Source organism: Carassius auratus, chromosome 5 (genome assembly GCF_003368295.1).
Source record: "Carassius auratus strain Wakin chromosome 5, ASM336829v1, whole genome shotgun sequence".
Taxonomy (NCBI): domain Eukaryota; kingdom Metazoa; phylum Chordata; class Actinopteri; order Cypriniformes; family Cyprinidae; genus Carassius; species Carassius auratus.
Window position 1 is genome coordinate 5,382,879 of NC_039247.1, and position 288,358 is coordinate 5,671,236.

Sequence of the window (288,358 nt, forward strand, 5' to 3'; positions counted from 1 at the left end):
AAAATCGATGACCTCAGTGATTGAATGCCACACTGCTATTTTTTTGAACACACCCCTTTCAACTAATTCAACTAATTGCCCAATTGCACAGCCTTAAGAGCGTGCATATCATGAATGCTGGGTCTCATTTGTTTTCTGAGAATCTACTGAACCTACTGGTAACTTGTTTGCCACGTAGCAATAAAAAAATATACGAAAAACCTTGATTATTCTGGTTAGTCACATTGTACTGCTATTATTTTGAACAATACTGTACAAGTATCTTCTGTTGCTTACGAAGGGCAGAACTAAATGGAAAAAATATATATATTTCAACAAAATAAGACAACTTTGGCCATCTTCATCGTGTTCAAAAGTTTTCACCTCCCAGCTCTTAATGCATCTTGTTTCCTTCTGGAGCATCAGTGAACGTTTGAATCTTTTTAAATAGTTGTGTTTGAGTCCCTCAAATGTCCTCAGTCTGAAAAAATGCTTTTCAAAATCATAAAGTCCCTGCTGGAAAGGGTTCAAATATGTAAAGATGCTGGAAAACTGAAGAATCTGCAGGACCATAAAGATTTTTCTGAAGAACGCTGCTCAGTTTAACTGTTCAGAACAAACAAGGGACTCATGCACAACCATCACAAAACAGAAAGACAGTCGTGGATCATCAGGTAACAGAACACAGTACTAAGAACCAAGGGTTCCCAAACTTTTGAGGGGGTTATTTTAATAATTTCAGCAATTGTTTTTGTCTTGTGGACTAAATGTTAATATCTTTTATGTACAATATCTTACTCAGGACAGTACTAAATAAAATATAACATGCATTTAGTATGATCTCTCTTATTTTTTGAAAATTACTCGCATTTTCACAGATTCTGCAAGGGGTGCCCAAACTTTCTAGCCCCACTGTATATATATATAATTATTTTATTGTTAGAACATAAGCATATCACAGAGGATTAATGTTAAATATGTATTATCACAAAAATATTTTAAATGACTCATTTTGTACAAACCCACACAAACAGTTTGAGGGAAAAATAAGAATAAGGAACTTGTGGAGGACAGAGCAGCACATTATTTGAACATGAATCTGTTATTGGCAAGTTAGAGCATTTGGTAAAAAGTGCCAGATTTCCTCCTGCTCTCTGACACTGAAGAGACGAGCCTGACTGACTGAACCCCTGATCCCGCAGGAGACAGATGTAGGGTTACATAATGGCCGGAGGAAAGCACTCCTCTGAGATCCACAAGTTGTTTACCAGGCCATGATCACATCACCTGCCAGTATCACTTACACACAGAAACCTGACCTGCTCTCCAGCGTCCTGAAAGACACGGCACAAAGCAGTCTGTGCTTCAGTCTCATAACAGGGCATAACGTTCAAATGATTGGGGCCTGGAAGATTTCTTTAATGTTTTTGTCACTTATACTCACAAAGATGGTATTCTAAAAAAAAAAAAAAAAAAAAAAAAAAAGTAATAATATGAAATTGTTATTTTTATTACATTTTAAAATGTTATTTATTTTGTGATGATAAAGCTGAATATTCAGCATCATTACTCCAGTCTTCAGTGTCACCTGATCCATCAGAAATCATTCTAATATACTGATTTTCTGCTCACGAAACATTTCTAATGATCAGTTTTAGAAATTTTTTTGTGTAAACTACAATTAATGTATTACGTATTCTTCGATAATAAAAAAAAATAACAACAACATTTTTGCGATTTTTTTTATTTTTATAACATTATAAATGTCTTTACATGTTTCATCAAACTGTCATTGCTGAATAAAGAAAAAAAACAAAAAACGAATGACCTTAAACCTGAGATTCGTCCAACAGAAGGAAGTGAAAGAGGCAACATCGGAAACACTAAGCTTGTGTAATTGGCCTCTGGGGTCGTATGAAATACACTTGGGTCTTAGCAGCTAAATAAACGAATAAACCTACACACTCAGCAAGAACAGTCAAGAACAAAGCAAGCAAGCACAGGAAACTCCGCTCCAGAAAAAGACATTCAAAATCACATCAACAAGAAGAGAAATGCTCTATTGTGTAAACTACAAAAACATTCCATGCCCCATTCTGGAACTTGTGGATGAATCAGAATGGAACGTCCCACTGGAGAACTATATCTACAAGCACAATGCCACAATACCAGCACACAATGACAAAACACTAAATGAAGACGAGGAAAAGACTAGGGGTGCTCCGGCCGATCGTTATGTGCATCTCGTCAGTAAAGCCGGTTCTCTAATAAGCGGTAAATTCCATCAGGTGCCTGATTTCACATAGAGCCATTGTTAACTGAGAAGATGCGCAAATAAACAAGATGCGCATAACGATCGGCCAATCGTGATCGGCGCAGCCCTAGAAAAGACTGACTCACAGTATGTGAGTCTACAGCAACTGTGAAATATAAAGTCGCAATAAGATTTTTTTGTTTGTTTTTCTTTTTCGGCAAAACAAATAAGTCAGCAATGGGCTTCCATACCATACAAACAAAAATAAAAACATTCAAGCATGAACTAGCCAAACGTTTAGCAAATTGCATTTATTAATGCATAGATGAAGTCATTTAATATGCACAAAATAATTATTTACAGGGCTCAATATAAAGAAAGACTTGACTGCACATGAACTAAATTCATGCACATTATTAGCTAAAAATACAACAACTTTCAAAATAAAAACAATAAAGGGGAAAACCCAAAAGGTCTGCACAGAGTAAGATAAGTCCAATATCTCAATTTACCCACAATCATTCTTCGTGAAGAGGGACGGTGCCGTGCTTCTACCAGGAACTGAAGTCTCCAAAACCTGTTCTGCCTTTGGGTCTCTTGGCAGGAGCTTCACTTGTGGAGGGTTTTTCACCATCTGGGCGGGAATGTTTCCTGATGAAGATATTAAAGTTAATTAGGTTTGTGTAATTGATTCAGTAGTGATTATGTGAGTCTAGCCTCAGCAGTTTGTCTGGCAAGTTTCAGAGCACAATGTTTTGTGAATCGGTCACAATATAAATCCAGGATTTGCAAAAAAAAAATGAAAAAAGCTGTTATTGAATGAAACCGCAGCAAATTTGGAACTTGAATGTAAACGCTATTACTCATCATTTCACACGCAAAGAGTTTAGCCAATGACAATGGAAGTCCCTTACAAAGTAAGCTCTTAAAGGTACAGTAGCCTGTTTAAACCGAAGGTTCACAGAAAGAGTGAAAATAAAAACCTACACTTTCAGTAGTAATTAGTCTTTTATGGTATCTTTAAATCAGTTTTAACCTACAATATGAAAGAATCTCATGCGATATTTAAAAAAGTATAAATAATAAACTAAAGTAAAAAAAAATAAATAAAAGACAAGAATAAGACATACCTAAAATACACAAAGTATTGAAATGGTAAAAAACGAAATACATGGCAGATTGTTCTCATTTGCATATATTTGCATATTTAAAACATTCAAAAAACAACAAAAATAAAAATCATTTATCCTTTTATAATTTTTTTTAAATATCTTTTCTTACTCATTTTCTAAATTCCTCTAGTAGAATCTTAATTGTCAGTTATTTTGAGCTCATTTAATTATCTGAACCCCATGTTTGTTTGTGATAAGCAAAAACTCAAAATGAAATTTAAAAAGTATATTTTTTCATAATACTTGCAGGCAGCTTGTGCATGTGATAAATGGCGCTGTTCCCATCAGGTAATCATCTGTGTGTGTGTGTGTGTGTGTGAGAAGCAGTGGGGTTGTGAGGGATAATTAGAATGATCTCCTGCTGTTCTCAGTAAACCGTGCTGATATCTTGAGTCCAAACCCCTCACTAGTGACACCCACAAACACACTCATTTACCATCAGAGCAGCTTTATATAAGAATCATCCATCTGTACAATTACAAAAATATTAACCATGGTAAACACTGGCCAAAATACTGTAGTAATCTAGTATCTGTCCATCTATCTATCTATCTATCTATCTATCTATCTATCTATCTATCTATCTATCATTACAAAGACAGAATACAAAGTCAGAGTATAAATCGTGAAAATGCTGAAATCCTATAACCTTTTGATAAATAACAACAAATAACATTTCTTTTTAGAAATCAGACAAAACATCGCTTTACATGAAAAGTTTTTTTTTTTTGTGATAAAGATGAGAATTACCAGAGAAAAATTCAGACTTTGAAAGCCAACAGAGTATGTATGAATCATTTCTGTGCTTGCAGGAGAGTTTCTGGTAATGTAACTCATATGTATTACCTCAGTAATGATCAAATAACCTCCTCACTGTTGCAAGAGAAGTATTTGTGGATATTCAACTGAAAAAAATCAATACAATATCTCGCAATATAACAAAAATCTATCAAATCGTATCATTTTAAACCGTTTTCGTATTCAACTGCTCGCATCATCCCGGATGTGTGTGTGTGTGTGTGTGTGCGTGTGAACTCACGTGGCAGCGGTGTTGATGTATTTGCCCACTCCTGGTCTGAAGGTTTTAGGCTTGTCCTCTGTTTTTGCCCTGTTGACTGAAGCAGAAGTTTGCGCTCTCTCTTCCTCCTGTTTCTGTGCTTCCTTTTCTCGCTCGGCTGCAATCTAAACACACACACAGTGTCACATCAACAGCATGGCATGAAAACACAACAAATATGATACTGTATTGCATACATGCATACAAATTCTTACCTGTGCATCGGCTTCCTCATACGGGTCCACAAATACTGTAGCACTCAGCAGCTTTATCTCAGACTGATCATGGAAGGAGAAAAAGAGTAAGAGAAAACACTTCACCTATTAGCATGCTGTTACCTTTTCAAAAATCTAAATCTTTAAAAGGAAAAACAAAAAGCACCGAAGCAAAATGTCAAACATTCTTCTGCCCCAAGCTCTAACATTTTACATGAAGACGACAAAAATAGTGGAAATTCTGCCGTTTTAAATTGGACTATTTGCTCTTTTGGCACTGTGGGATTTGACAGCAGGTGGAAAAATCGAAACAAACAGGAGGTACCATGAGTCAACATAAAGCACGCACAGCCCTGGACCGCTGACACACACTTGTGTAAACGAATCGTACATTTCTGATGCTACACAAGGGAAATAAGTGGCTTCTGAACCTTGGGTTTGTCTGTCTTTGGATTGCTTTCAACATTCTCCATCGCTTGGAGGGTCTCCAAACCACCAACCACTCTAAAAGAGAGCAAGAGAGGGACAGAATCCTATTAAAATCCTGCTGCAAAGAGTAAATGAGGTATTATTTAGGGCCAAGTGGTGATAATATCTCTAATGAGACTGAATCAAACTCTCTCACTGTAGCCTACAATCTTCAGCTTTTCTTTTAAAGTAACAACAAAACCAAAAATTTATTTATCCTCATCTTGAGCCGTTATGCTACAAGAACAACAAAAAAGGTCCAAAGCATGGAAAATTATGCTATATTTTAAGTCTTTTGAAATCATACAACAGCTTTTAAAAGGTTTGTTATTGTTAACTGAAGCTATTTATCTATAAATCATTTTCATTTCAAGGAAAAACAAAAAAACATGAAAATCCATACTTGCATGAAAATAAGAAATGTTGCTCTGCCAATGTAACAAATAAACTTAAGTTGAAATCCTAAAATTAGTCAAACTAAAGCTGAAATAATAATAAAGTAAAGCTAAATAAAAATGACAAGCATATAAATGACAAAAACTGAAAATAAAATTCAAATTATTAAATACTATATATATATATATATATATATAAATATTAAATAAATTGGCTTTTAAGTCGCTGCTAATCTTGCAAATATTGAAACTGGGTTTCAGAAAAAAAAAACAATATATATATATATAATATGGCTTCAGAAGATTTGAAAAATTGTGCTTCTATAATCATTTTTAGCAATCGTTTTAGCAATTAACCAATTAATAAATCTACAACATGTAAATGATCGGTAATTGATGCCCCATTTATCTTTTTGGTTGTGTTGGATCTATATGCACACATACTGTGAACTTTCTCTCTTTGTTCAGCTGTTCCTATTAAACAGGTTAGCCCTAGGGCTGAGGGTCGAGGGGTGTGTGTGTGTGTGTGTGTGTGTGTGTGCATTCTCACAGCACATGCTCAGTAAGTACACACAGACTGAGAGATGCATGTGAGTGTGCACAGAAGTTTGGTTCAGGCTTATGCTGACAAGCCTCTGAATTCCACAGCTAGAGTCCAAGGATTTCGACTCCATGCCAAATGGGCAAGACTTTCCCTCAAAGTGCAAGTGTGTGTGTGTGTGTGTGTGTGTGTTTGTGTATGCGTGTGTGCTGGAATGTTCTGATTCAATAGCAGACATGCTTTTCCCTAGGAAGGGATTCACACAGAGAAAGCTGACCAAATGAGAAATTTACAATTTAACCTACACTGGAATCACTGTAATGAACACAATCTCTACACAAATACACAAACACGCATGCATTTTAAGATAAACATATACTACCATTCAAATGTTGTTGTTTTTTTTTTTATAAAGAAATTAACATTAAAATTATCAAAACAGTGCGTGTAAAAACATTTATATTAAAAAGATGTGCATTTCAAATAAATGCTATTCTTTGATTTTTTTTTAAATTCTTTAATTATAAACTTTCAGTTTTCACAAATATAGTAAGCAGCACGACTCTTTACAACATTGATGATGATAAATTATTATTTCTTGAGCACTAAAATTAGCATATTAAAGCTATTTCTGAAGGATCATGTGACACTGAAGACTGGAGTAATGATGCTGAAAATCCAGCTTTAATATCACAGGAATAAATTACGTTTTAAAATAAATATTTTCATAGAAAATTTTTTTATTTTCAATTATAATACTATATTTAAAAATATTACTGTTTTTATTTTATATTAGATAAATGCAACTTTGGTGAGCATAGAAAACTTTCTAAAGAATTAAAAAAAGGAAAAAAAAATTTTTTAACTGTAGTTTAGAGATTCATGATTGATATCGCTGTCAGTTATTTTTAGTATTACGTTATTTTTTTACAGGAAACAATTCACAATTTAATTATTTATTCAACTAATTGGGCAAACCTAAAACACTTATAAAAAAATTAAAAACCTTAGAAAAATTATTTATTTTTAAAAGAGTGATCATAAAACTTTATTTTTTTATTTATTATTATAAAAAATGTTTTTATTTAGTTCTGCCCTGATGAATGTGACATGACTGTGAATGTGCCATTACTGAAAACAAATAAATCCATGAATAAAATTACCTTCCAAACACAGTGTGCTTTCTGTCCAGGTATGTGCATGAGCGAAATGTTATAAAGCTGAAAGTAAACAAACAAAAAAAGTTTTTTGTAAGGGCAATTTCATACTTAACCTATATTTGCATTTCATGATCTAAACATCAGTGCTTACAAAGGCAACAAAAATAATGTTGAATTTTCAGGTCAATTAAGGCTTTGATTCCTCCCATTTGTTACTGCTGGCCACCGAGGGTTAAAGTAGTACAAGAAAGACAAGACCAACCAGAATCCAGTATGCAAATATCAGAATGACATCATAGGTGCTGGTTATTTTTAGAATAGAGAAAATTCTAGCAGTGTCAAGGGTCAATATTTAAAACAGAATCTTCTGTTAAAAAGGTTTATGAAAAACCCAAAGCAGACATCAGGTTAAAGTGATAGAAAGTTTGAACAGAGTCTGTGTTAAAAGACTCAGGCTGAATTAATTCATAGGTTTAAAACGATTTCTAAACAGAGCGTTTGATATTAATCCAGTCACTGTTATGATCAGATGAAACATTTACTCACAACTGGGATTTATTAGTGTTGGGTCCTGAGTTAGCCATGCTCAGAATACCACGACCCGTGTGAGACAGATTGGGCCTGAACTCGTCCTTGAATGGCTTCCCCCAGTAAGACTCTCCTCCTAATACACACAACAACAGAAATATGGATATTAAACACAATGGGGAGTATGAGATGTAACACATCATGACACGCTGATAACAACCCTGCTGTATGCAGCATCACATCTGCAGTCTGGTATAATTACAGAGGAAGAACAAAAGCAGTGATCCAGCACAACACAAAAACACAAGCTTTACACACCTGTTTAAAAGTGAAGTGTCATTTCTATGACACTAGTGGCACTAAACAAAAATGCAAAACATATACTGGTCCCCTTATATAGCTCAAATCCCTTATTCAATGTTGTAACTCATGATATTGTGAACACATTTCTAAATAAAGCCACACGGATAAATTTGAGGATAAATTCACGTCTGCAGCAAAATGTATAAATTGTGGTGGGACAATTTACATACTGAAGTTCAGTAGGTTTAGCGGTTTGTGAAATCTTAAACACTAAGAATAAGCAATATTCTACAAAAAATTTTTTAAATTACTTAACTGGACAGTAAAGACATTTACAACGTTTCAAAAGATTTCAGAAGGATCATGTGACTCAGTGAAGACTGTATGATGCAGAAGAGAAATTCAGCTTTGCATCACAGGATTAAATTACGCTTTAAAATACAATAAAAATTGAAAATATTTGTGATAATGTAGTAATATAAATAAATGCAGCCTTTGTGCACATGAGTCTTTTTTCAAAAACATAAAATAAATCTTACAGATATCTTTTGAGCATTAGTAAGTAATGAAGCAGTCTGGCTATTTAATTCTTCCCATAGATTTTACACTGAACTATTAAAGCAGTTCAGCGGAGCTTGACCTAGATTGTCTTTTTGAATCACTTCAAATCATTTATAAAATCACTAACCCAGTGCCCCAGGCACAGGCACCATGCGCCGTCTTCTCCCACCATAAACAAACACCTCGTGCCAAAGGCCTCCAAATCAGGTACACTAATTAACGCTTCATCACGCTCAATCAAAAGCTCTGCTGGATGCAGCTCTCTCAGCGAGCGATCATGTGTGTGTGTGTGTGTGTGTGTGCGTTTGCATGCAGAGACTGGCACGAGACTGCTCAAATGCAAGATTAGGACAAATTTTCCACAATTTGGTGTTCTGAGACACCCGCACCTACTGAATTCACACAATCACGTGAGTTTTTTATACTTCTCAAAGAGCAGTGGCACGTGATTCTAGCTGGAGCAGAGCAGGAAGCAGTTTAACGTCCAGCAGCTGGTGTCGCTGTGGAGCGATGGCTGTATGGTGCACAAATCTGCCTTTGAAAACTTGCACACCCTCATAAACTTTCCCCAGGTGACATCTTTGCATAATTTATAATCGTACTGACTTTTCTATCCCATGCCACTGACTTGGGAGGAAAGAAATGAGGATGAAAATCAACCGGACAAAATAAGGCTACCAAGATTAAAAACAACAAGGAATTCATTTAATAATTTTGAACACTTAAAATACCACATTCAAAAAATGTTCAAATCCAGAGTTAGAAGGTTAAATCCAAGCATCTGTGGTCTGCTGTGGATCAGTACAGAGTATTTAGACAACAGTCAATGGGCCAAGTTCATAATAGATGTTGCCTAATTGATTTCCATTAAAGGAATATTTCAGCCAAAAATGAAAATTTGCTGAAAATCTGCTCACCCTCAGGACATCTAAGATGGAGATGAGATTGTTTGTTCATCGGAATGGATTTGGAGAAATTTAGCATTTCATGCTAATGAGATCATCACAATAATCCACAAGTAGAAAACAAATCCATCAAAGTATTTTAACTTTAAACCATCGCTCCTGGCTAAAATAATCTTCTCAATCCACCAACACATTTGTTTAACAGTGCTTGATCTGTGCATTTATTTCCCCAGAATCTCCTGATTTAGCTGGAAGAAATGGTTTAAAGTTAAAATGTCCTAATGATGGATTGGTTTCTTTCAAACACAGCTTTTCACTTCACAAGATGTTAATTAATGGACTGGAGTTGTTTTAATGTCATTTTTTGTTTTTATTAGCTGTTTTGACTGTCATTCTGACGGCACCCATTCACTGCTGAGGATCTACTGGTGAGCAAGTGATGTAATTATACATTTCAAATTATTTGGAGACAAATGAATAGTAATAATTCTTATTTTATTAATATTATTATTATTAATATTTTACTTTTAATATTACAACTTAATTACTTAAAAAATAATACAATAAATAATAAATCAGGTCCTTCGACCCATACATAAAAAATAAATTTCATGCAAAGGAAATCTATTCAAGATTGAATTACGACATTGACGTTTTGAGTCTGCAGTGACTAACAGAAAATTATAGCAGATGGAAATATACAATTAAATGTGTTTAATCTGAATAACCGGCAATTGATGTAAAACCCAGTCATATGATTGCTGTAATTTTAAATAAGAAAATCACAGCCAATGAGCACCGCAAAACTAGGTATTTAAGGTTTGAAATATATATGCTTTAAAATTATCTACTTTTTAAAATATATATATATTCTTTTTCATATGGGAAAGATTTTTATGATCTTTTCCTTTTTGTATACAGATCTTTATATCCACACACTCATTCACGCACAGTAGTGTGAGTTGTGATGTCTTCAAACTGCTGTGTAAGAAGCCTTCATTTAATTTTGTAGAAGAAACCTAGAGAATCATAATCACTGCACATTCATCCACAGCTGAATAGCACACCATTATTACAGAACGCTGCCTCTCTTCAAAACAACATTGTGTGATTTGTCACACTCATGACTTCGCAGCCAGTGTTAATTTCGTTGACTAAATATTTTCGTCATTATTTTCGTCACGAATATATTTTTGCAGACGAAAACGAAACGAAAACTAAAATAGAAGGCACTGATGGAGACTAAAACTATGACTAAATTGATTGACATTATCGTCAACGAATAAAGGACGAGACGAAAATAGACTGTGACGAAAATCAAATCAGCAGACGGGAGAGATGCGAGGAATGAGCAAAAGAACCGGCAAAACAGAACAGACTGCATGAGAGAAGAGAACCAATCAGAGCCTGACTTATTGAGACGTGAAGCGAAGGTTTTCAGTTTTTATGAGCTCCCGGGAAGTCGGCATTCGAAGAGGTGATAGGGACTTTAAGCAACAGCCTCTGGTGGAACGGCAACGCCATTCTGGCGTTGTATTGCGCCTGCGCGAATTTAACTGCTACTTTGTGGCGTTCTAATTTAACGGTCTACTACGGGAGAACAGCTGATTTGCCAGAGTCGCTACAACGTGAGAGGTTAGGTAAATAAATGTTATGTTTTTAGACTTATTTACATCATACAATATTAAAAACTCCTCTTCTGACAAAAGATTGTCATTTAACGCCAAAAGCAATCCTTCTCCTTCTTTTTTAAATTATATATTTTTTTGGATCTCAATAAATGAATTAATGCTGCGTTGCGCTGTTCTGTTTTACCGTTGCTTAGTGACTTTTACGTTCTTGGCTACAGCGGTGTGACGGCAAACTTCCGGTCGCTGTAGCCGTTCCATTCGCAGCTGTTGCTTAAAGTCCCTACTGTCTAAAAGAGCGACAAAATGTCAACAGCTCACTTCACGTTTGACGACGAACAAAACAAAACAAAGTGTAAAGCACGCGGAGCGCTCATTCGTGGCAAGAACACAACCAATTTGAAAAGACATTTACAGACGAGCCACCCGGACATTTTCTCAAATGTAATTTCACAACGATGTTCTTTTGTTTATTGAGCTAAGCAAAATTGGAATAGTGCAGTGCGTAGATGTTGTAGCATTAAATATTACGAACTGAAAAGTACTGTAAAATAGCCCCTTCTTCAAATTAGATGCGAGCACAATACTAATACGTAATATCATGATAAATACATTTGATTAATACTAATGTTTAGTATATTTTATAATGTTCTACTTGTTGACAATATCACAAATATTTCTATATTAGTCATGTGAAACATGAATGTTCACATCCTATCATTATACATACAAATCTAGCAATATTGTAGTATTTAAAACATACAATATTGCTAGACAAATGAATACCTTATAAAATCTTGTTACTTTTTTTATCCACCTAGCTGCCAACTTATTAGATGTTTACTTTAAATGTATGCACTTATTGTTCAGCTCAGCTGTAAGCTTTAAGGTCCTGGACCTAACGTTATTTTTCTTTTATTGATGGTCAATTGGCAGCTAGTTATTGTTTACATTATCATGACAGTGTTTGTTGCTGCATAAAAGCTTTTGAATCGAAATAAAGACACAGTTATGTTGAAATAAAGTTGAATTTGTGTTTTATATATTTTGGTTAAGTTTGTTTCCTATACCAGCTGTAAAAAATTGTCTAGTAAATCTGTTATTGATTTTAGTCTTATTTTAGTCGACTAAAATACCAAGCAATTTTAGTCGACTAAAATACCAAGCAATTTTAGTCGACTAAAATACCAAGCAATTTTAGTCGACTAAAATACCAAGCAATTTTAGTCGACTAAAATAAGACTAAAATTAAAACAAATCAGATGACTAAAACTTGACTAAAACTAAAAAGAATTATAGTCAAAAGACTAAGACTAAAACTAAATTAAAATTTCGTGTCAAAATTAACACTGTTCGCAGCATCCACAAAACAATTTGATAATTTGGTTACTATTATCTATTTTTCAATTAAGCCGTTATTCATTGTGTCCAGATGACAATCAGTCAGTTAAACTCAAGAATCAAACCAGTCCAATTAACTGGATCCAGTGTTGTTCTATTATAGTTTATTATTTGGAATTAGATTTTATTTTTTTTATCTTATTTGTTTTTCATTTTAGTTCTTTCAGCACTTCAACTTACATTTTTATTTGTTATTATTGCATTTTATTTAATTTCAGTTAAAGTTAATTTTATTTCTTATATATATATATATATATATATATATATATATTCAAAAATTCTCCTTTTGTGTTCATAAGTCAGTCATAGAGACATGAAATGAAACAATGGTGAGCAAATAATGACAGAATAATAATTTTCATTTTTGTGTGAATTATTCCTCAAAAAAAAAAAAAAAAAAAAAAAAAATGGCCATGTGCCTTTAACTATTGTACTATTATAATCAAGAGAATATATTTGCATAATTGTTGCCATTCTGACAGATTATCACAAGCATATGCAGATGCATCACAGAGGATTGATGCTCTTCCCTAACATCTGTGAACGGTCATTTACACTCCGTCCCACTCATGCGACTAAAAGCACTTTCGATGCAATGTCTCTCCCTCTTATTTGCATCTATTTTAGGTCAAATTCAATAGCTAACCTTGTATGTGCATATATAACCTCAATGTGCATGATAATATAAGCAAGAGAATGACTGCAAGATTAATACCTTCAAGTTCAACATTTTAAAACGGCTCTCTGTTCATGAAAAATCTGTCGGTTTATTTCCTTCACTTCCTCTTGCTCTCAATCCTTCTTTTTACGCAAGGGTCTCAGGTGAGGCTGGTGCTTTTTTTATGGGACTGAAATTTAGATACATGGGGTAAAGTGCATTAACTCCAATCCTTTCTTACTCTTTCTGTTTCTCAGTTAGACCTCCACCTTTTAATGACCACAGGAAAACATCCCTTGCAAATGTGCATCAAAAAAGCCATTCAGTTTAATGTTCTGACGGAAGCTCAGCCCAAAGTTTGAGAAAGTAATAAAGTGAAACTGAATATAAAATAAAATTGGCAAGAGCAGATGTTTTGATGAAAGACTAAACTTCCAATAACTGCTTCCACTCGAAGAATCACAAAAATGTGCACGAGTCATCCAACTGGCTTATACTTGTAACTAAAACCACGCATTCAATGTATTTTGCACTTTGGTGAAGGTAGATGCCATTTTTAATTTGATGTGAATGAAAACAAGACTCTAACAAGGCTCTACTTGCGCTTTCCTGGTAAAAGACATGTTAAATAGCAAAATTGCTCACACTTTTCCAAACAAAGTCTGAAGACTGCCACATCACGACCATTGAAACATTTGGATTCATGGCGAATCACGAGAGAGGGACGCGAACCCAGAGATTTAAATTACGCGAACATGGCTTTGTGTTCTGCAGGTGGGTCACTTAAACTGTTAGAGAAAACATCGTAAGTCTAACCGTTTTTTCTTTCAGTAAACGTCAGCCTATGCAACAAAAGATTTAAGACAAATTAGACATTACTGTTATTACCTCTTCCATCTACACTTGACCCTCTAACTCTAGCACTCTCTATGCTGTTTTCTATTCAACCTACTTGTTTTCTATTTATTTACTATTAAAAAAACCTTGACCATCTAACACTAGCACTCTCTTTTCTACTTCTATTCTGCCTATTTGTTTTATTTTTAATTACTAGAAAAAAAGCTGGTAACACTTTACAATACGGTTCATTAGTCAACATTACTTAACTACTTTAGTTAACATGGACAATATTTCTACAGCATTTATTAATCTTAGGTAATGTTAATTTCAAAATGTATTAATGCATCATTAAAATCAAAAGTTGTGCTCGTTAACATTAGTTAAAGCACTGTGAATTAACATGAACTAACAATGAACTACTGTATTTTCATTAACATTAAAAAAGTTAATTTTTATGTTTATTTATTATTATAAATTTACAAATTATAGTAAAATATTAGCCATTTGTACTAATCATTTGTGAGCCTACTAATGCATTCCTTAGTTTTAATCTTACAAGGCAACAAGTTTATTAAACATGGCCACAAATGTATAAGTCAAAGGAACAAATTAAAAAGTTGTGAGAACATTTTAATATTTATTTTTCCATATTTCATGTGGAGGGCTCCATAGTGCAGTGCATTTTACGTGCACTGGTTTCACTTTCCCTTTCAATATAAATGTCTTGCTCATGATATAATTAGCTTTTCTATCCATTTACAAAGTGTCAATTACTTGTGAATATTTGGAGAAAATCTGGAGATATGAGACACAGAGGTGGGCTCGGTCCTGCTCGTGTCCCAAAGCCCTCTCAAAACATAGAACGGGATATATGATGACATTTATCTTTTCGGGCAAACACAAACTCGAATTCGATACCAAAGTTCTATTAGTTTCCATGTTCAGGGGCTTTACATTGTTTCGATTTTAATGCAAGTCTAAAGTCTAAAACATTAAAGGCATAATTTGTAAATTGTGAATTGTATATGTACACACTGTGCAAATAATCATCACAGTCCGAGCTGGAACAGTTATACACGAGTGATCAAAATGATAAATGATTCAGAACTAATGTAAAAATGATTACCTGTACCAGTCCCTGTAGGGTCTCCTCCTTGAATCTGAAAAGAACAAATAACAAATATTTTTATTTTATGGTAATTCAATAGCTTTAAATGGCTTGAAATCTATGGGAACTCCAATGTCATGGAAAATTCCAAGTCTGACAGAAAAATTTAAATGTCTAAACTACTTCAGTTACAAAATGAATAAAATGAAATTTGATGAAAAATATATTTACCATGAAATTTCTAATAGAGCGGTGGAATATTGTGCCATCATAATATCCTTTCTTACACAGTTTAATAAAGTTTTCTCCAGCCTTGGGGACCTAAGGAATAAAACACATCAGCAAATGTGATTTAGGAAAACTCTTTGTCAATATGATGACACTTGAATAGCAGCCCCTAAACTGAAGAAGGTGTGAAGAAATTGATTCATTTACAAATCAACATCAGGACAATCAACAAAAACACTCTTCTGAAGATCTTTTGACTCCTATATGAACCTACTGAATCTCTACGAAATAGGAAAATTGTAAATAGTTAAAATAATTTCGAAACAGAAAAAGGGCCTATTTTAACGATCTAAGAACATGGTCTAAAGCACACGGCGCTGGTTCACTTGTGTCCGAATCCACTTTTGCTAGTTTTTAACAATGATAAATCGGTCGGCCCATGAGGATGCATGGTCTAAACGGGTTGTTCTTATTCTCTTAATGAGTAATGGGTGTTTTTTTGGCGCAACATGCAACAAACCAATCAAATTCTCATCTCCTATCCCCTTTAAAAGCCAGTTGCACTTGCGCCATAGGGGGTTCGATATTTACATGGCATAATGTAACTTTTCATTTTAAATGTTTGTGTGCTGATGCGTGTTCCTGTTTGTGTAATAAGCAAAGTGTAAGCATGTTGTTCACCTGCCTATAGGCACATATTACTAACGCGCTCATTAAATAACAAAGAAACAATACTGCACAGGACTTGAGACCAGGTTTGAGTCTGTCTATTTAAGTTCCTTAAAAATAGCAACACACCAACAATGCACCAGAACACACTTCTATTTTGGAAAAGCAAGCCTGTGGACGCAAAAAAATGGATGCAAATGCATTTGCTAATTAAATAATGTGCCACAGAATTGGAAAATGAGAACTGCGTCGGGCAGAAACTAGCAAAAAAAAAAAAATGAAATTACAAAATAAATTAGAAATGTAAAAATATAAGGATGAGGATCATTAGGATTTTTTTCATGTAGTTTTTTCACATTGTCAACTCTACATAAATATGATTAAAAAACTCATTTCTATAGTTCAAGAAAAAAAAAAGGTACATTTACAATAATTATTAAATACATAAAAGTATATATACATCATGGATTAATTCATTGAACTTAACACACACACATCTGGATAAGAGGATTATTATATTATACAAAATGTGCTTAGTTATCTTAAAAATAATGGCATAATTTTAGAAAATTCTTAATGATCCTTTTTTGCTATGATATTAGAGGTGAAATATATGGTATTTCTTCATGAGATTCAACCAAAGTGAAACCAGTCTTCAATAAGTTTAAGCCTGTCTCCAATTAAAGGACTGCTAAACATTCACATTAATGAAACTGCAGCTTGCAGATTTGAATCACTCATGAATATTACAGGGGCTGTGTCAACTATAATTTTAGATAATAACTTAATTATTTTACTTCACATATGTACAAGCCCTTTTCACCAAGCCCTTGTGTGCTCCTAAAAAGACCGTCTGTGAGCTATAAAGATCAATAAACAATTAGGTTTGTTAGTGATACATTTGGCAGCTTTGAATGTATGAGTCTGTAAGGTTATTCAGGAGGTGAACAGCTTGCTTATGTAAGATGTTGTTTAAAAAAACCAAGGCACTGAAAGTTTAAGCAGTAGCTTCCTCTCATGCTCTGTACATGTTTATGTGTTTGTTTCTATGGCGATCAGACATCCCTCTCTTCAAATAAAACATCTGCGAGTCAATAAACTGATTTTGTGTTCAGAAAAGACAGAAGAAAATTCCACATTAAAGTTTTGTAAGTCACCCTGAGAGGAGGTCAAGCATGTCAAAACTTAAAATAAATAAAAAAAACATTCCCATTTCAATGCCACACACATATGCATGAAAAGCACACAGACACAAAAAACACTTACAAAAATAAAGCAGTCAAGTAAGATCTCAATCATCTGCTCCATCTAGACCGGACAGTGTTACATAACGGTCCACAATGACGTTTCAATCTAATTGCAATCATGTGGTGTAAACTGTAAATCCTGGACAAGGAGACACTGGTTTATAGACAAATAAAAAAATAAAAAAAGAATCATTTTGCTTATATAAATGAAGACTATTTTAGGAGGATTAAAGAATTCTGGAGAGTTTTGGATTGCATACCTTTTTTTGAAAATAATTATCAACCACATTTCTCGCAAAATTCTCATAATGCTAAATTCTCATAGTAATTCAAGATACATAAATAAAAAATATATTTTTATTTATTAAAAATTATGAATATTATTTTTACTACATTGAATAAATAAATACATCAATAAAAAATATTTAAATTGTAATGTGCATGTACTGTATAGGTTAAATACTGTATTGGGTTTCATTTTAAAGCCATTGTACTGTATTTCTGATTATATTACAGTAAAAAAAAAAAATGTCTTAATTGTTATGGAAAGCAAAATAGCCCAAAATAGAATTAAATTTTGTTCTGGAGTGAGATATGAACATGATCTTGGTATTTTTCTTGTCCTTTCATAAGACTTACCCTTACAGTAAAAAAGGCCTTTACTACTTTGTAAACACTGCACCACAAATAGAATCATCAAAAATGCAAAGCAAACCACAGAAGGGAGGGAGTGAGTGGAGGAGAGGAAGAAAAAAGGCAGAGGGTAATTTTCTTATCAATGTGACCTCTCCTCTTTATCCTGATTTGACAAGCACACTGCCACTGAAAAGACACAAAAATAGCATCTAGATACTAGCACTATGAAGAGCATGAAATACTGTTTCTGTGTCCATTAGGCAGCACTTACCTTGGTTCCCAAGTCACACTGACACACACACACACACACACACACTACTAGTGGATGCATTTAATAGCTGTCTCTGCACACTTTGAATAGCACAAAGTACTTCAGTTTTCACAATATGTTCCCTAAACTTTAGATTAAATTTAAATATAAAGTTCAAAGAATTGTCTGACCAAATTAAGTCTTTTATCCTGTAGCCTCGTAAAGGCCGTCTGCTGCTTTTGTGCACTGCATCAATTAAAGACTGAGCCAAAGTGTTCATAAAAGTGATAAAATAGTGTTAAAATGCAAAAAAAAAAATATATATATATATATTTAAGTGATTATTATATATGTGAAAAAGCTCTCAAATTCCCCTGTGCTGTGTTAAAGTAAAACACTAATTGATGGGTATAAAGTGATTGATGTGCATGCCTGACCCAGGAGTGAGAACCTGGCACACACGCTCACATAAATAAGAACAGGGACTCTGCATCTGCTCAGCTGAGGAGAGAGAACTATGGGTAAGTTTTACTGCCAGCGCAAGGCCAGAACGAACAGAATCGTTTCTGAGGAAGTGTTTTATGGCAAAGATGATTTTACAAGCTCAGTGGGATACAGAGGACACCAAGAAACGAGAAGAGAGAAAATGCATTAGAAAAGGACACAGAGAGACTGTATAACATTAACAGCAAAAACAAACAGGAAACTATAACAGAGCAGAGTAAGAAAAACAGAGAAATAAAGAAAATAAAGTGGGTAAATCAATGTAGGTCAGCAGTTGCAAGTGTGTCAGTGAGACGGAGCATTCTGAATGAATGAATTATATATTATGTACAGACAAGATGGCCTATAGACCACTAATCACACACACAGAGAGCAAAGTACACTACACACCGCTAACACACCCCTGCTTAATCCACAAATATCTGCGCAGGTATGCGTTTTAATGTCTGAATTGGAGTTGAATTGTATACATGTATTATGTGAATTTGCTGAATTGACCAACAAAAAGCTGCTTTTTTTTTTTAAAGTGAACTCCTGCAAAATCTTGATTGGAACTGATTTCATACATCCAAAAACATGACCTTGGATTAAAAATAATTGTAAAAGTGCCACATAAATGTGAAGTTAATTTTGAGGGAAGCTCTAGCAACAATTGTTTGCAGATGCCACTTGCTTTGATATTTTGTATCTAATGCAATGAAAGCGTGACTTAAAGGGATACTCCACCCTAAAATGAATATTTTGTCATTAATAACTTACCCCCATGTTGTTCCAAAACAGTAAAAGCTCCGTTAATTTAAGATATTTTGGATGAAAACCTGAAGGCTTGAGACTGTCTCATAGACTACCAAGTAAATAACAGTGTCAAGGTCCATAAAAGGTATGAAAAGTCGTCGTCACAATACTACATCTGCCATCAGATGTGCAATCTGGGATATATGAAGCGACGGGAACAGTTTTTGTAAGCTAAGAAAAAAAAAAAAAAAAATGATTCAATAATTCCTTTATCAACGGTCCTCCTCAGTGTCACTCCATATCACCATGCTGTGTATGCTCTTCTGTGTCATCCTCACCACAAGGATACTCTTTTTCATTTCAAATCAAAGCTAAATACATGTAGAAACACCCTTATTTACTTGACAGTCTATGGGACAGTCTCAAGCCTCCAGGTTTTCATTCAAAATATCTTAAATTGCATTCCGAATACGAACAAAGCGTTTTATGGGATTGGAACGACAACACTTTAAAAGTCAACCAACACATATACTTAAATACTGTATTTTCCGGACTATAAGTTGCACTTTTTTTTCATAATTTGGCTGGTCCTGCGACTTATAGTCAGGTGCGACTTATTTATCAAAATTAATTTGACATGAACCGAGAGAAATGAACTAACAGAAAACATTACCGTCTACAGCCGCCAGTGGGCGCTCTATACTGCTCAGTGCTCCTGTAGTCTACACTGAAGACATAGCGCACCCCTTGTGGCTGTAGACGGCAATGTTTTCTCTTGGTTCTTGGTTCTAAATAAATGCGACTTATAGTCCAGTGCGACTTATATATGTTTTTTTTCCTCATCATGACGTATTTTTGGACTGATGCGACTTATACTCAGGTGCGACTTATAGTCCGAAAAATACGGTATACTAAGGTTTGTGTTTGATCGTTTCACGTTGCGTTACCTTATCGCAGTGCAACTCCACATTCACGTCTCCTTTGTTTGTGTGCAGGCGGACATAGCCTTTCTTCTTAACATACTGGAAGCGGACAGCATCATCAGAAATAGCATCTGAAATAAGACAAATATTTTCATTCATTACATTTATGAAGGACTCTGCAGCGGATAGCACTGACAACATTTTTGTATCATTTACAGCTTTATACTAGTTTGAAAGAGAATGAACAGGTATGCCAGACCAATTTGACAGCTGCCAGATGGTTTCCCAAGGTATACAGAAACCAGATTCATTCTAAATGAGATACTAACACTTGCCAGGAGTTTCAGGTTTTGCAATGATGCAATGTTATGAAATGCATGCAACTTCTTCTCAGCATAAACAAAATAGGAAATAATGTTATTTGTTGTGTGCATCACCAGTCACGTTGACATTTACATTTGCACATTTAGCAGATACTTGAACTCAAAGCAACTTTATATATTAGATACAACTAGATGTATTCAGGATAGAGTAGACATTAAAGGAATGGTTTACCCAGAAATGCTAATTTGCTGAAAATCTAAACATGCTCAAGTCATCTAAGATGTGGATGAATTCGTTTTTGGATCATAACAGATCTGGAGAAATTTAGCATTACATCTCTTGCTCACTAATGGATGCCGTAGTGAATGGGTGCCGTCAGAATGAGAGTCCAAACAGCTGATAAGAACACCACATTAATAAACAAGTAATCCACACGACTCCAGTCTATCAATGAATATCTACTAAAGCGAAAAGCTGTGCATTTTTAATAAACAAATCCATCATTATTTAACTTCAAATGGTTGGTTCTGGGTAAAATATGAGTCCTCGGTCCATAATATTGCTTTCTCCATCTCATCTGAATCAGGAGAGAAATATGCACAGATTAAACGGTCCAAAACATCTCTAAAGAAATATGTCGGTGGATTCTGATGAGAGAGAACAACATGGGGATGGACTTTTTCACTGTAGGAAGCATTATTATGGATTATGGATGGTCACAAGCTTCAGATGGACTGGACTGGTGTGAATTACTAGTTGATTATTGCGATGTTTTATCAACTCTCATTCTGATGGCACCCATTCACTAAATTTTTCCAAATCTGTTCTGATGAAAAAACAAACTTACCTACATCTTAAGATGGCCTGAGGGTAGTAACAAACCCTGAGAGGACTAATAGGAAATGTGTGACCTGGCCATCATGATGCATATTTCACACAAATGTGACAAGAGCAAGCTAAAATGTTTAGCCGATTTATATAAAATTGGTACAAGTAAGAAAGGATAGCAAGTTTCATTTCTAGCTCCATTACCTGCTTCATGGGTGGTGGCTGGAGCCATAGCTGTAGATGTAAAGGAGGCAGACACTCTTCCAGTGGAATAGTGAGCCTGGAGAAAGAGAGACAGACATGCTTAACAGATAAGACTCTCCAGATAAGACAAAATAAGCTCGAACACCCACATCCAAAACAACTAAATGATATTCACATACATGACATCACTCTGACACCTCCTAATGTGCCCATCACACTTAACAAAAGTGTTTTATCATCCATTCTTTGTGAAGACAGATACGTTTATGAATATGGACAGATATGGATCTGTTTTATTGATTCATGTGGGGCAATTCAGGTGCGTTTGGATGGGTCTATGTGCAGATGCTTCTTCTCAACTGAGCTTAAGTGAACAAAATGGGCTTTTCTTTAACATTTTACATTTCAGTATTCATTGGAATTAATGTTAAAATAATAATTTACGTCTCTTTCCCTTTTTTTGCTCTTTTTTATTTGATCAAAATATAGTAAAACATTAATATTGTGTAATATCACAAATGAAAATAACACTTTTTATTATGAATATATTAAGTCACATTAAGGTAGTATTTATTTCTGTAGCATAATGCACAATGAATAATGATTTTATTTAATTTAAATCTATACAATTTTGTTGAAATTCTGGCCTTCAAAAATGGAAATCAGAATGGTAATACTAATAGTTAATCTTTGGGATATCATACTTTTCTTAGTATGGCATAGAAATAGCCAAGCTTAATGAGTAGGAGAGTGGGCCAGGATTCCAGTCTATTTCAGCGTCACAATGCCAATCCAGCATGACTTGGGCTGAAATAGACTGGCATTCAAGCCAAAAGTCAAGCCAATTACATTCAATGCCTGCAATGTGAATGGGCTGAGCAAGCAAAGCTAATATAACTAAAAGCACGGGGGCAGACAGTTCAACCTGGGCTAAGAGAAGAGTTGAGACACGGCCAAAGACGCACTTAAAACCATCACAGATCAAGTATGAAAAAAATAAAAACCCTCACTGTTTAGATACCAGGTATCTATCTGGTGCCGTCTCTCAGGAAGTGAGTAATTGGTATGTTAATTTTAGATCAGTAAAAAAATATAAAAAAAAGCAAAAAATTGACTTGACGTTCAGAAGAAATTGTCATTTTTGCTGTAAGTGTATGTGGTCGGTTGAGGATCCTGCGAGGCGTTTTCTTCCGCTCCAGTTGCTGTGTGATGGGGGTAGAGTCTGAGAGGCGAATCACCTCGTAATGCACACTTCATACACGCATACACAGACACAGCAAGATACTTCACTGTGACCCAAACAGCACTGCACACAAAACACCTCAAAGAAGACCACATTAGCACCCATTCTTACACTGCTGAAAGTTTGAGCTCTTTTAATGCTTTGAAAGAGGTCTCTTAGACTTACAAAGCTTAATTTAATTGTAAAAATACAGTAAAAATAATATTTTGAAATATTATTACAATTAAAATGTTCCCTTTTCTAATGCAATATATTTTAGAATTTAATTTATTCCTGTGATGCAAATCAGAATTTTCAGCTTCAGTCATCAGTGTGACATACAGAAATCATTCTAATATGCTGATTTGATGCTCAAAAAACTTTTCGTTTTATTGGTAAGGCTGAAAACATTTGTGCTGCTTAATATTTTGCAGAAACCATTTAATATATATTTTTTAGGATTCTTGGAAGAATAGAAAGTTCAAAAATAACAGCATTTTTTAAAAACAAATCTTCAGTAACAAATGTTTTACTGTCACTTTTGATCAATTTAACGTGTCCTTGCTGAATACAAATGTTAATCAAGTATTTTTCGATCCATTAACAGATGTAATCAAAGTGACAACAAACAGAAAAGAATCAATGAATCAATGAACACAGTTCAGAGAGAAGAATCTGCCCCAACTAAAGCTAGAAAGGCAGTATCTTCAAATACTCACAGCATTGAGCTTGTCTGTTTTTTTGGCTTCTGGCTCTTTCATAGTGGAGGCCAACAGCTCATCTCCTTTATAGTCCCTGTAGAGCTCTGCAAGGGTTTCACGCGTCTCCAGGTTTGTGGTTTTCAGATGGTATGATGGGCTCTGCTTGGCTTTCTCCTCATCTGTAGGCAATAAAAGAATGGAGCTTATAAAAGTGACAAATCTCCACAATACAATACAACAGCCACAAAAACCTGATTACCTTGCATGTGAAATATTATTTTTTTAATCAAATAAATGTATTCCTTAAAAAATAGAAATAAAAAAAATCGCGGTTTCCACAAACACAAAGCAAGCACATCCAAACTTTCTATTACAGTATATACATATTTTATAATCAATATTTTATAATTCGCTTTTATTAATTGTAATATGTTCATTTAATTTTAGACCATGTGACACTTCCGCAAAACCAAATCTGCACACTATATACTGCATACTTTAAGAGCAGTATGCTGTTCCCAAAATCCTGAGACCTTTGTTAAAACAAACTGCACTGAAAACACTTAACTCACCAGGGTCAAGGACTTTCAAATTGTTTTTCACATGGAAGAAGTCAGAGACATTGAATTTATCCAGATTGGTAGGATCCTGTGATATAAAAGGACAAAATGAGATGTTATATGACATCTTCGGATTTGTTGACAAACTATGTAGAAATGAAGTGATAGAAACAAATGAAATCTGTACTCGACTCAGGACTGGATAACTGTTATAAAACAGCTAATGTCATAATTTTTCCCTAAATAGAAAGACAAGTAAACGATCATAATAACTGAATTTGTTTTGGCACAGTTTTATCAGTTTAGTGGGAATGTTGCTGGCGGGACAGTTTGAGACCTTGGCTGCTGCAACACACTCACACACAAACAAAAGAGAGTTCAGGACCTTCTCATCTCCCTCTCTCCTCCACTCTTAGTGTGACCCACCATAGTATCCGTTCCAAATAGGTCAGACAGTGAAACTGTACCACAGCCCGCTTCAGTCCTGCTATTTCAGCTCAACTCTCACTCAACCAGCTCTCTTTTCAAATATTCCTCCATCAATCCTTTTAAAACTCCCCCTGGTGTCCCACCCCACATGGCTCCCAAAAATAATCTCGGTGTCTGTCTGAAAACCCTGCCGCCCATCACCTCCCTGACCTGCCCTTCCTCGAGCTCCAGGGTTAGACACATCCAAAGCTCCTACTCCCAGCCATACGGCCTAATCTCACCCCAAAATAACTCCAAGTCCATTTCTATTTCTCCACCCCCTCCCCCAACAGCCATCATCTCTCTCACGGAGCTAAAATAAACCACGCAAGGACAGCATGGCTTGCTTGCTTTCTATGGATACAGGACACTGGAGGTCAGATGAACACACACAGAAAACACAGAGTCTTTCACACATGCCCACGTTTCCCTGTCTGAGGAAAGACATACCATATAGTCCAGTTTGATGTTATAAGTTGCACGGAGTAAATTTAGCTGGATAAAACAAAAACTGTGTCCATCTTCATTTCAAATTGCAAAGCAACAAAATTTGTTATTATTTTAAAGCAGGATGATTCTTTTCTATACCCACTGTACAAGACCTATTTAACACAGATCCTAACATGTTAAGCACCATGCATAGTTTATAGAATTTTTTTTTACACTCAAATGGACTTACAAGTCAGTCTTTACACAACTTCAGACAGTCGCCATATGCTACTGTACTGTTTAACACCATCTATTCATAAACGTGCTGTGTTTTATTCATAAAATGTGAAGGTCCTCAACTAGTGCTTTATTGCAGTCTTCATTTTTGACTTAAACATTTTTACAGATATTTCTGTCTAGCTTTTGGTATCCTTGTTGGTTTAAAGGTTTTATGGGGACATTAGTCATGAAAAGGACATTTTAAAATACAAATCATATGCTAACATGTGGCTCATGTGGAAGCAGTGTTTTAACGTTCATCCCGATGAAATGACTGCAGGATCCGTATAGTTAACTAAAACAGATCCTAGGCTGACTGTCTGTCTCTCTCTCGACAGCTGTGATCACTGTGGATGTGAACAGACTGTACATTGCCGTTTCATAACATTGCAAATCACACAAAAAGCACAGGTTTTGACACAAAGACATATACAAACTTCAAACTAAAATCTGTATGAAATCACAGCCATGCTGATATAACAATCATATTCGACAGTGGTAAACACACTCTCTGTGCTCGTCACCTGTAGTGTGATGAGATCCTGGCGAGTAAAAGGTTCATCGGTCAACAGGTCTTTATAACTCTTTGTCTTGATGTTGAGCTGTTCCACTGCCTAAAAACACACATCCACAGAATATTGACCACTTATGTACACATTTATACAGTTTAAAGAAGGTTACTGCATCAATAAAAAAAATTACTGACGTAAGCATGATATTAAAGTGGCATGAACAACCGGATTGTCCATGCTCTTTAGTGTACACCTACATTTTCCACCATGCATGGAAACTGAACAGCAAAAATGGGTAATTCAGACATCACGGATGTGATGTCACAACTGCATTAATGGTTTAGATTTCATTATATGGATTGAAAAAACTTGCAACAGTGCACGAGTCATATGGACTAGTTTTATGGTACATACTAACTTTTTACTAACGAATTTAGAATCTAATTATACAAATAAATATACTTTTAGAAATATTTCTAAAATATATTTTTTTAAGTCATTTAAATAAATGATTATTTTCATGTTTGGGTAAAATATTCCTTTAGTAGAAAAACTGAATGTTTACTTCAAAACATATGAAATTGGTAAGAATGTGTGTCATACCTCATAAGAGAAAACATTTCCTGTGACTTTGTTGGTAACAACGTGGGAGTTGTTTGTGAACACTGTGTAGAGCACAGGACAATGGTACTTCCCTAAAGTACAGGAGAGAAAGACAGAATATGCACTGGAGAGGACATCAACCCATTATTTCTTGTCATTAGCACATCTTGCTGTTGAAGCAGGCCAGGTAAGAGGATCACGAGCGCACACACACACACAAGCATATTTACCTTCATTGTTTTTGCTGAAATTAAGCTTGATGAGGGATTTAGCCTCAAGCTTCTACAGAAAGAGAGAGAAAATGGAAGTTAAGGAGTTAGCGACTATATCTTTCAGACTTTGACACACCTACATTTCAGATATAATGTAATCACACCCTGTTCATGTCTGATTGTGTTTAAGCAGGAATTGGCTGATCGACAGTTCATACAGCACATGTTTGTGCAATGATAAGACAAGATGCTAGCTGAATAATACTCAGTTTACACCATCATGCGATGCTGGGGCTAGTATGGCTTTAACCACATTAATTCAATTCCTGTGTCTAATGACACTTAATGAGATGAGCAAAGAAAGTTTCATATGATTGCCTTAAATGACCCCACTGTGTGTCCAGTGACCCACTGATTCAGACTCTATAAGATACAGCTCTTCATTCCCTGGATTATTTCTCTTTAAGCCTCTCCCTCCATGATAAACCCAGCTGGCTATCTGACTGCTAGTATGGCTGTGATTTAACTAAGAAACTCTGTAGTCTGATGTGCTACGCTTCTCAAAGTGAATTTAAAGGTATACATATTATAATTGTATCTTGTAGTCTACAATGAAAATCATTATAATATATAATTTAAAATAATAACAATACATTTGCAAGATAAAAAAGTGATGCCTTGCTTTGCAAGCAATATCCAACAATATTAATATTCAAATTGATTGGTTTCCTAAAACACCAGCCTGAATATAGAAATTTGAGTTCACAAAGTCCAGCACTTTAAAAAAAAAAGGTTGACATTTTGCATTACTTGCATGTCATGTGACCATTAACAGATATCAGAGAACTGTGAATACATGAAAGTGACATTAAATTATAGGAATATTCATTTAAAATATCAAGGGGTACCCTGAATTTAAGTGAATATTTTCTAATGGGCTGACAAAAAGATTTGGGAAACCCTGTGATATACAAGTCAACTTGCCTTTCCTAACAATCACACACACACACACACACACACACACACACACACACACACACACACACACACACACAACACATCTGATGACCTGCCTCACTGCTACCCATTAAAACACAAACTTGTAAGGCAGAATATCTCCACTGGAGAACAAGTCCTGGCATGTCCAAGAGTTCTCTGTAAAAGTCACTTAAACACACACACACACACACACACACACACACACACACACACACACACAGTCTGTGTTTCTCATTAGCCCTAGTCAACTCCAGCACTTTCCTCCTCTTCATCTAGTGAGACAAATCAATTATGAATACTTTGGATAACACAGTCTCACTGTGTGTAGTATACTAACACACACACAAAATCTCAGTGGCATGTCCAGACATGCTCTCACTCAGATGCACAGCTATGAAGATGTAAAGATGCATTACAGATGACAGCCATGTGCCTTGATTGACACTCAATATGGATTTTAAAGCGAGTAATGCTCCGTGTAAACATTCACACAACTTTTTCTGATGCTAGTGCTGAATGATTATGCATGCAGCGTGCACACAGAGATCCTAAAACTCCTATTCCATAAATTAAGAGTGCAGTGACGTGCATCCAGTGAACCGATTACACAGCAATTCACACACACTCCTGGCACACTGAACGCTGTTAGCCACCATCAGCAGGCCTGTGAAATATCTTCATTACAGTCTCAATAATGATTTCTAGATGAGTACAGTAATAGAGTTTTTTCCCTCTGAGCACCGCATTAAGCTTGAATACTATCCAAAACATAAAATGAAACTCTCAAAGCAGAAAATACCAACTGTTTGGCAGCATGTAATGAAATTAAGATTATGAAAGGCTTATTGGCACTTTCATCTTATTAATTTCCCTCTCTTCTTTTTATTTGTTTTTAATGACAGTATTTTTATTGTTCATTTGATTTCTTACGCATCTGTTATGATTATTTTAGTTGTTTTGGTTACAATAGAGCATTTCCCCTCTAAGTGACACATTAAACTTGACTACAAAACATAAAACTAAACTCTCGAAGCAGAAAATACCTAGCGTTTGGCAAATATGTCATAAATTGGTGATTAGGAAAGGCTTTGGGTTATCATCATAACATTTAATTTACACTTTTTTTTTACCAAAGCATATTGAGCTTTGAATGTTTTTCAGAGCATTCCTATGTAGTTGCTAGGGGGTTCTGGGTTGTTGCTAGGTGGTTAATTGCTGGGGCCTGTTTACCAAATAATCCAGGTTTATTTCAATTATTATGACTTATTTTGAACCAAATCAACTGACAATAAGTCAAACTATCTGAAATAAATTTGGTTTATTTGTTAAACTTGTTTTATGAAACAGGCCACTGGTTTTATTTAAGCATTAGATATATGATATGGTAGCAATTAAAATGTGTTTATATTTTAACATTAATTTTAGTTTCCTCTTATTTTATAATTTTTATCATATAAAAACATGATTTTTAACATTAAAATTTTTGTCATTTGTTATGAGCTTTTGTCATATATATATATATATATATATATATATATATATATATATATACACACACACAATTTATTTTTAATTACACATACATCTGGAGTTGATAACTGAAAACTCAAAAGGAGTCTGACGCCCTCTAGTGGTTGAATCCACGCAGTTAAGGGTTTGGTGCCTCGCTCAAGGGTCTCACCTCAGTCGTGATTTTTAAAAGTAAAAGAGAACTTTCCTCTTTAATGATTTTAAAGTGTATAGGTCCATCATGTGAAATAAATATTATACATCAGAAAATCTGAAATACCTCTCCTGTTATGGGGTTGGTACCAAACTTCTTAATCCAAGGCACAATGCTCCTAAAGAGAAAACAAATGTTTTTTTTTTTCTGGCATCACCACACCATTTGAGATATGTACACTTCAATTCCAATGTTTGGGGATGAAGATTTTTAACCCTTCTGAAAGAAGAAGTCTCTTATACTTACCAAGCCTGTGTTTATTTGATTAAAAATACATACTATTTTAAACATTATAACAATTTAAAATAACTTTTCTATTTTAATCCTGCATGATTTTCAGCATCATTACTCCAGTCTTCAGTGTCTCATGATCCTTCAGAAATCAAGATGCTGATTTGCTGATCAAGAAATATTGCTTATTATTATTAATGTTGTTGTGCTGCTTTATATTTTTGTGGAAACAAAAGAAATCTTGATCTTTCAGGATTTTTTGTTTTTAATTTAAATATAATTTTGGTAACAATGTAAATGTGTTTACTGTAATTTTTGACCAATTGGATGCATTCTTTCTGAATCAAAGAATTAATTTTGCCCCCCTTACACTTGTGAAGGGAAGTGTATGCAATAAATAAATATAAGCTACTATAAAATAAAATTAAAGTATATACTTAATGAATGTAAGCAAATAACAGCTTTAAAAATGACTAAAATATATATATATACTTACATTAGGTCAAAAACCACCCCATCCACTGTGCACATGGGATACTCAAAGGGCTGAAGAGACAAACTATTCAAGAAATAAGAGAAGAACATTAAAAATCATGCATACAGTATGACACTAAACTAAAGCTCCCGCGTGTCATTTCTGAGCCACCAAGCAAACTGATTGTTTCCAAACAGTCTCCCCATCTTCCACTAAAATAAAAGAACAGCAGCCCAAACTCACATGATTTATGAGACACATCAGGCTGCTCCAATAAACAGAGCAATGTTTGAAAATAACAATTTTCAGAAAGTAAACCTAAAATTGTCAACCAATAGCTGTCTCTGCATATTAAACTGGAATATGACAAAAGGATTTTGACATTGAGAAGAAACTGACACAAAACACACAACTCTCAAAAACAAACAAACAACGAAAGCATTGTTTGAAACCCCAGATCAGCAGTTATGAAAGCAGAATATATTGCACTAGAGCTAAACTACTGACCAGAAGAGACACAAAGGCCTTTTTTTTATCCAACATGAAAGAAGTGAAATCTCACCTGCAGTGATCAAAGGGCAGACGTCTGAAATTGGCTCGTGGGATTTCTGTAAACATGAAGACAAAAGGCTAATTTCGTCAGTGTTTTGGAGGAAAAAGCACCAGCAATATCAAACACAAAGTGCACAAAATCAAACTATATGTGGTGCAATCAATCACAAAACATAGTGAATGACAGGAAAACCAAAAGCATTACATACACTACTGTGTAACAGTATGTTTTTTTTTAAAAATATGCTTTCGAAAGAAATATCCTGAAATATTATTAGAGTTTAAAATATTGGTCTTCTATTTTAAATATATTTTCAAATGTAATTTATTCCTGCTATAGCAAAGCTGAATTTTCAGCATCATTACTCCAGTCCTCAGTGTCACATGGTCCTTCAGAAATCATTTTAATATACTGATTTCAAGAAATATTTCTTATTATTACCAATGTTGAATATATATCTGAACCAAAACTTTGAATAGTAGTGTACTTAGATTTCACAATCTGCAATGTGCTTATTTTGCCTCACATGACATGCCAGTAATCTATCTATTAATATGTATCCCACAATGTTTTCTGTTGAATGTTCAACAGATGTTTATTAATATAAATAAGTTCAGTAAGTTACATCCAGACTATTTTCAGTACCTGATTTCTTCCCTCCATAGAACTGAGTGTATTCTGTACATGTGATGTACCTGAAACAGACAGATATATCGAATGTTATTATAATTACTGAAGAATCAGAATTAAATTCAAATAACGAATGGGTAGCGGTTTACTATTAAATAATACTACATTGCAACGACAGAACATCACGGCAAATTAAGATAACTTTAAACTTTACAGTTTTCGAACAAATAAGTTATAACCCTCAGATTACACATAACACGATATCACAGCAATACAAATATACTTATTCTGTTTTCAGCAAAATCATTAGCCATATAATGCTCAACAATTACTGTTGAGTGCAAACACGTTAAATTTTACGCGCGCTATGTTTCATTTCAACTCACATCTTATCTTTTTGATGCTGCCTTTTCCCCATTTTTGTGGAGCAAGAGGTTGTAACAAATAAAAATAATAAAAGTTTATATAAGCATAAACAACCAAAACAAAACCTCCGACTGTTTATAACACACACTTCTGGTCCGTGTTCAGTGCAGCAGTAAAATGTGTCCGACGTAAAACGGAGGAACGTTTTTATTGTCCCTCTTCGGTACGGAATATTTAGATGACTAAAGATCTGGCTGATTTTACTCTGCAGTAAAAGTACTTTTGAAGTGTCAGTAATTTATCAGAGTGTTTTTCTTTAGAAAACTTTAATTCAAAGGATAATATTGTTATTTTTACTGTACTACTTTCATATTAAATGTCATTTAACAACTTAATTACATTAGAAATCGATTACTTTTTTACTTTTACTCAATTAAAAGTCATTCAAAGATTTACTTGAGTAAAATAAAATACTACATTGTTCTTAAATATTAAAGATAAAACAACAACTTTAAATTATGAAATGTAGTGCAGTAAAAAGGATGATTATTTTCCCATTATGCTTGGGAATGTAGTGAAGGACAGTCTTCCAAAGAAAAACACTTTAATAAACTACAGATACTTTTGACATTTATTTGAGTAAAGTAAAAATACTTCACTACTGTCCACCTCTGAGCTGAGGTTAATTTGGAGAAAGCTTTAAAGCTGTAATATGTATACTTTATTTATGTTGATGAGCTCTATCTGTCTGTCTGTCTGTCTGTCTGTCTAGCCAGGGTTATCATTAACTAAAACAAAAAACCAAACAAACACACACAAGATTTTCGTTGCCAATTCAGCATTTTTGTTGAGTTTAATGAAGTAGGCTTCTAAAATGACTAATTGTAACTAAAAAGGAAATCTAGAAAAATTTAGAATAATAGTAATAATACATAAAAAAGACAAAAAGTCACGAAAACTTTAATGAAATTAAAATAAATGCAGAACATATAAAATAAAAACTACCTTCAAATATTTTATGAGTGCTACTAAAAGTAACTCATTATGTCACATCATAACCACAAATAAAATAATTTCTTACCCTTCAAACACAGGATGCATTTTCTTCCAGACCTACTAATGAGTGCATGATGTGTGGTATTGAAATGCATTTATGAAGTTGAAGTGAATCTTCCTCTGAGATGCAATGGCAATCCTTTTATCTTTGGGCGTGAATGGAGACAGGGCAGTGTGCTTTATCAAACAGCACAACTGCAACTACAAGAAGAGATGCTAACAGAGAGAGTGAAACATGAACAAGACACAGGTATGTTACATAAAGTTTTTATTTTGCATCTTTCATGGATTTCATGATTGGAGTTACTTATCATTCATGTGATGATAACGGTAAAGCTCAAGTTCCTCAATGAGTCTAAACGAGTTTAAGAAATTATTTCTATTGCCATTGGCACCAACAATAAGAGCTTCAAATAATGAGGTCATTCAACAGTAGCTGATTGATTTTTATGATTGATTCAAGCACCCACAAACTACGTACATGTAATACATAACGGTGACATACAGTACATTTCTGAACAAAAAACTAACGTTAAGGATGTGACTGTCACCACTTATTCAGGTAATATCATTTAAATATGAAAATGTTTTATTCAGTCATGTCTTTTAATGTTTTATCTCTTTCTGACACAGAAAAACAGGTTTAGGTTGGTTGTATACAAGTCTATGGAAACTTATTTTCGCCATAGAATAAATAAAATAAAACTCTTTTCAAAACTTCTTTCTAAGAATGTATTTCTTCCACTATTCGGACTCTTCTTCTCAAAAGTTTTTATATCATAGTTTTATATAATATCATAATATAATATATCGTAATATAATATTTTATAGTTCATAGCTCACAATTCAGAAATATTTCTTCAACAATTAGGACTTTTCTTCTCAGAATTGCAATTTTTTTTTCACAGTTCAGAATTTATATCTTGCAATTCAGAGACTTTATAGTTTATATCTCGCAATTCTGTAAAAAAAAAAAAAAAAAAATATATATATATATATATATATATTTATTTAATTTTTTTACAGAATTGTGAGATATAAACTTTCAATTCTGAGAAAAAAAATCTTAGTCTAAACTGCAAGATATACACTGAATTGTCATATATGAATTGCAAATCTGAATTGTGAAAGAGTCTCAACTGAGGAAGAAAAAAATCTGAGAAAAGTGTTTGATTTGTGAGACAAAAAAAGGTAGAGTTGTGAGATAAGTCACAATTGCATTTTAATATTTTATTATGAGGCGGAAAAAGCTTCCATAAAGTCAGCGCTGACCTTTCACCTTAGCAAAACATTTGTTCTGAGCTACCAGTGAAGGATCTCTCTGATGTGACCCCACAGTCTTGTTATCCACAGGTTGACACCCATATCAGTGAGATACTGCAGCTCTGGCGTGAGCATCTTCCTGCAGAGGTTCTGGTGTGCTTTGTCAACATTATTTTTCAGATTGTATCCCATAATCGACTTCTCACCGATGGGTTGCCACGGCTGCATGGAAGTCTCTAAGATGCTTCCTGCATCGACAGCATGGCCTCCTTCAATGCAAATGGAAGCCATTTCTGCATTTCTGCGCTGCAGCTCTGCGACATCTCTCGCCATGCGCTCATGGCCGTAAGCATCCACTTTATGCCAGAAGGTGGTGTTGAAATACTGGTAAAGCTTCCAATCGATGGCGTTCCACTCCAGCGCTTTGGCCCTGAGCTCTGGAGTCAGTTTAGATACAGTTGAACCTTTCCGGGCATTGAGTTTGAAGAAGAGCAAGTCCTCCATGTCCCAGCAGAGCGCATCTTTGAGCAAGATGAGCGACTCTTCGAAATACTCCACTAGCATTACCAAATGGAAGTGCTTGGAGATTGCTTCAATGGCCTCGTCCACCTTTGGGTCATCTGGATTTAAGTTACTATCCTGTCCAAAGTCAAAGAAAAGCAAGTTTTTGAGATAGAACGAATTGAATCCCTCTGGGTCGTAGTAAAGCTTTGGATCCGTCAGGAATTCTCTCATCTTATCATCTCCAGAAAGCCTCCAAGTGAGAGGCACAACGCGTCCAAAATAATGAAACGAGGACTCCGCGAGAGCAGCCGGGTCCCGGAGGATTGTGATGTACGAGGTGTCGGCTGGAAGCACTTTGGCCACCTCAGCAGCATTGAAACGCATGTGATTACAGATGATGTTGAAACACATTCCGGGCCTGTAGTCCTTCACTTGTGAGCGATGAAAAGGGGACGGGTAAAAGAAGTCATTGCGGCTGTTGGGGAAGGCAAATTTGAGGTGGTGCTTTTCACCAAAGCGAAAGAGAATGTTGAGGAAAGTGCTACTAGCTGTTTTATGGGTTTTCATGAACATGATGTCCACTTTTGGAGTGCAGATTCGCTGCCCAGAGGCATTATGGGAGCTGTTAGAGATTGTTGAGGAGTGGGAAGCTGAGGGGCGGTGAGCACATGAGTAAGGCACTGGGACCCTGTAAACAAAAATGATCAAACATATTGTAATTTGAATTAATTTGAGATGCATTTATGTCATCTTTAGAATAAGTCCACACAGAGGCTTCATCACCGAGACAGATCCGTTTACTGGCAAGCAATTCCAGCTGCAGTGTTGAACCCATTGCCCATTGAGTCCCTGTCTGCATTATATTGCTGATTACATGTGTATACAGTTTATTTCAGCAAAGTTCAACAATACATGTGGCATGTGACAGTTAAGCATTAGTTTACATAGATTTAAATTTGTAAAATTCTATATATTGTTTTATATTTCACAATAATACTAAATAAATGCATACTTGGTGACATAAGAGACTTAAGATGCATTGCTAGTATTTTGTACTGAATTGAACAAAAACTGTAGTTTTAAATAATGTTTCCTGTCAGGATAGAATGACAGAATAATTTAAGGAGAAATGATCTTAATAATTATTTTCTTTATTAATATGAAGTATTTTTGTTTTATTTTCATTTTGGGAAGAAATATTTCCTGACTATTTCTTCATGAAGTTCACTCCGAAATACTGCTCTAATCCGGTGAAACTTTGACTTGGTTATTGAAATGAAACTGCTTTCTGTTGTACATAAATTCTTGTTCAGAAGACATGAAGGGACTCACTCCTGCGGGCCAAACTGGACCTCTGAGGCTGACAGACAGTACAGAAGAATCATGCAGATGGTCAGGAGCGCGCCCAGGATCAGTCCCTTACAGATGGACCTCCACTGCCTCACTGGCTTTCCACCCATCATAGCTGCCTGGTTAGACCCTGGAAGAAAACCCTGAAGCAGAGAGAAAGACACTTCAGTAATGATTAAGTGCTTCTAACTTAATTATATCTCTAAAGGCCCTTTATGTAAATCTAGTAAAAGGTGCTGCGCTGTCTGCTGTGCTTACGCATGCACAGTCCTCTAGTGCTGCAAGCATTTGATTATCGAAGCTTTTCTAGTGTGTTAAAAGATATTTGTCGTCACCATTTCCTCAAGTGCCCAATTATTTAGGTAGTACACTGCTGCTCACAAAATTGATTTTCTCCCTTGAGTTCAGACATGCAATCTACATCTGCTCAACATGTGCTTATATATGGGGATTTGCATTGGCATTGCAGGTAATTTAGCTATTTGGGATTCTAGAATATTTTCATTTTAAGTCATGTGACAGGTCACTATTTATTTTAAGGTATTCTTTATTTCTCTGTTTCCTATTAACTATTCCTCTATTACCGATTTATTTCCACTGGAATAAAACATAAAAATAAAACTCTTCTCTAAAGAAATTTAAAGCAAACAGGAGAATCCTTCAGATTTTCTTCTGGACTAAAAGCCCTTAGGGACGTAAAACACTCTGAAGAGAAGTATACAAGAGTTTTTTGTTTGTTTTTCTCAGTGGACACAGAAGGTCCATGTCTCATATGAAAGTCGTAGGCTCAAAAAAAAGTTATAGTCACTGCAATATATTTGTAGCAAAATGGAGGTGAGACTGTACTATTGCAGGGGCTTCATGAGAGCCAGCAGTCCAACAAATTAATTATGCATTCAGAAGTAAAGTAACACTGTCCACATCTCTTCATGTCTCAGAGACTAGGATCAAATATCTGCAGTGCTGGGCCACCAAAAGATAGATTGAGAGAGCAAAGGAACAAAGGAACAAAGGCGTTTCTCTCAAATACAGCAGAGAATAGAAATCTAGAAAGGGTCGAAGAAGTCTGAAGGAACCCATTGTTCTTATTTGCAGCGATCTCTAACCCTGCATTTTTCAAAATCATCTTTTGTTGATAGCAAAAACACTGACAAAATCATCATTGTTATGCTGATGGTGAAGAATAACAAGGATTTTACAGAACAACAAAGAATTACTACAGCAGCTGCAGCTCTAATTTAAGACTAAACTTACAAATGCTTTTCTGCATCCATCAAACACAAGTGTTGTTTGTAGTCCATCAGTGCGTTGTACAAAAGTCTTTGGAGATGTTGAATGTTATATTTAATCATGGGTGCATTTAAACTGCGCAATTATAATCATTTCTGCATGCATTTTTGTGATTTAACAAAGAATGCCACAAGCGCTGCTGGCACATTCATAACAGACAAGAAGCCACTGTAATTACGTTTGGTGATGGGATTCAAATAGAATAAAGGTTTCTTTTACTTTACAGATTGAGCAGCTGGATTAAAGAGGAAAGTTTAGGAATGAAACAGATAGCCTAGCATTTCAATAGATTCAGCACTGTGAGGACTCATGGGAATATAAAAGTTTTCTTGGAACAAATGGCATTCAAAAGAATAAAAATACTATATGCAAATAAATAATATGCATTTTATTTTTCACTAAAGTTATCTACAAGATAAATATACATGAGAAGCAAAACTGTATAAAATATTAAGGCTTTTAATATTTTTTCAATTTGTGTAATTAAATATCTTTTTCTTACAACATTGATGACTTATTACTTTCTTGTTTTTTTAATAAATATAACCGAATTTAGTGAGCTTTATGCTTAAACCCAAAAACTTTTAAATCATCATAATAATGTTCTGGCAACAATTATCTTTTGTTTTTGTTTTAGATGTAACGATGTTTAGACTAGAAAATAAACTCAAAAATATTGATGAATACTTATTCAGATTTTTATATGAGTTAAAGGTACTACAGTCTTAGTCTTAAACAACGGCAATAAAAATATTAATGTAAATAATTCTCCCAGTACAATTTGTATTGAAGATTATATACAAAACATTGTTAAATATCTTACCAAATCATGTATCCCTGTCACAGCTTGATTGGCAGAAGAAAAGCAGAGACTCTGAGAAATCTATGAAAAATGACTTTGTTAACAAAGATGCCTGATCAAGGCAATTCCTTCACAGTTAACTCTCCAGTCGTGCAATCCAAGATTAGTAGCATCTGTAACCCTCTATTATCTTCTATGAAATATCCAGGTGATCTTTCACCCTGCACACACACGCACTCACACCTGATGATTTTGAAGCCCCCGCCTCTCCTGTCCTCCTCCTCCTTCGTCTGCACGATGTAGAGCTGAGCTGGCTAAACTGGATACAGAAGAGACTCGGTTTGAGCTCTCCGTGACGCAAGACCAGCCGCCTGGGGACCTGCACTTCTGTGTCTGTTTGCATTTGTGAATGAGAGTACAGGAGAAGGTCGAGGGCGGAAAGAAAGAGGAAGGTGACGTCAGGATGAGAAATACGGAGACAGAAAGACAGTAAAACAAAACAGGAGAGAAAGAACTTGAAAACGGAACAGGGTTAGCGAGACAAAAATGACCAAGAGGGAGGGAAAGGAACAAAAGAGAGGAGGGATCAGTTCAAGGGGGAAACAGAGAGCTATTGAGAGCAGATTACTGGTTTGGAGTGGTCTGAAAAGTTGCTAGAGAGCGTAGTTAAATGCATGAGAGGCCAATCCATAATTCAAGATATGTGGCTATATACACAAAGTCTCAAATTCCATAAATTATGACAGAAGTTTCATGTTTGGGTGAATTATCCCTTTATATGCTTTATTATACTGTTACATCTATCCTGATATTCACTGATCCATTCTCTTTATTTTGCTCACTTCTCAGTGTTACTTATTGTCCAGCACAAGATTATTCTGTTCATCCAGATCTCCTTTTGACGGGTGTCAAACACTCGGTTCATTGTCTGCAGCCACACACGGGCACACAGAATGTCATGCCAGTGCCAGGCAGTGTAAGAGTGACATGGTTGGAATGCAGATGGGTAACACTGCATGCTTGTGTGTGAACATGAATTAGTGATCAGAAGGCCATGAGTTACCTGGCCGAAAGCCCACAGGGGTTACACAATGGCGAGGAGAACAGCAACGTCATAACTTCCCACCACAAATATACAAGCAAAGCGGAGGGGTGTAGGTGTGTAGGACTTCACTGATAACAAACACCTCATACAATAAAAAAGAGTTTGAATGGGACTTTGGGTGTGACATAAAGGAAGAGAACATTTCATGTGTTATACACATGCGTACAGAATAGAAGAGAGCAGATCACTTTTGAACTCAGTTCAGACAAATCCAGATTTATACAAAGCCTACCCATTAATTATATATATATATTTTAACCAAAATCTGTCACAAAGGACTGAAATGGACACTGGAGAACCATTCAGAGCTAAATAATTCAGCTTGCCATCCTAAACCAGTAGAATCTGACTCCATTCTGTCCTTGAAAAATTCACAATGAGGAATCCAATGCAATCAGAAACGCTCATTTTCTCATTGCAACCTTCTGTAAAACTCAAGCTACATTTCCCAACCTATGACTATATCCATTTAAAAGTTAGTTTTTATATATTAGGGAACATTTACAGTATTTTGCCACATGAGGTAGCCTATATATAGCCTATTTATGAAGCAAGTGAAGTTAGTTTTTACAAAGAATATATATGAGTCATACTTATTCCCCACAAAGTTACATGGTTTAAATGTTAGTATAGAGGGACTGGCTTAGCGTTTAATGCCATTTTGTGTAGTGAGCAACTTTTTTCAGCAGCAGTGAGTCTAAAAACCTAATGCCGAAAGCCACTTTTACATTGTGATGTCCTACAGGAGAGTCCTTCGGGAAGGGAGTGTCGGGGTTTCAGTTTTTTCCATTTAAGAATTTGACCGTGTGAGTGATACTTGGAAACTTCATTACATGCTAGACTTCGTTCCCCTTGGGTACCGAGGCCTATTTACATGAGAAACCAAAAGATGAAGTCAAACAAAAGGTTTACTCGCATTAAGAGAGATTTATTAAAAGAAAAATAATAAATACAAATAATTTTACCAATCCAAAGTTTCTTTTTATCTTTCTGAGAATTTTTTTTTATTATTATCTAAATGCTTTCCAGTTTACTTGCTCATAAATACAGCAACAGTAATATTGTGAAATATTTTAATACATTTTAAATGCAATTTATTCCTGTGATGCAAAAGTGAATTTTCAGCATCATTACTCCAGTCTTCAGTGTCACATGATCCTTCATCCTTTGTCTATATACACAAAAGGCCTATTTCTCTCAAATATTGTTCACAAATCTGTCTAAATCTGTGTTCGTGAGCACTTCTCCTTTGCAGAGATAATCCATCCACCTCACAGGTGTGGCATATCAAGATGCTGATTTATCTTTAAGCATTTATCTTTTTACTTTTTTGATGCATCCTCACTAATTAAAAATATAAATTTCTATAAAAAGGAATCTTTTAAACAGCAGTGTACATGCCTTCTATTTTATCAAACAATGTACAATTTATGACTAGCGTGAGTAAATAGTCAATGTAGTAACTCATACTCTAGTAAGCATACTGAGAGCTATTTGCAATGTTGATATGGCAGCTTTTTGTCATCAGTTCTTTTCAACTCAATTAAAATAAACTTCCTTTGTCCAAATCAGTACATTAAAAATGTTCACAAATTTGAAACATGCACACAGAATAAATACATTCATTAAAAGAAAATAATTATCTTACAGTAAGTTTATTAGAAATGTGTTCTTGTTTTACACAAGAAAACATTGTATAATGCTACATGTTGTTAGTGTTTTTTAGGTCATTGTTTTGTGGGTGACAAAGTGTGTTTGTCGGCTTCGACCATTGCTAGTGTTCTGGAAGAATGAGTTGATTTGAGACCTGAATGAAGTGTTTTGGTAGTTGTAGTGCATTTTTGAATGTGAAATGAACTGCTTTGCCAAGCTGAAAGTTGGTTAGGAGAACTGTGTGAAGAGTTTTGCAAAAGTGACTTAAGTATTGAGAAACGTGTCCTAGCGTCTGTAAAAAACTGAATTGTTTTGAACATCAGTTTAACAGTTTTGAAAACAGTATGTAAGCATGTGCAAATTGGCCCATACGTAAAGAGTTTTGGCACTTCTTGTGTCTGACTGAGAAAAGAATTCATGAAATTTGAGAGATGTAGTCATTTAATGCATTTTGTGCCAAAGCAATGATAATTGATCCTCAGTTTAGCCCACATACAGTAGACTTCTGTTGTGCTCACTGTGTGAAGAGTTTTGCAAAAGTGACCTAAGTATTGAGAAATGTGTCCTAGCGTCTGTAAAAAACTGTAAATGATGCAATGAGATGAAATGAGATGAAATGAGAGAAGAAACACTTCTCAAAGTCTCTTGGCAGAGAGAAAAAGCACAAGAAGGACTTACATAGGACAAAGGACAATTACATATAAAAATCAGCACTTTTTCTTCTGCTGTTGCTTCTTGTCTGCTTTGCTGGCGTCATCGTGAGCTTTCCTCTTAGCTGCCAGCTTGTTAGCCTGTAAGAAGGTGTGCAGTAGATTCATGAAGAATAAAGTCAGTCCTGGTCACTGGAGCTTAAACCATTTGCCAAATGTAGGTCAAGCACATTTTAAAGGGCGTTGGAAGCCACTGTGCTAGCAGAGAATTAATTCTACGTTTACTCATTTAACCATTAACCAAAGCACACATTTACAAATCAACATGAAGGCTCGTATCTTACCAAGTAAATAAATAAATAAATACAATAACTAAGAATCAAAATGAAGCTTTATCCTGAATCATTATCCTGGTTAGATGAGTGTGTTTTCATACAATTTAATTTTTCATTTACAAAAGAAAGCAGATGTGATCGTAAAATGACATGCATTACATGTCTCTTCTTACCAAACATTATCTTGTCATAAAGGTATTTCTCTCTCTTCTCCATCATCACAATGGTCAGCCTCTTCTCCTCTGTTTTCTCCTCTTGTTTGGTTTGCATGCGGTTCTCTGGTTTCACTTTACCAGGGGTCACCTTGGAGAACCAGCACAAAATTTGACTTTTTCATATTTATTTGATACATTCCTCCACAAAGGTGCAGCAACAAAACTAAAGATTCCATCCTAAAAATCATCCATTTTTAGAATCAAATAATGTGATTTTGACTTTTTTTTTTTTTTTTTTACCTGTAAAGCCTGATAAACAAAATAAGTTAGAAAAATCTAACAACAAATCTAACAAGTTTGTATTTTGATGAGTGTCATATCTGATACATTATTAGACATTTATGGCTCATATATGGAGCTCACACTCAAGGAGAAAAACATTTTATTCCCAAAGGCCCAAACTGAGCAATAATACGCAATTCGGTGCAGTTGCTGATAATTTAGATTTATAAATTTAATATGAAATTCTGATAGCTTGTAAAGTAAATCAATGAGATCTTTATAAAAGACTACTTGCATAAAATGCATATTCATATCAGTTGTTACTATATCTATATACATATAGTATATAGTTATTGTATCTCCCAAAAATGCTTTAGTGAGATGATATTTAAATGCTTAGCTTTATGTTCAAAGCTCTGTGGTTTTTATTGAGGAGAAAATGCATAAAGTACAATACAATTATGATTGAGAGATGAACAAATAAATATTCCTCAAAACAGCCTGATTTATCATACTTGATATATTTTAACACGATTTTTCTGAAAAATTATGAATGGATAATTAAGTAAACCTATGTTGCTTCAGTTCATTAAGTGTAATATTACTAAAAGCACAAAAGTTATTCATATAATTACTTCATAAAATTCTGTAAGATTTCAGCACAAGAAGAAAGTACCACGAGCTGAAGATGGATATTTTTTTTTATAATTATACTTAAAGGACATTTACTTGCTAATAAAGGATAAACTATCGATCAGACAACAGAAGGTATGTGGTGCAACAGATTTCTTCAGTAGATTTGATTATGTTAATGACTTTGCATATCAAATATGATACAGTAGGCATTATAGGGTTAAATGTTTTCACTTACAAGTTTATGTTATGTAAAATGAAAACAATCATACCTTTCCCTGAGTTTTCTTCTCCTCCATTTAAGCCAAATTTGCTTCATCTTCAGACTCATCTTCTTACTCACTTTGATCATCTTCCTCTTCGTCATCTTCATCCTCCTCCTGCTCCTCTTTTTCCGTCTCTGTGAAGAGTTAATTTGTGAACAATCACTCAAAATTCACATATTATATGACATAATGAAATGGTAAAAAGCCTCAAGTGGCTTCTCTCCTCGCTGCGGGGCCAAGAGTTTGAGTTTCTCAGGTGGCACATGATCTCACTCACTCTCTTCCATGAATGGCGACAGATGACAAATGAGCCAGCAGTGTAACTCCCAGGTAATATTCCTCATCAGGTAACAGCATCTTCACACACAGTCATACACCCACTGGGGCTGGATGTAGTACCTGCAAGGATGAATATACATTAATTACAAGAATATGAATTAATTGCAGTAAATATTAAGTAGACACTGTCCACAATCAGTGAGAGTTGGTTTCGGACCTGTTGATACTGTTTGTCGACGGTAGGTCTGTCCACAATGTGATGTGTGATCATTTCATCTGTTTCCTCATATGTGCTGCCGATGCACAGGGATTTATCCCAGGACACCTGTCCACCGAATCACCTGCACAGCGTACAACACATTCTTATGTACTGACAAAAACACTAAAACTGTGCATACACTTACTATGAACGGCAGCGATTCAACAAGTTACATGTTTTGGGGTTTTTTAAATTTACAACGGTGTAAAATAAAAACTCAACTATAAGGTAAAACCATAAAAAATGGTTGAAATAAAATAATTATTATCTGAAATAAAGTAAAATAAAATATAGAAACATTTATTTTATATTGAAGTACTAAATTAAGAAACTAAATTAACTATAACGATTAAAAAAAAAAGATTAAAATGATAAAACCACATCAAATAACTAAACATTTAAATATTTAAAACTGTATGATACTAGAATAACACTGACTTGTATACAAACACACCACAAACTAATCTTCTAACTACCTTCATCAAACAGGTTCCAACATTATATATATATATAAAAAAAAAAAAAAAAAAAAATTAAATTAATTAAATAGTGGCTCAGACAAAAGAGGGGCTTAAAATACTGCCTACCTCAGATTAAATATTATGAGATGTTTCATTTTATATTTATTTTATACATGTTTGAGATTTAAAAAAAAATGTATGTATCTGTGTAATTTTTGTATTTTTCCAACAATACAAATTATAAAGCAAAAAGAAATCCGTTTATACAAATAAAAATAATGGAAAATAATATAATATATATAAAATTATTCTCAATAATTAAAAGAAAAAAAAAACTAAACTTTTTTTTTGTTACAATAACTTTGATTATAGGGTCAAATAGTTGCTTGACAAAATTTGAGAAAATTCCCATCATGCCGTAGAAAAATGTTCACTTCCGGCATGTCGCATTATTAGAGCTGCATTTTTTAAAACGAGGAAATATCTATGCAGTAACAAGATGTGAGAAATAGCTAAACATCATGTAATTTATTATTTAATTGTAAATAAATATAATAGAAATTCAGTAGTCCTAATTATTGACATTATTGCATGATTTTACTGTTCTATAGAGCTGAGATAGGGCAAATACATATTTCCTGATCTACTTTTCATGTTGATTACTAGATTATTAAAAACATCTAATCTAATATATAGTTCTACCACTAAAGAAAATTAGATTTCTGCCTGGGCTTCTTTTAAAAAAAGGAAGTGCAAACCATTTTGAACCCTATTTAAGGAAAGTGCCATGGATCAAATGATGAGTGGTATGTCACAGCCCTTCACCTGATGAGAAAAGCCAGTGATTCCCTGGGAACTTCTTTGTTTAGGAAAAACTTCTGTTCTTCGAAAAGAGCTTCTTCTGTTTGTTTTGCTCCATCTTCTCTCTCGCCTCCATTTTCTCCAAGTCAAATAAGTTCTATAAAAACGACATTAAATGATGAGGACAAAGGTTGCCTGCAGTCACACTGGTTTCATCCGAATTTTTTTTAACACCTTCAGCGTGTAAACATAGTAACAGTTTCCCTCAGTGAACTTGAAACATGAGGATGTGAGGTCCATCCAAAACAACAATTAATCAAACGCGGGTTAAATGCTTCACTGACTCATGCCTTGTAATGTGTGACTAAATACCAAGTGCCTTATGACACTTTCTTTTAGTGAACTTGGAAGTGTGGAAAATTATTGTGGAGTCACATAGCTGTAAAAGAGGAATCTGACAGCTTTGACTTTGCTACAAAACAGCTGTGCCAATTGTTTTTATATTCTGACCCGTGAAATGCATTTTATTAAACTTTAAGCCCCCACTGGTTTTATACATAAACACACGCACACACACACACGCACACACACACACACACACACACACACACACACACACACACACACACACATATATACCATATTCATATATTATCATTGCAGCGGTCATATTGACATACAATATAATGTAATACAATTAATAACCATTATCATTGTTATTATTATTGCTGTAGTCATATGGGCATGGTAATAGAGTTTATAACTTAATAAATTATTAAAGGATTATAACAATAATATAAGAATGTAAAATATAAAACAACAACATAATAATCTCCAAATAACCACAGTTATTATTATTCTAAATTATATTACCATGCCAATACTAGTTAATTATTTGTATGTATATATTTTTTAGGTATAATGGTTTTAACTACAAAATGTTTCCCAACATGTTATCCCTTGTATTTTGACAGAGGTCAGGTCTGTAAGTCACTCACTCCTTCAGCAGGGAAATGGTCCGGCGCTGCCTCCTAAAATTCAACTATTTACCGAGCAAGCTTGAATTTGACAAAAGACACATCATGGGCAGACTGATATGGTGTGATCCATGTGATGGTTTGTCCCAGGACCTCTGCCTGGTAGTAAATGCCCTTTTGGAAATGGAAAGAAAAACCGGTCCCACTTTATATTAGGTGGCCTTAACTACAATGTACTTACATAAAAAATAAGTACCATGTACTTATTGTGTTCATATTGTATTGTAAAACACTTTTGCTGCTATTGAGGTGGGATGGGGTAAGGTTAGGGAGAGGGTTGGAGGTATGGGTAAGTTTAAGGGTGGGTTAAGGTGTAAAGTATGGGTCAACAGTGTAATTATAAATGTAATTATAGAAATTAAATACAGATGTAATTACATGTAGTTTTTTTTTTAAATATAAGCACAATGTAAAAACATGTATGTACACAATAAGTACATTGTACTAAATTATTAATTCAAATCTAAGTACATAGTAGTTAAGGCCACTTAATATAAAGTGGGTCCGAAAAACCTGAACAAACAAAAATACAATCTTTAAGAGTCACAGACATTGTTGTAAATACATAGTTTTTAAAATGCAGACTTTTCATAGCATATGTTTACAGTACCTTTCTCAGGGACAGTGAGTCAATAATGTAGTTCATCCATTTGACGCTGAGTCTCCGGCAGTAGTGGACGAAGTACACAAATCAAGTACTTGAGTAAAAGTACAGATACATATGGTAAAATATTACTCCAGTAAAAGTAAAAGTACTCCTTTTTCAATTTTACTCAAGTGAAAGTACAAAAGTACTCGAGTTTTTATGTACTTAAGTAAAAAAGTACTGCAAGATAGATGTTTGCAATTTTATATAGGCTACTTAATTTAATTTTATATTAGCACATATTCTTTTTATAATCCTACTGCTCAAAATACCTTGGATTTTTTCAAAATAACCACTATATGGAGTCAAGATATATTTTTGTTGTTGATATGGACTACGCTGATGAGAGTAATGTTCACTGTGAAGCTTACACTGTGATGTACCCGAGAGAAAACAGAGATGACCATCTGATTTTCACCAGTAAGAAAAAAGTATTTTAAAGTTTGTTGTTTTACAGAATATCAAAGTTACAGTAAAGACCAAAAGTTTGGACACATCTTCTCATACAAAGAGTTTTCTTTATTTTCATGACTATGAAAATTGTAGAGTCTCACTCAAGGCATCAAGGGCTATTTGACCAAGAAGAGAGTGATGGGGTGCTGCTCCAGATGACCTGGCCTCCACAGTCACCGAACCTGAACCCAATCGAGATGGTTTAGGGGTGAGCTGGACCGCAGACTGAAGGCAAAAGAACCAACAAGTGCTACGCATCTCTCGGAGAACTCCTTCAAGACTGTTGGAAGACCATTTCAGGTGACTACCTCTTGAAGCTCATCAAGAGAATGCCAAGAGTGTGCAAAGCAGTAATCAAAGCAAAAAGTGGCTTTTTTGAAGAACCTGCAATATGACATATTTTCAGTTGTTTCACACTTTTTTGAAATGTATATAATTCCATATATAATTCCAAATTTGTTAAATCATAGTTTTGATGCCTTCAGTGTGAATCTACAATTTTCATAGTCATGAAAATAAAGAAAACTCTTTAAATGAGAAGGTGTGTCCAAACTTTTGGTCTGTACTGTATATATGACATGATAATAAGGCCTGAAGTTAGGAAGAACATTTTACGGAAAAAAATAATAAAAAAAATGTAAATAAAGATAATGATTTTTTCCTTCTCAAATCTTGTCTGTGGTTTAAAAACACCCCTGGCCAAACAGGGTGCATCTCTTCCCACTGATAATTACTGTAGTTACCATGTTCTGAACATCACATCCTTTCTTTTCTAACCAGATGTAAACTATATTATATATATATATATATATATATATATATATATATATATATATATATATATATATATATATATATATATATAGGTGGCTGAATAAAAATATTTGGACATTATTTATAAAAATTACATCAATTTAGCACCAACAAGCTTGTTAGCTAGACAGTTAGCATCAGCTAACAATATTTACTTATTTTCAGTACGATGAACATTCATGTCTGTCTACTCGTCTAGTTAATCCAAACAATATACATATGTATAACGTTACTGTCGATAAACAATATAAAAACAGACGTAACATAGGACATTTTAATAAAACTGTTAACATTACGGCAGCGGGGAATTTGAACGTGCACGAGTTATTGTATTTAATCTGTGTTATTTTATGGGTTTTTCGTTGTTGTTGTTTTTTTTACCTAGAATTGATGTGTCTGCATCGTCTGCACTCGAGCATTTGAGTGGGCTTAAATAGATCACTCTTTACAACGGATTAAGTTTCCAAACAACTGACAGTTTTGACCTAAATATGATTTTCAGTTACAATAATTAATCCAAAATTTCGACATTAATAACTTACTTTTAGCAACGTCAGACGCACGCGCGCTCACAAGATCTCCCGGTTCTTACTTCTGGAGACTCGCACTAAACGGTTCATTTGAATCAGTGAGTGGTCGACTCCAGAACAGCTGCAATCGGATCATTCTAAATCGTAAACGAATCGTTTGGTGTGATTCGCGATCCGATTTAAAAGTTTATTTTGAAAAGACTCAGTTCGTTCATGATGAATCAGACACCGCTTCTGAGTGTCGGAGCACGTGATATTATAGGGAGTAACGATATGTTTTATGAAATGTAGTGAAGTAAAAAGTACGATTTTATGCTTTGGAATGTAGTGAAGTAAAAGTAAAAGTTGCTCAAAATAAAACTACTCCAGTAAAGTACAGATACTTGAAAAATGTACTTAAGTACAGTAACGAAGTAAAGCTACTCCGTTACTGTCCACCACTGGTCTCCGGCACCGCTGTTTTCCTGTGCGAGCGAACGTAAAAAACAGGAAACACATAGAGAGGGCCATCTACATCTCGGAGAGCATCAATGAATGTGGGATACCTGGAAAAACAAACTTATCTTAGAAACAAGCAAGTTATTCAACAAAATATTTTGTTTCGAGCTAAAGAAGCTAGATTTGGTGCCAGAGGTGATTTGACATGTTATGGAAATCTCATTTTTAACGAACTGTTTTGGAGATCTCCTAACTCCTAAGCATCTAAATTACACAAGAAGTGGCCCACTTTACTTGAATTCACTCTATAGATACACAATACATCATCATCAAGTTTACTGCTATATATATATATATATATATATATATATATATATATATATATATATATATATATATATATATATATATAATAATTGAACTGCAAAAATAGAAAATGGGTCAGACTCTTAATTTCTCAGTTCACCACAAACAAAATGATAAAGACCCATGGAAAAAAAGGAAAAGGTTGCCATTACAGCGGAGAGGGAGGGAGGGAGAGAGAGAGAGAGAGAGAGAGAGAGAGAGAGAGAGAGAGAGAGAGAGAGAGAGAGAGAGAGAGAGAGAGAGACTGTGGTACTCAAGTGGGTGTCACCATCCAGCATCAGTTCAGTGGTGAAGATTAGGACGTTCATTTTGCAGGAACATACAAGGATTTATATATATATATATATATATATATATATATATATATATATATATATATAAAAATGGGATGTCTGGCATTCCTCAAAGACTTTTTCCTGGGTTTCTGGGACTATGAGACTCCAAAAGTAATGGTGGTGAAGGACAAGAAACTAGGAGTCATATACAGAGCCGTGCAACTCCTGATCCTCACATACTTCGTTTGGTAAGAATCTGCTCTCTTTGTTGTTATTTCTGTAAAACCAGCTTTTCATCAATCACAAAATTGATACTTTTAAATGGTGCTAATTATAATGTTTATCATATTTGTCTCTGAGATAGTCTAATGGCGAACACTGAAATTCAAAACTCAAGTAATTTCATGGTCTATAATTAATTAATTGTAATTTTACTATATATATATATATATATATATATATATATATATATATATATAAATTTGTAATTGTACTGGTTGTTTTGGACTTCAGCTGCATCTTGAAGAAGATAAAATACAGTTTATGCAGAAGAAATGCAATAAAAATGTCAATGATACCAATCAGCAATACAGAGATTTATGAGATTTATGAAATGTCAAATCTAATTGTAACACTTCATCTTTAGCCACATCTGATTTATAGAACTTTTTTCCCAACGTCAACAATTTTGCAGTAAATGTTTAGGTTTCATAGTATATATATTATATCTTTGATTGTGTTTGTTCCTATGTTCTTTTCATATACAGAATTTCTTTCGTTATACCTATGAAAGTGTGTTCTATTGCATGTGTGGAGATGGATGCATTTATGTCATGTTTTATGTGTGCAGGCACGTATTTATCAGACAGAAAGCGTATCAGGAGACAGAGACGCGTCCGGAGAGCTCAGTGCACACTGAGATGAGAGGTGTGGCCATGCTGGGAGACAGCGTTCAGGACACAACCGAATATGTCAGACCATCTGAGGTGAAGGCCTAGAAAAATAAAAAACTGGAAAGAAAACCATTCAATTACATCATCCTTATTTATAAGGCAGACAAGATACCCTTTATTACTTAAGATACTGTAAAGTGATTAAATCATATTTCCCTTGCTAGATCATAGTATATAAACTTACTCGAAACCATGTATTTCTTCATGTAAAGGGTTTTGACGTCATCAGCACAATTCTTAGGAGAGAAGTGACGCACGATCAGACGCAGGGCATGTGTGCTGAGGTGAGCACAAAAAAAATAGACAAATGCAGTTAAATACATAGTATGCATGCTTTGGTCCGAGTCAAACAGCATTTGTAGATATGTCTTTTTCTCTACTTGTTTTCTCAGCATTACAGTGTTGCCGATGCAAACTGCACAAAAGATTCTGACTGCACTCAAGGAGACGTTGATTTTGATGGTCATGGTAAGGTTTACTTTTATAATGAATACGCACATATATACTGTGTCAGATACCGGTTGCACTTTATTTTACAGTACGTGTACTCACATGTACTTATAGTGTACTTACAGTGTATTTATCTAAGAAAGTTCTGGTAATACAAGGTAACTACACGTGGTAGGGTTAGGTTTAGGGTTAGTACCTAGTTATTACATAGTTATTGTAATTACTATAATAAGTACATAGTATGTACATGAGGAACAGGACTGTAAAATAAAGTGCTACCCAGATACCACTAGTTTAATGTTAAACTACATCTACTTTAATACAGGTTTTTTCTTTTTATTATTATTATTATTAAGTGCAGCTTCAATTGCTGCAGTATTTCTTACTTCTTTATTTTACTTAAAACTAGTTCAAACTTAATTGATTAATTAACTAATTCTACACGAATTAAAAAAGATTTTCAATGCATGGTCCATGGTAAGATGTGAACTTGTTTTGGAACAGGTCAAAGAACAGGACGATGTATCCCCTACTACAACTACACATTCAAGACCTGCGAGGTCAGGACCTGGTGTCCCATTGAGGAATATGCTGCTGTCAGGTATTGTGCTTTTATTGACTGATCCGTCAAAAATCAATAGAGAAATGAACTAAAATGTCTTTCTTATCCCCATAGTGAACCAGCTATGGAAAAAGCTATTAATTTTACAGTGTTCATAGAGAATGCCATCCTTTTTCCGAAGTTTAAAGTTCTGAGGTACGTTGAAGAGTTTCAGCATGTTTAATAATTCAGAGTGCCAACATGCTTTTGAACCTTTTGTCTGATCAAAGCATTTAGTAAAACATAAATGTATCAGAAATGTCTATTTACTCTACCGTTCAAAAGTTTAGGATATATTGTTTCTCACAAAGTCTTACTAAGGTTGCATGGAATTGATCAAATGTACCCACAAAAATACAGTAATACTGTGAAATAGTATTGCAATTTAAAAGAACTGATTTCTATTTTATTATTGTGATGCAATGCTGATTTTTCAGCATCATCACTCCAGATCCTTCAGAAATCATTTGAATATGCCGATTTGCAGATTAAGAAACATTTCTTATTATCATTGTTGAAAAGTTGCGCTGCTTAATATTTCTGTGGAAGCTGTCAAATATTTTGTAACATTAACATTGGAAGTCGTGGCCTAATGGTTAGAGGGTTGGACTCCCAATTGAAGGGTTGTGAGTTCTAGTCTCGGGCCGGACGGAATTGTGGGTGGGGGTAGTGCATGAACAGTTCTCTCTCCACCTTCAATACCACGACTTAGGTGCCCTTGAGCAAGGCATCGAACCCCCAACTGCTCCCCGGGCGCCGCAGCATAAATGGCTGCCCACTGCTCCGGGTGTGTGTGTGTTCACTGCTCTGTGTGTGTGCATTTCGGATGGGTTAAATGCAGAGCACAAATTCTGAGTAAGGGTCACCATACTTGGCTGAATGTCACTTCACTTCACTTCACTTCATTATAAATGTGACCCTGGAGCACAAAACCAGTCGTCGCTGGGGTATATTTGTAGCAATAGCCAAAAAAATAAAAAAGAAATACTGTATGGGTAAAAAATTATAGATTTTTCTTTTATGCCAAAAGTAAAGATCATGCTCCATGAAAATATTTTGTACATTTTCAACTGTAAATATATAAAAACTTAATTTTTGATTAGAAATATGCGTTGCTAAGAACTTCATTCAAATATTGTCCTATCCTAACAAATGTCCCTTAAATTGACTATAAATGGACCCTTTCAGGGTCACAAATGTCTTTACTGTCACTTTTTTTTTTTTGGTAAATGCATCCTTGCTGAATTTATATTTTTTTTATGGTCCTAAAATAAATATGTATATTTTTGTATCTGATATGGAAATTCTAATGGTTTCAACTACAGGAGCAACATCAAACCAAAAAAGCGAAAGAAGTTGGAGCGGTGCCATTATCACCCAGACACCAACCCGTACTGTCCGGTGTTCAGGCTGGGCTTCATCGCAGAGCAAGCCCAAGAGAAATTCAGCGAACTTTGCAGAACGGCATGTATACGGCTTATGGTCAAATAACACATCAACGTTTATTTACTTCTGAATTTAAGCACTTTTTTATATATATTTTGAATGTCATTTTATTATGTTCAGGGTGGAATAATTGGCGTGTTCATTAACTGGAAGTGTGATTTTGACAAGGATTCTTCAAAGTGCATTCCGACATATTCGTTCAGAAGAATTGATATGAGAAAAAACCTGCCCAGCTCCGAATATTACTACAGGTGTGAGCTCTGGGGTTACAATCTACATGAATTCCACTAATCAAATGTCACTAAAATTCCGGTCAATTCATTATTAATGTTTATTTAGAAATATATTAACTTCCAAACATTTCAGGTTTGCGAAATATTATCATAAGGACGGTGTGGAGTACAGGACACTTATAAAAGCCTATGGGATTCGCCTGGATGTCATCGTTCAAGGATATGTGAGACCATACAGGAAGTACATTAGCCACATGCTGACCGCACATATGGCCTTATATTGAATCTCTTTATTTCCTTTCAGGCGGGAAGATTCAGTCTGATTCCAACCATTATCAACACAGTCACGGCCATGACGTCAATAGGAATTGTACGTTTTTGCTAAATGCCTAATAAAACATGATTTTTTGGGGGGTTTAAAGTGTGATATAATGACGTCTTTATGAGACTGATGGCAGACATAAACTTTCACATATAAAGCTTGTATTTTGTCCTACTGCTTAATCTTAGTATTAGTAAATGTCTCATTTTTTGTCATCTAGTGCTCAATCATCTGTGACTGGATCATGCTGACGTGTATCGATAGGAATGAAGTCTTCAGCGAAATGAAATTTGATGATGTAAGTCAAGAAGGATAAAGATTACACTGAAGAAATGCCAGAGTTGTAAATAAAACATTTTGGAATTTGTTTTGCTAGAAAATACTATCAGTTTTTCACATCTAATTCAATGTGTTACTTGCTTTGCAATTGTTGGTGCAATATGCTCGCAATTTCTAAAGTAAAAACTGAGTGAAGAATTAGTATAGAAACAATTTTCCCTCAGAAATTGCAAGCAAATGTCACAAATTATTACAAATATATGTCAAGCAACACATTTAATTAAATGAGAAATTTTCAAGTAGAAAAATGTAAGTCCTATTTTATGGAAACTTGTTTCTGCCACAGGATAAAAATATAAAATAATTGCAAATAAATAAATATCTGATTTGCCAGATTTAAAATTTGATTTGCTTGATCAGAATTCTGATGAAAAACCCCTCAAAATTATGCTCAAGAGCTGTAAACATGGAACTGCAAGGAAAAAAAGTCAGAATTGTGTGATAAGTTTTATCTTTTTAAAATCCTGTAACAGGAATAAGTTTCCTTGAAAAACATACTCAAAATCAATATTGTTTTTTTTTTCTAAAAAAAAAATCATTTTTTTACATGTGCATACAGTGAATGTTTCTAATATGATTCTTTAGGGTCATTCATTTAGAGATATTCAAAAGATTTCCCAGTTTTTAAACAACACTGCAGTCAATAAATGACAAAATTAAATATTCATTTTCTTGAATATATTAATCAAAATCTTTTTCTATTTCTTTAACCAGGTCTCCAAGAACCCCGATGAGCCAATCACAACAGACTTCACACTTACAAGCTATGGCTCCACCCACTCTGACCTCTCAGATGGCGTGCCATTATAAAACAACTAAAACGCTCCAGTGCCGGCGGCATGCCATGCCAAATATACACCACAGTAGAATCTTTTTACATAAATGATGGATATTTTCCTGTCGTAGGAAAAATAAGAGTAGAAAACTGCACAACATATCATATCTGAATCTGAAAAAAAAAATTTAAATAAACAAAGCCATGTTTTTTCCATTAAGCTTCACTTCAGTAAATATTAAACACTGATCAACTCCACAACAGGTTTGCATGTATTTCCCATCTTCGAACACTCATGAAATATGAAGTTTCTCTTCTGTAAAATGTGACATATTTCCATGAAAAAGAATCTTCAATAATTAAAACTCACTGCATCTTGTTTCACATAAATGTGTCACGTGATTTAATTCCCAGGACCTTAAGCAAGCATTTGGATCAGACTGTTCAAATATCTGGTTGTCTTTGAAATGCCTATGCAGACATGATAAATCTGGATTTCACATTGACTTGACAAGTGATTAAAAACAAAGTCCTAAAGGACAAAATTCCTTCTAAGTGATCATCTCTTTTCTGGGAACCGTCTTCCATCAAGTCATAAGGAAAGATGAGATGGTTCTCTAAAGAGCAGCACTCGCTCTGCTAACCCGATAACAACTCCTCCTACGATATTGGTTACAGTAATGAGATTTATGGGAAGAGGAATTGCGTCTGCCCAGCTCTACTCTAAATGTGCGATTAATAGAAATGCATTGATTTATGCAGCTCACACTTTTGAGGTTTTTGATCAAGGATACATGTAAAACCTCATCTCCCCAGATCAGATGCTAAAGAAAATGGACAAACAATGAACTTAGCTGTAGGACTTGCTATTTGTCTACAGAACATACTCTTATATCCCTTCTTTAAACTACTTTTGGTTTATTAAAGAGCTGTAGAAGATAAGTTATGAATTTTTTTCAAAAGAATTTATAAAAAAAAAACTTTTTATTGCTTTTTTAGAAGGCTGATGGGTTAGAAGTAAACGTTACAATAATCATATAGGGATAAAAAAAAAAAAAAAAAAAAAACTAAAAAGTCTTTAGTGTCACATGATCCTTCAGAAATCATTTTAATATGCTAAAATGCTGCGCAAGCATCTTTCCTATTATTATCAATGTTGAGAATCAATGTTTACAGCCATTTTTGGCCAACATAATGCGCTATTGCTCAATATTCAAAAATAATTTCCAATTTCTTTCAAAAATAAAAACATTATATTATATACAGTATTTAAAATTAATATTGAATTTTATGTTTATTTAATTATGTGTTATTTATTGCTACAATAAAAATAAATATTGAAAAAAGGTTTTATTTTGCATGCAGACAATTGTTTTTACAATAGCAAATGTCAAACAACACAAATAACATTAAATAATGATAAATGTATTATTAAATAGTTTGACCTTCTGAGATTGGGATATTATGTGTTACATAATACTGAGCTCCTGCAATGACCAATTCTGTGAAAAAAAAAAGAACAAAAAAACTTCTTCTAGTGTTTCAGACCTGTTCTGAAGAAAACAACTTTTGCTCTTATGAGAGAAAGAAACATTTGAATAAAAGAGTTCAACAATGCCAATTCACAAGGGTTGAATTCAAATTGCACATTGCACAGCATGTCATTTATCTCCATGATGTCTAGATCTTTGCCTCTGAGATAAGAAATCAAATTATAATGTGGTAATGTAAAGTGTGTAAGAGCCAGGCAGTGACATGGATGTCTCAAGTTAAACTGGGTAGCTGCTGGCAATTGCACCATCCTATATGTGGATACAAAACCCATAAAAGCAATATTCTTTACAGAATTAAATTCATAAATGTCAAAAAGAAGCAATGTCCAAATGGACCATTACCAAATAGACATAAGTTGCATGCCACTATGAACAATAGTGATACGCCTCATCTGCAAATATCATTGCAGATTCAGTTAGTAACCACAATGACCAAAATCATCATTCAATTACTTAGGAAGTAATGACAGAAGATCATTGCAAAGGGGAATTCTTCATAAAAAAAATATTTATTAACAAATAGAAGTGTTCCGGTACAAAATGTTTCCACTGTTATAATGTACACAAATTTTAGAAGAATTCTAAACAGAACAAAACATTTGTAGGTGGTCCATTAGCTATAAAACATGAATTACCATTCCACAGTTTGGGGCAGTAAGACTTTTAAACCATTTTTGAGTCTCTTATGTTCAATTTGTTAAAATTTAGTATTACATCTCTTGCTCACCAATGGATCCTCTGCAGCGAATGGGTGCCATCAGAATGAGAGCCTAAACAGCTGATAAAAACATCACAATAATCCACTCCAGTCCATCAATTAACATCTTGTGAAGTGAAAAGCTGCATGTTTATAAGAAAACAGACATTCTTACTTTAAACCAATGCTTCTGATCAAAATACTAGTCCATAACCTCTCGATTCTAAGTTAAAAACATCTTGGATTTTTTTGTCCTAATTAATGGACTGGTGTAGTGTGGATTACTTGCGGATTATTGTAATGTTTTTATCAACTGTTGAATTCACATTCTTACGGCACCCATTCACTGCAGAGGATCCATTGGTGAGCAAGGGATGTGATGCTAAATTTATCCAGATCTGTTCTGATAAAGAAACAAACTCATCTACATCAACTTCATTTTCAGCAAATTCTCATTTTTGGGTGAACTATTCAGAATCAGAATAAGAAAGAACTTTATTATTGTCGAGAATGCTTGAGCATACAAGGAATTTGTTTCAGTGACATAAACTTCCAGTACACAGAGACAACAACACTAACACACACACACACAAAATTGTAATTGTAATTCCTTTAATGAATCATTTCTAAATAAGAGTATTAAATTATTTCCAATTAAATAAGTCTAACTAACCCCAAACATTTGTATTAACATTAAAGTGTACCATAAGTACCTCTGTTGTGATCTCCAGCACAGCTACAGTACAGCAGCATGTTTGCTTCCTTCACTCCTTTGCATTTGGCACATTCCTATGATGGGATAAAGTGCCATTTACATAAGTGAACATAAAAGGATGTGCATCTCCATTACACAAGGACATTTACCACTCAAACATTTTTATTTTCTAAATCCTCTAAAACCCTCTGAAAGCATCAGAAACATATTAAATAATGCTGTTTGTGTCTGTCACCAGGTCTTGTAGTGTGTAACTCATGAGCTTCTTCTGGAGCCATTTATAAACACTCTGTGTCATACTGGGCCTGAGAGTTAGAGCAGAACCACTGAGGAAGAACCAAACCATCCTACAAAGGTAAAAAACAAAGAAGAGCGAGGTGAGAATGTGATTTGCTTTTTTGGCTAGCTTGATCCCATGACAAAGGTCTAAAGATGGGAAAACACCAAGTAGTATTAGCTTAACGACTTTCAAAAAACCTCTGGAATCCATTAAGCAAATGTAAAGATGAATGAGTAGCAAATCATCAACCACACATTCAAATAAAAGATAAACTGTAACAGGAGTCCTGTTGTTACCTGGGAAACTTTGCAGAGGTCAAGATCACAACAGAAGTCACAGAGATGGCAGATGACCTCGGGCAGGACGTAGGAGTTGCAGGGGTCACAGAACTGGGCGTCCTATGAGAATTCTCCAACATCCACCAACCACAAGAGATATCGCTTCAGTTCGTTCACCTGATTGACCATGTTGACGTCCTGAGAGAGCACCTGAAGGGACATTACAAACAGAAACAACATGAGACAGGTGTGAGGACTGTGTAAAAATGTACTTTTTACTCTTTAAAAGTGTGTGGTGAGCAAGATTTTGGGGGGGAAATAAGTTTCTAATGCTCACCAATTTATCTGATCAAAAACACATTAAAAAAAGTAACACTTTATACCTGGCACAATTTAATATAACTGTTTTCTATTTGAACGTAATGCAATTTATTCCAATGAAGGAAAGCTGAATTTCCAGCTGTTATTACACCAGTCGTCAGTGTCACATGATCCTGATTCGATGCTTGAGGAACATTTCATATTATTATGAATGCTGAAAACACCTGCAGCTTAATATTTCTGTGGAAACCGTGACACAGGATTTTGTTTCAAGATTATTTGATGAATTGAAAGTTCAAACAAACAGCATTTACTTGAAATAGAATCTTTTTTTTTTTTTTTTTTTAAGTGTACTGTCACTGTCATGCATTGTTACAACTTTAGGAGTTTAAAACAGTTTAGTGCAGTATAAAACCACAGAAGCTGGAGGAACATGTTGATACCCAACAGACGAAATTTAATAAACTTCAGAGCAGGGTTGTTGAGCGGCAAGTAGGAAGCAGGAAGAACAGGAAACATCTCTGATGGGAGCGTAACACTATGAGTGCTCGACACTTTATGAGTGATGGTGAAGAAGTTCTGTGTGAGTTCACTTGACACATACAGTACTCCTGAGAGAATGTAATCAAACCTACAACAGCACAAAGACAAGAAAAATATAGACATTTTTAGTTTCACATATAAATATGCCTTTTCTTGCAAACCTTTTTAACATTTTAATGCAGTCATAAACAAATTACCCATTTGAAAAAGCACTCAATGGTACTCAATTGGTTTTTCTTCAGCTTCATCTTCATCCTCACTTCCATCCTCCTCTTCTCCATTCTTCTTTTTTCTTCTTTGTCATGCTAGAGTGGGTGGGGGGAAATGTGTTTGAAAAACTCAATCTGAATAGTATATATGATAAACATTTTGATTTTTTTTATACACAAAGCTTGTACAGAACAACAAAAGGTTTCTAGGCCCTTTGCTTTACCTCTCATACAGAAGGTTTGAGGGCAGATTTCCCTTCATCCATCCACAGCAGAAACTCCCAGCAGCAGGAGAATGTGATGGAAAGAGAGTGGAAGATCTCCTTTGAATGGATACTAAAGCCGAGACACAACACATGAATACAAAAAGTTAAAAAAATTTATCCAAATAATTTAAAACCAAAGCCTGGACTTCAGACTTTCACATTGCAAGAGAAACTCAGTTAAAAGTCTTAATCGAGAATGAAAAAAAATGTAAAAATGTAAATGCCCTGTTAGTGATGTACTCCACGTATGTGATGGCGTCATCAATGCACCGTTTCTTGGTGCAGAGGATAAGTCGGTTGAAGTTTCCATAGATCACAGATGATCCCAGGCACTTAAACTCTGTCACAAGTCTGACATGTTTAGAATAAGAAGTGTGAACAATACATGTAGTCAAGTGGCTCAAACAATAGTGCATTAACTGATTATAATATATACTTTGAAAGTTGGTTTGAGAAAAATCATCTGCTATGTTAAATGCATAGAGGTAAAAGGTACACAATGCGATATTTAAAGGAATAGTTCATCCAAAAAAATGTATTTGCTCAATTTGAGTTTGTTTCTTCATCAAAACAGATATGGAGAAATTCTGGATTTTTAAGCTGAAATTTAAGACTAAGATCTTTTTTAAGGCCTGCACAAATAAAATAAATACCATATAAGCGGGGTAGAGCAATGTCTATAGTACCATATTAAACCGTAAAATTAACCAGTTCACATTTAAAGCTCTGTGTTTGCAGGGTAAAAACATGGGTCAATTTTTGCATTGTTCTGAACTCTGAACTAAACAACAGTTTTACTGAAAATGCTCATTCATTCTGCCAGCAGGTGGAGTGATTGGTAACAGCAGAACACAAAGCAGCGCAGCACCAGAATTTGAACTGCAGTGCTCATGTTTATTTCATGAAGTCAAAGCCTTTTTTAGTTTAATTGTCACATTCAGCCATTTAGCAATTCAAATTTGAAATCATAATTAAGACTTTCTTGTAAAATTAAGGACTTATTGAGGCTTTAAATTTGATACAACTAAATTTAAGACTTTTTAAGACCCTGCGGAAACCCTGACATTACATCTCTTGCTCACAAATGGATCCTCTGCAGTGAATGGTTGCTGTCAGAATCAGAGTTCAGACAGCTGATAAAAACATCACAATAATTCAGTCCAAATCCATCAAGACCAAAATACAAGTCATCCATAATATTGCTTTTAACAATATCCATAAGACTGCTTTTAACAGTGAAAAAGTCAATTTTCTTCCCATTGTCCACTCACATAAATTCCACCAAAACATTTCAGAACTGTCTTAGACTGTTTTCACATGTAAATGGTGCTTGATCTGTGCATATTTCTCTCCTGATTCAGACGTGATGACTTTTGTACTGAAGAAAGCAATATTATGGACTTGTATTTTAGTCAATTGTGATGTTTTTATCAGCTGTTTGAACACATTCTGACGGCACCCATTCACTGCAGAGGATCATCTTGGCCTGAGGGTAAGTACATTTTTAACCAATTTTAATTTTTGGGTCAACTTTTCCTTTACATACTGTATGCGTTTTTGCTTATGTGTCACATTCCTAAACAACCTTTATAAGGTTTTGGACTTCATACTGACACTTTTCAGCACTGATATACAGTAACTGGAGACTTAATCTCTTGCAAGTGTACATTTTAAACTTTTTTTTGCTCATTTGTACTACTCATCCTTAAAAAAAAAACTTAGTAATGCACCTTCAAATAAAATACAGTTACAATAAAAATTAAAAAGCTGCTTTAAGACAAAGTTCTGAAACTGTAGATAAATTAATAGAGCAACCTTCTGTAACCCCAAACAACAAAGCTGAAAGTTCTTTGAGCTGTACCCACTGCAGGAAGATCTTCTTCATTACCGGTAAAAATGCATTACCTGATTATCAGCATAGATGTTATGATACTGTGTGATCTCTCGAATCCAACCAAACAAATTAATTTTGAAATATATAAATAAAATAACAACATTAGGACAATTAACTGCAAAAAAGCAGAATGTTGACTGATTTGTAAAACCATAGCTGACAAGTAACGTGATCTTCAAGACTCAAATCATTAACTTAGTATAGTAGAACCTGCCTTCACACTTTCAGCGTGAGTTTATGAATTTTCAGCTACTTGCATACCACTAATGACTCACCAACAACAATAAAACGTCATATCTCCATTTTCATACAAATCGTTCATACTGTTCCGCCCTTTACTGTCTATGGTGCCGCCGCCAAACACATTTCCGCCAGCTCCAGTCACCTTCCTGCTTTGCTCCCGTCCCTAATATTTTCAACCAATGAAAATGCAACGTCACGCGTATGACATCATGTGTTTGAGTCCATCTAAGAATAAAAAAACTAAGTTCGGTAATAAAATTAAATTAATTGTAATAAATATTGTAATAAATAAAAATATGTGTAATTAATTCGGTGTGTTTTTATGTTGTTGATGACGTCTAGTGTGCTCTCCTCCAATCAAAGCCGCGAATCCGCGCATGTCAGTTAGTCTCGTCTCCTCCCTTGACGTTAGGATCCCAAAAGCTAGAAGACGTGCACTTTTTATTTATATATATTTCAGAATATCATTTCTTTCTATCGACTCGTTGCAGTGTAATATTTAATGTTCTTTTCATATTTCGGTTTCTATTATGCTTTTAGATTATTAGACCGTGCTAGATGATCAGATACAGTTATCACGTTAGCTAGGTTAACGTTAGTCAGACTGAAGGTAAGATTGTAAACAATCATAATCTTTCAGGCAACATGATTTAGATGAGCACTTGCAAACACATTAACGTTAGATTTTTTTTTTCGTTCTAAACGTGATCTTCGGCTGGAATAAACCTTGTTAGATGTGAACTGAATGTCATGGTTTCCTGGAGCCATGTCTTGTAAATCCAAAGTGGCTCCTAGTGTTGATTTTGACCACAGCTGCTCTGACAGTGTTGAGTATTTGACACTCAACTTTGGGCCTTTTGAGACCGTCCACCGCTGGAGGAGACTACCACCATGTGATGAGTTTGTGGGTGCAAGGTACACTTTTTATTATTAATGTTTAATTAGATATTTTGTTTTCAGCTTTAAAAACTGTCTATATTGGGTTTCTTGCAGGCGTAGCAAACACACTGTTGTGGCATACAGAGATGCCATCTACGTCTTTGGAGGAGACAATGGGTGACTATTTGTTTTTCTTTACTTACTTCCTTAAACTCCAATATTTGCAGAAGGATCTCATTTGGATTAATATTTCTTTCAGCAAGAACATGCTTAATGACCTGTTGCGGTTTGATGTGAAGGACTGCTCGTGGTGTCGGTGAGTGTTGCATGACAATCGCAAGGTGGATGTGCTTAAAGGGTTGCAAAAATGTGCAAAAATGAAAATTATGTCATTAATGACTCATCTTCATGTCGTTCCAAACCCGTAAGACCTCTGTTCATCTTCGGAGCACAGTTTAAGATATTTTAGATTTAGTCCGAGAGCTTTCTGTCCCTCCCTTGAAAATGTATGTACTGTATACTGTCCATGTCCAATTCTAACTGACCCTCTGATGTCACATGGACTACTTTGATGATGTTTTTATTATTTTTCTGGACATGGACAGTATACCATACATACATTTTCAATGGAAGGTCAGAAAGCTCTCAGACTAAATCTAAAATATCTTAAACTGTGCTCCGAAGATGAAATTGAGGTCTTATGGGTCTGGAGTCATTTTTGGGTAAACTTACCCTTTAAATATGATTTTATATCGCCTCTTATATCTATATATTTATGTTCTTAAACAGGGCGTTTACTACTGGGACCCCACCAGCACCAAGATACCACCACTCTGCTGTTGTGTACGGAAGCAGCATGTTTGTGTTTGGTAGGTTTTCAGTGTAACATTTAATGTTGTGTTTTCTTTCCCGCGTGTTCAATGTTTTCGTTACTTGTTTTTTAGGCGGCTACACTGGAGACATCTATTCAAACTCTAACTTGAAAAACAAAAATGATCTATTTGAGTACAAGTTTGCCACTGGGCAGTGGACAGAATGGAAGGTGGAGGGACGGTAAATCATATTGATCATTACTCATATTATCTGTAATACTCTTAATTGTGTTATAGTCTGTCTGACACACAATTGTATTTTTAATGCCTTTTTCTTTGTATTTTATGTTCCAGTCTGGTTGCCAGATCGGCTCATGGAGCCACGGTCTATAACGACAAGCTTTGGATTTTTGCTGGATATGATGGAAATGCCAGGCAAGTGTATTAGTGAATCTTTACACAGCTTTGAATAGCAAATATAAATATGTTGTAACCTTAACAAATCTATTCCAACATAACATTTTTTTTTATGTTGCTCAATATATGTATGAAGCCTTTTTTTTGTTTCCAACAGGCTAAATGACATGTGGACCATCAGTCTTCAGGACCGTGAGCAGGCATACTGGGAAGAGGTGACTATATTTGCATAACTTTAATTCAAAAACAGGATTGTTTAATTATGACACCGCCATTATTAAATCAATTTTAACTTGATTTAATTATTCTGAAGACATTATTTTATGGCTAATCCTGAATTAGTGCCAGTAACAGAAAATGCAAACATTACTCTTTGTTTTCTGCTAAATCTGTAGATGTCAACATCCAAATTGCAACATAAAATGACAAAAACTTTGTCATTAACTGCAGTATTTGAATATGTATATATTTGGGGAAAAACATTCTTAAAAGCTATCCATGATAGAAAGTTTTTATTGATATTTTTGAACTCTGTATCATCAAATTAGATAATATTTCGCCTATTTTTCAAATCACAATTATTTTATCTTCCAAGATGCAGGACTGTGTTATGTGATTTTAAACTTTTACTTAAGGGTTTTGTGTTCACATTAAAGCTTATAAAATACACAATTACCTGCCAGTAAACATGCACCATGATTTACTGCTTTCTTTGTTTCCTTTAGATTGAACAAAGTGGTGAAATCCCACCTTCCTGTTGTAACTTCCCAGTAGCTGTATGTCAGGATAAGATGTTTGTTTTCTCCGGCCAAAGTGGAGCAAAGATCACCAACAACCTCTTTCAGTTTGAATTCAAAGGCCACATGTGAGCACGGCAAAGAGGAACATGATTAATGTCATTTCATGTGTAATATGCACACAAGCTTTTATCATGTCAAGTTACATTTATTTATATAACGCTTTATACAATACAGATTGTTTCAAAGCAGCTTCACGGTAATAAACAAGATAAACAATGAGAGTTTATCAGTTTCAGCTATAAAGCAGCTCTATAATACAGTGGTGTCATTTTCAGCTCAACATTACATAAAGAGGAACTATAATTTATTTGTACTCAATAAGCAGTGTATTTTCTCTTCAGATGGACCCGTATCCCAACTGAGCACTTGCTGCGTGGCTCCCCTCCGCCCCCTCAGAGACGCTACGGACACACCATGGTGGCGTTTGACCGTCACCTGTATGTGTTTGGAGGAGCAGCAGACAACACTCTTCCCAATGAACTGCACTGCTATGATGTGGACTCCCAGACATGGGAGGTCATTCAGGCCAGCACGGACAGCGAGGTATTAGAGAATTCATAGGAATGTGACTTTGAATTACCACAATAACATCAAATTTATAAACAGGCATTGCAAATTAGTTTTTTGTGATGTTATTTTACATTTTCTATTCATTAAAGAATCCTAAATAAAGATGGATTGTGGTTTCATCAAAATGTTAAGCATCACAGCTGTTTTCAACATTGATATTGAAATATTACTTGAGCATCATCAAATCATCACATTAGAATGAGTTGAAGGGTCATGTGACTGGAGTAATGATGCTGAAAATTCAGCTTTGCATCACACAAATAAATTAAATTGTTAAATATTTTGAAATAGAAAATGGGTATTTTAAATTGCGAACTTTTTTTTTTTTTTTACTTTATTTTTGGTGTGAAAAATGCAGCCTTGGTGAGCATAAGGGACTTATGTCTTACCTACCCCAAACTTTTGAACTGTAGTGTAGTAAACATAAAAACGCATGATAATTAATTTATTTGCATCGATTTATATGAAGTAAATCTGAACAGATCATAGTACCTATAAATTCATAACAACATTATAAGCACCAAAGACTCAATTCTGGATGTTTTCACCATTCTTTTTGATGAGTTAATTGAGTTTCTCAGTTGTTAGTGGAAAAGGGTTTACCTATTGGTCTGTGGTGTGTAATCTATAATTCAGAACTGTGATGTGGATTTCTTACAGATGCCAAGTGGGAGGCTGTTCCATGCAGCGGCTGTCATCCATGATGCCATGTACATCTTCGGGGGGACTGTGGACAATAATGTGCGCAGTGGAGAAATGTACAGGTTTCAGGTGAGGGCCTGACCTCTAGAAATACATCTGTTTAGTCTAATTCAGTTGAACATACTATATTATTCTAACTGTTCTTTATTACCTTGTGTACTAGTTTTCTTGTTATCCAAAGTGCACACTTCATGAGGACTATGGCAAACTGTGGGAGAACCGTCAGTTCTGTGATGTAGAGTTTATCTTGGGGGAGGTCAGTTTGTCCTAGAAAAAAGAAAGTCTGATACACACTGTCAATCTGAATAATTGGCATTGTTTTAGTAATAAATCGCCTCTACTCAACTGTTTGTGTTTACAGAGGGAGGAGAAGGTCCTGGGTCATATTGCCATTGTAACAGCTCGCTGTAAGTGGCTCCGCAAGAAGATTCTACAGGCGAGAGATCGACAGAAACAGGTCTGTTTCATTTTCATCGTTTGAATGTAGATATACATTCTTTTAAATGTGTACATCCTTATTAAATATGATTATGAGTCAATTCTGTACGCATCTTTAAGGAGACATTTAAAATAATGTAAACAAATTATTGTTAAATATTAGATTTTTTTTTTTATTGCTGTTTAACTTGCACTATTTTTATTTGGGTTATTTGCATACTTTTTTTATCCTTGGTATTGTTCCATTGTCCCGGTATTGTGGTCGACCGAAATGTGTTTTTTGACAGCCGATGCTGATGCCGATATCTTGGAAATTAGGGGGGCCAATAGCCAATATAAAGCCGATAGGATTTTTTTAAATTACGATTATTAATATTTAAAAAATGTGAAATAATTTGACAATGGATTAAATGAAACATGCTTATACTTTAAATGACAGTATTTTTCACAAATAAATAAATATTTAATAAAAATATTATTAAAAAGACTTTATTAAAAAAACACTGTAACCAACAGGGAACCAGTAATCATATTTTTCAAATAAAGCAAGGGTAATCCTCATTTTACATACAGCACAGCACACAGTGAAAATGACATGAATATGACAGTGGGCAAATGCATAAAGCGCAGTATAATTTGAAATCAAAAGATAGTTTAAAGCATTCAATCAAAACAAGATCTCACAGCTGGATTCGACTAAATTTGCAAGGTTTGTGAAATTAAATGTTCATTAGTCATTCAATGATTTATTTAAATTATATGAATGCATATTTGCTTAATGCTGATGGCAAATGAGAAAGTATTATAATCTTTGCCTTTCTATTACTTATAGGCCTAATATAAAAGCAGTCATTATAATACCTTCTGTATACATTAATTTCTTTGTTGAACCGTTCTGATTGTTTGACAGACGTCCATCTATGTTAGACAGAACTGTTAATGACGATGACGACCAAGAGAGAGTGTGAGCACTGTATGCACTCAGGCGCTGCCGCTCTCAGCGGCGTCAAAATAAAAGTCCTGCATCGAACACATCAGCCAAGCAGAAAAATAGTATCAGCCGATATATCGGCCTTGGTGATATATCGGTCGACCACTAATTTTATGTACATTCTTTTAAGGAGGAATGAAAATTCATGTCCAAATCTGTTTACTTTTGGCCAGTCAGAATGTAAAATAATATTTAGCCTCTCTCTCTCTCTCTGACTCTCTTTTTTTTTGTAGAAGAGTAAACTGGAATGCAGTGAGGAGAGTGAGGATTCTAGCTCAGGCAGTCAGAAGGACAGCTCTGGAAGGTCAAGGGGTCCTCCTTTATTGGAAGTGTCAATCAGAGAAGCAGACGCACAACCATTTGAGGTTTTGATGCAGTTCCTGTACACAGACAAGATACAGTACCCACGTAGAGGTAAGTTACACTAAACACCTGTTTACCTGATATGCCTTGTGAAGGTCTGCTTAATAAGAGGTGAGTGTCATATTTTCTTCACGTCTCTCCTCAGGTCATGTCCAGGATGTGCTGTTGATCATGGATGTGTATAAACTTGCTCTGAGTTTCAAACTGTCCAGACTGGAGCAGCTCTGTGTTCAGTACATTGAGGCATCTGTCGATCTGCAGAACGTTTTGAGTGTGTGTGAAAATGCAAACAAGCTACAGCTGGACCAGCTCAAGGTAAATTTGAAGTAACACACTCCTGATCACAAAATGACCTTGCCAGAGAGTCAAATACTCTTTTGTATCTCCATATTTCTGCCCCCAGGAACATTGCCTGAACTTTGTGGTGAAGGAAAGTCACTTTAACCAGGTGATCATGACCAAAGAGTTTGAGCACCTGTCCACTCCGCTGATCGTGGAGATAGTGCGACGCAAACAACAGCCTCCTCCCCGAGTCTATTCAGATCTGCCGGTGGACATTGGTAAAAAGGAAAACATCTTCTCACATATTTTTGTACACACAAGCTTTCAGGACAGATGCAAAATGGAGCGTATGGCTTAAAAAATATTTTGTTTCAGGCACATCTCTGGTGCAGGACATGAAGGCTTGTCTAGAGGGGGCGGGCCATGAGTTCTGTGACATCATCCTTTTGCTAGATGGTCATCCGCGCCCTGCACATAAGGCCATACTTGCTGCTCGCTCCAGGTAATGAACCCAATAGTCCCCAGGGCCTATAACAGGACTTCAACAAAAACTCGCTTTGCATGTAAAATATTAAAGGGGCAGTTCACCCAAAAATGAGGTTCAAATAAACAGTTGACAGTAGGCACTGAACATAGTATATGTATTTTTTTCATATTATGGTTGTCAGTGGCTACCGTGTTTGGTTACCAACATTGTTTAAAATATCTTGTGTGTTCTGTCCCTTTAAAAAGATGAGTGTATGACTGTGTTCTTAATAGACCACATTTACATATAAACAATGCGCCTCTTTCATTAAAGTTGCATATGTCCATAAAACAGACCTTCCTGAAAACGAGCGCTGTGTTTTACTCATAGTATTCAAATCTCGGCTGAAAAAAAAATGACAATGCAAATGAACTTGTAAAATATTATTATAGTAGTCAAAATAAACTGTCATCCATTTGCCTGAAGGAACTCATTTTATGCAACATTTTTTCATGGTAGAGAGCAGGTGGACCTTCCATACCAACTGAAATATAAAAATTTTCATAAATTCAAAAGTATATAAAATTCAAAAGTCAGAACGGCTTTATTTACACCAAAATAAAATAAAAAAAATAAATTTTTTATAAATGTTATTTTATTTTTTTATTAATTGAATAACTTTTATGTCCGTTTTAGGATATTTTCAGTTTTAATTTGAGCAATTCAAGTACTTCAGATTAAACTAAATTAAAATAAGAAAGTTTGCCTTGGCAGCTAACTGAAATATTTACTGAAAGTGTAACTGAAAGTTGTTTTTATATATATATAAGTGCAATGTTTGGAGGTTCGATTCCCTGGGAACACATGATATGTAAAAAATGATAGCCTGAATTCACTGTAAGTCGCTTTGGATAAAAGTGTCTGCTAAATGCATATATGTAAAATTTTTATTTAATTTAAATGTAATTTTATATATATATATATATATTATATTATATATATATATATTTTTTTTTTTTTTACATTTATAACAAATGTGTTTTAATAGATTAGGTTAAGAAGAATAGCACTGCTTTGGTTATGCAGCAAGTGATCTGGGTATTCCATGAACAAAATGTGCAGTGTAGTGCATATTACTTATTTTATTTTTCTACATAAATAAAAGCTGGTCAGCCATTCCAAATCTGTCTTGATCTTTTTGACTGTGTCTTTTGATAATTTACCAGTTGATTGTCTTCTCGATTTCTTTGACAGTTATTTTGAGGCCATGTTCCGCTCCTTCATGCCAGAGGACGGGCAGGTGAACATTTCGATAGGTGAGATGGTTCCAAGTACACAGGCCTTTGAGTCCATGCTGCGTTATATTTATTATGGGGACGTCAACATGCCTCCAGAGGACTCGCTGTATCCTTATTACTGCCTCATGCTCTTCATTTTATAGCACTGTATGTAATCTTTATTTTTGGTAATGATTTTGACCCCCTTTTCTATTATTATTGTTATACATTTGAACATGTAAGTGTCATATTAACAAAAATTCGGACAAAACTCATTCCCCTTGCAAGAGACATGAATGATGCCTCAAATAGTGTTATTGTTAAGGAGATGTGTGCGCTTACTTGCAATTTTCTAGGTGGATGATAAAACAGGTGGAAGAAATCCATAGATAAAATTGGAGTGAAATTTTAAATGATTTGTTTGCCCTTAACTGGCGCACAGATACCTGTTTGCAGCACCTTATTACTACGGTTTCTCCAACAACAGACTGCAGGCCTACTGCAAGCAAAATCTGGAGATGAATGTTACTGTAGAGAATGTCTTACAGGTATATATCAAATATCATACACTACCAGTCAAAAGATTGGGGCCAGTCAGAAATTAAAGGAATAGTTCAGATAAAAATGCAAATTTGCTGAAAATGTACACATCCTCAGGCCATCCAAGATGTAGATGAGTTTGTGTCTTCATCGAAACAGATTTAGAGAAATGTAGCATTACATCACTTGCTCACAAATGGATCCTCTGCAGTGAATGGGTGCCGTCAGAATGAGAGTCCAAAACAGCTGATAAAAACATCACAATAATCCACACAAGTTAACATGGCAGCGTTATTTTTGATTCTGTCCATCAAATATTAAATGCTGGTGTTTTGCACTTTCTGTTCATCAAAGAATCCTGAAAAAACATTCAACATTCAAACCATTTGATGATCAAGAACTGCATACGCATGCTATCACCTTTTGTATCTTCAGATCTTGGAAGCAGCTGATAAGACTCAAGCCCTGGACATGAAGAAACACTGCCTGCATATAATAGTCCATCAGTTCACCAAGGTGGGTGTGCTATTGACCACAGCTCTGAGCGTGTGCTGGCTGCCTCGCCACGGCTAAAAACACATCACCAAGATATTCACTGCCATGTGGACTGCCTCTATAAACTGTTAAATGTGTCATTTTATTAATACAGAGAGATCTGTAACTGCATTTAGGCCTATTTAATCATGACCATTGTTAACAATCAATTAAACTCACACCAGAAGTCATAAATTGTCCCACTTTTGGCTACATCAAACAATTATAGAATATTTTAAATGCCAGTGAGTGCCTTTGTTAACAGAGTTCCCTAAAAATATTTGACATTCTGGTCTATTTGGCCCTGTTTGGCCCTTATCAGTTTCTTTTTGGCTGTTTATTTGCGGTCTCTTGCATGGCCTGTGTTGTTTACCATTTATTTCTTTGGTTCTCCTTCCTTCCCTGAAGGTGTCCAAGCTCCCCAACCTGCGATCGCTCAGCCAACCGCTGCTGTTGGACATCATTGACTCGCTGGCATCCCACATATCAGACAAACAGTGCACTGAGATGAGCTCTGATATATAGTTTCTCCTCCCCTTTCACGTCCCATCCCATCCCTTATGAACTTTTTCATTTTTGCTTCCACGCCATTTCCTTCCCTTGTCATCCAGCACCTCCTCCCAGCCCGTATAATCCTGCCTCACACCCCACCTCAGTCAGATTGGGTCTTGTTTGCTGCTTCACGTTCCCCTAGATTTGATTGGCCTAATTGTGTAGGAGAAACATGCTGGATATTGCAAAAATGGTAAAACTGCAAAAAGTTAGACTCACATTTACATTCGTTTTAATGTGCATATATTTCTGACAAATACCTTTATTTGGTAGTGCACATCAAATCTGTCAATGGCCAACATTGGTGTTTAATTAGACATATAGTTATTGTGTCCCACATAATGAAAGAAAATCACAAAAAAAAAGAAAAGAAAAGGAAATGAGATACTGCATAAAGAAAATTAATACATTTTAGGGTTACCTTTTTGTGCGTGTGTCTTTTTTATGACAATTATGAACATTTTCCCTCTAAATTACAATAATGAGTTCAGATATTTTACTTTTTCAATAGTGGCTTTCATTAGTTTCTTGATAATAGTCAATTAAAATATAAAATAAGTAAATAACAGCATTGCAACAAGTGCAATATATATATATATATATATATATATATATATATATATATATATATATATATATATATATATATATATATATATATATATATATATATTATAACCATTATGTGTATATACTCTACAATTTAAATACTAAAAAATAATGAAATATTCTTCTTTGCAGTGAAGTAATGATATTTGTTTTAATGATGAATATTCATTATTTAAGCAAAATGTCATTTTTTTTTTTTTTTTTTTTTTTTTTGTGATTTCTTTTTTGTGTGTGTGTGTAAATATGACCCAGACTTGATCTACTGCACTTTATGAATATAGTAGTACTTTATTTATCCCTGATCCTTGTAGTGCTTCTGCGCTGCTTTTATTATCCTGAATTATGCCAGTGCTTGTTATTATGCAGTTATGGCATATATTTATAAGCAGATCATCACAACAGTCAATGTTAAGACTCGTGTATGCTTTACTGTAATCATTGAGATAAAGCAGAGTGCTCTGTTGGTCCTGTGGGCAATATGCCTTAATAAATTGTGCAACATCAGCAGACTATGTTTTGTGGTTTATATTACGTATATGTATTATATAAACAATATGAGATGACTTGAGGGGCTGTACCATCGATGATGGCTAGAAACAAATCTGTAAGTATCTGTTTATTCATCCTTTGTGCAATGTGGTAAATAAGACTGCATTACCATCCTATTTAAAGGTGCTGAAAGTGGCTGTTTTCAAATAAAAAAAGGTCTCTGGGGTGGTACCTTTTCGAAAGATACTCTTTTGTACCTATTAGGTACTAAGATGTACACTTTAGGTAGTAATACGAACCTTTAAGGTACAGTACCAACATGGACTCTGTGATAACTTTTGTATTTTTCTTTTCTGAGAATGTACCATGTATAAACTTTCTCTACCTGACATACAGTACATCACTGAATTCCCATGCTTTTTAAACCGCTTGTGCTTTTTTATTCAGTCAGAAAAGTAGCATTTTGAAGATTTAAGGTGGTTGAAGCAAATGACCGTATATCATAAATGTACTACTTCACTAAAAAGTCAAAATCATTGTTCTCACGCAATTTGGAACAAAACATAAAAATTGCTGTTTGCTGGAATTTTCAACAGAACACCATAAAAGCTGAGCTTCAGACAGGGTTGATGAAAGGAAAATGAAAGGTTTTGGATAGCAGCACAAAGGGGATCATTCTCCTCAGAGTAGCACACGTGCCAGGAGCTGCAACTGCACCTGGGCATCTCTCAGGCCACACAGCCTCCGAGATCAGACTTTATTACTAGCTGGCATTGTTCGAGATTGAGCATGTCTCGGAAGATTAGTATAATTTTAGAGTTGACAGAAGAGGACCTTTCGCACTAGTTTTATTGGTTCATTTTCATCAAAAAGTTTAGGGTTAAATTAAAGGAATAGTTCACCTGAAAAGGACAACTCGCTGACAATTTAGGATATCAAAGATGTAGATGTGTTAGTTTTTTTCATCAGAGTTTACATCAGTTGCTCACCAATGGATCCTTTGCATTGAATAAAAACATCACAATAATCCACAAGTAATGCACACAACTCCATTAACAGCTTGTAAAAAAGGAAAAGACGAGTGTTTGAATAAACAAACATTTGAACTTTAAATTGTTGCATCTAACCAAAATTTGAGTTCATTATAAAGCTTCCTACAGTGAAAAGTCCCTGTTGTCCTCTGACATCAAAATCCATGAACATATCAGTATAGAAATGTTTTGCTTGTAAATGGTGCTTGATCCATGCATATTTCTCTCCTGATTCAGACAAGATGACAAGATAAAATAGCAATATTACTATATATAAAAAATGTATAGTTTACTTATTACAAGACATTAACTGGACTAGAGACATATGGATTCAATTTTCAGCAATTTTTTTGAAAAAGAAGAACCTGTGGTACACAGTGTTATCAAAGCAAACTACTGTATCATTAATTCAGCTACCACACGACACAGCATCCTGTAACTCCTTAGGATCACTTCTGAGTTATCATTAACAAGGAAAAATGCTCTTTTAGCACATTTCACCAGAGGTTTCTTTGATTCTTTCTTTTCTTTTCCTTCAATCTCAATAAAATCTTATTGCACTCTGTTCAGGCTTCTTGCACAGACTTAAAACTGGACATATCGGATTTCCTCTTTAAAAAGCAGTTATTGTCCTCGGTAAAGATATTCAGTTTGAAAAACAGTCCCGTCGTTGTGAAGGGCTGCTGCATCATCCGGCAAGAACAGGTGGAGTTTTATTAAAGCAAAGGAGGAGCCAGTCCAGATGAAACACACCAGTTGAAAATCTCAGACGGTCAGACAGACAAAGTGAGAGGACAGACGAGTGTTAACATGGTGCTGCTAACCACCAAGTTTGTCCAGAGAGCTTCACTCTTTGTGTCCTTCGGAGGTTTAGTCACTACTGTTATTACAACCTTCCTGCCACTGTGGAAGACGATGAACTCGGATCTGAATGAGATGGAGAACTGGTATGAAGGGCTCTGGCACATGTGTATCTACACAGAGGAAGTTGGCATTCACTGCAAAGCCTTCGAGTCTTTTTTAGCCCTTCCACTAGACACTTTAGCTTCACGGGTTCTCATGTGCATTTCCATTGCAACAGGATTTCTTGGCGTGGCGGCTGCTTTTTTCGGACTCGAGGGTGTTGAGATTGGCACCGGGCGGGAGAGGATGAAAAGGACTCTACTCATTCTCGGTGGACTGTTTATCGTTGTGTCAGGGATCACGACCCTCGCACCGGTTTCGCTAATGGCATACATAATGGTAGTGAAGTTCTGGGATGAGAATCTTCCAGATGTGATGCCCAGATGGGAGTATGGAGAGGCCATGTTTTCTGCCTGGTTTGCTGGACTTCTGTTAGTTGTTGGAGGGGCTTTTCTTTTTGTTGCTGTCTGCATGGGCGATCACGAAGCAAAGCTGCAAAGTAAAATTCTGCCTCGCAATCTAGAACAATGCTCGAGAACTCAGCATTCCCGAAAAATGGAAATCATATAGTTTAGATTTCATCTTAAGACTGGAAATATTCAAGAACGCAACTCAGCATTACAAAACAAACATGCCAGACGGGAAAATTTGGAAGCATTTGGACAGAACTTTTTTTACACTTTCGGTTGACTTTCAAAGCCCAATTTGGTAAAGAAATCAGTGGCTTATTGGTATATATATATATATATATATATATATATATATATATATATATATATATATATATATATATATATACAGTATTGTTCAAAATAATAGCAGTACAATGTGACTAACCAGAATAATCAAGGTTTTTCGTATATTTTTTTATTGCTACGTGGCAAACAAGTTACCAGTAGGTTCAGTAGATTCTCAGAAAACAAATGAGACCCAGCATTCATGATATGCACGCTCTTAAGGCTGTGCAATTGGGCAATTAGTTGAATTAGTTGAAAGGGGTGTGTTCAAAAAAATAGCAGTGTGGCATTCAATCACTGAGGTCATCAATTTTGTGAAGAAACAGGTGTGAATCAGGTGGCCCCTATTTAAGGATGAAGCCAACACTTGTTGAACATGCATTTGAAAGCTGAGGAAAATGGGTCGTTCAAGACATTGTTCAGAAGAACAGCGTACTTTGATTAAAAAGTTGATTAGAGAGGGGAAAACCTATAAAGAGGTGCAAAAAATGATCTCCAATGCCTTAAAATGGAGAGCAAAACCAGAGAGACGTGGAAGAAAACGGAAGACAACCATCAAAATGGATAGAAGAATAACCAGAATGGCAAAGGCTCAGCCAATGATCACCTCCAGGATGATCAAAGACAGTCTGGAGTTACCTGTAAGTACTGTGACAGTTAGAAGACGTCTGTGTGAAGCTAATCTATTTTCAAGAATCCCCCGCAAAGTCCCTCTGTTAAAAAAAAGGCATGTGCAGAAGAGGTTACAATTTGCCAAAGAACACATCAACTGGCCTAAAGAGAAATGGAGGAACATTTTGTGGACTGATGAGAGTAAAATTGTTCTTTTTGGGTCCAAGGGCCACAGGCAGTTTGTGAGACGACCCCCAAACTCTGAATTCAAGCCACAGTACACAGTGAAGACAGTGAAGCATGGAGGTGCAAGCATCATGATATGGGCATGTTTCTCCTACTATGGTGTTGGGCCTATTTATCGCATACCAGGGATCATGGATCAGTTTGCATATGTTAAAATACTTGAAGAGGTCATGTTGCCCTATGCTGAAGAGGACATGCCCTTGAAATGGTTGTTTCAACAAGACAATGACCCAAAACACACTAGTAAATGGGCAAAGTCTTGGTTCCAAACCAACAAAATTAATGTTATGGAGTGGCCATCCCAATCTCCAGACCTTAATCCAATTGAGAACTAGTGGGGTGATATCAAAAATGCTGTTTCTGAAGCAAAACCAAGAAATGTGAATGAATTGTGGAATGTTGTTAAAGAATCATGGAGTGGAATAACAGCTGAGAGGTGCCACAAGTTGGTTGACTCCATGCCACACAGATGTCAAGCAGTTTTAAAAAACTGTGGTCATACAACTAAATATTAGTTTAGTGATTCACAGGATTGCTAAATCCCAGAAAAAAAAATGTTTGTACAAAATAGTTTTGAGTTTGTACAGTCAAAGGTAGACACTGCTATTTTTTTGAACACACCCCTTTCAACTAATTGCCCAATTGCACAGCCTTAAGAGCGTGCATATCATGAATGCTGGGTCTTGTTTGTTTTCTGACAATCTACTGAACCTACTGGTAACTTGTTTGCCACGTAGCAATAAAAAATATACTAAAAACCTTGATTATTCTGGTTAGTCACATTGTACTGCTATTATTTTGAACAATACTGTATATATATATATATTTTTTTTTTATTATTTTTTTTTTTTTAAACAGAGATTTAAAACCATTTCAACCAGTAGTGTAAAAATATTTTATTTTATTTTATTTTGTTTTATTTGTGTGTGCATTATTTGACATTATTTTTTTTTTATTGCCAACATTATGTTTTGTCAACGGAAGCACTGCCAATTCTCTAAAGCAAGTTTTGTGTCAGAATAAAACTGCTACTACTATTTTTGGGATCTGTTTGGTGTGCATAATCAGAATTACCGTATGACATAAAACTCATAATAACTGAAAACATTTTAATTTAAAAAGGTTTGTTCTTAAATCATTCACCCAAAAATGATCTTATGATATATTCTTTTAAGTTCCACAGAAAGTTTCAGAGAGACCTTTGGATTCCCATGAGCATAATGAAGCCAGTTATTGACTGAATATGTTTATGTTGAATTATTGTTAAATCAAGCCAAGTGTTTTATAAATTAATGGATGAATGAGGATTAACTTAAGGTTGTGGTTTGATCAGATCTCATTCCGAATGCCTCCATTCCTCTGTTGTGTAGTGGTTTTTGGATAGAAAACATTGTGCAGCCTGTATAACATCCTTAATGGATATTTTGGCATCAGCTAGAACAACATTAAAAAGGAAATGAAAGAAGACAGATTGGGAGAGGCAGACCACAGTTGAAGCAGAAGCTGGAAAACAATGAATTCTCTTTTTTCTTGCCAGTGAAAGTTAGCTATATAGCGTAGAGTTCAGAAAAGAGTTTCCTGTGAAACACATGTCTTTGAGCATACATCCCCATACAGATGTGTTATTACATTTAGTTTAGTTGATATCATCCCTGGCAAACATCTAAAAAATCACATGCTGCAGTGCTAAAGCTGTTTTGATATCATAAATGTGTACACTAAAACCAGACAATGCCCTCTTTATATTTTGGTTGCTCCTTTTTTGAATAGCTTTGTGTGTTTCCTCAAAAAAAAAAAAAAAATGGCACGCAGCTATTGCATAGAAGTCAAAGAGATGTAGTCAGTCTTACTTGGTTTTAAACATTTTTTATTTATTTTTTTTATAAACATTATAATTTATTATTGACATTTTTATCTATATATGTTAAAAGGTTTGGGGTTAAGTATTTATATTTTATTTTTTGAAAGACATTAACACTTTAATTGAGCAATAATGCACTGTGATGTTACAAAATATTTCTGTATCTAATAAGAAATGTTTTTTGGGCAGTAAACTGGAATGATTTTTCAAGAATCGTGACACTGAAGACTGGAGTAATGCTGCTGAAGATTCAGCTTTAGGAAAAAATGTATTTATACAAATGGAAAATAGCTATTTTAAATTGAAGTAATTCATAAAAAACTACCTTTTTTTAAATAATTTTTTACAAATAAATGCAACCATGGTGATCATGACACTTCTTAGAAAATATAAAATAAATAAATAATATATATATATATATATATATATATATATATATATATATATATATATATATATATATATATATATATATATATCTCAAACTAATGATTTATTATCAATATCCAACCAGGTACTAACCTTATAAATAAGTAATTGTGTCCTTGAAAATCTAAAGCTATTGATTCTTTCCAGTCTCCACAGGAAAAAAAAACTGAAGGAAAAGCACCTCTGGAAGAAGACATTAACATTCATATCAGAAAAAATCAGGCTAATTCATAATTCATCAGCTCCCTGATCTTCTGTATAATATGCTGAGACCTATATGGCTCTTTGCACTGAGGCAGGTCATGTCTGGTAAAGGGAAAGGGAAAGGGTGCTTAATGAAAGAATCTAGTGTTTGTCCATTTATCCTTGAGGTAATGTTTCCTCAGCTCCTCACCTCAAATCTCGGGTGATGTTCCTCCATTGCCAGCAGAGGGCATCACAAGTAGATGATCTACCAGGATCTTTGCTTCCTGATGGTAAGTTTGATTTTACCCGCTGAAAGATGCTGCAGACATGTCAGATAAAACAGACTCCTGGTGCAAGACTGACTCCCTAGTGCATTGGTTGGGATTTAATTTAGTAAACTAAATTTAATTTCGTTTTTTTTTTTTACATATAGATATCTAAATTGTGTTGTTTGCAACCAAACGGCAAGCACAGTTTTATTCAGTGAATCATCATTTCAGGTTTAGTCAGCCTTTCCTGAAATGAAGTGCATCCTGTTCCCTGATCCGACAGCACATTTAATGAAAATGAAATCAGAGAGGTTCCTCTTTTGTGATGAGCAAAGCAAAAAGAGCCTCATGACCCTTTCGATAATAATTAGACTCTAAGTATCATCTTTTTGCCCCTTTTACAAAAGCAGTGAGACACACATGATGGAGAAAAGATACATATAGATGTTTACATTAGGGTTTGTCCTTAAGGTCAGTGCATAGTTGCTACAGATCATAGTTAGATGGTTTCTAGGGTGTTGATTTTAGCACATTGCTATGCAGTTGTTAGAGTGTTTTATTAATGCATGGCTATGCACTTGGGTTTTTAACAATGCAGTTTCTATCTATTCTTATTTTGTGTATATCTCTATACCGGAATTGCACACAAACTGCATTTGTCATTTGTGTGGAAATATTACCTAGTCTGTAAACAGCCACTAACAAAGCCCCGAGATGCTGAAGATTTATGCAAAGAGTAGAGCTCCCTAAACCTAGGTATGAGCAAAAATAACATGTAGCAGCAGAAAGATCATCCACAGGGGCAGCATTTACAGTAATGAAGCAAGAACCTGAGATTTGATCTGCTTAAACGTCAATTTAGACCCACAGTGTGATGCATTTGAGAGAGAACAAGCTCAGTAAAACTAAGGACAATAAAAGAGATCACAGGAACAGAGTCATTTAGATAGTGGTCAACTAAAGGATGCAGACTGATAGGTTGGGGGAGTGGCAAAAAGGATAGATGGAGGTGCAGGAGCGGGTGAAGAGTGAAAGGGAAAGTGGAGCGCTGGGAAAATTGATGCTGTGTTAGCATCCCTGAGCCACTCCATCAATACTGCATACAGCTGAGCTACTGGCATGAGTCCCGCTGCTGCAACCCCAACCTCCGCCAGAGAGAGAGAGAGAGCAGGAGTGAGTAAAAAAGAAAGAAGGGGGTAAAAAGAGAGGGTGTTTATGAAAGACAAGCACAAAAGCGGAGAGAGAGAGAGTAAGAGAGAACAGTTCTTACAGGCGGCTCTGCTTTCTGGTGTGTGTGTGTGTGTGTGTGTCAGAGGTTTGTGGTGGGACTGTGCCTTGATCTCGGGCTACTGCAGTAAAAGCGTGAGGAGGAGGCAGGAGAGGAGAGTGCTGCACTCTGGAATTCTCCATAGGAAAGAGGAATAACACCAGTCCAGCTCCACAGATAGCATCGGACTGGATCCCTAGTGAGATTTTAGCGGGTTCCACATCTCTGGCCTTATGCAGAAAACTCTGAGCACACCTGATTTAGACCAGACCAGGTGAGAAGAGATCATTCACTCTCAGTTTGACAATGTTATTTAATTCAGATTGTGATCTGTTTGCACGTGGATCAGTGTTTTATCAGATTGAATGAACCTCAGATCAGATTAAAGATTGCTCCATATGTGTTGAATTTTGTACTGAGAAGCTGTTTGGTCAGGTAGCTAGATTGGTGCAGATGTGAGGTCCTAATGTTGGAGTATTATAGTGGTGCACTGAGATCTCAGATGATGGATGAACTTATGTAAACTTTAGTTCTCGCCATCCATCTCAGCATCAGTTTTACTTTCTACACTAAAATAAAATTTTCCTCGGAAATTGCTCATGAATTTCACAAACAATTACTAAGAAACACAATGTATGAAACATTACAATTTGAAGTAGAAAAACTGAAATAGTATTTTCTAATTAAACATAATCAAATGATCTTTGTTTTATTTACATCTTTGATTATCTTATCATGAAAAACATAGAACTGTATTTTATTTTTTTCTTTTAACATTTATATTATTCTTTGTGAATGCAAACTTATATATAAAGATTATTGGAGTACGTTTCAGTCTTTCGACTTCAAAATATCACATTTAACTCAATTTGTTATTAGCAGTTTCTATGTAATTGTTTTTTACGTTTCCTAGCAATTCCTCAGTGAAAAGTAATTAAAGTAAATCTTTCACCAAATGGGAGGGATATGAAAGTATAGCTGAGATTTACAGTATAACAAAAGATACTGAAAGATGACTATACAGTAATTACTCTTCAGACGACATGTATTGTATTTATTTCCCATGGGTTTGCATAAAAAAAGAAGTTGCTTTCTATGAGGATCATTTGAACATTCCAACCATATACTCTTCAAACAACATTTGCTTTGACTGTTAAGGTAAATGTGCAAGTAACAGCTAGAATTTTGAGTATGTGCCTTAACCCACAATGCACTAAGGTTTAGCGTCTAAATTCCACAACCAGATCAGTGCTGCACTTCAGTGAACTTCTGATTGTGGAAAAGACTTACAGAAAGTCACACCATTGTCAGCTGAACTCAAGGAGAATGTAAAACAAATGTAAAATACCAGAAGGCCACTAGGGCCATGATGTTTGATTGTTTCTTCTTTTCAGAGATCTTATTGAGGAATCTGATTAGCTGTAAGACAATATTTGAGTTTCATTTGCACTGTAATAATCCTGTCAAACAAAAGTCAAACAAAAGCTTCTTTACATCTCACTACAACTCAAGACTGCTATTGCAGTTTTGAAGATTCAGATGTAATGTACATTGTTCTTTAAGCTGTGGATGGATGCGTGCAGGGCTTTTGGGTGCTGGGCTGGCTACTAAAAAGTTCTGTGATCTTAACAAGGGTTCGGTTAAATTGTGTTTAAGTATAAAATTTGTCTCTGATGTTTCTCATACGTTTCTGCAAGAATAATAATAACAGCAAGAATAAAGAGCTATCAACTGAACATGAAGATAATAATCTCAGATCATGTTTATCAATGAGAAATGTTAGTGTCCATAGTGAAGACTTTTAATCAAAAATGTAATGCATAGATGTCTGCCAAAATACATAAATGTAATGTTGTTTTATTTATTTTTGAGATGAGAACTTAAATGGCACTTATGGCATATTATATTACAAAAATGACTGGCTCTTTGATAAAATAGCCGTTGTTCTCCTTTTCTAGGTCACTTTGGATAAAAGCATCTGCCAAATGCATGCATGTCTGCTAGAGTGCATAGATTTAAGATTATATTATTTTATTTTAGAAATGAGCGCCTTGTAATAAATGCAATACATTTTTGAGTTATAGGTATGAGAACCGCTGAAATATTCAGAAGCTGCCTTTTACAGTCTACATCATTAATAATAATAATTAGGATGTATCATAAATCATTATAATCAGGAGATATCAATATGCTGTTTCCTGACACTTAAGCCTCTAAATGATTTATCTAAGTGCAAACATGTCATTGTTTGCTCGCACAGCACAACCATTCATCTAAATACATGCAGGAACTGCTTACGGTACATGGCATCCCTGACTGAGGGTACATGCAAATGTTCTGTTGTAAACACTCAAACAATGCTGTGATGCTTTGCCTGTATTCCCAGAGCATGTTGATCAAACAGCTGGACTGTAGTGCAACTGGTTTACTCTGTTGTGGAATAAAACTAGTGACAAATATCATAGAATGGAAACAGGAGAGAGCAGGGTGAAGACTGTCGAACATTAAGTTGTTATTCCGCTTTGTTGTGAGTGTTGACACTCTGGTTTATCTTCCTTTGATCAGGAGACACTTTATCTTGTGATCAGGGCAAATGGCCTAATGTTTAACCAGAAGACACTTTTTTTTTTTTACCAAATACGTATAAATACCTCAGCTAATTATATGTAAGCGTGAACTAGTGAAATGAAAAACATAAGAACATTGAAGTTGAATTGGAATGACAGGAAGTGGAATATATTGAACACTTCAAAGAAATTCAATACAGGTAATAGATTATGGGAAATGGCGTGTTTTTTCACCCTGATCCATTAAATGAAAGTTATTTCCCAAATACAAAGAGGTGTATTTAAAAAAAATGAACACAGAATCAGTGTAATCAGTCACATTTTTTCAATGTTTTTCAAAATGAATCTAATACCCACCATGGATCCATTTATTTGATAATATAGACTTTTTATAGACAGACAAGACTTTTTAAACTTTTTGCATCTTCCAGACAAGGTTTGACAAGTGGTCACTCAAAGTTTCTATTTAAAAATGACAATTATTGCAGTTATATGAATTTCTGCTTATTTAATTCTCAGTTCATTTCTGAATGGTACACTGTTGTGTTGTTTGTTTTCTTAAGTTACTGAATGAATGATTGACACTGTGTGATAAAACCAGTGCTGTCATATATCTACTGTCTAACTGCTGACACATGCTTCCATCTGTGGAGTTACGTTGTTGCTGAAATCATGCAGTGCTAATGTCATGATGACTGTGGAACACACATCATTGTATAGCGCTGCCTTGTATTGTCAGTCAGAGTCCAGGTGAGAAACCTATGTGTGTGTGTGTGTGTGTGTGTGTGTGTGTGTTGGTGGAGGGGATGTTGTGGGTGTGGGAAGGGGGACAAATTTTACAAGTCCAGAGAAGCATTTACTCAAATTTACTGGATGACATAACCGGACAGTTCCAGTTCTTGGCAGCTGAACAGAACGATGGATGAGAGACAGGCATGATCATAAAGTAGGTGACTGCCAAATATTGTTTTTGTCACAGGCCAGGGCAGTCAGTCGGTGCTCATCTTGTGGACAGTTGTGCTTCTGTAAGTTGTCTCTCTAAGGCTTTCAGGAGGAGAGAAAATGCATTTGCAGGTTGTTTGTTTGGAATGGGGTTGCTTGTATTAATGAAGTGGCTTTAGATGGTAGGCCACTGTTGCTGCTACATTGCAGTATTGTGAGCAGAGCTGTAACTTGCAACTGTCAGAATGATTTGGTGGAAGAGCAGGAGTAGAAAATGAAAGTCTATAGGATCAATAATGTTCCCGAGGGAGACAGTGTTTGTCCTGAACACTGCTGTAAGAAAATATTACTGCTCTAGTTCTTGAGATTTAATGGACTATTGACTGTGTCCCCTAAAAGTCCTTACAAATGTGACATTAGTTGACATACAGAATAACACCAGTAGCAGAATAACATTGGAATTCAATAACACTGAAATACCATTCAGAAATTTGGGGTCAGAAAGATTTTTTACTGTTTTTGAAAGAAGTCTCTTTTCCTCAACAAGGCTGCATTTATTTGATCAAAAATACAGTAAAGACAGTAATATTGTGTGATATTACAATATTGATAGCATTGTCTAACATATTTTAAAATGTTATTTATTCCTGTGCGAAGCAGAATTTTCAGCATCATTATTCCAGTCTTCAGTGTCACGTCACACTCTTTCATATGTGGAAATAATGCACTTTTTTACTCCCTACATAAACCAGCTGCTACTAGGTGCTAATATTTAAATAATTCCTGGTATGTCTGTATATATACATGTAGGGAAGGTAGTGAGGCTGACAGCTTGTTTACCACAAAGAGTTTTCGCTTTTGGCTTATGGACAGATGTAACAGTAAGCAAGAAGGAGACCAGTGTCGCATGTTGTAAAGGCTGAAAATCTGATTAACCTACTTTAGGGGGAAAAGTGAAATATTTAGGGCTTGCTGCCCAGAAAGAGCTGCAGTTGATTCAACAATGTGCTGAGACACTATTCATTATAATGTAAGCAAGGCATTGTGGCAATGCAGTGCTGTTAATAAAGAGTACTGTAACAGACAAACAATGTTGTAAATTAATGGATTAATCTGATGCAACATATCAAGGACATGTCCAACTTATATTTTTCTTGAGTATAACCTATTTTAAAATGTTTTGCACTGTAATTTTGACACTTAAGTGTGTTTCCCTCTCTATTTAACATTACTGCAATGCAATAAAATCTTCCACCCTTAACTGCTCCCCGGCTTCGTGTGTGTGCTCACAGTGTGTGTGTGTACTCTGCTCACTGCTGTGTGTGTACACTTGGATGGGTTAAATGCAGAGGTCAAATTCCGAGTATGGGACACCATATTTGATTACATCACACTTTTTTAAGATTCACCCTATAAGAGTATGAGTAAAGTAGCTTTTAGTGAGATGCAGGTTTATTGTAATTGATCAATATATTCTTTGATAAAGTAAAAGGACAGGGGTATGAGCAAGAGCTGACTAAGATGACTATTTATTTACCTTCATGTAAGCCATAAACCATAATGCATTGTTCACAGCTTAGACAGATTCACAGTTGCTATGGAGATTTTCATAAATTTTTCAAGAATAGCAGAAACTGCTTTTTTTTCTGCCAGCAGGAAGAGGGAGGCAGTCTATTTTTTGCTGTTTGTTTCAGGCGTGCTTTTGGAATTGTTAAAAGTATGTGTTTTTCATACTGCATCTCTAAACAACAAGGCAGATTTCTGAGAGAGACGAGAGGAGAATGTAGTACCAACAGAGTCAATTCTGTTTATTTTATTTCTTGCTCACCTTTTTATGTAATTTTCTTCTAAAGGTGCACCACAACCAGATGGTCATTAAATATATTTAATGTAGCAGCACTCAAAGCGTGTGGTTTAAAGCTTCTGCTTCTGCTCCTGTTTTGTTTGTGGAACATTTGCAAACTTTTGTTTTTTACTCGCCACTTCACAGACCTTTGGGTGTGATGTGAATATCAAGTGGCTCTTACGCTGAGGCCCTGATGCTGAAGCATTTAAGCTCAAGTTTTTTTTTTTAAGCCTGTTTCATCCCTAAAAATGTTGTGGGTAAACAGACAATACTTTGAAGGCTATGAAACAAGCAGTATTCGTGAAAGAACAATTCAGATGTCAGTGAGGGAAATGGTTAACTGAAACAAGATTTAAGTGGAAAACTGAGAACAATTAGAGTTGGTGTGTTAAGATGCATGCACATGCATATGTAGACACACACACTTTGTTGTTCCTGATCTTAGTCTGTCTCTCCTACACACACACACACACAAAGACATATTCGTTTTTGACTATCAAACACTATTATAACTAAATTTCTTTGTCTTAACTTATTCTTCTCTTTAAATATATCTTCAGTCACAGTAAACTTGGCTATGAGAAATTGTTTTAACAAAAACATTACACCTTAACCTTTATTATTACTTATCTGACAGGAACAGTTCTGTTCCTGCTTCACTCCTTGATTCTTGCATTTCTCCAAAGGGACTTCTGAATGCACTGTCCTGCTCACTATGGACACAGACACGATAGATCAATGTCAGACATGCAGTTTTCTTGATTTGCATCATAATAAATTAGCAAGGGTATTGAACCCAAGGGCTATTTGCAATAAAATTAAATTTGATTTGCAATAAAATGAAGTAAGTTGATATGAACCGTTTGATGTTGCATTTTGTTGGCTGGCTGGGTTCCCATCATCATCTACACTTGCATTTGATTAGTCTTGACATAAACATCTGAAGACTGTTTGTGCAACAGCTGAATAGCTGCATGTTTAAAGATTGGCAGGCGAATCAGTCATGGACAATGACTCAATGGGAATGTTTTCTGCCTCCATCCCAATTTTAGTCACTAATTTTATTTTTAATTACTTTGTTTTTTATTTCATTATTATTTTATTTTATGGAATTTAATGTTTATTTATACATCTCTCTCTCTCTCTCTCTCTCTCTCTCTCTCTCTCTCTCTATATATATATATATATATATATACTCTGCAACTGCAAAGTTTGTCCATTCTTAGCCAAACCTGGGTCACGTGACTTTCAGTCCATGCTATACAAAAATGCCCAAATGGATTTTTGCCATTTAAAACTTTTTGAGTAATACGCCAGTGAAAAATTACAGGTAAAGACAGCAAATGGAAGTATAGCTAACTGAGTATATTTTCATTGCTTTTGTGTACTTCAAATTTTGCTAGAATAAAAAGTTGTACCAAAACTTCTAAAACAAAAATTCTAAAATGGTTTGTGCAAATGACATGAATTTGTTTTCTGCCTCCATCCTTGTATTGAACTTTAAAGACACTCACAGTAGGAATTTATATTTAATTTTTTTACACCTGCAAAGTTTGTCCAGTCTTTACCAAACTTGACCTTGACCGGGGGAAACAAATGCCCATTTTGAATGTTGATTCAGAATGGTTTAGGCAGGTTAATGTTTGTCTGGTAAGGTTTATTTGCTCCCGAGCAAAACTAACCTGATAGAGCTGTTTGGCGAGTAAAGTCAACCAGCACCTCAGCCCCCAAACACTAGTCAATAATAGCAAAGCAGTGGTGAATAACTAATTATAGTTAAATATTATATGTTGTCTTTTCTCAGGCTGTGTGTTATGTATAGTCGCTGATCTCTGAGATGGCCTTGTGGGCCCAACAGGCCCAAACATCCCCCCTGCAGCACTGCTTCCATCTCTTCCAGGCCCTGTGGCCCACCCTGTGAGTCTGATCGGCCCAGCTCTGCTAACACCCCCTGGGCTTCCCTCTCATCGGGCCACCTGGCTTCACTCTGGGCCCACCATGGGAGGATGCCTCTCCAAACCCAAACCAGGTGATGAACTCACTTACAGTATATAGAAAACCCTAATCTGTATAGCGTGCCCTGTTGATTAAATCCTGTAATAATTGCGACTTGTACAGTATCTCCACCTTATACATAGATCAGTTAACCCTGACTGCTGTTGTGATGTGGCTTTCCTTTAGTGCAGGTGGAATTTTAATGCTCTTAATTGTTCTGTGTTCAAGAGGATTAGACAGTGCAATATGAGTTGGGTTTCCAATGTTTCACAATGTATCGCTGTTTCTCTCCTGTGGCGTCTGGGGGAGGGGGCTCTGAATCAACTTTCATCTGTCCAAAGACTCAGTTGTAAATGTGACCGTGGGTGTTGGATTTCAGAGGGTGCAGAGAAAGACAGAACGACCCGAGCTAGACCGTAACTCTGTGGCCTTTTGAAGTCAGTAGCTGTGCTTGGGAGCTTATGTAAGAAATTACCATGTCTGTCAATTCTGTAATGACCATACAACATGTCGGAACAACAGGATTAGTTCAGTGATGCAAGCAGCAAATCAGCACATTAGAATGATTTTTGAAGGATCACTGAAGACTGGAGAAATGGCTGCTGAAATTCAGCTTTACCATGAAAGGAAAAAAAATTACATTTGAAAATAGAAAACAGTTATTTTAAATTGTAATAACAATTCCAATATTACTGTTTTTACTGTATTTTTTTGACCAAATAAATAAGACAAAAATTTTTTTTCAAGTTCAAGAAACCTCTCTCTTTTTTCACACTTTAAGAAATTCAAACCATCAATACCGTTTTGTGGCACTTGTGTCATGACAGATCGCTGTAGCGCCTCAGTTCAAACAGCATGTGAACCGATCATTTCTTCCTCTTTACTAGTTACAGCATGAAATAAACATGAATGAACATCAGAAGGTATCTTGTTTAAACTGCAGAAAGAGATCAATACATACTGTTTTCAAGTTAATCTACTTAACTGTCTGGTTTGTTTGTCGGACAAAAATGGCAGATTTAGTGTTAATGATTGGTCAGATCGCCTGTCAATGAACATCTCGTAATAGTGGGTAATTCTGACTTTTTTCTCAAAAATTGCAAGAAACACCATCTTAATTGTGAGATATAAACTCGAAATTGCGAGAAAAAAACACTGGATTACTAGCCTGTGTGCCAGCCCGAACGATGTCAGGCTACTGGATTACTTAAATGAAGCTCAAATGACTGATAAATCACCATATCTTTATATTTAAACCTTATCATTTATATCCACCGATTATTTCTTTGTAGGCTAAAAAAGGGATTGAAAGTGTGGTTTCATTGATGAACCCTACAGATACGTATGCCCACTAAATAATCTTTCAGATGTTATTTTCCCAATTCGGCCACTGAAAACAAAGTATCTGCAGCCATCTCTGAAAAGGCGAGTTTTCTCTCTTTTTCTTTCCTCTGTCGGCTCAAGTCATCTTGCATGATTTTCCATTGATTTTAATTAAGCTTCACTCAGCAGGTGTGAATTCCTGTGTGATTAAGGCATAAGAAGCAGGCTCTCAGCACATTTTTCCAGCCAGAGAGAAAGCTAGAGTGAGATCGGTGTAATGGAAGCACATTGCACAGTCGCTTTCTATAAAGACATTAAAATGTGTACATTAAAATGGTGCTTTGTAATTCTATTCCTACACAGAAATAGCACTATATTTGTTATGTATTAGGTTCAATTTCACTTACATTTCTAAATCATTAGACATGACATTATAGTGTCTTATACTACAGGACCATTGAATGCTTGAATCTGATTGGCTGGCGAATGTTCTGAGGTGTGCCATTATTTTCAGGGAAACGCACGGCAAAGGTAGATCCAGGCAGCTCTCCTGACCGCATTACAGTTCCATATCACTTCACATAGTAAAGCTGTAATAAATGAAATTACTGGACTAACAAAAACAACAACATGACAGACGATTTTCCGAATGTAAATACACATGACATTTCTCACTAGCGAGGTAATAACAGCACTGTTTAGAGACGCTGCCTAATGCAGCCTAATTCACACAAGTGCTCTCTCTCTCTTTCTTTCTCTGTGTGTCTCTGTCTTTCTCGCTCTCTTTCTAATAACTTCATTAATAACTGCATTAGAATGCTATCAACGGCTCATGCCTCCATAACCAACTTTAAAATGATGTTTTGGAAACAGCAAAAGAGTCGTTGGATGAGATGCAGAAAAAATAATCCTACTCACAATAATGATTTAAGTACACAAACCGGACAAATCCCTTTAAATATATAATCTGATCGATGTATTGAGGTGTGGTAACCGTAGAATAAGTGGAATAATTGATGACGAGCCGTTGAATTATTCGAAAAATAATACACCACCTCGAGTGTACATTATTTTTCTATTAATTCAACTGCCCGTCGTCAATTATTCCTTACTTAATTCACCCAAAAATGAAATTTCTGTCATTAATTACTCATCCTTATGTTGTTCCAAACCCTTAAGACCTTAGCTCATCTTCCGAACACAAATTAAGATATTTTTTGCTGAAATCCGAGAGCTTTCTGACCCTGCATAGGCAGCGACATAATTACCACATTCAAGCAAGTTTGTGAACGCGTGTCAAACGATGTCCTTACTATCTTGCTGGGCCTTGAACGTGATAATTGCATTTAGGTCAGAAAGCGCTTGGATTTCATTAAAAATATCTTAATTTGTGTTCCAAAGATGAATGAAGGTCTTACGGGTTTGGAATGACACAAGGGTTAGTAATTAATGATGGAAATGTCATTTTGGGTGAACTATCCCTTTAAGGTCTGTTCACTTGAAGAACAATTAATAAAGTGTTATCAACATATTTAAAGATGACTGTGGATCAAATTTTAATTTAGCTGAACAAATCAATTAGAAGTTCCTGAAGTAGAGACAATCGTGTGATTGTGTGTTATTCTCTTGTGCTTATATCAAGCAAGTTTTTATTTCTTTTTTTGCAGTAGAGATCAAAGTTGAGCTCACTCTTTTGGACAAAGAGAAGGAGGTGGACCTGATGTCTCCTAATGGAAAGGCCAGTCCATTTTCAGAATGCAGACCCAATGGATCTATGGGACACTGTTCAGACGAGGACACCATGACACTGTGGCCACAGCGCAAACATAGAGATTACATAGAGGCGTCTGTCTGCCATATAAAAGACCTTGAGAATGGACAGTAAGTTACTGATTTCAATACAATACAGAATTTTCCACAAAAAATGTTTAACACTACTATTTTGTTTTCTTAACTGAATGTTTCTTGAGAAGCAAATCGGCATGTTATATGTAGAATGTTTAGACTCGCCATCACAGGAATAAATTACAAAATTTAATTAAAAACATACATTTTACATTTCATATGTTAAGAATATTAATACATTGGGGGGGGGGGGGCATGGGGGGGACAAGAAAATAAATCAAATAAATATTAAATATATATATATTTTTTTGTAGTAAATAGAAGTTTTGCGGTATAGATGTCTTTAGTACATCACACCAAACAATTCAAATGATTTTTACAAATTCATTTAATGGGGCCTTAAACACCCCATTAAATATTATTTATTTATATATATTATTATATATATATTATTATATATTATTTATTATAAATAATAAATAATATATATATATATATATATATATATATATATATATATATATATATATATATATATATTTATTTATATATATTATTATATATATATTATTATATATTATATTATTATATATTATTTATTATAAATAATAAATAATATATATAAAGGGGGGGGGGATGCTCATTTTCACTCAATATCCTGTTAATCTTGAGTACCTATAGAGTAGTACTGCATCCTTCATAGCTCCTAAAAGTCTTTAGTTTTATTATATTCATAAGAGACATATAGTCTGTACCGATTTTTCCCGGAAAAACACGACCGACTGGAGGCGTGACGTGTGGGCGGAGCTAAAGAATCACGAGCGCCAGTAGGCTTTTGCATTGAGAGTGTTTGGAAGCTTGAGGACAAAACCAACCAAAACAAACCATGGCTAACAGTCAGATTCAGCGTATATTTATGATCCAGAATCAGATCCAGAGGCTGAAATTTAACAAGAGCAGCATCAGCAACAACGGCTCTATGTGGTATGTACTGAAACTATATATATTTGCTTAGCAGTTTTGGAAAATGACTAAGTTCCACTTTGTTGTCTTTTATTTTTTTTAAGCTGTACATGTGGAAAGTGCAGTTTGATGACAACATGGCATGTTGTTTACTTGATGTGCTTATGCGCCGATAGCTAAGTTAACAACACAGAGATATTTGAAGCAGTTTTACTCACCGCCTGCGGTTCCAACACACGATCGTGACCCTTTTTCGTTGGGATTGCATCATCCTTAAGAAATAAACGATGTACAAATCCGGCGTCAAACTGGGCCTTGTTTGTAAAACAAGCATCTTCGAAATGCAGGGAACAAACACAAACACTTGCACAACTCCGTCGATGCTCTGTAAAAATAAACTCCATCCAGAGTTTCTCTTTTGGTAATCTGTGCAGGGTTGTCTTGCCCTGGCAACCAAAAACACACTTTTTTTGTGACATTTCGCGATGCTCTCGGTCTGATCAGTGAATGTCTGTTGTGCTCTCAGTGCTCTGCTATACGGGAGCGCGGGCTCTTCCGGCAGACGTGACCTAGGACCCATATAAGGAAATTCCGCTCCATCTAACGTCACACAGAGCCATACTCAAAAAAAACTTTCCGAAACTTGTGACAAACCGGAAGGAGTATTTTTGGAACAGAAATACTCCTTCAAACGTACAACTTAATTTTTGAAACTTTGTCCATGTTTAGCATGGGAATCCAACTCTTTAACAGTGTAAAAAACTCAGTATGCATGAAATAGCATTTCACCCCCCCTCCCCCTTTAAGAATACGCTAGCATATGGATTGGGATCAATGCTAAGAACCAAAAAATGCTAAAATATAAAAGTTTTTTTTTTTTTATGTCTGTTTTTTTCCATCTGTTGGTGGCACAAAAACAACACACTTCAGTTATTTTTGAACGCATCAGTTTTTTGTGTTTTGGATGTTAAATCTGTGCTGATCTAATGCGTTGTGTTTGGCAGAATGCGTGAGGTGGATTTAGGGGCAGGTCGTGCTCTGCTCATTAAGGAACATGGAGAATTCTTTGCCATGGGACACAAGTGCCCACATTATGGTGCTCCACTGGTCAAAGGTGAGGGATGTCCTGTGGAGAGCTCCTGGTCCTCTGCATTCCAAAGCCAGTAGCTCTCAGAGTACTTTATACTTCACTGCTATTATATAAACCTTATCAAATAGCAAAACAGGTTGTTCTTTCAGTAATAAGTTGTATTTAAAAACAATTCTCCTCCAGGTGTGCTGTCAAAAGGCCATGTGCGATGTCCATGGCATGGGGCATGCTTTAACATCACTACGGGTGATATTGAGGATTTTCCTGGCCTAGACAGTTTACCTACCTTCCAGGTAACAAATGTTCCTCTTTAACCTCTCCAGAAGTTCTTCTCTGAACATTCACTGCATCCTCTTGTTCTTACAGACTGTAAAAAAAATGTGCATAAAAATAAGTAGATTATTTCTAACATAATATATAATATTATTATCATATAATATTTTTTTTTATTTTTAATGAGAACAAATGAAGAGTTCAGATGCAAAAGCCTCTAAGTGCCATCTGAAATTTTCATCTAAAATTAGGATTTTTATCAGGCTCCTATATTTATATTCAGTTATTTCACTTTACGAGCCTGGAAAAGGACCTGCACATCACAATTAAAGTAAAATGACTCAACCTAAGCATAGGACCTTGATAAAAATCCTAATTTTAGACGAAAATTTCAGATGGCATTTAGAGGTTTTTGCATCTGAACTCTTCAAATATAGTCTTAACGCTATTCCTTCCTAAAAGTTTGGCTTGTAATGTTAATATATTTGCAGTTTGAGTTTATTTTAAATTTGATTGATTTAGAAAACAATATAAGTCTTTAATTAGTAAGGACTACAAAAAAATAAATATGCATTTATTTACATATTAAATAAATAATATATAATATTATTAACATATATTAATAATAATACTTTTTAATTTACTTATTTGAACTTATTGCATTGATTATTCATAATATATTAATACTATTATTATGAATAAATAAATATTTATTCGCATTTTTTTTATAAATATAATATAATTATATATAAAAATATAATTTTATTATCATATATTAAGAAAACATTTATTTATTTACTTACTAACTTGTTGATGAATCATGCTTTTTGTGTGAGAATGTTCGCAGGTGCAAAAATGAGTGAATGAGACCTATAATAAAAAAAGCATATTTCCGACAAGACATAGTGGGAATACATACTCCTTATACATCTGAGGGCACATAATTCATCAGAGGAGCGAAAATAAACCTCAGTATGTGTTATCACTAAGCAGTGTGGGTGCTTTCGTAATTCCTCTGTTATGTAATAATCTGTCAAGTCAATTCATTTTTCTCACTATTTCAGGTCAGAGTCGAAAAGGAGAAGGTAATAATAAGAGCAGACAAGCAGGTGAAGAGGCTCTCTTTCTCTGAAGTGTGTGTGTAAAGAGAGTTATATTTAACAACAGTTGTAAATGGTGATGTGGGGAATCATCTGTTTCCTGACAGGCCCTTCAGACTCAGCGGCGGTCAAAGGCCATGTCAAAATGTTCAGCTGTCATCAATTCCAGCACTGGATTCAGCCACATTCTCATTATTGGATCAGGTTGCTTCCATAATGCTATAAAATGAGATTAAATGCAATAACATAGGGGTATATTCACTAAGTGTTATTTATTTCCATGCACTGTCTGTGTTGCTATACAGGAATAAATCTCCAATTCATGATACTTAAAAAACATACACAGATATTTCACTTAAATTTTGACAAAAAAGTTGTCATGCAAATAGTGCTGACTTCTTTAAATAAGGTGAAATCTGTAACAAGTCTAATGTACACAGAAATGGTTTACTCTGTAAAGAATGACAATGATTTAATTTAAGCACTTATGGCACTGTGCCATTAGGTTAAACTGGATAGCTGGTAATATGTAGTTTTTGCACTGTAGTAACGTGTGCCAACTATTTGGTGAATTCGCCCTACAATGTTTGAGTAGTAAACTTTTATACAGCTTATATGTGTAGCTGAAACATAAGCTGGTGAATACTCAAGAATTAATTCATTAAAGGTCCCCTTCTACGTGATACCATGTTTCCCATTCGCCTACAAAAAAGGACCCGTTTGGACTACAGCCCTCTAGTTCCTGCAGTAATGACGTCACTAAAACAGTTTTTTGACTAACCTCCGCCCACATGAATTCACAAAAAGGGGGCGTGGTCTTGTTACACTCAGGAAGAGCTGCATTTGTGTTTGCCATGTCGTTGAAATGCTGTTATTTTCAGTGGTGGACAGTAACGGAGTAGCTTTACTTCGTCACTGTACTTAAGTACATTTTTCAAGTATCTGTACTTGGAGTAGTTTTATTTTGAGTAACTTTTACTTTTACTTCACTACATTCCAAAGCATAAGATCGTACTTTTAACTTCACTACATTTCATAAAACATATCGTTACTCCCTATAATATATCATGTGCTCCGACACACAGAAGCGGTGTCTGATTCATTAACGAACTGAGTCTTTTCAAAATAAACTTTAATCGGATCGCGAATCGCACCAAACGATTCGTTTACGAATTAGAATGATCCGATTGCAGCTGTTCTGGAGTCGACCAGTCACTGATTCAAATGAACCGTTTAGTGCGAGTCACCAGAAGTAAGAACCGGAGATCTTGTGAGCGCACGTGCATCTGATGTTGCTAAAAGTAAGTTATTAATGTTGAAATTTAGGATTAATTATTGTAACTGAAAATCATATTTAGGTCAAAATTGTCAGTTGTTTGGGAACTAAATCCGCTGTAAAGAGTGATCTGTTTAAGTCCACTTAAATGCTCCAGTGCAAATGATGCAGACACATCAGTCAGCGTCTCTGTGTTGTAGGTTAAAAAATAAAATAAAATAACCTTAAATTAACACAGATTAAATAAAATAACTAATGCATTTCCAAATTCCCCGCTACCGTAATATTAACAGTTTTATTAAAATGCTACCATGACGTCTGTTTTTATATTGTGTATCAACAGTAACGTAATACTTAGATATATTGTTTGGATTAACTAGACGAGTAACGTTAGACAGACATGAATGTTTATTCATAACCGTAATGAAAATAAGTAAATATTGTAGCTGATGCTAAATGTCTAGCTAACAAGCTTGCTGGTGCTTGAGGTAATTTTTATAAATAATGTCCAAATATTTTTATTCAACCACCTATATATATATGTATATAGATTACATAGGGACAAAAGAAAGGATGTGATGTTCAGAACATGGTAACTACAGTAATTATCAAAGAGGGGAAGAGATGCACCCTGTTTGGCCAGGGGTGTTTTTACACCACAGACAAGGTTTGAGAAGGAAAAAATCATTAACTTCAGGCCTTATTATCATGTCATATATACCTGTGATGTTCTGTAAAACCACAAACTTTAAAACACTTTAAAACACAAGTCCATATCAGCAACAAAAATATAACATGATTCCATATAGTGGTTATTTTGGAAAAAAATCCCAGGTATTTTGAGCAGTAGGATTATAAAAAAAAGTGCTAATATAAAATTCAATTAGCCTATATAAAATTGCAAACATCTATCTTTCAGTACTTTTTTACTTAAGTACATAACAAATTGAGTACTTTTGTACTTTCACTTGAGTAAAATTGCAAAAGGAGTACTTTTACTTTTACTGGAGTAATATTTTATTATACGTATCTGTACTTTTACTCAAGTTTATTTATTTAATTTTAACTTTTTATTCATCAAAGAATCCTGAAAAAAGTATCACAGATTCCAAAATAATATTTGGTAGCACAACTATTAATAGTTATAATAATACATCATCATATTTTCATGATTTCTAAAGATCATGTGACACTGAAGACTGGAGGAATGATGCTGATAATACAGCAAATAGATTATATTTTAAAGGATATTAAAATAAAACATTATTTTATATATTTTATTTTGATAATTTAGAATTATTACTGAAATACAACCTTTTTTTGTTTCAGACAGTTCATTGAACAATAATAAATGAAGTACCTGAAGCTAACAATGAAGTAAATGTATAATAATTAGCAAAGAGATTAATTTAGCGCTGTAAATGCGCGTGTGAGGGGCGGAGACGCGCCGTGGAGCGTCAGACGCGCGTGAGGACCAAACACAGCAGAACGGTAGGAAACTTCACTCCTCTTATTATTTCTCTTTTACTATAGCGATTTATTTTTAGATACGTGATCTGAGTATTTCATAGACTTGTAGAGTTATTAGAGTATAGAGTTATTAGAGAAATGGAGTTTTCTTTTACATTCTTTGGTCGAAGTTTTCAGATCGGCAATTCGGAGCCTGTTCGCGACTCCGTTGATTCAGATCGGCACTTCGGAGCCTGTTCGCGACTTGGTTGATTGAGATCGGCACTTCCTGTTCGCGACTCGGTTTATTCAGATCGGGACTTCGGAGCCTGTTTCGCGACTCGGTTGATTCAGGTCGGCACTTCGGAGCATGTTCGCGACTCCATTGATTCAGATCGGGACTTCGGAGCCTGTTCGCGACTCGGTTGATTCAGATCGGGACTTCGGAGCCTGTTCGCGACTCGGTTGATTCAGATCGGGACTTCGGAGCCTGTTCGCGACTCGGTTGATTCAGATCGGCACTTCGGAGCCGGCTCGCGACTCGGTTGATTCAGATCGGGACTTCGGAGCATGTTCGCGACTCGGTTGATTCAGATCGGGACTTCGGAGCCTGTTCGCGACTCAGTTGATTCAGATCGGGACTTCGGAGCCTGTTCGCGACTCGGTCGATTCAGATCGCCACTTCGGAGCATGTTCGCGACTCGGTTGATTCAGATCGGGACATCGGAGCATATTTGAGATTTTTTTAAATTCAGATCTGGACATCGAAGCAGGAAGTGTTTGTCAAACAGTTAATTGGTGATAAATGAATATTTGGACTTGAGGCTTTTTTAACCTGTCAATTCAGCATGTACATTTACCCACACACAAAGGTGGACACACTCTAGACTTAATTAGAGCTCTAAACTTTTCATCCATTGTTATTAAGGACGTTATTCATAACAGTACTGAAAATAAGTAAATATTGATTGTTAGCTGATGCTAACTGTCTAGCTAACAAACTTGCTTGTGCTAACTTGAGGTAATTTTTATAAATAATGTCCAAATATTTTTATTCAACCACCTATATATATATATATAGACTACATCTGGGGAGAAAAAAAGGATGTGATGTTCAGAACATGGTTACTACAGTAATTATCAAAGAGGGGAAGAGATTCACCCCGTTTGGCCAGGGATGGTCATCTCTGTTTTCTCTCAGGTATATCACAGTGTAAGCTTCACAGTGAACATTACTCTCGTCAGCATAGTCCATATCAACAACAAAAATATATCTTGACTCCATATAGTGGTTATTTTGGAAAAAATCCCAGGTATTTTGAGCAGTAGGATTATAAAAAAAAAAGAAATGTGCTAATATAAAATTTAATTAGCCTATATAAAATTGCAAACATCTATCTTTCAGTACTTTTTTACTTAAGTACTTTTACTTAAGTACTTTTGTACTTTCACTTGAGTAAAATTGAAAAAGGAGTACTTTTACTTTTACTGGAGTAATATTTTATTATACGTATCTGTAATTTTACTCAAGTACTTGATTTTTGTACTTCGTCCACCACTGGTTATTTTCAATCATCTTTGTTTGGGCTTCCCAGGGACGCTGTACTTGGAGATTAATGGTTACAATTTATGTTTAACTCGGTTCCCGAAAATGGTAATCCACATGTAAAACTATGTGCAGCACATTTTGCTGAGGACAACTTCCTCAATCTCAATCAGTTTAATGCCGGATTCGCAAAAAGATTATTCTTGAAAGATAGAGCAGTTCCCTCTTTGTCTGGAGAAGGCATTGTTTATGGACCACAACCGATAAGTGTATTTTATAATTTAAGTTGGTGCGTTTAACAGTTTCTGTAACTTATTACACAAAGGGCAATGCTGTTTAGCTTTGTTAACTAGATGTTAGGGCTGTGCAAAAAAACGAATGCAATTTTCATGCGCATCTCATTAGTAAAAACGCTCCTGTGATTATAAGTACATCTCCAGCACATGCTCCTGCCCACTTGCTTCTCAAAACTAGTCCAATCGCGTTACCAGGAGGGCAGCCTGCTCTAAGCTGGTGTCGAATCACAACACAGGAACCGCTGACCCAATCAGAACTCGTTACGTATTTCTGAAGGAGGGACTTTATAGAACAAGGAAGTCATCAGCCCGTTTTTTTGACAGTGAAAACAGCGGTATACAGATAGGTGAATTGTGTGAAAAATACTGTGTTTTTTTACACGTGAAACATGAACACATGTTATATTGCACACTGTAAACACAATCAAAGCTTCAAAAAAGCGTGAAAAATGGGACCTTTAATTCATTAATTGTTAACCCCAGGTTTAGAATGACCCAGGTTTAACTATTTCAAGTGTGAAAAGCCTTTTCTATCTAAATATGGGTAACTAAAATGGATAATGTACCATGAAATGTACATTTACATGCCATGACAGAAGGAAAGGCACACATTATTTCTAGTCCCAAATTGATTTTATTTTGTATTTCTTTTACGCGTGGCAGCCTAGATAAGCTACTGAATTTCTACATTTGGAACAGACTTGATAGGTCCATGCCATCTTTAAACATGAGACAATGCAATTACTGGTTAAGTAAAAATAAAAATAAAGTCTAAAAGATAAGATCCAAAGCATCAAATAAAATCATGCATTTATATTCAGATTCGAGTTCAAGATGAAGATGACACCTTACAATGCTCCTCTTGACCTTTGTCGATGTTCTCTCTAGGTCCTGCTGGTCTGGTCTGCGCTGAGACTCTGAGGCAGGAGGGTTTTACTGATCGTATAGTGATGTGCACCATGGACAAACATCTGCCTTATGACAGGCCTAAACTGAGTAAGGTTTGTACACAGAACAGTCCATAGAACAGGTTGAGAACAAAGTTTTACCATATAAAATTAACATACTTTTACAACAGAAGGTTTTATTTTTACCACACGTGTGCTTAAATCCAGCAAGTATGATAATGATTTAATGCACATCCCTCATTTCTTCAGTGTTTAGAGAGCACAGCTGAGCAGCTTCAGCTGCGCTCATCTGACTTCTTTCAGATGCACGACATAGAGATACTATTAGAGAAAGAGGTGAGAACACTTTACCTGAAATGTTTACTTAATTTACTGAGGAAAACACTAATAAATGTGTCTACTCTGTCTTTTAACCATTACACATTGTGGTGGTACCATTGTACAGAGATGGTTTCAGATGGTAATACAATAGTGTTATGAAACACCAAGTATTCAATTATATTTTTGGTACCGTTACTGAAATGACACTGTTTAAATAATTGATGTGTAAATCTGTGATATTCCATAAATTGCCTTATGTTTCTTCACAGGTTGTCTCTGTGGATGTGAAGACACGGACTGTGACATTTCGGGATGGTTTTAAAATGGAGTACCGAAAACTCTTCATTGCCACAGGGAGCAGGTAAATGCTCCAGTTAATAACATAAACTCAGTTCCCTGCTATAAGGGAATGAGTGTTCTGTTACACACTTATCGGGAAACTCCTGTTTACTCTGATACTGTAGTCTGATTTGTTCATGTTCGTGTAGCTTTACGAACCAAAAGCACTTCAACCTGCCAAAATTGGTGGAGCTGACTGCTATGTAAGTCAGCCATGAGCGCCATTTTGTCAGAATCTTTCGACTGATGGCAGTCATCTACTCGCTTGTAGCCTTATAGCACAGCAGCTTACACAGTACTCTTTCCCTTATCTCAGGGAACTGATGTTACGTTAGTAACTGGAGTGTTACCTTTCAAATGGTCTTTACTGTTGAGTTACATGCTTATGGGAAACGCATCCAATTGTGTGGTGCTTTAAAGAGAGTGCAGAATGAAGCCGCTCTGCGAGCCCATACTGAGGGCTCCTGTATGCGTGAGCTAATAATGAGACACAAGCCACTTAGGCTGAGGACTACAAAACAAAACCTTCTCCACTTATAGAGGGCATTAGGTAAATTTAGACAAAATCCATGACTGGAGGGCAGAGATTTCAAAGTTATTTTACTTGGTGAAGGTAGATGGCCAGCCAGTGGCCGCAAAGATATCGACGATAGAAATCCTGTTGGACCAAGCCCAGGAGGAGTCCATTTCCCTGATGGAGTGGGCCCTCATTCTTATAGGACACTGTAAGCCCACTGAGCCGTAGACTAGGGCTATAGCATCCACTATCCAGTGAATCTCTGCTTTGTAACCGTCAGTCCTTTAGAGCAGCCTCTGAAGCACACAAAGAGCTTCTTTGATTGCTGAAATGAGCCAGAGGGCTCAACATACTTTCTAATGGCGCTTTTCCACTACGTGGTATGACTTGGTTTGGCACGGCTTAGTATGGCACAGTGCAAATTGGCTCGGTTTGGATTTCCACTGCAGTTGAATGTAAATCTCAAGAACGGTCTGTGTTGAGGGGCTACCTGGATGTAAAAGTAGACATCTTTCAGTTCCAGCAATAAAAACCAGTCCCTGGGCCATATTTGTGTGAGGATCTGCTTTAAAAGTCAACAAATTGAATGGTCATCTCATAAACGAGTGGAGAACGAGAATGGGCTTGAGCCCGCCATCTTTCTTGAGAACTAGAAAGTAACGGCTGTAAAAGCCTAATTTGCTGTTCACTAGAGGAACCATTTCCATTGCTCCTTTTGCAAGCAGAGATTGAAAAAATCGTAACAAAGTTTGAATTAGACCTCTGAGGCGAGGTGACCTGAGAGCAAACTGGAGTGAGTAACCTTGTTTTATCGTTTTTAGAACCCAACTTGACACATCGGTTATGGTTTTTCAAGCCTGAAGCCGGATGGTAAGTGGTCTGAGATTTCTGAGTGGCAGGTGGCCACCAAAGGGATGGGGAACAGACATTTGTGCTAATGTATGTGGGTCAACTATCAAAGCAGTAGTTTGCTTTTGCGTGAACTGAAAGAGAAGGGCAGATCCAGCCTGAACAGTTTCCCTTGCTCAGAGCTAAGCGGAAGGAGTTCCGGATCATGACGGCTTCTGATAATAATAATAATTAGCCTTAATATTACAAATAAGACTTCTATTGATATCTTTCAGAAACATTAAATATTAAGTCCCAAACTTATGAAGAGTGTTTATAAGAATGAAAAATGCATTTATTTATTTTTTTATTTTAATGAATAAGTTCTAATTTTACAGACCCAAACCTCTCAGCTACAAAGGCAAAGATGTGGGAAATGTGTTTCACCTCAGTACACCAGAAGATGCCAACAGTATCGCGACTCTCGCCAGCAGTAAGAATGCCGTCATTGTTGGAACCTCGTTTATTGGTAAGAGCTTATGTAAATTTTACATATATAGTATACATTCTCTTTGTAGATAAATAATAATAGCTTCAAAAAGTGTTTAGACTCTTAATCCACAATTAAAGATGAATCCGTGGCATTGCATTAGACAACAAAATACCATGTGACTCGTATTTTAAAGATGCACAAGCACACTTTTCAAGTAGGTGTATTCATATATTTTTTGAGGCCTCAGTATGAATAATGATTATATGTGCTGTTAAAAACTCTATGTGCTGTTAAATAACGATGATATGTGCTGTGAAAAACATGCTTATGGCGCTGCACATGGCAGCTGAGGTGCTTCGCTCTCCAGTTGTTTTAGTGTTTTTGTTAGCCTTTCCTGTATTTGTTTTTCATACTCAATCAGTTTCACCAAGGGTTAACTGCTGAACATTCTGAAAAAAACACCACAAAGTGTCCTACTGGTTTATGATTATTCTGATGTTTTACTGAACGTTGTTATCGGTGGAGTAGTGGTGCTGATCAAATGCTTCAGCACGGGCAGGAGAGCTGGCACGCTCGCCAAGCTCAGGAAGTACGGATTTCGCACGCCGTTGCCAAGCATCTATCTGGCAAATCTTCACTCTGTGCTACTCAACAAAATGGACAAACATCTTCTTCTTTCCTGGGCAAATAAGGATTTCTCACACTCTGCTGCTTTGTGTTTCATGGTAATCTTCATGGCTGAATGACGCCATTTCGGACAGTGTGCTCCATCTGCCCAGCTTTCAGCTATTTAGAACAGATTGCGACGCAGAATCAGTGGGGAAATCACGTGACTAAGGGACATGCTTTTACATCAACGAAAGGTGTTGTACAGTTGTAATTGTGTTAAAGAAGATGTTCTGTCCTGATCTAGAAGCGCTCTTTATTAACTGCAAGTTTGCCGCTGGATTTTCACTCAATTATTCTCGTTAGTGTTTACATTCCTCCGCAAGTGCATGTGAGCCTAGCCTTGCAAAAATTAGCTGACAGCTACAACACTCAGACACTGTTTTAATAATTATCTGGAACTTTATTAAAGTAAATCTTTCCTGGGAACTGCCAAAATACAGACAGCATGTTACATGTTCCTCCAGAGACAGTAATATACTAGATCACTGTTACACAGCAATACAAGATGCATATCATTCTGTCACACAGGCAGCTTTTGGGATCTTATACCAACCTATAGGTAAAACATAACTCTGCTAAACTTGTAATAAAGACTGTAAAGAAATGGACCAATGAAATAGAGTGTGCTTTAAAAGCCTGTTTCGACCTCACTGATTGGACTGTTTTTTAAGCTGCTACCTACGATCTGGATGAACTTACAGAGATTGTAACATCCTATATTAGTGTCTGTGAAGATATATGCATTTCTATCATGACTTAGTTATTTATTTACATTCAAAAATGTTAAGCCATGGTTTACAGCAAACTCAAACATCTTTGTCAGGCCAAAGAGGATGCCTACAGAAATGTGGACAGAGTCTTGTTCAGTCAGGCCAGGGACACACTGAATAAGGAGATTAGAGTGGCTAAATGAACTAAAAGTTGGAAGATCAGTTCACTTCCAATGCCTCGGCTTCAGTGTGGTCTGAAAGCCACTCAAAAACTACAAGACACCATCCCCCTACACTGAGGCAAATAAATAACTTAAAATCAGTGAGGACGATGTTTACCAGGTCTTCAGGAAGAACAAAAGAAGAAAGACACCAGGCCCAGATGGTGTTACACCAGCCTGTCTGAAAACCTGTGCTGACCAGCTGGCCCCCCTCTTTTCATAGATCTTCAACAGATCTCTGGAGTTGTGTAAAGTCCCTTCCTTCTTCAAATGCTCCACCATCATCCCTGTTCCAAAGAAACCCAAGATAACAGGACTTAACAACTACAGACCTGTGGCTCTAACCTCTGTTGCCATGAAGTCATTTGAAAAACTGGTTCTGACTTATCTGAAGGACATCACTGGACCCCCTGCAGTTTGCTTACAGAGCAAACAGGTCCGTGAATGATGCAGTCAATATGGGACTGCACTTCATCTTGCAACATCTGGACAAAACAGGAACTTATGTGAGGATCCCGTTTGTGGACTTCAGGTCGGCTCTGTCTGTCAGTGGATCACCAACTTTCTGACAGATAGGCAACAGCTAGTGAGACTGGGGAAATTCATGTTAAACAGTTGCTCCACCAACACCGGAGCTCCTCAGGGATGTGTTCTCTCCCCACTGCTCTTCTCCCTGTACACCAACCTTTAAAGACCACTCTGTCAAGCTCCTGAAGTTTGCAGACAACATTACAGTCATCAGTCTCATCCAGAATGGCGATGAGTCTGCTTACAGACAAGAGGTAGAGCAGTGGAATCATTCAGATTCCTGGGAACCACTATCTCTCAGGACCTGAAGTGGGAAAATCACATTGAGTCCATTGTTAAAAAGGCCCAACAAAGGTTGTACTTTGCCAACTGAGGAAGTTTAACCTGCCACAGGAGCTGCTGAAACAGTTTTACTCAGCCGTCATTGAGTCTGTCCTGTGCAACTGGTTCAGCTACAAATCAGACATCCGAAGACTAAAGAGAATGGTTCCGAATACTGAAAGGATTATAGGTGCTCCCCTGTTAACCCTTCAAGAACTGTATACATCCAGAGTGAGGAAAATGGCTCAGAAAATCACTCTGGATCCTTCATATTCAAGTTATCCCCCTTTTGAACTTTTGCCATCTGGCCGGCAGAGCCACAAATACCAGGACATCCAGGCACAAGAACAGTTTCTCCCCCAGGCAATCTACCTCATGAACAGTTAAATGTTTATGCAATAAAGTGTGCAATAACCTAATATTTATTTGTTACCACCTACACCATAGTACATTCCTGCATCTCATTATACTCTATTCCATTTTAACATCTACAGCCCAACTATTATTACAATTTATTTATTTTTAGATTTATTTTTCAATATTTGTCTATTTATATTTACACATGTGCATTTTGTTGATTTTTTTGTCTGTGTTGTTGTGGTCGTCTCTGTGTACTGGAAGCTTAAGTCACTAATCCCTAAGGAACTAATTCCTTGTATATGCGCAAGCATACTTGGGCAATAAAGCTCTTTCTGATTCTGATTCTGATTCTGATTTTGATTCTGATTCTATGTTCAGGCATGGAAGTGGCAGCAGCTCTCACAGATAAGGCTCACTCAGTGTCTGTGATCGGCATAGAGGCCGTGCCATTCCGTAAAGCACTCGGAGAGAAAGTGGGAAAAGCCTTGATGAAGGTGACAGAAAATAACTGTATACAGAATTAAATAAAAAATTATATTAAGGTTTAAGCATTCAATAATCATTAAATGGTGTACATCAGAGGTAACCAGACTTTTTTGTATATGAAGTTTCAGAAATCTAATTTCATTGAGGGCCATGCTTGCAATATACCCAGCTATATTATAAAAATTACCATGTCGTGCTATCACTCTGTTGTCTTACTTTTCATTAACTTTGATAGGGTGAAAATGACTCGCTGACTGTATATTATCCCTTCTTGTAACCACAATAAACCTATATTCAAAGAATATTTCATAACATTTTCTAATTTTGTTTCTCTCCTCAGTTGTTCGAGTCTAACAGGGTGAAGTTCTACATGTTGAATGAAGTGTCGGAGATGCAAGGGCATAATGGACAGGTATCATGAAAGTGAGAGAAACAAAAGTTCAGTGAAGTGTAGGGCTCTCTCTCTCTCTCCCTCTCTCCCTCTCCCCCTCTTTTGCTCTCATTCCTGTGGATTAATTAATTACACATGGTTTTACAGTAGCACTGCTAAGCTTTGAATATTTCAAATAAATATTGCAATAATGGACTGGTCTTGAGGTAAAAGGCCAGTTCTCATAACACAGGTGAGCATACAGTCAGCAAAGTAAATGCATAATTGAGAATAAGCAGAGCTGTGATCTATTATGAAATAAAATGTTTGATAAACATTTCTTTAAAAAATAAAATAATGTACTGAGATAAGTCATTGGCACTATGACATAAATATTAAACTGAAATATTTGTTTTTGTTTTTGATAGTTAAAAGAAGTGGTTCTGAAAAGTGGCAAAGTCTTGAGAGCTGACGTCTGTGTTATTGGTATTGGTGAGTCTGTGTTATTGAAATTGCCTTCTCATATTTTTTGTTTTTTCTCTCACTTTCCCATTTCAGGTCCCATTATAGTCTTGGCTACAAAATTAATCAATACATATTTTATAAGGATTTGTATTAAGGTTTTGTCTCTGCATTTGTTGGATCTAATATACAGTAAAAAATTAATATTGTGAATATAATTTTAATATATAAAAAAACGTTTTCTATTTAAGCTGAATTTTCAGCATCATTGCTTTGGTCTTCGGTGTCACGTGATTCTTCAGAAATCATTATGATATGCTGATGTGCTGCTGAAGAAACATTTCTTCTTATTATCAATGTTAAAAACGCTGTGCTGCTTAATATTTCTGTGAAAACTCTTAAATTCTTTAAGGCTTCTTTGATAAATAAAAAGTAAAAAAGAACAGTATTTATTTGAAATATAAATATTTTGTAACATTCTAAAAGTCTTAACTGTCACTTTTGACCAATTCAATGCATCCTTGCTAAACAAAAAGTATTAATTCTTTCTTTTTTTTCTTTATCTTTCTGACCCCAATCTTTTGAACGGTAGTGCACATTTATACATTTACATGTATGCATTTAGTGGACGCTTTTATCCAAAGCAACATGCAATGCATTCAGGCTATACATTTTTCTTTTCAGATTGTGTTTCCTGGGAATTGAACCCGCAACCTTTTGCGGTGCTCCAGTATAAAGAGTTACATGATCCTTCAGAAATCATTCTATTTTCATTTTCTATTTTAAGTAAATGATTTTCTGTGTAAATGAACGTAAATTAATGTAAATTAACTTTTTTTCATATTACAAATGATTTCTGAAGGATCTTTGTGATGCTGAAAATTCAGCTTTGCATCACAAGAATACATTTTATTTTAATGTATATTCAAATATAAATATATTATTTCACATCATAATTATATTTCACAAGTTAATTTTTTTTCCATGTATTTATGATCAAATAAATGCAACCTTGATGAGCATAGGAAACTCCTGAAAAACATTACAAAAATCGTTCTGATCCCAAACTTTTGACCAGTAGCGCATATATATATATATATATATATATATATATATATATATATATATATATATATATATATATATATATATGTATGTATGTATGTATGTGTGTATGTGTGTGTTTGAAAGTGAAAAAGTGAAAGTAAAGTGACATGTGGCCAAGTATGGTGACCCATACTTGGAACTTGTGCTCTACATTTAACCCATTCAAGTGCACACACACAAGTGCACACACACACCATGAACACACAACCGGAGCAGTGGGCAGCCATATTGCAGCAGTGCCAGGGGAGCAGTTGGGGGTTTGGTGCCTTGCTCAAGGGTCTCAATTCAGTCTTGGTATTGAGGGTGTGTGTGTGTATCATTCACTGAACATAGTGAGGCATGTTGTCACATTACTGTATGTGCATTACAGTTAGTTGTCACAATGGAATCTTGCAATTGACCAGGCCTTTAATCAAGATTTAAAAACAATTATGAAATACAAAACAATTCATGAAACAAAGCAAAGCAAATATAAAAAAAAAAAAAAACGTGTGACAACATGCCCCGATGAAAAATGCAAACTTGCGCCGGGTTCCTGATCATAAACGTGTATGTGTTTAGGCTCCAGTCCAGCCACAGCATTCCTGAAGCAGAGCGGAGTGCACGTGGACTCCAAAGGATTCATCACAGTCAACAAGGTTCAGTCATTCTGCACTGCTGTTCCATGTGTACTGTACATCTGTTAACGCATCTTATAGCCCATTTACTGTATATCTTTTGACGTTCAGAATGTGTTTCTGCAACCTGTGCCAATCTGCCCATGCTTGTGTGCCAAATTGTTGTTTACTACAATGACCTTTAATATTTCATGACAATAAGCTACAAAGCACAAGCTACAGTACAACGCGCAGGTAAACTTATATGCATACTTTAACCTTTTCAGCTCATGCAGACAAACATTGATGGGGTTTTCGCTGGGGGTGATGTGGTAACGTACCCTCTAGCTTTACGTTGCAATAAGAAGGTGAACATACCCCACTGGCAAATGGCTCATGTACATGGTAAGGCCTGTAGCCCATTGGGATGTATTCATGTGCTGCTTATACCAATGATTCCATTTATTATGAATAATTAATTATGTTTCATTCATTTTCCACCACAGGGAGAGTGGCTGCCCTTAGCATGATGGGAAAGGCCTCAGACATTAAAACGGTGCCTTATTTCTGGACAGCCATGTTTGGGAAAAGCATACGATATGCAGGTAATGACATACTTCTTGCACTAAAAATATACATAAAAAAAAAGAACATTGAAAAACACACTTTGTTTAGATTAGAAGAGTGACGGACGTAGTTTCAGCATCAGTGCTCCTCTGATGCATTTCAAGTGCATTAAATGTTCTTGTCAAGGTTATGGAGATGGCTTCGATGATGTCGTCATCAAGGGGGATTTGGACGAGCTGAAATTTGTTGCATTCTACACAAAGTGAGTTGAATTAATTCTTACTGTCTCCAAATATGACCAAGCCATTAAGAGTTAACACATCAAAATCAATTCTGATTTAGATCAGTGATGTGATTGTTTTTATTGTATTGTTTTATTTTTTTATTTAATAATCATCAGCACCATCATCATTATTATTGTTATTGTTGTATAGTCAAATTAAATGGGTTCCATAAAAGTATTAATCAAACTGTGCAGCCCTGTTCATTCTGGTGCTCTTTAAAAAAGCATGTTGGTTGTTGATGTTTTATTGATGCACCTCATCAAGGTACTTAAAAAAATTATGACAACAACAAAAAATGATATTAAGATTTTTTAATTATAAAAAACTATTGAAAACTTGAATCTTTTACACAAGTGATTTACACAGAAATAATTATAGATTTGTTACAGTCTCTGATAAAAATGAGTGGCAGGAATTGAACTAAAGTTTCTGTGATTAGTATTGGATATTGCTAATTATGTTAATCAGTGCAAAGATTTCAAGTTTATTTTAAAGAATTAATTTGAAAAATTGACATTATCTACAATTTTAACTGCATTATTCTTATTGTCTGAAATTGACCGTAAAGGGTTAGTTCAACCAGAAATTCAGTCAGTTATTTATGGCTTAATTTTCATTTTTAGGTGAACTAACCCTTTAATGACTCGAGTCTCCTGGGCTGGGCTAAAGCAAATGTCAATATATAATTGGTTATATAGGGTTAGTGTTTTATTGCAACACACTCTGGGATAGTTCACCCAAAAATAAACATTTTGTCATTTACTCACACTCAAGTTGTTCCAAACCTGTATAGAATTCTTTCTTCTGTTAAACACAAGATATTTTGAATAATGTTAAGCTGCTGGTAGCCACTGACTTCCTTAGTATTTTTTCCATTCCTTTAAACCCCTCAGAACACCTTCGTTTAGAAATGCCCTGGCAGCCACCTGCATTGTGACTGTGTGTGTTGTGTGTTTAATCTACCGTGATTACAGGAGTGAGGAGGTGGTAGCCGTGGCCAGTGTGAACTACGACCCCATTGTGTCACGGGTTGCAGAAGTCTTTGGAGCTGGAAAGACGATTAGGAAACGTGATGTGGAGTAAGTACATTTTCACAGAAAACAACAGGCGTAGTAAGATTTTCCATGGTTTACACGTCAACGCACAAGTGACAGTTCAGACTTCTTTTCAACATTGACAATACTGAGAAATGTTTCTTGAGCAGCAAATTCAGATTTCTGAAGGATCGCGTGACACTGAAGACTGGAGTAATGGAAGACTTTGCCATCACAGGAATAAATTACATTTTAAGATATATTAAAATAGAAAACTGATAATTCAAATTGTTATAACATTTCATAATATTGCTGTTTTAACTGTATTTCTGTATGATCAAATAAATTTAACTTTATGATCAAATAAAGGCAGCCTAGATGAGCATAAGAGACTTATTTCAGTTTATACAGTGCATGGAAAAATCCCTTAATACATTAGGTTAATTTTGCCTCAATAAGTTGCAAACTGGCAAGTGTGTGTAAAAATGACCTACATTATTTTGCATTGTCCTAAATAACAAGACCTGTTCACACACATTTTGTCTTTTTTCCGCTTTAGTATTATTTACATACTATTGCAGTTTTAATTTATATTTTAAATGACTTTTTTAATATTTTGAAAATAAGTTTTTATTGTTATTTGTTAATTTTTTTAGTAATTTGTTGTGCTTTTTTTCTTACACTAGAATATTATTTCAATATTTAATACTACTATTTAGTTTTCATTTATTTTTCTTTCACTTTTAGTATTAGTTCAGTTTTAGTTTTTCAGTAAGTAATTTGAAAATTCATTTTCTAATTTCTGTTTAGTTTTCAACAAATATTTGTTTTTATTTCAATTACAGTTTAATTAAATGTAATATTTTAATTAACAAAAATATTTTTATAGTTTTATTTTACAATTATAACCCGACACACTTCATGCTTTTGAACCTTCTTAAAGAGGAAAAGACAGTAACTGATGATTCAAATTCTGCATTGTATTATTTTCCCCTACAGGACAGGAGACATGTCATGGCTGATCGACAAAAGCTCGCAGTGAAGATGTGATCGGTTAAGCACAGCAAGCTCTTTGAGTTTTCTTGCCAAACTTGGACGATACGTAGTTTTAGTGCTGCAGCAGCAGTTGGTTAAGTTGGACACTAGATGGGAGACGTAAACTGTCCTAACCCGAGTACCTGGGCCGTGCCGAGGACATCGTCCCTGTGAGGTGGAACCTCTCCAGGCCTGGATTCGTTCACAGCACTAACAAATGAGCCATACCTGGTTTTTAACCCTCTGTACTAGACAGGACAGCTCTCTGTTTCTCTTGTGGGTTGGTCGAATCTTTTGCATGAAGCATCTGCCTGTACACAATGTTCATTGGAGAGCAGTTAAGTGGAATTGTCATATTTTATTTTGTACATGGAACTTTGTATATAGCTGTTAACTGAAGATACATTCAAACAATACGGCTGCACTTTTTTCTACCGAACCTCTGCTACTGAATAGTCAGGCTGAAGGAATGAGAACAGAGCTGATGTCTGGCTCACATCGAAATACGCAGCTTCGCTTGTGGCAGTTTGTAGATGTATGGAGAACAGATGCATGAGAATTCATATGCATAGGGCATTAGTTTTCATTAAGACTCTCCCAAAGGATCTTAATTTGGGATCATTATTCAGGGAAGGTAACAAGGTCCATATGTCAATGTCTATGAATATAAATCCAATATAATATAGTATTATCATATATCAAAATTCACTAAATGGTGAATCTCAAACAAAATCAAAAAGAAAAAAGGGTGTGTCTGTATATTGCTTAAAAACATTATCCCTGTTTTTAGGACCATTACATTTTTCATACATATATTGCAATAATAAGAATTTGGATATATATATATATATATATATATATATATATATATATATATATGATACTATATTTGAACGAGACTGAAGTAACTGCTGCTAAATTCAGCTGTTGCCATCAGAAATACAATTTACTTAAAAATATATTTCAAGTTATTTTAAATTGGAATATATAAACACTTCTTTTTTTTTTGAGGGCATTATTTTTTCACGAGAATTAAGCACATTCTCCTGAATTCAACTTCAGTGTTTCACTTATTACTACAATTATCTATTACTTATTTCTTTATGCAAAATATATATCAATTTGGTTTTCTTTTGTGATTTCGGGGTTGGCGTGTTATTGACAGGCTTCACGAATCGCTGAAATCTTGTATTTAATTCTCCCGGCCATCAAGCATTTCAAGTGGAAATTTACAGTGAAAACTCCACGGCAATAAAGCGATGCTGTCCTTTTGAATGTTCTCCCCCCAAACTGAAGCATGACCCCATGCACCATGACTGGCCTGAATCACTCGCTGACCTTTAACTATTACTATATACCTCTTGCTCATGGGAACTGTGGTTGCCCTGCTAGTAAATTGCACAAGACAATAAATATTTAAACCTATTACTTTATCTATAGAAATGCTCGTATTATAAGAGGATTGTATTTTCTGACTAATCGTAAAATGTGTTATTGATGACAGACTGATAGATTTTTGATTGTATTTTTAGATTGTACTCAATAACGAATGCTTTTCTTGTAGCTCTGACCTCCTATAGCTTTTCTTTGGTACTAACTCAGGGAATGGAGGTTTCAGTTATATGGGACTGGTTCTGTGGAGTAATATTAATAATAAAAAAAAGATGAATACATTTGTTGCTATAACATTTTATTGTGCTTCTTGTTCTTTCAAATATACTTACACAAACACAGCAAGCTATTTATCATAGTATAAGACAGTGGAATACAATGACAGTTTAGTCAAAGGCAGATAAAAACCCGGCATAGTTATAAAAAAAATTAAACATTTAAAATCTGTATAATAATACATTATGAAAACATCATTATATATGAACTATTGCAGCCCTAAAAAGGCATTTTTGCAACACTGAGGTAAATGCATCTTTAAGTAAGTGCTAAATTTGTAAATTTCTTCAAATTTACATTTAAAAAAGTGGAAAAATAAATTAAAATGTAATTAAATTAAAAGAAATATATAATAAAATTATAAAAGAAGTTTATCAGTGCTTGGTTCCACCATGTATGAATGCCTGCCTTATAACTTGATGTGTAAAAAGTTGGCTCTCACCAAGTATGCATCTTCAAAAACGGCTATTTCAAAAAAAAAAAAAAAAAGTATTCATAAATCAATGCCCAAGGAAAATAATGCTAAATGTTTACATTTTAGGTAGCATCACTACAAATCAATCGTTTTAAAACCATATTTATACAACGTATACATGCAATAGTACATTCACATACATATGTAAGACAGGAAGACCTAAAGTTAGCTGAGTGCTTTTTCTGTGGCTGCTGGGAGAAATTCCTCTGTGTAACATTATAAAAAGTAGAAATGTCACTTAATCATATAAACACCGGGTAAAGAGTATATGAGGTTACCTTTGGTTTCTCCCACAGTGCTCCTGGAGATCAAAAGAAGGCCACAGAAAGCACGCTCCAATCTCATGAAGTCATTATATGGTGATAATGCAGCTTACTGGCTATAAACAGTTCTAGGTCTGATTATTAAAAATGAATTACATAGAAAAACTAGCTGGTGTCAGATAATATTGAGGTCATATTTGTAAATCACATTTCTTCATCACTATTCACAATTACCAAAAAGGCACAATTTGTTATTATCGCTCATGCAAATATGAACTTCACACATGGATGTACTTTCTATAAATTAACTCTTGATGTGACCGACGGCTGTCATTCCAGCTTCCTTCAGAAATCATATTCTGCAGCACACTGGCGAAGATACTCCTCATACAGTTTGCGCTAAGATAAAGATGACACATATTACCAGATTAGAAGACAAACGTGCTCTGGAATCCTTCAAAAGGCTTACATTTCAAATGCAGGTTCTGTTTTTGATACTCTCAAATTTCTGCTTGAAAACCAACATGGTGGTTAGCTGGTCTCACAGCCAAGCCCAGCTTGATAAACTGCTCTGGTTTGATGGTTTTACAGGGTTTTAGGCATTTATTACAACTTTTTTGTAGAGTAATAATTACCCACATACAATATTTAAACACTGAAGATAAGCAGTGAGCAATTGAACTCACAACTTTACAGAAATGAATTACTTTTACAGCATTTTTGCATTTTTAGATTTGAGACACTTTTAAAACAAACTACCGTTCAAAGATTTGAGGTCGGTAAGATTTTATAATGTATTTGAAAGAAGTTTCTTATGCACCAAAACTGCATTTATTTGATAAATGCAGTAATAACAGCAATTAAGTGAAATATTATTACAATTTAAAATGACTGTTTTTCTATTTTAATATATTTTAAAATGTAATTTATTCCTGTGACCCAAAATTTTCAGCATCATTACACTAGTCTTCAGTGTCACATGATCCTTCAGAAAACATTCTAATATACTGATTTGCTGCTCAAGAAACATGTATTATTATTATTATTATTATTATTCATGTTGAAACGGTTATTGCTGCTTAATATCCTAGAAGTAAAAAAAAAAACAGCATATATTTGAGATACGATTCTTTTGTCACAGAAATACCTTCACTGTTAGTTATAATCAATTTAATACATATTTTTCTGAATAAAAAAATAATATAAAAACTTGCGGACCCCAAACTTTTAAACAGTAATTTACATTTCAACGCAATGTAAATCTTTGTGAAAATTAATGGCTAAATAAAAAGCATAATTATGATATTAACAATCACGTTTACTTATGTATGTTGTGAATATTGAATATATCATGTAGCCCTACTGAGAGATCAACAAACAACTTTAGTCTGGACTAAGAAGGAAGCTTCATGAATGAAAAGCATCAACAGTAATTGTACAGTAATGTGTGTCGTACCTTCTTGGATTTGACAATATCCTGGATGTAATCGCTGTACTCTGCCAGTTTCTTCTTCTCTCTCTTAGTCAGCGTCTTACTGCCCTGACTGAAGGAGAACACAGCATTGAGAGGGCTGCTGTTAAACTGACCAAGTGACCGTAAAAAAAAAAAAAAATCAGCTCAAGAGTCGAATTACAGTAAGTGGAACAGTGCACTGAAAGATTGTATTTGATTAAAATGTTGACATACTGTATAGATATATCTTGACATATATCAATATTTATTAATAATATAGGGTTTTTAAGAATTTTCCCTCAATAAACTCCTAATTTGTTGTAGTAGTAGTAGTAGGTTTTTTTTTGCCATGCCAGCAGCCAAGTTGCCAGGAGCTGGAATAATACAAGAGTTACATAAACGCAAAATAAAAACCAAACAAACACTAAAATGCAGCAGTTACATTTATACAACATGATTTTAAAAATCTGGTAGTATTTTAAACAAGTCCCTGAGTGAGCGTACTTCATATATATATATAAAAAAAAAACTTTTCTGCATTCTATTTATTGTACAGAAGTTTATTGTAATTACTGTATGTTTAGGTATTGGAGAGTGTTAACGGATCTCCAATAAGCTAATGCAGAATCTAAAGTGTTAGCAAATTATTACAGACAAATATATATAAAAGGATATGCAGTGTGGCAGGCAGGTCATTATTTTTGCAATTCTGTTTGATGACACTATCTTGACCTTTCCAAATAGTATGTAAAACAGTAAGCATAATGCAAGAGACCGTATTTGTCATTAGACCTCATTACACATGCATAGTGAGTTCTGTGAGTGTTGTCTTGTGAACAAATTTGGTTATTTTGCAGTTTTGAACCAACAGTGTGTAACAACTTATATTTGCATTGCAAAAGTGTAGAAATTATGTAAAAAGTCAAGTTAATTGCATTGCACTCAGGGATATGCTATTCCATGCTGTATGCTCTATATTGATTTAAAATATAAAATAAAATTATAGTAGTGTCTGGAAATTCCATAGAGAAAAATTAGCATACTGTGTACAGTACACACTTCATTGTGCAACATAGCCAAAAGTTAAAGTGCCAACTAAATTAATGTAAATGATGTTATATTTATGGTGCCCCCTTGTGACAATAAAAGGAAACACTTAGAGACAATCTTGCTTGCTCACCGTGCAAAATACTTTGCTAGAAAGAGCATAAAGTAGCACAGAGCACCGAAGATGATCACAAACATTATCTGCCAATCTTCAGGAATCCAGTCCCACAGATAAACAACTATTCCCTGATAAACACACACAGATAAAGAGAAAAAATAAAACACTGATTCACCTGTGATGGGAATAAGTCTTCAGTAAACATGAAAATGAGAACATACTGTGGAAAGGTTGAGGGTTTTAGCCAATCCCTCTCCAACAAGAGTGTCCAGTTCCTCTGGAGCGAAAGTGCTGATGATGAAGCTGAGGATGAAGAGCGACGGAAGGAAGATTCCCAGAACTCCACACAGGATGGAATTAAAACGATTGCTTTTATTACTGCTCACATTCATCCTGAGGGAAGACAAATACATGCAGAACTGATAAATATGACATATATGAGCTCTAGAGTCATTATACATACTGTAGCAGATGATGTGATATAGAGCAGATGGATGGATGTGTACCGGTCCTGTTCTAGAGTATGGTTGATGGTAGAGATGATCAGGTTACAGTCTTTCTCCAGCTGGTCAAGTGTTTTCTGCACTGCCTGCTTTATGCTCTTCTCAATGGTCTCACAAACCTCATCAATCTGGTTGATGCATCTGCTGGGCTGCACACACAAAATCACAATTTTTATCATTTCGTATTAACTTGATCAACTATCTATAGTAGTAGTGTTATATGCTATAGCATAATAAAGCAATAAGCCATAAGATGCTGGACAATTTTACCAATTTAACAATTCAAAGCAAACAATTAAAAGTGATACAGTAATACAGCTACTTAGCATAACTGCAAGTTGTTTACAGTTGCTAAGCAACATTTTGCAAAAGGTGGACTAATGGAATGAAGTATTTTACTGTTATTACCAGCAAAACCGCAAATGTATTCATTTTGGCATTAAAACTAATTTTAAGGATGTGTCAAAAAACACAAATATGAGGTCCGCCTGCTCACCTGAAAATCCACAGATATGTAAAACAAGTTAAACAGCTCAGAGCAGAATATCAGTTATTTTATAATTCTGTCGATTCTCAGGTAAGCTGACTAATATTACTGACCAAATACACACTACCATCATATCAGCAAGATTTTTTTAATGTTTCTAAAAGAAGTCTCTCATGCTCAACAAGGCTGCATTTATTTGTACAGTACAAATAGTTTTATTGTGAAACATTTTTCCAGTTTAAAATCCTTTTTTTTTTTTTTGATTGATTATGCTTTTTAAATAGAAATAATTTTTGTGATGATCAGCAGATGAAAAATGCAGATTTGCTGCTCAAGTAACATTTTTTTTACTAATATCAATATTGAAAACAATTGTTCTTCTTATTTTTCGTGGAAACCAACACATTTTGATGTGTAGAAAGTTCAAAAGCATTTACTTGTAATATTATAACCATCTAAACTGTGACTTTTTTAATCAATTTAATGTTTTCCTGCTAAATAAAAGTATTAAATATTTTTTTTAATAAACAAACAATGAACAATACATTTATTACATTAGTTATGAATCTTCGGTAATGCTAAACAGTCGTTTGTTGTTAGCTCATGTTAATTCATAGTGCATTTACTAATGTTAACAAGCACAACTTTTGATTTTAATAATGCATTAGTAAATGTTTTAATTAACATTAACTAAGACTAATAAATGCTGTACATAGAAGTATTATTCATGCTTAGTACATGTTAACTAATGCAGTTAACTAATGAACCTTATTTTAAAGAGTTACCATAAAAATAACAGTATAAAACAAAACCTTACTGATTCCAATCTTTTGAACAGTAGTGGATCATAAGTAGCCTGAAATCATCTTTTATGTCTTTATTCGATCAGTCCATTTCTCCTTGTAGCTTTAAGTTGGGTTTGTAAGACAGACAGAACTAATTAATGTAAATGCTGCAGAGAGACATAAATCCATTTCCTCTGACACAGCAGTGCAGCATGGGCAGGCTTCCATTAATCATCTCACTTCTCGGAGGAAAACCATGGGCATTTGACCAGCAAAGCAATCTGTTACCATCATTTCTTACTTTCTGAGGGTTGGGGATGTATATCGTGGGCATTTCGAAGCCACATTTGTTGAGTCCAGGTCTTCTGCACAGCTCTTGAACAATCTGCATCATCACTCGCTGTGGGAATAAAATCAACACCAACACATTTGACCTCAAGATGCTAATGCGCTGCTAATGCTAACTTCTCCCAGAAGGTTTGTTTTGTAAAAGCACCTGTCTGGTTTCCTGTCAGAGAACCAACTATAATAGCAAAAAGATCAGGATTACATATTGAAGTGAGACTGGAAATCACCATATTACATTTTATAAGTCCCGTTATGCATTTTTATTCCAGACAGAAATGTATCAGATATATCAGAAGGAACACACACACACACACACACACACACACCCACTCACGCACCTGTCTGTCTGTTTCTCGTCCAGCCTCGTCAGCTTTGCTCAGGTAAAAGCGCAGTTTATCTCCACATTTTTCACTCAGCTTCTCAACAATGTTCAGTGTGCGCTTGCACAACGCTTGTCCCATCGGGTCAAAAAACACAAATACGAGGTCCGCCTGCTCACCTGAAAATCCACAGATATGTAAAACAAGTTAAACTTTATTACTGGTACTGAAATTTGTCCATTTTGTCCCATTCGTTTAGAAGGAAGTTGGGTTGAGGCATATTGAAGGGCTAATCTTAAAAAAAAAATAGAAAATAGCCTTTAATTTACATCACAAGCCTTGATCCGAGATTTGCTATGTGTTAAAAAATGATATTTATTTGGTCCAATGTCTCTGACAAGAAAGTGTGTACATTTGAAATGCTCCTGACCATTTTAAATAATCTTATTATTTTGTCAAATTTTATTAATACACAGTACAATTCGTAGTAGTATTTACATATTACTAAAGTATTTATTAATATTTTGAAATTAGCTCTAGATTTTTTTTTTACTTTATTTTTAGTACTTAAACTTATTTAACCTTGTTGAGTTAATCTAACATATGTCTATTTTATTTAAGATGCATTTCTTTAACAGAGGCAAATTTTGAATAGTTTTAGTTACCAGTCTCAACACTGGTACACAAAGCTAACATGCAGCACATTAACTAAACGGCTGAAGAGTGAAACAACCCAGAAAATCAAATTTAAAAATTGCATCAGAAAATAGATTTATACAAAATACAAATAAAATACATAAAATCTCAGAGAACCAGCCTAGACACTAGCCCCACAACACTACACATTTTGAATGTCTCCTTTCTCTCAAACATCTATTTTAGATCTAGGAGTCTCTATTAATTAGCCAATGACCTTGACGGAGTATGTTTGATGTGCACTTCTTGGGGCGTTTGAGGAACAGGGTTGAGAACCACAGCTATAGAAGTTATAAGTGTCCAGAATGATGAGGCACACAGCCTTACCAAAAGAGGTGATGGCACTGTTGACATCAAAAGGGTACACCATATCTCCATCCACCAACCCTGGAGTGTCCACAAACGTCACCAGGCTGAATTTCTTCTGTTTGGAGGTGGAGATCTCAGCGCTCAGGTAATCTGTGACACCTACAATATACAACTGCAGGAATTTATAAAACGGCGCTTGTTCATCATGCGGATTTTATCAGTAACAATCTGCAGTTTCAAAACAAAGATTCTAAGGGAAAAAAATCTATCTGATAAATAAAACATGTTCATGAATTCTGATTGACTCGTCCAGTTTTCTTGACCACGCCCCCTCTGGTGGACAGGTGTTATGGTTACCCACAACAGCTCTTCAACTGGCAGCTTTAAGGTGGAGCCACATAAAGCTAGCCAGTGAAGAACGACTGTGAAGCAACGCCAGCCGGCCAATATTCACACGCTAAGAGTTTGGAAAGATTTTCTAAAGACTGGTGTTTCACTGTAAAAAAGTCATCGCCACAATGCCTGCTTTATGGCTGCTTACAAGTTCTGAGTGATGATACACAGTAGGTTTTTTTGGGTGGTTTCTTAGTCAAATATTCATCCCCCAGGTGAAAATCACAAGTTTGATTGTTTAGAAAAGTATTGTCACACCTTGAATCTGGATAGTAACTACACGTCATGACTCATGAACTGTTTCTGCTACCTTCACATCTGCGGTTGACACTGGAGCTCTTTCAGATAGTGACTGCAGGAGTGCAAGATCTCACACAAACCCGTCTTGTTCTGTCTCATCAACATTCAACAAATGGGCACCAACACACCCTAAATCTGTGTGACCATCTCTCAACCACTCTCTTTCTCACTTCAAAAAAAAAAAACTCAGATTTTGAACATTACTTTTCATTGGTTGCTATTTCATAGTGAGAGATTGATTCTCCCATAAAATTCATTAAATAAAAAATAAAAAAACGGTAACACTTTAGAATAAGGTTCCATTAGTTAATGTTAGTTAACTACTTTCGTTAACATGAACTAATTTCAACATTTACTAATGCATTATTTAAATCAAAAGTTGTGCTTGTTAACATTAGTTAATGCACTGTGAATTACCATGAACAAACAATGAATAACTGTATTTTCATTAACTAACATTAACGAAGATGAATAAATACAGTAATAAATGTATTATTCATTGTTTGTTCATGTTAATTAATACATTAACTAACATTAACTAATGGAACCTTATTCTAAAGTGTTACCAAAAAAACTTCTATAAAATGAAAGTGGATGATAAAATGTATAATTTTTCTTTCCTTGTGAGTACATAAGAGTTTGAGGTCGGCAAATATTTTAAACGTTTTGAATGTTTCTTATTCACAACTGGATTCTTGATTCAAAATACTTTAAAATAACCGATACAATTTTTGTATTTATTTTTACTACTACAGTATAAAAGCAAAGCTGAATTTTCAGCACCCCATGATCCTTCAGAAATTATTTTAATATATTTATTTTGTGCTCAATAAATTGTTTTATTACTATTAATCAATACTGAAAACAGATCTTATTATATCTTTGTAGAAACTATGATCCATTTCCAGAATTATTTGATGCACTGAAGGTGCAAAAACAAAAATCTACAGTAACATTATATGTCTTTACTTTTGTTAAATTGAAGGCATCCTTGATGAAATGTATATAATAAATAAAATAAAATTCTTGCTGACCATCAACTTTCGAATGGTAGTGTACCCATGTAGTTGCTGGAATTCCACAGGTGCTCCGTACAGTAGTTAAAATTAAATGTATTGACAGGCTCAATAATCACTAAGAGATCTTTGAGACTTAAGGGTAACTGGAGAAACGTGTCTCACTTTGCTGACTTTGCTGCTGAAAGGTGGAAGGAGATACCGAGGGATCTAGTCCACTGGGAAAAAGTCAAAGGTCAAGAAAGTGCTGCGTCATCTCCAAACCGCACAGCAGCACCACTGCGGAGAGACCCGAGTCATGATGATAGTGACAAACTTATTGAGATAAGACAAACCAGCCAAAACCACACCCAAACAATGCACCAATCGCAAATCTCGTTATTCTTTCCTACACACACCCACATCCTTGACCAACACCGATGTTTTAAATGTTTGAAGCCAAGCAAAACCTTCAGTGCGACACCTCATAGAAGTTCCCAGGAACATAAAAACATATGCATCGCATTCATGCTCAGGAATTTGACTAAACAAAGTGAGATTCATAAAGACAAGAAAAATACCCACAAAATGAATGCTGGTTTATACTTAAAAAATAAGAGGATGCATGAATGTTTACAGTTTAATCAGTATGTTTTAAGAATGCATTTTATAATTATGTCAGGTTTGGACTCGTAATATGCAATGGCTGTACAAAACGCCATTTTCATTTCATATTTATGCCTATTGTTGACTATCAATTGAATGATCTCTGCAGCAGTAATGTGGGAAGACATTTCTCTCTGTCTATCCCACTGATGCTGCACTGTTGTCAATGTGAATGACTCATTCTGGTTCTCTGTACTGGGTGAACCCACTCTGCCCACTGAAGGAACACTGCACAATCAGTGTGCAGCAATGATGCCCTCCGACACACCCAAAGACCACACACCTAAACCAGCGAGGTCCCATCACTCAGACACAGCCAAGCTGTGACATCAGCTGGACTCTCGGGTTTAACAGTTACATAAATACACAGCGAAAAGCCTTAAGTCAGCAGATCCAGAGGGAGTTTATCGAGGTGCATGTGAATGAGATGTGTTGCTGTGTTTCGTGCTCTCAGACGGATACTGCGCTGGACATACAGTACATACGCTTGCATGACTCAGTGTGAGGTGTTAGTCATAGCTGTAGAGACTCCTGCCTCAACCTAAGACTAATTTCTAAGCAATAAATGAGGGAAAAAAGCACTAAAAACTAAAAATATTTAAAGGGTTTGGCTGTTTAACATCATACATAACGGTATTAAGAAAGTTTTTTTTTTTAATTGCCATGGCAAGTCACACTAATCATCAACGCCTAGAAGCTGTAATTTACTCTCACTCGAAATGCACGGCACAGAAGAGATTTTCAAATTTGAGATATTCAAAAAACTGGTGTGCAAAACTACAAAAATGAATTGTAATGAAAAAAATGCAAGCAAAATACTAAAAAGGTAATTCAAAGTAATGTACGACACAAAAAAATCCCTGATTTAAAGTTTCTGAAATATCTAAATCATAAGATAATATAGCACACTAACACATTTTAAAGGGACACAGAGGATGATAAATAGAAGAGATTAAGATATTCTACGTTGCATATAAATCATCTCTAACATGCTGATCAACCTGAAATATAAATATGTATTTATATGTGTGAAATTATACATAAATACACACACACACACACACACACACACATACATACATATATATATATATATATATATATATATATCAATCTTAATTGAAAACTTCCTACCTTTGAACTCCAGCAGAGGTCTGAAATGCGGGTAGAGGTGTAACGTTGCATTTCCCTGTGAGGAAGAGAAGCAAACATGTCGATGAAGGAAAGATGAGACACATTTAAAGAGGAGAATGTGGTGGGAAGTCAGAAGCCAGGCCCTGCTGTAGGGAGGCTCCCTGCTCTTCCTCTCGCTCTCGTTTTCTCTCTCTCTCTTTCTGCAGGCTGTTTGATGGTGTGACACTCTGGCCACGCTGCACCTCTCTTCCTGTTCTGCTGGTGGGCTCTTCCTGTAAAGAGCTGATAATCCTTTCATATCACTGCTTCACCGTAATTACATTACTCATTCTGAGGTCTGAAGGAAGGGGAAGAGCTTTATATGCTAAGGAAAAAAGACGCTGTGTCTTTAAGACAACCCCTCTGCTTCCAGAAGGAGCGACTGACTAAGCTGTGATATGCTCTAATCTTTCGCCACATACACACATGTACGATTTAACCTGAAAAACACATTTGTTTGTCTTTTGTAATCTCAGACAATTTGGCCTTTGATTAGAACTTAATGATAAGTGCTTTATATTTACATTTTTGGATTTTTTACATTTTCTGACATCTTATTCTCACCAAGGCTACTTTTATTTTAGTAATACAATTTATTCAGTAATAAAAAAAAAGTCATATTGTGAAATATTATTTAAAGCAGCCTGAAGCTGCATTTATTTAAATAAAAAAATTAAAACAGTAATATTGTGAAATATTATTATTAAAATATCACATCGATATCTATAAAAATGTGCTACATAATATTTTTGTAGAAACTATGAAGGATTTTTTTCAGAATTCTTTGAAGAATAGAAAGTTATAAAGAAAAGCATATACTTGAAATACTTTTTTTTTATAATAATGTGAAAGTCTTTTCGGTCACTTTTGATCAATTAAATGCATCCTTCCTGAGAAAAAATATTAATTAATTAAATTAAACTTTTGAAAACAAAGTTACTCTAGAGTTTACTCTATTATAAAAATTTCAATCTGAAGAATTTCTTCCTTAATCAGCAGAAAGGATTCCAGAGATTCCATTTGTATCTGCTCACAAGTAAAAATGTTTCTGGACTTGTGCCATTTGAGAGGAAAGTTGAGTGAGAACAGGAAATAATGTGGAAAAAAGTGCACAGAACAGGATTGGGTAATGCAATTATGTTACATTTGCTCTGATTTTAGAGGAAAACATGGAGAATTCTGTGAAATGGGTTTAAACGTAAATATGTATTAAATGATTTGGAGTCTACAACAACCTTATTGGTAGCTAAAAGCAAACAAACAGTTCATATACTTCATATACATATACTTCTTTAAAGTTATGTCTCTGTTTGAATACTCAAGCAGGTGTTCACAGCTGTCCTGACATCAGGAAAAGGCACAAATAAGGATTGTTTTTTTAAATTAATTGAAACAGGTTCAGCTAGTGTGTTTTCAATTGATAGATCTCTTTGCAGCAACAGCACCCAGAGAAGACCCCCACCGGTCAACATGTGACCCAGGAGGCATTATTATTAATCAGCCCATAATTAACAGCACTCACAACTGCACTTTCACTACTCATCTGTTTCAGTCACATGACTTTTCCGCTCATTCACCATGTTTATGACCATCAGTAATGCAGTAAATACAAATACACATGAATACACTATTCATCTCACATACCTTTGTATATAAGCATTATTTACAGGCTTTCGCTGATATACAGAGATAGATTGTGCATTAATGTTTATAAATATATACCTATGAATGTTAGATACAGTAAGGACTGTACTAACTTTATTCTAAATCCTTGTTGGATCAAATCCAATGATCAGTGTTTATTCTTGGCATCTCTGTTCATGTGTTTTTGTACTGTACTCTGTACACTAAAAAGGTTATCAATGTACTGTACCAACACGATCAAATATAAAAAACATTTGCCTTGCACCAAATACAGGGGATAAGAGTGTAAACTGCACCTTAAGCAGCTTTCTCACAATAATCTGCTTTCTGGTGTGCACAAAAACGTACTCACTGTTAGTGACTCTCGTTTTCTTCCACTAGTTATAAATGTGAAGCCTTGAGTCTCAATGGCAACACCTGTCTTCTGTATGTGTTCCTCCACATACCTGAAAGACAGATTTAATTTAAAATTTTTATAACACTTTTTATACCCATATTCATCCATACTATTTTTTTATACAGGTTTGCAACCCCGGGTTTCAAAATGACTTAAAATGATTTTCATTTTAATTTATTTTTTGATTTCTAGACCTGATAAAATGGACATGGAATGGACATTTTAATAATGAATGTACATTTTTTATTTTATTTTAGCTACATCAACCTCTATTTTATCAGACAGAAACTGTAAGTAAAACTTTTTTTTTGTTTTATCCTTATGCTTATTCATAATCCTTCAAATGTATAATCACAACACAAAGCCTTGGAGTCAAAAAGGATAAGAACCACAAAATAATGGGACATGATGTTGGTATATATATATATATATATATATATATATATATATATATATATATATATATATATATATATATAAACAATTAGGGAAAAGAAAATGTCATTCAAATGTAAATCTGTGTCTGTATAATCTTCATCTCCAGATCTCATTCTATGAAATCATTTAGGGATACAAAATGTATTTTGATATGAGAGGTGTGATTACCAGTTAATGAAGGAGCTTTTCCCAGCAGAATGGTTCCCCATAATCATAACAATAATCTTTTTCCGAGGAGGTAATAGCCTCACTCCCAAACTCTCTGCAATAGTCACCAATCCTGTTAAAAACATCCAGACAAATGGAGTTTTATTATCAGTACATGATGCCTTGTTGCTTTCCAACAACAACGAGTATTGATTTATACAGTAAATGTGAATACAAACATGCAGCTTGCACATGTATATACTGTAAATATTGCATGTTGTTGTCCAGTAAAAGACCTTTCAGTTTAGATGAACTTGAAAATATTGTATAATCGTGGATTTACATACAGGCTACTGTAAAATTACTGTATTTAATTCTGTACTGACCTAGACAACTGATCAATAAGACTGTGTTTCAAATCCCTGCGCTGCCTACATAGTCATGTGGCAATATCATATGATGTCCAAAACTGTCTAGGTAAGTTAGGCGGCTTGCTAAGTGTTTTTAGACACAGTCAATAACAAAACGTCTAAAGGAGCAACTCGTATAAATATAACTAAAGCATTATACAGTTCGGAGTTTCAATGTGATTTTTATCTTATAATGTTTAATAATGTTTTAGACCATAAAGACACAACCGCAACACGTGTTTACATAAATAAGTGTCCACGCTATTTACCGTTGTCGTTGTCGACATATAAAGTGTGGCATTCTTTCAGTATTCTCTCACTGGGAGAAGTAAATGTCGATTCCAGAGGATTTGCTACAGCTCGCGGCTTCTTACAGCCTGACATATTGAAGACATGTAGGACTGATCTTCACCGGCACCGACAGCGGGGGAACCAAAATAGTGTCGCACACCAGAAACGTCAGAAATGTAACGCTTTGGCGCGCTCTAGAGGAGGAGAACGTTTAAACATTCCATCAGAGAATGGAACGCCTTTATATGAACAGAATAGACACGTTCTAATACTAAATAATATTATGTAATAAAAACTATGAACAAAACATAACATGTATAGTATCCAGGCATGGATTTTGTCTATAGGACATAAAAAAATAGTGAATTTCTCTAAGACCATACACGACACAGTTTTAAGTCTGTACAGAGCACATTCAGGGGTTTTTAGAGATATCAAATGTTTGGAGGTTTGATCATAAACACACCTTCTCTTTGCTCTTTAATATGACTGATATTGACAGAATGGTCTATTTTAGCAATCTAATATGATACTGTTTTGTAATGCTCATTTAAATCTAGCTAATTTTAATTAACATCTCAGAAAAATGTTATGGGGAAATATGTTCGAGTATGACTCGAGGTATGACTCTATGTTCGAGGCAACACATTTTTGGACATTTTACAAACATATTCCATAAAGTAGGCCACAGTATCAAATCATTCTGTTATATATTTCATAACAAAACAGAGAGTATGAGAACATATGAGAATCATCTTTGTACAAAGTTTGGCTAAAAATAGCCTGAAACCTAAAAACTGATTGGTGAAAGAAAAAAATAAACATTGGTTTTGTTTTTTAATGCCTTTTCAGGTTTTTCTTTCTTTTCTTTTTTTTTTTTTTTTTTTGAATAATTAAGTCCTGGTGTCCTCTGCAAAGAACATAAAATAAAATATGAATAAAATATATTTTTTTCCAAATTGTTTTTTTTCTCCATTTGTTTCTTATGCTCCAGCCAATGTAATGATGATGATGATGATAATAATAATAATAATAATAATAATAATAATAATAATACATCCATTATCGTGGAGCTGACACATTTGACTTTGGTTTCTCAGATATGGAGAAAAAAATAATAATAGTAAAAAAATATTTTGTGAAAAGTATGTACAATATAATTATAAATCTAAAATAATGTCATTGTTATTGTAATTATTATTATTATTATTATTATTATTATTATTATTATTATTATTATTATTATTATTATTATTATTATCATTATTATTATTATTTAACTAATATTTATGTCAATGTTTATATAAAATTTGAAATATTATTACAAATATTAGCCACTATAAAGTAGTCATTCATGTTTACATGTTTGCTATATGTTTACATGAATTATTAGTGAAGTTACATTTTGCACGTGTACCATATCTTAATGCATTAAACTACTTGAATTACATAGCATTTATTTATTTAACCATAACTCCGCTAAATAAAGAAAGAAAGAAATTTACAGATGTGTGCATGTATGTACTGTATATATACATATATGCAACCGTCAGTAAAAAAGTATTTATTTACATTTTTAAGTAAAGTATGTAGTTCAATAGTAAGGCATGGATTTTGAATTGATTTTAGGGATAATGTGCCACAATTCAGAGTGCGTCGAGTTAAATATGGTATGTGTCTCTTTAAGAGAGCAGGTGACGGGTGTGGTCAAACTGCAATCTCAAAGTTCAAAGTTTCCGGGAAAGAAAGCAAACAGGTTGAAGATGGACATGGATCAAACGTGGCACAAAACATGCCGCATTCCAAGCCCAAAGCCATTTTAGAACGTTCGCGAATTTATCTTAAAAATATCTGGTTATTTATTTAATTAATAGAGAAGCGTTTGATGCGTTTGCCAGCAAACAAAAGGAAACTCCATCGAATTTGCAAAAGAAAATATTTTATCCCATAATTTGATGGGATATCCTGACAATCCTAAAATTATGATATCTGCAATAGTTCTGTATCTGCTTCTTCTGTTACATCAAACAGGTGAGTTGACAGGAAAATCTTTTCTGGTATCAATTTTATAAGAAATATCATGCTGGGATAGCCTATTTTATTAGTATATACTACAAAGTAATTTAATATAGTGTTTCCAGTACTCCAGGGAATTTCCAAAAATACCATGAAATAGTCCAAACCCCATTTTCCATAAGTGAAACAATTGTACTGAATGACATTTGCATGGTACTTAAAGCTCTAATACCAAGGTGTTGTTATTGCACTGGATAAAAAAAAAAAATAGTATTACTTTAGTACTTTGCTGCATATTTGTAGCACTGCTCTAAATGTTTTCTCTGTGCTTCTTCCTGTAGGGTCAGAGGAGCAGGTGCAGCGCTATATTATTAGAGAGAAGGGTGAGAATGCTGTACTACAGTGTCTTGACCAGCCAGTTAATGAATCTTCACTTCTTTATCGTTGGAAGAAAGATGGGATTGTTGTTGCAGCGACAGAGCATCTTTCCATTTTAAACAATGGCTCTCTTTTGATCAGTGGCCTTCAGTCTACAGATGTAGGCCAGTATGAATGTGAATCCCAAACAAAGAATGGCATCTTATGGCAAACTATCTCAAACATCCTGCTCAGAGTGTCTGGTATGGTGCTATGGATATCTAAATCGTACTAATGTGTTAAAGCTTTGATACAATATGCAATAGATTTCTCCAGTTTCTGTGAGATCGGGAGTCTGACTTCAAACAGGTTTTACCGGTTTAACTGCAAGGCATGGACCTAGAAAACCACCGTGTGACTGACTGACATGCGTTAGGTTAACTAACACGCATAACAACTAACTGAACACAAGAAGAAATCTTAGTTTAGTTCCACTGAAACTCTTATTAAAATGTTCAAAATTTGGGGTCATTTAGATTTTTGAAAGAAATACCATAAATGTTGTTATTCAGCAAGTGATAATAAAGGCATTTATAAGAAATGTTGTTAAAAAAAAAAAAGAAATCAGTTTCAAATAAATACTGGATACTGCTTCTGAAATTCTAAAGGAACATTTTTGATGAAGGTTTAAAGGACAGGTGCTTTGTGAGAGTCGAATGAATAATTATTCATGTTTGTGTGTTTGTATTATTTCAGAGGGTCCAACTAGCGTCTCACTGGCCATAAAACCAGCAACTCTCTTACCGAATGGAACATTATATGTTCAAAAAGATTTAGATGTGTATTTTAACTGCTCTAGTGAGTGTTTTCCCTCACAAAACTTGACATGGACTGTTGAAAATTTGGCGCTGGACATTAATGACAAGGCATCTGGGAACAAATCATTCCTTGACTTCTTCATAAGTAAAATCCAACCAAGCCATCAAGGGATGTACACCTGTACATCCCAGAATACACTCTCCAAGACAACTGTGAACAAGAGCCAGGAGCTGCTAGTTTACTGTAAGACAGATGTTTTAATAGTTCTTGAAAGAGTATTGGAAATGAAGCTTTTGTTATATATGGTTCTTTCAGTTTACTTCGAGAATCATTGTCTGTTTAGATTTAGCTTTGTTTGGTAGATCTGTGATGTATAGGTTGTTTAATTGTCTCTAATGCCTTTATCAGATGCTCCAGAGAGGCATCCGGAGTGCAGTTGGGTGATACTAAATGAGCCATACGATGTCTTGTTCAAATGTAAATGGCATGGAGGTTACCCTGTGCCCACTCTGAACTGGCAGGAGGTCCGTGAAGAAAATGTTATAGCCAAGGGTCCCACGATCAACTCCACGTCTCAGGAGACCGAGTGTTTGGAGGTCTATGTGAATAGCACTATGATGCACAATGTAAAGGAAGTGAAGTGTATCGGACATCACGTGACTGGTGTGGAGAAAAACTGCTCCTTTGAGCTCAGTAAGACTATTTTTCCTACAGTATTGCAGTATTGAGAATTATAACAAAAAAAATAAATAAAGAGAATAGTCCTGAAAACTTTATTATTACACTTAATTACACACTATAATTACACTTTTATTCTTCAAATAACGATTTCTGAAAGATCATGTGACACTGAAGACTGTAGCAATGATGCTGAAAATTCAGCTTTGTCATCACAGGAATAAATTGTATTTTAAAATATATTCAAATAGAATAAAGGTCATTTAAATTTTAATAATATTTTATAATATTTCTGTTTTGCTGTATTTTTTTTATCGAATAAAGGCAGCCTTGATGAGCATAAAATATTACTTTCAAAAACCCCATTGATTTTTCCACACTATCAGAACCAGTTTTTGCTTAAACTTGAAATGGTTCTAGTAGAACAAGCAAAATGTAAAATCAGTTTTTTTTTTTTTTTTTTTTTTTTTTTTGAGTGGGCCACGTTATCCATTGTCGTGAGTTTGGGCCAGGGTTACGTGTGTGTCCCCGAAAAAACTCTATGAAGCTTTTTTAAAATCAGCCATTATAAATACAATTCTGTTTGTTGTTACTAATGAGTTTTGGTCTTTAAACATAATATTACAGCTTGTGTTTCTGCTTGTCTTGACTATAATTAAACCATTATATTTTATGTGTCTTCCAGAGAGGCCGTATCCATTAGGAGATCCCTTGGTGACCGCTCTGGAGGGCAGTAATATCACCCTCAAATGTACTGAGACTGACTCTCTGCCACCAGCTAAGACTGTCTGGAAACAAAAGGACAACATAATCATCAACACCACCTCCAAATATATTGTGGAAGATAAAAAACCCCATTACAAACTCATTATAATCAATGTAACAAAGGAAGATGAAGGGGCCTACTACTGCTACAGTGAAAACCTTCTTGATGCAAGAGCACTGGAAGTGTTTCTAACTGTGAAGAGTAAGTTAGAAACTTGAACGTCTCTCCATATTTATCATTTTATATATATATATATATATATATATATATATATATATATATATATATATATATATATATATGTAACAAGAATTCTTATATACCAAGTTAAAACATTAAATTAAAATGAATAAAGGGTAAGGGAAATTAAACCTATTTTTAGACCATTCATATTTTTTGCAATGTTGCACTATTTTAATGATGAGGCACTAATTTTTCTGGATATTTATTTCTGAGTTTTTATAAATAGGTTTTTATAAAATAGCATTTATCATATTTATTTATGTGTGTATATTTTACACAGTAACTATATATTTTATTTTTTATATGTGTGTGTATATATATATATACACACACACACACACACACACACACACACACACAAACTCACATATGTAAAATTATTCTTTGCCTTACAAATATGAACATTGTCAAATTTGCATTTTAGGAAAACTGTCATGAAAGTAATGTTATGTTGCATCTTAATAGTCCTTGCAACAGGCTTTTTTTGTATAAGCTAAATATTTTTTTCTTTTGATTTTGGACATGTTCTTGGCAGGATTTGTGAGATTCACACACTAAAATCTTATGGTTTCAGTTGTTTGAGGATGTTTTAAAAATATATCAGAGGTCAGATCTGGAGATACTTCAAATTCTAGTAATGCTAAAGCTATGACATCTATGCATGAATGTGATCAGAAAAGAAGCTCTGTAATACCTTTCCCTTTGCAGAAGTATTACATAACATCCTCCACATGAACGTCTTCCCTCTGTACTAAAAGTAGTTTCAGACTGCCTATAACTGTTTAATGTTTGTTCTCAGCCTCTGCAGGTAATGGAGGGGTCGTAGTCGGTGTCTTTGTGTCCATTTTGATAATGATGATTGGAGTCACTGTTGGTGTGATGGTATATTCAAAGCGGGACAGAATTTGTATTGGTAAGTAGTTTTGCATACTGAGTTGCTAAATAAAACTCTTTTTCTAAAGATTCTTTGCATAAATGTTTATTTTTTTTTATTTTTCAGGTTTAGGATTTAGGTAAGTATGACCGCAAAACATTACAGCTCATTAATAATCATAGGTCAGCATTATTACAAAGTTTATTGTAAGGATGTGTAAAGCTGAGGCATTGTAACATTTTCTTTCTAGTCATTTAGACAATGACAGATGGGACGTACTGAGTTTGGTGGACTCAGATGAAGAGGAAATTGTCCATGAAACTGTTCCACAACTCCCTCCGCCGACAAACGGCCATGCAACCACACTCGTAGAGATTCACAGAATACCATCTGTTAACAGTAAGTTAACAGTTTCCCGAATATTGTTAAGAGGTCTGTGTTATAATTTCAAAAGTAGTTTCTTTTGAAAGAATTGGGAACTGGGGAATGTTACATAATGAAGAAATTAAGCAAGACTTGAGCAAATATAAGTAAGGCAAGTTTGAGAAATGACTATTTATTTATTCCTTTGAAAAACCTGTAAATATGAGAGATTTTCTGAAATGCATGTCTGTATATTTTACAGGTGATCATGAAGATAATGCAGACAGTACCGATCACCAAACACAAACAGAACCAGTACAACAGTCAGCAGACAGTTAGTTAACACTTTAAATGTACAGAAAATTAATTATTTGGGTCAGCTCTGCTAATATATGTGTTTGTTTGTTTTTTGTGTAATATTATCCTTTTATATAATTTCAAGTGTAAAGATCTTAAACTTATTTTAGAGAGGCCCCGTTTTTATTTTCAGTATTAGTTTTTAATATACTGGGCTGGCCTCACATCTTTCAATTCAAACTTTTACTACTCCATACTGTGTTATGAAATGTTATTGTTACTTGTTTGAATAATACTTTCTGTAAAAATGTATGGTTGAATCTCAACAAAATATGTCTGGGTCATATTTCTTGGCAAAACAATAATAATAACTTAAGGGAAGCCTATTTTGTGCTGTGGAAGAAGTTTTATTTCTACCTGAAATATGAATATTATTTGCTTCACTGTACTAGAGTGTGCTTTAGACTGTCTCTGAGTGTTTCAGTATGCTTGGGTTTTTGATGAGCTGAAAGATAACAGGAAATCTATTTGTGTATGTGTGCAAGATAAGTGTGTGAGACAGAAATGTTATTTTAGTTTCTTAGACGTCTTGGCCCCATAGAAAATGATTTGCATTAAATTCTTAGAAACTCATCTGGGGGACATAGTTAGGCACCTTAAATGGACATATATGTTCAATATGCATTAGGATTGGATGAGATCAAAGCATTTGGATTTGATGAAGGTATAAATGTTGAGTGGGGGTGTTGCCCTGAATGACTGTGTGATTGTACTGTAGGAAAATAGATATTCAAAATTTTTTCGTGTATCATACCTTTTAATTGAAATGGAAAATTGTCACGACAGTTGCATTGAAATTTCTTTGCATTGTTAATTCATTTTCATGACTTTAAATCTCATTACTGTAAAACATTCAGTCATTTTATTAACTTATGTTTTAAAATTCTCATGTCTCTATTGATTTCTTTTCAGATTTTAATACAGATATATATATATATATATATATATATATATATATATATATATATATATATATATATATATATATATATATATATATATATATTAAACAGCTTAAAATTGACATTAACATTGTGTATAAATAATATTGGGTGGCCAAGCTTAGGTTAGTAATGGCCAGATATAAAACAATACTTAGAGTAAACTGGCTTTAAATGACAATGAATAATGTATTCAAAGCTGTAAAATCACGATACCTGAGATGTGAAGGACATGGTATAAAACGCACCTTAACACTAAATATACAATAGACACACCCAAGTATGTACTGTACTGAGAACGAAACACACTCGACGACGGGGTCACGTGGTTTGCCCATCTGGCCACACCCCCTAGTCAAATGAATGCAGAGGAGAGGTGAAATGATGCTTATCGTGACATTATTTCAGTCGGTGGCAAGATGTGCTCCTCGTTTCGAGGTTGCGCTGTCAAAGGTAAGGTGATTCACATACCTTAAATGATATAAGGATATGCATTTGATGTAAGAGGACTTATACTTGTAGACTAAGAGTAGTTCCGGATATGCGTATGTCTTTGTAAAATGACAGGTCTGTTTAATTGTGACAGAACCGCATGATTTGATCGCGGAGCTGAATCCCGCTCATCCCCCGCGTCTGTACGGCTCCGCCGGCTGCGAGACATGGAGCGTCCGCTTCTCTCCGGACGGGTCTTCTTTTGCCTGGTCGATGGGGTACGGCATCGTCAAACTCCTGTCCTGGCCGCTGACATCCGAAGAGTAAGTCTATATTCATAACATAACATTATGGTTTAATAAATATAGGCTTATATGTAACACCATAAATATCTGCTATGGGAGAACCTTAAAACTGTCACCAAAAAAAAAAAGAAAAAAAAAGAAAAACCATATATATATATATATATGTCTTTATATATATATATGTCTATATATATATATATATATATATATATATATATATATATATATATATATATATATATATATATATATATATATCACAGCTGAAAACCAGTCCTTGTTGGCTGGCTTACCATTATAAATAAATAAATAAATAACTTACAATAAATAAATAACATTATTATACATTACTCCAGTCTTCAGTGTCACATGATCCTTCTGAAAACATTCTAATATGCTGATTTGCCTGTCAAAAAACATTATTATTATGTTGAAAACAGCTGAGTATATATTTTTTTTATTCAGGCAAAATCCTAAAACCTCAGTAAACTTATTTAAACAATTAACTAATTAAAATGAAAATGGAAAAATAAAAACTCATTCCACATTTAATTAAATAATACAATCTCAATGCTACTAAAATAACCCTGATGATTTAAAATACTATTTTATAAGTATCAAAGTATTTTATGAATTCACTGACAAATCTATTTTACTAAAATCCTTATAAAATGTACCACAGGACTGATTCCCTGTAACTATAGTCCTTTCAAAAAAGTACCATGGTATTACAATGTTTTTGAGCTTATATTCTTTACCATATGGTAAATGAATGTACTAATTCAGTACCATGGTTTACTGTATATCACAGTACCATCTTTTGATACCATTACTGTACTATCTCATACTTGGATGTAGAGCACAGCTGAAACTTCTTCTGTTCTTCTCTGTATTAACAGTAGTGCCGAAGCTGTATGCAGTGAAGAGAAGACACTTAACTGCAAGCAGACAGTGTGGGCACTGGCGTTTGGTCCCTGCTTGTCTACCCGAGTGGATGTTTCACATCAGAACAGACATGATCATGAGCTACTGCTGGCCATTGGTCTGAACAATGGCGTGATCCAAGTGTGGGTCGTCTCAACCGGTTAGTTTCAACTCTGGACTCAGTTTCACCATCAAGAACTTATATTGCTCTAAATATTAACAGCATGGTGTTAAACGCATGTAGTATTAGATTAAACATGTTAGTAAATCCCTGTTCTGTCTTCAGGAAATCTGCGGTTTACTCTCACCGGACATCAGGCTCCTGTCAGGGATTTAGTCTTCACTCCAAATGGAAATCTCACACTTGTATCGGCCTCCCGAGATAAAACTTTAAGGATATGGGACTTGTCAAAGAAAGGTCAGAGCATCTGATGTGGAAGCAACGTATCTTTGCAATGGGATGAAATGGGACCTCAAATTCTTATGTACTTATGAAGATTGTATTGCTGATATTTGCAGGCGCCAGTCCCCATGTGCTGCGGGGTCCAATCTACTGGGTCTTCAGATGTTCCATATCACCTGACAGCAGTGTGATCGCGTCTGTTTGCAACCTCGACTCGGTGAGTTTCTTATTTCACTCTTTATTCACTGCTCCAGGTGTGTGTTCACAGTGTGTGTGCACTTTGGGGGGGTTAATGCAGAGCACGAACTCTGAGTATGGGTCACCATACTTGGCTGTATGTCACGTCACTTTCACTTTTTAGTATTATTTATATACTCCTTAATGTTTTGAATTAGCTTGCATTTTTATATTTATATTTTCAGTTATTTTACTGATTTTGGTATGTGTTTTTGTGTCTTTTTTTGTTATTGTTTTGTTTTAATATTTTAATGTAGCTTTAATATTTTTTTGGCTTTAGTAATTTTAAAAACAATTTTTGTTGTATTTTAGTTAGTAGCCAAGGCAACATTTCTCATGTTGTTTCTTATATGTGTGTGTATATATAGTATATTTATACACACACACACACACACACATTTTATTTCAATTAACAACAATGCTACAGTTGCTCCAGAAGTATTTGGACAATTAAAACGGTATGTGTTTACATTAAATAACAAAATTTCAAATAAGATTTTATTCAATAAGTATCAAATTAGTATTATATATATATATATATATATATATATATATATATATATATATATATATATATATATAATACATAATATTAATAGCTAAACTGTTCAAAATGAAGAAGTAGTTAATGTGCTGAAGCTGTGGCTTCTCTGTTAGGATGTCTTCTAGTAGTAACATAAAGGGTTTAGTAATATAATCAGAGGAACAGGATATCATGTAATAAGACTGTGTTATATTGTCTGAATGTCTTCTTCCCAACAGAAGGTGTATTTGTGGAGCTTGCGGTCCTACACCTTCATGAGACACCTTACATACGAACACGAGCGCACCATGACATCATGTGACTTTTCCCAGGACGGCGCGCTGCTCGCGATCGCTTCGTATCACTCGACCACAGGCTGGTGGCTGGACCTGTGGGACCCCTATACAGCTGATCTCCGGACTAGAGTAGAGTATGTTGCCAACAAAGTTGTTCCTTTCTACTATCATAGGTGTTTTTTTTCTTTTCTTTTTTGAAATAAAGCCATTTAATTTTTGGGACAAAAAGTCCATCTTTTGTGCTCCACAGAAAGTAAAGAAAATATATTTTTGATGACAAAATGTAATTTTTGGGGCAGACTTTTACATTAAATGCTGAATCTTTGATGCGTTTATAAATGTGTACATAAATTGTTCAATTTCCTTACTCATTTGGTTAAAGGAATAATTAACTTGAGATGAAAACTTTCGGAAGATTTACTCATCAGCAGGCCATTTAGGATGTAGATGAGTTTTTTTATTCATCAAAACAGATTAGAGAAATTAGCTTTACATCACTTGCTCACCAATGGATCGACTGCAGTGAATGGGTGCCGTCAGAATTAAAGTCAAACATCACAATCTGCAAATAATACGCATGACTCCAGTCCAACAGTTAACAACTTGTGACAAGCTTTAAGAAACAAACCAAAGATAAAGGAAAAATGTAAATAGCATCATATGACCTCTTTAAACCACTGCTTCTGGACAAAATACTAGACAAAAAACAAGATGTTAGTTGATGGTCGTGTGGATTACTCAGGTAAATTATGTCACAAACTGCATGTTGGAAGTTGTTGTAAGAATACTAGCTTCTCTTTCCAGAGACTGTGAGCTGTGCTCTTATAGAAGTGACAATCTACTGACATCTCTTAGCTTCTCTCCGGTTGGTCTGCTGCTGGCTTTCAAAGACTTCAGGTGAGCAGTGAACCATCCATTTGAGATTAGAGATCCTCAGAGCTACATGATCGGACCGGACGTCACCCTTGTGACCTCACACCGTTCTCTGTTGTTACTGATGACACTGCACTGTGTTGCAGGGCGCTACGGATCTGGGACATGGAACAAGATAAAGTAGTCGCAGACACTGATCACAACCGAGCCAGTGGCGTGTGCTGTGCTTTCCATCCACATGGGGGCGTCATCGCTACAGGGTATTGCAAGTCACATAATTTTGTTGGAACATTATATATTATGTTCAGTTTGGACTTTTTTTCTGCTTGTGTACTGTAAAAGATATTAAGATCTTCTTTATATTTGATTGTAGTTGCAGAGATGGACATGTCAAATTCTGGAGAGTTCCTCATCTTGTCCCGAGCCTTAAGCATCTGTGCCGGATTGCCCTGAGATTCTCCATTTCAACCTATCAGGTGGAGGCTCTTCCCTTGCCGAAAAAAGTTCTGGAATACCTTACTTACAGGGATGTTCCAAAGCAAAAGATTGTATATTGTGAAGAACACTGCAGATGAAAATAAATAAGTAATGTTTTTGCATAATTTCTGAGATGCCTGATTTCCCCAGACGGTTGAGCTTCCAAAACAAAGACATTAAATTACGACACTATATTTGAAATTTATTTACATAACTACTTTAATGTAGAATTTGTTTTACAAAGTACTGAGACAAGCTTTATTTCAAGCACAAAAAGAAACATTTAAAAAAATATTACAGGGTTCTGCGCATAGTTTTTTTTTTTTGTCAGAACAATATGAAGTAAACAACTTCCTCTCATGACATCATGGATCTATGTTACATAACCCCTTCAAAGTGTGAACCGATGATCTATCCATCGCTGACTACGATGTCTCTAACAGCCTGGAAAGCTGCAACCATTGAGCTCAGCTGGATCTTCTCATTGGTTCCGGAGGCCAGACGATATCTTGTGGTTAAAAAGCAAAGAACAGAAGCTGAAGAAGCTCAGTCAAGTATATAATAATAAACAATCTACCATTTAAAGGTTTGGGGTTGGTACGATATTTTATGGTATTTAAAAGTCTCTTATTCTCACCAAGGCTGCAATCATTTGATTAAAAAAATACAGTAAAAACAGCAATATTATGAAATATACAATTGAAAATAATTGTTTTAATATGGTATTTTTAAAAATATATTTTAAAATGTAATTTATTGTGACACAAAGCTGAATTTTCAGCATCATTACTCCACTCTTCGGTGTCACATGATCTTTCAGAAATAATTCTAATACGCTGATTTGCTTCTCAAGAAACATTGCTTATTACCACCAATGTTGAAAACAGTTGTGCTGCTTAATATTCATGCATCCTTGCAAAATTAAAGTATTAATTTGATTGTAAATGTTGTATTATATTTATAGTTATTCTCATGACCAATGCATATTTAGATTAATAAGGTGAATCTGAGTTGAGTAAATATGAATGGTGCTGTCTGCTTCATTCATATTTCAGTAATCAAACAGTCATTAACAGAACAGTGTAAACACTTCTCTACTGATTTACTAAATAACTTGACTTAATGAATGTACTCACTCAATATCTGCAAGTTTTATAAGTAAGCCCATGCGGATGGAGGGTGGGAAGTCCACTGAAATAGAGACACGAAACATTAGAGCAAATTGAGCCCACCTAAATGAGCTCAAACAACACTTTGATTGTGTGACCAATAAATCAGATTTTTTTTTTGTTATTTTAAAACATGAAATAACCCCACAGAAAACCTGGCATGCTGTGTGAGCATTAATTTCGCATTATTGCAGTCTGGTTTCTGAAAATAGTGTAATATTCAGTGCTTGTTCTCATATGTGCGTGTGAAGCATGCTACACTCTGCTACTTCTGACAGGCATCCTTTAAAAACAAGAACAACCGGTTTCCATGACAACCACAAAAGGATCCCCATGGTAACAAGGGCAGGGATAACATGTAGCTCATCACTATATCAAAGTTGTGATAGGTTGTGTGTGGCGTTGCAGGCCTCAACTAGACCCTAGAATGCTTTGGTTATTTTGAAGAGGAGTTTATTATAGAGCCATGCATGCTGAATTAAAAGTGTAGTCTTACCGCGGTGAATGAGAAGATGGATTTCAGTTAAGATGTCATGAAGTGCCAGACCTTTGAGAGTTTTGAGCTGCAGAATTTCTGTTGAACCCAGATAAGGACTTCATAAACTAATATTAGCAACTTACAAATAAGCAGTTAAATGTTTTTTTAAATTATGAATATTAAAAATGCTTCTTTGATGATTATGCATTTTATACAAATAGCACATTAGAAATATATATTCTAATATAATAATCTAATATATATATATATATATATATATATATATATATATATATATATATATATATATAACTATTTTTTATTTATTTTCCTATTGTAATAATTATATATATATATATAAAAAAAAAGTTATGTTTGATTTTACATAGTCACAATATTACATGTATAAACCACAAATGTAAGATTACAATACATTGAGCATAATCTCTTTTTCCTGATATATATGTCAAGATGATGATATATCAAATTATTTACTATATTCATTCATTTATTGATTGTTGTTATTATTATTAATATATACAAACAGATTTTTTAAACATGTAAACCGGAGACTTTGATCCCATTTCGTATAAAAACAACAACAAACAAAGCTATTATGAGCTTTAAAGCTTGGATAACTAACCAAATATTAGAGCAGTAAGGAAGTAAGGATACGGTTATATGCAGTGGTGAAGTCTTTATTGAGAGCCCAGTCCAGTATGTTGGCGATGTCTGATCTAAGAGGATGTCCAGTACATGTGTACACGGTCTCCTCCGTCACCTTCCCATAGGCCATATGGGTGCTCTGTACACATATGAGAACACACATTACAGATTTCTCTCATTCATATTTTTTCTTACCAGCAACATCATAATAAGCAAACCACAAAACATCACTTTGATACACACACCTGTAAAATGTTTAATGATCGCCTCATGTCTCCTGTTGAGAGGGTCACAATGGCCTTCATGCCATCTGGTGTGATGTCAATGCTATCAGTGAAAAACAGATTTGGAAATATTTATGAATCTATGCTGGGGAAATGCAATGTTTGGTTTTATTTGATCAAAGTTGTGTCCTGTGCCAGAGCCCATATCAAATGTGTGTTTGTGTGAAGGGTTTTTTAATCAAATAGGCTGGGTCACTCCAGCCAGGGTCTTTTGTGTTCAGGGTCTTTTGAGTGGATCCATCTGATGACTCACTTTAGATATGATCCAAACATTCATTTCAAAATACTGTCATTTCAATGTTGCTCTATCTTCAACTGGCACAAAAGATGTCTTGTCTCTAACTACATCAAAAATACTTAAAAAAAAAAAAAAAAATGTATTCCTTTAATTTATTATATAAAAAATATATATATAAAAATGGAGTGGTATGGATTTCTTTCAGAATGCAATAAACTCAACATTAATTTAATTCAGAAATAACATCCACTTGAGCTGGATTGGCTGTGATGAGAGTCTCACCTCTCTTGCTGTATCACATGCTCTAGTCTGGGAATCATCTGGCTCTGAGACAGGGGGCCGAAACGAAACCGTGTGCATCGAGACTGCAGCGCAGGTATGATCTTTGAGAGGTAGTTACAGATCAGACAGAAACGGGTGTTCTCTGTGAACTTCTCAATGACTGACAGAAAGAGAGAGAAAAAAAAAAAAAAAAATCAGACGTGGCTTAATGAAGTCTGCATAAAAAAATCTCCAAAAGGACTGAAAAAAATAAACAAAATAAATGTGTAAAACATGATATATAATCTATGATATCCAGGACAAACATTCTTACACTATTTTATATTAATTATCCTAAATATTTTACAAATATTTTCCTAATCAATGCTCTCCTTCATGTGTCAAAATATAATAAAAAATAATGAAAATATTAAAATATATGAAATAGTAATAATTAAAAATAGATACTAGATAATCTACTAAATAGCTATTTAAACTCTTTAAATATTTTCTTTCAATCACAATGCTTATTCATGTGTCAAAATATAATAATTATTACTTTAATAATACAAATATTTGAAATGAAGAATATAAAAAATTTAAATAATAATAAGAAAAAAGAAAATAGACATTCTTAATATTTTTTTTTAATATATAAAATCAGACTCTCTAAATATTTTTCCTATCATAATCACACAGCTCTCATTCACGTCTCACTGTGGGCACTGAAATGGCAGAACCCTATTCTTCTACCATCGGGCCATTTGGGGGCTCAGCAGGTGATCTGATGGAGGGGCAGATGGTACACTACCTCTCCTTAAAGCATTCTGTGCGTCCTGGGTCATAGCATCCGCCTCGTCCAGGATCACCAACTTAAAGCCTTTCCTACAAGAGGCAAACAGAAAAAAGGAAAATTATTTTACAACAACAGTTAATATTTTAATGCAATAAAAGCCTAAAGACCAGATGTCATTCAAAAGTTGCTACATGGAAACGAAATTCTTAAACACCTTTAATATATTGCTGTATGTGAGAACAGATATGATACCATACAAATTGTTCATGAATGGGATATGAGGGTGAGTACTTCTCTTACTTGAAGATGGTTCGTGTGCTGGCAAAGCTGAGGATCGGCCCCCTCACCACATCTATGCCACGGTCATCTGACGCATTGAGCTGATGGAGTCAAATATACAAGAGTTTCCATCACAACAACAACAACAACAACAAAAAACTATTAGAAGGTTTTCTACAAGTACGTTAAAGCTTAATTTGTTACTAAAAAACAAAAAAACATCTGATAAAACTAACATCAGACCTATTTCAACTCTTTTTTTAGAGAAATAGTTCACCCAGAAATAAAAATGTACTGAAAATGTACTCCCACTCAGACCATCCAAGAGGTCGAACAGTTTGTTTCTTCACTGAAATTTGGAGGAAGCAATATTATAGACAGAGGATCCTATTTTAGCCAACTGTTTGGCTGTTTGGACTCTCTTTCTGATGTCTCTTTCTCATTTCTTCACATCAATTCTGACGAAGAAACAAACTCACCATCTTGCATGAACCAGAGGGTGAGTAAACTTTCTGCTAATTTTCTTTTTTGGGTGAACAATTCTTTTAAATTGATGACCACATATTTTCTGGCATGGGGAAGAATTCTCCAAACACAGGCTTCTGGAAAACATCTGTAGAGAAACTTCTACAGTACCTCCAGGACCATGGAGTTGAACTCTTTATCTTTGTACAGCTGTTTAGCACACGCTAGTATAGTAGAGGTCTTTCCTGTTCCCGGAGGTCCATAGAAGAGAAGATGAGGCAATCGGTCTTCACTGATGAACTTCTGGACTGTGGAAGAAGAAGGGAGTAGACTATAGAAATTTCAAAGATATACTAGTCATTTACAGAATATTACAAAGAATTGAGCTTTTAAGCTTTAAAAAGGATACAAACGGACCATAAAAGTAGTCCACTCAACTTTTGGAATATATATTTAAATCTTCTGAAGTCACACCAAACTGAAATTTAACATTGATGCAACTGAATTTTCATTTTGGGTAAACAATTCCTTTAAGGACACTTCTGTAAATCAGTATTAAAGTGCCGTTACAGTTACAGTTTCCATTATAAAGATAATGGAAAAGTACGATTTATAATCTGTCCATTTCATTGCTTACTTGTGCTCAGGATGTCTTGGTGTGAGATGAGGTCATCTAATTTCTGTGGCCTGTACTTTTCAACCCTGAAAATCAATAAATAATATTTTTAAAACACTGTTTTTGATCATCATACTGTTTAAGTCTAATGGAGCGACAGCAACTCTAATAAACGTTCTTACATCTTTTAAATGATCCATATTAACATAATGGTATCACTATAATGGCAATAACTATCATCCCAAGGTAATTGTATTATCAAAGAGTTGTGCTTTAATAAGGACTATTTTGCAGTGAATTGTCTGATTAACTCGAGTTGTCAACGCTTTTCTCCATCAAAATGAAACGTCAGCTGTTATAATAATAATACATGTCTGATATTCGTTATTATTTTACATACACACACACACACAGAGACATATATATCATACACACTACATGACGAGCTCAACTTCAGTCCATGGTGGTGTAATATTCATAAATTCACACGACAAATGTAGACAGTACATTCAAATGTAAACAAAGCAAACATGTGCAATGTTGCACGTCAGCTAAACAATGTAACATAAACACCTTTTAACTATCGCTTAAGAACACAAGATCATAATTACCATGGTAAATTTCTCGTCTGAGCTTGTGTTTTACTTGTTGATGCCATTCTCTAATATTTTGGTTAATCTAACCCGTGATGTGCTTTGGCGCGTTTTTCTGACTGCACAGAAATTTGCTTCCTCGAACTTCGTTTGCTCATTTAGCTGACAGATTCTCGACCAATCAGAACCGCGCTTTTAATGAAGGCGGGACTTAAAAAGGAACTGTCTTGCTATGATTTCATAATAAGAGTTTAATAGAAAGTCACTAGCGATTTGCTGTGTCTACGATATGCTTGGTGCAAGTATCTTGTTTAAAAATGACGTATTCATCAAAAAGCAAATGTATTCCATAAAACGATATTGGAACAATTACTGTAAGTATTTAAGTGTCCAGCACAAAAAGCTTTGACAGTGGTGATTTTTATTAAGTGCATGTTATTCGAGTCAACGTTTGTTTGTTGTTGTTCCAGCCATAGTATGTAATTCTACAAGTATACAATGACAATTAAATTATACAGGTCTGCAGTGGAAATTAAAGTTAAATATAAAACCATAGAGGTTAAAATAGTAATGATATAAATAAATAGTTTGTTTTTATTTACTGTATGTAATATATATACACATACAGTTTTTTTATTTTTGTAAATAAATAAAGAATGCTTTTCAGTTGCTTTAAATAATAAAACAATTTAATAATTAATCAATAATAATTAAGTAAAAATAAATAAAAATTCATTATAATGATAAATAATTAAACCATTTAACATTTAAAAAATAAATGTTTTTTTTTCCCCTGTAAAAAATAAAGAAAAACAACATAATAATAATACAATGCAAAAAAAAAAAAAAAAAAAAAAAAAAAAGCTTCATCCAGCCTCAGTTGTTTTGCTGGTCTTGACTTGTCTACTAGGTTGGTCTGTGGCTGTTAGACCAGTGCAACCTAAAACCATATTCAGTCATACTACTATTATTATTATTTTAAATGGATTCACCTGACCTGCATATATTGTTGTAAATTCTGACATTGATAGGTGAATTTGATGCATGTCAGTTTTATAGTAGGCTGCACTTAGAAATGCAATGGGGCAACTTCCATTTGACAGGCAGTTCAACTACTTTTTTTTTATTATTTATATAGAACTTGAGCATTTAAAACAGTGGTTTGATTAAAAAAAAAGGTTGTCCGAGTTCAAACAGTGAGCTCACTGCATTGATGCTTATCTCGCGAGAACTCTCTCCCCTGCTTGTGTCGGCGATGCGATGCTGATGCTGTTGCTGTGAATTTGATTGACGCGAACATGTCGGTGTGATGGGGGAGCGCCGGGATGCAGCTGATGATGGTCCAGAAGGGGAATACGTGCTGTCAAATCAGACGTTCTCTTTAAGATATAACACCTAGCGTTCTCCTTTATCATCTATGACAAAGATTTCTAAATTCGTGTTGTATTTCACACGCGCGCAATGGATCTAGCTGATGCTACCGCAGCGAGGATCTGATTTTTCCTTCCTTCCTTCAATATCTGTGTATTATGGTAGAGTCAAGCCGGGGCATCAAACATAAACTGTGCAACCCTGATGACAACTCCATCAGGATATCAGGATATCAGCAATGGAATCGCCTTACAAGTAGACTCTAGTTTTTCATGATCACAAACCATAATTTCATGAACGCACTATCAAAGTGTTTTCTAATCTGATTGAGCGAAAAAAGTAGCCTGCGCTTAAGAGACGGACCACTGCTCACAAATTATGGACGAGGAGAATATGACCAAAAGCGACGAGCATCATCTGAGTTTGCAAAAAGCCTTGCAGCAGTGCGAACTGGTGCAAAACATGATAGACATTAGTATCTCCAGCTTGGAAGGTCTGAGGACCAAATGTGCCACATCCAACGACTTGACACAAAAAGAAATCCGAACGCTGGAGGTAAGCAAGCATCCATTTGCCTCAGCCCAAATGTGAATGTTGCACCCCAGCATTTCTACACATGTCAAGAGAGTGGATGCGACCGCGCGTGCATTCACATTAAACAATCCTGCATCTTTGATCGTGAATTCAGTTAAAGTTGCATCTCTGGGATTGACTGTATTGGCGTAATAATCGAAGAAGCTCGCGCTGCAGTGAGAGGCGCGAGCTTGCGCATTCTGCAGGTGGTGAAGAAGGTGGCTCGTGCGCTCGCGCTGCTGACATGGACAGCGAAAGGGGCCTGTTGTTGACATTAATTTACATCCTCGTTTTTATATTTTCCTCGACATTAAAACGGTCGTTCGTACAATATAAACACGAGATTATTTTAAATTGTGTTATGTAACCATAGCTACTGTCCCAGATATTTTTTTCTATTTTAATATGATGGCAGTATTTTGTGTTAGCTATAGTAGCTACTGTAGTGGTTTTTTTTCTTTTCAAAGAAGCAATAGCTAGTTCAGGGTGGCATATAATGCTTATTAAAAATTAGGGCAATTACTTAAGGGAAACGGGAAGTGTTTAAATATTTTTTTAACGTCTTTAACTCTTTTTCTCCCACGCTTAGGAACCGATTCCGATTATTCTAAATGGAGTGATTCTATTCGAGCTACTTTTGTAGAATTTTCACAGCACATGTTGCTTTCTGCCTTGAACAGCTTGTTGCCAAGTGATGAGATTTCATATTTCAACAGAACAGATAGTAATATATATATATATATATATATATATATATATATATATATATATATATATATATATATATATATATACACACACAGTGTATAGCTATGTGATATAATACTGAGTCAGATTCATTCAGGAACTATTTATTCAGAAGTGTTTCTTTTGCTAAAAAGAGTCTAAAAGAACCGATTCATACTGGATGAGTAAATTGACCAGGAATCAAATTACTTTACACAAGCTGAATGTTTTTGATTTATGACAAAGTACCGACTCATAAGAGCCATTCATTCAGGAATCGGACTACGATTTACTTTCTAATATATTATAGGGTTTTCAGCAAAATGTAAACCATTAAACAGTTCCACAGCAAAGATAGACTAACATAGGAAAAATATCAGTATTGTTTTGGATTGTTTTAAAAGATAGGCCATCTGTAATTAACAGATTAAGATTACACATTTAAAACACCAGGTTGAGCTAGGTGTTTAAAACTAACATACAAAACACACTTGTGCAATTGGACTTGTTACTGTAAACCTTATGGTTACTGAGATATAACCCTTGTGGAAACTTCCCTGTGATATACAGTACTGTAGCTCTGGTCCTGTTTGAAGGGTGGGGAATTTTAGACTAAAACACATCCAACTACAATCATGTCAGTTTGTTGACTTGTGTTTCAGCATGTTTAGGCTTAAAAAATTGTTTTACATTACACTGGGTCTGTGCAGATGCAAGAAAATATAATTCTGCTTATGGGCTTGATGTGTTGGCTGTATGACACCTATTTCTTAACTCACCATCATTGTCTTGTCAATATCTTACCTTTCAGCTGGCTATAGTAAGTTATTTGTCTTTCATTGGTATTTATGATATAGTATTATGATTATATAAATTTGGGTTTTGAGTAAGGTTATACTTTTGATCATGATTATGTGCTGTTGCATTCATGTTGGCATAGTGTTTAGCTTTTTTTTTAATTTTTTTCTCAGTCTGCTTTTCAGAAGCTTTCTAGTAGTTTTGCACTCTGTTATTTTGATGTGGGGAAACCCGTTTTCCATTGGCTGTCGACTGCAGCTGTCACTAGTGTCAGTATGTCAAAATGAAGCACTTTGTTTGTTCATGTTGATGGAATAATAATTACAAACATTAGATATTATCAGGGGGTTCTTGCTTGTTTATCTGGTGATGGACATTAGCATCCTTAATTTACCAGGCACCAGCGATGCTCAAAGTGTAATGGCAGCAATACAGTGATCCCTCAATAACTATATGAGCTTTTACCAAAAATAATAAAAACTCATTCAAGGACATTTTATGTGGTCTAGACAAAGCATGTCCTTCGAATACATCAGATACTGATGAAATCTGTAGTATTTTCTAATAAAGGATTATAATTAATTATGATGTTGTGTTAATAATATTAATTGGTAATGGATTAAAACAAGCATATCCAGTGCTTATAAATCGCCATTGGCTTAAATTACATTATAAACAAAACCGTATCTACTGTATAGAAGCCCATTACTGCATCGGAATAAAAAAGAAAGAAAGATAGTTGTGACTTTTATGTCACAGTTCTAATAATATCAGAAGTGTAAGATAAAAGTCACAGTTACTGTTTTATATATATATATATATATATATATATATATATATATATATATATATATATATATATATATATATATATATATATATATATATATATATATATAAGTAAAGAATAAGTAAAAATGTTGCAACTACCCTTTTTTATTCCTTGGCTTCCATAATGGAAAGATACATCAATCAATCAATCAATCAATCAATCAATCAATCAATCAATCAATCAATCAATCCACATAAAAAAGTATCTTGAATCATAAAAAAAAAATTACAATTAAATTAATTAAATATTTTATTTGTGTACCTGCATGTCATATCATTAACACAATGGTTAAAATGTCAGTGTGTTGTGAAATGATTGAAATATTTATTTAAAAAGGAGTTAATTGTTAAAAGGGTTCAGCTGACAAAAAGTTAGGGATTTCTTGGGTTAAAAAATGAATCTGTTTTGTTCAGAATATACCTGCAGCCATTCAAAATAACAAGCGAGAATGACATGGATTTGGGTCAGTCCATCTCAGTTCAGAAAGGGTGTTTAGTTCAAGGAGTGAATTGAGAACTTTAAAGAGTGAAAATGTACATTAAAAGGAACGTCTCTCGGCTTTAATCTTAGATTATTTCAGCTACCCACAGACAATATGTTTTGTTTTCATACAGTAATATTCAGCAAACTGTGTTGCCATGGGAGATCAACTGAACACAAATGAAACTGAACTGACTAAAGATTTAGATGGACAGTGTTTATTAAACTGATAAGGCTGAAATGATCAAATAGCTGATTATTTACCCATTAGCTTGAAAGGTCAACATGTATCTTGATGGCATCCAGTGTGTGATATTCCTCATGTAATACTTTATAGTGCAGACTTGCTTGTGGACAATCCATGAGGACACAACAAATCCATTATTTTCCTGCATGTTGTAAAAAAAAGTGTTCATACAACTCAAGGAAACCATCTATATGGCTTTTTAAGTTCAAATAATCAATTTACACAGTAAGTAAATGTTTAATGTTTGTGAAAAACCTTAAAATGTTTAACATTTATAAATTTGACAACAAAACCCCCAACAACTATATAAACAAAACTGGTATATGGTCCAACAATGCAGCAATATTAATTATTCATGCCCTGGTGCATGCTGGGAATGGAGCTGAACCACAAAACCCTTTTATTTTTTCAGTGTAAACCTATTTGAACTATAAAACTCACCTGCTGATCTTTGTTTCATCTTAACATGAATATATCATGACAGAAAACTCATAAAAGTATTTTTTTAAGCAATATTTACTTGATGTAAATTCACATTTAGTTCATTTATGCTTTTTGCCTCTCAAATCGTTGTGAATAGTTCAGCATTAAAGTCTTTAAAACCATAAATACAGTACATGAGAGAAAAACAGTGCTATACACTGTAAAAAAAATAAAACCTACAAAAAACTAAAACAATATTACTTCCGTATTTCTACTTTAAAATTTAATTGCATTTTCAGAGTAAAAAAATCTTTACCAAATTCTTTTCAGTGTTGAAAATAAGCTAGTGTCTCCTGTGAGCTTTTGTGTATGTTGTTTATTCATGGAGGCAGTAACAAAGCTCAAAATGTTGCCTTCGTATTCCTCCTCGTTTCCCTGCACAAACACTGCAATGACATCACTCTTGGGAAACCTGTCCAGTTTAGAATATTCATGTTTTTCCAACATGCTGTGAATCTGTTCAAAGAGAGCATAAAATATTGAGTGGTGTGAAGGACAGATAAAAATGCCAAGCATTGCATTTAGAGATACATTTCTGCATATTTAACTGATTTAAATTGTTCAATGTATATTTGCATATAAAAAATGTTTATAAATCATATAGGTTAATGAGTGTTTACATGAAGTTCTTTCTTTCTTTTTTTTCAGGGTAAACTGGTGACGTATTTTAGTCGGCAGCTCTCTTGCAAGCGTAAAGTGTCCTTACAGGAGCGGAATGTGGAGTTGGATGGATTCCCGCAGCTGGGACACTGGTTCCGCATTGTTAACCTGAGGAAGGAGGTTATTGAGGTATGTACAGTACAATCCTGTGTGTTGTGTCCTAAACCAGTCGTGCACAAACAAACCCAGCTGCACAGATGATTTCATTGACCAACTCCATCACAGTCATCTGTCAAGAAAAGTTCAAACTTCATGGATCCAGTTCAGAAACATCATGCATAAATTTGATTGTGAAAAATTTGCTAATCATTTGCTTAAGGTAATCAGCCCTGTGATTGACATTACTAATGAAATCTTTTGAATTGTATTATTGTCTCAAACAGGGTTATTATAGTTAACTAAGACTAAAACCATTAAAACATTTGCTTGAAGTAACCATTAAACAAAATAAAATATTTAGACATATATATATATATTTTTTAAGTAATAAAAATGACAATAACATAAAATTATGAAAACATTTGCTAAAATTTAAATGATAATAGAATATATAAAAATAAAGTAATTAAAATATTGACAAAAACTATAAAAGTAGATTATTTGATGCTATAATAATGATGATCTCAGCTCATGTCTTTGGAAAATGAAAGTTTTCAGTTAATCCAATCAGTTAGAAACTTTAATTTCTATACTATTTGTTATCAAGGTACAGAATGATTAAGTGCAAAATGCATCTAAATCTGGCAAGCAAATAAATTCAATTGGTCTCTAATTTTTTGGAAGTGCACAGTAATGTATGATTTAAAGCAAGGATTTTATTATACTGCAAGAACAGTAATCTCTGTTATAAGCAATATTTGCAAATCAGATACAAACAATCAAGCAGAGAAAAGAAAAGTAAGTTTTGATACTGCAAGTGAAAATATGGAATAAAAAAATCACTAAATCTTGTCTTAAATGCTTAAAAGTTTTACTCTGCTTTATTACTAAAAACAATTACATCTGTTTGGTGTTTTTATTTGTTTATATTAAATGTATAATATTATTTACTAACCCTAATCCTTAGTATTGACTTAATTACAGCATATTGATTAATTGTCAGTGCTTGCTTGATTTCAAGTTGAAATTGGTAAAAGGAAATTATTAGAAAACAGGAACAATTTACCTAATTTTAGAATTTAGTCCCAGTTACATGTTCAAATGGGATGGCAGTAAAATGTTTTACAAGCAATGTTTATGCAATGAAAGGCAGAAAACATAAGAAAGAAATGAAATTCAATATATAAATATCTAGAAGTTGTACAAAGTGAACATAGTGATGTGAAATCCATATTTAAGTGCGTGTGTGGAGAGATGTGCAATTATATGTAAATGTGTAACTGGTTTATAGTTGTCTAGTGAGAGCAAGTTTATGTAGGATCAGGATGTTTTGTGGGAAGTAGCTGCTTCTGAGCTTTTCCAGAAGCAGCTACTAGAAATAGTTCCCTTCTGATGGCATAAAAGGTTGTAAACATGATCTAGAACAGCAGATACTCTGAAGGCCTTGAGGTTTTTCCTCCTGTGTCGCTGTCCTTGGTGCTGAAGTGTTGGCGCTGTCCAAAGTGCTGCAGCCCCCTGCTGATGTGGAGAAGGAATTGCAACCATAACAACACAACAGTTCCTAAAAAAATTATAGATTTTTTTAATCAGTTTTGTCCATAAGGCAATTAACCAATGTAATACGCTTTTGCTGAAGCCATCAGCTCACATTATTTCAACAAGTTATTTTCTTTCTATATAACCAGTATCTTTAAATCAATATTTGTATAATTCTCCTTTGTTTTTAATTCAATATGTCAGTTGCAGTGCTTCATGGGATTGTAGCGCCTTCCCTCGTAAGAGCTGTAAAGCACAGAGTCTTGTACCTTTGCCTTTTTTGTCTGAATTTTTTTTCCAAATCAAAGGTTGTAATATTGTGATTCAAGACATAGCCTGTTGGTTTAGTTTGTGGTTTAGAACTATTAAATAAAGGCATTTTGAAAATTATCATTGGAAAAAATTAATGGGAAAAATACTCTAGCTAAAATATTATGTCTGGCTATATGTTTTATATCTTAAAAAATATTTTAAAGATGCTGATAGCTAAGTGTTTACATTTTGAATTTGAATGTAGTAGACATCTTGCAGGGTAATTGAAGGTTGTAGTTTTGAATCTGTCACCATTGAGAAAAGCATTTGTTTTATTGGTCTCATATGTCCCTGAATTGATTTATTGTAATTTATTGTGGATAACAGCATGAGTAATTTTATGTGTTGCAGACATTTTTATAAGTCCAAGTTAAATCTCAAGTCTTTTGTCATCAGTCATAAGTTTCCTATATTCTGTAGGTTAGTTTTATAAACCCTGTTATTTTATATATATATTTTTAAAGTAAGGTATTATTTTAAATTATTTCTTTGTTCAGATCAAATCATACTAAAAGGACATTATTTAATGTTTTACTTGAATTAAAATATATATTTGTTTAACATGATACATTTTAAAATGAATAATTTATCTGTGATTTTTCATTCTATTGATGCACTCTGAATATATATTTTTTTTAAATGCAATTTTACTTTGAATTCCCCATAATAATTAAATGGGCAAATATAGTATTTTCACTGCTTGTCATTTTGATACCAACTTGAATTTTGAGGAACATGTATGCATGTGAATAAATTATGACTAAAAGAAACAGTACTGTTCAAAGGATTGGGGACAGTTAAATTTTTTTTTTTTTTTCATGAATTTAAAGTTGAAATTGAGATGGTTTGTAACATTATGTCTTTATTGTCAATTGTGATAAATTTTATGCATCCTTGCTGATAAAAGTAATTATTTTGTTTAAAAAAAACTTCTAACTGACCCTGAACTTTTTTAACAGTAGTGTTGTATTCAAGTAGTATTCGAAATCCACTTGATCTTAAAAATCTCATTGGGCAAGTGAATGAAATACAAATGATATTTTTCAGTCTAGGTCAGCTTGCACATCTCAGACTTGTGTCTTTATTGTAGGAGATCTCTCCAGGTGAGCTGACTCTGGAGGCTCTGTTGGAGATGTCGGATGAGCAGGTGTGTGAGGCGCTGCAGAAGTTTGGAGCGAGTGATGAAGAATGTGCTCGGCTCAATGCCTCACTCACATGTCTACGATCAGCCCACAAATCAGGTGAGTTCACAGGATGTAGCTAAAAATAAAAACATACAAAAATATATCTATCTGTCTGTCTGTCAAGAATCACCTGTCTGTCTCTCTACTCTTATGGCAAAAAGTACAGAAAAGTATGAAAACACAGAATTCTCAAAAATTTCATTATATGGTGTATCATTTATTTTTCTTCTAAATTTACTTGAGTGGTTAATAAGAGGTATCCACCCAGATTATTTTTGTTCTGGTCTGAAAGAAAAGTTATATTAGAGATCATCCAGTAGAGGGCAACACAACGCTGAGTTTCATTATTGTGTACTGGGATGGAAAGACACTGTCACTCTGTTGTAATGCATCTGAATTTGCTTAATATGATACATTTAGTTATAGAGAATATAGAGTTTTGTGTGTGTGTGTGTGTGTGTGTGTGTGCAGGCTTTATTTTGTATTTTAGGTAATTAATCACAGATCGTGGAATGGGAAGGAGCTTTGTGCATTTGAGTCTGTCTGCATAGTACATTAAACTCTTTAATTTCAAAATATCAAACAAAACCCGGTTTTCTGCACTATCCCACTATAAGTTGTACTGATAGTCACAACTCTAAGTATGACTGGATGAGCCATGATCAGTTAAAATATTAACAATATTAATTAGCAATATTAATGATTTGTTATCATGCATTTATTTGATAAAAAAAAATACTATTTAAACAGTATTTTAACAGTTTTTATATATATATATTTTAAAATATAATTTGGTAACACTTTAGAATAGGTAACACATATTAGTTGCTTATTAGAATGCATATTACTAGATTATAAGCCATGTATTAATGCTAATTAAGAACATATTAATGCCTTATTCTACTTGACCTCATTCTATATCCCTAATCTTACCCAATACCTAAACCTAACAGCTACCTTACTAACTATTTATAAACAGCAAATGAAGAATTTATTGAGAAAAATGTCGTAGTTAATAGTTAACATGTGTTACCTACTCTAAAGTGTTACCTATAATTTATTCATGTGATGGCAAAGCTAAGTTTTCAGTAGCTGTGCTTTTTAACAAAAACATAAATGTCTTTACTGTCACTTTTGATGAATCAGTTTGTAATGAATCCATACTGAAAAAAAACTGTAAATTGCACAGAAATGTTTTACTAACTGAATAATATGTCACCCTGTGAGGCTCAGGTTTTTAAATGTATTAGTATTTGTAACATGAATGAATTAATAAATTAATTTAATTAAAAGGTTTTGTTTAAACAAGGCCTTTCTCCAGATGTTTTAATTGCAATGAGCTTCAGGGTTATGTTTATACAGTTTGATACCTCAGAGCTTATTCGTAGTGTGTGTTTCTACCACTGGAGGACAGCATTGTATCACGGTCTAAAATACAGCACAGTTTGATAACAGTGTTAGGTAACATCACACTTTAAATGATCAGCTAGATCCTCCTGCAGTGTTTTGTCCTCTATCCCCACAGCTGGAGCTGATGGTTACTGCTCTTACCTGGAAAAGATTTGATTGAAGGAAGTGTTTCTGCAGATGTTCAAATCTCAGTCCATGTTAAATCCTCACCAGTTTGTGATGAAGTTAGAAAGCTGATAATTAATGTTTTAAACGGCTGGAGCGTCCTGCTTTATGGACTTTTTCTTGCTAATAATTTTGTCCTCAATTGATGTTAACATCGTATGTACATCTTTCAGCTTTCTGCATCCATGGAAGTTAATGATTTGCACATTTAACGTTGCCTATGATTAATGATTTGATTGATAGGCTACTTATGAGCCAGATTAATAATCAAATATGACCAATAATCAATCATGAAATATTTTTCAAAGACAAAAAATGTCCTTCTGGGGAAATCAAAAATGCCTGTGTTGGCCAACAGTGGGCAGCAAAGCTCTTTCAGTCTAGTACTATGTTGCATGAGTTATAATAGGGTTGTCAGAAAACAAAGGAAAACTATTCTTTAACAGGTAAATTATATCACACATACAAAAAGTGATCTTATATTTGAGTGTTTGTTTGCACGCATCTGTTCAAATTGTGCATGTATTTTTGAAGTGATTAGATATAATGCATTTTTGTTTTCATTGTATCTCTTTAGCAAATCCACAGTACCCTCGCATCCGCTCTTTCTTTCCTCCATTGACTCTGTATTTGCTTTGAGTAGTGTTAGTGCGGCTGCCCTGGGGTGCCTGAATTTTCGCAAACGTGGATTCCCTGCTGTGATAGTGTTCAGACACAGCGCTAACCGCCGGTTGCACTGTTGAAAGTGTGATCAGGCTGGATTGCTTTGTTTAAAGATGGCTTAGAGAGGATTTTAAGATGCTCGTAACTTGTTGAGGACCCAGCATGGGCTCCTTCAGAGTCCAGTGGAGGTGTCACACAAGGACTGTGGGGATTCCAGCCATCACAAGAGCATGGTGGATAATTTAAAATTGTCATCTATCGTCATCTTGATTTCTTTTCTTTCTCACTCTTGCTCTCCGTCTGTCTCTCTAACCCTCTTGTTCTCATCTCTGCAGTGTCTTTTTATTCAGACTGATTAATTTATATGAATAGTTCACAGAAAAATGAGAATTCTGCCATCATTTACTCACTCTCATGTCATTCCAAACCCACTAAGGATATTGTTTCTTCTGTGTGTAAATGACAACAGAATTCATAAAAAAAACATTTTGTGAACTAGACCTGTTTTCTGTGTGTCTGCCCCTCACTAGCCTGCAGTCTTTTCTCCTTCATCTCAGTATCTTTTCATCTCTATCTCTTGAATGGGTAGAGGATAAGCGTAGAGGTCTCATAAGGACAGAGAGAGAATGGGAGGTGTTGTAGTGTCGTCGAGAGGATACTAAACTGAATTAGTGATTTTAGTGAGTTTGAGACCTCACACCTCATTGCTTTCCGGAGAAAAGTAATATATTAAACAGGATTCTTACAGGCAGAACAAAGCAGTGAAAGGCATTCATGCATAATGTTGCTTGATTTTGAAACCTAATACAATTACATTGAAACTTATGTTTATTATATGTGTATATTTTTTATATTATATATTATTTTAAATGGTTAGAATATAATTTTTTTTTTAAGTTGTAATGACCCCAAACTTTTGAACAGTTCAGAAGCAGTGTGTAATTTTAATGTATATTATACCATAATATTTGGAACTCGTCTCATGTTTAACCAGTGTTCCTTTATTAATGAAAATATTTATTGATTCTCAAATTCTCAGAACAAAACAAAGTAGAAAATATCCATATTTGTACAGTTTGCGTTCATGTTTTCTGCCATTTATTCATTTATTCATTAGGCACATCTTTGATTATTGTATCCAGAGAGTGAATGTCACACTGTTGTGACTCCTTTCTAGAACAGAATCGGCTGCTGTAACTTCTTCTACACATAAAGGGGAGAAATCATCTTTCTGGTTTCAGGGATTAACAGGGATTATTTTATAAAAGGCATACTCCGTAACAAAAGTGCACAGACACATCTCAGCCGTTTCTCAAGAACTTTCAATAGCCTATTTAAAAAAATACGGTATATACCAATTTCATGTTCAGTGTGTCAGTATATATTTACCAGTTAATAAAGATGAATAGGTGTATAATACTGCTCATTGTGTTATTTTATTGACCTCAAGTTGTATTCTATTTAACCTTTAAACAGTTACTTTACACATTGTAAAAAAAAAAAGTGCTGCTTATCATTCATATTAGTGTGTAATTGGGATTTATGTTTTCAGCTTCTCCCCCAAAACAGCCCTTCAAACAGTTTTACAAATAAACCATTTTTCAGAAGTGTTGTTGCCCAAATATTTGCCCAAAGGTGGTTGTTTTCATAAAATAAACATTTACATAAACCATGACATTGTCACTACTCAGTAACTGGCTTTAAGCAAATATTCCAGGTTCAATACAATTTAAGCTCTGTCAACAGCATCTTTGAAATCCTATCTTTGCATTCATTTTAGCTCCCTGCTCAGTTTATAAAAGCTGGCAAATGTGTATCCTGTGATGCACTTATAGTTCGGCTGGTTCCAAATTACCATAAAAATTCCATTTAGAATTTCAGGCTGGTAGAATTGTTCAACTAGGAAAAGATGCTGTCAATACAGCTACATTTCTATACACAACTATTCAAATGTTTATTTTTTTTAAGTCTCTTTTGCTTGCAAGTCTGCATTTATGTGATTATAAATACAGTATAAACAGTAATAGCGTGAAAAAGTATTATATTTTAAAATTAAGGTTTTCTATTTTAATATATTTTAAAATGTTATTAAAATTTTTGTGATGGCAAAGCTGAATTTCAGATTGCATTACTCCAGTCTTCAGTGTCAAGTGATCCTTCAGAAATCATTCTAATATGCTGATTTGCTAATCATTCTCAAGAAACATGTCTTATTATTATCAATGTTGAAAATAGTTGTGTTGCTTAATATTTTTGGGAAAACTGTGATGCAGTTGAAGGCATGTTTGGTTGGCGAGACTTGGTCATTTTGACTCGGCTCAAATGTGTTTTTGATCTGATGCATGTGTCATTTCCTCTCTGTCAGTATTTTGTCCACTGTGGATGGCTGAGGAGCCTTTATAATTAGCCCTGCCTTGACAGAAATATCACTGCTAAGTCATATTCATAGTCATCATGTCATGTAGTCAGTCATATTGCGTTATTATTAGAGCAGAACCTAATTAACGGCATTCGGAAATGATTAGCGCTGTGATGTATAGGCAAACTGCGTGGGCGACGTGTCATCTTGACACCTTTCTGGAGTTTTTGTGATTTTAATGGCAGTATCTTTGACTTGTGATAATTCCATTGTTAATCGAGATGCTAACAGAAGTATCCATGCATCCCTTTGTAGCAGTTGTATAAGGTACTGTTGCTAGGCAATGGTCGTGATTGCAAATGCATTGTTTCAGAAACTTTGACATGTTCTCATTAGGATTTGCCAAATCATTATCGGTCGACTCTCCTTCTTTCTTCTGTAGTTTGGATGTTTGGATGAAATTAGTGGTGTTATAAGGCTCATAGTTAGTATTAGTAAATGGCTGCTCACTGCTCCGGGTGTGTGTTCATGGTGTGTGTGTGTGTGTGTGTGCACTTTGGATGGGTTAAAGGCAGAGCACAAATTCTGAGTATGGGTCACCATACTTGGCTGTATGTCACTTTGTTAAGAACGGATTTGAAGAAATGTAGCATTGCATAACTTGGTTACCAATGGATACTTTACAGTGGATGGGTGCCGTCAGAATGAGAGTCCAAACAGCTGATAAAAACATTACAACAATCCACACCACTCCAGTCCATCAATAAACACCTTGTGAAGCAAAAAGCTGCATGTTTGTAACAAATGAATCTTTAAATAGTTTCAACTGTCACTTCTGGCCAAATCCATAATAAAGCTTCCTCCAGTGTAAAAGTATCCCCTGTTGTCCTTTCACATCAAAATCCACCAACATATTGGTGTAGAACTATTTCAGACTGTTTTGCTTGTAAGTGGTGCTTGATCTATGTGATCTCTCCTGATATAGGCAATACAATATTTTTGCTGGAGACAGCAATATTATGAATAGAGCACTTTTAACTGGAAGCAAAAAATGACTTGAAAAAATGACTTGTGGTTTATTTACATTACTTGAAGATTATTGTGATGTTTTTATCATCTGCTCTCATTCTGAAGACCCCCATTCACTGCAGAGGATCCATGTGTAAACAATTGATGCAATGCAAAGATTCTTAAACCAACTCATCTGCATCATTGAAGGCCTGAGTGTGAGTACATTTTCAGCAATGTTTAATTTTTGGTTTAACCACCAGTCAAAAACCTTAGCAACTCCTATAACCCTCTAATTTGTGACATCATGTTTTGCTCATGAGAGACATTGATTTGCATCTCATTAATGCAATGAAACTAACTTGGAAGGATATTTGTCTCACTTACTGTGAGGCTATGAATGTTGAAATGAATGCTTTTATAAGATACATTCATCATTCAGGAGAATATACACTGAGGAATTATTGACAGCTGTAGCCACAATCTGCTGCACAACAGACAGATTCATTCACACCTTTCTGTACTAAGACACAGGTGAATCCTGAGGTTGAAAATTGATGATAGACAAAACCAACATGGGGTGTGAGACGAGGATGTTTTAAAAAAATAAATAAATACAACAGCTTTTTTGGAGAACAAACTGTTTTTTTTTATCTTTGCACTTATTTCAGGGTGTTACTAGATAGGGATACACAGTATACCAGTGGCATATCTATATCCTCCAAAAATAAAGTTTTATTTTATTTTATAGGAATTACTTTTTACAGTTTAAAATCTGTGATGTGTTCTTATATAGTATGTTCGTTTCAGACTTTCTCACCAGATATCTTTTCTACTCTACATTTTGCTTTGTATACATGTACATTACCACCCAAAATCTTTGGGTCAGTCTGATTTTTTTTAATAGTTTTTTTCCTCAGGGATGCATTAAATTGATCATTAAATATCAATCACTAAGGACTTCTATAATAAATAAGTTCTGATCAAGTGCTTAAAAATAATTGCTGACCATTGGAATGTTAGTATAGTGTGGAAAATTCTACAGATCAAGTTTGAAAACTATTACAAAATAAGTGAAACACATTCAGTAGATGAAGAATATTGGGTGTCACTCATAAAACATGAGAAGAATGCATTTCTGTGTAGATCCCTCAAATTAGTTCTTACATAAATATATGTAAGAAAGGCTTTTGAAAAGTGAATTTAACTTTCATGAAAAAAATTACTGTAAGAGGTTTCCCTTCTTCTTTTTGCCATTGGTTCCCATTAGACAAACAGTTAGTCCCACCACTAACTAAGGTGAGTTTATAATATTGCTACTTTTTTTTGATTTTTAGAAATCAACCTACAATAGGCTTAAACTGTTTCTGCACATTGGCACTATGATAGGATACACTATTTTAACATTAAAAAGGGACACAACATTTGATTTTAAGTCCAATTATGGTCAGTCTGGTTAGTTTTGTGCTTTTTAAGATGTGATATGCTTTTAGGATAATTGCTTAGGGTTGTTTTTTGTTTGTCAGGCCCTAAAAATCACACTGAAAGAAGGAGAAGGATGTAGTTCATGTGAAGCTTCCTCCGGGGCTCAGCAAAGTATTAATAAACATATCAACCAGCCAAGTAGTTAGTTATTGGTTTCTCAATCATGTAAGCAACTTGACATTGCAAACTTCACACATCTCTCGGCGGGTCGAGCGCAGGCCATGCCTGAAACTTTGAAACTTCGAGTAGCTTGTTTGTCATCTCTCCTCTGTAATTAAAAATGCTTATTTGAGCATCTTCAAGGCAATGAGAGGACTGCGAGAAGTGTCCTTCAGCTGTGCCCACTGGACCCCTCCTTAGGAGTGGCAAACACACTTATCTCCCATCATGCTCAAAGAGTGGGAGTGTGTCCCCTAGAGCGACTTGAGTGTCTTGTAAGGGGGTTGAGGGGTTGTTAAGGGCCCTTAGAATCATTTGTGTGTAGTGAACTGTGACCGCTGAGCCTCAGTCCAGGTAAACCACAAGAAGGAGGGTCCTGTAATGGTGTTTGTTCATGTGTGGAGTCGGTAGAGTGTGGATTCCAAGCAATTACTGATTAACGATCTTTGACAGAAATTGACAATTTTTCTCTCTCCCTCTCTTTTTTTTTTTCTTTTTTTTTTTTAGAAAGTTTCTTCGTAAACCATGACTTAGTGGAGCTGTAAATTTTAGTTTTGCAGTGTGGCCTCAATCTTAGTTTGCCATGACAAGATGAGCTGTGATGCCCATGAGCGTCATGCATTCAAGTCCAGCTTGTAATATTTCCCGATCTTCTTTATTAATAATATAAGGTTAAATAACAAAAAATCCCACTCTTTAAGTAACACTTATTCTGCAAGGATAGACTTATACTATAACTTTATTGAGTTAAAATCACATTTTCCACTAAATTACATTGAAGCCTAAAGGTGCAGTTACATTTGTCCATTGTTCTAGGGCAATATCTAGTAATTTCAATAGGAATCCACTCGATTTCCCAACACAGATTTTATAATGGATTTTTTTCATGGATTTGCTGTGCTGACCAGAGAAAGCTGCTTTGTTTGAAATGTACCTTTGCTTAAAAAAATGTGTACGAAAAAAAATACTTTTTAGTATTGCAATATTCCACCTTTAATTCCTTTTGTTGCTCAAATCATTTAGACCTTCCCTGCCTTTACTATCCCGTGAACGGACCAAGAGGGAGTACCTCTTGCCAGCCCAGTGTTATAGCTTTTGTATTATTTTCTCAGCAAGTAATTGTACAACGAAATTCACTAACTTGAAAGAAAAATGAACCACTTTTGCAATTAACCTATTAGATGAGTTTGAAAATGAATTGATGTTCTTTAGCACATTTAGCCATGTGGGTTTCCATCCATCTTCTTGTCTTTCAGCTATTCTATATATAAAAGTGCCATCAATCAAATTACAGCAGCTCTCCCAGAGTTGAAGACATTTTCTACAGCTCACGTTCAATCTCATGAAAATACATTCAGATAACAAAAATAATCCCACACTTTCTCTAGAGTTAGACAAATTTAATGTCTGTCTGCTGGTTTTCCCTTCATTCTCTGTAATGCCAAATTATTCTGTATTTATGTCAACACAATCATTTTCGCAAGAGGAAAACAAACAGAGAAAGAGCTAGCGAGACTGAAAAACATGATATGATGCATAATGGTCATCTTAAGAAAAAAGAAGGATCATATTTTGACTCATATTTTAATTTCCCTCTTGTCTACATTAATGGTGTTGGTGATTCCATTATGAACATTACAAAACTGGTATAAGGGACACATTTCAGTTATATTCTTAATTGCAGAAAATGCAGAGAAATTTAATGAATATGAATTGAATTTCATTTGAATATGTATTAATGAATGTGTATTCCTTTTTTTTTTTCAAGAACAACTTGAGGATGACAAATTACACAGTAATGGAGGTGAGGCACCGTCCGTTTCTCTTTCTCCAGTGTGTCTGTTGTCATTGTGGTGTTTTTACGTATCCGTCAAATTCAGAACTCATTATATTGAGACACTCTCAGTTACACATATCCTTTCATCTTTCTGTCTGTTTGTCATGATAGATGCCGTCTGAGTCTCTTCACTGTTGACATCCTTCATCTGGCCCTTGGTATCAAAATGCATCTTCTCTTCTCTTCTCTTCTCTTCTCTTCTCTTCTCTTCTCTTCTCTTCTCTTCTCTTCTCTTCTCTCTTCTCTTCTCTTCTCTTCTCTTCTCTTCTCTTCTCTTCTCTTCTCTTCTCTTCTCTTCTCTTCTCTTCTCTTCTCTTCTCTTCTCTTCTCTTCTCTTCTCTTCTCTTCTCTTCTCTTCTCTTCTCTTCTCTCTCTTCTCTTCTCTTCTCTTCTCTTCTCTTCTCTTCTCTTCTCTTCTCTTATACCTTGTCATCTATGCTCTTCATGTCTAGTGGTTGTATGTTTTTCAGATCATCAGCATTAGTCAGTAAGTTTTTTTCTGTTTGAGGATTACAGCTGTTTGAGGAGTTATAGCTATCTAAAGTAAACTGTTTAAAAATTTTTTTTTTTTCATTTTCAGTTCATTATTTTAAAATAATTTTAACAAACGTTATAAAAATATTGAACAGATTTTTTTTTATCAAGTACAATTTGTTTGTTCAAACTGATTATTTTAGAAAATATGATGTAAAATAAATATGAATTTATATATATTTTTAATCAAGTTCAGTTTATTTGTTTAAACTAATTCATTTTCAGTTTCAGCTTTTGTTATTGCTTACTTTCCAAATGAATTATATGAAATAAGTTTGATTTATTTTGCAGATTTTTTTTTATCAAGTTGAGTTTATTTATTTAAACTGATTTATCTTCAAACAATTTAGTAAATTTTGTGTAAATTTTTAATTTTAAAAACAAATTCAAGTTTATTAAATAGTTTTAAATATTAATTTTCATATTTATTATGTCAGATTATTTTAGTAAAAACTAAGTAAAATAAATATTATGTTGCTCATGTTTTATTTACTGTATTTAAATTAAGTTAAATTAAATTACATTTGTTTTTTTACATTCTATCAGCCCTTTTCCACTTTTTTTTAATTCTTGTCTAATTTTGTCTCGTCTCATATATTATTATTGCCTGTTTTGGTTCATCTCATGTAACCTCACCTCACCTGGTCTCTTCATTTTTGATCTCTTCTTTTTTTTATTTTTGTCCTTGTCTTATCTTCTCCAGTGTTTTTTTCCAACCTTACCTGTTCCCCTTTATTCTGGCTGGTACAAACCTCCATCTCTCACACTTTGTGTCCACAGGATCCAAGCAGGACTGGTCTATTCAGTGGCCCACGTCTGAGTCGGGTAAAGAGAACACCCCAGTGGGGCCGTCAGACCACAGTCAGTGGGTCCGTCTCCAGCTCTCCCAGAGCCCCAAATTGCACTCGCGCTACAGCCAGCACTTGTGCCAGAGTCCCCAGGCCCTGGCGCCCCCTTTCTACTCCCCTCACCCAACAGACCGGCTTACCGTGGACCCTCACTATGGCCTCTTCCCCTCACCTCTGGATATGGGACATCACTCTCTCCCTCCTTCCCCCAGACAGAGGCATTTTGCCCACACCCCTCCGCGGACTCCCTTAGTAGTGAACACCATGACCCCTCCAGGGACGCCACAGGTCAGGCGCAGGAATAAACTGAAGGCCCCTGGAACCCCGCCGCCCGCCAGCCGGAAGCTCATCCACCTTCTGCCAGGGTTCACGGCTCTGCACCGCAGCAAATCCCATGAGTTCCAGCTGGGGAACAGAATAGATGACGCACAGACGCCCAAGTGAGTCACACTACATTATACAGCATTCTGCGTAATGCATTGTGCAGTGCATTTTAAATGTCGATTTGTTTTTCAGTGTGAGGGCAACATCTTAGTCTGTAGCTCAGCAAAAAAAGTAAGCAGCCTAGATAGTAAGCATTTTAGGGCATCACAAATGTGGGTTTGACATAAAGCTTCTTATCTTCTAAAATACATTGTTTGATCAAAAATTAAAACAGCATTGCATGTAATTCTTCATAAGTAAGACAATCCCAGAATGCACTGATTAATAATTTGATTATTCAGTATATATTTCATCAATTTAACAAAAAAGTATATATTTATATATATATATATATATATATATATATATATATATATATATGTGTGTGTGTGTGTGTGTGTGTGTGTGTGTGTGTGTGTGTGTGTGTGTGTGTGTGTGTATGTATATATATATATATATATATATATATATATATATATATATATATATATATATATATATATATATATATATATATATATGTACTTCCTGTAATACAGTATAAAAATTACAAAAACACAACACAATTAATAAAATTCAAAAGTGAAAATGGAAATAAATAATCAAGAAAATAATGGTATATTAAAATAGTAAAATATTAGGAATGTATTCTAGATTCTTGTGCAATTTTTGTGTGTCATGCATGAGTGACCAATGGGAGGTTTTAAATCAGTAACTTTGAGGTTTCATGATGGTTAGGCCACTTGTGCCTTATGTTGTTTTGACAAAAAGATAAACAAAAAAATAGAGAGACATTACTTCCTAGTTTAGATCAGTAAACTGGATTAAATGGCATTAGATGGGTGATTACCAGTCCCCCTGCTCTGATGTGATCCAGACCCTTTGCATGTCACTTTAATAAGGGCCTGGATGCAGAGAATGCCAGCAAATAGGGAAATCCAATCAGGACAAAGCTATTCCAATATCTCCTGTAGACCTGATTTGGGACTTGTATTGTTCATTTGAGACTTTGTTGATTCATGCCTAGGACAGCCGATGAACAGACAATGACATGGACATGTCTAATGGAGCAGTACATGTATGTATGTACATGGGACAAAGACGATATTCAAACATCAAAGCAATTAAAGTTTAATAAAGATTTTTTTTTCTCCCCACATTAGAATGTGTCATGCTTAATGTTATTATTTCTTAGCAAAAATCTATGACTCTCATACATTTTTACCATAAGTTACAGAGTTACAATCCCTTTTGTAAATGTAATTTGATGTGAAAATTGACACCAAAATTGGACGTCTTGTTTTTGTCCCAAATGCATGGCATACCAAAAATGCCAGTCATATCTCATAGTTACAGCCTGTCTTTAGATGTATATTCATGACCATCATTTGTGACTACTGTAGTTGTATAAATGGAGTTCGCTGCTTTAAGCTTATAAATTGTCAGTCCAGATCTATACTTTTTTTTCAAATTCAGATCATAAACATTGAGGCCATCTTCTTGATTTAATTCCTCTGTCTTTAAATAAACTTGTAATGCTTTGGTGAGTGAAATAGTGTGCAGAAAGCATCAGAAGCATCATGAAAACAGGGTCAGTATCTGGTATATGTACTTTGGCTTTTACCATTAGTGTGGAAATAGTTGATGGAAATTCGCTTTTGCGGTCTGACTCTCCAAAAACAACTTTTCACAATTTATCCAGAATATTAGTCATTTATGGAGGTTTTCATAATGCTACAATTTATTTTTTGAAACAGCTAATGAGCTTGTCTGTCAAACCCACATTGTTTCACTGTTATTGTTGAGGCGTACTTTTTGTATAAAGCCTTATTGCCTCATAATGGTTTGTTTCATCACCAGTTGCAGGACATTCTAACCGTAATTGTTTTATGGCCGGATTTACATATTTGCTTAAGCTGATTGTGAAATGCTGTGTTTTAAATTCTTACTGCGTTGGTGCTACATATATCTCATTAGAACAGCTGTTTAGCCAAATCATAAAAAAAGAGGAAACTTAGTTGCTGTCAGGACAGGTAAATTAAGTTTTACACCTGCTCCAAATTTAAGTCACAATGGATTTGGATTTTCTGTTGATTTGATAGGATCACGACTGAATGAAAGACGCTTAGCTTGTGTGCTGCATGCATCTTAAATGATTATAAATGCATCCTGGTGAGACCCTGACACAGTTTGATATTGACAGTTTGATTTTAATTTGGAGAAAACCTGGAACTGTCAATTTTGAATAGATTAAAGGCATGTTTGTTAATGGAAGAGCTGAAATCAAAATCAAAATTGTATTTATATGATCAAAAACACAGTGAAAATAGTAATATTGTGAAATATCATTGCACTTTAAAATAGCTGCTTCATATTTTAATATATTTTACAGTTTTGTTTATTCCTGTGATGGCAAAGCTGCATTTTAAGCGTCATTAATCCAGTCCACGGTGTCACATGATCCTTTAGAAACTTCTTTTTTAATATAAAGTGCATACAAACAGCATTTATTTGAAACAGAAATGTCTTTACTGTCACCTTTGGTCAATTTAATTGCATTTCTGCTGAATAGACAGTGACATGCTTGTGCAAGGAGGTCATCATATTGTATATTTAACCCTTGACTTATGAAGCAGTAAATTTAGGTGTGTACATGCATGGAATAACAAAAAGACAAGGCAAGGCAAATGCTGGTTATATATATTCATGACCAGCATTTGCAGTTACTTGTTAGATCCTTAACACTGAGACCATCTGCTTTGTTTAACTCTTTGGCTTCAGCAGTTTTAATATGCTTTGGTTACTGAAATATGGTGCAAAAAGGATCATAAGTATCAATAAGACAGGACCTGTATCTGGTATATTTTACTTTGGTTTCACTTTCGAATATGTCACATTAGTGGCCTACTGGTTAGTGTACATGCTCAATACACAAAAAAGACATGAAGAGCCGTAGAAACATCTTTCCCCTGAAAAGACACAGTTGACTAGTAGTTGAGATAATTATCACCTTTAGTATAGTGGAAATAGACTGCCTCAGCCTGAGACCTATACCAAGAGCAAGACACCACGTAATGAGATTCAGACCAAGGCCACGTTCATCAGGTCTCAAAAGGTTTCAGGACTAATACTGCAAGATCACGGCTTCAACTCTGCTGTTAATTAAAAACTCCAAGAATCATCTACAAATATTTTATTGAAGAACTTTTATATTCAAGTGCTCACACACTGGTTGTTTGGGGTCTGAAGTTGTGGTTCTCTTCAGGAACGGGCTCTTTTTAGTGCTTTGGAAAGCTGTTCATTGTCTCAAGGGACAGAAGTGGCAATGTTTCTTCCTCTTAATTACAGACCTTTTGACAGCTCGCATTAACCTTTGACCCTCACACTGTGAGACATGCATGCTCACATGCACTCCAGAATTCCTAATGAGGGATTTTTAACGAGACAGACAGACGGAGGAATTTTCTCCACATTCATATGTGCATCTAACACAGCGTTCCCTCTGATGATATAAGAGAAGAATCTATATTACGGAGACCGTGAGAATGCGTCTATCCTTTAGTCTTCTCACAAAGCACTAACATGAATGTTATTTTCTCTCTGCTGTCATTTGTGTGCTGTGCAGAATTCTTTCTATTTGCTGGGCCCTGTATTGTAACGTATGTGTGTGAGAGAGATATTTTTGAAAGGCGTTTGGATTGTGGAATGCTTGGCAGCTGTTTTATTATATCTGGCAGGTTTGAAGGGGATAACTGCTGAAATGAAGAAGCAGGAGATGATGAAATTAGTGCTGTTTGATTTTCATGTCATCTGATTCCGCCTTTGTGATTGGATCGTAACTGATAGGATTTTTTAGATTCACTTGCCATTGTAATTTGTTGTGTTACAGCAGTGAACACACGCACACACACACACACACACACTGTGAACACACACCCGGAGCAGTGGGCAGCCATTTATGCTGCAGCGCCCGGGGAGCAGTTGGGGTTTCAGTGGCTTGCTCAAGGGCACCTCAGTCGTGGTATTGTCGGCCCAAGACTTGAACCCACAACCCTAGGGATAGTGGTCAAACTCTCTAACCACTAGGCCACGACTAGGTGGGTATCTTTAAAAAATTATAATAAATAATATTATATATATGTCATCACATTCTCACTCTCCATTTGAAAACAGTTCTGTCGTCTCCTAAAGGTTTTTTATTTTTTTGCGTCGAGTGGAGGGCTATTAATTTTGCTTATGTACCCAGGCCACCTCTCTCTCTCTCTCTCTCTCTCTCTCTCTCTCTCTCTCTCTCTCTGCCCTTTTCAAGCTGAGTGCTTCTCTCTGCTGTACAGATAATTAGCAAGGCTTATTTGCTATGCTAATGAGCATCAACATGCATCTGCATAAAGGCCAATGTCTCACCAGGCCTCTGTGCCAGTTAACTAGTTGATGAGCCGGATGACAGTTAGCAGTGTTGGGGAAGCTGCTTTAAAACTGTAGCTTCCAAAATGACATGCTACTCATGATTCAAACTACAGTCAAACTGCACTGAAGTTTTTGGAAAGTTTCTTTTATAAACAAATTATGTTATTCCTGTAGTTCAAACAGTAGAGCCTGTTGCTAACGATTCCCAAGTCACGGGTATGATTCCCAGGGAAAGCAATTCAAATCGCCTTAGAAAAGTTTTTGCAAAATGCATAAATATTAATTTAAATATAATAGTATCTGGCAAAAATTAGGTTCCGAGTGGCAACATCAAAGGGATAGTTCACCCAAAAATGATTTTGGACTACGACATTCTTTAAAGTATCTTTCAGAGAAGAAGCCAACAGTTGTTAAACACCAAGTTTTGAGTAATGTTTGGGTTAATTATGCCTTTAAAAGACACAATTACAGTACAGTGAATATCATATGACATATTTGTGGGTGAATAATATCAGCAAAAAAAAAAAAAAAAAAAAAATACAATAAATACTACCATAATGTATAAACACTTAAAATAAAATATAAACTAATTTAATTTAATGTCACATTAGTTTATATTTTATAATTGTATTATTCTTTTTTTATTCACATGCAGTATCAGAATTTTCATGGAGATATGCTTGTCTTTGAAAAGCCACAATAATAATAATAATAATAATAATAATAATAATAATAATAATAATAATAATAATAATAATAATAATAATAAATAAAACAGTTTAAGGCATCCTGAAAAGCCTCAATACAAAAAAAAAAAAAAAATCTTAATAGGGTTTCAGAAGTACATTTATTTTGGAAATTTTCTTCAGAAAATTAGCATTTTAGCATCAGCAAATTCAATACAGAACAACAAATACTACGATGATGTATAAACAATTTACTTTAAAATATATTTTTAAATTAAATAATAATAAAAAAGAATATGTTATAAATTATCAATTTCATTGCATTATTAGAATTTTCATAGAAATGTGCTTGTCTTGAAAAGCTACATAAAATGTATTTTGATGTCATATAGCAGTGTCAAATAGACCCCAATTAAACTCCAGAACTAATGCCATTCAAAATGAACACTATAAAGAACATGCATGTGCGAAAGTTTAGGTTTATTAAGTTTTCTAAAAGAATATCTGTGCACTTTATGAAAATTAAGGTGTGTTTGTGCAGTATTTAATGAGACTGTGTATATGCGTGGGAATTGCTGCCTTTATGGCAAATGTTAAGCACTCCTTTATTTATTCTGATGAGCTTGGGAGACTGATGGAAAAATGGAGTAAATACAGGAGAGGGGACAGGGAAGTGGTTGAATACGGGGGAGGAGGTGCATGAATCATACCGTGAAGCCTTTTCTTCAGGTAATTCTGCTGTGGATTACTTGAAATTGAGAAATTTGCATCCATATCGTTGTGAGCCTTTGTGTTGGGATTGATTAGGTCTGTTACCACCCTTTAACTCTGTCTCCCTCCTGATCTCTCACTTTTAATGAGAGTGTTTTTTTTATGGCTGAAAACTTTTGAAATGAGAAGAGGAGCAGACCTCTGATCATTGCATATCGTTCAGGGCTATTGTGGTGTCGGGGCTTCAATCTAAAGGATATGGAAATAGGATCATGTTCCTTTGCGCTCACAGAAGTCTTATAAAAATGTGTTAATCAAGCATATTATAATGCAATGGAATGCCAAAACACATTTTGTGTATTATATGTAAATATTAGATTTGTATTAAGATTGTATAAAATAAAGACCAGTGGAATAAGGCAATTTTTGGTTGCGCAGCCATTACTGTTTTTTGTATAAAGGCTTTTTCTAATTAATGAACAGTTAAGGGTTATATGTGACCATCCAGAGTACTGTATTAACATGCAAATGAGTCATTAAACAAATAATTACAGACAGATGGGATCGCATCTGAAAAGTAATTTAGAATTAAATTTGTAATTGAAATGTGTAAAGAAATCTTTTTAGAATTTCTGGTATGGGGAAATGGATTTCTTTTCGCTAACATTTTGTACTTTCATCAAATTTTTTACCTAACAGTGAATGTTAATTGAAGTTGCTAGAGAACAAAGGAGGTTCTGTGGTTTTTTGTAGCCTAGTCATTTTAAAATACTACTTGTTAAACAGAGCGAGGGAAGATCTGGCGTTGAAGCATGCATTACCAATTGTTTTTTTTTAAGGAATAGTTCACCCAAAAAATTAAAATTGCTGAAAATTAACTCAGCCTCAGGCCATCCAAGATCAGGATGAGTTTGTTTCATCAGCAGAACAGATTTGGAGAAGTGTAGCATTACATCACTTGCTCACTAGTGGATCCTATGCAGTGAATGGGTGCCATCAGAATGAGAGTCCAAAAAGCTGATAAAAACATCACAATAATCCAAAAGCAATCCACACAACTTCAGTCCATTAATTAATGTATTTTGAAATGAAAAGCTGTATGTTTAAATAAACAAATCGATCATTAAGATGTTTTTAACTTCATATTCTTGCTTTTGGCTAAAAATACAAATCTATCCATATAGCTTTCTCTAGTGAAAAAGTTTTTCTCACAAGATGTTAATTGCTGGTCTGGAGTCATGTTTACTTGTGGATTATTGAGAGCAGTCATAAAACTGTGTTTAATGGTCTCTCTCTTCAAAGTGTGCACAAATAACTCATAAATTCACACAGCTAATTGAGTCCCACACATCACTATGTGAGTCTGGACAAATCCACTCGGTTCCTTTTACAAATCATGACTTTAACACACCTGCACTTGGACTCAGATCTGGCTGAACTGGTTAATCTTATGAAAACACTCAGATTTATCACAATATTTTTCATAAAAACTATTCTCATCTAAATGTTTTACTTTTGAGTTTGTATTCCTCATTCTTTTCATTGATGATTCTCACTGAAGCAATTCCATCACCAAGTTTTTGAAAATTATATATGCACTTTAGCTTTAGCAAATTAAATGAAAAACAAATACTATGCCTACCATAATAATTCACAAATATATTATATAAAATTTCAATATAATTGTATAGTTTTTGTTTCATATAATGTTCTTGTCTTAAAAAGGCTTTCAAAATAATATGTATATATATATATATATCCTATTTCACTCTCACACTTACATTTTCTGTACATTTCCCTTCATGTCTGTATAAGTACTGTGTGTTTGAGTGATTGGACTATAAGGAAAACCTCATCCATGTCAATGCAAGCCTTTTTTTTCTTTTCTTTGTCCCATTAATGAGTGGTCAGGTTAAAGGCATATAAGCACCAGTGTAGCCGGTTTTTACTTTCCTCAGTCTGGCCTTTGTAATGAGCTGCTCTAACCCTCCCTCCTTCCCAGATTGAAATCATGATTGCGAATTTAAATGAGCGTTTAAGAGGGCCCAGGCTTCAGTTGCATCCCTGCGTATCATTGATTTATCACAGCCGTACACTACTGAAGGGAGTCGGGCTGTCCGACTGTCGAGACCCTGAACGAGTATCTGGAGACCACCTATATCAATGAATCAGTTCCCACTTCCTATCTGCCTTTCATCTCAGTCATATGTATGCAGAGCAGTCTGACAGAGATCTGAATTATTAGTTACATCACAGTATGAAATGCTGCTCAATTAAAGAGATATGCTATGATTTATTTGTTTATGCTATGAAATTCCCTTTTATATAATACAGATTTATATTGACTTGCTGTTATTAACTTAAAGGAAAAGTTCACCCAAAAATTATAATTTGCTGAATATGTATTCACCCTCAGGACATCTAAGATGTAGATGAGTTTGTTTCTTCACCAGAATAGATTGAAATTGATCACCACATCGCTTGCTCACCAATGGATTCTCTGCAGAATGAAAGTCCATTCAGCTGACAAAACATCATAGTAATCCACATGACTCCAGTCCAACAATTAATGTCTTATAAAGCAAAAATCTGCATGTTTGTAGGAAACAAATCCATCATTAAGGCATTTTAATTTTAAACTGTCGGTTCTGCCTAAAATGCCAGACCAAAGTCCATAATTACATTTTCTCCAGTGGAAAAAGTCCATCTCCTGTTGTTCTCTCACATCAAAATCAACCCACATATTTGGTTTAAACTGGTTTTACTTGTAAAAGGTCCTTGTATATGTCTCTCCTCATTCAGATGAGAACTCTTTTTCACTGGAGAAAGCAATATTATGGATAGAGGACTTGTATTTTAGATGGAAGCAATGGTCTGAAGTTAAAAATTCTTAATGGGTTTGTTTCTTGCAAACATGCGGCTTTTCAGAAAACAAGACTTTAATTGCTGGACTGGAGTCGTGTGGAGAATTGCCATGTTTTAATCAGCTGTTTGGATTCTCATTCTGATGGCACCCATTCTGAAAAAGAAACAAGCTCATGCTCAACTTGGATGACCTGAGGGTGAGTACAGTTTCAGCAAATTTACATTTTCGGGTGAACTATTTCTTTAATAAGAAATAAGAAAAAGCCATAACAGAGTTATTAGCCTTTCTTTGCCTTCAGAAGTTCACTATGGTTACCACAGTTTCGGCCAAAATGTCATAGTTACTGTTACTTCTAGGTGTTTTGAAAAACAGCAAGTGTGAGAAATAATAATATATTTTTTTTAGCCGTGCTAATTTGCATTTTTTCTAAATCTCTGGTTACCATGGTTGATTTTTGTTTTCGTTTTCACTGTTTCATAATCTTGCATAACAATTGCACACATGAACATATGTACACACTTTGTTCTCATTTACAGTCTGTGTTGTGAGTCTCAAGTGCTTGATCTTGAATATAAAACCTTGTTAAGTAGATAAATTAAATTGTACCCCTGCTCCTCTCCTTCACCTCAATGACACATTTTCCTCTCCGTTACACAAAGCAGAGCTGCAAATAATGAGTGTAGGTGATATGTGATGAAGCCTAACTATCCATGTTCCTCCATATTAGCACTGGTCTTTCTGAGGAGAGAGTCCACGACAGGCATTATGCTGCAGTCTCACATAACCTGACTAGGGGCATTAAGACTGCTGCTCATTACTGCTGAGTCCAGATAAGAACCGCCCACTTTGGCATAAAGTAGACATTTGACCAATATAAAGTGGCCAGCCGCAGTTTGTTTCTTTAATTGTGATGCTTATGGGCAGATATTGTGTGTATGTGCATGTGTTTCTGTGTATTATAGTGTAAATGTAATTTAAAGTCAAATAAATTAACAGAACTGTAATTTCTATCTAGAAAAGCAAAGTTTCTCTACAAAAAACAAAAACAAAACAAAAGAATGTTGGCTTGACAACGTCTTATTTGAAAAAATTAAAAAGCCTGGATGATGGATTAATGGATAGAAGATGGATGAATAGATTGAAGATAGACACAATAATGGATAGAAGAGGGATGCATAGACAGAGGATGGAAGGATGGATAGATATAGGATAGATGGATAATAGATGGTGGAAAGATGGAGAGAAGATGGATAGATGAACAGATAGAAAATAAACAGAAAAGTTTAATGGATGGATGGATAGATAGAAGATGGATGGGTAATAGATGGAAGAAAGATGGAGAGATGATGAATGGATAGATGAATGGATGGATAAAGGATGGATGGTTGAATAGATAGAAGATAGGTGGAGAGAAGTTGGATGCATGGATAGATATATAGAAGATGGATGGATAATAGATAGAAGAAAGATGGAGAGAAGATGAATGGATTGATGAATGGATGGATAAAGGAAGGATTGGTGGAAAGAGGATGGATGAATGATAGAAGATAGATGGAGAAAAGATGGATGAATTGAGAAAAGATAGATATATGATGGATGGATGATAGATAGAAGATGGATGGAGAGAAGATGGATGGATGAATAGATAGAAGATGGATGGATGGGTGGATGGAAAGGTGGATAAATAGATAGAAGAGTTTATTTTCTTTGCCTGTTTTAAATGTCTTCGAATTACAATTCAGTAAATAGCCTTTTCCTTTCCTTATAATCGCATTTTCTGTGTGTTATGGCAAGTTTAATTTAAATTTCAGCTCATAAATTCAAAGAGTGTCAGTTCTTGAGGTGAGGTTTTGTTTGATTACTGGATTGTGTAATGTTTACTAAAAAGCCTGACTCAACCTGAACATATTTATTGCTTTAAATTACTTTAATGAATCATTTCAGTTCATCAAAGTTTGACTGTAGTCCTCAGTTCAGAACCAGAGGAGGTGTTTTAAGAAGAAAGACCTGAAGAAATGAAATTGTAAAAGATAAATGGACAATTAGACTGTGATCTTTCTTTAATGACCATCATTAGATGTGCTTTTGAAATAGGATATGATTAATCTTATGTGTGTGTGTCACTGGCTGAGATATTTGAATACATTTACTGTGATAACCATAGTTTCCACTAAAATAAAAAAAATGTTCATCATTTGTGGTGGATTTAAAGCCAAGTGTGGCTATTACTGTATGTGCATGATTTCTAATAAATAATTTGTAATTAATATGGTAGTAATGGCCTCTAGTTCCTTGCTACTTGATAATTTTCTTTTAAATATAGTTTCTGAGGTTAGTAGTAACAGCATGTCAGGGTCTCTCCCTGTCACCTTTTTAGGCTTGCGTCATGTTCCAAAAGCTTCAGTATCGCCACACACTCACACACACCTTCAAGAACATGTGCTGTCAGTGTGTGTCATATCCACACACTAATGCCTTCCGCGCTTGGACACTTACATATCATTGTCATCAGTGACAGGACTGCCACACACGCACAAAACAAACAGATCATTTCCAAAAACCTTTGACAGCTCTACAAAAACAACACGCTCACTGCGGCTGCTTTCTTTCACCAAGTCAGTAAAATGTGGAGGTATATTATTTTTCCTCTTTGGGAATATTTTGGGTCTATATATGAAACTATATATATATAATTATGTTCATTGAAACATACAGTTTATTCTTGTGATCTGTAGGTCAGTGATAGACTTAAATGTTATGAATTTTTTTAACAATTACAGCGATAGTTTCCCCATATTTAATTAAAAAAAAAACATTGTGACAATAATGTTTTTTCCTCTAGTCTGTTGGTGAGTAATACATTTATATTCATTAACATGGATATAAGTTAATAATATACTGGTTTATTATTTTAGACTTTTTGTTATGTAGACACTATTTGTAAAGTCTATTTAATGCTTTGGTTACTTTTAAATGTTTGATTAAATTACCAGCTTTAATCCGTTAACAGCCCTATCAATTTTTGTTTTGTTTAACATTCATATCGAACCTAACACTGCGTAATATATTGATTCAAATGTCAGATTATTTGCCACTTTACATCCAACCTTTAACTTCAAGACAACACAATAAAAAAATACAAAAATAAAAAAGAGAGAGACCACGAAGTGAAGCAAAAAGCATAAAAAACAATCTGCCATCAGTAGTTTGCTGCCAGTCAGTTTATCTGCCTGTCACCCTGTTGATCCATCTTTATTTGTCTGTTTGTTCCCTTTTTTCTTCACATTCGCGTTCACACACCTCACCGTTCTGCTTATTCCTGCACAATAAGAAAGCTTCTCTCGTACACAGTGTCAGTTTTTGTCAAATCCACACACTAATGCATTGTGCTCTCAGAGTCTTGCACATTGTTGTTATTGGTGGTAGACACACAAACATGTTCACAATGCACCAAAAATATCTTACCATTACTGAACAATACATTTCTTTCCTCCTTTTTTTGGGCATAAAATCATTCTTCTGTTAATGCTTTGCATCATGTTGTAGGTGTTCCTTTTTAATTTGCTATTAGCTGACATTTCTGTCTATCCATCCTTTTACAAAGCTTCATAAATATCAATGCTTTTACCAAAAGGACACCACATTTACACAGGGTAAAATCAAATCCATTTTGTTCATTTATTACATTTAGAAGTGGTTTCAGTAAATGATCTGACCATTGGAAATCGTCACTCTGGGATGTTTTGATGCCCACACTTTTCTTTTGATTCAACTCAAGCTCTTTCATATGGTGAAAACTGTTTTGCTGTCTATTTACCAATTAAATTTGGGTGGTCAAACACAAATTTGACTTGTGGAGGAGTCCAATCTGGCATGCAAAATGATTTGAGTAAAAAAAAGTAAAAAAAAGTTTTATCAGTATGATAGATTCACACTAATTATTCTGTAGTTTGTTTAGCTGTTACTGTTCATTTGTTGTGTTGCATGTTAAAGGGATAGTTCCCCCAAATATGAAAATGATGTAATCATTGACTCACCATCCACTTGTTCCAAATCTCTATGAGTTTCTTTCTTATGTAAAACACAAAAGAAGATATTTTGAAGAATGTTGTGACCAAGCAGTTGATGGTAGCCATTGACTTCCATTATTATTATTTTTTTCAATACTACGGAATTCAGTGGCTACCATCACCTTTTTGGTTAACTTTATTGTTCAAAATATATTCTTCTGTGTTCAACAGATAAAAAAAAAAAAAAAAAAAAAGTCATACACGTTTGGAAGAACGTCAGAATTTTTGAATGAACTGTCCCTTTAAATATTGGATACAGTTTTTTGTAACAATTGTTTATGTGCATTTCTCAATACAAACAGCTCAACAGTGGTATCTGTGGACTTAACTGTAGGTTATTCGTCTTTCTTTTGATACAACATAGATTTAGTGAGAACATTTGGCAAAACTCATGTTTTGCATTTCTATGTTTTGCATTAGTAAATATGCACAAGCCGTTTTGCACACAAGACTGTTTGCTGTATGATAGAATTGGTTGATGAAATGTTCTGATGGTTTGACAGAAAATAAACTGCTGACAGAAAGTGCATAGTGGAGGAATGTGAAGTATTTTGAAAAAAATAAAATAATTACTCAGTATTGAGAAATGCTGGTAAACAGGTAAAAAAACAAGTGGTAAAGCCTTAGTTATGCGTAACACTTGATCACATGCCAATGCATACTATCAGCTGCATCTGGATCTGACAGTGAGAGTCACTCATAGCATTAATGACATCATGAGGGAAAATATCTAGACCAGATTTCACAGTTGCTTCCAAGTCTGTTTCATTATTAGGTTATTAGGTTGATTATTAAACATGATAGACTTAATGAAGTTAAGAGAAAGGTGACATGATGACATTTTCATAGAGAAGAAAGAAGGACATTCTGAACAGCAAGACATCTGCCCTCGCAAACATGCACCCACACAGAAAATAAATGGATCTAATTGGATTTGAATGCTATAATGTATTTTTTAATTGCTGACTGTGCCCTCATGATAACCTGTGGTCTGTTTATTCATTGTGTGAAGCCAGAGATCTCTCATTGTGTGACTCAGTTGGAGAATAGCTTTCCTGAGTTCACAAGCAAACTTGTGTTTAAATAAGCAGTTTCTCATATACTGTATGCTGTGAGCAAGATTGTTTAACAGATTGTGTGAGTTCTGCTGATATGTGAGAAGTCCTCAAGACAGCAACGAAAGCTGTAGCATGAAATGACTTGTTATGAGTTCAAGGCTACAGGATTATGACAAAATCATAATTTGTGTTACATTAATTTATATAATTTATATTATAATGCCAGTATTTTTTTTGTGAGATATTCTGATCAACATTAAGAGTGTTTCCCCAGTGCTAGCTTCTTTACATTGGCTGTCAGTTCATTTTAGAGTTCAATTTAAGGTTTTACTTTGTTTTTAAAGCCTTGCATGGTCTAGCACCTGAATATATTTCAGACATGATCCAGTTTTATTCTCCGACACGGCCATTTAGGTCATCTCAAAAATGTTAGTTAAAGGTCCCAAAATCCTGCTTAAAGTCAAAAGGAGATCGTGCATTTTCAATTGCAGCTCCTCGCCTCTGGAATGACCTGCCACTGGAAATTAGACGTTGTACATCTAGGTAATTTTAAAACACTTTTAAGAGGGCACTAACTTGCCAGGGCATTTGATGTGAGATAGTTGGTGTGTATATGATTGTCTTGTTTATTTAAGCTGTTTTAGTTATATGTTGTTTTATTGGAAAGCACTTTGGCCAACATGAGTTGCTTTTAAGTGTGCTATACAAATAATAAACAATACAATACAATACAATCTTGTCTTTTATTCTGACTCTCTTTGTAGAGCAAAAAAGAAGAACAAGCCGCTGAACTTGAAGATCCACAGCAGTGTGGCTGGGAGCTGTGAAAACCTGCCAACCCAGCGCTCTCCTCTCCACTCCGATCATTCACTCCGCTCCTTCTTTTTCCCCAATTTTGTCCCTTCGACACCACCGGTGCACTCTGACACCCCCTCAGCAAGTGAGTAACAGACATTAACCTCTTTGCTGGAAAAAAACTTTGTTTCAGTCTTACCTAAAATTCAGCTAATGAGAACATAACTCGTGAAGAACCTCTGCATGTCTCTGTGTGTGGTAGATGTTTTGTTGCTTGGAAATCAACACCTGGCAAATATCCAGAGAGAGCACTAAAGCAATCTGGTGTCATTGTTATCAGATAAACACATGAACATTAAGGACACTTTACCTAAAGTTACAGTGATAATTAGCATTTTATTATCATGTTATTAGAATTATAAGTTTTGGTTTTATTGTATTTTTTGTTGTTGTTGTTGTTATAAATATGTGAGTGTGTGTATGTAACAGTACATGTCTTCAAATGAGTAGAAGACCATGACTGTGACAGTATATTTTTTTTTTCAGAAATCATATTTTTAATTTAATTTAATTTAATTTAATTTAATTTAATTTAATTTAATTTAATTTAATTTAATTTAATTTAATTTAATTTAATTTAATTTAATTTATAAAAAAATCTATATATTTTTGTTATATAACTTCTTACACATTATTAGTTTGTCAACATGAAATCAACATTCACCATTGAGTGACTTTCTTAATACCTTTCTGTTTTATTGTGCACAATTAATGAGTACACATTATTCCAAAAAAAGTTGACAATCTTCCATATAATTTTATTAAGTTTTATTCATTTTGACTGCAAATAATTAAAAATATAATTTCATTTATATAGTATATATAAGAAATATTCAAGAAATGCATCATATTTGCTAATCAGTTTTTACTATGTTCCTATAATGCACCATTATATTTTGTTCCTAAACTTTCGAGAAAAATTCCTCATCTGAATTTCTTTTTTGCACAACATTGCATAGCTTTATCCCAAGTGCGTGTTTAAAGACATTCAAACTCTTGGTCAACATCATTAGATCACAGCTAGTGTTGACAGATGTCTGATGACGCACGTCGGTCAATTGCAACTTTCTTTGTCCTTTTCTTTCACAATGTGACTTCCTTTCTTATCACCTATTAAAAGGGCAGTGGCCCAAACCTACATGTGTCCCAGGACACCTGGCATCGTGTGGGTGCATATTATCCAATCCCAATGTCTTCTACACCGGGGGCCTCTTAGCGTGGGCTATTAGAGAAATGATGGGCCGAACGGAAGCAGTGTGTATGTGAGAAGACTGGGAATGACACAATAATGAATGACGCAAAAGACTCTGTTTTGGAATGAGATTATCATACAGATGGAGGGAAAAGTTTTGATTGCTTGTTTCCAGAATTATGAATGATAGACCCCCTCCAAGCTTTGGCAATCTGCTGTATTCTTTGTACATTGTACAATGTCGGAAATATCCGGAGAGGTAACTGTTAGGATGTTTCTCTCTCGTTTCTCTCTTTTTTGATGGGTTTGACGAATTAATACTTAATAAAAATTGTGTCTCTTATTGAATTCCAGCCACTGTTGAGGGTAACACTTTAGAATAGGGAACACATATTCACTACTAATTAAGATCCCTAAAGTTGCAAAGATTAAAGTCTCAAACCCAAAGAGATGTTTTTTATTATATTTTTTAAGTAAAGACTCGTCCACGGCATCGTAAAACACTTTGTTTAAACATGCCCCCACATGTCTACGTCACAATGTGGGAAGATTTGCATAATGCCACCCAAATTTTCACACAAAGAAAGAAGGCATAACTTTGATTCTCGCTGTTGCTGCTGGCACCATGTCATAGAGACGCTGTATGTTTCACTGTGAAAGCAAAACTACTTTGTTTGGTCTTCCAAAAGAGGACACAACTACAAATCAGTGAATAAGATCTGAAAAAAAGTGATTCATTGAATTAAAAAAAAGTAATTATGGTAAGTGGATGCAGTCAATTTATTTTAGCTATATTTAAATAAACTAATTTAGTTGATTAACTTTCAGAAAAATTTGTTTATTTAAATGTAGCTAAAATAAATTGATTGCAACCACTTACCTTTTTCAATAAATTCAATGAATAGTTTATTTATTTTTTCAGTGTATGGGATCATAACTTTGATATTTACTTAAAGAATCATTGTTAACATAACAAACTGTTCCAAGTAAAATATATTTATGAGTTCCAACTTTAATTTCTACAAGCTTAAATTGAATACTAACATAGAATGTACTTATTTTTTTATTATTATTATTGCCTTAACTAAATTATTTAATGTAGAAATTACTTTTGTTTTTATGTAGTATTTACTTCACCGCAAAATTATCTAACTTACCTTACCCACCGCCCAAAAAACTGCTCTAGAACAAATAATTAAGAAGATTAAAGATTACCCGTCCAAAACAATTTAGATCTCATGTTTAACTAAGGCAGATTCCTGAAGGACTGGCTGTGGTAAAGCTAACGTTAGACGGGAACAGCTGTTGCGGCCTGGAGCTAACGTCAACATCTCTAAAAGCACTTAAGACATTTTTTTTTAAATAGGTGCTATCTTTATAAATAAACAGTGTATTTAAATTTTATAAAACTACATTTTCACCCAAAAATATTTTCAAAATACAGTTCGACACAAGTAATATTTGCGTTATTTGTGTGTGAGCGTGCGCAGAGTATGTTTGACCGTTGGTCGCTGTGGAATTTATCCCAAAGACTTGTTCTGAATTAGAGCATATTATATTCTTTATTGAGCGAAAAAAACTATTCACTGTAATAAATTGTGCTCTATTACATGAAATATTACTTATTGTGCAAATTGAATGATGAAATTTCCTAGACTGGAATGAAAAGGTCTTCAGCAGTGTTTGGAATAACGCCGTTTAAAAGAATGGCGTTAGGTAAAGACATTATTTTTTCAGTAACGGGGTAATCTTTCTTTCTTTCGCGCTGTTATAATGCCGTTAACATTACTGGAAATTAAATGCGGTGCATTACTTTGCTTTGATTTAATAAACTATGTAATCCGAACGCACCCCTGCCTCACCCAGCGAGTGAGCAGGTGAGTTTATAACGATATAAACGATTATGATTGGCTAAGGCAAAATCATGTGTTTCATGGTAGCCAATCAGAGCCAGTGTTTTTACAGCAGCGGCGTCAAACACACGCACGCACGCACACGAGATTCGCAGCAGCAGAGATAGCGAGTCAGGAGCGTACGATGAAAAGTTGGCATTTTCAAGGTGGAGATATACTGTAAGGACTAATTCAAATTCATTGTGGTCAAAGGCAAGAACGTGCATGTAATGTGTACATGTAATATGTGACACACGCATCTACAAAGCTAGTGGCCAAAAGCACTTTTCTTACAAAGATAATACTTGGAAGTGCAGGATAAAACTCTTGCTGTCTGTTGACGTGCAATAAATATTAAAAGTTATGTACGATTACCTGTCTGTTCTACTCATTTCAACTGACTTGTGAAAACTGCTCAAAAAAAAAAAAAAAAATCTTTAATATATAGTAGAGGTGGGCATAGATTAATTTTTTTAATCTAGATTAATCTCACTGTGATCTTGAAATGAATCTAGATTAATCTAGATTAAAATGGCTCATTCGAATTCTGCCGACGGCATTCAGAATAGGTGTGTTACCCAAATAAAATTGACAAACAGTATGTCCTTGAGAAGGGGTTTATCAAGCTAGATGGTGCATTAGAAATGTACATCTCCTGTTTCCAAAATGCATCACAAACTGCTTGAAAAAGCTGTAAACTAATTCCACATTGCACAAGCGGGGACCCGGGGAAGGTTGCACCAGTGGGCCCTGTTTGAAATTGTCTAATTTGTATGTTCTTTTATTTTTATTTATTTGTGCTATTTACACAATGTTTAAGTTTTTTTCAAGTTTGTAGGTGTCAAGGTACAGAAACTAAATAATTAAATGTAAAAAAGCACTGGGTAGTCTTCAATGTAAAAATGAAATATACAATCAAACCTACATTTATTCAGGCACCTTCAACATTTCTCACATTATTACAGTTTTGCTATATCAAAACATATATCTGGTGTCTGAATAATTTTTGGTTTGACTGTTAAAACTACAAAGTAGTCAAGAGCAGTATGTGATTTTCAATTTCATTTTCTTGGATTAACATTACAGCAGACAGTCGCTAAATTAGGCGCGGTCACTTTAAGAGACGATGAACACATCCAATATAATACACATCCATTTCTTTCCTCAACTGTTTACTTTCACTTAAGAAATAACTGACAGTTTTTTCAAGCATAATTTCCAAAGTGGATATTTTGACATATTTCGTATGTATTTGTCGGCACTAGAGCAAAAATAAGCAAATTCGATGTTCAAGTGTTTTGATCAAAACGCTTGTTTTTTGCAAAATGCTTATTTTTTGCGTCTCGAGACGCCTTTCTCTGCATGAGCCCTGAACACCAGAACACTGCGAGTACTGAATCGGCTCTTTCACATCTTGCTGTTTGTTTCAAACTGCGATTTGTATTTGTTCATTCCGGTGCAGGAGGGACTTTGAGGTGAACTTCGCAGAAAAGTACTGAGTAACTATAACTAATTACTTTTTTAAAGTAACGTTCCCAACAGTGGTCTTCAGTTCCCACGTGAAACTGACTGGAAAGTCCTTTTGACGCCTGTGAAAATGTGGATTTGTGCGCATGTGCACACAATCAACTTAATATTTTCAAACTGAATTTAATTAATTCACATGGCTTGGATTTAAAACACATGTAATTCGTATAAAACCAATTAATATTTATTATTTAAAATCAAAAACTAAATTGAAATGGCTTAAACTAGCAAAATTTAATTACACTTAATTTAATTGGTGCCATAATATTTTTTTTTTTTGTGTAATAATGTCCCCACTGGAACCAACAAATGCCTTGTTCATAATGGGTTTTATTGTTTTGTCACAGCATCACAGTATGACAAGGGCCTAACATTTCTATCGCACGCTTAAGGAATTTGGCCAATCACAGCGCACTGGATTGCTGGCCAATCAGAGCACACCTCGCTTTTCAGACCAATGAGTTTTGTTAAAATAGATGCGTTTCAAAAAGGCGGGGCATAGAGGAGAAACAGTAATGTACAGTAAGTGGAAAATAATGTGTTTTTCCAACATCATAGCTTTTACGGGATCTAAAATATGGTCATGCAGAATAAGGTATTAATATATGCTTTGTAAGTACTAATAAAAAGCCAAAATGCTGCTAATATGCATGCTAATAAGCAGCTAGTTAAGAGAACTGGTCCTTAAAATAAAGTGTTACCCTATTCATTTTAGTGCTACTATTTTTAGTCATTGTAATAATTATGTAATGTGATTTTTATTAGTCTTTTTTTTATTTAGGTTCAATTTATTTTTATTTTAGTTTTAGTTCAGGTTTATTTTCAATTATTAAACTAATAGTTCACCCAAAAATTAGAACAGATTTGTAGAAATTAGCATCACATCACTTGCTCTCCAATGGATCCTCTGCAGTGAATGGGTGCCATCAGAATGAGAGTCAAACAGCTGATAAAAACATTACAATAATCCACATCACTCCAGTCCATCATTTAACATCTTGTGAAGTGAAAACATGTTTGTTAGTAATAAATCAATTATTAAGATGTTTGTAACTTCAAACTGTTGCTAAACTATGTTTCTCTTTCCATAATATTGTAATATTGTAGTCTTGTCTGAATCAGGAGAGAAATATGCACAGATCAAAACAGTTCTAAACAAATATGTTGGTTGATTTTTTAGTCATGTGGATTACTTGTGGATTATTATGATCATCTCATTCTGATGGCACTCATTCACTGCAGAGGATCCATTTGTGAGCAAGTGATGTAATACCAAATTTCTCTAAATATGTTCTGAAGAAGAAACAAACTCTATCTACATCTACATCTTGTATGGAGTAAATATACAGCATCTTCAGCTTAATTTCAATAACACAAATGTTTAAATGTTTTAGTTTTAGTTCTCTTTTACTTAATGATAATAGGCCTAATGCTTAGAATGTTTTACCCCAAAATCTAAATTCCTCCAGAGTTTGGGATGCAAGAGCTTGTTGCATAACCAGATGAAAGATTGTTATAGTTGAATTTCCGATAAACCAGCTGCACGACTATAATCATATTGGGTTTGTGGCAGCCTCTGTAATGGCATTACTTGCATTCTGGACTTCCCGATGGGGCTCCAGGCCGGAAACGGTGGCAGTAACCAGGCCTCACGAGTGTCATCAGCCCTGGTAATGCGTCTGCTGTTTTTCGGCATGTGGTGACAGTATTATTGTACACAGCACGCAACAGTTTGCCCAAGGTCTGTACTTCACGGTTTCAAGTTTCTCGACATGCACACACAATACAAACAGTGTGTGCAATACTATGAAATGCTTTTGTGAAGTTTAACTCTGGACATCACAACTGAAAGTTGAGAGTAGGGTAGAGAAAGACAAACAACAGAGGATATTGTTGGTGTTTGGATGTTGCGGGTGCTTAATTAGTCAATTCTGAGGTGCCGGAACAAGTGGGCTTGGCAGATCCGGCAAGTTAGTGGGGTGGGGAAAGGTAACAGAACATATGTGCAATCTCCATGGGGTTTTCTATCCAACTATTTTGATGTACGTGACCATTTGTGGATTTAATACACTATGGCATTTTGCATTATGCCCAACAAAGTCTGACAGAAACACAGTCCTCGACATTTGTATTGAATTCAAAAGTTTAAAACTCATAGTCATTTTGTGCACAAGCTTGTTCAAGTGGAGGCTGTCGGTGTATGGGCATATAAGCATTTAATCATAAGCATTTTTTTTATCAGTTCTATAAGTGCATTGAAGTTTATATGTAGCTATTCATTTTCAATCCCTGGGTCACAAGACTTAAAGTATAATGAAAATGTATAGGCCTATAGCCTATGCAAGATCTCATAAAATCATAGTCTCAAATGAATTTTTGATTGTTTCATCACAAATTAAGTCCTGAATGTTAAGAATCTCATATGTTTTTCTTAAAATTCCTTAGGAGAAATTAAAATGTTTGCATTGGAATACGAGTATATGTGTTCTTAACTGGGATTTGTGCAAATGCAACCTAAGTTTCCTTTGGTCTGCATTTAATTTCATTACTTTTTATTTTCAAGCTATAGAAATATTTTAAATTACTGTGCAATGCAAAAGCCAAATTTGGACTGTAATTTCTTGGCTGTGACAATTTATCATTATGACAAATAGACGCAGTGCAGCACTTTAATCACATATCAGGCTGTCAGTCAAATCCATAGAATTGTTTAAGAGCAGGTCAAAAGCAGGTCTTAAATGTACTTAACAGCACTCATGTTTCCCTACTGAAAAAAAAAAAACCTTTCAGCTAAAACTTTATCAAACTGTAAACCCAATAATGGTACTTTGTCGTGTTCTGGAAAAGACTGAGAAGTGAATCAATATGTTAGTCATTGTTTTACAAACCATTTTGTTTACTCTATCTATTCGTAAGATGCCTGTGATATTTATATCAGTGACACAGGCACGTGATTGGACAGTTGTGACAGTTGGCCAACTGTTGCTTCATCTTCCACAAAAAAACTCTAGTTTGTCTTGTCATGTTTCAATTTGATAGTTAATTGAGCGATTGAGTCCGCATTGTGGTTTTTAATGACTGGTTGTTGATTTAAAAAGGGCAAGAAAGAAACATAACTACGTTATTCTATAAATTTGACATCTGGCTCTGGTAGCTGGTATTTTTAGATATATTTGTGGTGTCGTTTTTTATTTATTTTTTATTTTTTAGATGCACCAATTAAACACACATTCACCTGCTCAGCAGTGATGCTGGTGTGTATTTACAAGTCCGTGTCTGTGCCTGTGGATAAAACAGCCACCTGCTGTGAGACGATGTGAGTTTGTCAGGTAAACTTGAGTCTACTAAAAACAGCTCTCTTTGTCTCTGTTTCTTCATTAGGATGAAAGGACTTGATTTACATTTATGTACCATGTAAATGACATGGTATAGAAATATGGTAATCATTCTGTTCCATATTATACAATCCTTGTACCTTGCTGCCGCCACAGTACTTTTTTTTGATGGATGCTGATGTGTGTTGTCAGTTGTTGGATTTTTTTGTCTCAGTTTAATCCTTAAAAATGTACTTGATTATTGTAGTAAATAAGATTAGTTTCTGGTTTTTGTAATAATTTGCATCAGCTCCTTTAAAACTTTGAGCGATTACCATAGAAACAGGCAAGCAAGGGTTTTGTCTAAAATTATCACTGCAGTGTTATGATAGTTTATGCTACTTGTTTAGATCATTTGTTTTTATGTTTGAGTATATATTCACTTTAATTATTTTGAAATATTTTTCATATCATAATGCATTTATCACTGCTGAGGTCAAAGAATATTGACATCATTGTTATTTTAGTATTATTTCGATGCTATTACTGTATTTAATCATATTTTTCATTTCATTAATTTTATTAAAGTTTTTATTAGTTTTTCAGGGACCCCTTATTTCTATAGCTTTAATTTATGTATGTTTTAGTTCCAGTAATTTTAGTTCTTTTTTTTATTTATGTATTTTTTTTTAACTAACTGCAAGGCAACATTTCATCCAATATTTATATATTTGTTTTTATTTCAGCTTTATTTAAATTATCAAAAATGATTTTTAATAGTTAAGTACTAAATTGATGTATTTACCAGATATAAGGATATCAGTGAATACCAGCTTCTGGTTTTATAATTAAAAGCTTCTATATTTCCTGGATGTTTAGTTCAGAGAAGAGCATCTTAGAATGAGCATAATAACCTTGCTAAGGTAAAAATTTAATGTAAAAAAAAGTTATGTCTGAGCATTTTATTGTATGTATCATTGAAATAATGTACAAAATACATCAGTGCAGGGGCTCCTTGCTTTGTTCACTGTGGATTTTTTATTTGCAAGCGTGAACATTCATATAAGTGGATAAATCCAGCTGCATTAAAAAGATAATTTTGTACACACATTACTACGTTTGTACATTAGAAGCTGTCTGTTAATATATTGTTTATAGGCTGTATCTAATTTGCACAGCACTTGAGTTTTTTGAGCGCTGTAAATTTGTGGAAAAGTCTGAATGATTGACACCCATGTGCACAACACTATGACATGTTGAACAGTTTGTGTTGTGTTTGTTTATTCATGACAAACTAAATTTAAACAAAATATAAATATCTTAATAAAAATATATATTTTCTTAGTTTCTGCACAGTGTTTCTCCAGATTGTCAGTGCTGTTTCATCTGGCTTTAAACTAGTTTAAATGAATAAGTTGACTGTTCTTCGCTGTGTCGCATGACCAAGACTTATCAGTAATTAAACGCATCTGCTATAAGCCTGCACTGTGCTGCCGTTTGAAATTTGCACCACTGTTGCCAACTTCCTGTAGTGGAAAGTAGCTAAATCCTCTTGAAAAATCACTAAATGACACCATATGCCAATTAGCCAATTATCATATCGCCTTTTATATTTGTTGTCCAAGAAGTCGCTAGGCACTTAAAAAAAAAAAGGTTGCTACAGGGATCCGAAAAGTGGCTAAGTTGGCCATAAACATTATATCAAACATTTATCGAACTCTTTTTATCTTTTTATCAAGGAAAATTACATTGAGATAATTCTCATTTTATCCTAGCATCATATAATAAAAAAGTTTAAATTTGTCTGTAAGATTTGCAAAAAATCAACCCCTTGGCCATTAAAGTACCCATAGTCAGAAAAACAATCATATATTTATGGTTTATTCTCCTCAAGACCACTCGTGATTCAAGGGAAGTCTAGCACCCCAGAACAAAGATCAGTTCAAAGCTCTGATCTGATTGGAAACTCAGTGTTGTTCCTGATCCACCTGAAAGAACCAACTGATCAGAATGCAGAGGTCACAATAGAGAGAGACACTCTCACATCCATATTTGATATAAGCATCAATCAATGCACATTGACAGAGGCGGTCATCAGGAATCTCAAGTGAATATATAAGTTGATGCAATCAAAGGCGGACTATGAGGCAGGTTATTAATGCAACAATCTTCATATTTCTTCATACAGTATTTTTATGCTTTTAGAATAAGGCAGAGTAGATTATTTCATGTGTGTGTGTGTGTGTGTGTGTGTGTGTGTGTGTTTGTGTTTGTGTACTTGCCCTTGTATCTCGTAATCATAAACAAATTGAGTTTAATTGAGCATGGACAATCTGATGAATGTTTTTTTTTTAACTAACAGTGCTGTGGGAAGCAAATGCGATTATTGACTTTCAAGTCTCAATTTAGGTTTTATCAGATCTTGTCCATTTGATTGATGACAGGAGACATCAAATTTAAATTCTTCAAATTCTATTAGATTGATCTTTTTAAGCAATTAAGGATTTCTATATTAAATATAATGTTCTCAATTTGTCGGTCAATAGACTTGACTACCTGAGTGACCGATGAATTGGGATCTCGCTTAGAAAGACCAATCTACTTAGAGTGTAAACTAAAGGAGCCAATGAACATTGGCATGTGATTATTGCATCCAACTCTGTATGATCATAGCGTTGCATATAAGTAGGCAGCTGGTGCAGCGCATATTCAGCTTTTCATTTCAGAGCCAACATCGAGTGACAACATCGTTCTACTCCAAACCAGTTGCTTCATGTGACAATTCCGAGAGCGTTGGGCTTGAGTGGAAACCTCCCAAACCCCCAAACTTTGGATGATTGGTCTGTGCCTTTCTTCCCGGAAGTGCATGATGAGCTCACTGGGTTGTGGATGGTTCCTATCACTGCCAAAATCCACCCCAGTGGCTCGTCCTCCCTCACCACCCTTGATGGTGGGGCAGCACGGGGCTACACGAAGATCCCGCCGGTGGAGCGATCAGTTGTGATGCAATTGTGTCCAAATACTGGTGCCACTTGGCGGGGCAAGCTGTCGCTCCCCTCCCGGGCTTGTAGGTATAGACCGGCAGTGCATATGCGGACTGTGGAGTGGCTGCCTCTGCCACCGTACATGCTTGTGTTGTTGCAGGTTCATCAGGTCAAGACATTGAAGGACCTGCATGAGGTTGGTCATGACCCAGAAGTTCTCAAAGAACTCCGTACCATTACTGATCTCACATTACGAGTGATGAAGGTCACTGCATGGTCTCTGGCCCATGCGATGACCACTATGGTGGTCCAGAAGCGCCATGTCTGGCTGTGTCTGGCCGACATGCATGAGACGGACAAGACCGGTCTGTTCAGTGACATGGTAGAGAACTGGTAGAGGTAGAGTTCTCTGCTGCCCAAAAGCAGACTGAGGCCTTCAGGCACATCCTGCCTCGGCTTGCAGCTGCTGCCTCCACCCGGCCGCCAGCAGCAGTGCCTCACCCTGCTCGTTGCTGAGGGTGGCTCCCTGCCGCCGCCCCTACTCCTGTGCAGCAAACACATCAGCCTCCAGCAAAACAGCACTGTGGAGCCAGCTGCAGTGCAGCCCCCATGCCCGTCCAAGCCCCCGCCAAACCTGGCAGTAAGTGCAAGAGGCCCAGAGATGGAGGAACCTGCTCTTTGGGAGATGGTGAACGCACCACTCCCTCCCCTGAAAGAGGCCAGATGGAGAATATATTGTTTCTTTCGGTAACTTAAAACTTTGACAAAAGAGCAATTTCCTCTATATCTGGGTGGTTTGAAAATGATATCAAATGTACTACTCAGACACACTCTGGCCGAACGCAGGTAAGTGTTACAAACACGCTGACCCTGCCTCGGACCGGCATGGAGATCCAGGTCCCTGCGTTCCCCCCTGCTGCCCCACTGTGGTTACATCGGTGGTCCCGTTGGTGCCACTTGTATTGTTTCTGGGTGCCTGGCTAGCGCTATATATACCGTAATTCCTTAAATAAAAACTGTTAGTCAAATAAACGCCGGGCCTCTTATAGTGGCTGGGGGCATGGTCAACACAGACAAATACAGGCCAGTCTTAAATAAAGGCCGGGGGGAAATTTGTGCAGCAGAGCCAGATAACGAACGTACACGCCCACTGCCGGAGCATTTCTCCTTCTGAAGTCAAGAACCGGTTCCATCGGTTTTCGGATCACCAGTACACTGAACCGATAACCATTTCTGAGAGCGCGTCTGAACCGAACTGGTTCTTTTGGTGTTTGATTCTGAACTGATTCTGTGCTAATGTTATGATCTCTGTCCACTGGAACGCTATCGCTTTTTATTTAAAACGGGTTATTTAAAACAATTACTTATCAAACAGATGGAATTAGAAATAAAGGCTTGCTTCTAATAAAAGCCTGTTACCTTCTGCAGTTCAGGTAAATAAAGGCCCCGGCTTTTATTTGAAACAATTACGGTATATATACATGATGAAACATTTTTAATAAATCCATTTACGTTGCTTTACAGTTGTTTTACAGTATATGGTATTTCAACTGAATTCTAAATTAATGCAAGTTAGAGTTACGGTTGTTAATAAATCACTTTATTGCCAATAAATCTAAATTTTGTTTAATTTAACAGTTTTGTCTTCATCATATTGCTGTTAAATCTGTTTTGTTTATACTGTGGCTAAGAAAACATCTTAACCATGGTAAAATCACTGTATGTCTTCTTGTTAAGTTTTTTTTACAGCCACTTTATAGCTCATCTAAGAATTATAATACCTTTTTAGCCTTTTTATAAAAGTGATTTTGAGGTTTATAATAGTTATTAGCTTTTTTAATTCTGTGTTTACAAGTGTTAATCCTGTTTTTCTGTGTCTGACCCAACCATTCTGTTCCAGATACTCTGTCTGTTCCTCGCTGGTCTCCTCAAATACCTCGCAGAGACCTCGGCAACTCCATAAAACACAGGTATGTTTTGTGTAGATATGAATGTGTGGTAATGGTTACAAAATGTCAAGCCAATTAACTCGTGTGGCAGTGCATCTGATTACTTGATTACCCCAAATACCACCGATCCCAAGTCAAACAAAGAACACTTAGACCGCATAACACAGTGCTATTGTGATCAAAGTTATAAGGGCTTTAATGAGAACTCACAGTAGCTTAGCCATCAAAACATATGCAAAGAAAAATATGCAAAAAAAATCTTATTTCCCTGGTACTTTAGTACTTTAGACGTGAAAAAAATCAATGTCTATTTGTCATCATAGATGGACAACTGCCAGTTTCAAAATACAATCTGATAAACAGATCCAAAAAATTTAAATGCTTATATCAACTTAAATCTGGCTACAGTGATGTGAGTTGTGTACTAAATCCAGTCTCCTCTTTTATGAGACAGTATAGCTTCAATCTAATGAAGACACTTTGACACTGTCAGAGCCCATTAGTCATATTCTATTAACTGTCAGCTTCTGTTCATATCAGAGAAATAGATTGGCAATGCACATTGACCCTTCAGAGGAACTCTATTCCAGGAGATTTGAATGGCACTTTTATTGTGGAGAATGGCAAATGTGACTACATGTAAACAAAAAGAGACAGAGATAGAAAAAGTGAAGAATAAAGAGAGCACCTTGGCTTCCATGCAATTCTGCTGAACAATCACCAGTGTATCCATACAGCCTTTGTCCTCTTCTGTATTGGTCAAGTGAGAAAGCACAGTCGAGTGCAAAGGAGATACGGAAAGATCCTCGGTTATAATTAAATTACTCTAATTTGAGAATTACTGCCAAAGTGCCTATCTTTGGACATACGCTCTCAATGAAATGGTTACTTGGCAAACGTGATCGCTGTTGTGACACATTAGCTCTTTCATCTGAAGAGTTTAGGAGTGGTTGTCAGTAGGTCAGAACCATCTGCTGATAGTTTGACAGCGAAGCAAAACAAACCCATATGGCTTCATGCATTACATTTTTTATTATTATTGATAAATATATAAAAAAAAAGACTCAGTAATGAATCACATCACTTATTTGTGCTTGTACAGGTTTTCCACGAAGTATTGGATGTCACAGACATGTATCGTGTGCGGGAAAGGAATGCTGTTCGGCTTAAAATGCAAACACTGCAAGTAAGTGCTAAAATGTTTGTATGGGAGCCCATTTCCCCAACATAAGAAAATAAACCATGTTTCTGTAAATCATACAAGTGCTAAAACTTTAGTATGGCAGCCCATTTCTGCCACATAAGAAAACAAATAATGCTTTTAAAACTCATAAGTATGACATTAAAAGTTTAAATTATGAGACAAAAAGTTTAAAATCTAGTATAAAGCAATAACAAAATATGAAATATGATGAATACAGTCATGACAAATGTATGTATAATTATAATGTACAATTTCACAGTGAATACTAATTCATAATTATGAGATTTTGTTTTTTTTATGACAAACAATTATGACAAAATGTTGAAATGGTTATGTAGCCATAATTATAGGATAAAATGTAAAAGTAAAAGATTATAAGTCATAATTGAGTTACTATGTATTAGAAACAGTGTTACTAAGGCAGCCTCTTTGGGAGTGACGATAAATTTGACATCGTTCTCTTTACTTGCTGCCGTTATCAGTCTTTCTCTATTTCTTCCTTTTTTTTTTTTTGAAAGTCATGAAAACACTATCATGGAGTGTTTCTTTGCTATTTGAGCTAATGGAAATGCAAGAAGCATATATTTGTGGTAGTTCCCATTCACTGCTATAGAAGCTTACTCAACTGTGATGACTTCTGCTGCTGAGAAACCCGGAAATGTGTAAAAAGTCTATACATAATATATATGAAAACAACTTTGAACAATCCTTAGCAGTCGTTGTGTTGAATTTTGCATCAGCAAACACCACGTTTACATTTACATTTACGGTTAAGTTTCCTTAAAGATCAAAAGATCGTACTTTAAAAAAAAAGGTTATTCTGTCTAGGACTGAATCACAGCATGTACACTATAAATGTCAAATGTTAAATATACACAACATTATCTATAATTATTTATTTTACCATCTCTTGCAACAACTAAAATCTCTGAAAATAAAAATTTCTAACATTTCAGCTGTGAAATGATGTGATTTGATGTTTTTGTTAGCATCACAGCCTCTTTAGAATTCAGTGCTAGAGACTTTGTGCCTGCAGTAGTGTCTGAACATTCAAATTGAGCATAATTATCATTATCATTAAAAGATTATTTGAATAAATTACCTGCCTAATAGTTTCCACTCTACCACCCTTGACTGTGGCATCTTGTTACTAAGATACTTGCTGGCTTTTGACACCCTCAAAATAATGGCTGCATATTAAGTGCTTGTTTTGAATATTCATTAATTTGCTTTTACAAGAAAAAACTAATAAACATTTCTGTCATGCTTTCTTTTGTCAGATTGAAGTGCCACAACAAATGCACCAAAGAAGCTCCACCCTGTCATTTACTCATATACCACAGAGGAGGTAGGGACTCATCCAGAGGTATTTCAACTTTTACGTTTACTTTCTTTAACTCCATAAATGTTTAAAGGGGTCATATTTATAATTTATTTTGTGTATTGTATGTAGTTAAATGTGTTAAAGCAGTTTAAGATAAACACTTATTTTCCAAATACAGTACATTATTGTTTCTCCTCTATGCCCCGCCTTTATGAAAAGCATCGATTTTTACAAAGCTCATCTTTCTGAAAAGTGAGGTGTGCTTTGATTGGCCAGCTATCCTGTGCATTATAATTATAAACGAGGCATAATTACTGATTATAATGACTTATACTGTCTTTTTACGTTGGGTTGCATCACGCTGTGTAAACATAAAACCATATCTGCATTTGAGATTGGAGAAACGACAAACAACAAATGCTACTCTACAATGCTCAAAAGCCACTTTTTGTATCATCAGTGGCAAATTCTTTAAATATGAAAACATACATACAGGCTGTGAGTCAGAAAAGCCGGCATTGTAGGCTACTCTCCCAGGTTCAGGAATCAGTCCTCCGTAAAATACGCTGCACACATCTGAATATTTGGGTTAAACTGTTCTGGAACGGTGTTGTAAACACAACTTAACCACTGATTTCTAGTTGTCTCCTCTTTTGGAGCACCAAACAAAGTAGTTTCGATTTCACAATGAAAAACACAGTGTCTCCATAACATGCCGGTGGTGGCAGCAACAATACTACAGTGAGAATCAAAGTTACGCTATCTTTCTTTGTGTAAACATTTGGGAGGTGTTATGAAAATCTTCCCACACAGTGATGTAGACATGTGGGAGCATGTTTATTAAATGAGGCATTTAGGAGGCAGTCTCCTAGTTTGGACGAGTCTAAACTTTTAAATAGAATATCTCTGTGGGTTTGAGACTTTAGTGTTTGCAGCTTTCGGGATCATATATTTTCACGAACAATTTGTAACAATCCAAGGAGAAAGGAAAAGTTAAAATCACATCATATGACCCCTTTAAAACAAAAACTACTACTAAATGCAGGCCATTAATTATGGTTCAGAAATTATTTCAATATTTTTATACACAACATATGTTCAACCTCATAATTGCTTTATTTTCAACTGATTATATTTAATTACAAGCTTTTTCTTAAAATGTTGTGGTTTGAAAATTGGTTTTCTAAATAAGAGAATGTCTTTAAAGGGAATGAAGAATGTATTTTAAAAAGAATGTCACATCTACTTTGCATTAATGTACTAAACAATCTGTCTTGTTCTCTGTTAAACATTATAACCTTCAGTCTGCACCCGTCTTACCTTTCCTCTCTTTTTCTTTTTTCACCACCACATTTTCCCCTCATTTCTGATATTGTAGATCAAGTAGCATCTCAAGGTAAGGGAGCAGGTTTGTGCTCATCAAACACATTATTTCCTATTTCATACCTTAAATTTTGTTCTGGAAAGTTTTCAAATGTTAAAAACACAATACTGTTCAAAAGTTTGGGATCGGTACGATTTTTTCATGTTTATGTAAGAAGTCTCTTCTGCTCACCAAGGCTGCATGTGATTAAAACTACAGTGGATAAACAGTAATATTTTTAAATGGTACTGGAGTTTAAAATAATGGTTTTCTGTTTTAATATACACTCATCGGCCACTTTATTAGGTACACATATTCAATTGTTTGGTAACACACATTGCTAATCAGCCAGTCACACGGAAGCAACTTAATGCATTTAGGCATCTAGAAGATGAATTGTTGAAGTTCAAGCCGAGCATCAGAATGGGGAAGAAAGGGGATTTAAGTGACTTTGAATGTGGAATGGTTGATGGTGCCAAACGGATTTACAGAGAATGGTCAGAAAAACAGAAAATCCAATGAGCGGGAGTTGTATGGACAAAAATGCCTTGTTGATGTCAGAGGTCAGAGGAGAATGGGCAGACTGGTTAGAAATGATAGAAAAGAAACAGTATCTCAAATAACCACTCGTTACAACCAAGGTATGCAGAATACCATCTCTGAACACACAACACGTCGAACCCTGAAGCAGATGGGCTACAGCAGCAGAAGATCACACCGGGTGCTGCTCCTGTCAGCTAAGAACAGGAAGCAGAGGCTACAATTAGCACAGGCTAACCAAAATTGGACAAAAGAAAAATGGAAAAACGTTGCCTGGTCTGATGAGTCTTGATTTCTGCTGCAACATTCAGATGGTACGAGTCAGCATTTGGTGTAAAGAACATGAAAACATAGATCCATCCTGCCTGGTCTCAATGGTTTAGCCTGGTGGTGGTGGTGTAATGGTGTGGGGGATATTTTTTTGGCACACTTTGGGCCCCTTAGTACCAATCGAGCATTGTTAAAACACCACAGCCTACCTGAGTATTGTTGCTGAACATGTCCATCCCTTTATGACTACAGTGTAACCATCTTCTGATGGCTACTTCCAGCAGGATAATGCACCATGTCACAAAGCTCGAATCATCTCAGAATGTTACTCAGATGGCCTTCACAGTCACCAGCACCAGATCTAAATCCAATAGAGCAGCTTTGGGATGTGGTGGAATGGGAGATTCGCATTATGGATGTGGAGCTGAGAAATCTGCATCAACTGTGTGATGCTTTCATGTCAATATGGACCAAAATCTGAGGAATGTTTCTAGCACCTTGTTGAATCGATGCCACGATGCAAAGATGAATATTCAGCATCATTACTCCAGTCTTCAGTGTCACATGATCCTTCAGAAATCATTCTAATATTCTAATCATATACAGTTCAAGAAATATTTCATTTTATTAATGTTGAAAATGGTTGTATAAACCAATATATATATATATATATATATATTTTTTTTTTTTGGAAATAAGTAATAATATGAAATCATATGCTTTTATGCAAATACACAGAAATGTGTTTTTTTGTGCTGGAAGAAGTGAACAGTGTTATTATACACTTCTTGATCGTTGCTGTTGGATATCCATGTGATTCATACCTGTGATATTTCTGATATATACTGTACTGTACATAATACATGGTTTAGTGACTCTCCCATTAAAATGTGACAAGACTTTTCAGAGTTTTTCTGTTACCGTGACAACTGCCTCCTGTTACCGTGGATACTATGCTGTTTTTCTCGCCCTCTCTCTCAGCTCGTCAGCTCGTCAGGACCGAGTCGGTACCATGTGACATAAACAACCCCCTCAGGTACTCCGACCTCCACATTAGCCAGACTCTCCCCAAGACTAACAAAATCAGCAAGGTAAGATTAGTTACGTTGCATTACCTTTGAACAAACACAACTTAACCATGTTACATCCCTCCATTGTCAACATTATCACAAAACTTTCTCCAGCACATTGGCATTATAAGCCCGTCCTGTAATCTTTAGAACAACTTGTTTGCTTTGGCTTTTTATTCAAACAACTTGGCATGAAAAGCAATTTTCGCAGACCAACAATAAACAGCCTTCCTGTCATTTTTGGCACACTTGGTTTTCTTATGTTTATTGGAAACCAAGGCACGGCAAGATTAGTGTGACATTTTTAACACACCATGTCAAGTGTACTTTTAAAAAAACATGTCTAGGGGTCGTTGCATTCAATTCAATTCCATTGTGCTCCTTCTAGCTATTTTTAAAAGCAAGGAAGCGTTCTCTCTCTCTCTGTGTGTGTGTGTGTTTCCTAGTTTCCTGACCGCATAAACATTTCTAGAACTTGTGTGAAGGGAACTGACTTCATACATACACTAAAAATCACCTTCAGACCGGTTGTTTATTTGTAACTGCAGAAGTGGTTAAAAAAAGATCATGCTATAAGGGGCTATAAAGGGTCATACAGCCATAATTCATCCTGGCACTCTCACACACTTATATTCTCCTTCACATTCATACATTTTTGCTCTCATAGTCACAAAATTTAACACATTCTTACATTTTCCTCTTATATTCATATATTTCATTCACACGATTATGCATTTTGTTCTTATTCAAATGTTTTAAATAATAAATGTATGTAAGAAGAAAATTTGTTTGTGAGAGAAGGATGTATGTACAGTATGTGTGAGAGTATAGTGGAAACAGAATAAAAAGAGTTCATAACCTTATCATTTGAACTATGAACTTATGAACTAATTGTTATTCTTCCACTTTTAATTTTTATGCAGATGCAGTTGGTTTTTATATTGCTTTTATTTTATAACTTTCGTTTTTCTCAAAGACTCAGTTTGTGACACTTAAGCAACAAAAATAGCAGTCAAAAAGCCTTTTTATGACTGGCAGAGCATAGAATGGCAGAGTTGTGAATTTTTTTTTTTTTTTGATTTTCCGTTGTCTTATCAAATATATATACCACTCAATCATACTTTACGACAACACTGCTGGCTATTGATGTGCTCTTCGTTCTAACACGACGTTGGGCAGTTTTTCAAACGTAGCATGGCTTTCCAGTTTTCAGCACATGGGAGATCAAGTCGACAGCTGCCACACCTCTGTTCTATGATTAATCTTTAACCGACCGTGAGAAAGAAGCCGGGTTTACTGATGTCTGACCGCACTGAGAATGAGCAGGGAGTAGGGAGTGTTTTCGTGTGTTACAAAATGTCTGTGTGTCTCTGTTTCAGGACCACATCCCTGTGCCGTATCAGCCCGACTCCAGCAGTAATCCATCCTCCACCACCTCCTCCACCCCATCATCTCCTGCTCCCCCTCTGCCGTCCAGTGCAACACCCCCATCTCCTCTTCACCCTTCCCCACAGAGCGCCAGACAGCAGAAACCGTCCAACCTTACAGGTACCAACCTCAAACATAAGCTGATTTAATTATTCATTTTGATCATTTCAAATGAAATTTTAGTTGCTAATCCACTGAAATGCTAATTGGACTAAAACCTACTGACTTTGCTCACACAAGGTATCTTCACAAACATAAAAAAGAATAATAATACAAATTATATATATATATATATATATATATATATATATATATATATATATATATATACACATATATACATACTGTACTATATTATTACCAAATATTGTATTTCATGAATTCATCTGCTTGTTTTCTTGCTCTTAGCACAGGTTTTGTATTTATTTTTGCAACTGACTGATCATAAGCTTTAGCCATCTGAGTTTATACACCCCAAGTTTTGAATGAATTTGGCTGAAATGATCCCACAATAATGTGTTATTCAATTCAAGGGTACATAAGCTCAGATCAGTGAGGCCTACATTCAATCCAAAAAAAAAAAAAAAATCCTGTGCTCAAAAGCCTATGCTAACTGAAAGAAAAAAACATGACAAAAAGATTGAATCCAAGATTTGGTGATCATATGCTGTAACATAATGAGAGATATACAGGTAATTTTAAAAAGTGCCCCAATTATGCCAAAGGTTCCTAATATTTTGTTTTGGGAGTCTCCTACAATAGGATTACATTGCATGCATGTTGAAAAAACACTGAAAATATGCATTTAATGTCACCTCATTTTTCAACGATTCTCAAAAGATTAGTTCCAAGCAGAAACCCTCCTTTCTCTGAGCCTTTCTCTGCTCTGATTGGTCAGATGGCCCAGTCTGTTGTGATTGGTCTATTGCATACAGCGTGTGTCAGAAACGATACACCCATTTGCGTGCAGAAAACACTAGTGCGCAGTTTAATCAGATGATATCTGACTTTACAGCTATTCTGACACACACACACACAATTTTTTAATTGTTTCACTCATTCCATTTTTTATTTTCTTGTGCATTTGCATTTGCAATTTCTCCAGAGGGTTAAATCGTAGTCTGGAGTTCTGTTTGGAATGTCCCTCTTTTCAATTATTACATGCACATAATATAAGCAGCAGTCAAAATGACATAAACTCCTCAAGTGTGTAAATTTTTTTTTTTTTGTAAATGTTTGTAAATATCCTGTTCCAGAGTTCACATGACATCCTAAAGTTGATTAGTGACGGGACTGCAGAAATATAAATATTTGAATATTTAAATATCAAATATTGGAAATCAACATTTCTTTGTACTTTTTCATTTCTGTCAGTTTTATTTATTTATTAGACACTGAATCTCAGATTTTCAGTGTGGTTTCAGAATTTTAGACCATTCTGTATCCTAAAAGTTGCTATTTTTATGGCAAATGCAGCTTTGTGATGGATTCTGCAGAATAATAACACAGACCAATAAGCATCTGGGGGTGTATTGGATTTTATTGAATTCTGTCTGCTTCTCTCCTGTGCTCTTCTCAGCATCTCATTTCTACAAATACAAGCAGCAGTTCATCTTCCCTGGTAAGTGTGTCATAATTGGTCATTACCCCTACCCATAATGCAATGCAACATGCCGAGGCAAACTTTTTTGATGTCATTTTTTTTAAAGCCTTTTTTTCTTTGAGATGCAACAACCCTCCTCCCCCTCCCTCTGTCTTTCTTCTTTGCTCGTCTTCTTGTCGTCTCTTAACCATGCAATGCTGTATTCTCTAATGATGGTTCTTTTAAAGGCGAGGCCTCGCTGCAAATAAAGGCTGATGAGTGCCTGTATTCTGTGGGAGGCACTCAGCTTGCTGCATGTTTTTGATGAATGTGTGGAGGGAGGAAAGCCATGTTGTGTTGGTAGCCTGATAGATTAGAATAAAGGCTTCTGACTCCAATTTTGGCAGTTTATATATGAGAGTTGAGCTGCTGAGATCAGTCACCATTGTACCTTTCAGCAGGGAACACACAGCCAGATTTACCCATTAGGCAAAACCATTCGTTTTTCAATAGAGATTGTTTGTTAAATTGAAAATCCTCTAGGTTTTCATCTTTCCTAACAATAGAGCATGATATATCTTTATATTTATTTTTCAGCAACATTATTTCAGTCTTCAGTGTCACATGATCCCTCAGAAATCATTCTAATATGCTGATATGTTACTCAAGTGGCATTTCTTATTTATCAATGTCTGAAAATCATTGTGCTTCATAATATTTTTGGTGCAATAGTGTTTTTTTTTTTTTCAGACCGCATTTATATGAAATATAAACATTTAAAATGTATTATCTATCACTTTGATCAATTTAATGCATCCATTGGTGAATAAAATAATGTTCAATTATTAAAAAATAATAATAATATTTTTGATCACAAACAGCCGTGAATGGCTTTAGATGTTTGTGTAGTAGGCACATGTACAACATTGTTTTCATTTTATTTTTAGAATGACATTTGTTTTTAGATTCTCAGAGTATTTTTTTTACAAGAAAATAACATTTTCTAAGAAAACAATTGTTTCTACGTCAGTCTTTTCAGTATAAGCAGCTTCTGTTTCTCAGCAGTTCTCCTGCATGTTTTGATGAACTTAGTCTATAAAAATACACTCTTTTACAAATTGTCATTTTCTTTCTCATCTCTGCCTTGTGACTTACTGTCTCACTCTTTCTCTTTGTAGATGTGGCCCCTGAGGTTCCCACCAGGGCCCCTCAAGTCATTCTACACCCTGTTCTGTCTGAGCCTGGGTAAGTGCGTGTGTATTTATGTGTGTGTGAGTTTATGTTGATTTGAAATTTTAGGATGCATTTAATGATGACATCAGTCTGTCTATGTAGAGTGTTCCAAATCAGTATTAGGTCATAAACAACAAAACATCTCTCTGGGATTTTGAACTAAAGTGCAAATGCATGTAAATCAATGGTGATCAATTATCTCTGTAACACTTTACAATAATGTTTCATTATCTAGCAATAAGCAATACATTTGTTACAGTATTATTAATCTTTTTAAAGATAGTAGCATAAAATGTAGTTATGATGCTCTCTTGCTCCTTAAGATGGAGGTCAAATACTGTTAAATGTGCTATTATCTCTTTTGTGTCACTTATAATGAGATGCCAAGATCATTTAACATTGTTTATTAACATACAAATGTGCCTGAAATGTCATGTTCTATCCTGTACTATGTGTGTTTGAGTTTGTATTTAGAGCGACGCCAATGTGAAAGGCCACAGACATGTCAGACAGTTTCGCCGTGGCTTGTGTCTGTTTATGGCAAATATGAGCATTTTAGATTACAGAATTATTAGAGCAAAAATATTTGCAAAAGCTGATGAAGTCAAGTCACACACACACACACACACACACACACATACATACATAAACTTTAACCAAACATTGGGCTTGAGGTTACGCTACAGTGAGGATGTCAGTCATATCCATGGATGTTTTAAAAAACTCGAAGACCCATAAAGTATAATTCAGTATTTAATTAATTGAATCAAGATGCATTAACTACAAAGAAAAACCTTTTAAAACTGGATTTCAGTTTCTGTAGTTCTTAGACAGCAGTATGCATTTCATTATAGAGTATCATAATGCAGCTGAAATGAGCTGTTTGACAGCTGTAGGGTAAAACTGTTAACTGGCATGAATGCATAAATGGACTCATAGATCTTCTGGGACTGTCCTTCCATATTTTTCAATCCAAACAAGGGTCAGAACGTATTAACAAATACATGTCTTACTACAGACATAAACAGTAACTGAGTGTCATCCAGGTTGTTTTTAATTTAATTTTATACTAAAGGTGTTAATTGAAAATAGATTTGTCTTAATTAAAAGTGGATTCTTTTTCATAATGTATATCTTTTTATTTTATGTTGATTAGACAGCTTAGCAATATGTGAGGTTGCATTACATTCACGATGTTAAATGTAGCCAACTCACTAAACAGAGCTTGTGCGAACCGCTCTTGTACAAGCTAAAAATATGAAGATGAACAAGCAGGATTTTTTATGTGATCCTTTCAGATGGCATAAAGTAAACAATGGATTTGAATTAGATCACAGTTCTTGAAAATGAAACGTTAGTTAGTTCTGCTGAAGTAAATGACCCTCTCTGAGCAAACACACTTTCTCTCTCTTCACACAGAACCAAAGTGAGCCCCTTGCTACAAATTGAGGTTGAACCAACATCTGATGTGAGTCATCCTGCTTCTATAACAACTGTCTGTCTATCTATCTATCATTTGTTCTGTCGTTCTATGGTTCCATGGTTATCTATCAATCTATTGTTCTATCCATCATTGTATCATTTGTTCTATCATTCTATCATTTGTTCTATCTTGCCATAGTTACATTGCACATAGTTACATTCTTTCATTCTATACATCTGTCTATCTGTCATTCTCTGTCTGAGGTCCTATCTATCTATCTATCTATCTATCTATCTATCTATCTATCTATCTATCTATCTATCTATCTATCTATCTATCTATCTATCTATCTATCTATCTATCTATCTATCTATCTATCTATCTATCTATCTATCTATCTATCTACCTGTCTGTCTGTCTGTCCGTCCCTCTGTCCTTCCATTGTTTTACCATTCTATCATTCTATTTATCTACCGTTCCATCATTCTATCTTTCATTCTGTCTGTCTCTCTATCTATCTGTTACTCCATCCATCCACATATGCATCCATCCATCCGTCCGTCTGTCTGTGGTTCTACTGTTATATTTATAATTGGACCGATCTATCTATCAGAACGAGGAAGGCAACGATGAGGCCGAGGGGTCAGCGGATGAGTTTGAGGAGATGAATCTCTCCCTGCTGTCTGCACGGAACTTCCCACGTAAGGCCAGCCAGACCAGCATCTTCCTGCAGGAGTGGGACATTCCCATGGAGCAGCTGGAGATCGGAGAGCTGATCGGGAAAGGCCGCTTTGGACAGGTCTATCATGGACGCTGGCATGGAGAAGTGGCCATACGGCTAATTGACATCGAAAGAGACAATGAAGAACAGCTGAAAGCATTTAAAAGAGAGGTGATGGCGTACAGGAACACGCGGCATGAAAACGTAGTCCTGTTCATGGGAGCGTGTATGAGACCCCCTCATCTGGCCATCATCACCAGGTAAGCTTGAATAGAGTTTGGTAATGTCCACAATTCAGTGTTTCCAGTGCATGTGTAAGCTCCACAGCTCCAGCTTCATGACTGTTTCTTAACCTTTTCCTGATCTTCTTTAATCAGCACGACCTCATAGTTTGCGTAAGTGCCTGCTTTCAGCCTAATTTAAAACAACATGACTTTGACCACAGATGTAAACATAAGTGGCTGAAATTTTCCACTTCTCAGAATTCTCAGAAGGCATGTCAGTATATGAACGATGAGTGTTGTGAAAAACATGAGCTACTTTAGCATCCTGTCTGAATGGGAGATGGCCAATATTATTTCCTTCCTCCTGCCACACAAATTGGTGCTTCCTGTTAGTTTGTCTGCAAAAAGATGCTGTGCTGCATGGCCATGGCCAATAAAAGATTCATTCAAAAGATTCAGAGGATTCATCTTTTATTTTATATTTCTAGAATAAAAGGCTTTAGTTTCTTAGATCAAATAAAGTTGTAAATATAGAAGTCTTTTTTTAATGATTCAATGTATAATCTAAAATGTATTTTTGATTATGATATTATATCATTATATTAATAAAATCTGGATTATTTGATGAATGGAGAGTTCAGAGGGAGAGCAATTATTTGAAATAGTTTCCTGTCAATTTTGATTTATTTAATGATGCATCATTGCATCTATCTATCTGTACATTTTAATATTAATAATATAATACACACAAAATACAATATTATATATTTGTATGATGAATAATAATATATTAGCCAATATTTAAACATAGCTTTTACTTTTCCAGCATTTCTTTAGTCCATTTTTAGTAAAAATTGTAAATAATTGTCAGATTTGCTTATTTTTCTAACCTTACTGGCAAATAGTTTTCATTTGCCAAAGAAAAATGTATATAAATGTCTACTCCTCACTAATTATGGTGCATTATTTTAATTAATTGTATTTCATTTAACACAGACATAAGTCATAGTCATGGTTTTATTGGTAGTCCCTAATCAGCAGGCTCAAACAAACTAATTGAGATATAATTGCTAGAAATTACCCTATTTCTTAAAAATAAATGAAGGAAATAAATAAATATCGAAATAAATATTGATTGTGTGTCTTCACATTGTCATGAGTGATTATGCATTGATTGTTTTTCATATCACCCCTGCAGTGAGGAATAACAGTTTGGCTTTTTGTTCACAAATTCAGTGTGTACAACATAATTGCAGCAGAATGTCAGAGGCTGTCATTATTTGGAATAGTCTGTCTTGACAATTATTAGTGTTAACAGTTGAAACGTGATGTATGCGACAAATTTCTGTACTGATGGCATATATACAGAGTTTAGCATTTGCATTTGGGTATCACACATTTGAAGGATCCCACACTGAATTAGGCCAAAAGGCCACAGTGATGCTAAAAATGGGCCTCGTACCCTGATGGCATTATGAATATGTATAAATGGAGGAAGAGGGCAGCCCGGGGAAAAACGCAGACGTTTTTGTCAGGTGGCACAGTAGGAGCTCAGATGTCAGGGAGTTGGAGGGGTGTCTTTCTCCTCATTCCTGCAGAGGTGAAGTTCATGGCTCATTCAGCATCATTAGTCCTCCAAGTGACAGTGCTCACATTTGCTTGGATATAAATCCAAAACAGCATGCTTGAGTATGAACATGTACCGGTATCAGTCTTGTCCTAACATATGTTATATGAAAATGTAGGTTGTAGGTTCAAATGAGGGGTGATCTGTGAACAAATACTGGTTGCACGAGGGTAGATGCTAGGATAGATGCTCATCATATGACAGGCTTTATTGCTATTCTTCATCAACAAGCTAGATTGCAATCATGATTTTTTAATATACTGTTAAATGCATTCATAATTGCAAACTTAATTAAGACCAATACCAGTTAGTACTCTCATGCACATCAATAATCATTCTTGTGATATTATTTCATTTTATTTAAATTGCCTTTGCCTCTAGCACTTCAAGTATGCTTGCCCATGAATTGTAAAAAATGTGAAATGTATATTCATATTTGTATATTTCAAATATTTATATATTTCAAATAGATTCATATTTGGATTAGTTGTTTTGTACACTTAATCTGCATAAGCCTGTGATGCTATTCTTTATTTCTGCAAAGCTTGTTTTGAAAACTCAGAATCTGCACAAATAGCTAAATAACAAATGGTATTATGGTTACTGCTGATGTCTAATATGTGTGTTTTTTGTTCTTCTGTTGTAGTTTGTGTAAGGGCAGGACCCTCTACTCAGTAATTCGAGATGCAAAAGTTGTTCTCGACGTCAACAAGACTAGACAAATTGCACAAGAGATGGTGAAGGTAAGCGTAATTGATGTGAAGTCAATGTGATGAATTCGCTAAATGTCAGCTAAAATTGATTCACGTGTATAGCAGTCATTTTGGGAAACATGTCAGTGTTTTGAAGCCTTCACATATACAGCATGTGATTACATTTAGGACTGCACAATTAAATGGAATAAAACAGAAATCACATGATTATTATTAAATCACAAAGGCTGCAATTTAATTAAATGAATACATGTGGAGCATGTTTCGGAGTGAAGCACAGCACTGTGTTCTTTTATAAGTGAGCAGCTCATCACACAAACTCATCTCTCCATCTGCTCTGAGTTTGGGACGCTTATAATGTCCAGTTGGGAACATGCACCAAAATAAAAGATCTATGGAAAGAAGAAATTCATACGTATTAGTAAATGCAACAATAACATTTATAGTTACAACTGTATTTAGAATTATAAAGTACAGTCTAGACATAAAATTTGTATTAGACTAAAATCATACATTAACACCCTTTTTTTCAGGGCATGGGATACCTACATGCCAAAGGGATCCTTCACAAAGATATGAAATCCAAGAATGTATTTTATGACAATGGGAAAGTGGTCATCACCGACTTTGGCCTGTTCACAATATCTGGTGTTCTACAAGCAGGCAGGTAGGTCCAAATTCACACAAGCACACAACTCCCTGCATTTTCAAGTAATGCTATTCTTTTCTCTTTAAGAAGACAAGTTTTCAGTGTCAGCCATTGAAAGGGTTTACATTTTTAAATAAAGTCTCCTAAACTATTGCTGTTAATAAGCTAATGCTGAAGTCTAATAAACATAACAACCTGTAGAAATATAAATACTGGGTATGCTTTTACGTTATATTGAACTAGGATATGCCTTAGATATTGGCCCCCACACATGATGTTGTGGCCTACCTTTTGAAAAAGCCTTGCCTTTAGGAGTGTGCCTGTGATGTTGTAAAATGCTGTCTATACTGCCAGAAGAAAAAAATGGAAAATAACGGTACCTTTATGTGTACAACAGCTTTTCGCTTGAAGCAAAAACTTTGAATCCTTGACTTTGTACCCTTAAAAGGTGCATATTAGTACCTTAAGAGTTTTGATAAAGTATGTACTGTACCTTACAGTACTACTATGTACCTTTTAGTGGTAAATATGGTACACAGATGTACCTTTCTCTCTCTGTGTCTCCAGTAGAAGAGTAACAAATGTACAAGCCATCACACGATACATGTGCCAGGCCATTAATAACGTCTTTAAATTCCATAATGACTTTCAGAACTGCTTATTAAAAATCAAAGCCTGTAATTATTGGAGTGAGGGCTACAGTGCTAAATACAGTTTCACCTTCAGTGTTCTCATGGTTCCTGATGAATGTCTGCTTCAGTGAGTTGAAGGAGCAGCAGATGTTGTTATCATCACACAGGCGTTTGAGAGGACTTCAGGAACTTTTATAGGGGGGAGCTCCCTCTAGCAACTAATTTCAATGCACTGCAGACATATGAATAGATGAAAATTGTTGCTTTTATCAGCCAGTTATTCATATTTAGATAGAAAGAAGAGTTCACATACAGTGGGTATAGAAAAGAATTCACAAAAAAAACAATCACTGAGTTGGAAAAAGGTTTACCCACTTATGTGTCATTATTTTGTTAAACCACCTTTTGCTTTAATTACAGCCTTTAGTCTGTTGGGATATTTCTCTTCTAACTTTGCACATCTAGACTTTGCAATATTTGCCCACTTTTCTTTGCAGAACTGCTCATGTTCAGTTAAATTTGATGGTTTGCGGACTGGAGTCTTCAAGTCATTCCACAGATTTTCAACTCCATCAGCTATGGTGTGCTTTGGGTTGAAATGAAACCTACTCACTGACAACTTTCTGGCAGAGGGCAGCAGAATTTTCTCAATAATTTTTATGGTATTCTGCCCTGTCCATTTTTTCTTCTATCCTGCAAGTGCTCCAGTCCCTGCTGCAGAGAAACACCCTCATAACAGGATATCACCACCTCCACGCTTTACTGGAGGAATACTATTATTTTGATGGAAAGCTGCATTGGATTTCTGTCAGACATATTACCTGATGTTGAGTCCAGATAATTCAGTTTTAGTCTTATCTGCCTTAGAATCAGAAGCATTTTGGCAAAGCTCAGTCGTGACATGCATGTAGCTTTTCTTGAGCAATGGCTTTTTTCTTGAGAATTAGTGATGTTGTTGTCACATGCACACAATGGCCAATCTTTGTCATAAATTCCTGCAGCTGCTTCAGAGTTGGTTGCCTCTCTGACCAGTTTTCTCCTGGCTGTTTCATCCAGTTTGGGGGACATCCTGATCCAGGGAGGGTTTGTGTTGTAACAAATATCTTCCACTTCTTAATAATAGACTTCACTGTGCTTCTAGGCATTGATAAAGCCTTTGACATTTTTTTCTCCTGTCTACAACTTTATCCCTGAGATCTTTTGACAGTGCCAGTGTCTTTGTGTGCTATTGAGAAGGTATGTTGGTGGTATGCTGACATTTTGGTCATTCAGTTAGATGTTATAAATTGCGCTGAGTAAATTCAGCTGGAAAAAGCAAACTGTGTCCGTCTTCATTTCAGGCTGCAAAGCAACAAAATCTGATTATTTTAAAGGGGGATTCTCAAGAAGAGGAAGAGGGTTAATTATACAGGGTCATCTACAAGTTAATGTATCAGAATGGTAATGCATTTTATTTATCGCTCTTTACAACATTGGACACATAACGTTAATTGATATCATTAGCTTTTGGCTTCACTACTTGATCAAACAGTGAGAACGTTTTGCTAATGTCACACAAATCATGTTCCCATTCGCCATCTCAGAAAGCTACCATCTAAAAATCAACATCCTAGAATATTTAATAAATCTAAAGAACCTTTTTTGCATATAAATAAACTTTTGTGCAATAGAAACACTCCAGAGATGTTAAAGGGTCTTCATGGATAGATTCCAATAAAGAACCTTTGTTTATAAGAGTCTGTACGAAAAACAAATATGATGATGGAATTTTCATTTTTGTTTGAACTATCCCCTTTAATGTTGCACATTTCAGAAAGCAGCAATGCATGAAATCGAGCTTGATGCTAGGAGCATTTCCGTTCACATGAGGATGAGTGAATTCTGACTGATATTTTTGGGTGAATATCCATTTAATTGACCACGCTTTTCCCTTAGGGTTACTTCATTTCAGTTTAAATCCCAATCAATATTCAGTCTTAAGAATATTGAATTAATTATATTTTAAAGCAATTTTATCCAAGTATTTAATTTAATTCTGCCTGTATAGATGATGTGGATGAGGCTTTTGGCGTAAAATGATTTGTGATTGGGTTTCATAATACACAACATGAGGAAAAAGCACAAAATCTGTCTCAGAACAGTACTGAAGTATTAAACAGCTATATTTTCTGCATATGACATCATCTCCACAACCTTAATTGAATACCACAGTCTTTTCAGATTTAGACCTCTGTTTATATATTCCTGTCTCCTTCAAGAGACAAAGACTTTGAACAGACTATGAACGCCACACTTCTTTGAACAGGAAAATCCATGAAAAGGGTGTCTGATGCATGCGTTTTGTTGCGCTCTTGTGATGTATGAAGAGGAAACATCCTCTACTTTATGGCTGAATGAACTCAAAGATATTCCTTCCTCCAGGCAAGGCCGCTGAATTGCGTGAAGAGCTGTAGACGTTTGATTTGTTTTGTAAAGCTTCATATGCTTCATATATCTCAACCATTGTCAATTCTGAATATGTTTCTTAGGGCAAAGGGAAGGGTTATAAGGGGACATGTCCCTGTGTACAGTATATGACATTGCACCCAAAAAATCTGGATCTAACCCTAACCCTAAAAAAAAAAAAATAATAATTTAATACTGCAGTGATGTATACACATATTGCCATATTTGAGTAATTATATAATTTTAGAATTTTTACATTTATATCTATTTTTCCCAGCATTACAGTAATGAGAATGAAGGAAATATTATACATTTGATTAATTATTATAAATATTATGTCATGTTAATATACTTTAATTTAACACTGACATGATGTTTGTCACGGTTTTACGCTGCCTGAAGGAATACGGAGTCGAGGGTAAACGGAATAAGGTTTTTAATATATCCAGCACAGGGGATATCCAACATGGAGCACAGAGGTAGACACACGTAAGTAGCAAGTGCAAATGAAGACCCGACAAAACAGAACTGAAAGGACAAGGCTTAAGTACAAAGGATAATTGGGGAAACACAGGTGGATGGAATCATTAAATTAACAGGGACATGGAACACATGAGGAAGATAATAGACACACCTGGGAACTAATCACGGAAGACAGAAACTGGGTCACTGGGGCAAAAACATTAAATGAGTCCAGGTGTGTGACAGTACTCCCCCCTCCCGGTAGGTGCGTCCTCGCACCGTAGAAACAACAGAGGGAGGCGTGGGTGGGAACTTGGGAGGAGGTTCCGGTGGAGGACGGACTCCCAGGAGGGGGCCAGCAGACAGGGACCACAGAAGGAGGAGCCAGGGAGGAGACGACGGAGGGAGGAGCCAGGGAGGAGACAGGAGCAGGAGGAGCCAGATGGTCCACCAGAGACCAGCCAGGACGGAGATCCAAGGTGGGGTCGACGGCGGGAGGAGCCATGGTGAAGGAAGGGTCGACGACACCAGGGGGCCGACAGGCGGAGACTGCACCGGTGGGTGAGGAGCCCAAGATGGAGCAGCACAGCCGCAGAGCCAGGGTGACGTCGAGGATCCGGAGGGCCTAGGTGGAGCTGAAGGCTCAGGCGACCAAGGCAGAGGCGGGGTCCTGGCAGACCGCTGTGGAGCCGGAGTGACCGAGGATGGAGGTGGAACTGGAGGGAAGGAGGAGCCTGACAGAGCCGGAGGGATGGAGTGACGAGGTGGAACCAGAGGAGTGGAGTCCCGAGGCGGCGGATGGTCGACGACTGACCAAGGTGGAGCCGGAGGGACGAGGGAGCCCGGTGGAGCAGGTGGGATGACAGGCCACGGTGGAGACGAGGGAGCTAAGAGCCAAGGCGGAGCCGCTGGGTCGAAGGACCGAGGAGGAGTCCAGGGCTCGGAGGCTGGAGGCGGAGACAGGGCCTTAACACGCCAAGGCGGAGCTGGAGACTGGCAGTCCAGCGGCGAACCACCGCGCCCCGATGGCGCGGACTGAGGGTGAGCTGCGGGACTGGCTGGCACCAGCAGGGATGACGAGGAACTGGCTGGTCTAGGAGGAGGAGAGAGGAGAAGGATGGGAGGAAGGACAGGAGGATCAGGACTGGACGGAACCAGCGAAAGAGGAGTAGAGGGACCAGCAGGTTTGGGAGGAGGCGGGAGAGGGAGGCTGGGAGGGAATACAGGAGACACAGAAGATTCAGGGCTGGGCGGAACCAGCGGAGACACAGAAGATTCAGAGCTGGGCGGAACCAGCGGAGACACAGAAGATTCAGAGCTGGGCGGAACCAGCGGAGACACAGGAAACTCAGGGCTGGGCGGAACCAGCGGGGAAACAGAAAACTCAGGGCTGGGCGTAACCAGCGGAGAAACAGAAAACTCAGGGCTGGGCGTAACCAGCGGAGAAACAGAAAACTCAGGGCTGGGCGTAACCAGCGGAGAAACAGAAAACTCAGGGCTGAGCGGAACCAGCGGAGAAACAGAAGATTCAGAGCTGGGCGGAGCTACAGGAAACTCAGGGCTGGGCGGAACCAGCGGAGAAACAGAAAACTCAGGGCTGGGCGTAACCAGCGGAGAAACAGAAAACTCAGGGCTGGGCGGAACCAGCGGAGAAACAGAAAACTCAGGGCTGGGCGGAACCAGCGGAGACACAGAAAACTCAGGGCTGGGCGTAACCAGCGGAGAAACAGAAAACTCAGGGCTGGGCGTAACCAGCGGAGAAACAGAAAACTCAGGGCTGGGCGGAACCAGCGGAGACACAGAAAACTCAGGGCTGGGCGGAACCAGCGGAGACACAGAAGATTCAGAGCTGGGCGGAACCAGCGGAGACACAGAAGATTCAGAGCTGGGCGGAACCAGCGGAGAAACAGAAAACTCAGGGCTGGGCGTAACCAGCGGAAATGGAGCAGAGGAAATGACTGGAGGAGGTAGGAGTGGGAGACTGAGAGGGTATACAGGGGAATCAGGGCTGGACGGAACCAGCGGGGAAACAGGAAAATTAGGGATTACCTCCATAGACCAGTCCATCAGATCCAGAACTTGCTCCATACGATCTTCAGAGACTGTATACAGCTCACCCTCAGTCGCAGGAGTGTGGGCAGGGCTTTCCTCCACGCCCTCGATCTCCACGAGGACTCCCACGATGCACGGTGTTGCCGGCTCACACACCTGGTCAGTCGCGCTCTCGAGATCCTGTTCCCTGTCAATGGATGGCTCGGGCTCTGCGGCTGCGGTGGGCTCTGGCTCCGTGTAGCGAGATGGTGGCTGGCTGGTCTCTGGGTCGGGAGTGGGGCTGGCGAGGTCCTCTATGGGGCAGACGGTGAGAGATGAGCCATTTCTCGCCAGAGTCCACTCCACGTATGCGGCGAAATTCTCTCGAGGACCATCTTCGGACGACAACGCTCTGCATTTGGAGTTCAGGCTGGTGTTGTAGAAGGTGCAGAGCGCGTTGTCCGGGTAGCTGGTGGCATAAGCTAATAGAATAAACTGTCTGGTATGGTCCTCGAGAGAACGTCCTTCCTGCTTCAGCAGAAGGATGAGGAATTCGGGACGATAGAGGGGATCCATAGAAACACTACAAAACAAAAAGACTGAGAAAAAACGAAAGCAAAACGGAGGGAAAGACGCAGTTTTCTACTTTCTCTTTTGAGGTCGGGTCTTCTGTCACGGTTTTACGCTGCCTGAAGGAATACGGAGTCGAGGGTAAACGGAATAAGGTTTTTAATATATCCAGCACAGGGGATATCCAACATGGAGCACAGAGGTAGACACACGTAAGTAGCAAGTGCAAATGAAGACCCGACAAAACAGAACTGAAAGGACAAGGCTTAAGTACAAAGGATAATTGGGGAAACACAGGTGGATGGAATCATTAAATTAACAGGGACATGGAACACATGAGGAAGATAATAGACACACCTGGGAACTAATCACGGAAGACAGAAACTGGGTCACTGGGGCAAAAACATTAAATGAGTCCAGGTGTGTGACAATGTTAACACACTTTGCCATTATTTTATACTTTTACCTTTTAAAATATATTTTTCAGCACAATAGTAATTGAGATTGAGTGAAATATGATAAACGATAAGCATTTTTTTTTTTTTTTATGAAAATGGTCTTGTCAAGTTTAATGCGTTTAAGCATTGTCTTAACAGTATTCAGTTCTTGCATTTGTCAATCAACAGCCCTGAAACACAATTTTAATTAAGAAATTTGACTTCTTTGTTTTAAATGTATGTTTATTTGCATAATAAGATGTTTAATGAAGTCTTTGGCTTTGAAAGAGCTGAAAATGAGAGTAAATTATCTTGTGCAACATGAAGCGTTTGCCACTGCTGATGACCGTGATGATGTTGATGTTGTTTTGGCCCTCGTCCCGTTCGTGTTTGCGTGTCGTGTCTCTTTGAAAATGTTTTCATTGGCATTGCAAGCAGTAAATCAACATCCCCGATGGAGCAATATTACAAACACCCGGACCCATCAGTTCATCTGATTATGAGGCTGATTTTGCACAAGTGTGTTTACGTATGTTGGCAGTAATTACCAGGAAAAAGACGGCATCTCCACAGCGACAGGTTTACATTGCAGCCATTGTTGATCAAGTCTCCTGGATCGGCTCACTGTTGCCGTTCTGATCAGCCCTCTTCTACACCTCCACAGCCATGTGAATTATTATCAAGAGTTGTTAGGAGGAAGGGATAGTATTTGGGAGCAGCACATTTTTTTTCAGACCATCAGGGACGTGCAGGTTCTAGCATAATTATGAATTGTTTATCTGTAAAGCACAAGTCTGGCTCTCGATAACACGATTTTACATTAGTTATGTATTATGACTCAAGACATGACTGGGTATTGTAATAAGATCTGAATATTCTGGGATTTGGTGCTGTTTGAAAGACATGCACGTAAGGCAACATCTAGCAGGTACGAGAGTCTATTGAGGCTGTGAACGCACTCGTACTGAGGCATCATGAAATGTCAAGGTTTGTTTATGAGGGTTTGTGTGGGTTTGAGTCTTTATAAGAGAAGAAGTCATTGGAAATTTACTCTGGGCAGTCTGGTGGGCCGCCCAGATTTCAGACTAGTGGGTTTAATGCTATCGAAGCCCTACGAGCTCAAGGATCTTTTCTCCTCTCTGTCTTTTGTGATCATGATGTAACATAACATGATCTAATGTAACAAAAGTTTTCTGTTGTTATTGTTTCTTGGTCTGGAGCAGTGTTTATTATTACTATTATTACTATTATTTTATTTTTTTATTAAGGGGCAATATATACTGTATATATATATATATATATATATATATATATTTTTTTTTTTCTTTTTCTTTTTACTATATAAAACCATACCCTGTTTTTATATGTCTAAATGACATCTGACTGTGCAGAATAATATAGGTTGTTGCTTATAAAAGTGTTATTTGAAAATATATTTCTAAAATTGTAATGGTATACAATTAATTATAATTTAATATAATTATATTAAGATTATTATTATTAATAATAATTATTATGAATAGTATTATGAATGTATGCATACTGTATATAGCACATTAAGGGAGTAAAGAAAATAATAGATATAAATGAACAAATAGCTTTTTGTCCACAATATTGGGGGTGTATTTTTGTTCATTTTAATGGCATTTTTTTTGCTGAGCCCTTTAATTTTCAACTCTTGTTTGGAGATATACAGTGTGTGTGTGTGTGTGTGTGTGTGTGTGTGTGTATATATATATATATATATATATATATATATATATATATATATATATATATATATATATATATATATATACACACACACACATACACACACACCAGCATCATGGGTGAGTGAATTTGTTTTTACTTGGATTAGGGACTCAGTCAAGCTGAAGCAGCTCTATTTTGTCAGTGATAGACCACTTTCAAATCCATGTCTGACACCTGAGAAGGACTTTATCATTGTAGAGAGTTCACAGGTTTTTAATCGGTCCGTTGGGAAACAAAGTTGTGTTTACAAGTTCCCAGACTCTGCTACATTGTGTACTTCTGAGAAGAATAAAAAAAACTGCTATAGTAGTTTGAGTTTCTTGACATTCAGTCTTTGTTTTTATAAAGAAAGAAACAACTGATTTAGAAATAAATATAGACAAACTATTGAAACAATAAGAGTATAGATCTTCAAAAAAATAACGAGGAACTTTGCAGCTCCGATCATTCAGGACAATTTTATAAGAAACGTTTTGAGTCCATAATGAAATCTTAGATTTTTGCTTGCAGACACTGCTGAAATCTTAAACTCTACAGAATATGATAATTCTACATTATTTTTCTGAGGAGAACATTTTGAAAAACAAAGAAAAAACCAAAACCCTCCAATTGCTCTTCATTTGATCGAATTGCATTTCGGGGGAAACAAGTTCAAAGAGAGGTCTTATCTGTGGACTAGACTGTCAATACTCTGATTATGGGAGACTAATAGTTGCTTGGCTCTATTGTTTTTCTTGTACAGGATTGTCACTATAATGATCTTTTAGTTTGTTTTCTGACCTTTTTAATGAGGTACAAATAAATCTAACTCAGAAATGTTGAGATACTCAATTTGTGTGTTGTGATTGATCATGTTTTAAACTTCATGGTCTTCTGTGTCTCTTTCTCTCCAGTAGGAGAAAGGATAAGCTGCGGATCCCAAGCGGCTGGCTGTGTCATCTCGCTCCTGAGCTCATCCGTCAGCTCTCCCCAGAGACGGCAGAAAACCAGCTTCCTTTCTCCAAACAGTCTGATGTCTTTGCCTTTGGGTGGGTCCCTCTAGGTCCCCCTCACTGCTTCTCTGCTTTTGTCAGTCAGGGGACCAACAGAATTTTATTTACAGAAATAAGCCTATGCCTTTTTCCCTGCACAGTTCATGTGCCCTTATAGTGTCAGCATTTGGGGATTTTAATCATTCAATCATTTAATCATTTTGATACGAAACTTAAAATATAGTAGCATTTCATTAGATATAGTACTTAAAACATATTGCATATTGCAACATATGGCATTGCATTAGATAGAAAATATCAAACTAAGAGGCATTTATTTGAAAGATATATATTTTTTTTAAATTTCAAGCAAAATATTTAACAAAAATAAGATTGTTTGGGTTTACATAAAATAAAATATATGCACTACAAACATGTTAAAAGGTTTGGGGTCAGTAAAAATTATTAATCCTTTATTAAGAATTAAATTGAGAGAACATGACACTAAAGACATCAATAATGTTACAAAATACAAAATGTTTCAAATAATTGCTGTTCTTTTGAACTTTTTCAATATATTAAATATTCCAAATATATAAAATTTGCGCAAAATAATTAAGCAGCACAATTGCTTCCAACATTGATAATAATAACATTAATAATAATAATTTTTCTTGAGGTCAGGAAAACATTTTAAAATATACTAACATAGAACTTTTTTTTAATATATTGTAATAATATTTTACAATATTACTGTTTACTTGAAGAAAACTGACTTCATGCATCCACAAAAAATTACCAAATCGCCAGTTTTAATAAAAGTCAATGGGAAAAAAAATATGTCTCAGAAAAGTGACTTTTGTTTTCAGAGAAGCATTTGTTTGCAGATGTAACTTGGTTTGATATGTTTTCTAATGCAATTACATTCATAGATTTGCAAGTGAAAAAAAATCATAAATTCATAATAAAGTGAAAGTGAAAGTGACATTCAGCCAAGTATGGTGACCCATACTCAGAATTTGTGCTCTGCATTTAACCCATCCGAAATGCACACACACACACACACACACTGTGAGCACACACCCGGAGCAGTGGGCAGCCATTTATGCTGCAGCACCCGGGGAGCAGTTGGGGGTTCGATGCCTTGCTCAAGGGCACCTAAGTCGTGGTATTGAAGGTGGAGAGAGAGCTGTTCATACACTACCCTCACCCACAATTCTGTCCGGCCCAAGACTCGAACTCACAACCCTTCGATTGGGAGTCCAACGCTCTAACCATTAGGCCACGACTTCCCCTAATAATACAAAGATCTAGAATATGGCCCATTTAGGATGAGTATTATAACAAAATTGATTCTCTCATTGCTCAGCATCCACTAATCAGATTGTATTCACATGAGGCAGGATACAGAACTGAACCTCGATCTGCATTTATTTCTACCTGACCCGGGCCTTTCCAGAGGCAGTGAGAGTGTAGGCCAAATGAAGAAAAGAATGAAGGAATGAAGGAATGCTGCTCTGTTGGGTCCTAACACAATTGCATCCTCAGCTGTTCTCTCCATATGGAGGCTCTGTCACACTGTCACTCTATGAGAGCCAAATACAGCACCCACGCAAGCTGTCCAGCTGGTCACACTAAAGGGACATTACCTAGAGGTGACCCCAAAGCAGTTCTCCCCATTGTCCCTTCTGCCTCCTCTTTTCACTTCCATTGTTCTCTGCCAGAGTTCGCAGCAGCTGTGGGATATTTTATGCACGTAATCCTCTCATGTTCTGTTTTATGAACTTTTTAAGATGCTATCTGTATATACAGCATGAACTTGACAATATGTTATGCAAAAAATCAGGGGCAAATTCACTAAATGGCATTATTCGCTAACCACCTGCAAGTCTTTTTCTTTCTTTTTTTTAGCACAAACATGCATCCTCTCTATTTATATTTGGCTAATTATAATATGCTTTATTCAGCACTATCTGCCTGGACCTATCGACTTTGCTTTCGGTGGGCAATAAAATGATCTTCTTATTTAAAAGAAATTACGTTTATGTATGTTTTCTAGCAATCATGGCAGCGGTAATTCATCAAATGATGATCAAATGATGGAGAAACCGGGCATATGTCCAGATTCAGTGTAGAGGAGTGCATTTTCAGCAGTTTTTAGAAGTCGATTCAGGTGTCTGGATCACAGAAAAATGAAAAAGTTTCAGTAAAGTACGGCAGACCAGGAAGTCTAGTGCATCCCCTACAACAAACACTAAAGGCTGGAATATACAACAAACACATAAGATATGGTTTTAAAATATAAAATCATAGTCTGAAGCTTAATCAGTCTGTAAACATCACTATCACTGCAATATTTTATGAAGTTTGTCAACTCCAATCTGCAGATTGGCTCTGATTTTCTGCAACTAGCATCAACTTGTCCAGACTGTAAATCGGGGCAAAAATCTGGGCAAAAGTTATGTATTCCAACCTTAAAGGGATAATTCACCCAAAAATTTTAAATTACCCCATGATTTACTTACCCTCGAGCCATCCTAGGTGTAAATGACTTTCTTCTGTTAGACGACTACAGTTGGAGTTATATCCTGGCTCTTCCAAGCTTTAGAATTGTAGTGAATGGGTGTAGAGATTTTGAAGCAAAATAAAGTGCATAAGACTATCATAAAAATAACTCCGTTGCTCCAGGGGTTAATAAAAGCCTTCTGAAGAGAACTGATGCATTTGTTTTACTCTACGCCTACAACATCATAATTTTACTTCCAAAACTCAACCACTATTCACTGCCATTTTAAAGCTTGGAAGAGCCTGGACATTTTTTTATATAACTTTTAATATAACTAAATATACACCTAAGATGGCTTGAGGGTGAGTAAATCATGAGGTAATTTTTATTTTGGGTGAACTATCCCTTTAAGAAATGGCCTGCAAGACTGTAAATGTGTTGTGCAAATTGCATTTTTTACATGCAAATGAATGACATTACAATCTTTTTTCTCAATTTTGCCACAGAAGAACTATTTCCCCCAAAGAACCATTCAGTGATAGTTCTTATTCCATAGAAGTTCTTCATGGAAGACTTTCAACACCAAAAATAGCTTTTTTTTTTTAAGGCTACATCTAAAATTATATGGATATATATAAAAATGACTAGTGTGTTTAAGCATATTTTTGAAACATTGCTCGTCCAAACGGACCTTTAAATGCATAAAACGTTAGGCACAATAATGCCGGTACATCCCGATGTACATGGGTATATTTTTGAATACCTCTGTTTTCACAGTCCACACTACTTTACAATGCGAAAACTTATTTTAAATTGTTCCACTTGGTAGAACATCTGCAAAAAGCTTAGCTTTCACAGGACAAAAACACGGTCTCATTATGCATGAAAGGCCAAAACACAGAGAAAAAGATCCATTTCAAAGTGTATCTGAATTAATGTGGACAGCCTAAGACTATCATTGGGTTCAAATGCAATTCTTAGTGAATTCTCCCCTTCGGTATTGCAAAAGCCTCAAAATCTCAATCACACTGATTTAGTTTTTCTCACCAATCTCAGCAAGCTGCATGTTTTGTTTGTGGTTTTAAATTGCAGAGCTGGGATGATTGGGCTTTTCAGTGGCGCTCTCCATTCAATGATTGTTAATTAGCTCTTAAGCATGGTTTAGTAAACTTTAACATGAACATGCTCTTTAGTGCAGAATACTGTTTTTCAGCTGTCAACAGCACCTCAAAGTCATTTATTAATTATCTTGAATGACTTCTAACTAAATCAGAATGAAAAGTGATGTAGTGCACCGAAAGTGTTTTAAATCTTTTGAACTGCTGTATTGTGGCCCCTCAAGGAGGCCCGTGGCACTCTTCACATGTCCTCGCGCTCTCTCTCTCTCACACACACACACACACACACACACATACACACACACACAGCTTATGCTTGTGATGTGAGACTTGTTGTTCTTCCAAAATTAAACAAATTATAATTAAGATCTATTTATATAATGTAAGATTTTAATAAATGCATTATTTGACCTATTTACAAACCTTTTTTGTTCAGAGATTTTACTATTCTAGGGACATTTTCAGAACTTTGACACTCAAAGATATACTGTAGCAAACCAACTACAGACTCCTAAACTTGTACACAAATACTTGTAAAAGAATTCCTAAATTATCCCAATTATAATTAAGATTGATAGATTTTTTCATTTTATTATATATACAAATATATGCACTTTTTATTTATATAAATATATAGATAATGATTTATTCTAATTAAAATATTTTTGTCAATTTACAAACCTTTTTATTTGCTTTTATAGGGTTTTTATTACATTAATGACACATTTTTTAGACACTTGTCCTTCACAAGTATACAGAAACCAGTACATGCACACTAACACTCATGTGTGTCCTATCTTTCAGCACTATCTGGTACGAGCTCCATGCACGTGAGTGGCCCTTTAAAAATCAGCCAGCTGAAGTCATTATCTGGCAGGTGGGAAGTGGAATGAAGCCCAACCTTACTCAGATCGGCATGGGCAAGGAGATATCCGTGAGTATTCACAAGGCTCTCCGGTCCAAACTATATACATTCTTATACAAACAAAGACACACAAAGCTGTCAAATATAGTCTATGTGACATATTAATTTCTTTTATTGTGCTTTTTTTTGGTTGAGCATGACAGTTCCAAAAGAGGCCATTCACTTTATTTTGCATGGAAAAAAAGGATTCTTTACAGGCTTTTAGATCATGTCAAATTAGAACTTTGTGCTTGATCAGACTCTTCTTTCCCACAGGACATCCTGCTGTTCTGTTGGGCGTATGAACAGGAAGAGAGGCCCAGCTTCTCCAAGCTCGTAGAACTACTGGAGAAACTCCCGAAACGCAACCGTCGCCTGTCTCACCCAGTACACTTCTGGAAATCAGCTGAGTATGTGAAATGAGCTAAGCTAAACTCAAAAACGGCTGTTTATATAAATAAAACCGCAAACCAAACGTGAGGTAACATTCAAATGGAGTCATGCAGCGTGACTGAGAGAGTCGCTACTGGATGGTGCATGTATTTAGCGACGTTTCCAAAACGCAGTGATCATTTAACATATTTAGAGCACACAGTACTTTCTGGTGTATCATTTGTACATGAAAGGGAGATGTTTTCTTCTTTTTTGTTGTTTTTTTTTTTTGTTGCTAAATGTATGTTTGATCTGTTTTGCATATATCAACTGCTTGTGGTTATTTTTATTATCTTGAATGAGTCCTTTCAGTGGATGTTGTTTTCTTTCGTTGAATCTCTGCAATGCATTTTTTATAAAAAATAACTAAAACTAGAGTTGTTAAAGCTTTTGTCTGTATTGTTTTTTTTTTTTTCTTTCTTTCTTTCTTTTTTGAATTTAGTCATTGGATGAGTTTTATTTATTTTATGTTTTTGATTGAGAAATGTACCCTTTGGAGTTCTTTTACACTTGTTTGTTTTCTCTCATTCACGCTGTATCAGTGTTTCTCAGAATTCCATCCTGTCGTCTGAATTTTCCGAACTCAAAGGGAGACGTGTATTCCGAGAATGTGAAGACTTTATATTTCTTCTTGTCGCGTTATAGCCATCACTCATTTACTTGCGTGGTCAGCATCTGCTATATAGAAAGACGTTGTTCGTGCGATGGCACCGTAATGGAACGTGCCCGCCGCGAATCGAGGCACGCATGTATATTATCGACACTTGAATTGTATCATGCCTAACTGTGACAAAAACAGATTTACCTGGGGGTAAACTGCTATTCCTGAGCCTACAAAGAAAAAGGGATAGATATAACAGACTGTATCTATCACACTTACAAAACTTTTCTTTTCAGTGCATACTTATGAATGTTTTAGCATAATTTAAAGCTTTGCATTGTTTATACTAGGCTATACATTGTCATATTGTAGAGAATATAAAGTACCATGAGTAATAGTGCACTATTCAACAAGGCGGCATTTGTATATTATTCTAAAATACATCTCATTAATTTGAGTGTTGCATGTTGCAAGTTCTGGATTGTCCATGTCCACACGGAACGGTGATCATGTCAAAATGAGTGTTGAGGTTGGTGTCGCTAGCTATGGCTTAAACCGAACCGCTATCCCGCTTTCTCCACCATGCACTCTGGGTACAGACAATCTTCTCACTTGTAAAGCCATGGGTTTTGGATCATAAATGGTGCCAGTGCTCACAAACTTGTTGCTGCTGTCATTTTCAAGTGCTCAAGTATGTTTTAGGATCACAAAAATACAGATGTTGTCAAGTGGGCGTTTATATTTGTATGGTCGACCGTTTTTACATGCATGAAAAAATATTTAGGGGTTTTGTCCCCTCGAGTACAGAACCAGCTTAGTAGTTTTACAAACTGTGACTAAATACAATGACGGCGTATGTGAGACACTGAGAAAGTAATTCAAAATGATGCTTAAAGTCTGTTTCAGGCCTAGTAAGGCACAATTTTAAACCTGTAAGTAAATAACTGCTACAATGTTTCTACACATTTATTTTTTTTTTAAACTGGGCTACGAGGACGTGTAGGGACAGTGTTTTTTCACTGGGAATTATGGGAAATCGTGAGATGATGGGATCTTGTTAACAACCATTATTAGCAGCTTCCATATCAGGCCTATTTAACAGGCTGTAGATTTTGCTTAATGATCTGTTGCTGTAATTAATATTCCAATCACTCAATCCGACCTCATTGTCATCTATTATATTTCTGCTCCATTATGAATGTATGAATTGTTCTGCGTGTGTGTTGTCGTTGTTGTTGTTTTCTCTTCCTTTTTTCTTACTATCCATCCATGCATTTTCTCAGTGGTCGCTATTTATCAACATTTCTCCATCGCTCTGGTTTACGTTTCTTTCCTGAGATTGTGTGCGTGTCTTCGCAGATTTCTTTGATTGCCTCCATGACTGAGTTTTTGTATTCTGTATTTGTTGTAAGCATATATAAAGCTTGTATTTACTGATGCCTTATGGTCCATGGCTTAGCGACTGGTACACATCACAAGCTCTTTCTTTGCACTCATCATTTTATGAAAATATATGAAAATAAAAAGGTGTTGACTTTTGCTTTTTGTTCGTCATTTCTTTTTGCTCCTTGTCATGATTCATGTTTTATGTTGAAAAAAAATCTATATTACATTATGTAAAAAAGTTAAGGAGTTACTGTAAGTAAATAATTATTTGATTGTAATTATTTTAACGATTGTGATCAGGAACAGAATAAAGCTTTAAAATCTTTATCTTAAACTAAGATAACTTTTTTTTTATCCAATCACAGAAAAAAAGTGATACTTCACCATAAAATGAAAACTCTGTCAGCATGTATAAGTTTCTTTCATCTGTTGAGCACCAACAAATATATTTTGAAGAATGTGGGTAAGCGAAGAGTTGATGGTAGCCATTGACTTCCATAGAATGGAAAAAAAATGGACTATGGACATCAATGGCTATTGTTAACTGTTTTTGTTGAGCAGAATGAGATGAGTGTGAGTAAATGATGACATTTTAATTTTTCGGTTGAACTATTTTTTTAAAACCTTTGATGTATATTGTTTTAATTCAACTAAATTTCCCTAACACTGGTAAGGATCCACATACAGAGCTAAACCATTATATGTACTTAAAGAGAATCATGAAAACTCGTTTTGCTCTCATATCATTCTAAACTATGATGGGAGAGAGAGATCAATTCGCTGCAACTTAAGAAAGCACATGCAAATTGAAAAAACATCAGCAAATGAAGAAAACATCTTCATCAGTTTGACAACACAAGTGTTGCAAATCATCAAAACACATGCATATAAGGAAACCGCTGCAAATCATCACAACACATGTATATAGCGAAACGCACTGCAAATCACCACAACACATGAATATAGCGAAACGCACTGCAAATCATCACAACACATGCATATAACGAAACTGCTGCAAATCATCACAACACATGCATATAACGAAACCGCTGCAAATCATCACAACACATGCATATAGCGAAACGCACTGCAAATCATCACAACACATGCATATAACAAAACCGCTGCAAATCATCACAACACATGCATATAGCGAAACGCACTGCAAATCATCACAACACATGCATATAACGAAAAGCACTGCAAATCATCACAACACATGCATATAACAAAACCACTGCAAATCATCACAACACATGCATATAACAAAACCGCTGCAAATCATCACAACACATGCATATAACGAAACGCACTGCAAATCATCACAACACATGCATATAACGAAAAGCACTGCAAATCATCACAACACATGCATATAACAAAACCACTGCAAATCATCACAACACATGCATATAACAAAACCGCTGCAAATCATCACAACACATGCATATAACGAAACGCACTGCAAATCATCACAACACATGCATATAACGAAAAGCACTGCAAATCATCACAACACATGCATATAACAAAACCACTGCAAATCATCACAACACATGCATATAACGAAACGCACTGCAAATCATCACAACACATGCATATAACGAAAAGCACTGCAAATCATCACAACACATGCATATAACAAAACCGCTGCAAATCATCACAACACATGCATATAACAAAACACGCTGCAAATCATCACAACACATGCATATAACGAAACGTGCTGCAAATCATCACAACACATGCATATAACGAAACGCACTGCAAATCATCACAACACATGCATATAACAAAACCGCTGCAAATCATCACAACACATGCATATAACAAAACCGCTGCAAATCATCACAACACATGCATATAACGAAAAGCACTACAAATCATCACAACACATGCATATAACGAAAAGCACTGCAAATCATCACAACACATGCATATAACAAAACTGCTGCAAATCATCACAACACATGCATATAACAAAACCGCTGCAAATCATCACAACACATGCATAAAGCGAAACGCACTGCAAATCATCACAACACATGCATATAGCGAAACGCGCTGCAGATACTTCACAATACATGCAAATTAAGAATCAATTAATGAAGCATTGCAAATTCATTTTCATTAACCTTGAAATTATATTTAGCTGAGGATATTAAAGTTATTATTCAGCTTATTCAGTCTAATAATATCAAAAAGATAAAAGAATCTAAAAAAAAAAAAACATCTTTCAGTTCACCAACAACTCCACTGACCAGTAGCCACTGCACGATAAGCAAATCCAAGCCAGGTCTGACACTTTTTGAGGTTTCCTCAAAACATTTCCACTGTGGTCAGTGCTATTTGGAGCACTTTTGTTAATTGCATGTGCTGTGAGGATTTGCAGCGCATTTCGCTATGTTTAAGTGTTGTGATGATTTGCAGAGCGTTTCGCTATATGCATGTGTTGTGATGATTTGCAGCTAGTTTCATTATATGCATGTGTTGTGAGGATTTGCAGCACTTGTGTTGTCAAACTGATGAAGATGTTTTGTTTTTTTGCTGGTGTTTTTTCAATTTGGATGTGTTTTCTTAAATTGCAGGGCGTTGAGCTATCTTGGCCACGGTACTAAACCAAGATTAGAACATATGTTCTTTGTAAACAAAAGGTGAATTCTGAATAATATACTGGTCTCTTTTTCTTTATGCACCTTTTCTGTTCCATGGCAGAATGCGAATCATACGTGTTCGGAATGATATTTGATACAATTAAAATTTTGGGGTGAACTATCACTTTAAGTATCTGGGCAGCAGACACCACCTCACTGCAAACATCAAATATAACATCTTTATTGGCTAGTCTTCCTAATAAGAGAATGATCTGCTCCTGTTGCCCAAATTCTTCCCTCGTCTGATAAGTTTAATCAGGTCAAATCACTGTTTAAAATGTGAAATGAGGTGAGCCTGAAACTGAATCAAACTGAAGCTAAATTAGCCTACATATATATATATATATATTTTTTAATATTGTTTATTAATATTAATATTTAATTAAAAATGTGATTAATGTTAAATTAAGTATTATGCTTCAAAAATATAATTATAATATATAATACATTTTTTATGCACACATAACCCCTCATCTAAGTACAATTAGTTAAGTTAAAAAAGCCTTAAAAAAACACCTTGTCAAAAATCACATAAAAAGTGGCCTGAAGAAATTTGTGGAGAACAAACATGACCTAAAACCTCCATGAAGAAGCACCTCTGAGATCCTCAAATTACAGGCAGATGAACTAATTGAATTCCCTGGATCAGAGTCAGATGTGGTTAGTGTTTAAGTCCCATGGAGTACTATCATGAAAGACCATAAATTGCCAAACCACACAAGATTCTTAGCAGGGGATCCTGAATTGAATCAAGAGCAGTGAGCAAATAAATCTTATGGTAAAGGAAGCTCAATTGGATGTTGTAATTAACTATCTAGTCCATGGACGTGCAGAGAGTTCCTTGAGGCTGGGGTTCAAATCTAAAACAGGGGCAATGTAAAAAACAAAAATTTGAGATCAAAAGTTTGGATACATTACTATTTTATATTTTTTCAAGAAGTCAATTATGGTCATCAAGCCTGCATTTATTTGATCAAAACTTTAATATACTTTAAAATAAATTTAATGCAATGCTGATTTATTATCCATGTTCGAAATCTGTGATAATTTTTCACCTGTGATTCTTTGATAAATAAAAAATGTAAAAAAGGCAGCGTTTATCTAAAATGTAACTTTTGTAACATTATACACTACCTTCAAAAGCTTGAGGTTAGTAAATCATTTTTAATTTTCTTTAAATTCTTTTAAAAGAAATTATTTTTTTTCAGCAAAGATTTGTTTTACTGATATAAACATTGATATTAAAAATTGATATTGTTAGAAAACATCTCTATTTTGACTAAATGTTGTTCCTTTTAACTTTTCATTTATCAATGAACCCTAGGCCAATTTCAAGTTACAAAAAAAAGTATCTTCTGAAGGATCATGTGACACTGAAGACTTGCTGATGATGCTGAAAATGCAGTTTAGCATCACATAAATTATATTTATATTATATTTATATTTAATTTTATATATATATATATATATATATATATATATATATATATATATATATATATATATATATATATATATATATATATATAAGTTTATTAAAATAGAAAAAGAACAATTTAATTATTTATTTTAATATTAAATAAAAAGCAGGCTTGATGAGCATAAGACACTTTCATAATGCTGTTTAATTATCAAAAATGTTAGTGTAATGAAGTTCTTTGACGTCACCATTTCGCCAGCCTATGCGTCAAACATCAGGCCTGTGGCACTTGGGCTTCATTATTTATGATAGTTTCATGAAATAGTAAACTTTGTTTTAGTTGCATATCTCCGCCATCTTGGATTTCCGCCGGTCTAAAGAGATCCCCATTGACCGACTAAGCATTGACGCTGAGCCTCATAATCAGTATCTTAAATAATTACATTTTATTGTCTTTATTTTGTCATAAAAAAACAGTAACATTTTGAAACATTTTTACTATTTAATATCCACTCCAAGCTTTTGAACGGAGGTGTATAAAGTCACTTAGCCTACCTTACAATTTCTCTTACAAGCTTAATGTAACACTAATTATGTACTTATGATGTTAAAATAATTATTTGAATTAAATACACATTCATTAGTACCCCATCTAATTAACTAATCTAACAGGTAAGATCATTATTTAATTATTAAATAAATTGCATATTAAATAATTATGCTACCATGCATATTTGTATGCTCTGAGAATTGCGTTTTTTTTTTTCGGGCTGCATTTAAAAATACATATATTTATTGGCATCAATGGTTCCATGAAGAATCTTCAATATTCATGGAACCTTATCATTGCACAAAAGGTTCTTTAGATTATCAAAATGTTCTTCAAACGTTGGTTCCATTATGACATTTAATGCAAAAAAAAAAAAAAAAAGCTTTATTTTTAAGAGTGTATTGAGTTTTTTCTGTATTTTACATGGGAAACACTATTTATATTACGCTATTGGTATGACAGAGTTCCATTTAATTTATCATGCTGACAGCAAAATAAAGACAAGGCGGCAGACAGCAATGTGGCTAAGTTTTAAAACGGAGCTTATATTTAGAGACAGAATCAAAATCTGTGTTCTGTATTCTGTGTGTGATGTGTTAAACTTGACCTTCTGTCGAATTGATTTGAACCTTGCTTTTCATCTTTTCTCTTCTTTCCACGTATAATTTCTCACTCATAATGAGTCTGTTGTTCTGAATGAACTGGGAGGCGCTAACTAGGCCTGAAGGTAAATGAAATATCCAGCTCAGTTTGCACTGAAAATGAACATTTTCACTCCAATCTAAAGGGTGTCCAGTCACAGGTACTGTATCAATATATGCCTTTTCTACGTGGGAGGACTTTCTGACCAATTTCATGCTCCAGATGTCTAGATTAAAAGTCATATGCGCAGAAGAGTAAAGTTTTTTCTTTACCTCGCTAAAGCGCCCACACACTTCACTGAGCTTGTGCTGATTAGTCACGAACTTGGGCCAAAAAAGAAGAGAGCTGAGAGAATGAGAAAAGGTTTGATTCAAAGATAAGTGATAAAAGATAGTAATACTGAATTGTACAGCAGGGTGGAGATCCACTAGCAATGACAACGAAAATGCTTACACAGACTGTTACAGTGCACAAATGCAGACGCATATCCTGTGGCTGAAGCATTGCAAACGCACTGTCCTTTTTATTAATGTTACTGTAAGAATGTTTGTTTACATTACAAAGTCCCGTTTTATATATATATATATATATATATATAAGAGGCCGGAAAAGTTAAATGTCCATATAAGGATCAGCTAGAGGACCAATTAGCAACTTATTATGGCAATTGGCAACATGATTGGGTATAAAGTGGAAGTGAGTGGCAGTGTCTCTAAGAAGTCAAGATGGGCAGAGGATCACCAATTCCCCCAAATAATAGTGGAGTAATATCAGAAAGGAGTTTCTTAGAGAAAAACTGCAAAGAGTTTGAAGTTATCATCATCTACAGTGCACAATATCATCCAAAGATTCAGAGAATCTGGAACAATTTCTGTTCATAAGGGTCAAGGCCGGAAAACCAAACTGGATGCCCGTGATCTTCAGGCCCTTAGACGGCACTGCATCACATACAGGAATGCTACTGTAATGGAAATCACAACATGCTACTGTATTGGAAATCACAACATGGGCTCAGGAATACTTCCAGAAAACATTGTAGGTGATCACAATCCACCGTGCCATTCGCTGTTGCCGGCTAAAACTCAAAAATGAAACCATATCTAAACATAATCCAGAAGCGCAGGCATTTTCTCTTGGCCAAGGCTCATTTAAAATGGACCGTGACAAAGTGGAAAACTGTTCTGTGGTCAGACAAATCAAAATTTGAAGTTTTTTTTGGAAAACTGGGACGCCATGTCAAACGGACTAAAGAGGAAAAGGACAACCCAAGTTGTTATCAGTGCTCAGTTCAGAAGCCTGCATCTCTGATGGTATGGGTTTGCATGAGCGCGTGTGGCATGGGAGGCTTAGACATCTGGAAAGGCACCAGTAATACTGAAAGGTATATCCAAGTTCTAGAACAACATATGCTCCCATCCAGACGTCGTCTCTTTCAGGGAAGACCTTGCATTTTCCAACATGACAATGCCAGACCACATTCTGCATCAATTACAATCTCATGGATCCGGGTACTGAAATGGCCAGCCTGCAGTCCAGATCTTTCACTCATAGAAAACATTTGGAGCATCATAAAGAGGAAGATGCGAAAAGACAGTTGAGCAACTAGAAGCCTGTATGGGCCAACATTCCTATTCCTAAACTTGAGAAACTTGTCTCCTCAGTCATACAATACCTAGTGAGCAGCCTTGCTGAGTGTGGCAAATTTCATAACTTTCAACAAATTTCACTTGGATCATCGGTGCTTGGCCATTGATAATGTCAATATAATGTTCCATAAACCTTACTTTAAAAATGGTTTGTCCTAACATATAACCTAAAAAAAAGAAGTAAAACGTGTGAGACTGCTCCCTGTTAGAATGAATGTTGAACTAGATGAAAATAAAACATTAGGTTTTTTTTTAGTTAATGTTTGTTTTATTAAAAGTGACAATGTTTTTATGCTTTAAGCTTTAGTTAATAATACAAATAGTAATTTGCTTCACTCAAATAATGATCTTGAATTTTTTACAAACACCTCTGATTCCATTTGTTTATGTTAGCATGTTGCTAAGCAACAGCCTTAGAATTAAAAGATGTTAAGATGTTGCTCTCTATGCTTAACAACAGGTTTTGTGTCATATCCATGCATGTGATGCCCTTAAAGAAACTTCTAGCTAGGTAGCTCACTAGGTTTTGGAGTTAATGTGTTTGTGTGTATTTTTTAATGTAACCCATCAGAAACGGAAGTACCGACATAATTCCTCATGCCGGTTTAATTTGATCTGTTTTCCTTTTCATAGGCTGTAACAGCGGTGGTTTCCTGTTCTTCAGAAGGCCTTTCTCTCTCTCATGGTCTCATCTGGACTGCATTCTCACACCAAATCAAGCCCTGGACTGAGGTCTTACCTCATCTGTCACATGATAGGAAATCTTGGCACTGGCTTCCTGTGATACTTAGGATGGATGGACTGAGTTCAGTAGAGAGCCCTTGCTTTGTTCGTCTATGCAGAATACCTTTCGTTAGATTTTGATTTAGGTTTTAAAAAGAGGCGACATCTTCATCGTAATCTGTACACACAAAGTCAATATCTGCCCTCTATTCCAAACATGTCTACTATCAACATCACGGTGATTCTGGAGATGCATTAAAGGTGAAGGTGAATTTTTATATTTGAATACTTTAATATACAGGTTAAATAAGTAAAGACAAGCTATTTGTTGCGTGATTTCCCGGTGTACCTTTCCAAACATTTGCTCTGTTTTTTTGATTGGTCTGAAACAGCAACATTAATTCAAACAATGGAGTGATTTTGTGGACGAGGCACCTGTTTATCTGAACAATCGAATGCAACAGTGACTTGACAGCCATGACTCTGGACGTATTTTACTCATTCATTCCCTCCATAGAGATTTCAAATAATTTTTAAATAGGGCCTTGAACCAAATCAACCAGCTCTGAGATGAATCACACTACCATATCTGATTCAAATGAAAGCTATTAGAAAATAAGAAAACAGGTAAAAGAATGTGTACTTGATTATTTAATGAAGTAAAAAAGGATGATGCATTGCAACTGTCCCAGCAGGCACACAACGTCCTAAGACGTTGATATTTGGTAAAATTTTGGTTGCGACGTTGGGTGACCAAAATTTAATGTAAATTCAAATGTCAATAAATAGATGTCCAATACCAATGTCAGCTGATGTTGATATTTTGTTGTTTTTAGGTTGTGTGCCAAAATCCAATGTTAAGTCAATGGCAAATTGAAGTCAAATATTGACTTCAATCTGATTTTCATTTTCAACCAAAATGAAACGTCTATCTGATGTCATGTCCAATGTCAACGTGACATTACATAGACGCCTGGTGGCTGCTGAGGTACAACAGAACCAGAAATAAATCAAAAGTGAAAGTAAATACATTTTAGTATTTCAAATAAACACTGAAGAAAATATTAAGAATAAATATTTCTTGAGCAGCATATTAGAATGATTTCTGAAAGCTGATGTGACATTGAAGAGAGGAGTAAAATTCAGTTTAGACATAACAGGAATAAATTACATTCTAAAATACAGTAAAACAAAACATTAATTTTATGTTAAAATAATATTTCACAATATTACTATTTTACTCAATCTAAATGTATAAATGCACACTCGGTGAGCATAAGAGAATTTCAAAAACATAAAAAGAAATAAAAAAAAAATGAATTTTTGAAAAGTAGTGTACAGGTGATGGACATATAATTAGAATATCATCAAAAAGTTGATTTATTTCACTAGTTCCATTAAAAAAGTGAAACTTGTATATTATATTCATTCATTACACAGAGACTGATGTATTTCAATTGTTTATTTCTTTTAATTTTGATGATCATAACTGACAACTAAGTAAAATCCCAAATTCAGTATCTCAGAAAATTAGAATAATACTTTTTTAAAGAAATCTTTAAGAAAGGATTTTAAGAAATCTTGGCCAACTGAAAAGTATGAACACGAAAAGTATGAGCATGTACAGCACTCAATATTTAGTTGGGACTCCTTTTACCTGAATTACTGGAGCTATGCAGTGTGGCATGGAGTCAATCAGTCTGTGACACTGCTCAGGTGTAATGAGAGCCCAGGTTGCTCTGATAGTGGCCTTCAGCTCTTCTGTATTGTTGGGTCTGGCATATCACATCTTCTTCTTCACAATACCCCATAGATTTTCTATGGGGTTAAGGTAAGGGGAGTTTGCTGGCCAATTAAGAACATGGAAACCATGGTCCTTAAACCAGGTACTTCTAGCTTTGGCACTGTGTGCTGGTGCCAAGTCCTTTTGGAAAATGAAATCTGCATCTCCATAAAGTTGGTCAGCAGCAGGAAGCATGAACTTTAATCAGAGATAATAACTTTGGACCAATCAGCAGCAGTCCAGTCCTTTTTGTCTTTAGATGCTTCTGAGGCTTGACACAAGGAATGCGACAGCTGAAACCCATGTCTTGCATACGTCTGTTCATAGTGGTTCTTGAAGCACTGACTCCAGCTGCAGTCCACTCTTTGTGAATCTCCCTCACATTTTTGAATGGGCTTTTTTTTCACAATCCTCTCCAGGGTGCGGTTATCCTTATTGCTTGTACACATTTTTCTACCACATCTTTTCCTTCCCTTCGCCTCTCTATTAATGTGCTTGGACACAGAGCTCTGTGAACAGCCAGCCTCTTTTGGAATGAACTTTTGTGTCTTGCCCTTCTTGTGTCAATGGTCGTCTTTTGGACAACTGTCAAGTCAGCAGTCTTCCCCATGATTGTGTAGCCTACAGAACTAGACTGAGAGACCATTTAAAGCCTTTGCAGGTGTTTTGAGTTAATTAGCTGATTAGTGTTGGGCACCAGGTGTCTTCAATATTGAACCTTTTCACAATATTCTAATTTTCTGAGATACTGAATTTGGGATTTTCCTTAGTTGTCAGTTATAATCATCAAAATTTAAATAAATAAACATTTTAAATATATCAATCTGTGTGTAATGAATGAATATAATATAAAAGTTTCACTTTTTTTTAATGGAATTAGTGAAATAAATCAACTTTTTCATGATATTCTAATTATATGACCAGCACATGTATGTAAAGTAGATTAAACTAGCAGAAAAAAAAAAACATATAATCAAAATTATATAAAGTAAATACAATCTTTGTACAGAGCACAACGGTACTACATTGGCCAATTAAACCAATATTAAAAGCAGTCACTAAAACAGATAACAGATTCTCACAAGCTGGAAAGAATATTCACTTCTTCAGTAGCAAAGGGTTGTTTGAGAAACCTGTTTGGAAATTTCACACTTCACCTTTAATATCTGAATCTTTTAATCTTTTTTGTGCTACATCACTGCATATGCTACTTTTTAATGTCCAGTTAACTTAAAACATACACAACGATATGATCATTCTCATCCAATCAGTGCTCTGTCTCTGTCATCTGATGAGTCACTGTCTGCACAGGAGCTGTTCAGGTATGCAGCTGCACCAGCCCTCATTTCATTACATTACTCTTTGCACTCAGGACAGTAAAATGATCTCACTGACATTTTCTGCTCATTGGACAGACATCACTGTTTTTAAAGAAATCTGCTAGTTGAACTTTAACTTTCAGCATAATAAATGATTGTATTAGTCATACGGGGAGGTAAGAGCGGGGGCAGACAGGTGGGATGTGATTAATTGTAAGTGTGTCTCTTTATGAGTAATGTGTTTTTTGGTTAAAGTATATAACTTTTAATAATAACCCATTAACAATCATTTTTTTATTGGCTTTTTCCAACCATCACAATTACTATTTCTCATGGTTAATATGTTTGGGATCCCACATTGTTTATGTATTGTTTTCAGTACAATCAGAATTTATGTTTTTGGCCTGGTGGGTGATAAAACAAGTGTGAAAATACCTTAGACTTATAATGATCAAAGAAGTCATAGCTATGGACCTGAATATAGCCACTATGTTAAGTGGTGCAAACACGTCTGTCCAAGAAATGGATCAGAAATTTACCTGGGCCTTTTGCTATGATTCTTTTTCTATGTTCCGCACCATCTCTTGTGCACAGACTTTAAAGTAAAATCTGTGTAGATACAGTGTTAGCAATGACCTTGCAACCACTGACAAAACCGTACACTGAACACTTTGCCGAGTTAATCCATCCACCTCACAGGTATGGCATTCAAGATGCTGCATATGTCGCACATTTTGAGGGAGTGTGCAATTGACATGCTGACTGCAGGAATGTCCACCATGAATTGAATGTTCATTTCTCTACCAGTGTTTCAGTGAATTTGGCAGTACATCCAACCGCCTCACAACCGCAGACCATGTGTAACCACACCAGAACACACCAGCCCAGGACCTTCGCATCCAGCATCTACACCTCAAAGATTGTCTGAGACCAGCCACCCAGACAGTTGTGCAACAATTGGTCTGCATAATCATTGAATTTCTGCACAAACTGTCAGAAACCATCTCAGTGAAGCTCATCTTCTCGACGGGGTCTCGACCTGACTGCATCTCATCATCATAACCAACTTGAGTGGGCAAATGCTCACATTCGATGGCATCTGGCACTTTGCAGAGGTGTTCTCTTCATGGATGAATCCCGGTTTTCACTGTACAGGGCAGATGGCAGACAGTGTGTATAGCGTCATGTGGGCAGTTTATGTTATGGAGAATGAACACAGGTGCATTTTAATGATGGCATTTTGAATGCACAGAGAAACCGTGACGAGATCCTGAGGCCGTATTGTTGTGCCATTCATCCACGACCATCACCTCATGTTGCAGCATGATAATGCACAGCCACATGTTGCAAGGATGTGTACACGATTCCTGGAAGCTGAAAACATCCCAGTTCTTGCATGGCCAGCATACTCAACGGACATTTCACCCATTGAGCATGTTTGGGATGCTCTGCATCGGCATACACGGCAGTGTGTTCCAGTTCCTGCCAATATCCAGAAACTTTGCAAAGCCGTTGAAGAGGAGTGGTGCAACATTCCACAGGACACAATCAACAACCTGATCAACACTTTGCGAAGGAGATGTGTTGCACTGCGTGAAGCAAATGGTGGTCACACAGTAGAACTGCACATTTTAGGGCAACCTTTTATTGTGGCCATACAGTACCTGTGGAATAATCATGTGGTCTAATCAGTATTGTGATATGCAACACCTGTGAGGTGGATTGATTCTCTTGGCAAAGGAGAAGTGCTTTGAGTTCAGCTCATGAAAAATGGGGGCAAAAACAAAAGTGTTGCATTTATAATTTTGTTCAGTGTATATACGGTATATATATATCTCAATCAACCAAAAAAAAAAAAAAAAAAAACATAAACAAAAGAACCTGCTAGAAAATGGAATATCTTAGAAACTAAGCAACAGCTTTGGAACTATCCAGAACACCATAGCAACTGCATAGCAATGCCCTAGTAACCATCTTCAACACCCTACAGAGTTTTTTTCAAGCATTCATAAAATGTATGTCATGTAATGCCCAGGAATATGTCAATAGTTCATGTGCATTCACATATAAATATTTATAAGAAAAAATAGCATTGTGTATGATTTTATTTGGGGTCAAACTTATGATAATTTTTATTTAAAAAGTCAGCAACAAACATTACTACTTAAGCCAGGCATCACTATTACTGTAATGTAATGAATCACACACATTGTTTGTGCATTATTTTCTAGACCATCAGACTTTCACGTTTTTCATCTGGTGGAGATTCAAACAATGTGAATGCACATTCACTAATGATCTGATAAGCAATATGCAAAGTTATAATATTCTAATGTTAATGTCAAAAAGTTTTAACCTTTGTTTTTATCCTCTTTCAAATGATCTTTAACATTTTTAGACCAGGAAGATGGGCTGGTTGAGCTGTGTAGCATTAAATGAAAGCTTATAGTCACAATAACCTGAACCCTCCACACAGTAAACATGCTGTTCAGAAACATCTGATTAAAATGCAAAGCACTTAATTACTTATGATAGGACATGTTTACCATCACGTTACAGCATAAAAGAAGCACCCCCATACATAACAGCTAATTCCATAAGTCATTAACCAACGCAGAATTGTTAATTTTTCAACACGCCCTGCTTTGAGGCACATTTTCATGTAATTTTCAACGTAGGCGAGTGATTTGCTGCTTTGATAATTAACAAATAATTCACATTCTGGATAATTAGACCAAACAACCCTGTGAGCAAGAGAATTCATTAACAATCTTCACCTCTGATGCTTCGTTTGAAAGGCATATCACACATTCTATCTCTCTCATGGCACTCATTTGTAAGACGCTTCGGATATCATCATACTCTGATTAGCTTTCTGAACGTTTCCTAGAATGTGTGGAGGGAGAAATCGTTGTTTTTCTTTAATCAGTTCATTACCGTTATTTACATTTCATTTCTTGTGACCCGTTCTGTTGAAAGTGATTTAAGTAATGAATTAAACCAAACTTTACTGAAGATTTCCCATCAATCAATATTCTGAAATATGCCTTTTGGCCTCCCTGTGTACACAGTGCCGATCTGCCCAAGTGTTTGGCAGTTATTCTAAGTAAATACTTGACATTCACATGAAGATTCATACTGTGACCCTTCATGGATTTTTTATTTTTATTTATTTATTTTTTTGCTAGAAAGTTCAGCAGCAGCTTGAGAAAGTTGCTGGTGTGAGAACCTTGAATGTATCCCAAAATCATTTATGCTGCATAAAAGGATGAAAGGAAACATTTAATGTAAATCAACATCACTGCACCATCAACTATTGCACAAAATGTAAAATATGTTGAAAATTTACTCACCCTCAGGCCATCCAAGATGTAGATGTGTTTGTTTGTTCATTGGAACAGATGTGGAGAAATTTAGCATTACATCACCTGTTCACTAATGGATCCTCTGCAGTGAATGGGTGCCGTCAAAATGAGAGTCTAAACAGCTGATAAGAACATTCAATAATCCAAAAGTAATCCACTTCACTCCATCCATTCTTGTGAACACATCTTGTGAAGCAAAAAGCTGCTTGTTTGTAAGAGACAAATACATCATTACCATAAATCCGTCAATCCGCATTTTAACTTCCTTATGCAAAATATACCTTACTCCAGTAAAAACAAAGTTGTTTGTTTAAATCAGGAGAGAAATACGCACAGACCAAACACCATTTACATGCAAAAACAAATATGGTTGGTGAATAATGATTCTGAGGATGATATTGGATGAATTGTGGATTGTGGTCAAATTGCCTTTTTGACAGATTTGTTTCTTACAAACACACAGCTTTTCACTTAACAAGTCATTAATTGATGGACTGGAGTTTTGTGGATTACATGTGGATTATTGTGATGTTTTTATCAGCTTTTTGGACTCTTATTCTGATGGTACCCAATTACTGCAGAGGATCCACTGGTAAGCAAGAGATGTAATGCTACATTTCAAATGATGAAGAAGTAAACTTAACTATCTTGAATACAATTTCAGCAAATTTTCCATTTTTGGGCAAACTTAGAAATACTGTCGAGAACCTCCCACTTAAATAAGAATATAGTATTTGACCGACCCACCAGAATTTGCATAGGTCAATCAATCAGATTAGTGCTAGGCAGATCAGGTTGTCTGTGACCATGCCAGAAATATTCATTCAATTCTATTTCAGAGATGTTTAATTAATATGCATTTAAATGGATTACTGATGTAAGTATATATAAGCATCATTGAACAATGAAATACTTCATTTATGCTTGTAACACATACTGTAAATACTCAAATAATATTTATTTCATAATTAAAGTAGGCCTATACATTTAAAAACAAGCTTTATAATGGTCATTGTAATAAACCTAAAATGAAGTCATCAAATTCCTTACATTACATATACAAAATGTTTGTTTCAGGCCTCATCAGTAAATGTACTTCAAACTTTCACAGAAGCCTTTCTTTTTTTTGATCCGCTGTGATAATTTTTTATTATTATTATTATGTTTGTCATTCAGTTAGGCATTTGTAATGATTAATAGCCAATCTTAATAATTATCTCAAAATCAAACTGTGCTCCAAACTCCTTTCCCACACATTTCACCTCCTCCTGGAGTTTCCTTTCATAAAACCTTGTGAATGAAAATCACATTTTGAGCAAAAAATGAAGACAAATGGCTGTGTACATTTTGTACAGTGATATTTCTATAGCTTTTCTACTCTTGTAAACGAATGGTATTTATAACAGCAGATGTCATGAATGTCAGCTCTGGAGCACTGCAGGCCTTGTTACCAAATATGTGTTTTTGTTGTGCCGCTTTTGGTCGGGTTCTACAGTACTTTTGCCCTCAGAAATAAAGACTTATTTATCAAACCAGTGATGAGTTATGTTTTTGCATGAAACAAATGCACAGATATGAGAAGAAGACAGTATCCTTAAAAAAGCAAACTTTCAACAAACTAAATATCACATTGGGAAGATAATGAAAGAGGCAAGAAAAATGGAAAACAGTGCAGGTTAACCATTGTGGCTCAGTAAGGGGTGTGAGTCATAACTTGCCTCGAGTTATTATTAATCTTCCAAATTTCCGTCCTTGTTCTGATATTGAAATTAGATCATTAATGCAACAATTCCTGTAAAAATGACCAGGGAAACGTGGTTTCGTTTTAAATGAACAGACACTGAGGCTATTTTGCCTGTTGGCTATCTTTATAAAAAACTGAAAAAAAAAAAAAACTGAAAACAATTTTCCCCGACAGATCTCTTTTTGACCCTAATGTTTATTCACACGATTCAGCCAATTTGCATGTTTTTCTGTAATACTATACATATTGGAGGACTTTGCCATATTGTACATTTCCTCTCATAAATCACAAGAGTATCCCTCTGTAGTGTTTCCTTTGCCTGTAAAAGGCTTTGCAATAGTCAGATGCAGAAAAAGGAGGACACATTGTGGATCTGAAAACTGGCTCTTCCAACTCTCAAATAACATGCTTAATATATCTAAGTTGAGTGAACCCAAAAAGTATTTGGACACCTATAAATGTCAAAATGTCCCTTGTGAACAATGTGAACAAATATCAAAACCATGTTGCATCTGCAATCAAATACTGCTTGAGATTTTCTGAGATCTTTACCACAGGTCACATTAACTGTGGACATGCCCAAAACTAACATTTGACAACTAGGAAGAATGAATGAATAAAAACTTATATAAAATTCAAATACATTTATAAATAAATAAAATGTTTAATAATATATCATTTACTATAATATATAATATAGTATCCGGCTGCATATATACATATGTAAATCTTTAGTTTTCTGTCCTAAGAGTCATTTAAAAACAAGTTTGCAGCAGTATATAAAATCTGAAGTGATGTAATGATTTATGCCTGTGGTATGTGTGGGCTTCGTCTGAATTTTGGATCATTTTGCATATACAGTAAGTAAATCTCTTTAAGTGTTCAAGCAATGGAACTGCATGCTGTCAATGACATGAACTGAGAAATTTCCCTGCCAACATTTCATTTTCATGCTTTTTGCTTGCTCTGAGCCACTGAATGCTACCATGGTATATATTTCAGAATGCTGTGATTATTTTACGACTCTTTGCTCTCTTTACCTTCTGAAATGCAAAGTGATGCAACCCTGTGCTAAAATGGAGCATCATCATTTTGAAAGAGTAGAAAGTCAGAAAAAAATCGCAGGATACGAAAGTTTGCAGTTTAAACATGCTGGCAGTTTGGTTAAAGTTGTCTTGTACCTGTCATAAAACCGTTAATGTCACTGACAGCAAACTTTCTACCTTGTAATACACCCACAAACACTGAGGCAAGTGGGTACTCACACACAAACTGAAAACCCCCCTTTAAAATAATCACATTTTTTTGCTTGGCAGCCTGGAATGAGGAAGGACACAGTTATTGTTTTTTCCAGATGTATTTACTCAGTGCAACTTAAAGCATCCAAGTGAAAGAAAAAGAAAAGAAAAGAATGGACTGGAGTAGCTAGTCACCTTCTCAATGACACACAAAGCCATTTGTCTTTCAACTGTGGTCAGCTGTGATGAGCTCAGCATGAAAATAGCTTTCCTGGAGCATTTCAGTACCTGGTAGTGCAACTGAAGCAAACAATCAACTATGGGTGACAAGACACTAGGGTGACCATATGAGCCATTTTCCCAGGACCCATCCCTGCCAGGATTTCTACATGGCCTAAAAAATCCAAAGTAGTTTGACCAATGACATGCAGGTATCCTACACAGTGGTGGACAGAAACGGAGTAGCTTTACTTCGTTACAGTACTTAAGTACATTTTTCAAGTATCTGTACTTTAATGGAGTAGTTTTATTTTGAGTAACTTTTACTTTTACTTCACTACATTCCAAAGCATAAGATCGTACTTTTAACTTCACTACATTTCATAAAACATATCTTTACTCCCTATAATATATCACGTGCTCCGACACGCAGAAGCGGTGTCTGATTCATCAAGAACGAACTGAGTCTTTTCAAAATAAACTTTTAAATCCGATCGCGAATTCACTGATTCAAATGAACCGTTTAGTGCGAGTCTACAGAAGTAAGAACCAGGAGATCTTGTGAGCGCCTGGGTCTGATGTTGCTAAAAGTAAGTTATTAATGTCGAAATTTAGGATTAATTATTGTAACTGAAAATAATATTTTTTATTATTTATTTTATATATTTTATTTTGATAATTTAGAATTATTACTGAAATACAACCTTTTTTTCAAACAGTTCATTGAACAATAATAAATGAAGTACCTGAAGCTGACAATGAAGTAAATGTATAATAATTAGCAAAGATTATTAATTTAGGGCTGTAAACACGCGTGTGAGGGGCGGAGACGCGCTGTGGAGTGTCAGACGCGCATGAGGACCAAACACAGCAGAACTGTAGGAAACTTCACTCCCTCTTATTATTTCTCTTTTACTATAGCAATTTATTTTTAGATACGTGATCTGAGTCTTTCATAGAGTTGTAGAGTTCGAGTTATTAGAGAAATAGAGTTATTTTTTACATTATTTGGTCGAAGTTTTCAGATCGGCAATTCGGAGCCTGTTCGCTACTCTGTTGATTCTGATCGGGACTTCGGAGCCTGTTCGCGAATCCGTTGATTCAGATCGGGACTTCGGAGCCTGTTCGCGACTCCGTTGATTCAGATCGGGACTTCGGAGCCTGTTCGCAACTCCGTTTATTCAAATCGGCACCTCGGGGCATGTTCGCGACTCCGTTGATTCAGATCGGGACTTCGGAGCCTGTTCGCGACTCCGTTGATTCAGATCGGCACTTCGGAGCATTCGCGACTCGGTTGATTCAGATCGGGACTTCGGAGCCTGTTTGCGACTCGGTTGATTCAGATCGGGACTTCTGGACTTCGGAGCATGTTCGCGACTCGGTTGATTCAGATCGGCACTTCGGAGCATGTTCGCGACTCGGTTGATTCAGATCGGCACTTCGGAGCCGGTTCGCGACTCGGTTGATTCAGATCGGCACTTCGGAGCATGTTCGCGACTCGGTTGATTCAGATCGGCACTTCGGAGCCTGTTTCGCGACTCGGTTGATTCCGATCGGGACTGCGGAGCATGTTTGAGATTTTTTTTTTTTATTCAGATCTTGAAGCAGGAAGTGTTTGTCAAACAGTTAATTGGTGATAAATAAATATTTGGACTTGAGGCTTTTTTTTAACCTGTCGATTCAGCATGTACATGGACCCACACATAAAGGTGGACACACTCTAGACTTAATCATCAGTAGGGCTCTAAACTTTTCATCCATTGTTATTAAGGACGTAGTGTCACAGATCGCAAGAGGCGAAGACTCAAGTGCAGGCAGATGGGAAGACTTTATTTATACGTCACCAAAATAAACAAAAACACAACTGAAACCAGAGGAGCGTTCAAAGTTATGAGACATAGACCAGTGGTGGACAGTAGAGTAGCTTTACTTCGTTAGCCTGTACTTAAGTATTTTTCAAGTATCTGTACTTTACTGGAGTAGTTTTATTTTGAATAACTTTAACTTTTACTTTACTACATTCCAAAGCATAAGATCGTACTTTTAACTTCGCTACATTTCATAAAACATATCGTTACCTATAATATATCGCGTGCTCCGACGCGCAGAAGCGGTGTCTGATTCATCACGAACGAACTGAGTCTTTTCAAAATAAACATTAATCGGATCGCGAATCGCACCAAACGATTCGTTTACGAATTAGAATGATCCGATTGCAGCTGTTCTGGAGTCGACCACTCACTGATTCAAATGAACCGTTTAGTGCGAGTCACCAGAAGTAAGAACCGGCAGATCTTGTGAGCGCGCGTGCGTCTGATGTTGCTAAAAGTAAGTTATTAATGTCGACATTTAGGATTAATTATTGTAACTGAAAATCATATTTAGGTCAAAATTGTCAGTTGTTTGGGAACTAAATCCGCTGTAAAGAGTGATCTGTTTAAGCCCACTTAAATGCTCCAGTGCAAACGATGCAGACACATCAGTCAACGTCTCTGTGTTTTAGGTTAAAAAATAAAAAATAAAATAACCTTGAACTAACACAAATTAAATGAAATAACGCATGCATGTCCAAATTCCCCGCTGCCGTAATATTAACAGTTTTATTGAAATGCTACCATGACGTCTGTTTTTATATTGTTTATCAACAGTAACGTTATATTGTTTGGATTAACTACGAGGAACGTTACACAGACATGAATGTTTATTCATAACCGTAATGAAAATAAGTAAATATTGTAGCTGATGCTAAATGTCTAGCTAACAAGCTTGCTGGTGCTAACTTGAGGTAATTTTTATAAATAATGTCCAAATATTTTTATTCAACCACCTATATATAGAGAGAGAGAGATTACATCTGGGGAGAAAAGAAAGGATGTGATGTTCAGAACATGGTAACTACAGTAATTATCAAAGAGGGGAAGAGATGCACCCTGTTTGGCCAGGGGTGTTTTTACACCACAGACAAGGTTTGAGAAGGAAAAAAATAATTAAGAAAATATAATTATATTTTCCTTAAGATGTTCTTCCTAACTTCAGGCCTTATTATCATGTCATATATACCTGTGATGTTCTGTAAAACCACAAACTTTAAAATACTTTTTTCTTACTGGTGAAAATCAGATGGTCATCTCTGTTTTCTCTCAGGTATATCACAGTGTAAGCTTCCCAGTTGACATTACTCTCGTCAGCATAGTCCATATCAACAACAAAAATATATCTTGACTCCATATAGTGGTTATTTTGGGAAAAAATCCCAGGTATTTTGAGCAGTAGAATTAAAAAAAAAAGTGCTAATATAAAATTAAATTAGCTTATATAAAATGGCAAACATCTATCTTTCAGTACTTTTTACTCAAGTACATAAAAAATCGAGTACTTTTGTACTTTCACTTGAGTAAAATTGAAAAAGGAGTACTTTTACTTTTACTGGAGTAATATTTTATTATAGGTATCTGTACTTTTACTCAAGTACTTGATTTGTGTACTTCGTCCACCACTGATCATACATAATCGACCAATCGTGGTGTGTGAGAAGGTGAGATCTACAGAGATCGATCAAAGCAATGCAAATACACGTAGCCTACATGTTAGGTGTGTATGTTCATTCGTTCAACCTGCACACAGCCAAAACCTGGATATTTTAGGCAAAATAGAAATCCTGGCAAGGACGCAACCTGGGAAAATGGCTCATATGGTCACCCTACAAAAGAGTCTGTGAAAAAATCTCCGGGATAAAGTTGTGGACAGTGACAAGTCATTCAGTGGAGCACATTTAAGTGTATTATTAAGAAGTGCAGGGTATCTGGTACAACACAGACCATCCCTGAATCAGGATGCCACCCCAAACTGGATGAAAGAACCGAAGGAAACTGGTCAGAGAAGGAAACCAAGAGGCCAACAGAAACACTGAAGCAGCTGCAGGAATTTATGACAAAGAGTGGTCATTGTTTGCATGTGACAACAATATCACAAACTCTCCACAAATGTGGCTTGTAGGTTAGGGTTGCAAGAAAAAAAAAGTTACTCCTTAAAAAAGGCTACATGCAGTCACTACTGAGCTCTGCCAAAACACACCTTGAAGATTCTGAAGCAGATTATTGAATTTTTTAGCCTCATTACCAAATGATATGTCTGGTGGAAATCCAGTCCAGCTCACCATCCAAATAACACAATTCCTCCAGTAAAGCATGGAGGTGGTGATATCCTGTTAATTTTAAAGGGCGGTGATACATTTCTATACCCACTACATATATTTACATATACTCTACAGTCTAAAAATGCTTAGACAGGAACAGTACTATTATCTCATGAATTCAGCATTCACATGTCTGATTGATCTGCATTGAACCTATTTTTAAACCCAAATACAAATTTAATAGCTATTCTGCAACATGAATTACACCGAATGCCAAGCTTGCCCTTTTGAGCTCAGATAAAATGACCACCACAACAATTATCTGATGGAGCTGTGGGAACAAAACCATGAGGCCTTCAAACAGAAAGACCACGTCATATTGAACTTTTGATGAACTTGCACTCTGTATAAGTGATAAAATAAAAGTGCTGATACTAGTCTTTCTAAATTACGGAATTAATTTGGTCAGTCTCATTTGTGTCAGAAATTCAAACCTCCATTCTCACTGCTTTTGAGCAAGCAATGCGAGCTTAGCAAATATACCCAGTAGGCACACAACTGTTTTTAGGTTGTGTTGTAAAATAAACAAAATTCAATATTAAGCCAACGTTAAAACAATGTCAAATACTGATGTCAACCCGATTATCATTGTCAACCAAAATTCAATGTCTGTCCAACGTTGGTGTCCAGCTGCAACCTGATGCAATATTGACGTACGGTGCCCTCTGTGTACATATGCTAGATGTTTAAAATACATAATCAACCTAGTGAAAGAATATAAGAATAAGAAAGAATATAATACTATATTATACTACACCACAGTGTTTCTCAATCTGAGGGCAAGCATTGGGTTGGAGTAATTTCCACCACTCTCCACCCCCAGAAGACTGCCACCTGGCAGAATCTTTTGAGTCTTCCATCCAAGGCATGTAAGTTTACCTTGTCTTTGACGGCGAGGGCATACAATGTTGCTGGACAAGCCCCCTCTACCCTCCAGTCTATGGCCATCCTGAAGGTCCATCAAGCAAAGGCATTGAAAGATCTGGACAAGAGTAGTCCTGACCCGGAGCTGCTCCAGGAACTGTGTTAGGCAACCAACTATGATCTCAGAAATACGAAGACTATGGCATAGGCCCTAGGTTAGGCGATATCCACATTGACTGTCCAGGAGCACAACCTGTGGCTTAACCTTGCGGAGATGAAGGATGCTGAGAAGGTTTGCTTTCTTGACACCCCAATCTCCCAAGGTGATACTGTTTGGAACTTTGTTTAACAGTTCTTGGGAGTAAAGATCAGGGAGGACGAGGAACAAGTCCTGATGTTGTGCCCTTTTGGCCCAACCAAACTTGGTTTTCAGAGCTCATGAAGTTGGCCCCGCCCTGGCAAATTCCCTTCTTTTTCAGTGGAAGGGCACAATCTGGCACCCACATCCGGAACCATCCATCCCTAGGGATGGGGAACCCTAGACAATCTCTTTCCATCTCTTTAGCACCTTTGCAGTAGAGTCAGTTGAGGAACTCATCACCAGGCCCACTACTTGTAGAGCTGCCCATTCCAGGTAAGCCCTTGCATTGCACCTGGTGCTCGGTATGTACTGGTTTCCCTGTCGGTCACCCCATATGATGTAGCCCACCACAGTCACCTCCCTATATAGCACTCCCCCTCGCATGGCCTCACATGCACAACAATTTTTAATTGGCCTTTTTGGGGCTCTCAAGGATGACACCCATACTGACATTCCTTCCATTAGGGAACGAGGGTTACCATACATAACCAAGACATCTTGTTCTCTGCTATAGTTGACTGAGAAGTCCAGTTAATGCTGGTAAATGGTTTAAACTGCAGTCTGCTCAAATAAAAATAGACTTATATTTTTCCTATCTGCTACACTTATCATCACAGCTCAGGATAATCATTAGGTTTTTTGGGGACTGTGTGTATTTGTAGTGCCATGGCATCAGCCAGTCAGAGTATTTTATGATGTAATTTTCGTGCAACTGTAGAGTGATTAGTCACATGACAGTTATTGTTCAGGTGATTATGGCCAGAACTGAGTGTCAAGTACTTTCAAGTGACCAGCAGTGAGATGAATGCAGAAAGCTAACCACGGGCATGTTTCCTTTTTAGCAGCACTCAGCTCTAAATTGTTTGTACATTGCCACTGTAATTGGTCAACCATAGTTCTAACCTTTGCCATAAATTGCAACCTTTTTCCCCCTAATTGCAGTCGATTACTTGACTCTTTTATCTTAAGTGACTTGAAATATAGAGACCGCCACTATAGATCAACCTAGGATTACGTGTGTTGCTCAATGGTACAGTAGTGATAATTCATGACTTCTCAACTACTTTGCATGTGTTAACCACCATGACCCAATGAGATATGAAAATATATCTGTGTGCATCTATAATTAATGTAGTAATTCATTTTAAAAGGAAAGATATGAGGGGATCATCACCATTAGAACAAGTTTTTGACTGATTGTAGATTGTGATTTTGTGGTTTAATGGGGCCATAGGATGCAATTAAATTTTTTTCCTTCATCTTTGGAGTGTAAAATAAATTTGTGCATACAGAAGATTTGTAAAGTCGCAAAGATTAAAGTCTCATACCCAAAAAGATATTCTGTATAAAAGTGCCATGCCTTCCTAAAATGGCTCGTTCAAACACGCCCGCCATTATCTGTGTCACTGTGTGGAAAGATATGCATAACACTGACCAGATGTATACGCAAATAAAGAAGGAACTTTTATTCCATCTGTGGAAAGATTAAGGCTAGAAAAGATTCGTATGACCCTACTGGGCATGCGCACATCAATTCAGTGTAATTTTTGTCATACTGTACAACAATAATTACATTTTTATTATTATCATAAGGTGTAGGTTAAATTTATTTCATTGTTCATTTCCGGTTGGAGCTACAGTATATCCCTTCTAACCACAGTATTGTTGCCGCCACCATGTCATAGAAACGCTGTGTGTTTTGTTGTGAAAGCTAACTACCGGCCTTAAAAAAAGAGGACACAACTACAAAGGTTAAGTTTTTTTTTTTTTTACAACGCTTTTGCAGAACTCTACAACCCAAATATTTGAGTGTGTGCAATGCATTTTATGGAGAAAAGTTTCCTGAACCTGGTAAGGGCGTAAAATTTGAGTCGCATGGTTGACAAATTTGGCCAATCACAATGCACTAGATAGCCGGCCAATCAGAGCACATTGCTTTTTTCAGAACTTTGTAAAAAAATCAATGCGTTTCAGAAAGACGGGGCATAGAGCAATGACATTAATATACACTATGTGGAAAATAATGTGTTTTTTAAGCTTAAACCACGTAAAAACATTGCATTACACAAAATAATGTTTTATTTAGTAAAGCCATATGACCCCTTTAAAGCATTCCTCAGATATTTCTCCAGACGAGCTATGATGCGGTTAAAAATGGCTACTGTGGCTCGACAGGTTTTCCTAAAAGCATTGCTTAGGAAGATCAGACTTTTTTTTTTCAGCAACTTTTCTTTTTGGGTGAACTATTCTTTTAATGTTACAAACTACAGCCAATCAGAAGATGAGTGACATTTAATGCACTGTGGTGTAGATCAGTGTTTTGGACCGGTGAGATTTCATTTTTGGATGGGGCTTCTGATCTTGATGATGCAGAAAAAGAAAAATAGAAAAAATTTCAATTTCAAATGCCATTTTTGTACATTCTTGATGTTTCTAATAATAATAATAACAAAATAGGGCCATTTCCACAAGGCTGCGTATGAATGCACAATGGTCACTTCAAGGAAGAGCTATCTCAATGGCTACTTGAGGCTAATGTTAGGAATGGTGCAGGTCACTGTAGTCTCCTGTGTGGCTGTTTTGATTCATATCAGACTCTTCTGATAACATCATGTAAATGTGTTTTTAGCCTTTTTTTTTGTATATATACTTACAGTATTTTAATTGGGAATATAATTATTACTGAAAACTTCCTGACATAGTCCTTTGCTATACAAAGGCAATTAAGTTTTTAAAATTCCCAGTAAATAAAGATACATTTCCTTATATTTCATAATAAATCTAGCGAGATCATTGTATGTACGGCCTTGAGAAATGGGCAGTTTGTAAATGCATTCAGTTACTCACTTTAGCAGGTTTCCCTTATCAAGGTGCCCTTGAAAAGCACAAAAATGTATTTGGAATAATAATTAAATAAGACATTTATAGTTACAAAGGATTAATATTTTGAATAAATGTTGTTCTTTTGAACTAACTTGTTCATATATGTAAATATACACACTCACCGGCCACTTAGGTACACCTGTTCAATTGCTTGGTAGCACAAATTGTTAATCAGCCAATCAAATGCCAGCAACTCAATGCATCAAGGCATCTAGATGTGGTGAAGACGACTTGCTAAAGTTCATACCGAGCATCTGAATGGGGAACAAAGGGGAGGTTATGATTTGACCGGAGGGATAGGAGGCAAAAGTGACACAGAAGCTGCTTTTACTCAGGTGAAGGGTGCTTTATTGGTGCACACACAGTGTAAAAGTAACAAAATAATCAAAAATAAAATAAAACTGTACAAAATATACACTATATACAAAGTATTTACAAGCTAGTTCAGCTAAATCTTTTCCTCTGTGTATAGAAACATCCATACAATCACTTGGCAAAACAAAATATACATTAATGAAAATAAGTAAAAAAACACAATTCAACACATATCAAACAGCCATTGTGACTTTAAACACCAGAAACAATACATTTTCATACAGGCATAAACTGGTGACCCATTTGAAGTCATGGCAAAATTGCTGCTCAGCATGGTAAGTGTATAAGTCCCAGGTTGTATATTGCACAGGTTTGGTTCTGGAAAATGGAAACTGGTGAGTGTTTGCAATCTATGTGTGTTTATTGGCCAATAAATGATAGTAGATAAAGAACATGTGTCTGTGGTTATTTCAGTGTTTTATGGCAGATGATATGAAATGGTGCTTGGATCAGTTTGGTTGGAAAGTAACAACAGTGATCACAATAGATTAAACAGCATAAAACATACTCATTAAACACAGATGCACTACAACATTACACAGATCCGTGTATACTTTTATATGACAGAATTTGAATCATCCTTGATGTTAAAATGTTTGACATGTATTACTGCTTAACTGTATATGAAACTTCCTAAATTCCAGCATGAATCAGTTGTAGAGCCCTGACAGCGGAAGCTTCATAATATTTAAGGGGTCACATGTAAGAGTGGATTAAAAAAGAAATTATGTTTTGATATACTGCTATACTGTTACCTTTCAGATTACGAGATGAGAGCAGCACAGAGTGAGTGAGGAGCGTTTCTTACTTCAGAGGTCTTGGAGACACACGGTAGTTCTTCTCATGCCTGACGTGCCACTGTGACTATGATTACAGGCAACATCTGTCACATTTATCTCATACAGTTATCTACCTGAAATACAGCTGACCTGTCACAAATCTAGTGAGTTATGTCAAAAATACGCCAGGTATGACGTCAGAAGACTGCTGTCTTAGATTTGTCATGTGAAATTTTACGATTTAACTTTATGCTGCTTCTTTAGAAAGACTAAAAAATATAAAAATAACCATTTTTACACCATGTTGAGCTAGGTTTGCATTTTTATATTGGGTTTTTACAGTAACCTATAACCAAAACAAAAACCATAAATAAAATAAACATTAAATGAAACAAAAATAAGATAAATATCACTTGCCAAGGCAGTATTGCGCTCTCTTTTTTACGTTTAAATTTATGTACTAAAATAACTGAAACTGAAATAGAATTAATTAAAAAAAGTAAAACTACTACTGCTACTACTAATAAATATTAATAACTATAACAGTAACAGAATGATGCTAATATATCACTGGTATCACCCCTTCACAGGTTTATATTTATTTGTAGTGTGGCAATAATTCATAGATAATATTATCTAAATATAAAAGTTTAAAGTCTAAGACCACACAATTTTTTATTTAAACTTAAATTAATAATAATAATAATAATAATTACGGTAAATAATTTATATTCAGTTAGAAAATAATTAAATTAAATTAAATGTATAATTATTATTTTATTATTTCAATTTATATTTAAAATAATACATAAGCATTTTCTCTTGAAACATTTGCGTTTATTAAAAAATTAAATGAGAACCATGAAGTTGGACAGTTTGGTTAGTGGCTCTTTTGTGATTTCCCCATCAGTGAAAACTATTATTAGGATTGCCATAAAAAGTAATCTGAATAAAATAACAATAAAAGGCAAACAAGAAAAATGTTGTTCCTCAAACTTGAAATCTGCTGTGTAGAAGATTAACTCTGTATGAGAAAGAACAACACAACCAAAAATAAAAGAGTTTATATGGAAACCAGAGGTAAATCACAGAGAAGTGATTATGTTTTGGTCATACGTGAGCAATTAAAATATTGCTGCACCTGTGTAAAAGCGGTGAAAAAAAAAAGAAGGAGAAAATCTATTTCATGGGATCATATGATGTATCTATGATCTAATTATATATATTGTATAAACTTTTCACCATCAAGAACTGGCAATGTGTTTCAATGTAGCACTACCCACAATCCTCCAGAAGATTAAAAAGACGGCTAAAAAAAAGAAATGCCAAAATAGTACCATTTGTAATTTTAGCGAAGTCTTGAGTTTCTGCAGCTTTCATTGAGAAAGTTAATGTATAAGTGTTTGTTTGCCCCCTCTCTCTCTCTCTCTCTCTCTCTCTCTCTCTCTCTCTCTCTCGCTCTCTCTCTCTGAATTACATGGGTGTAAGAAGAAAGTGTGTATGTGTGTGTGATGAGCCACAATGCACGGTTTCATTAGGGGGCAGATGGCAGCACTCAAGTCGGAAGTGACTGACATAATGGCTGGACCAGGCCGGCAGGCTGTGTGTGTGTTTGCATTTGTTCACATCAGATTGAAAACCTCCAATCTCCAATGCACTTGCTTGTGCACAGCAGAATCCTCTCACATTTTTCCTGCTTATTCATGGATTTTAGTGAGTTTTAGTGAGTTTCTGGGGTTGATTTAATAGTTTTATGGATAGCTGTGAAGGGAGGGGGGATAGAATAAATAAATAAATAAATGTTTATGGCCAGTCAACATGAAGAGGTGCCTTTAAGTGTAATTCAGTTTAGTTTATAATATGGATTTATTTAATAAAGCAATCATGGATTCTCTCTGATGTGAGTCTGTGGTCAGTCTGGAGCTTGTTAAACGTGCCTGTCTTCCTGCGGTGCTAATTTATATTTGCTTGCTTCTGCTGCCTGTTTAAATGACGATCCTCCTTGAATGACACATTGCAATATAACATTAGGGCTTATGAAAAACATCCAGCTTGAAATGCATGCCTGGAGTTGACACCAAAAACCTTTATTCAAACTCATTATGACTGGTTCCGATGATGCTGTTTGTCGAGTTGCTTTGAGAGATTTATTTAGTGGAAAAAAAGCACATCAACACACACACACACACCCATACATAGAGAGAGAGAGAGAAAGAGAGAGAGAGAGAGGGAGAACTTTAGAAACTATGACCCAGTGGTTCAGCCTTATTGAATTAAATCATGACATTTTGTGTTGTGTGGGTGTTTCAAAAATAAAGTTGTACAATCAAGCTATTATTTTAATAGATTAAACTTCATAATGCAATGTGCATAATTATTATTCATTATGTATAATTTCTACTAGAGCTTTTAGTATCACCAGGTTAAACGTTTTAGCTCAGTGTTGAAATGATATATTATATTTATTTAATCTATTGTAGATTAGAGAGTGTTCCTGTCTTGTGCTGCTTGACCATGTGAGGCAGGAAACCTTTGACACCAATCATTGAAGGTCCTCAAAGATAAAGACATTCTTGCTGGCAAAAAGCTGTTGCTTACAGCATAATACATGATTGTGCAGTTCATAATGACCATGGAGGAGTTAATTGTTCTTTTTTGGATCGATTTAATAATTCCTCTGGTATAGCTAAACATCCATTTTCAAATGAAAACCAAATGATAAATGAACCACAGTTTGATCAACATGATATTCACTTTGCATGTTGATTCAGCATTGATCTCTGACACTGAAGCACTGATTTTACTTTTTTATTTAATTTAATATTTGAAAAGACTTTTTTTGGCCTATAATCTCAGATTTGAAAGTAATAATAGCCTACTATAGTTAATAATTCCACAAATATACCAATAATATAATGTTACCATAAATAATATAACATACACACGACCAGAGTTGAAGCAGTAGAAAACACAAATGCATTTAAAATTAGAAATGCAATCAAATTAAAACGAACAAATGAATAAATAAAATTGCTAAATGCATACTGCATAGGCAAAAAAAAAAAAAGAAAAGAAATATCAACATTTTTACAGAAACTGTTTATCTTATACAGCTGGTTATGTGTAATAGTGATTTTTAGACACTGAAACTGATGGTTTTAAAATCCTTCCCGGTTCACCTTGTTAGAAATATGACATGTTGCTACGTAAAATCTTGTTTAATATGAAGATGTGCAAATATAAGTGTGCAAATATCATTCATTCCCATAGATGCCAGATCTTTGGGGTTGTAGAACCCTCCCATTGAGGGAGGCAGAGCGCTGGGAGGGATGGATGACAGGATGACAGCAGTGCGCGCGGAATAAATGCTCGCGTACCGGAGCGGCAGGAGAGCAGAGCTTCTCACGCGCTGCGTGTTTATACAGCGGCTCGCTCAGACATGCCACGCGTCTTCTGAGTGGGACATCAAGAGGAAAGTCTGAACCGTCCATCGGAATACTGACAAGGGGTTAACCGCACTGTTTAAGGCAATATTTATAGCCTTTCATAGTGGAGAGGTAAGTTGCATTGTTTTTTGTTTTTTACTGTCGAAAGTATATTTTATTATCAACTCCAAATGCTTTGTTGAAAGCATACTGTATACGACGAGGCTTTCTGAAATGGTTATGTGGATTTGAATAGCAGTCTCACGCTCAGCAGCAACTGGTGTGTCCTGTTGAACGTGCATGCATCTGATAACTCCTGCATACAGTAGTTAATGCACAGGTGTTGTTTTGTTTGTTTTATAAAAAAGTTGTGTATGTGACGTTTTTGCCTAATTCATAAAATTGTGCACTATGTTTTATATTTATCCACTCTTTTATTTTAATATTTCTAATTGAGATTTATCTAATAATTTTATTCTAGTATGCAACCTATTTCATAATACATTAATTTATCATTATTAAATACAAAATGACCACACACAATATGTGTGCGAAACATTGGTTTCTGATAAAGTGTGGGGGGGGGGGATCCATCATATGTCTTTGTAAAGGATTCTATTGTTAGAATAATATCAAAATTTGATGGATGCATGTCACAGATAAATTGCTTTACTGGTGAATCCCAATGATTTCAGATTGATTCAGTCATATGAAATAATATTTTACATTTATAACCACTGAAGCGCATTTCTACAGTGTAGCTTACCAGCAAAATATTAATATGTCTTTATAGAATTAGCAATGTGTACCTTAAAGAGCTTGGGCATGCATTGTGCATAATTTTCTCAATGTGTTTTCAGTGTAATCTATAAAAAAATGCAGTTTAATTTCATCATTCACCTGTAGTTACTCAGCTACTGAATGCAAGTGTATTGTAAACAAGAAGTTAATAGATGATGCTGTGAAATTGAAAGTTATTAGTTGCGCCGTTGCTTATTCTTCATTACAAAACAGTCCCTGCAGTTGTAATGATTCTCTCCATGATTCTAAATCCAAATTAGTAATGTTGTATTTTAACAGAATTGGACAATAGTTGTTCACACGAGGCCATATGCGTTTCACGCTGCCAAGAAAGGCGAGATGCAGGAGGACTGTAGATTATAAGTGTTTCTTACATGAACGTTCAGTTGAGACTGAACATGATGCACATGGAGGAAATGCTACTTGCTTGTCAACAGAAAGGAAAGAGTGAATTGAAGTCTACGTTCACAGCTTGTACACTGTGATATGAGTCACCCCTCAATCACTAAAATAATAAAAAAAATATCGTGAAGATTTGAACTGAATGATTTTCTTACATATAATGACTTGGATTCAAAGTCAAGCAATAATTCATACAAAACAGAAAATTTTGTAATTATTTACTCACCTTCATGCTGTTATTATATTTCTGTGGAACACAACAACATAATTGGGAAGAATCTTCACAACTTACAGTATGTTCTGTATTTTGAGTTTTCTGAAGCTGTATGAGAGCTTTGTATGAGACATGAAAAATAATGAAGTTTTTCAGATAATCTTCGCCTCCAGTGAGCTTATAACTCGAGAATCTGAACACTAAGTCAGTGATTTAAACCAGATCAGTTTGATTTGTGAATGAATCATTCTGTTTGAATTTTGATCAACAGTTCATTGAGAGAAAAAAAAAAAAAAGATTCATTGCAATTCAGACTTTAAAGCATTGAATATAAAGCATGAGATGTATGGATAACTGACTTACAGTACGCTGTTTTTTTTTTTTTTTTCATGGAAAAATAACAGCATACTGTCATTTGTAGTGTGTTTCAGTTCATGTTTTGCCTTATTTGGTCTGTTTCCTGTCCTTGTTTGGTTTGATTATTGTTGATTCCCCACACCTGTCTGTCCCTCGTTATCCTGTCTTTATAAGCCCCAGTTTGACCAGGTTGTGTTTGTTTGTGTCTACCAGTGAGGTATGTGTGTGTCAACCTCTTGTCCTCTGTGTTGGAAACCATTAAAGTCTCTTTTGATAAACCATGGTGCTGTGTTCCTTCTGGCAGCGTAATGTGACACATACAACTTTAGAGTGAATTATTTTTGGTCAAACTGTTCCCTTAAACCAATTTTTATTACTGACGTAGTAAGACTTAATTAACGGTCTGAATGCCACGGGGTTCCATTAGTAGAATTAAAGCGTGAATGTTGCTGGCCTGTATTGTCTTGCATTTTTTCATGTCTTCGCCTGCCATGCCTGACACATTTGACATGACGCTCTCCTTTGTCACATTTAACTCCATCACAGATCTGACGCACAGAAAGGCACAATGGAGGAATCTGAGCCCAGTGTGTGTCAGCTGCAGCCCAACATCATCTCAGTGCGTCTCTTTAAAAGAAAGATCGGTGGGCTCGGCTTTCTGGTCAAACAACGTGTGTGCAAGCCACCCGTCATTGTCTCTGACCTCATCCGGGGTGGGGCAGCAGAGGAATGTGGGCTGGTCCAAGTCGGCGACATTGTTCTGGCCGTGAACAACAAGCCTTTGGTGGACCTGAGCTACGAATGTGCACTCGAGACCCTAAAGAACGTGTCGCCTGAGAGCCATGCCGTCCTCATCCTCCGCGGACCCGAGGGCTTTACCACTTACCTGGAGACCACGCTGAGCAGTGATGGGAAACCCAAAACAGTTCGCATCACCAGGCCTGTTAACCCCGCACAGAGCAGGCCATGCGATCGATGTTCGCCTCTCAGCCCCAACATGACCAAAGAGCTCCGGGCCATAGAGAACCTGTCCTCTTCCTCTACTCCCAGGAAAGAATCACGGGAGACCAAACCCCTGATTCCCCTGCTCACACAGGACTCTCTGCTCAGAGAAGGAGGACATTCAGCCCTCCTCCTTAATGGGGTGGAGGAGAACAACGACCTGCTGAAGGAGATTGAGCCAGTGCTGAAGCTCATCAAGAATGGAAAAAAAGAGATCAACGGAGAAGGTCAGAGAGTCATAGAGAGGAAGGATGTTGAAGTGCAGGTAGAGAGGTGAGTGATCTCTTACTGGAATTTTTTTCTTTTTCTTTGCAGATTCCAAAAACATACCAATACATACAACTCTCTGTAGTTTCCAACTGCGCAACAACAGTGTTTATTCGTTTCACACAAATTATCAGTAAAAGACTTATTTTTGCACAATTCCTTCAACAGCACTGTTATGAACTCAGAAGGCTTTTACCATAATGCATGATTCGTAAACTAATATTTTTGACATGTGCATCACATGAACAGCTCCATTCGTATGACTTTTCTAATATGGTAAACTTGCTCGATAGCTCACCTAGTACAGAATAATACTTGCAATGTGGAATGTTCTGGTATGGGTCCCGTGAAACACAAGTCACCTTAAATAGCTAAAGTGGCATGGTTGCTTCAGCAAATACGTTTTTATCACACATTTGGTCTATTTAAAACTAGTGGTTAGGGTAGGGTAGGGTTTCAGTGTGGGTTGTATGTTAATTTCAAATGCAACATACCTTTTAGCTCCATTTTATAAGTTCATTTAGTTTCCAAACTCAACTTACAAACTTAATGTTGTGAACAACAGAAAATCAAGAAGGCTTCCACTTCTTAGAATCAGTATACCTTTTAATATAAAACCCCTGTGTATTTGCTCCAAGTGCAAATAAGTTGTTGATGATCAAAAGTACAATGCAGTCTAATTTATAGTCTCATAGAATAGTATACTCAACATATACTCAACTCATCAAGTCTTTACTACTAACAAATCTGTTAAACATTGCCGCTATTATTGTGGATTAATTATCTAAAGTTTGTGAGTCTACTAGCCCCAGTCTGTCTCCCCTATTCATTTATTTGGGAATATGATTTACGAATCACTCGGCAGAGAATATAGGCATATTCACTCAATATGCTAAAAAAATATTTTCTGAGGAAGGTCAGTTTACTAAATGCATTTTCCTTTTCATGAGTAAATTGTTTATTTGGTAAGTTGTCAGCGAGAGAATCTGTGAGTATTTATTCAATTCAGTCTTTGAGATTACTCTTGCGTTGAATGTTCATTGTACGCTTTAGTGATCCGGAAATACTGACAGGCAGTGTGAGAAATTACCAGCAACATTAATAATAGAATGGATCAATACAGACATGAATATTATTGTCATTTTGTGATCATACTCCAGTTTTCACAGTAATCCATTTGATCTATGGTAATTAATTCTATTTGTTATAGTCTAACCACTGTAGTGTTGTCATATAAACTAGTATTGTCATATGTGACCCTAAATCACAAAACCAGTCTCAAGTTGCTGGGGTATATTTGTAGCAATAGCCAAAAATACACTGTATAGATTAAAATCATTAAGTGACGTGACATACAGCCACGTATGGTGTAGTCCTTTAATTCATGAACCGCAGCAGTCGACATTTTAATGTGGTTAAAGGTGAAGTGTATAAAAATACTGACTGTTTCCAAACAGGTTTCCAGAACACTCCCCTCCTTTTTGCCATTGGTCAGTTAAACAAATAGTCCTGCCCCAAACTCACACCATTGGTTGACTTATTGCTGTTGTCGGGCAAGGATGTTAAAACAAACCAAGCAATCTGTTTTTTTCATGTGAAAAAGTGCGCACCTCACCAGATTTCTTTTCTAATTTGAAAAACTAACATTAGGCTTGGAATATTATTCTGACTTGTGAGCAGAGATGGCAATGTTTCATCCAAAACAAATCGTGCTTCTCTCGCTCTTCTCAGATTTGTAATGAATGTGTTACTATAAGTCCCATCAACACAGCTAGAGAAAAAGTTAAGTGCTTGTTTACACTGTAATTACACCTTATACTTTAAATAGCATGGTTTATTGCTTTAATATCTGGGCACTAGCTAAATCTGATTATGGAATAACAGAGTATGAGTGGATTTGAGGCAATTTACCGTTTGATTTTAAAGATGAAATACACACTGGTAGCCTTGAGACATAAATGTTTAAAAGAAATTCAAGTTAAGCTCTGTGGATGGCACATATCTGAGACTTTGACATAATAAGTGTTAAAAAAAAAACACCTAATTCCATTGGTTTATTAATATAAATGTAAAAAGTGTGGAAAGTCATAGACTCACAGTAGACAACAAATAAACATAATTGAATGTGTTTTAGTCATTATACATACTTCTAAACCTGTTTTCTTCTGGCTGATGTTTGAGCTTTGAGCTGAACTGTTTGTGACTTTCAGAGACCTTGGTGTGGGAAATGGACAGAACGCCCAGCTGGCGTCGGATAACGACAGAGTGTTTGATGACCTCTGGAGAAAGGACAACATGCCTACAGTGCTTAACAACCCTTACTCAGAGAGTGACAAGGTAAAATACAGTCTAAATAGCTTTACATGTGGCTTTGAAGGACTGTGAGTGAGTCAGTAATCTAGAATTTCTTTTTTAAAGCTGCTAGTATAGAAGCTGTACTTGCTGTTAATATGGCCTGATCTGCTTGACAGTTGGCAGATACTCGATGTCCTAGTCTTAAAAGAATTATAGGACCTTGTTCTGCAAACTACTTTTTATTCTCTATGTCATTAGAAGAACTGTACCGATTCGGGATTTAAAGCAGTGGTTTTCATGGATTAGGAAAAGCAGGGTAAAACTATGCTAACTACTACTAATAAAATGCAACTAAATGTATTGGTGTTTATATATGAAAATCAAAATGGAAAACCAAAATAGAAACCAAAAACTGTCTTCAGTATTGATAATGGTACATGAGATGCAAGAAAAAAATTAATTGTGAGCACAATTTATTAATTAGTTCCCTTGATGTAGTAAAACGTGCACACGATTAATATTTCATTCCCTCGATTTGTTAAATTGTGTGCACAATTTACTAATTTGTTCTCGACTTATAAATCATGTGCACAATTTAGCAAATATAGGAAATGAATTAGTAATTTATAAATCGAGGGAACGGAATAGTAAATGGCATGCATACCATGTTGAACAAAGCAAAACAAACTTCAAATGTTCAAACTTCAAATGTAGCTTTTAGCATGTTTCCCAAATAACCATGGAGAAAACATGATAAATGAACCATATAATTCAGTAAAGAAGCTTTGATTGGTTTTTAAACTTTAACATTATATTTAAAAAAATGTATAAATATAAAAAGCGCACTAATTAAATGATCAACAAAATAAGATTTAAGTGGAGTCTCCATGTCAAGTAGTTCAGGCTGAATTAATTCCAAGTCTAGTATTTCAAATGGGGATACATGCAAGAACTATTTGAAAGCCTCTCTGTAGTGCCCGTCACTTGGTCTTCTCTGTACCTGCCAGCTCAGTGCTGGTGTAGCATGTGTTTCTAATGTGTTAAAGTCCTAGTTGTGGGGGGTAGCAGTGCTTACATTTCACATCAGCACATGACTCTCATCTGGCCTCTTGTGACGCATTATCCCTCTGAAAGAAACCGGATGGATGGAGGCGATCCAAGAAAGCAGAGGAATGAATGGATGCAGCTGTGTGGTCCAAGACGGAGTTGTTCTCTTCTTCTCTTTCTATGCTTAATGTAATACAGTGTCTGCTGGATGATTAATCATCAGTGAATAAGATGAGGAGGGGGGAGAGTGAGAGAGTACAAGAGAAACAGAAAGACAAGAACATGGGAGCAAGGCAGCATGTGATTGTTGTGCACAATTTATGACACTATTAGTGACAGAAAAATGCAATGATTGTTGAGATATATTTGCATTATACATATTTTTAATATAAAGATTTTGGAGTGGAGTTGTATGTGCACCAGCTAATTTCATCCAAGTGTGCTTGCAAAAGGTAGATTGGGATGTTGTTAGCAGTTTTTATGATTTATTGAAAACCGTTTTTAGTTTTTAGAATAATGTCGCATATAAACTTGAAATTCTGAGAAGAAAAGTCAGAATGGTGAGCAATAAAACTTGAGAATTGCAAGATTTAAACTCGAAAAAAGGCGTGAGATGTAAACAATTATAAGTAATAATTCTGATTTTACTTCTGACAGTTTTGTGTTTTTCACAATTCTGAGAAAAAGTCAGAACTGTTACCTTTTTTTTATTCCGTGGTGGAAATGGGCTCGGTCTTAAACGGTCAAATTAATTTTCAGTCATCAACCTTCAGCAAGTATGAAAACAGTAGAAAAACACGAGCCAAAACCCAGTCATATTAGGCAATTCAGAAATCCTGGGAAAAACTGTATGTGTGGTCACCCTAGATTCACCTCTTAGTTGATTGGCTTGGTTCATGGCTTTTAACACTTTAAAATAAGACTTAAAAAAAATCCCTATATGCTGCAAAGTGGGTGAGCACTAATGCAATATATTAAAAAAAGAAACCTGCACGGATACACACTACCAAAAATCCTACTAATTGGACACTTTCAGCATGCTTTTTTAAACATACTATGGTGCCCTAAATCTTATCTTTCATATCATTGAGGACAGATGAATAGCGATGATGTAAACAATAAAAAATATGTAAGTGTTATTTCAGTCACATTGACCTTAAATGGCCAGCCAGATATGACATTATCTGCAAAGGCTAAAGGGAAAGAACACATTCCCTTGCACTTTCAAATCTCCACTCCGGTCTGACAGTTTGAGACCTTGGCTGCTCCTGTTATAACAGAAGTATATGTTGACATTTCAGCACTTTTAGCATATTCTCACTGACACACATTGGTGGTAAAAATCTTGCTGGAGCATGCCCAGTATGCTTTAATATACACACAAAATTCCTGCTGAGATGATAATAAGTGAACGTTCAATAGCTTGCTTTAGACAATGTTAAACTTGTTTTATATTTCTGTCGAACTATAAATGGAAAAGCTTGTTTCTTAAAAGAAGTGTCTACTTTGGAAAGTTAACCTTACTGACACGAGAGAGATTGCATGTTTCATTGCTTCAGTGATTGCAAACCCAGTAAAACAACACCGGTATGATGATCTGAAGTCTTTGAGATGATAATAACCTATCAGTCTGCCTGATGGGGTTAAGGTTTTTTAGAAATGTGCTGAGTTTTCCAAAGCTAACCGCAGTGCCCTGCATAATTGAAGCTTTAATGAGTCTCGCTCACCCAGTGAAAGTGGTGCGAAACAGTCGGACAAGTGAGCTGCTAACATCATTAAACAAAGCAATACTATTTTTCCATCTTCATGCTAATGTCAATACAGCATTCCAGTAGTTCAAAAATATGTGATTTAATAGTTATGATTCTAAATGCATATTCCCCATTAGCTATTGTGTATTTCACTGCACAACACCCTTTAAATAACATTGTAATTATTTACCATAACACGTGATCATCTAAAAATTCACTTTAAGCATCATTTGACAGATGCTTTCATAAATTTTTTTTTTAATTACATTTGACAATTTAAGTGTATTAGTAATGGTATTATTATTATTATTATTATGCTTTTTATAAAAATTATATGTATTTATTATTTAAATTAAATTAAATGTATGCATTTAGCAGACACTTTTATCCAAAGCGACTTGCAGTGCATTCAGGCTGTTAATTTTTACATGTCATGTGTTCCCCGGGGAATCGAACCTCCAACATTGCGCTTGATAACGCAGTGCTCTACCAATTGAGCTACAGTAACACTGTTTAGAAATGATATATTGTGATCACAATTCACGCTTGCACTGTAAATCTATAGATAGATAGATAGATAGATAGATAGATAGATAGATAGATTCATTGGATTGTACTAACAACATATTGATATTTATGACAAAACATAAATGTAAGTTTGTTAAAAAACATTTTTGAAAGTTGTGGGTTATGACGACAAGATCTATGATCTTTATACAGTCTGTTCCAGTGTAAAGACCAAGTTTGTCCCTCACAGCCTCATTTTCTTTTGTGTAAAATTCAATTTGGCGTCTAATCGTATTAAGATCTATGGATTTAGCAACCATTTAGTAATTCCACTCCGACAATGAAGGAACTCCCTGGCAACTGTAAAAACAAAACGAGCAAAAAAACTATGAAATCATAGCAATGTTCTAGCAGTCATCTAGCAATATTAAATAAAGCCAAAATTAGGTATTTATGCAGACAATTTGCATGCCATCCAAAGAAACACAATCATTTCCGCTTATTAGTCATTACGGAATGTTTTATTTATTAGCAGCTTGTGAAAACGAGTCAAATCAGCTCGTGTTACTCTATTACATAATAAAGCTTGTGTTAATACAGCTGTGGTGAGAAGGATGAGACATAGACAAAGCAGTTTCCCCCGCAGCACTAAACGGAATAAAGAGGTGCAGCAGTGAAGGTGGGCTCTGGTGGGCTGTGAATGCTGCGTGAGTGTATCGAGTGCTTGTTTCTGAAGCGCTTCGGTGTGGGTAAGTGGTCTTCAAGTGTCGATGATGTTGCCGATTATTCCACCCCGTTTATACACGTGGTTGTGTGTGTCAGTTGTTGCCTGGGGTGAAGCTGTCACGTACACAGAATCCTTACAAAACTCTTTCAGTTGGAGTTTGCTTTTTTAGTTTTACACCTTTTCTTTCACACAGCCTTCCTGTCAGAGTACCCTTGTATACATAAGGGTGTATTGCATCTGCTTTTTGCCCTCACATTTCACTTGAGACAAGATGGTTCTTCTCATCCCTTTTGCCTCAGATCTCTCACATACGCAAACATGAGAGCGACATTCCTTGCCAGCCGAGTACAGCATGGCAGCTTTGAGATAATAATCGTGTACATTGCGTGTGTTGTGTAGCCAGAGACAGAGAAGGACTGATCTGTCTTTTGAGTTGAATCGAATCGATTGAGGAAAAGGACGCCCACTATTCTTGTAGGGGACAGCGAACATAATGGGCCAAGGCTGATATTGAAGTTTGCATTCATACCATCATAAATCACTACAATTATGCAAGTGATGTGGTGCTGAAACCGTCGGCCTGTGAACTGGGTCTTCATAAGGGATCTAACGACTGCTAGATTGATTTCCATTGGATTAAGGATGTCGTCATCTGATACATTTGTACATGTAGCAAATTACAGTCATCTTTTGAATGGCAAGGCAATGGGAGTATTCTACTCTCTCTGAAAATCAAAGCTCAATCAGAATTTTGCTTAATAGCGCTGATTATTCCATTGATGCCTTTTAAGTAAGTCATTTCATTCCTTTACCTGCTGGTTGTTAAAATAGCTACATAAGAATAAAGAACTTTGCAAAGAAAGTTCATTGCTGTCAAACATCATTTATCTTCACACAGATTCCTGGAGATTCTTAGAAACTAGAAAAGGTTCTTTGGGGAACCAATAATGGTTCTTATGTAATTACTGCAAAAACACCATTTGGAGGTTAATTGCCTGTGTTGAATACCAAAATGTTCTCTTAAATTGTTCTTGGAGTTTGTTATGAGTATTATTCTTGTTCGGCAGTGGCTCAGTGGTTCATGTAGGTTGTCTACAAACCGGAAGGTTGGGGGTTCAATCCCCGGCTCCACCTGTCCAAGTGTCGAGGTGTTCTTGAGCAAGACACCTAACCCCAGCTCCTCCCGACGAGCCTTGAATGGCTGACACCGCAGTCGGTGTATGAATGGGTGAATGTGAGGCAACTTGTAAAGCGCTTTGGATGACCATGGGGTCTGTTGAAAGCTCTATATAAATGCAGTCTATTTACCATAGATACCATAGTTAGTGTCCAGGGAGTCGTTTTGGCTAAAAGTGTTTCCTAACAGACAAATTAGAGGCAAGTTGCTAATAATAAGGTGTTTGTTCCTTCACAGCCGCAGTCCTATGGGAGAGTTTCCCCCACTAAGACTGTGCAGAATGGAAGTCCCACCAAATGTCCCAGATTCATGAAAGTGAAGAACTGGGAAACGGGAGCTTTATACAATGATACTCTACATCTCAGCTCCAGCAAGGTATGTTTGATTCACTTGTATGTATGAACTACTCTTAGTTAAGCATATAAGGAAATATCATCTTTGTTACTACTGACACAGCAAAGCCCTTACAAAAAAGTACTGTAATGATATCATGGTAAAATACCGTTTTGTTCGTGCACCATTTCAATTGAAAATGCTTTTAAAAATTTGTGGTAATACTTTACATTAAGTTTTCCTTTCATATGCTCTAAAAAAGATTTTAAATACTGTATCAGCTTTTGATGCTTCAAAAATTCTTAATTCTTATGTTATTTGCCATTTCTTTGCAATTATGTATGAAATTTACAAGCAATTTTCATGCAAATAATTTCAGTTCTATAACATTTAACATTACAATGAAAAAAAAGGTAATGTTTTTTTTCAGTAAACATGAACTAACAGTAACTAAGACTCCAACATAATTTATAAATTTTGTTTTATCTGTTTACATTTGTTGATGCACCATTACTATGAACCAAAAATTAGCAACTGTGTTTTTATTTACTGACATTAAAAGAGATTAGTAAATGCTTTATATTATATATTGGCTTTGCAAGTTCATGTTAGATTATGGATTTACCAATTCTAACAAATTAAACATTATAGTAAAGTGTTTTTCCTGAATTTGAATGGCATTGAGGTAGCAGTTTGATTTGAATGCAGTTTGAGTGCAAGAAAGTAGAATTTTAGATTCAATACAAAACTTTACAATACCAAAAAAGAAAAGAGAAGAATCAATATAAACTTTGAATGATTGCTCAATTTCATGTATGTTTTAAAGTACCCTAAACACTACTATATTTTCATGTATAATAAAAAAAAACCACCATGGTTCTAGCTCTTTGTTTTTCAAAATTCCATTCAGTCTCTGTAACCAAAAAAAGCAACTTAATACATTTTTCTGTCATTGAAATTATCATTTCACTGCTTATTCAGGTGTTACAAAAATAATATGATAACAAGAAAGAAAAAAAAAAATCAGGAATGGCTCCGTGTCAAAGGTTCATGCTGCGTTCATGTTGTGTTGAAATTACCGTAATTACAAAATAACAACTCTGAGATTCCAGTCCTGTTCACAAACACAAAAATGAGTTGTTTCTATAGCAACACTTGTAATGCCAAAATGAATCCAAGTGCAGCTTTGATGGTAATGACCGAAAAATACTACCTTAATTCACTTCTTGCAAATAGCCAGGCCATAAAATGAGGTCGCCTACAAAGTAGCTTTAGTTGTTGCCATCTTGGTGGTTTTTACATTTTCGCAACAGTTTAATGGCAGAAATATGAGCCATTTTACATGCCAAAAGCTCAAAATTATGGCCATTTTGACATGATGCAGAACTTGAGCTGACTTTTGCTTGAAGTATTTACTTAAAATGTAGCTGCTTGTATAAATCCATATGTCATAAATGAGCTGAGGTTTAAAAGTAGCCTTCATATCTCGCTGTAGACACAAGTCTGTATGACAACATATTTGCCAAACTCTCAACATCTCTCTAAATCTGAATCATCCTTCCAAGAGGGGGTAATGAACTTCAGTGCACTTTCATGAGAGGCTGGCTTTGCATGCTAATTGATGCTAATTACAGATGGTATTATTTATAATATATCACAATCTGAAGGATTTTTGGGTTGCATCTCCAACTCTACAGAATGTGACAGCTGCAAGTCTGCATTCACAGTCCCTAATGGTGGGTGAATGTGAAGAATCTAATGAACGTCTTCATTTTATTTTTAACATGATTCTTGTGCTGAGCACCATTAGTATAAATGCTCGTTTGGGTGGTTAAAGTCACACAGGTGTCTCTGTACATGCTACAGATGGGATACATGGGTAAGTTATACTGCGCTGCAGCAAGTAATGATGTGGAAACAGAAGGTTTGAAGATGATGTCCAATCTATTCATAATAGAAGATTCAGAAATATCAATAGCAATTAACAATAGAAAAGAAAGTGTTATTTTTTATTTTGGTTCTGTATTTCAGTAATATTAAGAATAGATCTTATAGTATATAAATGTAAATCTAAACTGTAAAAAAATTTGGAGTATGCAGTATTTTACAAGAACAAACTATTTCATAAACTATTTTAGTTTTTTATCTACTTTAAAAAGGATAAAAAAAAATAAAGGAAATTGTGATGTTTTGTTTCACAGTTTAGATTTTTTCCAATTAGATAAATCATATACATATACGTATATATATGTATATGTATGTCAGTGGCCCTTGGCTTGGTATTATTGGCGGGATTCGGCCCATGGCGATAACTAATTGAGGAACCCTGCTTTATGCTATGCAATTTTTTGTTAGATACTATACCATGTATTTTGATGCATGTTTTGATTTAACTGCTACTTTATTTTGTGTATGACATGAACTCATAAGTACAAGTATGCGGTTGTAACGAAGATGGCCAATTAATGAACTCTTTCCTTCAAGGGACTTGTTATTTTTGGCTAGGCTACTCTGAAACGGTTGAAGGTTATGGGTCAGTCATGGTTTAAATGCTTCACCAGACTGAAAGGGCATTTTGGGATACTAAAACGAGTCAGTCCTTAATTAAACAGCAGTGTTGTTTTTTTTAGCTCTGTCTTTGCCATTCCACCCCTAATCCAGAGAACATATTAGCAGCTACAGAAAGTGACAGTGCACTTCAAATCTAATTTTATAGTGACCATACGAGTAATTTCCTCAAGGCGATGAGCGACTTCCGTTTGTCTCTTTGCTGCTTCTTATGAGGCTCTGATGAAGCCTGCCATATACCCAGCCATTGGATGTTTTCAACACCATTAGTTTTCAAGGAATATGATCATGAAATGCACACAAAAAAATTCTGAGGCTCTGCATCAATGCACATTTACCAAAGTGGATCTTTTCCGGTCATCTTTTTCCCAAGCAGGGTTTTTTTATTTTTTATTTTTAGGGGACATAATACACAAAAAGTCTCTATTTGAATGGGGTACAATAAACATCTCCAGATGAAATAAATTTCCTAAATATTGCATAACTCTTTGCTTAAATCTCACTAAAATGAATGAATTTCTGTGTCTGGATGAACTTTTTTTCTTTTACTTTTGAATGTAGGCTTTTATACAAGCAAGCTAAAATAGTTAGAAAAAAGCACTAAAGTCTGTTTAGATGTAAATTTGCTGCCCCTGAAATTTCATGACATTTTATAATTATGGTGGTGATTAAAGGAAGTACTCTGTGTGCTCACCCAGACCTCACTTTATTTTCTGTATAGACCTCCAGTTCTGTTACACAGAAGAAATGCTGTCTCAACTTGTGCCTGCTGATGCAGTTACACTCCCAGAGACACAATATGTGTGAGACTGGCACAATGCTATCTGTAGCACATTTCCCTGAGTGATGTAGCATGTTTGGATTTGCACACTCAGTCTTCTTATTGTGCTAGTTGCTTTTCGTTTGCAGGTGCCGATCTGCACTGAGAGTGTTTGTATAGGCTCTGTTATGGTGCCAAACCAGCAGAGTCGCAAACCAGATGAAGTCCGAAGAAAAGAGGAACTGCTTCCGCTTGCAACAGATTTCATTGACCAGTACTACACATCAATCAAAAGGCAGGACAACAACTTAAATCTAATGCACACTGCACCATAAAAAAATTGTCATCACTGCAAATTTATGTTTTAATAATAAAATATAACATTATATATATATATATATATATAGGACAATATATTTTAAGTTTATTGCTCTTCTTACACCATTGCCATTTTTTCTTAAACCTAGATTTTTGCTTTAAAACTACCTATTCGAGTAAGGGAAGTAAACATAATTTAATATGCAATATATTCCCCCCCCCCCCCCCCAAAAAAAAAAAAAAACTCAAATTAATTTATGCATTTATTTTTTCCAAGACACACACACACACACACACAAAAAAAAAATATATATATGTGTATATATGTATATATGTATATGTATATATGCATGTATGTTGCAGTACATAACTTCCCCTTGTAATTGTAATCATTTTTTCTCTAAATGTGCCTTTTATATATTTGGCTTCTGTCTGAACAGATGCGGCTCAAAGACCCATGTTGACCGGCTAGAAGAGGTTAAAAAAGAAATAGAAACTTCTGGAACATATCAACTGAAGGACACAGAGCTGATCTACGGGGCTAAACATGCATGGAGAAATGCAGCTCGCTGTGTGGGACGGATTCAGTGGTCCAAGCTACAGGTATTGTTTGTTTTCTCTCTCTTCCAAAAAGCATTCCTTCATCGAACCATTCCCTTAATCTTTTCAAGAGGTACAACAATGTGGTGCCTATTGAAATGCATTGATAAAGAAAAAAAGAGAATGTTTCTTAAAAAGTGCATTTCTCTCCTTTTGAGGTGTTCGATGCTCGAGACTGCACAACCGCTCATGGAATGTTTAATTACATCTGTAACCACATCAAATATGCCACCAACAAAGGAAACCTCAGGTTAGTGAGGCCTAACTCCTCTCTCTTCCTGTCTTTCTCTGCGTCTCCTTTTCCCTGTGACTTACCTTCTTCCCTGTCAAAATGAGTGTTCCCATTCTCTCTTTGTCACCTTGTTCCACAGCCCTCAGTACAGCACCTGCCAAAGCATTGCTGAGCGCTGGCACCGCTGCCATGTCACAAAGCTAATCATACACGACACTTACTGTCTGTTCTGTTTAATTAGCGTCAGTCTAACAAAATGATTAGAGCCCGAGAGAGTGAGAGGGGGTGAGGAAAGGGAAAATTACGCTTTAATACACCCAAAAGCCCCAGCGCTAGCCGCTTACATCATCAGGAGCTGCCAGAATAAACGTCAGAGGTCTCCTACACTCCTTTTCTGCACATAAACAAATCAAGGCAATCAGAAAAGCTCCTCAGCGCTTTTTCAAACAGGCTGGTGACCCAAATTTCATCCAGAGTTGTATTTCGAGAGTGACAGGACTTGTTATTTAGATTAGTCGGACTGACATTTTGCGCTCTTAGCTGTTGAACGTCAATGTGATGTATTTCAGCAATGAAGCATGATTGTTTGCTTATGGAGCAGACGGGGAAGTTTTATTTCAAAAGTGCAATAAATGACAAAAACTGTACTTTGAAATTACCAATATTAGGATTAATGCTGAATAATAAACATTACTCTGCTTTAAAGAAAAAATAAGTTCTTTCATATCTCTATTGCACTATTTATTAGCATAACGTGTTATATATCAATGGCCGCATTTTACTGAACAAACAATTCTGACCAACCATGCAAAAAAAAACTTAATTATATATATATTTTCCAGAAGTGAATTACTGTACATTCCATCTAATTGCACGTCTCTTTAAGTTAAATATATAAGTTAATACAACTTTCTCATCAAAACTGTACATGCACATACAGTAAATACAATATATATTATATAGCAAATCTTGGCTGTGGGATTAAGTCACACAATCTTGATTTCATTGAGTCTGTAACACTGCCTGTATTGGAGGATTTGAAGTATAAATCCACCAGAGGGATCTCAGCATTGCCCCTTGTCTCTGATGTCCAGATCGGCTATTACCATCTTCCCCCAGAGGACAGACGGGAAGCATGACTTCCGGGTGTGGAACAGCCAGTTGATCCGGTACGCAGGCTACAAGCAGCCTGATGGATCAATCCTCGGAGATCCAGCTTCAGTGGAGCTTACAGAGGTCAGATTGCAAAAGCTTCAGGGTCACAGGCATGAAAAAAACCTCCTACTGACATATTGTTACCAGTACACACAAGAATAAAGAGTCAAACTGATTGATTAAAGACATCTTTTGTGACATCATGGACATTTCTTGTTATCGTTGATGTTTAATTTAACATTGTTAATTGTGTTTGAGTTGTTTTAGGGCAATGCAAAAGTTTAACCTGGTGTCTGTGTTTTGTAACATGGTAGCTGGTTTCTAGCTGAGCAAAAGAAGTTATCAGCATGTCCATGATGGTCATTAGCCTTGTGACAAACCAACATATCCCCCAAAAAAACATCTGTTATGTTTGTTTTTGACTTGTAGATCTGTATTCAGCAAGGATGGAAAGCACCAAAAAGCCGTTTTGACGTTTTGCCCCTTCTTCTTCAAGCCAATGGGAACGATCCAGAGCTTTTTGAGATCCCTGGTGATCTTGTACTTGAGGTTCCCATCATACATCCAAAGTAAGAAGAACCAAACATATTGTAGAGTTTTATTGGGGTTCAGACTATTTGATGCTCGTCAAACTTGTGTAGAAACGCTGCAGAATCACATCAGTGCTTAAAACATTTTGCACCTCAAATGTTCATCCACCCAGATTCTGATAATAGTCTGCGTCATACAGTACACACCAGAGGGAAATCTCATATCAGAGGCTGAAATGTGCAGAGCTTCAGGATGCATAGCAACAGAGAACTCAAGCTGAGAGCTTGCCTCTTATGCACGTACATTCAGGAACGTGGGCTAATTTGGCTTAAATCTTGCCCTTTTTCCAGATCCTGCCTCAGTTTGCTTGTTTAATGCTGTCTGTTTGACACTGATGTGTCTCAGTTGATCAGATATTTGTGTCCTGAGATTCTCTGTGACAGGTCTTGATAAGACTGAAGTGGCCTCCCCAATTATGCATCTATGTCTTTTAAGTGTTGAAAAAAATAATTTAGTCTAAGTTACCATTAAATGAAGCATTGATGTCTACTGACTTCCTGTTTCAGAAGTCAAAGGTTTTACAGATAAAGTTAAACTTCTAATCAAAGGGTAAAAGTGGACAAATGCGATCAAATTAAATGAAATTAGTAAATGACATCAACAAAATAATTTTCAGCTCTGTTCTTGCATCTGGGTAAAGTAAAACAGAACACTTTGTTCAAACACCGCCCATGTGCAAAAAATTAAAAAAATTAAGCATGGTGATCCAATCCGTTTACCTTTCTGGACTTAGACAGTATACCGTACACACAGTTTCAATGGAAGGGACTGAGAGCTAAATCTAAAATATCTTAAACTGTGTTCCAAAGATGAACGGAGGTATCACGGGTTTGGAACGACATGAGGGTGAGTTATTAATGACATAATATAGATTTTTGGGTGAACTAACCCGTTAACCATTCTGAGGAAATGGCATCTCATTGCAATTCATAACTATAATACATGTAACTTTTGCCTGAATTGACATAATGCCCATTATTGAAAGTTTGCCTCAAATTGCTAAAAGAAATGACTAGCCAAATAAACATATGCAAATAGAGGAGATGCATTTAAATATTTTTTGGGGGGAAAATGCTGGTATTATGTTGCGACAATAATGGGCTCCACATTTAGTGCAATAATTGTGTGAAAACTTCTGCATGGTTCAGCCATTCCACCAGAGTACTTGTGTTTACAGTAATAACAGAGACCGGCGGATCTGGTCTCTTAGCGCAACACCTGAGAAACCTGCAGGTGCTGGTTTAGAGATAATGACAGTTTTGGCGATGCTCACTATGAGCACATTTACTTACAGAGAAATTATGATGGAAACTGTAAACGGAATACTCTAAAAGCTTAATGGTGTACATCTGCATATGCCAAGATATTCTACGGACTACATTATGTTATGCAAATAAACTTCAAGAACCTTACACTGAAAAACATCTGTGCATGCAACTTTTCTCCATGCGCTGGGTTCAGTATTGACCGTCCTGCTGTCTGTGTCTGTCAAGGTTCGGATGGTTTAAGGAGCTGAATCTAAAGTGGTACGGCCTTCCTGCGGTGTCTAGCATGCTGTTAGAGATCGGAGGACTGGAGTTCACCGCCTGCCCTTTCAGCGGCTGGTACATGGGCACCGAGATCGGTGTCAGAGACTTCTGCGACAGCTCTCGATACAACATACTTGAGGTACCATACCAGAAAGTCATAAATCATCCCCGTGCCATTGAGAATATCTCATGTTACTTTTTACACTGCATTACACAGTTTGAAACCAGACTGTATTACATTTGATCATTATAAATGTCATGCATATGCATTAGACACTGTACCCCAACAGGAAATTAGGAAAGACACGTTTGTTTAATGAGCCATTGCAATGGATTAAGTTGATTTTACGGTATATTATGCATTGTTTATCCTGTTTTGAATTGCTCTCTTTAATTTATGCAGATTTTAATTCATAAACATGCTGCTTTTAATCATCATTATGGTTTTTATGCTCATTCAGTATTACAATCTCTCCTCCACATTTCCTTTGTACTCTGAAATAAATTAACTTACAGTTTTACCTTCTAAAAGACATTGAGCCACTAACAGCCCAGTTGGCCTATATGTACTCAGCGCTTTTTTTACCACATATAAAACATATACTGAAATTTATCCTAATCTTCTATAAAATACAGAAAATCATCTATAAAGTGAAGTCATTCACCCACATCCAAGTTATTCTAAACCCTGATTTTCTATCTGCAAAACTAATTTAAAAAACATTTAAGAATCAGCCGTCAGGTCAAAAGGTTTTTTAGATGGTGACAAACACATTCATGTCAGGTGTCCACTCCAAACTTTGACTAGAAGTGTATTTTTAGATAGTCTTGTCGGTCGTTCCACATCTCTACAGAGGCAGATCACAAGTGGCAGTTCTATTAACCTTGGTGCAGATCTAGAGAGAATACAGTATGAATAGTCTCTCTGTACAGTATGATTAATTCCCTTCATTTCAGGAAGTAGCTACAATGATGGGGCTGGACACGAGGAAGACTTCATCCCTGTGGAAGGACCAGGCACTGGTGGAGATAAACATCGCAGTCCTGTATAGTTTCCAGGTAGGGGGAGCACACAAAGTCAGAATCATATTCCAAATCATAAAATACAGCCCATTTTACTACCATTTAGCATTTTAAACAATGAGGCTTTATATTAATGCAAATTAAGTCTGAAACTTGAACTGTTAAAATTGTGTGGAGGTAGTAACACAAAATAAACAATTAAATAATTAATTGAATATAAATGATCAAATAAACACACACATACATAAAACTGTAATATTTACAGTAATATAATATTGTGAAAATAAGTAAAATTTTCATGCAGTGCCATAAATACACAATATAATTTATTTTACTACATAAAAAAAAAATCAAGCTAATAATAATAATTAGACATTGAGATGTGCCGATTTGTCCTATAAATAATGTCACAACACCAAAAAGAAGCCTCTATAAAAATAGGCAATATATACAATTGGCTTTATATAAAAATAGACTTTATACAAATATATATATATATATATATATATATATATATATATATATATATATATATATATATATATATATATTTGATTTTGTTGTCAAACACAACCTAGACATGTTTTTGACAGTCTTTGTGAGGTTCACCCACATGTAATCTTTCACTCTTTGTCTTATTTTCAGTCACGTTTTTTTTCTTCACATTTTTGCCAGTATCTCATTCTTATTTCCAGTTCATCTCTTTACATAGCTTCTCACAGCGCCTAAAAGCAAATCCTTGCATTCACATTCATGAAGCATTCATAAAGACCCATCCAAGCAAATAAAACATAAACCGGCTTTCACAAATCAAAAGCCTGAATCGCTTCTGTTCTATTTATTAGAGTTAAGCACCTAGGACATTTAACAGAAAGCCCCTGCGACTGAAGAAACATTTTTATTGATATTTATTGCACACCGCCTGCAGTTTGTTTACCCACAAGACCTTACTTCTTGCTAAAAGGCTTTTACGGAACAGTTTCAACACTGATAAACTAATTAGATGTTATTAAGTAGCTGTGCTCCGTTTTCTTATCATTCATAATTGCGTATGGAGTCAAAACAATGGCAGATAACAATTAAATCTGCTTGGAAAACTAGATGTGCTGCAATGCAAGCCAATCTGAGGATTTAATTGCAGGTTGTATGGATTTACATCTACATGCTGCAATAAGTATCCCAAGTCTTATCAAATGCATTTTAGATAGCTTGGACATTTATGGACGGTTCTTGACTAACTTTACCAGCTCGATCAGAAAGCCCATACTGGTCAATTAGCTTCACAAGCTGAATTTAATCTTAGTTTGTGTCCGATCTGGTCTCACTCTTTCTGAATTTTCATTTGCAGATGTCAAAGGTAACCATAGTAGACCATCATTCAGCCACCGAGTCCTTCATGAAGCACATGGAGAATGAGTACAGAGTGAGGGGAGGCTGCCCGGGTGACTGGGTTTGGATAGTGCCACCCATGTCAAGCAGCATTACACCTGTTTTCCATCAGGAAATGCTCAACTATCGCCTCACACCTTCTTTTGAGTACCAGGTATGTCTTTGTCCAGTTTGCACTGCAGTAATTTCATGATTTTGCTATATTTTCACTTATGAGTATAATCATAAATCTGCATTTTTGTGCCTAACTTATCCATGTTTCCGAGGCAGTTTAGCTTTGTTAATTTGCAAATAGCTAAAACTTCTTTTTGCAGACTTCTAATGGTGACCCAACAAATATTTTAATTCTTAAGCCAGCCTTAAAATGCATGGATGTAATTGCGTTAGGTTTTGTGAACAAGGTGGCATCAATTATGATACATACTTCTTTAGGTTTAAGGAGTCTTTGCAGAATTCTATTACAACTTGATCACATTAACCCTGTAGTTTTTCATAATTAAAATATGTTCTGCTACATTTTCTCGCTCTCTCTTTCTTTCACTGTCCAGCCTGACCCGTGGAACACTCACGTGTGGAAAGGGGTGAATGGGACGCCCACAAAGAAAAGAGCGATTGGATTTAAGAAACTTGCCAAGTGAGTGGGTGATGAGCTTGAGATGTTTTTGCTGTTTGTTTTTGTCTTAAGCACAAAGTACACACTGAGTTTAACCTGTATGGCGGCTGTCTGCAGCGCTCCACATCTTTGCCAGCCTTATGTGGTTATTATAACCCAGTGTCCAGGAACTTCAGCAGGCGGATGTGTTAATGGCTGTTTAAGAGTGCTTTCCACCATATATTCCTCATTATTATGCTAAGAATGGCGTGAGTCTAATTCACTTAATCACACTCGGGTGTAATCAGGTTTCTTTCAGTGTCCCTTCAGCGTTCAGCCTCTGAGCTATTATAGTAATTGCCCGCAGGATATACTGTGAGTAGCTGCGTTTATGTGATTGTGGTCTCGGAAATGAGGGGAAGTGTCTGTCAGTGTGTTAAACTCTCGTTGAGAGATGGTGGAAGAGATCATTTTTAGGTACTCTGATGCACGTTGTCATAACTGATGAGGATTTTAAGTCAAGTTGCCTTTATTCATATAGCTTGGTGTACAATATTGATTGTTTCAAAGCAGCTTCACAGTAATAAACATTGATTTTTTTATCAAATAAAAGTCATACAAACACTTAAATACCTGCAGATAGCAGATTGTATCTCCTTTGTTTAAATGAGGAGCTGGAAGGGAGTGCATTTCAAAATAAGAGTCCTGTGTATTAAATTAAAATGAAAGTCCTGCATTATGCATATTTTTAGCTTGTTTTTATGGGAATTTTAAATAAACAATGAATTGTATTAATTTATTTGAATTTATTGAAATGCAAATTTATTAGATTTTTCTCTGGGCTGCCATCACAGGAAGGAAAGATTAAGCATTGAGGATATAGATTTTTCACTATTATGTCAACAAAATCTAATATTGCTTGGCTTCTAATTCATATGTATTGATATGTTAATACATAAACCGATTTTAGTACATATGTGTATATTTTGACCTTGCAGTTTCCATGTTTTTCAGCTGAATGTGTGCCTGTTATATAAAGTATAAAGTATTCTAAAATGCATGAATTTTGAGATTTTTTAAAATTAATTTTATTTGTCCAGGTCTTAAAAAGCCTTAAATTGGAGTTTGAAAACCCTGTAGCATCATTATTCAGCTCAAATCAGTTCACTGTTGATTCAGTTCTGTTCAATAACTGTGTAAAGTTTATTGATTTAGTGCAGCAATTAATCTTTACTGACATATCCATGTCTGACATGTTTGTGTGTGACGCTTTGTTTGTTGCAGGGCTGTGAAATTCTCCGCCAAACTCATGGGTCAGGCCATGGCCAAGAGGGTCAAAGCAACCATCTTGTTCGCCACAGAAACTGGGAAATCACAGGACTATGCAAAAACACTCTGTGAGATTTTCAAGCATGCATTTGATGCCAAGGTAAGAACGGCAGGCTTACAGAACCACGTATAATAGATTGACATCTGTGTGTGATTCTTAAAACCCTTCCCATCTCCCATTCATCCCGAATGAATGCCTCCAGTGGATTTGCATGTAAACATTGATGTAAACAAAATGACAAAGAAAACTGACGCGAGACACATGTGTGCCCTTGGTTTCATGACCAAAATCTTTCAATTCAAGGCTACAGATTGCAGAGTGAGAAAGCTGTTTTTACACAAAAGCGTGGTATGCGATGGCTTACACATATGCATCTTTTGCCACCATTTCCTTTGCTTCAATACCATCGGCATGCCAAGAATCAACTCACCCAGGCATTGAGCTGTAGGTTAAGATAAGATCCCATTACACTCAAAGCTAAGTTACATATAAAACGAGTATTGAGTGGATCATGTATTTAGCCTTGGGATAGTGGTTAAATGCAAAGTTATTTTTAGAATCTAGCAGAATATTCAATCTTGTTCATGTGCGCTTGTTATTACGTGATTTACATGCAGATGGCGCAGATATACTGCTTCTCTCTCCTCATGTCCTGAAGGCATTTGCCCTGCCACATGCAGCGATGCGTCTTTTCTGTTAATTGTATCATGGCGCATTAACTGCTCATTAGGCACCGTTCGAACTGTTCATTATTTCTACACCCCTTTTGGCAGTACGTCAGGATCAAGAGATAACGTGCCTCCCATTCTTGATGCACATTGTGTGGTTTTCGCACTTGAAAATGTTGCCTAAAACCTCTCCAAACACTGATCTAATATCCAAACTTTTGCTCTAGGTTACAAATGATGGAAGAACCAATCACATCAAAATGGTCATGTCTAGTGGATTAAGCTTTATTTATGTTTTCACAAACAGTATAAATAACTAGATTACATGCATGCTGGTGCAAAAGTGACTATTGTGATCCTTGGGAGTTTTAGGGGGTTGCTTACAGGCCCAAATCAAGAAAGTCCATCCACAAGTACTATATTCTGAGTTCTAGACAAAGCTTGGGCCCCTACTTCAGTTGAAATCAGTATCAGTTTAGTTGTCATAGCTCAAACATATGAGTCGTGTGTAATACTTCTAGTTTGCGAAAGTGTAAATGAAAGCCTCAGCCTTAACTGGTGCTCTGGTAACACTTTAGTATAGGCAACACATTTCACTATTTATTGGTTTTCTGACAAACTCAAAATTTGCTGCTTATTAATAGTAAGTAAAGTAGTTAATTTTAGGTATAGGGTTGGATTAAGGCATCTAAAATATGGTCATGCAGAATAAGGCATTAAGACAAGGGGTGTCAAAATCAAGTCCTGGAGGGCCAGAGCCCTGCTGAGTTCAGTTCCAACCCTGTTCCACTTGATTAGTTGGATCAGGTGTATTTCATTAGGGTTTAATCTAAACTCTGCAGGGCTCTGGCCCTCCAGGAATTGAGTTTGATACCCCTGCATTAAGATTTGCTTTATAAGTGCTAATAAACAACCAAAATTCTAGTAATATGCATGCTAATAAGCAACTAGTTAATAGTGAGAATTGGTACTTAAAATAAAGTTTTACCAGTGCTCCTTAAGTAAATATAAATTTGGTCGTTCGTTTGGTCATATAGTCTCTGTCAGATGGAAACCAAACCCGCTATTCTTTGGGAAATTAGAAAAACTACCCTGTATTTTTTCAAATAATTAACAATGCACTCAAAGTTGGTATTATGGCTTACATATGGTCAGACACTTGCATGTGTCTTTTTATATTATCTTTCTACAAAAGTTCAAATAGAGTAATAAGGATTTTATTGAGTTTCAGATGTATGTGTTTTGTCCGTCATTAGAAGGGCCACGTCCAAGGCCATAAATGCACTGAATTGTTTTCATCAGCTTGTAAAAGCAGACAATAAAGTTGAACCTAATCTAATCTTTTGTAGTCATGTGGGTGCTGAGTTTTTCCTGTTGCTGGATACATTTGGCCAAAATCTCGTTATAAAATATGTAGTATGCAAAGACTATAAGACTATAAGACTAAAACAATCCTCAAATACATAAAACCTTTATAGACATATTTTTAATAAAAATTCAAACAACCAGTTCTTTAGTTACCCTCGCATCATAAGCAGGAAGAGACTATTTCCCTCAAAAGTCTTATTATATGTTTTTTAATAATGGTGCAGTGACATTCTTTGACTCACCCCACTTTATTGTCTATAATAAACAAATTGCATAAAACACCAGAATAGAACTAATGCAACTCTTTCGATGGATGAGGTTGGGACATAGGATCTAATATTATGGACAAGATATAGGAGCACAAGTGAGTTGTGTAATATGTACAATGCTATATTATTTGTTCCTGCAGGTGATGTCCATGGATGAATATGACACGGTCGACTTGGAACACGAGACCCTTGTATTAGCGGTGACAAGTACGTTTGGCAATGGGGACCCTCCTGAAAATGGAGAGGTGAGTTAAGATAGAAGTTTGCTTTAACGCGCTAGTGTTTCAATGAACACATCAATCATTTTTTTGTTTTGAATCAAACTGTCAACACTTCACAACACAAGAGAATTTTCTCATCATGATGATAAAGTACTTCACACACATAGTGTACATTGGAGAACCTGCATTATGCTGGATGGTCCTGGCTGAATTTGTGATTGAGAACATGCGTGGGAAGGGCCAGTAACTTCTCTCCTGTTTTTCTTTTTCCCGTTTTCCGTGCTGCAGAAATTTGGTGCGGCGCTGATGGAGATGAGACATCCCACCACCAGCGTTGAGGACAGAAAGTGAGTGCGTGTGCGCGAGTGGAGATGCAAGCGAGTCATTTTCGTTTCGTCGTCCCACCCATCTGCTTTCCCATAATTCATTTTTTTCTGTGTTTCAGTTCACACACCTACAGAGTCTAACATATATGCAACAGGCACACACATTAACACACAACAACATATATTCTGGAACCATTCACATAAATGTACACAAAGAAACTCTCTCTTTCTGTCTCTCAGGACGTACAAGGTGCGTTTTAACAGCGTCTCTTCATATTCTGATACCCGCAAATCCTCCAGTGACGAACCTGAATCCAAAGCCAACTTTGAGAGCACTGGACCACTTGCTAACGTGAGGTACTGTACTGCCTTTATTTGGAACAAATATGAAACTTAAAAAAAAAAAAACATGTCTGGGTTATTCCATCTAAAAATTTTAATAAATAAACTTTGGACAATTTTTTCAATTTATCAATTATATTTATCAATATCATCCAATATCCATTTATCATAGGTGCTTCAAAAGGTTTTTGCATTAAAAAAAGCACAATTAAGCACATTTCCTCCCAGATTCTCATCGGCAGTCTTACCCATATATATATATGAAGAATGAATGAATGAATGACTGGCTTTAATAACTGATTACAATGGCAGATAAGCAAATAAATAACATATAAATTACATTATAGTAATTCAGGCAAATTCTTAATGGTCCTAAAACAGACCTAAATGTCATATTAATTTTCTTTATGTAAAGTATATTTTCTTTCTTTCTTTTTTTTTGTTTGATGTTTTGATCACTTGTGCCACAAAGCAAAAACTTTTTTAATGCAAAAAAGGCTTAAAATGACTAACTAATACATGATCAATACAAATTATTATGGTAATTTAGGACTATAAAAAATCCACATTTCAACTTAAAACATCTGTCCAGCTGCTGTCGTAAACTTTGAAGTATAATAACTTTGTTGTACAATTAATTTAAAATTAAATCACATTACATTGGCTTAAAACTCTAGTTTTATGTAAAAATAAAGAAAGAAAGAAATAATAAATATTGTTACATTTTGATGTGTTCAATTTATACAAAACATAAACTGACAGGGTTTTTTCAATAAAAAAAAAAAAAAAAAAAGAATTTGATGACGGAAACTTGTTTATATGATATTTTCTTATATGCTTTTTTTTTATGTATTTGGTTTCTTCCGGTGTCTTGGTAGTCCCCCATGCTAAAATTGAAGTTCATCAACTACTTTAAAACTAAATATACAAAGAGCAGAAGAACAGCGAACAACCATCTAAAAGAAGTTTAGTTTGAAAAGAAATTCAATCAAAAGAAATTTCACACTTTTTGCAAACCAGCTTTGACTTGTGAGCTTTGCACATATGCGTAATCTCCCCTCTGGCCTTGAATTTGATCTTTTTTAGTTTTCATAGTTTCAGGATCAAAGCTCATAGCCTCTGGTCTGTTGTCCACAACCATCCCACTCTCTTAATATGCATCATTTTGTAGATCCAGTACATCTATTTGTTTGTGTTCATGTGGTTCTGGTGTTTTCAACACTGTTTCTCCCATGTAGATTCTCTGTGTTTGGCCTTGGCTCTCGGGCATACCCACACTTCTGTGCGTTTGCCCACGCGGTGGACACGCTGTTCGAAGAGCTTGGTGGGGAGCGAATCCTGCGCATGGGAGAGGGAGATGAACTCTGCGGCCAAGAGGAATCTTTCAGAACATGGGCCAAGAAGGTCTTTAAGGTACTGCCATAAGCGAGCAGTGGGCTACAGTCACTACTTTGCTTGTTTTATTTTTTTATTTTATATATACTGTATCTATATATATATATATATATATATATATATACTGTATCTATATGTATATGTGTTTATATGTATATGTTCAGCATATAATTTTGTAACAAAATGAGTAAATAACTATAATATTAAAAAGCCATTTATTTGGTATAGTCAGATTGATTCAGGTGTACTGTATTATTTTTACATTAAAAAAAGCTAATTTAGATTTGTTTTTGTTTTTTTAATGTAGACATTTAAAGCCTAAAAATAATTGCAGTGAACTGTATATTTACTGCACATGTACTTTTTTTATTACTGTTATTATTCTTTTAATTGAGACATTTTTACTTTTACTGTGAATATTTATAGTACTGCACGTGTAATATTTATTTATTTAAACATTTTAATCTTAAAAATATCTACAATGTTCATGTATGTTACTGCATCTATACTTTGTTATCTTTTTTTACATTTTTAATGTAGACATTTTTAAGCCTAAAAAAAGTATTGGACAGCGCTTATATTTATGATTTAGCGTCTCAAAATGTTGTTAATAATTGTGTTTTATCCTTTTTAACCCAGGCTGCATGTGACGTTTTCTGTGTTGGCGACGATGTTAGTATTGAGAAAGCGAACAATTCCTTGATTAGCAACGATCGTAGCTGGAAGAAAAGCAAGTTCCGGATGACATACACAGCGGAGGCACCAACACTAACGCAAGGTACATTGCTGCTCTAATACCTTCCATTCATCAAGGAATGACTCATCGTTTCAGAAAACCAGTAAGCTTTTATCAAATGTAATGATACTTAAAGTCTACCCTTGTGAATGGTGAAGCTTTTTTTATCGCCTCAAAGTTTATGAAGCATGCCAATTGAGTCTTGAAGGGCCTGCCATTTTAGTGGCTCATTAGCTTGATATGCATTGTCTCAGCGCTGTGTTCGCATTACCCAGAGGATTGTAAACACTTCTTTATTCAGTTAATGAAAGTGTAAACAATGCATTTAGGGCTTCCAAGCATGATTTCCAATGTCACAGACTTTTTACTGTTTAATCTAAAGTTCTCAAAATTATCTTGAAATGGGCAGCTCAGCGATATCTTCAGTTTTATAGCAAATCAAGTTGTAGGGAATTTAAATTGCCTTTTGATGTTTTATATGCTCTAATTTCACACAGCACATCTTTAACTGTTGATTGGTTTTTGTGTCCACTCTCAGCGCTTTACAGCGTCCATAAGAGGAAAGTTTATGGGGCCAAATTTCTGATGAGACAGAACCTACAAAGTCGCAGATCGATGTATGTCTTGCTAATATTCTTTCTGATTTCTAATTGTGTGTGTGTATGTGTGTGTATATAGACGCACACACAATGGCTGCTTTATTAGGTACACATGTTCATTTGCTTGGAAACACACATTGCTAATCTGCCAGTCACATTACAGCAATGCATTTTATCCTCTAGATGTGGTGAAAACGACTTGCTGTAGTTTAAACCGAGCATCAGAATAGGGAAGTTAGGGGATTTAAGTGACTTTGAACGTGGAATGGTTGTTGGTGCCAGACGGGCTGGTCTGAGTGTTTCAAAAACTGATGAGCTACAGCAGCAGAAGACCACAGCTAAGAACAGGAAACGGAGGCTACAATTCTCACTGGCTCACCAAAATTGGACAATAGAAGATTGGAAAAGCATTGCCTGGTCTGATGAATACATTGTACCCATCTTCTGATGGCTACTTCCAGCAGGATAATGCACCGTGTCACAAAGCTCAAATCATCTCAGACTGGTGTCCTGAACATGACAATGAGTTCACTTTACTCAGATGGCCTCCACAGTCACCAGATCTAAATCCAATAGAGCAGCTTTGGGATGTGGTGGAATGGGAGATTCACATCATGGATGAACAGCTGAGAAATCTGCAGCAACTGTGTGAAGCTATCCTGTCAAAATTTGAGGAATGTTTCTAGCACTTTGTTGAATCTATACCACGAAAAATGAAGGCAGTTCTGAAGGTAAAAGGAGGCCCAACCCGGTACTAGCAAGGTGTACCTAATAAAGTGGCCAGTGTGTGTGTGTGTGTGTATATATATATGTATGTATATGTATATGAGTGTATATATATATATATATATATATATATATATATTAGGGGTGTAACGATACGCGTATTCGTATTGAACCGTTCGGTACGACGCTTTCGGTTCGGTATGCGGTACGCATTATGTATACCGAACGGTTCGTTGGAGTAATTAATTATATTTGGAAAAAAAAAAAAAAGAGAGAGAAAGAAATATAATGATATGCGTTCAACAAGGTAGCCCAATAACCCAAACAACGTAACAGGCAACGCCCCTGACACTCCCGAAGAAGAAAAAAACACCATCTTATATGTTTATGTTAGGCTACTCAGCAGGCGCTCGCTCACTCAGTACACGCTGAAGGCTCGTTGCAAAATAGCCAATGCGTTTAACAGACTAGAAATGAGAAGATCCTCCAATAACCAACAGGTCTGGTGTTTGGGTGCACTTTGAATTCCCTTTAAGCTATAATGGTGATGGCAAGAGAGTGGTGGATAAAAAAACAACGGTATGTCGCATCTGCAACATGACAGGGTACACCAGCGGGATTAAAAAAAAAAAAAAAAAAAAAAAAACAGCGGGAATATCTGGGATATATGCGTCAGTACTATCTGGGAAAAGACGAAAAAAAGGAGAAACATTCACGCAGCAAACTATCCCTGCAGCATTTAGACACTAGGGAATCCAACCCAAACACCAGACCTGTTGGTTATTTTAGGATCTTATATTTCTGGTCTGTTAAATGCATTAGACATTTTGCAACGAGCCTTCAGCGCGTGCTGAGTGAGCGAGCGCCTTAGGGGCCGTTCACATATCGTGCCTAAAAACGCATGGAAAACGCTAAGCGCGTCTTTCTCCTCCTTTCCAAAGCGCTCGGGCAGAAGCGCTCATGAGGCGTCTGTCTTTGCTAAGCAACAATGACGTGCTCTCTCCATGAGACGCGGAAATTTCAGCGAAGGATAAATGGATTTGCAGCTCTAAAAATCGCTTGCAGTAGCTCTGCTACTGAATTTATTTTAAAATTGCAATCCATATACAACTATGATCAGCTGTTCATTCATCTTGGCTGAGCTCTCAACGTTGTTATGGGAAAGGATGAAGCTGATTGGTTGGTTCTTGTCACATGACCCGCGGTGCGCTTGCGGCATTCTGAAAAGTTGAGATGTTTTTACATTTTGCTGTATCTAAAACGTATCGAACCGAACCGTGACATCAGTGTATCGTATCGAACCGAACCGTGAATTTTGTGAACCTTTACACCCCTAATATATATATATATATATATATATATAATGTGTATGTATATATATATGTATGTGTGTATATATAAAAATATCTGTGTGTATTAAACAGAAAACTGAGCTGACTAGAACTGTTTTGAACTGACTAGAATGGTTTCATATTACCATGTTTTCTTTGTCTACCAGCCGATCCACTATATTTGTGCGCCTTGATGCCAACAACCACGAGAGCCTGAAATACTTGCCTGGCGACCATTTAGGCGTCTTCCCTGGCAACAACGAAGTTCTAGTTACGACTCTTATCGAGAAACTGGAGGATGCACCACCTATCAATCAAATTGTGAAAGTCGAGTTCTTGGATGAACGAAACACAGCATTGGGTAATGATGTGAATGTTACACTCATCATAACATTTGCATACGGAATTTCGATTATTATTATATTGTAAAACACACCCTTTAAAAATCACAACAACTTGATATATGCTAAAGAATGAATTCAGGATTTATCTGCTTTGGCTTCATTGAAACAATTTTAGATTTTTGTTTCTTACGGTCAGTACTAATAGGGCTGTGAATGAACATGGATGGAGCAAACATTTTCAGAAATATCTCACCTGGTACTTTTAACAATATAATTGCAGTTTTTTTGCCTGTGGTTCCGAAGGATGTACCTTTTTGATATTTCTTTATGGTGTTAAAGACACTGCATCTCTTTTTTGCAGAGCTGTACATGTTTGATAATACTGACAGGAAATGTACAGTCTTTTCAGTTTTAATGACAGGACCTACTTGTCTTTTAAAAAGATTAGCTAAAGTGAGATTGAGAAATATGTCAGGATGAACAGAGGGAAAATGAGGTTGCTGCAACTCTTTCTCCTGCATCTGACAATCATTACAGATGTGGTCTCATTGAAACCTGCATTATTGTGAACAAAAGAGGTATTTTAACAAAAGTAGATGCCTTGGGCGCATTATCAGCGTACAGTTCACCCAAAAATAAAAACTCATTATTTACTCATCCGCATGTCATTCCAAACCCATATGACTGACTTTCTTGTACCATGGGATACAAATCAGAAGCTCATTATCTTCTGCAGGTGTGATTAGTAACTGGACGGATGAGTGTCGTATTCCTCCCTGTACCATCTATCAGGCTTTCAAATACTTCCTGGATATAACCACCCCTCCGACTCCCCTACTACTGCAACAGTTTGCTCCTCTAGCGACTAATGAGAAACAGAGAAATAGACTAGAGGTGCTCAGCAAGGTAAGAAAACACTGAATAACTGCACACACTCATGCATTTCCCTTATTATCTGGTAAGACATTTATTTGTATCAATATAAGCCGTGCTAAAGTAATGATCTAAGACCCATTTTCACCCACTACTTTCTTTTATGACAAAAGATGTCACGTCGCCACATGCGTCCCTGCCTTTTCCGCCTCAAATCAGCAGTAATTTTCTCAGTTTGATAACTTATTAGCTCTGAAAATCAACCCCCTCCTCCCTACTTCCTTTTTTTCCTCCCTCCCGTGCCAGTTTATTCTCTCTCACACAAGCTTCTCAGTGTCAACACCAAGACATGGAAATATTTCTCTTTCATTGCCTCCCACTGAAACGCTCTTTAATGTTGATAAAAAATGGCTGCTTAGTTAGTGAGCCATCCTTTCTGGTTCAGATGATTCTGATGAAGGAATGGATCGAGCGAGAGGAGAAAGACAGAGGGACATTGACACATTCTTTCAGCATTCACATCAGTGAGGATGGCAACTCCCCACAGTTTCTCTCTGCCTGTATAAAATTATACTTTTGTATATTTAAAGTGCTGTATTCAATAGTTTGGGGTAAGTAAGGTTTTAAAAAAAAATTTTTTAAGTATCTTATGCTCACCAAGGCTTCATTTATTTAATCTATAAAAAAAAACTGTAATATTGTGAAATTTATTACAATTCAAAATGTTTTCTATTTGAATATATATATATATATATATATATATATATATATATATATATATATATATATATATATATATATATATATATATAAAAGAATTTTCAGCTCCAGTCTTCAGTGTCACTTGATCTTTCAGAAATGTATCTATTTTGCTGATTTGTTCTCAAGAAATTCATAATTGAAAACAGTTGATATTTTAATGGAAACCGTGAAACATTTTATTTCAGGATTCTTTAATGAATAGAAAATGTAAAAGACCAGCATTTATTTGAAATGGAAATATTTTGCAACATTATAAATGTCTTTACGGTCTCTTTTGACCAAGTACCAATTTCTAAAATTCAGCTTCATCAGCTTTTCAGATTAACATCCATAAAGTTCCTTGCCATTGAGTTTTCTGTGAAGCAGTCACAGTAAGGTAGTAATGGTAGTGTTTTGTTTTTCTTGAAGCAAATAGTCTATATGGTGAACAAATTGTCCGAAAAATGAAGTACTGTAAAGTATGTGATTTGCACGCCGCTGTATATTCTAGTCTTTTGAAACCATGATAGTCTAGTAAACACAACGATTAGAAGTATACAGTCTCTGTAAACTGCAGTTGTTGGTTCCTTTTTTGTAGCGTTGTTGAATGAGAAAGAACAGCCTGGACATTGTGCTAGATAACCTTTTGTATTGGAAAAATGCAGTGCCATGATACTGAGTCGATGGTGACAGAATTTTCCCTTTTAAGGAGAGATCTGAAAATATCTCTCTGGCTTCGTTTTACAATCACATGACTAACGCATTTAAGCAAATTTGAGTGTTGACAGGTTTGTTCTTTTTTTTTTTTTTTTTTTACTAGATTACCTAGAAGGTGCATACAGAATGTTTTAAGCCATTGCCATTCATCCAGAGTGTACGTGCCAAACCAGAGCTACTGGGAACTTAATGATGTAATCTGCTTCATTCTGTGTCTCCTCAGGGTTTGCAGGAGTATGAGGAGTGGAAGTGGTATAATAATCCCAGCATTGTGGAGGTGTTGGAGGAGTTCCCATCCCTCCAGATCCCCTCCACCCTTCTCTTGACCCAGCTACCCCTCATACAGGCACGATACTACTCCATCAGCTCCTCTCCAGACCTCCATCCAGGAGAGATACACCTCACTGTGGCAGTGGTGTCCTATCGGCCCAGAGGTAAAAAAATAAATAAAACATAGATTCCTAAGGCATTGCTCTTTGATAGCTCTTAATAGTACTTTTAGTTATGTCCCATTAAATAATGACTGTAAACAAAGACTGTAAAGATGCTAAAGTAAAAACCTAATTGGTAACTGTAATTTACATTACACCATATATGGGAAAAAAACATGTATCATCATGTAATTTTACTGTAAAATACTGTCACTTTTAACATAATATAGATAAATTGAATAAAGACCTAAGATTACCTGTTAGATTTATCCCAAAATGAATTATAGTTTCCTCCAGATCCCCTCCACCTTCTCTTGACCCAGCTACCCTCATACAGGCACGATACTACTCCATCAGCTCTCCAGGAGAGATACACCTCACTGTGGCAGTGGTGTGTCCTATCGCCAGAGAGTAAAAAAATAAAATAAAACATAGATTCCTAAGGCATTGCTCTTTGATAGCTTTAATAGTACTTTTAGTTATGTCCATAAAATAATGACTGTAAACAAAGACTGTAAAGATGCTAAAGTAAAAACCTAATTGGTAACTGTAATTTACATTACACCATATATGGAGAAAAAAACATGTATCATATGTAATTTTACTGTAAAATACTGTCACTTTTAACATAATATAGATAAATTGAATAAAGACCTAAGATTACCTGTTAGATTTATCCAAAATGAATTATATTTTGTTTAACCCCTAAAGAGACATCAGAGCCAGTGACAAATGTCAGAAGGACTAGCCAAGTCGAGACTGCTCTCATCGGTAAACATGAGCACTGATCGCGTGGAGCTGATAATCTCAGATATTGGTGAATCGCATTTGTAAATGGGCACTGTCTTTATAAATAAATTGAGTTTTAAACTACTACATTCTTGCCTGAAATACTTTTAAAACTACATTTCATGCCACAATAACAGTTATATTTTTGAAAATAATCCAAATAAATGGTGTTTGAAATCACAGTGCTGCGTAAAAACTCAACCAATCAGCATGTTTAGCACCCAAGTCCCGCCCCCGAAAGTTCCAAACTTTTTAAAAAGTTCTACCTCGTGGGCAGTTTTTTTTTTTTTTTTTTACTCGGAACTTTATATAGATCCTGGTTCCTGCAGTGGAAACACACAGAGTACCAGCCCAAAGTCCTCAGTTCCTGGTTAAAGTTCCAGCAGTGGAAACGTGGCTATATTTACTGTTGTTACTGAATTTTTATCTAATAAATGTAGCCTTGGTGAACACAATATACTTAACCACAAACTTAGTAGTATTTTTTCTTCATTTTGCTTTATTTGCTTGATCAGTAT

The 288,358-nt window shown here is 35.5% G+C and overlaps 12 protein-coding genes and 1 long non-coding RNA gene across 19 annotated transcripts in view; 8 read left to right on the top strand and 5 right to left on the bottom strand.

Moving 5' to 3' along the window:
- Positions 1-1,707: 1,707 nt before the first annotated feature.
- On the bottom strand, positions 1,708-31,860 carry LOC113072058 (RING-type E3 ubiquitin-protein ligase PPIL2-like). Its single transcript, XM_026245207.1, has 20 exons — positions 31,705-31,860; positions 31,334-31,383; positions 30,698-30,743; positions 30,157-30,219; positions 29,496-29,547; positions 26,726-26,777; positions 26,496-26,587; positions 25,905-25,994; positions 24,217-24,292; positions 23,663-23,823; positions 21,722-21,797; positions 20,390-20,496; positions 15,405-15,494; positions 15,192-15,225; positions 7,788-7,905; positions 7,245-7,301; positions 5,109-5,181; positions 4,678-4,740; positions 4,445-4,587; positions 1,708-2,884 (listed from the first exon to the last, which is right to left on the bottom strand). The coding sequence occupies exons 1-20, from the start codon at positions 31,734-31,736 to the stop codon at positions 2,785-2,787; spliced, it is 1,575 nt and encodes a 524-aa protein (XP_026100992.1). The 5' UTR covers positions 31,737-31,860; the 3' UTR covers positions 1,708-2,784.
- Positions 31,861-33,804: 1,944 nt separating this feature from the next.
- Positions 33,805-38,674, bottom strand: LOC113072071 (galactosylceramide sulfotransferase). 2 transcript variants are annotated; one of them, XM_026245214.1, is made up of 4 exons: positions 38,193-38,674; positions 37,971-38,030; positions 35,840-36,000; positions 33,805-35,195 (listed from the first exon to the last, which is right to left on the bottom strand). In XM_026245214.1, exons 3-4 carry the CDS (start codon positions 35,968-35,970, stop codon positions 34,043-34,045), a joined length of 1,284 nt encoding a protein of 427 aa, XP_026100999.1. In that variant the 5' UTR covers positions 35,971-36,000; positions 37,971-38,030; positions 38,193-38,674; the 3' UTR covers positions 33,805-34,042. The 2 variants fall into 2 exon arrangements, with proteins under 2 accessions (XP_026100999.1, XP_026101003.1); XM_026245218.1 differs by lacking the exon at positions 38,193-38,674 and having other exon boundaries at positions 37,971-38,169.
- A 1,681-nt stretch (positions 38,675-40,355) lies between these two features.
- Positions 40,356-46,612, bottom strand: LOC113072094 (uncharacterized). The gene is made up of 8 exons (XR_003280266.1): positions 46,476-46,612; positions 45,827-45,979; positions 44,853-44,985; positions 43,525-43,648; positions 43,306-43,427; positions 43,035-43,162; positions 41,866-41,995; positions 40,356-41,498 (listed from the first exon to the last, which is right to left on the bottom strand). It is a non-coding gene; the product is annotated as an uncharacterized LOC113072094 (long non-coding RNA).
- A 2,882-nt stretch (positions 46,613-49,494) lies between these two features.
- Positions 49,495-54,861, top strand: LOC113072086 (P2X purinoceptor 2-like). Its single transcript, XM_026245230.1, has 12 exons — positions 49,495-49,634; positions 50,237-50,372; positions 50,552-50,623; positions 50,732-50,807; positions 51,294-51,390; positions 51,466-51,546; positions 52,716-52,854; positions 52,957-53,087; positions 53,203-53,293; positions 53,374-53,439; positions 53,612-53,689; positions 54,445-54,861. Exons 1-12 carry the CDS (start codon positions 49,495-49,497, stop codon positions 54,538-54,540), a joined length of 1,203 nt encoding a protein of 400 aa, XP_026101015.1. The 3' UTR covers positions 54,541-54,861.
- A 7,038-nt stretch (positions 54,862-61,899) lies between these two features.
- On the top strand, positions 61,900-71,492 carry LOC113072121 (leucine-zipper-like transcriptional regulator 1). The gene is made up of 21 exons (XM_026245260.1): positions 61,900-62,114; positions 62,239-62,419; positions 62,498-62,560; positions 62,643-62,699; positions 63,173-63,252; positions 63,328-63,436; positions 63,550-63,630; positions 63,770-63,827; positions 64,338-64,477; positions 64,754-64,955; positions 65,643-65,753; positions 65,848-65,940; positions 66,046-66,141; positions 67,347-67,527; positions 67,622-67,791; positions 67,880-68,036; positions 68,134-68,260; positions 69,479-69,628; positions 69,944-70,049; positions 70,477-70,557; positions 70,984-71,492. Exons 2-21 carry the CDS (start codon positions 62,250-62,252, stop codon positions 71,098-71,100), a joined length of 2,349 nt encoding a protein of 782 aa, XP_026101045.1. The 5' UTR covers positions 61,900-62,114; positions 62,239-62,249; the 3' UTR covers positions 71,101-71,492.
- A 2,523-nt stretch (positions 71,493-74,015) lies between these two features.
- On the top strand, positions 74,016-74,874 carry LOC113068986 (putative claudin-24). Its single transcript, XM_026241949.1, has one exon. It carries the CDS (start codon positions 74,067-74,069, stop codon positions 74,727-74,729), a length of 663 nt encoding a protein of 220 aa, XP_026097734.1. The 5' UTR covers positions 74,016-74,066; the 3' UTR covers positions 74,730-74,874.
- Positions 74,875-79,677: 4,803 nt separating this feature from the next.
- LOC113072137 (apoptosis-inducing factor 3-like) lies at positions 79,678-111,241 on the top strand. 3 transcript variants are annotated; one of them, XM_026245264.1, is made up of 20 exons: positions 79,678-80,040; positions 86,926-87,150; positions 90,107-90,320; positions 92,252-92,361; positions 92,521-92,630; positions 93,675-93,719; positions 93,818-93,914; positions 99,166-99,278; positions 99,435-99,521; positions 99,776-99,867; positions 101,589-101,719; positions 104,871-104,986; positions 105,319-105,390; positions 105,777-105,840; positions 107,479-107,555; positions 107,801-107,918; positions 108,020-108,118; positions 108,267-108,342; positions 109,339-109,443; positions 110,398-111,241. In XM_026245264.1, exons 2-20 carry the CDS (start codon positions 87,120-87,122, stop codon positions 110,438-110,440), a joined length of 1,800 nt encoding a protein of 599 aa, XP_026101049.1. In that variant the 5' UTR covers positions 79,678-80,040; positions 86,926-87,119; the 3' UTR covers positions 110,441-111,241. The 3 variants fall into 3 exon arrangements, with proteins under 3 accessions (XP_026101049.1, XP_026101060.1, XP_026101057.1); XM_026245275.1 differs by having other exon boundaries at positions 90,110-90,320; XM_026245272.1 differs by lacking the exon at positions 79,678-80,040 and adding an exon at positions 83,205-83,279.
- A 744-nt stretch (positions 111,242-111,985) lies between these two features.
- Positions 111,986-125,931, bottom strand: LOC113072156 (uncharacterized). The gene is made up of 12 exons (XM_026245284.1): positions 125,738-125,931; positions 125,080-125,191; positions 124,429-124,522; positions 122,394-122,448; positions 118,924-119,064; positions 117,919-118,079; positions 117,534-117,632; positions 115,964-116,109; positions 115,679-115,850; positions 115,473-115,585; positions 114,296-114,383; positions 111,986-113,238 (listed from the first exon to the last, which is right to left on the bottom strand). Exons 1-12 carry the CDS (start codon positions 125,850-125,852, stop codon positions 113,185-113,187), a joined length of 1,350 nt encoding a protein of 449 aa, XP_026101069.1. The 5' UTR covers positions 125,853-125,931; the 3' UTR covers positions 111,986-113,184.
- A 1,548-nt stretch (positions 125,932-127,479) lies between these two features.
- On the top strand, positions 127,480-132,556 carry LOC113072166 (V-set and immunoglobulin domain-containing protein 10-like). Of its 2 annotated transcripts, none has more exons than XM_026245292.1 (9): positions 127,480-127,790; positions 128,117-128,395; positions 128,889-129,194; positions 129,360-129,644; positions 130,315-130,596; positions 131,438-131,551; positions 131,639-131,651; positions 131,763-131,911; positions 132,138-132,556. In XM_026245292.1, the coding sequence occupies exons 1-9, from the start codon at positions 127,715-127,717 to the stop codon at positions 132,212-132,214; spliced, it is 1,581 nt and encodes a 526-aa protein (XP_026101077.1). In that variant the 5' UTR covers positions 127,480-127,714; the 3' UTR covers positions 132,215-132,556. The 2 variants fall into 2 exon arrangements, with proteins under 2 accessions (XP_026101077.1, XP_026101078.1); XM_026245293.1 differs by having other exon boundaries at positions 128,117-128,158.
- Positions 132,557-133,308: 752 nt separating this feature from the next.
- On the top strand, positions 133,309-137,980 carry LOC113072192 (WD repeat and SOCS box-containing protein 2-like). Its single transcript, XM_026245294.1, has 9 exons — positions 133,309-133,626; positions 133,760-133,928; positions 134,810-134,994; positions 135,121-135,252; positions 135,354-135,454; positions 136,237-136,427; positions 137,098-137,190; positions 137,313-137,426; positions 137,540-137,980. Exons 1-9 carry the CDS (start codon positions 133,593-133,595, stop codon positions 137,739-137,741), a joined length of 1,221 nt encoding a protein of 406 aa, XP_026101079.1. The 5' UTR covers positions 133,309-133,592; the 3' UTR covers positions 137,742-137,980.
- Positions 137,845-143,662, bottom strand: LOC113072208 (replication factor C subunit 5). The gene is made up of 11 exons (XM_026245295.1): positions 143,507-143,662; positions 142,917-142,981; positions 142,451-142,587; positions 141,836-141,915; positions 141,551-141,624; positions 140,761-140,920; positions 140,202-140,283; positions 139,966-140,095; positions 139,309-139,386; positions 138,780-138,834; positions 137,845-138,151 (listed from the first exon to the last, which is right to left on the bottom strand). The coding sequence occupies exons 1-11, from the start codon at positions 143,551-143,553 to the stop codon at positions 138,055-138,057; spliced, it is 1,005 nt and encodes a 334-aa protein (XP_026101080.1). The 5' UTR covers positions 143,554-143,662; the 3' UTR covers positions 137,845-138,054.
- Positions 143,663-144,745: 1,083 nt separating this feature from the next.
- On the top strand, positions 144,746-231,616 carry LOC113072224 (kinase suppressor of Ras 2-like). 3 transcript variants are annotated; one of them, XM_026245298.1, is made up of 22 exons: positions 144,746-145,414; positions 149,647-149,787; positions 152,696-152,846; positions 161,807-161,842; positions 163,190-163,697; positions 178,243-178,418; positions 191,143-191,212; positions 192,294-192,377; positions 193,676-193,761; positions 195,098-195,115; positions 196,874-196,983; positions 198,342-198,510; positions 199,970-200,011; positions 201,151-201,217; positions 202,625-202,673; positions 203,242-203,609; positions 205,847-205,943; positions 206,447-206,580; positions 215,788-215,922; positions 220,294-220,423; positions 220,670-220,803; positions 230,358-231,616. In XM_026245298.1, exons 1-22 carry the CDS (start codon positions 145,238-145,240, stop codon positions 230,362-230,364), a joined length of 2,889 nt encoding a protein of 962 aa, XP_026101083.1. In that variant the 5' UTR covers positions 144,746-145,237; the 3' UTR covers positions 230,365-231,616. The 3 variants fall into 3 exon arrangements, with proteins under 3 accessions (XP_026101083.1, XP_026101081.1, XP_026101089.1); XM_026245296.1 differs by lacking the exon at positions 230,358-231,616 and having other exon boundaries at positions 220,670-222,965; XM_026245304.1 differs by lacking the exon at positions 230,358-231,616 and having other exon boundaries at positions 193,676-193,743; positions 220,670-222,965.
- Positions 231,617-252,925: 21,309 nt separating this feature from the next.
- Positions 252,926-288,358, top strand: part of nos1 (nitric oxide synthase 1 (neuronal)) — a 41,734-nt gene continuing 6,301 nt past the window's right edge. Inside the window, exons 1-23 of the mRNA XM_026245311.1 lie at positions 252,926-253,129; positions 255,318-256,046; positions 258,251-258,377; positions 263,782-263,919; positions 267,355-267,500; positions 267,964-268,126; positions 268,282-268,373; positions 269,450-269,591; positions 269,940-270,079; positions 271,595-271,769; positions 272,588-272,689; positions 274,002-274,196; positions 274,591-274,676; positions 275,919-276,063; positions 278,410-278,514; positions 278,779-278,837; positions 279,057-279,173; positions 280,397-280,571; positions 281,193-281,331; positions 281,828-281,906; positions 284,113-284,306; positions 285,026-285,195; positions 286,844-287,054. Coding sequence (XP_026101096.1) covers positions 255,340-256,046; positions 258,251-258,377; positions 263,782-263,919; positions 267,355-267,500; positions 267,964-268,126; positions 268,282-268,373; positions 269,450-269,591; positions 269,940-270,079; positions 271,595-271,769; positions 272,588-272,689; positions 274,002-274,196; positions 274,591-274,676; positions 275,919-276,063; positions 278,410-278,514; positions 278,779-278,837; positions 279,057-279,173; positions 280,397-280,571; positions 281,193-281,331; positions 281,828-281,906; positions 284,113-284,306; positions 285,026-285,195; positions 286,844-287,054 — 3,607 coding nt within the window. The 5' untranslated portion in view covers positions 252,926-253,129; positions 255,318-255,339. The remainder of the gene's footprint in view (positions 253,130-255,317; positions 256,047-258,250; positions 258,378-263,781; positions 263,920-267,354; positions 267,501-267,963; positions 268,127-268,281; positions 268,374-269,449; positions 269,592-269,939; positions 270,080-271,594; positions 271,770-272,587; positions 272,690-274,001; positions 274,197-274,590; positions 274,677-275,918; positions 276,064-278,409; positions 278,515-278,778; positions 278,838-279,056; positions 279,174-280,396; positions 280,572-281,192; positions 281,332-281,827; positions 281,907-284,112; positions 284,307-285,025; positions 285,196-286,843; positions 287,055-288,358) is intronic.

What these genes read in the sequence shown, in the direction of transcription:
- LOC113072208 (XM_026245295.1), bottom strand. Translation starts at nt 143,553, where the DNA reads ATGGCATCAACAAGTAAAACACAAGCTCAGACGAGAAATTTACCATG. An exon ending in CATGTGATACAGCAAGAGAG is followed by an intron (nt 140,284 to 140,760) that starts GTGAGACTCTCA and finishes TTTCACTGATAG; the next exon opens with CATTGACATCACACCAGATG. An exon ending in ATAAAACTTGCAGATATTGA is followed by an intron (nt 138,152 to 138,779) that starts GTGAGTACATTC and finishes TTTAACCACAAG; the next exon opens with ATATCGTCTGGCCTCCGGAA.
- LOC113072224 (XM_026245296.1), top strand. Translation starts at nt 145,238, where the DNA reads ATGGACGAGGAGAATATGACCAAAAGCGACGAGCATCATCTGAGTTTG. An exon ending in CAAATTACACAGTAATGGAG is followed by an intron (nt 161,843 to 163,189) that starts GTGAGGCACCGT and finishes TTGTGTCCACAG; the next exon opens with GATCCAAGCAGGACTGGTCT. An exon ending in GGCAACTCCATAAAACACAG is followed by an intron (nt 191,213 to 192,293) that starts GTATGTTTTGTG and finishes GTGCTTGTACAG; the next exon opens with GTTTTCCACGAAGTATTGGA.
- LOC113072086 (XM_026245230.1), top strand. Translation starts at nt 49,495, where the DNA reads ATGGGATGTCTGGCATTCCTCAAAGACTTTTTCCTGGGTTTCTGGGAC. An exon ending in CCGAAGTTTAAAGTTCTGAG is followed by an intron (nt 51,547 to 52,715) that starts GTACGTTGAAGA and finishes TTTCAACTACAG; the next exon opens with GAGCAACATCAAACCAAAAA. An exon ending in TCAGCGAACTTTGCAGAACG is followed by an intron (nt 52,855 to 52,956) that starts GCATGTATACGG and finishes TATTATGTTCAG; the next exon opens with GGTGGAATAATTGGCGTGTT.
- LOC113072058 (XM_026245207.1), bottom strand. Translation starts at nt 31,736, where the DNA reads ATGGGGAAAAGGCAGCATCAAAAAGATAAGAT. An exon ending in TTTGAAAGTCCTTGACCCTG is followed by an intron (nt 23,824 to 24,216) that starts GTGAGTTAAGTG and finishes TATTGCCTACAG; the next exon opens with ATGAGGAGAAAGCCAAGCAG. An exon ending in AAGCACACTGTGTTTGGAAG is followed by an intron (nt 5,182 to 7,244) that starts GTAATTTTATTC and finishes GCTCTCTTTTAG; the next exon opens with AGTGGTTGGTGGTTTGGAGA.
- LOC113068986 (XM_026241949.1), top strand. Translation starts at nt 74,067, where the DNA reads ATGGTGCTGCTAACCACCAAGTTTGTCCAGAGAGCTTCACTCTTTGTG.
- LOC113072137 (XM_026245264.1), top strand. Translation starts at nt 87,120, where the DNA reads ATGGGAGGATGCCTCTCCAAACCCAAACCAG. An exon ending in AGATACTATTAGAGAAAGAG is followed by an intron (nt 99,522 to 99,775) that starts GTGAGAACACTT and finishes GTTTCTTCACAG; the next exon opens with GTTGTCTCTGTGGATGTGAA. An exon ending in TGCAAGGGCATAATGGACAG is followed by an intron (nt 105,391 to 105,776) that starts GTATCATGAAAG and finishes TGTTTTTGATAG; the next exon opens with TTAAAAGAAGTGGTTCTGAA.
- LOC113072071 (XM_026245214.1), bottom strand. Translation starts at nt 35,970, where the DNA reads ATGATGGGTGGAAAGCCAGTGAGGCAGTGGAGGTCCATCTGTAAGGGA. An exon ending in GTCCAGTTTGGCCCGCAGGA is followed by an intron (nt 35,196 to 35,839) that starts GTGAGTCCCTTC and finishes TTTTGTTTACAG; the next exon opens with GGTCCCAGTGCCTTACTCAT.
- LOC113072121 (XM_026245260.1), top strand. Translation starts at nt 62,250, where the DNA reads ATGTCATGGTTTCCTGGAGCCATGTCTTGTAAATCCAAAGTGGCTCCT. An exon ending in AAGCAGCATGTTTGTGTTTG is followed by an intron (nt 63,253 to 63,327) that starts GTAGGTTTTCAG and finishes CTTGTTTTTTAG; the next exon opens with GCGGCTACACTGGAGACATC. An exon ending in ATACTTGCTGCTCGCTCCAG is followed by an intron (nt 68,261 to 69,478) that starts GTAATGAACCCA and finishes TTTCTTTGACAG; the next exon opens with TTATTTTGAGGCCATGTTCC.
- LOC113072166 (XM_026245292.1), top strand. Translation starts at nt 127,715, where the DNA reads ATGGGATATCCTGACAATCCTAAAATTATGATATCTGCAATAGTTCTG. An exon ending in TCTTCTGTTACATCAAACAG is followed by an intron (nt 127,791 to 128,116) that starts GTGAGTTGACAG and finishes TTCTTCCTGTAG; the next exon opens with GGTCAGAGGAGCAGGTGCAG. An exon ending in CATCCTGCTCAGAGTGTCTG is followed by an intron (nt 128,396 to 128,888) that starts GTATGGTGCTAT and finishes GTATTATTTCAG; the next exon opens with AGGGTCCAACTAGCGTCTCA.
- LOC113072192 (XM_026245294.1), top strand. Translation starts at nt 133,593, where the DNA reads ATGTGCTCCTCGTTTCGAGGTTGCGCTGTCAAAG. An exon ending in TCGAGGTTGCGCTGTCAAAG is followed by an intron (nt 133,627 to 133,759) that starts GTAAGGTGATTC and finishes TAATTGTGACAG; the next exon opens with AACCGCATGATTTGATCGCG. An exon ending in GGGGGCGTCATCGCTACAGG is followed by an intron (nt 137,427 to 137,539) that starts GTATTGCAAGTC and finishes ATTTGATTGTAG; the next exon opens with TTGCAGAGATGGACATGTCA.
- LOC113072156 (XM_026245284.1), bottom strand. Translation starts at nt 125,852, where the DNA reads ATGTCAGGCTGTAAGAAGCCGCGAGCTGTAGCAAATCCTCTGGAATCG. An exon ending in CAGTGCCATCACCTCTTTTG is followed by an intron (nt 118,080 to 118,923) that starts GTAAGGCTGTGT and finishes GTGGATTTTCAG; the next exon opens with GTGAGCAGGCGGACCTCGTA. An exon ending in ATATTGTCAAATCCAAGAAG is followed by an intron (nt 113,239 to 114,295) that starts GTACGACACACA and finishes TCTTTATCTTAG; the next exon opens with CGCAAACTGTATGAGGAGTA.